Here is a 226,744-nt window from a genome sequence, read left to right on the forward strand (position 1 = left end):
CCCCGGGCAATTCTCCGACCCTGCGGGGACTGGAGAATTTCGCCCCTGATATGAATGAGGTTCTCCAAGTGCAGAGATTCCAGTGTTGGGAATGTATATCAGGGCGGACTATCTTGCAAACTCAAATCTCCAGTATATACCTTTAATACGTGAAGGCCAGAGCTCATCATATCACATAGAAACCTCCTGTAATTCAATGCAGCTTTTCTTCAAGTGGGACAGACTGCCTTTGAGAATAGAAGGCTGACTGTACCCTATGCCATTACCTCACATTCCTTATTCCCCTGTTAAATTCTGAGGCGGCCAGCAGGACAGGAGGGCTTTAAATCATAATGTCCATCACCTGAATTTCATTCTGTTCAGCAATAGTGACAAAGCAATATGATGATATTGAGGGACACCAGGGAGAACTATCCCACCCATTTGAGAGGACAGACAGGGGACTAAAAATTAGTCCACACCTTTTCTTAGGCACAGGGGTCACACGATTTGCCACCTGCAAATGCCTTTTGAGGTGGAGGTAGGCCGTGTGCAAATTTGATGGCACCACCTCCTTTCCTTTATCGTACCAAAGGGCTGAGTGACTCCTGTCCTGCTGCCTGCCTCAGAATTTAACAGGGGAAGAAGCAGTATGAGGTAATGGCACAGGGTACAGCCTTCTATTCTCAAAGGCAGTCTGTCCCTCTTAAAGAAAAGCTGCACTGAATTGCAGGAGGTTTCTGGCTGATAAGATTGCTGCAATTCGTAATGAGGAAAATGGAACACCAGGGCCACAGATGTGGCAGCAAAGGCCTGAGTGGTGGAGACAGGAGGAAAGAGACACCAATGCTTCCTAGAGGGCCAGGAGGCCCTCAAGGATCACCCCCAGAATGAATTGGGATGAGGTGGTCCCGGGAAGTCATTTCCCAATGCCTGAACCGATGGACCAGGAATCATTGCCACGAGAAGTCTAATGATCTCACGCAGATGGTCAAAGTCAGTGAACGTTTCTCGACGTGACAGCTCCTACTCACCACAACATCAACCTTTCATGATGCTCAATGCAAGAACACCCCTAACACTCAGCCCCTGACATTCTGAATTCCCGCTAAACATTCAGAAACTCTCACACTCGCTTATGTTGCCACCACATGTCTCCAGTAATACAGCTATGGCAAACATATCAACCAAACATAATGCCACATAATCACAGGCAATTTTACTTCACTCTTGAAGGACAAAGTGACACAGTTGAAGGGAGCAGAGCAGAACTGGCTGGGGAGAAGGAATTCTGCATCTCCACAGCTTTTTGGAGGACCGCCTCCAAACATCATGAATCATTGAGAACGTGAACTTCACATTGAACCAATGATTTAGTCATGTTTAGCCCAATTGTTTGGCCCAATATGCAAATACTTTCCATATCTTACCAAAGACAAAATACTCCTTTGTATATGCACAAGGATGTCTTAAATGCAGATCAGTAATAGTAGGGGCCACAACATCAATCATTGGAATCCTCCAAATTTAACAAGACCAGCACTCCATAATGTGCATCTGCTACTTCATCCCTTCCACACATTTCTCTATCCAACTTCAAGATTTACTTATAATACCCACTGTATTGAGCTTGTCATAGCAGCATTTTCATGCAGCAATCATTAAAAACAAAAGGTCTATTCATAGCCATGGGGATTGCAATACATTCTTATGATGTCAATCCCTCAAAAAGTCAAGGAGACTGGTGAGATAGGATCTTTCCTTTCTAAAATCATGACAGTTGCTTCCTACTAAGTTTTCTTCCAACCTGTAATCATTAAATTTGTTCCTCATGATGAAATCCATTATTTTGTCAGTTACTAATAGGCCTGTAATTACCAGAGCAATGTTCTATCACATTTCTTGACCCACATTGGCTTGTTTCCAGGTGAATGGGATTTAATTTGTATTCACCATCTCTCTCATTTCATTCTTCTAACTCACAACACATAGGTATCACTTGTCTCAAATAATTTATTGGCTTTGAACCCTTTAAGACTGTCTGGAATATCCATGCAAGTGATATAAAATCAATAATGTTAAGTGTAGAACACTTTGTAATATGTAGAAAATACAAACATTCCCTTTCCACAATGTCTATCGATTGTAGCTAAACACATAGCAACAAAGCAGCTGTTGATCCAATTAGATGCTTGATGCAAAGGTCCATGATGAATTTTGGAAAGTATGGCTGCGAACGAACGGCTCCGTTAGCCATGGGCACAAATCCTGTAATGGCTGCTAAACCTGGCAAGCAGCCAAAAATGGGATTTGCGCTGGCAGGATCTGAATTTGGGATCTTCCCCACCTCCCACCTCAAAGGGCGTTAACTTGATTTGCATAATTTCTGATATATTCACATACACTTACTGGCTTTGCCACTGTCCACCTCTGCCTTACCTTTCCACCTACCTGCTGTGACGTCACACTGGCGTGGATCGCTGCTGCTTTTCACAAACAAAAACCTGGTATGAGGACCGTGCCTGGGGTACACGGTGAGGTATAACCCCTGGATGGTGCAGGACATGGCCAGCCAGTGACCTGGCACTGTCCCCTGGCACCCAGTGCCAAAGTGGCAATGCCAGGACTGGGCACTCTGGGAAGGCCCGTTGGGTGGGTTCCCCTTATGTAGTGGTGGAGTGGGGGGGGGGGGGGGGGGGTGATGCTTGTGGGGGGGGGGGGGGTGGGAGAACTGGTGCATGTGAAGGTGGTTGGTGTTGCCCCAATCCTGGGAAGGGGGGGGTTTGGGGGTTGGGTGAGTAGGACCAGAACATGTTAAAGGGGTGGGTATGGTGCCACTGATGGGAAGGGAGGTGCTTTGATGCATGTGAGGGGGGTAGCAATGCCTCTGGGGGTGTGCTGCGATGTTTGTGTTTGGGGAGTTGTGCCCCGATCTTAGAGTTGTCGGGGGGGGGGGGGGATGCGAATCGACGTCGGTTTGGGGGGTGGCGGGCACACATATTCAACTTTCAGATTGGGGCACCCTTTAAACAAGGCATCCCAATTGCAGAATCCCGGTTTTGCCGGCATGTTTAGGTCCTGCCCCCAGATACCCCCACCTCCCACCCCCTCCCTCCCAGTTTTGGTTCTTTCCCATTTGTTGTGGGAGGTCTGGCCTTGCATAAAAATAGATTGATTGACTGTGAGCACTCTGAATGAGCATTTGTGTGGGGTGTGCTGAGTCCTCCCCGGTAAAGGATTATGATGCCGTTTGTGTAGGACCTTACATGAGATGGTGACCTCCAAGTGGCTGACAGACATTCAATGCTGATATCCCACCTTCTGCTTGTGTGTGAAACCCCTGTGAACTCTAACCCTTAGACTGCCTGATGCCCTTCTGAGACTGTGAGTTTGGAGTGAGTAGACATTTCCCTTACCCTGGGTAGAGCGCATCAGATCATTTATTATTTTCCTGCACTGCAAGGTGGTCCTTCCCTGTTGGCCACAGGTGGTGATCTCTCCAAGCTGGCATAGTCAGGTGGGAATTCCTCCTGCTCCTACCCCTCGGGAAGGTATATTTCCAGGGCAGCCTGAGGAAAATCCACAGGGATGCCTCGCTGAACCATCGAGAAGAGCTTTTTTTTCCGTTTGGGCGCCATGATGAAGCATAACTTTACACCCCATGTGGCCTGCAATAAGTGAATGTGGCACTGGGATTTGTGGCTTGAAGTAACACAGCAAGACGCCATGAGGTTTGATGAGCTCTTCGTTGATGCATAATCGATGAGCTGGAAAGTGGAAAATCGGGTGGAAAAATCTGACCCGCTGTTCAGCGCGAATCACGCCGACTTTCCCGTCCGCCATCACACTTAGCCCCCAGAATGGAGAATTCCTTTTAACAGTGACTTGCTCTCTCGTGGTCATTTTAAAAAGAAGGAATGTTCCCAAGTGCCTTGCAATTTAGGGATAAACTTGCATCATTGGTCCTGGTCTGACTTTGAGAATATTTACTTTGTTAAACCTGTGGAAAATCTAAATCTCCCCAAAAATCTTCAAGGTCTTCTCTGGCATTTTGTACCTCGGTTGAACATCTCATCTGGAAGACAACAACTCCAACCGTGCAGTGTTCCTTTCGCCATAGAATCCTTACAGTGCAAAAGGAGGCCATTCGGCCCATCATGTCTGCACCGACCCTTCGAAAGCGCACCCTACCTAGGCTCACTCCCCTATCCCTGTAAACCCACCTAACCTACATATCTTTTTGACCCTAAGGGGGAACTTAGCATGGCCAATCCACCTAACCTGCATATCATTGCACTGAGGGAGGAAACCGGAGTGCCCAGAGGAAACCCACACAGACACGGGGAAAACATGCACAATTCACACAGTCAGTCACCCAAGGTCAGAATTGGATCCGGGTCCCCTGCGCAGCGAGGCAACCGTGCTAACCACTGTGCCACCATGCCGCCCAAATGACTGCACTGAACCTTGTGCTCAAGTCTCTTGAATGGAACTTGAACCATCACAACCTTCTGGCTCAGAGGCTAGAAAGCTACTGAATGAGACACGGCTAACAAAAGTCAAATAAAAGCCTTTCTGCATGTCAAATAATTGATAGCTTTGCATACCCACATAGAAAAGGAACCAAGTTCGATCAGCCATGTGCACTGCCATGAAAACAACATGCACCAAGTGGCTTCATGTCTTTAGCTTTTATATTAAAGTATCTCTCCCTCTGCACAAAGCAATTAGTCCTGAGTTATACAGTTCCTTTTCGATGAAACGCTGCATTTTCTGATTGTAGGAGTAGTAATCATTCCTAGGAAAATTAAGCTTGTTATTTAAGAAAAACAAATTTCACCACAATCTTTTCACCCACAATGGAAACTGTACATAGTGATTCAGAGAGGTACGTGTGGGATGGTGCTTTGCACTTTGTACATTGTGTAAATAGAGTGTCAAATGTCTTAAATGGGTGAAACATTAGACCATCTCTTTTTCAAATTGCAAACTCAACTTTTCTGAATGCCTTAGAACAAATAAAACACTCACAACATATTCCTGGCAATGAACAAGCACTAAAATCCAATGTTTGATAAGGTTACATGGTTTGATACAAAAAATGTCGGATATATCTCAAGCTGTATAACAGCTCCAAAATTGAACAACCTCTGAAAATACATACCAGATCACCTCCGTCCATTTCAAATGTCACGACCATTGGCAAAAAGATGCCCGAATGAGGTGCTCAGTCACGAAGGACTTGTGAACTGCAGTGGATGGAAAACAATCAAACCCTTTGCAAATCCAGCTGCCATGGAAACAACTGAACCTTTAATGAGCTGCTATTCTGCTTGGAGCAAGTCAGATTCATCTACTTGCCATTAACAGGTACTGCTCTTATCTTCAACAGCCACAGAAGTGAATAGTCCATTAATAATACATTCCAACAAGTATCAGATAGAACTAATAATTTTTCCCATCCTCAATTATGCATGGGAGAATAAATAAGAGCAAATTATGGCAATGTGAGAATAATTACAAAGCGGTTATTTAAAACCAGCAGTGCCATTATAGTTTTCATTCAATTTTAATGTTAAAAGAAATATCTTTGTCAGCATCCATAATCTAAAGCATCTAATTCAATGTTTTGCACCTTAATTATAGAAAGAAAACACTTGCACTTATACAGCACATTTCAAAATCATCAGATGTCTCAAAAGCTTCTTCCAGCCAGTAAGGTATTTTTGATGCGTAGTCGTTGCTTGCAATGTAGGAAACGCGACAGAGCATTTGTACTCAATAACCTCCCATATGCAGAAATCTGATAATGACTGGATAATCGGTATTCGTGATGCTGGTTGACAGGTAAATATTGTTCAGGGATAACTTCCCTGCTCTTCTTCAAAATAATACAATGGGATCTTTCACATCTGCAATATTCCGCGTGGGACTTACGGTGTGGGAATGATTATCATTCCCCGTGGTTCTTGCGGGGTACGAAGTCGCCCGCTGTGTGTGTGTCGGGGGACGGACCCCATTTAGCATTGTATAAAGGTTCGGCCAGTAAGGCACTGACCAGAAAGAGACCCGGTCAGGATCCACCAGGAATAATGTATACACCATTATTGTAAATAAATCAAAGTTCTTTATTTCTTTATTTTACTCGGTGTGGACTCTCCGTGTCCTTATTACAACAGTCCCTTGAGGAGGACAGATAGCTTCAAAAAATGGCAGCACCTCCAACAGCCCAGCGCTCCACCGGAGTGCAAGCCTTGATTTATTGTTTGTGCTCAAGTGCTGGAGCAAGCAGGACTTCAACCAAGAACCTTAAGGCTCAGAGGTAAGAGCACTAGCAACTGAGCCAGAACTAAAACATATCAGCTCGCTAATAAAGTAAGTAAAGTTCTCGTATGGGCAGCGAGTGCAGACTCGATGGGCCAAACGGCCTCTTTCTGCGCCGTAACAGTTATGTGAACTAAAGAAAATCTGAGAACAAAAATCTAGCGACCATAATTAGCTGATTGTAATCCAGTCTTTTAAGATGACTTAAGGAGCTGATAAACTTTCGCAAAATAAAAAGTGCACCAGCAGTTGAAAGCTCCAACTAATTCAGATTCAATTATAATATTTTCTATGACACAGTATTTATAGAATGAAAACGAATCTGGAAAGAACATTTTGGAGCGCTGAATAAGCAAGAATGTATTTCTAATGTAGAAGCCATATATTTTTTTAAATGCACGTTATTGAATCTGCTCTCTGAAAATAAGTCCGTGAAGATTTCAACAGCGGCCATTGTGGTTCTGTACCCCTTTACCCTGTTCTCATCATTGTTTGATACAGGTTCAACAATGGTCACAAATGGCTGAGTAGCTGGAAAGGCAACGGCAGCTTTTCAAGAATCGTTGAATCATAAAACAGTACAGCGCAGAAAGGCGCCATTGGTCCCATCAGATCATTACCTGCTCTTTTGAATCCGTTAATCCCACTCACCCGCATTTGTCCCATATCCTCGCAATTTAAAAAAAATCTTCAGGTATTTATCCAATTACCTTTGGAAACTCCCATCAAATCTGTTTCCAACGGGCAGCACGGTGGTGCAGTGGGTAGCACTGCTGCCTCACGGCGCCGAGGTTCCAGATTCGATCCCGGCTCTGGGTCACTGTCCGTGTGGAGGTTGCACATTCTCCCCGTGTTTGCATGGGTTTCACCCCCACAACCCATAGATGTGCAGGGTAGGTGGATTGGCCACGCAAAATTGCCCCTTAATTGGAAAAAAATAATTGGGTACTCTAACTTCATTAAAAAAAAATCTGCTTCCAACATCCGATCAAGCAGTGCATTCCAAATCTTAACCTCTCGATGCATGAAGTGTGATAAGAAAGATTGGGAGTTTTGAAGAATGAGAGATGATCTTATTGAAACGTATAAGATCCTGAGGAGGCTTGACAGGGTGGATACTGGGAGCATGTTTCCCTTTATGGGAGAGGCTAGATCTCGGGGACACTGTTTAAAAATAAAGAAATCTCCCATTTAAGATAGAAATTAGGACATTTTTCTTCTCTCAGAGTGATGTTATTCCATGGGATTCTTCTTCTCCAGAGAGTAGCGGGTCATGGAATAATTTTAAGGCTGAGGTAGGTAATTTTTGATGACAAAGTAGTTAAAGGGTAGAGAGGAAAGTAGAGACCGCAAACAGATCAGCCATGACCCTATCTACTGGTGAAGACGGCTTGAGGGGCTGAATGGCCTACTCCAAATTTGTATGTTAATATATTCATAACCGTGGGATTTTCAGAAGTACTTTTACAGCCAATGAAGCACCTTTGAAGTGTTGTCACTACTGTCACGTAAGAAACACAGCAGTCACTCCATATACAGCAATGTGGCACAAACAACAATGAGGTACTAACCATACCATCTGTTCTACCAATGTTGGTTGAGGGATAAGTGTTGCTGACAGGCCAACTCCCTTGCTCCTCTTCAGAATAGTGCCACATGAGAGGGCAGGCGGGGACTACAATTAACATCTCATTCAAAAGACAATACCTCGGAGAATATAGCACACACAGTACAGAACTGAAGTGCCAGTCTAAATTCTGCACTCAAATGTCTGCAGTGGGACTTGAACCCATGACTTTTCTGACTTGGCGGTGTGGGTGCTACCCACCGAGCCAGAACCGATAAGGAGAAAATTACTGATTCGATCTTTCTGCAGTTTATCACACTCTGGGTTATTCAAAAAGCCAAGCGGAAAAGCTTAGTGTGAAGTATGTTTGCAGGTTCCGCAGGGCAGTGGGAGAAATGCAATCCCTTGGATCCACAGAAGCAAATAATAGCTTTGCTAAAACAATGTCGACTAAGGGCAGCACGGTAGCATGGTGGTTAGCACCATTGCTTCACAGATCCAGGGTCCCAGGTTCGATTCCCGGCTTGGGTCACTGTCTGTGCGGAGTCTGCACGTTCTCCCCGTGTGTGCGTGGGTTTCCTCCGGGTGCTCCGGTTTCCTCCCACAGTCCAAAGATGTGCGGGTTAGGTGGATAGGCCATGGTAAATTGCCCTTAGTGTTGGGTCGGGTTACTGGGTTATGGGGATAGGGTGGAGTTGTGGGATTAGGTAGGGTGATCTTTCAAAGAGCTGGTGCAGACTCGATGGGCCGAATGGCCTCCTTCTGCAGTGTAAATTCTATAAAGATTACCAAAATAATATTAGCAGTTGTTATGGCCCAGACGTGCTCCCACTCGTCCCAATGGAGACAGGTAAATATTTTTCAGATAAGGAATGCTTTCTATGCAAAGGAGACTAGAATATTAATCATGGAGAAAATTCAATTACTTAGACACTGATGGGACAAAATACGAGGCAAACAACTATGAAGGAATGTGCATAATAGTTTATCTCTCCATAGATGCTGCCTGACCTACTGGGTATTGCCATCTATTTCCATTTTATTTCATATTTCCAGCATTCACAGTATTTTGCTTTTGTGGTACAGTCTGATGGTGCAGGATTGATTTGTTACTCAGTTTACTTAAAAGCTGACATGGTTTGAGGCCATAGTGGACCCTAACTTTGTTAAAGACCCTGGGAGGTTACCTAAAGTAGGAGAGGATGGACCTTAAGGATTTAGTGACCACAATGTCGCCATTTTAATGCCCATGCCAAAGGTCTCTTAACAGAAAAGCCTTATATATGCATTTTCTTTTCCACAAAATGTTTCTCTCCACTATTGGTGACTGTGACTTCAGCATTAAGCAGTGATGTTCATGACGAAACCTCTCTATCCGTCTCTCTTCCTTTTTCCCTTTAACCAAGTTATTAGTCACCTGTCCGAATATCTCCGTATGTGGTTCAGTGCCAGAATTTGTCCAGTAACTCTTTGTGTGACATTTCATTACTTAACAGCAAAAACCTGCATTTATATAGTGCCATTATGTGACATGTAATAATAGATGGGAGATGGTCAGTTAGAATTAGCTTTCCTACTATTGAAGTCCACCCTGGTTAAATGAAAGGCACTCAGCGATTTAAGGCAACAACCAAGAGTGCGACGCTTTGACCATGATTCCTCTTCCCGAGCTGGTGGTGATGAGGTGAATTATAGTGTTGACCAACCCGGCCGAGATCAGTAACTTATTTAACGATTGAACCCAGTGACTTTCTTGCCTTGATTTAAGTCGCATTGTTGCTGCCGCAACTATTTGTTATGCAAAGTCATGAGTTCACAGAAAGGGAATCTGAAACGATTCGCAATTTCATCACTAACTTTAAAACCGCGACTGCACAAAAGGAGGCCATTCGGCCCATCGAGTGCACCGACCCTCTGAAGGAGCGCCCCACCCAGGCCCACTGCCTCGTTCTACCCCCGTAGCCCCAGTTAACCTGCACATCTTTGGACACTAAGGCGCACTTTAGCATGGCCAATCCACCTAACCCGCAAATCTTTCTTGAACGTTGGAGAAGAAGGAAATCAGAGTTATTAAGTGTTCATTTTTACTGAGCGAGGAAGGCAATCAAATTCAGCAGCTAGATTTGCAGAATGCTGGGAGGAGAGCAGGCGACAAATGGAAGCTTGATATTAAAAATGGGTGACACGATAGCACAGTGTTTAGCACTGTTGCTTCGCAGCGCCAATGTTCTGGGTTCAATTCCCACTTGAGTCACTGCCTATGTGGGTTTCCTCCGGGTGCTCAGGTTTTCTCCAAGTCCCAAAAGACATGCTTGTTAGGTGAATTGGACATTCTGAATTCTCCCTCTGTGTACCCGAGCAGGCGCCGGAGTGTGGTGACTAGGGGATTTTCACAGTAACCTCATTGCAGTGTTAATGTAAGCCTACTTGTGACAATAATAAAGATTATTATTATAAAAAGTTATGAACAGAAAATGCAGGTCAGGCAGCCATTGTGGAGAAGAGAGAGAGAGAGAAAAAAAGGGTTAACGGTTCAAATAATTGACTTTTCATCTGAATTGGCATAGGCTTGTAATGTATCTGGTGCAGGGGTAGGGGAAAGAGGAGAGAGAAGAACAAACAAAAGGAGAACTGTGTGATGGCATGCAGGACGAGAGTGATTAAAAAAGATAACGGTGCAAGGCAAAAAGAGATAATAATGAGACAAAAGGTAAAAGATGGGTCTGGAGAAAATGTAGATGACAACAGCGGAACCATTACTGCCACCTGTTGTCCAAAAAGAAATTGGGAGAATTGTCATCTGAAATCGTCGAGCTGAATCTGAGTCAGAAGGCTGCAAAGTGAAAATAAAGTCAGACTTTTTTTTCAAACACATGGCCATGTGACACAGAAAAAAATTGGGTGCAAGCACATACGAGTTATTTCCCTTCAGAGTTTTTTTAAACCTGCTGTCCTCCCCCTTCAAGAGAATGTCAGTATAAAGAGTAACAGCTGCATGTATAGTTCCTGATTTGGACATATATGAAGAGCAGCAAAAAATTGTACATATGGATGATGGACATTAAAATGTATGTCAAATAATTTCAACATGCTGATAATGCCAGGTTCCAAATGCAACATTAGAAGCTGATTTTCAATACCTCAGGCATAAAACCAAATCTGAAGGTGCTTTTGTAATATGTATTTTGTAAGAGAAGTTTAAATTTGCATAAGCAGCTATTAAATGTGTTTACTTCTGCAAATGAGCTTCTAAGGAGCTGTGACAGATAAGCTTCTTCTGGCCTGGTTGTTCGTAAGCACGGAGGTCCCTCAATCTCAGCTGTGCTTGATTGACCACCTTGAGTGAATGTAAATCAGTTCAGAAAGCTAAAATTGTACGCACTGAAAATATAAACCACACAGTACGACTTCCAAATATAATTTAATTTGACTATGGAGTAGCTCCCCCTTAATGATGACTGCAATCATATTCATGAGGAGCCCCTTTAACAGACTCGGTACTGTCAATGGTTCACTTGACTGGGACAAAATATCCTTACTAGGGAGAAGTTTCAGGTGAAGTTGGGGTAAAGTATTGATTAATGGCAGGACCAACCGACTGTTTAACTGCTCAACTCTTAACTGCTTCTGCGATGAAGGCTGAACATCCCTGTATAGCAAACAATTAACATCCTGGCCATTCATTACCATTTTCGACAGCTAAATGTACTTGCATTTCATTGCAGCATACAAAGACTGTGAAAAATCCTTCTCAACGGCAAGGAAATGTGTCATGCAAAAGGACCAAATTAAGGATGTGACAGAAGTTAGCATTTGCAGGTCTGATGTTAAATATATTCAGTGCACATAGCTCTCAGTCTTGTACAAATTAAACAGTTGTCATCTTCAACTTTAAAAAAAAACGTTTTTGCTTGCCCCTTGCTTTGAGTACAGCCCCTGAAATGTGAAGGTGAATTTTACTGATCTGTTGATGATGCAATGACAGTTAACATCTCTGTTACGTGACCTGTCCGGTACAGAGGTTAACTTTTGGGTCCATGGCTTTGGATTGACGGTGATCAAGATCAGAGCTGGCATTGTTTTTGGGGGGGGGGGGGGGGGGGGGGGGGGGGGGGGGGGGGGGGGGGGGGGGGGGGGGGGGTGGGGGGGGGCGGGTGTGTGTGCGCAGAGAATGGCTTAGGTACAACCTGCAAGGAGTGGACATGGGAAGGATTAATTCAAATGCTCAAATGTTTGATCTGACCATTGATGAAAACAGAAGCAGTGCTCGGAGATGTTAAGTGGACCTGACTGCACAGCGATATCTCAGTAGTCTGTGTAGTTAACATCTAGACCCCAGAGTTTGAAAGCCTCACTTTGGGACATGTCACCATGTAATACACTGCCGGGTTGATGATACAATCCCTACAGTGCCAGCAAGAGTACAAAGTATTGTGTGCTTGGAGCAGGAAGTGGTAATAGATGCATAATACTTGCCTTCAGTATTTCTGATATCATATTCGCAACCTTGGGATATTTATGTCAACCTGTGAGAGTAGGTGGGGCCTTAATGTCACCAATAAATGTCCATCATATCACATGCCCAAACACACACATGTATATATATACGGTAGCACAGTGGTTAGAACTGTTGCTTCACAGCGCCAGGGTTCCAGGTTGGATTCCTGGCTTAGCACTGTTTGTGTGGAGTCTGCACGTTCTCCCAGTGCCTGCGTGGGTTTCATCCGGGTGCTCCGGTTTCCTGCCACAAGTCCCGAAAGATGTGCCATTATGTAATTTGGACATTCTGAATTCTCCCTCAGTGTACCTGAACAGGAGCCGGAATGTGGTGACTAGGGGCTTTTCACAGTAACTTCATTGCAGCGTTAATGTAAGCCTACTTGTGACAATAAAGATTACATATAACAGATAACATACATATGTATTGACATGTATGGACATGCATTGGGTCAGCAGAGACGACATTGGACTGCAGTTGTGATTTGAATATGCTGTCAGCACTCTCTCTGAGGTTGAATAGGAAGACTGGGGGGGGGGGGAGGGGGGGAGGGAAAGAGGAAGGCATCTGTACCCTGGACCTGTAGACGGCTGTCAGGGGGGGGCGGGGGGGAGAGGTGAACATTGCTGAGAGACAAATGGGGCAACAGTCGGAGCATTTCTAAACAACAGGGAATCAAGAGTTTTGCTTGCTCTCAGAAGTGAGGAGAGGATTCAGGGAAAAAAAAAATTCTACCGCTGGGTAAATATTTCAGCAATAATGTGACACGAGTTTCCTGTTTGGGTATTGTGTTTGAAGATAGAAGAGAGAGAGAGAGAGAAATCCCCCTTCTCTCGGAGACGCAGCAGACGGAAATGCTTCTCAGACTCGACTGATGCTGAGGCACTGGGAGAGAAGCCGGGCAGTGTGTACCCTGTCCTCCACACACACTAAACACTCTCAGCCTGATCCAAACTTCACCCGCTCAGCCTCGGAAGGACGGAACAAAAGAAAGAGAGGCAGCAATTTAAGGCACAGAGAGGTGGGGGATCTGCAGTTTCTCACCGTTACTTGGACTTAACCCCCTTTAAGGCTCCCCCCCCCCCCCCCCAGGAGGGGCAGGAGGACACAGCCACCATGGAAGCTGTCGCGTTGTACAACTTTGCGGCATCGGCCACCGACGAGCTCAGTTTCAACAAGGGGGAAACTCTCAAGGTGAGTCTGAAGCAGCTCATTCATCCTCAGAGCCGGCCCTTGGATTTTCTCCTCTGGTTATTTTTAATGGGATCTATTTTATATCAGCCCTCCTTAGGCTCTTCTGCCATTATCTTATGTCTGGTGTGCGTGTGTTTTTTACAAATTCATTTTTAAGGGCTGCTAGGCCAGCATTTGTTGCCCATCCCTAATTGCCCCATGTGAAAGGGGTGGTGAGCTGCCTTCTCCAACCTCTGCAGTCCATGTGGTGTAGGTGCACCCACTGTGCTGTCAGGGAGGGAGTTCCAGGATTTTGACAGCCCATATATTTCCAAGACAGGATGGTGAGTGGGTTGGAGGAGATCCTCAAGTTGGCGCTGTCCCCATGTATCTGCTGCTCTTGTCTTTGCAGATGGTAGTGGTCATGGGTCGGCAAGGTGCTGTCGAAGGAACCTTGGTGAGTTCCCTACAGTGCATCTTTAGGTGGTGCACACGGCTGCCACTGTGCGTCAGTGTTGGAGGGAAGGAATGTTTGTGGAAAGGGTGCCAATCAAGTGAGCTGATTTGGCCTGGATGGTGTGGAGTTTCTTGAGTGTTGTTGGAGCCACACTCATCAAGTGGGGCATATTCCATCACTCCTGATTTCTGCCTTGTAGATGGTGGACAGGCTTTGGGGAGTCAGGAGCTGAGTTGCTCACCGCAGGATTCCTAAACTCTGACCTTACCTTAACTCCATCTGCTGTCCCCTGGTTCTGAAACCCTTAGCACCCTTGTCCAATACTGCCCCCCCCACCCCCCTCCCCCCCCCAGCTTTTTGCAGGAGGAAATTTCAGGTTCCCGCGACCCTTTTGTGAAGAAATGTTTCCTGACATCAGCCCTGAGGTTCCAGACACCCCCACCAGCTCTGTACAGCCGTGACTTAACTTCCAGCCCTTGCACCTGAAAAGTTGGAGTGTGAATTCATGGATTGTCCTTCACATTTATCAGATTCTGTACTATAATTGCACTGGAGACTTTGTGAATATATTATTTTCAAAAGGAAACCAGCACGTTTGTGACACCCAGATCAAATAGTTCACAGGTAAAATCCACTGGGTGTTTAACTTGGAATTAAACTGTTCTTGCAAGAAATGATTCCCATTAAGTTATTTTTTTCCTCCAAACAGTTATCCAATTAAGTCTCGGCTGTCAAGATAATAGCAATCTTGTTTCACACAATTTGACTTTAGAAAGCGCTGTTCTTATTTAATGGTGGAGCAGGCTTGATGGGCTGAATGGCCTACCCCTGCCTCTAATTCATATATTCGTCTGCTGCAATCATGTGCCTGCCAGTTGGATCATGAATATTAAACAAAAACTTTATTTTTTTGTTTGCTCAATTTGAAATGTGTACTGAGTGTCTTGCTTAATTCTTTCCGAAAATTAAACTATCCCAAATAAAATAATACCGTGCAATATTTGAGACTGATTACCTCTGATTGAGCTTATCATAGCTAAGAGTTCAGCATATTGTTTTTAAATGAGAGCAGGCACATCCTTGCAAATGCATCCATCACAGATTCCGACAGGAGATTTGCATTGAAGCTTGTACAGTAATGCATATCAAAAGTCAATTAGTTCACCAGTAATCTCAGGAGAACATCAGATATTAGTGATAGCAGTTTTGTTCGGGATGTACCTATTCATTAGTTTGTTCTGGTCTCAGCTCTATCACACCCGTTGCCCCTTAACATTATTTTGAAAACTGCAAATGTTACTTTTAGTGTTGCACAATTTTTAAAAAAGCAGGAACTGATTTTTAGACGACAAATCATGATCTCCATTTAATGATACAAAGCCTTGATTTTAATGCCACACAAACCTTTGGCGCCCAATGAGCTGACGCGAGCAGAGAATGATGGTTAAAATTAGGACAGTGTCCTTATCTCCATGTTCATGCTTCTCGTCTGCCCGCCGCCATTTTAACTCTCAGGGGTTTGGGGAAGTATCGGCGGCTCTCAGTTAAGGGCCTTGTAAAGGTTGGGGTCGATTACATTGAGATCAGAAAAAGAAAAACTCGCATTTTTACAGCATTTTTCGCAACCACCTAACATCTCAAAAGTGCTTTGCAGCCAATGAAGTACTTTTGAAGTGTAGGCACTGCTGCAATGCACAATAAGGAGGGAATGAACGACAGAAGAGACTTTCCTGTACTGTGTGAATTGGGGTGGCATCTCACCCAAGACATTACCTGCCATCCCCTGCCGTGTAATCACTCACAACAACTTTGAGTGTTAGCAAATAGCATTTAACACCAAAGGTATTAGGACATGGGGTAAGCGGTAGGTTTTAAGAGTGTTTTAATGTGTATGAGAGAAAGAGAGGAGAGGAGAGAAGTTCAGGGTTATGGGTTACAGCAGCTGAGAAACAGAGAGATGAAAGAAGCCAGAAGTGGACAAGCACAGGCTGGAGGGTTTTACAGCTGAGGAATTTACAGAGTTAGGGAGTGGTGAGGCCAATGAGGGATTTGAAAACAAGGGTGAGAACTTTAAAATCCAGGTGTTTTCAGACCGGGAGTCAAAGGTAGATCAATGAGGGTATGGATGATGGGTGAATAGGGTTTGCCATGTGTAGGATGCAGGCAGCAGAAATTTGGATGAAAACAAGAGTGTCTGGGTGGTGGGAGTGTGGTACTGGAGAATCAGGAAGGCAGTTAATTTGTAGCCTAAAAATTAAGACTGTAATAGATAGGCTTTTATGCCTGTAGTTATTGTCATCAGTTTGACCTAGCTGGTATTTGGGTTCAGAATATAATTTTCAAAATAAGTCTTGAAATTAAGGCAAAGGATCACACAAGTGTGTTACAAACAAGTCCATGGACAGAAACGATTGACATAACGCAATGTAGCAGGCAATCACTTGCAGGCAGTGACTCCATATTTTTGTGGCAAATGGCATTCCAGAAATACCCATCTGTCTGAATGGAAAAGTAACGTCAGAGCAGCATTAATTTCTCTCTCTCTTGCTAACTTTCCTCCTTCAATCTCCTCTCCTAAGGCACAGATCCCTCGCTGGGGTACAGCACAGAGTGACCAGATATTGATTGTTCTGTGGTGCCTCATTCAAACCATCAGCATTAATTGAGCAGTAGCACAGGTTGATTAATGGTAACATTGGCGAGCAGGCTCACGATGTAGTTGGGAGTGTTAGTATCCATTCGGAGAGCAAGTGCAGTATTAGGTTAAGGGGGGGGGGGCGATTTCATTTATATAGCACCTTTCTGAACTTGGGACCACTCAAAGCAATTATAGTAAATGTAACACTTTGAAACGTAGTCACTGCTATAATGTCGGAAATGCAACAGCCAATTTCTGCACAGCAAGCTCCCACAAGCAACAAAGAGGTAATTAATTGGACAAGCTGTTTTCACGATGCTGGCTGATGGGTAAATATTGACTATAATTATATCAAAGGGAACTGTGCTGCTCTTCACCAAAGCTGTACCATGGGAGCTTTTCCGTTTACCTGAGAGTGCTGGCAGAGTCTGAGAATAACATCTCATCCAAAAGCTGACACTTTCGGGGAGGGTCAGACTTGACTTTGTGCTCGGATCTCTGGAGTAGAGCTCTCTCGGCCTGATTCAGAGACAAGAATTCAATGCTCTGAGCTCGGGCTGTGTGAAGGCAATGTCTTTTGATATGTTGAACTGTAGAAACGGCATTTCAGACTCAAAGATAAAAACGCACAGCCTGTTTTTGATTTTAGTCAAAGAACACTTTGCAGTCAATGGGTTCTACAGTTGTCGTAACCCCAACGAACAAGATTCCACTTTATTCTTCATGTAGCAGCTGTATTGTGCCATAGACCTTTGTGGTTCATTGCTTTCGGCTGCTGTCGGTGAATTTCAGACAGTTGCAAAACTAAAAGTCTTGATTTCAGTCATGCTGTTGCCAAATGCCCAGACTGCGACTTCACCGCAAGGGTACCTACCTATTACCAGGTGACAAGGGAATTGACGATCTGTATCAGGTTAGAATTCCAATCAGGCCTTAGGCCTTCCTTACCTGTTGCACAGATCAGTCTCTGGGACCTCGATCGGGCCCAGACTGGCATGCTCTAATTTACCACCCACCTTAGACTCCGAATCAGAGGTCAGAGTTCAAATCAAAGCTTCCCAAAAACCTGTCATTTTTGCTGCACGAAATGAGACTGCCTTGGAATAAGGGACCCTTCTTTTTTTAAAATATAAATTTAGAGCACCCAATTCATTTTTTCCAATTAAGGGGCAATTTGGCATGGCCAATCCACCTCCCCTGCACATCTTTGGGTTGTGGGGACGAAACCCACGCAAACACGGGGAGAATGTGCAAACGCCACACGGATAGTGACCCAGAGCCGGGATCGAACCTGGGGCCTCGGCGCCGTGAGGCAGCAGTGCTAACCACTGTGCCACCGTGCTGCCCCGATAAGGGACCCTCCTGCCCTTTCACCTCAAGGTGCAAGTGTGTCAGTGGCTGGTGGGTAGGGAGATGAGTGATTTCAAGGGAATCATGAGGTAAAATAATGACGATACGCACCCTTATTAGAATAACGGGGTAAAAATTTTTGTTATTTTCCCTGGAAGATGTTAGCGAGGGCTCAGAACCATGCCACATGCTCATTTTGCTTATGGGGAAGCCCAGATATTGGGGGGTTATAATGATTTTTAAAAAAAAAATCCAAACAGCAATTTTCTTTTCGCAAATATTGTCCAGTAAAAGAGCTAACGTTTCGAGTCCGATGACTCTTTGTCAAAGCTTTGACAAAGAGTCATCGGACTCAAAACTTTAGCTCTTTTCTCTCCCTGCAGGTGCTGCCAGACCTGCTGAGATTTTCCCGCATTTTCTCTTTTGTTTCAGATTCCAGCATCCGCAGTAATTTGCTTTTAATAATTCAGATGATGTGGAATTTGTCCAGTGTATCTATCGCATATTGTGAAGGGGTAGATTCTCAGAGGGAGTATTGTTTGTCCATGGGACCAAAGATGAGAAATAAGCCTCCTTCCATCATGGAACCCTTTTCTTTCCTTCAATCCTTCTCCTCCTCCTCCACCCTCACACTCACCTGCTTCCATCCTCTCCTATCCTCCATTCACCCACGTTCACCCATGCCTCCTTACATACTTCCCCTCCTCCTTCCACCTACCCTGTCTCCTTCCACCCTCCCCCTCCCCCCCTCCTTCTGCCCCCCCCCCCTCAAAACTCCTTCAACACTATACCCACCCTCTTCCACACTGGCCCCTCCTCCTTCCACCCTCCACCAACCTCATGGTTGGGGGGTGTGGGGGCTTGGATTTGGGTTGGAGTTTGGAGGCAGCTTCAATCCCTCTTCAGCTATTGAGTTCAAGCCTGAGGCCTACCAACAAAGTCTAATCAGTGTCTCATGCTGTAATTTAAATGTGAGCCCCACACTTTCCAATTGATAAAGCAATGTCAGTGGAACCCCACTAACCTCACATGTTCAGTGATATTTGATAATAGAATTGTACAGCATCATGGAGAGACTAACCTTACCAGGACCATTTGTAACATAGTTCTCCCACTTCGAGGCCTTGAGTGCAAGTCCCATTACTCTGATGCCTCAAGTGGAGTCATAGATATTTTGAGCTCAAATTCAAGAGTTCAATTCAATTTTGTTTTGACCTGAGAAACTTTTTTAATGCAGAGAATGGTTCGAATGAAGACCACTCTACAACATAGACTAGTTGAGGCAAATAACATTGATGCTTTAAATGGGCAGTTAGATAAAGATGAGGAAGAGGGCATTAGAAGGATATGCAACTAAGCTGAGATGAAGTAAGCTGGGAGGAGGCCTGTGCGAGGCATAAACACAGGCATGGACCAGTTGGGCTATTTCTGTCCTTTCAGTACTTTGTAGTTCTATGTAACTTGCAGGGGATCCGTGTGAGAGAGCCTTTGGCTCTATCAGTTACCCCATTGATTCCCAATGTCTGTTCCCACATGGGGTACTGTGAACAGTTTTATCCCCTTATTGTAGGAAAGATATATTGGCATTGGATGCAGCCAAGAGAAGGTTCACTAGGTTGATCCTAAGTATGGAGGGATTTTCTTATGACAATAGGTAGGATAGGTTGGGCCTGTACTCATTGGAGTTTAGAAAAATGAGAGGTGACCTTATTGAGGATTCTCAGGGAGTTTGACAGGGTAGATACTGAGAGGTTATTTCCCCTTGTGCGAGAGTCTAGGGCCAGAGGGCATAATCTCAGGGTAAGGCGTCACCCATACAAGACAAAGATGAAGAGGAATTTCTTGGGCGAGATTCTCCGCAAATGCGGAGAATCGTAAAGGCTGCCGTGGGACAGGCCGTGACCCACGGCAGCCTTCACGCCCACTTCCGGGGCCGATTCTCCCCCCGGGCGGGGCTAGGAGCGCGGCCCCGTGCGTCACGGCGGCGCGGCCTTGACGACGGTCGTCAAGGCCGCACGCCAAGCGTCACGCCGGCTGACGTGGCCGACCGCGCATGCGTGGTTGGTGTCTTTTCCCTCAGCCGCCCCGCAAGACGTGGCGGCTTGATCTTGCAGGGCGGCGGAGGGAAAATAGTGCGTCTGTTACGGACGTGGTACGGCCGTGCCAATCGGGCCCCCAGATGCCCCAAACGGGCATCTGGCACCCGTTTTACGATGGCAGCAAGCAGGTGTGTTTGCTGCCGTGTTGAAACGGGCGCAAAGGCCCGGCCGCTCGGCCCATCGGCCTCGGAAAATCACCGCTCGTCGTAAAAAACGGTGAGCGGCAATTCGTGGCGTGGGGGGGGGGGGGGGAGGAGAATAGCGGGAGGGCATGAAAAATGTCGGGAGGCCCTCCCGCTATTCTCCCACCCGGCGTGGGGGGCGGAGAATCGCGCCCTGTCTCTGAGGGTAGTGAATCTGTGCAATTCTTTACTGCAGAGGCTGGGTTGTTGGGTATTTTCAAGGTTGAAATAGATAGATTTTTAAACAGTCAGGGGATCAAATATTATGGGGATAAGGCAGGAAAGTGGAGTTAAGGATCATCACATCAGATCAGTCACGACCTCATTAAATGATGCAGCAGACTCGATGGGCTGAATGGCCTACTTCTGCTCCTATGTCTTATGGTCTTATGGATCACAGGAAATGTGAGGTGAACACTGCTGGGAAATAACAAAAATTGACACAAAGGATAAGGGGCTTCAGAAGCCACATCCATCCTACCCAGCCATTCCTTTGAAGAAATTTGCTAAACAGGTTGTAGAACCAGAGCATCATGTGCAGCGGCAGCAAGTTGCAGCACTTTTTCTGGAAACTGCACAACGAGGTACAGGCCTCCTGCTTCTTGAGGACTATGCATCAACGCCAGCAGCCAACCATCACACTTACTCCTCCCACTGAGGAAGTGATGAGCTGAAGTGATGGATTCTGATAGTATAAGACATGGCCATACACTTGCTGAAAGGAAAAGCACTCGGGTGAGATGTTTGCTTTCTGGCACTAAGACCTTCTGATGTAAGCTAACAGCACAGGTACACCTCACAATACTGAGGAGCTTGACATAATAATCTTTTTCTTGTCACAAGTTGGCTTGCATTAGCACTGCAATGAAGTTACTGTGAAAAGCCCCTAGTCGCCACATTCCTGCGCCTGTTCGGGTACACTGAGGGAGAATTCAGAATTTCCAAATTACTTGACAGCACGTCTTTCGGAACTTGTGGGAGGAAACCGGAACACTCGGAGGAAACCCACGCAGACACTGGGAGAACGTGCAGACTCCACACAGACAGTGACCCAAGCCGGGAATTGAACGGTGGCACTTTGAAGCAACAGTGCTAACCACTGTGCTACAGTGCCGCCGATAGATATATATTATTGCAACTGTGGCTGGAGAATTTATTGGGCACAATAAGATAGCAACAACGTGACAGATTGGTTTCCTGCAATGTGTGCCACAATCGTGCCATAATGTTTTGGAATGGTTATGAATACGACTGTCCGTGAATGGAAGTTTGAATGAAAGTTAGAAGATTCACAAAATGGCAGACTTGTTACATGCATTATTGCATTTGCCTCCACTTTTGAGCAAGAGGGCAAAGTGACAACTGTACAATGGAAGCTAAAAATAAGTCAAGGGGAGGGGCTTATTTAACTTGGTAATGGAGAAAGTAATGGGACTTAAGTTAGACAAATCTCCAGGACTTGTTGGCTTTCACCCCAGAATGTTAAAATAAATCGGTGAGGCAGTTTTAGGTGCGGTAATCACAATATTTAACAGCTCTCTCGTTTTAGGGGTTGTGCTGTCAGATTGGAAAATTACAGCATCACATGTCATTGTTCAAGAAGAATGGACAAGAAAAACAGGAAATGACAGACGTGTGAGTCTGCCATCAATTGTGGGGAAGTTCAACTTGCCAGAGGGTAACCGAACTCTTTGACAAGTCTAACCATTTTCCAACCAGGAAACAGAGGGTTTGGCAAAACAGTGATCAGAAATGCACACCATTTCTGTAAGATAAATAGATTTGTGAAATGTTAGTGAAACGGGTGGTAAAGATCATTTAACGCGTTGCCTCACATTTAACCACCGCTTGGGAGAAAAATGAGGACACAATCTGAAGGCAAAATACTGGGAATACTGGAAATCTGAAATAAAAGTGGAAAATGCTGGAAGCGCTCACAGCTTTGATGTGTAAAGGTCTTTGGTCTGAACAGTTAATCTGCTCATATCTCCATAGATGCTGCCAGACCTACCGAATATTTCCATCATTTTCTGTTTTTATTTCACAATCTAAGGAGTGGATGTGACGCGTCTCTGACAAAGCCATTCAAAAGTGCTAACCAAAATTGTGAATATTTAAAGTGCGTGCAGAGTACAAGAGTAAAGGCTAATCAGAAATATGTACAAAGCATTGATTAGTTAAACAGGTTGTAGAACCAGAGCATCATGTGCAGCATTCTGTCATGCTGCACTGGATTGTTGGAAGGGTGTTGGCTACAGAACAGAGTTTTAAAAAAAAAGACTTCATAGTCTTCAGTAGGTTTAAAAGGATAGTGTACATTTTCCAATATAGAAAGAACATTGAGGTCAGAGTGTTGTGTGGAAGTTCACCAGTGATAGGAAACATACATTGAAAGAGATTTAGCAGTGAAGGGTTTTTATAGATATTTTAATATAATTGGTACAAAAAACAGTTGTGGAGTCAGTAACAAAGGTCCTTCAGTCTAAAACCATCACAGAGAGTGAAGGCATGGAATGTTGGAAGGACGGTAGGCTTTGCCACAGAGAGGTGGTTGATGCACGGACCATACCATTCTTCAGTGAATTTCCACAATAACATTAACATCTTTCTTTCAGGTGCTTAACATGGAGGATGATCCCAACTGGTATAAAGCTGAATTACATGGGCAAGAAGGCTTTATTCCCAAGAATTACATTAAAGTGAAACCACATGAGTGAGTATTCTCTGGTCCTTCAACATCTACCTATTGAGAGCCTCACTGACCTGCATAAATATGAGGACGGTAAAGTGGGATTCTGTTCTATGCAGAAGCCACAGTCTGGATTTTTCTATCGGTTTCACTGTGCTGCGTGAAGAATATTTCAACAGGAATGCTTGATGCTGCGATAGTTTACGTGGTTGGATAATCTGCTCGAGAAGGATTGAATGCTCAATGAACCAGAGGTCGGGTACCAGCTGTGGATTGGTACCCCAGCACTGAAAGGGCAAAATCCTATTGATGGATAAATAAGGAAGGTACTTCGATGGCAAGAAGAAGTACCTTGCCTTGTTGCACTGTCATTGTTTGAAAGTTGGACATTGTGGAGAACTAGGAGATCTTCTTTCCTCTGAACTGGTAGACTGAGCCTAGATTTAATGCAGCATTCTGTCATGCTGCACTGGATTGTTGGAAGGGTGTTGGCTACAGAACAGAGTTTAAAAAAAAAAGACTTCATAGTCTTCAGTAGGTTTATTGTAGGCCATTATTAAAACTAACTTGGGCAGCATGGTAGCATTGTGGATAGCACAATCGCTTCACAGCTCCAGGGTCCCAGGTTCGATTCCGGCTTCGGTCACTGTCTGTGTGGAGTCTGCACATCCTCCCCGTGTGTGCGTGGGTTTCCCCCGGGTCCTCCGGTTTCCTCCCACAGTCCAAAGATGTGCAGGTTAGGTGGATTGGCCATGATAAATTGCCCTTAGTGTCCAAAATTGCCCTTAGTGTTGGGTGGGGTTACTGGGTTATGGGGATAGGGTGGAGGTGTTAACCTTGGGTAGGGTGCTCTTTCTAGGAGCCGGTGCAGACTCGATGGGCCGAATGGCCGCCTTCTGCACTGTAAATTCTATGATTCTAACTGGTAGACTGAGCCTTGATTTAATGCAGCATTCTCTCATGCTGCACTGGATTGCTGGAAGGGTGTTGGCTACAGAACAGAGTTTTTAAAAAAAAAGTCTTCATAGTCTTCAGTAGGTTTACTGTAGGTCATTATTAAATCTAATAGTAGAACTAATTACACATGTACAGTAAAGGGTTCAGACACGGAGTTACTTTCATGCTTAGGCCTTGACCTGTCTCCACTCAGCGCCATACTCACCTCCTGAGGCTGGGTCATGTACTTTCTGACATCACTTTGTGGACATTACTGTATGCAGTCCCACATTAACCTTTGCCAGACCCCTCCCCATGTCTTTATCCAATGTATGTGGAGTTACACCAGTTTACTTCATGTCTTACATCGTTTCAGTCTCATGCATTTACATAGTTGTTACCACATTATTGCTGTGACTACATTATTATGTCTATATTAGGATTATTAGAACAATCTCGCTATCCCATCTCCCCACTTCAAGTCCTTGAATTTATAGGTTCAGGCAGCCTGGAGACCTTATAACTCCTCCATAATCCGTTTGCCGTTCTGTCAGAGGAATGATAGGCTTTCTTGCTTCTGGTCCTTCCTTGGAGGTTGGACTGTCATTCGGGTAGGTTTTAGTCTTTTCCATTTCTTCGTGTTGATCTGCATTTGGTGGGTTTGGCTTTTGCGTAGATCAATGGTTGCTGCTGCTCCAACCTGTTTCTTGCAGTTGGACCAACAATGTATTCGTCTCCTTGGCATTTCCTTCTCTTCATTCATTGTGTGGGGCATTGCGATGTATGTGGATGCTGATGTTTTAACAATCTAACCTTTGTTCGCACCTGTTTCTCAATTTCAGCCAAATATTTTATTATTTTCTGCTTTTCCATTTGTTTCTTGAGCTAATGTCGTCTCTTCATTCCGGTCGGCAACTACTCTGTTAAGTTGAGTTGTCTTGAGTTATCTGCGGAACTCATAAAAGTTTGACAACTTCATCTGGGCGTTCAATTCTGTTGGGAGTCTTGCTTGCCTGGTTACTGACTGCTCCTTAGACTCTTTCAGTTCATTTGTTAGATCCTCACTAGGTTTCTTAGGATTCTCCTTATTTGCTTATAAAGTCTGGATTTACCATTCCATGTTACGCATCTTGCCCATCATGTTGTTCAGGTTAGATCAGAATTCAACAATTTAATCGGTTTTGGTCATTATTCTGTATTCAAGCAATGATTTTGATTCTTCAACAATTCCTTTGCCTGTCTCAGGCAATTCTCATGATGTTCAGCTCAGTTGGCTGGAGGCTGGTCCATGATGCGAAGCAACAATAACAGTGTGGGTTCAATTCCCGTTCTGGCTAAAGTTATTCATGGAGGGGACAGTTTATCATGGCCAATCCACCTAACCTGCACAACTTTGGACTGTGGGAGGAAACCGGAGCACCCGGAAGAAACCCACACAGGTGCAGGGAGAATGTGCCAACTCCACACAGTCACCCAAGGTTGGCATTGAACCCGGGTCCCTGGCGCTGTGAGGCAGAAGTGCTAACCACTGTGCTGCCCCAATTCTTGGGGCAGTTCTTCAACAGGGTTTTCATTTTGTTGCAAAACTCAATTACTTTGGCTGATATTCTCCAGTCGTTGCGATTCACTTTTCCCACCAGGATCGCACCCCCGCCAGTAGGTCTGGCAGCGGCGTGCGCTGGTTACAATGGGAAATCCCATTTACAAGTGGCAAGAAAATAGAATCCTGCCAGGAGTGAACGACACGCAGCCAAGAAACATGCAGCTGGGGAACCGGAGAACCCCGCCCTTCGCTTGCGTTTTCTTGTAGTTTGCTAGAATCTCATTGAGCTTTCTCTGCTGTTCTGCCATTCTGCAGCTCAAGTAGGTCTTTATTCTGTCATGTTGCTGAAGGGTGATGCACTGTCTTTGAATCTGATACTTGAAGAACAATTAGCTGTTCTTTCAACTGTTTATTTTCTTGTTCAGCTCTTGTCTTCTCACTCTGCACTTCAGTGCATTGCTTAGACACAATACTGAGAGCTCTAATGCAGCTTTTTCTGAATTAGCTCTCGAGGTCTCCTTTAGCTCTTGTTTTTCAGGGGCATGTATTGATTCTTCAAAGAGTCTTTCAAGATGGCAACTTATTTGAGGACCTTTTCTGTCTGCTTTTGTGCCTGGCAGTACAGCTGGTGGAGTTTTCTTAACTTCAGTCAATCGTCGAATTGAGGGTTGTTATTTCCTCCTGGTGACATCTCTGAAATTTGTTTGTTTAGATCATTGAATCTTTAGTTTGTTGTGCATTTTCAGTGGTATATACTCAGCTTGAATCTTGCATTTCAAATCTCCCAGTTTTGCTTTGATATAAACATTTTCGTACCTTATCTCATTGCCCCTCTGCAGGGGTCGGTTATTTTGGTTTTCATCAGATAACTTATTTTTCTTTATAAATTTAAATTATCCAATTATTATTTTTTCCTATTAAGGGCAATTTAGCATGGCCAATCCACCTACCCGATGCATCTTTGGATCGTGGGGGTGAGACCCATGCAGACACTGGGAGAATGTGCAGACTCTGCACGGACAGTGACCTGGGGCCGGGATCGAACCCAGGTCCTCAGCACTGTGAGGTAGCAGTGCTAATCACCGCCCTTTCACCAGATAGCTCTTTGTCATTCACAGCCAACTGCTCCCAACACTGCCACCTGCTGTTGCACTTTGGGTAATATATTGGGCTTCACAAAAATATATATTCCTGGAACTTCTAAAAAGTTCTTTGCCTTTCTGATGGCCTTGTGTGATTCACTTGGGTGATGTCTGTGGTGAATTATAAATACTAATAATCCACACTGTATTGTACAACATGTGTTGAGCCTGTATATTGTATTGGATCACGTGTAGTTGCGTGGCTCTACCCATAGGGGGAGATGAGGAGCTTGTACTGGGCTCCACCCTTGGCTCCGCCCATGGCTCCTCCCCTTAACCGGATGTATAAAGGTTGATGCTGAGAGCCTGCCTGCCAGTTCATCTGGAGTTCATCTCGTCACAGGCAGGCTCTGTTGTAAGACGATTAAAACCACTGTTCACTTCTAACCACGTGTCGCGTGAATTGATGGTCTCATCAATGTCTTTATCCTTTCATAACTTTACGTGCCGTTTTCTACTCCTTCTTTTCGAAGGTCTGTACGTCCCAGAAGTTGAGGATTAAAATATTAATTTTTTAACTCTGTATGAAAACAAGACGTTTGGGTCATTTAGGAGTTTTTTATTGCAGAATTTTGCTGGAAAGCAATTTCTTGCTCTGCCTTCAGTGTTTTTTCTAAACTTTCTCTGGAACTTTTCCTGGATTTCAAAATGGCGTTGCTGATAACCCGTAGAAAAAGGGGTTTTCCCGTGTTTGCCGGTCTCTGCAAAGTGGCAATGGTGTACAACTTGGAAAAAATGTTCTTTAATGATCGTTCCTTGAATGGCTGCCTGCTGACTTCTTTCATTCAGCAGTTTACCTTGCTGAGTGACAAGGTGATCAAATTTGAGCTTATGTTTGTTGTTTTTTCTGAGCTGGACATTTGCGAGGTTTCTGAGATATTGTGTGCAATTTTCTCTCTCTGATGCTTGGCCACATGTTGAGGCTTAGACTTAGGGATACGTCTTAGTGGTGGGTTTCTTTCATCAGACGCTTCGGACACTGAATTAGTTGAAGGGTTCTCACGACTTGCAGCAGCCTGGAATGTTAAAGGATTTAGCTCACCCTTGCAGGTTCTGTGCACTCTGAAGCAGGACTTCCTTGGAGATTCAGCGGAGTGTTCTGCTGCAGTGAGGAAGTTTTAATCTCTGCTTTTAGCTTCTAAGTCTCTTCTCTGGTACATTTTCCGGTGATTATTTCTTTGTGTCCTCTGCTTCTTTTGGGAGCTTCTTTCTGGTCTGGAAGTTATGTTGAACTTTTTTTAATCTTCCAGCATTTCCGTTTATTTCAGCATTTTAGCCAAGTTGTGGGTTTTGCCACCATGTTGGGAGGGTGTTAGTTACAGAGCAGTGTCCCTAATAGAAGTCTCCATTGTTTTCAGTGGGTCAACTGTAAGTATTTATTAATAAGTAGAACTATTTACACATGTACAATAAAAGATGCAAATTAGGAGCTATCAGCACCATATTAACTCCTGGGTCTGGGCAATGTGACTTCTAATATCACTTTGTGAACAGTACCATACTCAGTGCCACATAACCCTGTGTGTTCCAGACCCTTGTACTACATGGATCACGTGTATTACATGGTCAAGTAGTGGTTGAATCCACAGCCTTTGTGATTATAAACTTGAAAAGAGAAGAACATGAGAGTGGAAAATATCCTCTTGTTTGCGATTTGCAGCCAAATCATAAAGGTGTTTTCACTTCTCAATTTTACACTTCAATTCGCTTCACGTGGCACAGAGAGGAAATCTTCCCCCAATCTCTTTTTAGTGCAGATGAAGGCAATTTTCAGATGAACATCTCAGTCCCTGCAGTCTACACTAATCATAATCTCTCTCGCTGTAAACCCTCGACCCAATTTATCTCCGGAACCATCAAAATGTTTCCTGAACTCATTTATACTGTCTGCTTCAATGGCCTCTCTCAAAACTTGCAAGCTCTACCACCTAAAAGGACACATAAGAAAATGGATGAGGACACCACCATGTGCATGTTCCCCTCTTAAGTCGCACATTGTCCGGCCTTGAAACGATGTCGGCACTTGTCCACCATCGCGGGGACATAATCCTAGAACTCCCTCCCAGCAGCACCATGGATGTACCATTACGAACTGTAGCGGCTCGAGAGGGTAGCTGACCAGTCCCTTCTCAAGGCCAATTGGTGACGGGCAATAAGCTCTGGCCTAGCCAGTGACGTCCATATCCCGAGAATGAATTTTTAAAAATCTTTTAAATGAAAAAAAGATTCCACTTGACCAGTCAAAACTGGAGAGTTAAATGGAAATGACACTGGTGACAAATTTATTAGTTGTGCATATTTAAAAATGTATCTCAGAAGATACAGAGACTGTGAAAGCATTACAGCCGTTCATTTGTGACTATGAGTTTGAACACTTCTGTCAACCCCGGAAGTCTTTTTCTCAGTACAGCAATAGCCCAACTGAATAAGTAACATTTCACCATCAGGCATTGAATAACCATCAGCATTACGTTTTATCCAGGATGGAGTTTGAAGTACAAGATCACATCTCAGAAAGCATTCCCCCCCTCCCTCAGGCGGTACGGTGGCGCAGTGGGTTAGCACTGCTGCCTCACGGCGCCGAGGACCCGGGTTCAATCCCGGCCCCAGGTCACTGTCCGTGTGGAGTTTGCACATTCACCCTGTGTCTGCGTCGGTCTCCGCTTTCTGGGTTTGGAAAGTCAAGGACTGGATCCTCCCCACGTTTCTCGCGACAGAAGCTGAACGCTGTTCGCTGTGGCGGGATTCTCTATTCCCGCTGCTGTCAATGGAATTTCCCATTGAAGCCACCACACGCCGCTGGGAAACCTGTGGGTAGGGGTGTACTTCCGGCTGGATCGGAGAATCCCAACAGCCAGAGAGTTCCGGTCCATATATCATTCAACTTAACCTCGCAACTGGGAACTCTTCAGAAAAATCTTTTAAATAAAGCAGTGGAAAGTTACCCATGATGGAACATGCCAAAATAATTGGTGTGTTTTGCTCATTTGGAAATATTTTTGCGCTAATACTTACACAAATCTGTTCATAAACAATGTTAATTAATCAATATGAAAACATTGTTTTGTGATCTGTCTACATAAAGCTGTAGAAAACAGAAATTCTCAACTATACTTTGCAAATTGCTACGTGTGTAGGTTTGATGATATTGCTTTCGTAAAATGAAAGGGAATGAAAAAGAGCAAAAGGAAGATGTTGCTTTTATATAGCGCCTTTCATGACATCAGTACATCTCAAAACATTTTCCAGCCAATAAAGATTTTTTTTTGAAGGGTAGTCATGATTGCAATTTTGGGAATGCAGCAGCTAAATTATGCAAGATCCCAAGAACTGCAATTAGATAATGATCAAACATGGTGTTTTAGTGATGCACATTGGGGAATATCAGCACATTGGGGCTGATTTAGCTCACTCAGCTAAATCGCTGTCTTTTAAAGTAAACCAAGCAGGCCAGCAGCACGGTTCGATTCCCGTACCAGCCTCCCCGGACAGGCGCCGGAATGTGGCGACTAGGGGCTTTTCACAGTAACTTCATTGAAGCCTACTCGTGACAATAAGCAATTTTCATTTTCATTTTCATATATATCAGACAAAGCACCTGGGAGAATACCCGTTGTTCTTCAAGGTTGTGGATAGCTTATCCACCCAAGAGGACAGACAGTGTCGTGTTAGGTACACTGGTCTAACACTGGCTGCAACTGGATACAGCTTAGATCAGAAAGATACTCCAGACCTTGAAGTTAGTTCAATCAGGTTTATTGAACTAATAGCACAGTTAGCATAGTTCGACTCTCTGCTAACTTAAGTGTGGTTACTCTGTCTGACTGAACCAGACTAGCTCTCAGCCACATGGTGGAAGTGTGAGATTGTAACAACACCCTTGGCTGACTCTCTAGATGTTCATCAGTGGAAAGAGGCGGAGTGTGAGTGCCTCGTGTCTTTTATAGTCAGATCCCACCCCTGAGTGTCCTGCCTGCTTATTGGTCATGTCCTGTTCTCTGTGTCCATTAGCGCCTTGTCTGTATATCATTATATGTGTGTCTGCATATTATGACAGACAGGGCCTCTATTCAATGGCTCATCTGAAAGACAGCACCTCTTCCAATGCACGTCTGACAGTGCAGCACTGCACTGAAGTGTCAGCAAAGATGACGGGATGAGATCTCCGGGGTGTGACTTGACCCATAAACATTCTGACTTGGAGGTTATCCATCTGAGCCAATGACTCCTTTACCTTGACGCGCGATCGAGTGCATTACGCAGGAGCCGATAATACTCCCGTTTGAAACTGATTTTAACATTCTTGTGTTCTTTTTTAATTGATCAGCTGGTATATCGGCAGAATCTCCAGGACATCAGCTGAAGAATTACTCCTGAAACAAGGATATGCCGGAGCTTTTCTATTACGAGAGAGTGAGAGTTCGCCTGGAGAATTCTCCATATCAGTAAAGTAAGTAATGTAGCAGTGTGTGTTGTAAATCATCAACTGAAGCTCACAATGATGACAAACCAGTAGATTTCCATTCTCTGTAGCTCTACTGGTGTGTGTGTGGTGGAGTGTTCAGTGTGTTCTTGTTGTGTTGCGAAAGCTGGAGGATGGGTGAAGGTTCATAAAACAGGGCGGCCAAGTTTGAAAGAATGGGACAATCCCCCAAGTCATGGTTTTGCAGATGATGAGCTTGAGTTTTTTTTTGATTATAGATCATTTCCTGCAAATTACCAGGGGAAGGGAAAGCTAAGGGAAAGGAAGGAGTTTTGCACTCTTTAGGAACGAGTGAGAGTAATTGATGTCGTTTTTAATTTAGCCTCGAGCATTCGAAAATCATAGAATCAAACTTGCAGCACAGAAAGAAGCAACTTGGCCCATCATGTCTGTGCTGGTTCTTTGAAAGAACTGCCCATTTTGTGCAACCCCACTCCTACACATGTCCTATCCTTTCCTCATTGCCCTTCATTTTTTCCTTTTCAAATATATAACCAATTCCAACAAAAATTATGGACTGGAATAGGGTGTTATTTGACAAACATTTTTAAATGAATCTGATCACACTAGTTATTACATTGTATGTTTATTTTGAAAAGTCCATTGTGTGGCATCCTCTTGGACTGAAATATGACCTTCCACTAATCATTGTAAGGTCACAAAGTCAACCTTCTGCAAGGAAGAGTGACCCACTTGCTTGTGATCTCATATGAAAGCATTCTTTGAAAAATAGTTTTATGAAATGTTTTTTAATAAATACAAAACCATGAAACAAAAATATGAAAGCATATTTAACTCTCAACTTTGTTTTAAATTGCGAGCCAGTTTAAACACAAATATATCTTCGCCCATCCTGAGTTCAGCCTTGTAGGTGACCCAAAAAAAAGGGCTTAAGTGGGTCAGTGCAGACTCGATGGGCCGAATGGTCTCCTTCTGTATGTAAGTTCTATGTTCTATGAAGGGTGATTTGCAATATCGAACTGTGATAAGTCTATTGTCTCTCTTACGTTATCAAAGAAAGGAAGACTTGCCCTTGCCTTGCGCAATTCATAGCTTCGGGACATCGCAAAGCGCTTTGTAGCCAATGAATTATTTTTGAAGTGGAGTTCACCATCAATTCACCAGACACGTGTTTCTGATATGAATCTAGGCTTTAATCGACTTACTTCAGAGCCAGCCTATTACCCGTTGATGAACTCTTAGTGAACTCAGGCTGATTCTGGACAAGGGTATTTATACAGATGCACTAGGGGGAGGAGTCGTGGGCGGAGCCAAGGGTAGAGCCCAGTACAAGTTCCTGAGTACTCCCAGAGCTACTCCCCCTAGTGGTAGGATAGCGCTACTGCGCTTACAAAGACTGTGAATTATCATATATACATATATATATTACATTCACCACAGGAGTCACTGTTACAATGTTGTAAATGTGGCAGTCAACTTGCATACAGCAAGATCCCACAAAGACCAATGTTACAATGACCAGATAATCCAAATTAAAGGATGCTGACTAATGGCTAACTATTGGCCAGGATGCCAGTGAGAACTTCTCTGCTCTTCTTCAATGTAGTGGCATGGTACCTTTTACACCCAGCTGAGGGGGCATATGAGGCCTCAGTTTAATGCTTCATCCAAAAGGCAGCACCTTCAGCAATGCAGCACCCCACCAGAGTGTCAGCGTAGATTTTACATTTGAGTGGGCCTTCAACCAACCAACCTTCTGTCTCAATGATGCAACACTGAACCACAGGTACGAGAAAGCTGCTGAACTCTTGTGGTTCAGAGATACTTTTTAGCAAGGCCTATGCAATTGAAAAGAAAACAATTGTTCTTCTAAACTGTGAACAGTATTAGTATGGGAGGGAGCGTCCTGCTGTGCAAGGTTAGTGGTGAGGAATGTTACCTCCAGCCACACAGAGGTGCTATTGATTACCCGGGCTGCTGCACTAACACAGTGAGGTAACGGCACTAACACAGTGAGGTAACATGCTGTGTTTTGCTGTAAACTGTAAAGGAAGTCATTCAAGTTTTTGTTTGTCTGCATAACCACCTCAGCTTGCAGGTTCACAATTTATAGAACATAGAACGATACAGCGCAGTACAGGCCCTTCGGCCCTCGATGTTGCACCGACATGGAAAAAATCTAAAGGCCATCTAACCTACACTATGCCCTTATCATCCATATGCTTATCCAATAAATTTTTAAATGCCCTCAATGTTGGCATGTTCACTACTGTTGCAGGTAGGGTAATTTGCTGCATTTTCAAACATTTTGGCCGACTCTAAAGGTTTCACTTTAAATCTCCAGAGATCTGCAGATAGTTTATGCAAAGTTACACCCATCCTCATCTGAACTCTGGTGCAGGTGCAGTTGCTGTGGTGAATGTAATCTGTTGGGCCGTGTGTTTATTTCAAATTCTTTCAGGTGCCTCTGTTGATAGCAGGTGTTTAGCAGTCCCACTGCCCGAAATAAAGAAAGAAAACCTTTCCAACTGAGCAGTGTTTTGCACGATTTTAGGGTGTCCCAAAGGGCTTTACATACATGGAATTAATAATAATATTAATAATAATCTTTATTAGTGTCGCAAGTAGGCTTACATTAACACTGCAATGAAGTTACTGTGAAAATCTCCTAGTCACCACACCCCAGCTCCTGTTTGGGTACTCTGAGGGAGAATTTGGACTGTCCAATTCACCTAACTTTCGGGACTTGTGGGAGGAAACTGGAGCACCCGGAGGAAACCCACGCAGACACGAGGAGAACGTGCAGCCTCCGCACAGACAGTGACCCAAGCTGGGAATCGATTCTGGGACCCTGGCGCTGTGAAGCAACAGTGCTAACCACTATGCTATCATGCCGCCCGCTACACAAGAGCATAGAACAGAGAAACAGGCCATTTGGCCCCAGTTCATCCCAGTGCCTTTATTTCCCGGGGTTTCTATGCCATCCTCCTTCATGGAACTTTATCAACATTACTGTCGATTCCGTTCTCTCTCAAATTCTAATCTAACTTCTTCATAAATGTACTATACTATTCACTTCTGGTGGCACAGTGGCTGGCACTGCTGCCTCACAGTGCCTGGGGCATGGGTTCAATTCCAGCCTCAGGTGACTGTCTATGTGAAGTTTGCACATTCTCCCCCTGTCTGCATGGGTTTCCTCCGGGTGCTCCGTTTTCCTCCCACAGTCCAAAGAAGACATGTAATTTTGTGCCGTCAACTAGCTTGCCAGTTTCCCAGCACCATCCCGCCTCCATGCCATTTTGCAGAGGATTAGGTTTGGGATTGAGCAATTACCGACCAACAAGTGGTTAGTTTTTTTAAAAAATGTACTTTATTACAAACATGTATCAAAACAGGTTACAGCAAATAAACACCCCAGGAAACATACTTCCCAACAATCAACTAGATTTCCCCCCTTTTTCACCTGCCCTCCCCCCCCTCCACCCCCCCCCCCCCCCCCCCCCCCCCACCACCACCCTCCTGCGACGAACAGCTCCTCAAACCACAGTCACAAACATCCCCCACCTTTTCTCAACCCCCCCTGCTGAGCCCCTTAACTCATACTTTATCTTCTCTAACCGCAGGAAACCGTACAGGTCACCCAACCATGCTGCTACCCCCGGTGGCGATGTCACTATCCTGGCTAAGACCGCAAACACTCCCGCCCAAAATATTCCCAATTTTTCACAACGTCAAAACGTGTGCATGTGATTCATTGGCCCCCGCCCACACCTCTCACACTTGTCTGCTACCCCTGAAAGAACCCACTCATTCTTGCCCAAGTCATATGCACCCTGTGCACCACCTTAAACTGTATCAGGCTCATCCTTGCACAAGACGAGGTCCCGTTTACCCTTCGCAGTGCCTCACTCCATACTCCCCAATTGATTTCCATTCCCAATTCCGCTTTCCATTTCTCCTTGATCTTCACAAACCGCTCACCTCCCTGCCCCCCAGCCATTTGTATATATCCCCAATTCTTCCCTCCCCTTCCACATCGGGAAGCAGCTGCTGCTCCAGCAGGGTGTATCCCGGCAACCTAGGGAACCCTTTCCAGACCTTTCGCACAAAGTCGCTCACCTGCAGATACCTGAACTCACTACCCCTCGGCAGCTCTACCCTCTCCCTTAGCTCCTCCAGACTGGTGAACCCTTCCGCCAAATACAAATCCCTCACCTTGACCAGCGCCACTTCCCTCCACCTCCTGTATACACTATCCATCCCCACCAGCTCAAACCCATAATTCTCGCACAGCAGCGTTAGCACCGACATCCCTTCCACCCTAAAATGCCTCCTCAGCTGATTCCATATCTTCACCGTGGACTGCACCACTGGGCTCCCTGAATACCTGCTTGGAGCCATTGGCAATGCTGCTGTCACCATAGCCCTCAAACTAGACCCCTTATAAGATTCCTCCTCCATCCTAACCCACTCTACCCCTTCTCCTCCCCACCACCGCCGCACCTTGTCCACATTCGCCACCCAATAATAATGAAGCAAGTTCAGTAACGCCAACCCCCCCTGCTGCCTCTGCCTCAGTAGCTGGGTCCTCCCCGCCTTCGTCACCATCCCCGCCCATGCAAAGTCAGAGATGATTGTGTCCACTTTCCGAAAAAAGGCTTTTGGTATAAAGTTCGGGATACCCTTAAAGATCAACAAGAACCTCGGCAGAATATTCATTTTCACCACTTGGACCCTCCCCGCCAACATTAAGTGCAGTGTATCCCACCTCCTATGATCCTCCCTGTCCTCCTCCACCAGCTTTGTTAAGTTCCACTTATGGAGCCCCGTCCATTCCCTTGCTACCTGAATCCCCAAATACCTAAATCTCGCCCTTGCTACAGTAAATGGCATCCCACCCTAATTAGCCCACTGTGCCAGCTCATTCACTGGGAATACCTCGCTTTTCCTTGATGGATGATTAGTTGAGCTAATTAACAGGCCATTGAAAATCTTGGATCAGAACCTGGCTGGAATTTTCCAATTGGCCTATGACCCTTTTGAGGAGTTGGCATGGTAACTGCCTGGAGGCAGCCTCCTGATGGAAGACCACGGGGCCAGTACTCCAGGGTGCCTTTGAGCCCTCCCCCTCTTACCTGCCCCTTGGCTTCGGTCATAGGCCATCCTTTTTTTTTTTTTAAATAATTTTTATTGAATTTTTCAAAATACAAACATTTAACCCCCCCTACATTTACATTTAAATTATAACAAAACAAAGTCAAACCCCCCTACTTAACAAGAAAAAGAAAAAGAATCCCCCCCCCCCCTACCCGCGCATCCCCCCCCCCCCCCCCCCCCCCCCCCCCGCCGGCGAACCGACAGTCAGACCAACTTATCATTTCTAGCAGCGTCCTCGGGCAGGCCTTGCCCGTGCCACCGCCGCTACCGTACTTCCTTCGTCGTTTTCCCCCCTCCCCCCCCCCCCCCCTCCCCCCCTCCCGCCCTCCCCTCCCCTCCCGGGTTGCTGCTGTCATGGCCTCAGTTTCTATCTCTGATCCAAGAGGTCTAGGAAGGGTTGCCATCGCCTGGAAAACCCCTGCACCGACCCTCTCAGGGCGAATTTGATCCTTTCCAATTGGATAAAGTTTGCCATGTCGTTTAACCAGGTGTTAACACTCGGAGGCCTTTCGTCCCTCCACTGAATCAGGATCCTCCTCCGAGCCACCAAGGACGCAAAGGCTAATATTCCAGCCTCCCTCGCCTCCTGTACCCCCGGTTCCACCCCAACCCCGAAGATCGCAAGTCCCCATCCTGGCTTGACCCTGGACCCCACCACTCTCGACACCGTCCCTGCCACCCCCTTCCAGAACTCCTCCAGTGCCGGACATGCCCAAAACATATGTGCATGATTCGCAGGGCTTCCCGAACATCTAATACACCTGTCTTCACCCCCGAAAAACCGACTCATCCTTGTCCCCGTCATGTGGGCTCTATGCAGTACCTTAAATTGAATGAGACTTAGTCGCGCACATGACGACGACGAGTTAACCCTCTCCAGGGCGTCTGCCCATGTCCCGTCCTCTATCTGTTCCCCCAGCTCTAACTCCCACTTATCTTTCAGCTCCTCTACTGGTACCTCCTCCACCTCCTGCATAATCTTATAGATGTCCGAGATCTTCCCCTCCCCGACCCAGACCCCTGATAGCACCCTATCACTCACCCCCCTGTCGGGGAGCGCGGGGAACCCCGCTACCTGTCGTCTGGCAAATGCCTTCACTTGGAGGTACCTGAACGTGTTCCCCGGGGGGAGCCCAAATTTCTCCTCCAGCTCTCCCAGGCTCGCAAACCTCCCCTCTATAAACAAGTCCCTCAGTTGTCTAATACCCGCCCTCTGCCAGCTCTGGAATCCCCCTCCTGTGTTTCCCGGCGCAAATCTGTGGTTCCCTCTTAGTGGTGCCCCTATCAGACCTCCCACTTCCCCCCTGTGTCGCCTCCACTGCCCCCAGATCTTGAGGGTGGCCGCCACCACCGGGCTCGTGGTATACCTCGTGGGAGGGAGCGGCCATGGTGCCGTTACCAGTGCCCCTAAGCTAGGTCATAGGCCATCCTGTGAGGTGTTCCATCTCTACAATAGTGGTCTGACAGTTGTGGTCATGTTTTAAAACAAAAGTTTTAAATGTACAAAGAGAGTGCTTCAAGATGGGGCGGCACGGTAGCAGTGGTTAGCACTGTTGCTTCACAGCACCAGGGAGCTGGGTTTGATTTCCAGTTTGGGTCACTGACTGTGCAGAATCTGCATGTTCTCCCCGTGTCTGTGTGGGTTTCCTCCGGGTGCTCCGTTTTCCTCCCACAAATCCCGAAAGATGTGCTTTCTAGGTGAATTGGACATTCTGAATTCTCCCGGAATCGGCAGGGCGGTCCGTACCGGCGCCAAAGAGCGGCGTGAACCACTCCGGCGTCGGGCCGCCCGGAAGTTGCGGAACCCTCCGCACTTCCGGGGGCGAGGCCAGTGCTGGAGGGGTTGGCGCCACGCCAACCGGCGCCGAAGGGCCTCCAGTTGGCGCATGCACAGGACCGGCAGCGTGTTCTAGCACATGCACAGAACCGCTGCCATGTTTCCTGCACATGCGCAGGGTTTTTTTTTCTCCGCACCGGCCGTGACGGAGCCTTACACAGGCCGGCGCGGCGGGAAAGAGTGCCCCCAAGGCACAGGCCCGCCCGTAGATCGGTGGGCCCTGATACGGGCCTGGCTACCGTGCCCCCCCCCCCCAGGGTAGGATCCACCTGCCCCCCCGAGGGCTCCGCTAGCCGCTCTCCAAGTCAGGTCACGCCGGTATGGACCATGTCTAATCCATGCTGGCGGGACTGGCCGAAACTGGGCGGCCACTTGGCCTATCGGGGCCCAGAGAATTGCCGGGGGGGCCGCCAACGGCCTCCAACCGGCGTGGCGCGATTCCCACCCCCGCCCGAAAACCAGCTCCGGAGAATTCAACAGCCGGCGTCGGAGAATCCCGCCCTCTGCATTCTCCCGCATTGTACTTGAACAGGCGCCGGAATGTGGCGACTGGGGGATTTTCACAGTAACTTCATTGCACTGTTAATGCAAGCCTACTTGTGACACTGATAAAGATTATTATTATTAGGTGGTCTTTTTCTCTTTTACCTGGAATTGCAGGCTGCAGATTCTACAGTGCCACAGGGCTTCTGCCAGGTTCGAGAACCCACCCGTTGCCCTGGATTGGGTGACAAATGCACCCTTTGGCCACTACGTCAATTTGCTGTCAAGTTGTTGGTTTCTTGCTAGGGTACTCTTCAAGGGTAACATTTGGTGATTATGACTGTTCACTTGAGCAAAGCACCAGACTGTTGACAGCAGCCATGGGACCATATCTCAGCATGAGTCACTGCCTTTGGGTGAGGAGGGAATGAACAAACAGGGAGTCGGTAAACAAGGCATTGCCAGACAGATTGACCGGAAACAGAGTGCTGTTTAGAACATACAGTGCAGAAGGAGGCCATTTGGCCCATCGAGTCTGCACCGACCCACTTAAGCCCTCACTTACACCCTATCCCCGTAACCTAATAACCCCTCCTAACCTTTTTTGGACACTAAGGGCAATTTAGCATAGCCAATCCACCTAACCTGCACATCTTTGGACTGTGGGAGGAAACCGGAGCACCCGGAGGAAATCTGCACACACGGGGAGAACGTGCAGACTCCGCACAGACAGTGACCCAGCAGAACCGAACCTGGGACCCTGGCGTTTGTGAAGCCACAGTGCTAACCACTATGCTACCGTGCTGCAGTATGGGTTTTAAATGGTTTTTTAAAAAATATCCAATCATTGAGGTGTGGGCATCGCTAGCTGAGCCACTGTTTATTGCCCAACCTTAATTGCCCTTGAATGAGTGGCTTGCGTAGCCATTTCAGGGGGCAATTAAGTGTCAACCACAATCACAAATCCTTTTTCCTGGGCAGGTCACGGCTTTGAAAAAGTTACATGTTGCATGTAAATAAGGATTTATAGTGAAATGCGCTAAAAGATTGTACAATAACCTATTAATTAGTGAATATTTCTCACAGGGTTATGAGTTTGACTCTCAACTTTAACTGCATTGTGTATCTGATTGATTATAAGTAAGATGGCTTTTTCAGACCAGAGCAATGTTTTGCTGGCAGCTTTATTTTTGCAGTGATTGAAACAGCCCGACAGGTCTGGTCACCTTGCACAATACTGAAATCATCCCAGTTTTTCACAGCACGACAAGGGTGAGGTTTTCAAAAATTAACCCTAAAAGAATCAAGGTTTCGTATCACAGGATTTCTAGTCGTACGATTGTTGGGCATTTTTTTTTCCAATGTTAATATATCCAGCACCAAACAAAGTACAGCACAACTAACGATTTTGTTTGGATATTTTTGCTGCAAGTTAACAATGAGCATCTCCAAGGGCCTTGATGCAGCACAGCTTTCCAGAATGATCCATTAAAAATGTGCAAATAATACAAATGTAAATGGCAGGCTTACGCAGAACTTGCATCATTTCTCCGTTCACAGGACAAGCAAAATATGCCTGTAATAATAGTACCGGAAATTTGTAAAATAAAGGAAAAATGCACACCCCTGCCAATTACATTTATATACCTTTATTGGAATGAAATATTCCAAGGTGTTTCACAGGAGCAGCGATATGGGCTGCTTAAGGAGATATTAGTGACCAAAGAGATAGGGGGCGGGATTGTCCGACCCTCCACGCCAAAATCGCGCTCGGTGCGGGGGCGGAGAAAGCGGCCCCCACGGCGATTGTCCGGTGACCGGAGAATCGCCACCAGTCGCATGCGTGCGATCGATGCGGCGCCGGTCGGGGGCCATTGAAAGAGACTCCTGCGGCGATTCTCCGCACTCGATGGGCCGAGTGCCCGCCGGGTTCCGCTGAGTCTCACCGGCATGGTTCACATGTGGTCCCATCCAGCAGGACCTCGCTGTTCTGGCTGCAGGGGCCTCGTAGGGGGTGAGGAGGGGGGAATCAGACTCCGGGTGGGGGGGGGGGGCTCCACAGTGGCCAGGCCCGCGTTCGGGGGCTACCGATCGGCGGGCGCACAATTCCGAGGGGGGCATCCGTTCCTCCATGCTGGGTCCCTGTAGGGCTCTGCCATGTTGCGTGGGGGCTGGCGCGAAGATGGCCACGCGTATGCGCGGACCCGCGGCCGGGCACTGTGCGCATGCGCGGCCGCGCGGTTATAACTGCCGGGTGCTCACCGGCAACTGGAGCTGCGGGACGCCAGGGCTCTGCTAGCCCCCTTGAAGATGGAGAATCACCCCGGACGGTCTAGGATAAAGTCTGGACTGATTCCTGCCTGTGTCGTGTTTTGGTAGCAGAGGTGGCCTGGCGTTGGCGGCCGTTGAGATCTTCCAGTCCCACCGGTGACAACTGGTTTTACTGTTTGATGTTTGGTTGAATGATGCTAAATATGGGAGAATGTCGAAAGGCTGTATAAACAGCACTTGGATGCAATGCCGTTCAGTATTGACAATTAATTCACCTAACAAGCACGTCTTTCGGGACTTGTGGGAGGAAACCGGAGCACCCGGAGGAAATCCACACAGGCACATGGAGAACGTGCAGACTCCGCGCAGACAGTGACCCAAGCTGGGAATCGACCTGGGACCCTGGCGCTGTGAAGCAACAGTGCTAACCACTGTGCTACTGTGACACCCAATTGGAGGCTGGCTGAAAATGTCCAATCTTCCTCTATTAACGAGCCTGAATCAGCTTTGATTTGTATAATTGCCCGTGCCATGTGCAAGTAGGTGGCCCTGCTGATTCCCTGCCCCCTCCCCCACCCCCCAATCCCGCCGCTGGGGAAAATGGCCTGAGGGAAGAAGAGAGCTGGAGAAACGGTATCCAGACCATTGGAACCCAGGCCTCCATTCCAGGGCACGGAAGTGTCTTAAAAACAAGCCTCCACTAAATATGAAAGTTGACATCGGGATAAATGTATCGTGAATAGTGACAAAAGAGGCAGACATGCTGTTTACATGAATAGAGAAATAGTTTTCCACATCATATGTTCCCAAGCCCTTAACAAAAAGGGCAACTGTTTTGTGTTAAATGCTTCACATTTTTAAGTCTTTCTTTAAATGCAGAAATTCTAGGGGCAATTATGACGAGCACTGAAGAGTCACCATTTGTTGCTCCAAATGACGTATTCAGCCATGAACCTCTCAATTTCAATATATGACAATGGATTCATGTACAAGGATAAATTAAGAACGTGTTCAAAATTGTCCCCGCCCTTTAGTTCTGTGTTTAAATGTTTACTCAAGTAAATAGACTCGGTTTGAAGTAATGAGTGATCAGTGACGCATGGACTAAGCAGAGGACAAGGTGACCAAATGCCCTGTGCATGATTGGGTTCTTTCCTCTTTAAGAGAGATTCCTTTATATTTGATTTCAACCGACTATCCTCCTCGACTGGATCTAGCTCGGTGCTTCTTTTGCAGCATCACCATGACTTCATAAGATTTTGAGTATCGCTTTAATTAATTATGTTACTGATGTGACCATCAATTCACAAGACACGAGATTGGAAGTGAACAGTGGTTTTAATAGTCTTACAACTGAGCCTGCCTGCGACGAGATGAACTGGCAGCAGGCTCACAGCTGCTGATCTTTATACTTCTGGTTAGTGGGAGGAGCCATGGGCGGAGCCAAGGGTGGAGCCCAGTACAAACTCCTCATCTCCCCCTATGGGCAGAGCCGTGCAACTGCACATATACAGAGCTCACAAAGCCACACTACATATAATACAACACAGTGTGAATTACTAGGATTAAAATTCACCACAGTTACTTGAGACCTTATTGCATGTAACTCAATCAAGACACTGGAGAATTGTATGTCCATTGTCCAGAGTTTCAAACCAACCCAGACACACGGGATGAAGATTCTCCTTTGGCCGACAGCAACTGTAAAACAGCTAAACCAAAACATGTTTGGGTAGTTTTACTGAAACCCTTGGCCATTTGGCACTCTCAGTTAAAGGGCTCTAGGCCAGTGGGAGCAGTGTCATATTACGCAGCTAAAGAAGTGGGTGTACTTTTAAAGTTATGGGCAAGGAATATTATTGGAGAGCTATGCTCCACATTTGCACCATTTAGCCAGGTAATGTAGAATAATGGGCTAATAGTTATGTTTTTGAAAGCCGCTGTCACCTCCCCACAGCATTGCCCAACAGCAACTATAGCTTTCTCCCCCATACAGTCCAGGGGGAAAAAAAAAAAAGGGGTGAGTCCTATGATGAATAACTGGTTCTGATTCCCACACTCCACCAGCGACTTAGTCTCACAAGGATTTTCTAAGGCCCTGTCTCTTCCCCCCGCCCCCCCACTCCCCGAACCCAGCTCCCCCCGACACTGAACCCCCCCCCCCCACCCTCGGCAGTGAACCCCCTCGGCACAGCTCCCAGCACTGCCCAGGCGTTTCCTGAACAGGACTCTCTCCCCATGAGCAACGCGGTCACCTGAGTTCCCCTAGGAGGTGTGCTCACCACGGGCATGTTTTGGTAAATGCCATTCTGCCGTCATGCTGACATGAAAATATTTTATGACGGGGGTTTTGGGGGACAGAAATGATTTGGAGGATGAATGCGGATGTTGTTCCTACATTGAACAGGAAACATGTCCTGCCACTGAAGGGCACAGGGAGGGATAATCACGTCACGGAAAAACAGCCTCTTCCCCGCTGTTACCAGACTCCTAAACTACCCTCTTATGGACTGACCTGATTAACACTACACCCCTGTATGCTTCACCATGTATTTACATTGTGGACCTTATGTTGCCCTATTATGTATTTTCCTTTTATTTTATTTTATTTTCATGTACTTAATGATCTGTTTGAGCTGCTCGCAGAAAAATACTTTTCACTGTACCTCGGTACACGTGACAATAAACAAATCCAATCCAATTATGTCGACGGCTGTTCTTGCGATATTTTCTGTTCCAGAACCCGCCTGATGCGATCGGAAACGGAAAAGCCCCAAACCATATGTTGACCATCCCAAGTCTATCAGTGAATAAACAAAACCTCCTCAAGATAAGCTGATTAATGAAACCGCACCAAAACATGGTGACAACACGAAACAGGTTACACTTGAACCTGAGAATGCAAGAGTTCCAATAAATTTAAGACACCCTTCAAATTGATAAGTCCAAAAAATAAACATTGTTAGATTAAAATTTCTCAATTTGTTACCATTAGCTGTTGGGTTATGAAGATTGCCCCAGAGAGATTGAAGAGGAATGTTGATGCTACTTTAGTTTTCAGAGATGGAGTTGAATCCTGGCCTAAGGATGAAGTGGCTGCATTATAACCCCACAGCCACCCAAATCTATAAATCTTTATTTAACAGTGACTCAGAGAATCAACTCATTTAACGATAATTTTCCAACAAGGCTGGCTGCACTTTTAAAAGTCCTCCACCTGCTGGAGACAAGTGCAATTACCATTCCTGAGGTCCAGCAGTTAACAGTGACTGGGGCCTCTCGAATCACCCTGCTCGGCCACAGGTCTTGAAGTTAGAATTTCCCCCCAATTACTATGGAAGCTCATGACTCCTCCATTATCTGTGCATGACTTAAATCACAACTAGAATACACCATACAGCTAGATATAAATTCCAATGTTGCATCAGCAGGAATTGTCAAAGGTGTACTTTATCTTGTCAAGACAAAAACCGCTTTTGCCAACCTCCAGGCGAATGACATCAAGAAACTGGCAGGCTGTCAAACACTGACTCCCGTCATTAAGTTGTTTATGTAGGAGATATCCAACTTTAACTCTTGGCTTAGTGCGCCCACACTTTGTACCTGAATCTGATGTAGGTCAAATCATTCTGTAACATAATGCAATAATAAATAGTCACTTCAGTTCCAAATGAGCGAATAGACTTTGTTAGCAGAAAAGTAGGAGTCCACCATTCAGCTGTCTCGATCTCCTGCTCTCCACTCTGCGTTTCAATCCATCACCCTGCGTTTCAATCCAATAGTGTTTACAGGTTTAAACTAGTAAAAGCCAAATGCAGGACTAATGTGATAAACTTTTGGGAATTTGAGGAACTTTTGATGATTATTACTGACCTGAACAATGGATGTATTGATAAGCTATTAGGAGAGCTTTGCCTTTCAAACGACCAAAATCCTTTTGGCTGTTTAACTATTGAAAGATCTTCTATTTCTGCTTTAACGCATAGAGAAAAAAAAAGTTCCTTTTTTAAAGGAAGGTTAAACTTGAATTAATATCAAACTTGTAGTCAAAACATGTTCAGCTGTTAATCATATTTAAGTACCGAGGACACTATTTTTAATTATCCTTTTAAGATTTACATCTCTTGCAAATCAAAAGCAAAAGAAATCAGCCAGCACAATAGATCTGGCAAAGAGAAGATGAATCGATTCTCGATGCTTAAAAGTGATTAACAGCTGAACATGGTTTGATTATAAGTTTGGAATTAATTCAGGTATAACCTTCCTTCTAAAAAGGAACTTGTTTTCAATAGAGTAGAATTCGTAAAATCCCTACAGAGCAGAAATAGTTTATTCAGCCCATTGAGTCTATACTGGCCCTCCGAAAGAGCAATCTATCTAGGCCCACTCCCCCACCCTATCTCCGTAATCCCGCACACTAATCATGGCCTTTCCACCTAACCTGCACATCTTTGCACTGTGGGAGGAAACTGGTGCACCCGGAGGAAACCCACGCAGACATGAGGAGAATGTGCAAACCCCACACAGTCACCGAAGGCCCAAATCGAACCTGGGTCCCTGGTGCTGTGAGGCAGCAGTGCTAACCACTGTGCCACCTTTCCTTCTTAAATCCTTTCAATAATTGAACAGCCAAAAGGCCTTCAGTCACTGAAAGGGCAAAGCTCTCGATAGTTTAGCAATGCATCCATTGTTTTGGTTAAAGATAATTATCGGTTTTGCATATTGCCAAATGTTTATCCAATTAATCCTGCATTTGATTCTCACTAGTTTAAAGCAGTAAACACTCAGATTGAAACTTTAGGTGGGTGGAAGGGTAGGTGAAGAGCAGGAGAGGCAACTGAATGTTGGGCTTCTGCTGATTGCTGCTCACAAAAGTTCCTCCATTCATTATTGCCCAATGTTACACAATGGCCCGACCTACACCAGATCTACCTTATGTCAGCTTGGCTCTGTTGGAGGTCCTATTGACGCGGGAATTGTTTCATTGAAGCCCCATCCCGAGGACATATTCCAGGCTGACGTTGTTTTACTGGCTCACAGCCAAACTATATTCTGTCTATGGTTGGTAATTTCACTGTTGGCCAATGGTGTGGTTTGGTTTTTAAATTAGCAGCATTATGAAATTGTGTACATGAAAATGAAGGATAATGAATGAAGCAATATATGAAATCATAGCTGGCACTCTTCCCATTCTGACATCACCTTCCTTTACTTTAATCAGGGCCAAAGGAAACAATTCGGATTGTGATGAAAGCTGTGTCTCCACAAATTCACCTGCAATCCCAGCACACAGATGAGCAACACCCTTTTGTTCCAAACTCACCCTTAGGAACTCTGGGAATGTGAGATTTACTGCAACATAATTAGTTGCTGTGGATTCCTCTTCCTGGGCAGAGCACGTTCCACTCACCCATCCTTCTATATGCTAAGTCTGGGAATTGAATATCCAAGGGTACTTGTGGGCAGCACGGTAGCACAGTGGTTAGCACAGTTGCTTCAGAGCTCCAGGGTCACAGGTCCGATTCCCGGTTTGGGTCACTGTCTGTGTGGCGTCTGCACGTTCTCCCCGTGTCTGCGTGGGTTTCCTCCAGGTGCTCCGGTTTCCTCCCACAGTCCAAAGATGTACAGGTTCGGTGGATTGGCCTAATTACTCTTCGACGCCCAAAAGGCTAATTGGGGTTTTGGGGTAGGGTAGGGTGCAGTACAGAGGGATCTTCTGTCCACACCATGAACCACAAGAGGTTAACATGCGGATAAGGAAAGTATATAGGAAGGCAAATAGGATGTTATCTTTTTTGCAAGGTGGGTGGAATATAAAAGTAAGTCGGTCTTGCTACAAATACACAAGAGATTGGTCAGACTGCAAGTGGAGTACTGCATGCTCGTGAGGAGGGACGAACCTGCATCGGAAACTGTTCAGAGAAGGTACACTAGGCTAGTTCCTGGGATGAAGGGTTTGTCCTGTTTGAGACTGTTTCCCTCTTCAGGGAATCTCAAACGAAGAGTCACAGTTTTCAGAGTAAGGAGTCTCCCATTTAAGAGGAAAATGTGGAATTCCCTCTCTCAGTGGGTCATCAATCTTTGTAATACTCCACCCCTGAGAGCTGTTGATGCCGAGTCATTGAATGTATTCAAGATTGAGTTGCACAGGTTTTAAATATGAACAGGTTATGGGGTCGGGCAGGAAAGTGGAGTTGAGACCACAATCCATGATTTTATTAAATGGTGAAGCGAGCCAGAGGAGCTGAATGTTCTATTCCTGCTTCTATTTATTATGTCCTTCAATCAACGCAAGTCATTCTTTCTTTAACACTCAACAGGAATTTTCCCCTCTGCCTTGGAGCATATAATACCTTGTTTTGAAATTAATCCAGCATTGAATACAAGATGTCAGCCTTAACTTGTCCTCTTGCCTCTAAGAGTGAAGGCCATGGGGGTCAAGCCCTATTCCAGAGACACAGAATCACAGAATTTTTAGAGTGCAGAAGGAGGCCATTTGGCCCAGTGTCCTGACCCTCAGTAGCTGGTACATCCACCTATGTGCTTCCTTTGAGCACCTTTGCAATTAACCTCCCGCCCTCCCTTCCCTGTCACACAAAAGCCACAGCACAGTAGCACAAGTGGATAGCACTGTGGCTTCACAGCGCCAGGGTACCAGGTTCGAATCCCGGCTGGGTCACTGTCTGTGAGGAGTCTGCACGTTCTCCCCGTGTGTGCGTGGGTTTCCTCCGGGTGCTTCGGTTTCCTCCCACAGTCCAAAGGTGTGCAGGTTAGGTGGATTGGCCATGATAAATTGCCCTTAGTGACCAAAAAAGATTAGATGGGGTTATTGGGTTATGGGGATAGGGTGGAAGTGAGGGCTTAATGTGGGTCGGTGCAGACTCGATGGGCCGAATGGCCTCCTTCTGCACTCTATGTTCTATGTCTATGTTATTTACTTCCCCCCAGTTGTCCCTCTCAACTCCACCTGAATAAGGGGCTTCGACCCTGGAGAGTCTCAGCAGTCGCTTGCCCCCCCCCCCCCACCCCCCTCCCCCCCGGCCCCCCCCCTTTAAGCGTGAGGTGTTGAGTGCATTCAATGGACCATTGTTCTAACCTGGAGGGTACTTGTGACCTGAGTGTTCGCCACCAATATCCCATTCAGAGGCGAGGTCACCACATTCTCATTTGTATCCATCTGTTGTAAATCATGCTGGGGTAACATCACACCGGCCACCGATAAATATTCAGTGAGTGGCCCCGTCGGGAGAAGTCCCAGAGGCAGGGCTCGCTAATGATGTAATTGCGTTTTCCGATTCTCTGCCCACTTCGCCGTTCTCACTGACTGCTAACGCACGCTCAAAATCACCCCAATTAACTCAGTTTCTCTCGCCACAGATACTGTCTGACCTGCTGAGTATCTACAGCATTTTCAGTTTGTAATTCCAGGTTCCCAGCAATTAGCTTTTGTACCTGGATAGTTCGGTGCAAACTGCAGCTGAAATGCTTTCCCCAAAAAGGGACGGTGAAGTTCAGGAAGGGTGGATCCCATTTGACCAGTTTCTCTCCGAACCTGTAAGAAGCTGCCAATGCAAGTCGATTAGAGAAATCTCTAAAACATGGTTAATTTGAAAAGCTATATATACATTTCCAAACAAAAGACTGTTGATTTAAACTTGTAGCTGTGGGGATTTACAGTAAATCCTGCCACTTGATGAGAAACTGACTGAACAACAACTTTTATTTATATAGCAATTTTAATTGTGTAACATACCATGTGCTGCACAGATGCCTCCCCTTCGTCTGCAGTATTTTGCATATATCTTATCCGCAGATAGAAACCACATGAAACCACCTTTTTAGTTAGGCAATTATAGCCCACCCAAAAGCTGAAGGAATCTGGGGCTCCCTACCCTGCGATTTCCCTTTAATTATCCGGAGCACCCTCCATAGTATCGATACAATTCCTACAGTGCAGAAGGAGGCCATTCAGTCCACTGATTCTCCACCGCCCTAGCCCCAAAACCCCGCGCATTGATCATGGCCAATCCACCTAACAACTAACCTGCGCATCTTTGGACATAGAACATAGAACATAGAACAGTACAGCACAGAACAGGCCCTTCGGCCCTCGATATTGTACCGAGCAATGATCACCCTACTCAAACCCACGTATCCACCCTATACCTGTAACCCAACAACTCCCCCCCTTAACCTTACTATTAGGACACTACGGGCACTTTATCATGGCCAATCCACCTAACCCGCACATCTTTGGACTGTGGGAGGAAACCGGAGCACCCGGAGGAAACCCACGCACACACGGGGAGGACGTGCAGACTCCACACAGACAGTGACCCAGCCGGGAATCGAACCTGGGACCCTGGAGCTGTGAAGCATTTATGCTAACCACTATGCTACCGTGCTGCCAATCTTCCAAGAGATTTTTAAATTCAAATCCTTGATTTCAAAATCTTCTATGGCTTCACCCCTCCCAATCTCTGGAATCTTCTTCAGCCCCGCAACCTGCTGCGATCTCTGCAGATTTTGAGTTGGCCTCTTGTGCATCACTGGTTCTAATCGCTCTATCATGGGCAGCCGTACCTTCAGCTACCGAGACTCCAGACTACAGAATTCCCTCCCTGAACCTCACCATTTCTCCACCTCTCTCCTTCCTTCAAGACACTCCAAGCCTACCTCCTTGTTGAAACTATTGGTCATAACTCCTGAACATCACTTTGTGTGTTTGATGCCGAATTTTAATCTATAACTCTCCTGTGAAGCAAGTTAGGGCATTTTAAGATGTTAAAAGTGCTCTAGAAATACAAGTTGTTGTTCAATCAGTTTCTTATCCATTCCCAGAATTTACCCTAAATCCCCACAGCTACGAATTTAAATCAACCACGCTTTGTTTGGAACTTTATTTATAGCCTTCTGGAATTCAAGTTGAGCACGATTTAGAGATTACTAATCCATTAGCATTGACAAGAAAACTGGCAAAATGGGATCCTCCCCTCCTGAGTCTCTCTCGGGGGAAAAGCATCGAACCTGCACGGATTGCACCTGGCCCTCGCTAGCCAAATACAAAAGCAGTTGGCGTAAAATCTGAAATTGAGAACAGAAAATGCTAGTAGTGCTCAGCAGGCCCTGCAGCGTCTGCGGAGAGAGGAGTCACGGGTTCAGGGCGATTACCTTTAAATTAGCCCTTGACCTATTTTCAGTTCTGATGGGAGGCTGAAACGTTAACTCTGTGTTTTTCTCTGCGTGGATGCTGCCAGACCTGCTGAGTATTTCCGGCACTTCTTGCTTCCATTTCCTTTCCGTGCAGATGGCTGGGATTCTCCGATCCGGAGTCGCCCCTCCAGCGCTGCCAGCAAGAATAGAGAACTTGGCGCTCAGGCAAGAGACCAGAGAATCCTGCCGGCTCGGACGGATGGAGAATTCCGGCCAGTATCTACCACTTCGGAATTGCGATTGGCTAGTTTGCAAGGGTAAAATAATTGGCCCTAAAGTTTTCAAAACCGTTGGCAGTAAAAGACCCAGCATTGGACTTTTGGCAGTGCCTATCCGTATAAGTGGTGTGTTTATGCCCAACTTTACAATGGTACTCGTGCCTGAGAGTCTTCATCAAGCACGGCTACCCACATCCCTGCAGTCGCTCACTAGCTACATGGATAGAACAGGAGAGGTAGTCACAAAGTATTGGCCAAGACACAAAGCAGAACTTACCTGTTCTTCCAAGTGGTGCCATGGAATCTTCTATATTCACTCAAGCAGGCAGATGGGCCTGAGTTTAATGTCTCGTGCGGCAGACCGCAACTCCAGCAGTGCAGCACTCTCTCTGTGCTGCATTTGAGTGTCAGTCTTGATTTTTGTACATGACCCTGGGAATGGGATTTCAACCTGAAACAATGTGAACTCATGCGATCCAGCTTTTATTCTCCTAGAAATAAAGGGCAAGTATGATTCATGATTGATTTTAAACACATCCCATCATTATGGATTTTGAAAAATTAGTACATGGGATGTGGGTGTCATTGGCTAGGCTAACATACATTGCCCACCCCTAATTGCCCTTAAGAAGGTGGTGATGAGCTGCCTTCATGGGCAACTGCAGTCCATGTGGTGTAGGGGCACCACAGTGCGGTTAGCGAGGGAGCTCCAGGATTTTGACCCAACGACATTGACGGAGCAGCGATATATTTCTAGGCCAGGATGGTAAGTGGCTTGGAGGGAAACGTTTAGGTAATGGTGTTCCCATCGATCTGCTGCCCTTATCATTAAACCTTGTAGCCGTCACGAAGGTGATGTGGAAGGAGGCTGGGTGTGTTCCTGCAGTGCATCTTGCAGATGGTACACACGGCTGCCACTGTGCATCAGTGGTGGAGGAATTGAATGTGGATTGGGTGCCAACCATCTTGAATGTTGTTGGAGCTGCACTCATCCAGCATTCCTTCACACTCCTTATCGATGATGGACAGGCTCAAGGGGCTTACTAGCTTATTCATTCTACTATTTCTTAAAATCTTATGGCTGGAATCTCCGATTTTGAGACTATGTCCAGAGGAAGCGCCTAGTTTTACATTGAAAAAGTCAGCCCCCCCCCCCCCCCCCCCCCCTCACGATGCTCCGTCCAGTGGGGGGGCTACCAGTGGCACCAGGTAAAACTCCCGGCGTTCCCGACGTAACGGCCGGAGAATTGCCGGGTCCGTGGCTGCACATGCGCATGGCGGTGACCTGGACCCGGCCAGCCAAATAGTGTCCCCCTGGACCACCCCTCACCAGTCCGCCCAGCCCTTGCCTAAACCCCCCCCCCCCCCCCCCCCCTCCTCCCCGCCTCTGCCAGCAGCACGGCTCCCACCCGGCTGTGGCGGCTCTGGATACGGTCCATCAACACCACACCGGGTTCCGTGGTCGGCAAATCGGCCCATCGGGGGCAGAGAGCATCATGGGAGAGCCTCAAAGCGACGCGCTGACGCCGTCACAACGGTGTGCCGCTCACTCCTAGATGACGCCAATTTGGAGGGGGTGGAGCATCCGAAAAATGGTGCCGGCCCCAATTCGGTTGCAAACGGGGATTCTCCGCTCGGTCGCCAAATATGATTTTGGCGTTGGGCCCGTAGAATCCCACCCTGTGTTATTATTGGAGAAGAGAGAGAGAGGTGGAGAGGTTCAGGAAGGGAATTCAGAACTTAGAGCAGGCATCTGAAGGCACAGCCATGAGTGATGTGACAAGGGAAGTCTGACATGCAGAAGGAGGTTGAATTGTTGAAATGCAGAGCTCTCAAGGTCTGGAGGAGGTTACAGAAATAGGGAGAGTCTGTGGATGGATTTGAACCCTAGAATGAGAATTTAAAGATCAGGATCGGAATTCTCAAGCCATTGGGGTTCTCTTTTCCCGCTGGCAACACACCTCTGCCAATGGATTTCCTGGCAGCGAGGGGTGGCTTCAACGGGAAATCCCATTGACAAGCGACGGGCAGAGAGAATCCCGCCGCCAGCAAATGGCACGCCACCGAGAAACACACGCGGCTGGGGGACCCGAGAATCATGCCCCAGATTGTTTGGAGACTGGTGATGGATAAATGGGACATGGTGTTGGTTAGGATACCCTTTTTTAACCATGCTTACTCAGGTTTTACATTTTGGCAAATAGCGCGGCAAAACCACAAGAATGATATAGCACAGCAAGAAAAGAAAAGCCTCCGTAGACAAGAATACAGAGGGGGACAGGGGAACAGCAGTATAACTAGCTCGATACAATCATTAGACATAACTTGATGCCTCTATAAGGCCAAATGGGGAAGCCCAAGGTAGAAGCAGCGTAAGACCATGGAAAATGGTGGACACACTCCAGGTAGCGAATGCTCATAATTGCTATGAGAGTTCAGGATGAATTTTTTGCACCATATTTGGGCGTTGCACCAATATCTCTCTCCCTCCACTCCAGCAGAGCCAGAGGCAGCAATGCCGCCTGATGTGGTTTGCACTAACCGGGGGGGGGGGGGCTATCCTCAATCTCAATGGGGACTTAACCAACCTTACCACCGAGCTCCACACCACCCATCACCCTGCCGTCGCTCCACTCAACTTCATTATAAATGAGAAAAGGGGTGTCTAAAAAGCACTCCCCATAGCCACAAAGATTACAGCACATAATTTAAACAATGTGCACAGACCGCATTTCATATAATCAACTCAATATGTGCTTTTCTAGAACAGGATAACCGACCACACTCACCCTCGTGCTCACACTTTGCATACCCTTGCATGAGAAAAGACAGCAACATAATATCAAGGGAGTAGCATCCTGGATTATTGAAGAATTGCAGGATAATAATGTTGCTCGAAATGGCCAAAGCCATGACAGCATCATTGAGCACTCCTCAGGATCTCTCGTGGATACAAACGCACAATGCACCTTCCACCATGCTGCCGCCCCGATGCCCAAGCAATTCACAGCCTAGGCAGCGCCAGGGGGTGATGGCCTGACACAACTGTCCACCTCTAAACCCTCATGAAGAGCATTGTGAACAGGATAACAAAGGGCCAGTGGTCAGGAAGCCCAACTGACCCCAGGCCTCGAAGACCGGATACGCTATGCTCCGTTGGGCCTGATATGCCTGGACCCAGATCAAGGTTACCAAAGTACGGCGTCCAATTTGCAAACTCAGTCGGAAACCCACCGCCCACTTCTCGCCAGGGCCTGGTACCACAGCCACTCCTTGCCTAGCCCCTACCTCCTGAACCTGCCAGGACAGGCGACACACCGTGCAGCAGGATCTCAGTGGATCAAAGGCAGGCCCTGACCAGGGAAAGTGTTCTATTGAATACAAGGATTCTCTCCAGTGCTTCCACCATTCTCCCAAGGATCCCTCGCAAATCTTCAAACTTAGCTCCAAAGACCTGCATCATGGAGCCACGATCCTCACCTAGAACAACATTCTCAATGGCGGCCATCATCCTGATGTACACAGTACTGTCGGGCGAAGGCCCTCTCACCAACAACAATGCCACTGCAAGCTGGGCCCCACTCCAACTAACTCTGACTCCCACGGTCAAACAAGGATTCTCTATGACTTAATTCAGCTCCTCATCAAAACATTCCAATCCGCATCATCCAGGGCCGGAGTGTAAGACATATATCCGAAAAGAAATTATGAAATAGGCAGTAGGATTAAAAGATGAGCAAAGCCAGAACTCGTGAAAGCACAGCCATTCCCGTGCCCACATCACGTGACTCCCAGATGAACCGACAGATGAATATTATGAGCCGAATTCTCTAGTTCCCTGGCCGTTTGTTTCTCGGGAGCGCGCCATTCGCTGGTGGGGGTTTCTATACTCCTGATGCTTGGTAATGGGATTTCCCAGTGAAACCACCTCTTGCTGCCGGGTGCATTGCTGAGGGGGAACAGAGAATCGCAACAGCCGAAACATTTCGGCCAATATAGACAGGATAGGTAATTGGGTCAGTGCCAGTCTCCGGCTGCTGTTTATATCGCTTATCAATTTTGTTTTTGTTGCAAAATAAATACTTTATTCGTAAAATATCTGAAAGAACATTAGAAATATTTCAAAATGGCCATTACACAAAATGCAATAATATTCAACTTTTTGACATAGATCCTGTTGCACTCTGAGGTGCTTCCATACAGTGAAAGAAACATTACAGACATTTGAAAATGGTCATTACAAAGGGTGCAATTATATTTAAGTTGTCAACTTAAATGTTGCAATCTGAGGTGCTTCGATACAATTGTGATACATTTAATATTCACCGTTCAATGTGAGTCAAATTGGAACACTGACTGCGAATGTGAAACCTGCATCCTCAAAGAGCTTGACCTTTTTCCACAGCTATGGAAAACACGTACAGCACTTTAAGGTACTTCGGGATAAAGATGGCAAATATTACTTGTGGGAAGAGAAGTTTCATTCCCTGAATGAGCTGGTGGACTTCTACAGGACCACAACCATTGCGAAGAAGCAACAGATTTTCCTGAGAGATACGAAAGCTGAAGACGAGGTATGCTAATTACAGATGTGATATGCGGTTTGAGCTATGGGTTGCTATCCATTTCGTGAAATCACCTTTATGTATTAAAGTCTATATGTATCGTAACAAATTCTATCCTGGGACCTCAACCTTGTATATTGGCTTGCCCCTTATAATCTTCAGAGTTAAAAGTGAAACCTTGGCTCTGCCAAATAAGCAGGTCCTGCATGGAACTCATTTTCTCTTCTACTTAATGCAACCTTAATGTTGCTGCACTAATAACACCAATCCCGAGTAACCTCATGTATGGCCTTGCAGTATAATACACATCCCTACCAGGTATTCGTGCTACTTATGCAGGGCACATGCACTTTTTCTGCCTCTTTGAGGGATTGCTGCCTGTCTGGTCATAATATTTGTTTAGGCAATTCCTATTGCTGTAATTTGCAGAGAGAGAGAGATGCTGGAATGGATTCTGGGCAGGCAGTGAGCAGGGGTATGCCAATTTTCCCCTAAGCTGTAAACAGGCTGCCTAAGGGCTCCAATGTCCTGTCTTTCCTTAACCAACTTACTCCAGTGAATTAACTGAAGCAAACACCAAAATCTTTGTTGAAACTCAATTTAAATCAGCAATTTATGTCTTGAGTGTTTATTTTTCAGTTTTGTGTGCTATTATGACTCTGCTGTGATATGTTGTACACTTTGCTCTTGGCTTATTTATTTCATGGAATATTGAATCATCGGGCATGATTTACTGGCAGTTCACGCCGGTGGGAAATCATGCCGGCTCACGGGTTTCCCGGGGACGAAGGGTTCCGCCAATGGGAAATCCCGATTGATCCCTCTGGCCACCATCCCTCCACCGCCAAAAAAACACGCGGCGGGTTTGTGGGAAAGCCCGGCCCATAGAATCCCGACAGTGCAGAAGGAGGCCATTCGGCCCATCCAAACCGCACCGACCCTCTGAAAGAGCACCCCTCCCAGGCCCAATTCCCTGCCCTATCTCTGTGACCCCACCAAACCTTGGGCAATTTACCATGGCCAGTCCACCTAACCTGTACATCTTTAGACTGTGGGAGGAAACCGGAGCACCCGGAGGCACGTGGAGAACGTGAAAACTCCTCACAGATATTGAACCCGTGTCCCTGGCGCTGCGAGACAGCAGTGCTAACCACTGTGTCATCACGCTGTGTATTTGACTGTTTTAATACTACTCTACATGATTTCCATCCATGTCGGATACAATAGATTGGCTCCTAAAATGAATAGAAGCATTATCTGATGTAGTAACATACAGAACTTATTCATTGTGCTGTACGTGGACTCTTTCAAAGTACTACCAATTAGCCCTACTCCCCTCTGTTGTTTCCCTGTAAACATTTTCTTTGAGGTGTACATACAATTCCTTTTGATAGTTAGTTTGAAGCTACTCCCACCAACCATTCAGGCATTGTTTTCTCGATCATAACTTACTACATTAAAACACAATCCTCCCCCCCCCCCCCCCCCCCACCACACCCCCTGAACCCTTAGCACTACTTTAGCTGCGATTCTACCCTCTGCAAGCCAGCCTCTATCCACAATTACTTCCGACCATTTCTGAGTTGCGTGACTCAAATGACTGAACTTGATACTGTTTTGTCAGGAGGGTTTTCAAACCATCGCTCTTTCGCTTTAGTTACAGAAGCCCGAACATGTCCAGGCGTGCTTTGACTTCTCTCCCCAAGATCCGACAGAGCTGATCTTTTATCGAGGTGACATCATTGAAGTTGTGGAGAGCGTGGACCCGAATTGGTGGAAAGGAAGGTGCAGAGGTCGCATTGGCTATTTCCCTCGGAACTATGTCCAACCGATGGTCCAGTGACTCTCAACAGCAACCGAGCCTGAACACGGGTGGAAGGCTCAGGCCTCTTGTCCTCTTCTGTTTTAACCTCAAACCTGATTCTTGCAATAGCAACACCACTTCAGCTACACTCCATTGGCTGTACCACTGCCTTGGGCCGTCCTGTGTCTGTGGAAGGCGCTGTATAAAAGCACACTCTTTCTCTCTTGACATGAGCACAAAACTACAAATAGTTGGGACCATGTGTTTCTTTTGCTGACTATTTTTGCCGAACTGTGTGCGTGACTTTATTTGCTTTGCACTCGGACCATTGCAACCTTATTTTAATACTGAATCTACAACAATTCCTGAGAAATTAGCTGGTGGTGCGCGAGAATATAAACCCTGAGTGGTCGTCAACTTTGCAATGCATGTTTGATACAGTTGACAGCATTTCTCCTAGTTTGTATGTATAATTTAGAGGTCGGTTGTCAGCAAGAAACTAGAACTTATTTTTAAATCGCCTTGTTCATAGTAAACAAGAAGGCAGTCTTAGTTTTGAGTGAGACAAATAAAACAAGCTGTGTCCCAAATGTGTGGCTTTTCTCTCAGTTTGCTTGGGATGTTAATCCTGGATTTTTTTTCTCTTAAAGCAATCCTCTTTAAAAAAAATGTATGAAATTGTTAATTGCACAGCCTGCTAAATTGCTGCCGTGTCAGTATCCACCCAGCCAGTTGACAAAGCTGTAAATTCTAATTTTGACTGATGCAGGAAAACCAGTGCAACCAGAAGCAGCTTTAGAACTGACAGAATAAGAAAAGTTCCCTGCGTTATGAACACAGAAATACCCATTATCGGCGCTGAAAGCAGAAGTTGTCACTTTGAGTGACAAATACAATTGTGTTATCTTTTCATTTCAGTTCCAAACTGGCGATATCCAGTTCCTTAACGAAAAATGAAAACAGTTCTTTGTTCACCTTTTTCTTTCAGCCAACAAGCACCCGTCATGCGAGTGCCTAACAACAGCAATTACAAAACACAATAGGCTAGCAATCGGTTGACTTTGACTTCGGGCCAGGGTGGGCATCACGCGCACCCGATATTCGGCCTTGGGCCCCAATGTGCATGACACAGACAAGTTGCAGGTTCACGTAGAGGGTAGAGGGTGATTGGGGATCTTTGGAGGAAAATCATAAAAGCATTTTTTTTTTTCATTCTGAGTTTCACAGTGCCGAAAGAGGCCCTTCGGCCCATTGTGGCCATGTCGGCCATCATGCACCTATCCCAAATCCATTTTCCAGACCGTCTCCGACCCCAGAGAATTGCCGGGGGGTTGGTGCAAATCACACGATGCCGGTCCGCCGAATCGGCTCCAATGACGCCGGCACGGCGCCGGTCGGGGGCCGCTTAACACGCCCCCCCCCCCCCCCCCAGTGATTCTCCATGCGCGATGGGCCGAGTGCCCGTCGAGTTCGGCCGAGTCCTGCCGGCGTCGTTCTTGTGTGGTCCTACCCGGCGGGACCTCGGCGTTCATGCTGCGGGTGGCGGCCTGGCAGGGGAGGGAATCCGACTTCGGTGGGGGCCTTCACGGTGGCCTGGCTCGCGATCAGGGCCCACCGATCGGCGGGCAGGCTTATCCCAGTGGGGGTCTCTGTTCCTCCGCAGCGGGCCCCTGTAGCTCTCCGCCATGTTGCGTCGGGGCCGGTGCCGAGACGGCAACCCATGCGCATGCGCAAACTCGTGCCGGCCGTGGCGTGCATGCGCGAACTCGTGCCGGCCGTGGCGTGCATGCGCGAACTCGTGCCGGCCGTGGCGTGCATGTGCGAACCCGCGCCGGCCATGCTGATGCCGGTATCGGCAGCTGGAGCAGCGTGAGGTTCTCCAGCGCTATGCTGGTCTCCTGTGTGGCGCAGGATCGATGATCCTAGGGGCCAGCTGACGCCGTCGTAAAACGCTCTGGCGTTTACAACAGCGTCAACACTTAGCCGCAGGATCGGAAAATCCCGCCGCAGAAGAGAGGGACTGATGGGGAAAAAGGAGCAGTGACCATAGGAATGGGGAAATTGAGAGGGGTGGGAGGAGGGTTGATTGGAAGTGAGGTAGGTGATCAGGAGGGAGAGAAGCAATCAAGGAGGATGGAGGTGACGAGGAGAGAGAGTTGACCATGCAATGGTCTCTGACTTTGCTGGAAGGATATATTCAGGTAAATATTTTAAACCATTTTTGCTGCTGGTTGCCAATGGTCTGTGTTCCCCGATTAGGCTGCAGATACGGAGGCCTGGTTTTATTTTGGCAGCTAAACTTTGGGGATAAGGTCTCAAATGGGTCAGGCCTCATTATTTACACCGGCAAAGGGCACAGCACCTATTTCAAATGTGAGTCCAGAAGGCCAGTTTTTCTGTACTGATAAGCAAGCAGTCGATAATCTGGTACGTTAGTGATTTTGGTGGGAGTTTTATACCTCTAGTCTGCTGATATAATATTCTCTATTCATCCAGTCAAATGGTTACTGATTTATAAATAGTTACAGGTTGATTTATAATCTTAAATTTGATAGTGAAAGGTTCTGATGGATTTAAAGGTTTGTGATACCAAACGATCAATTAATCCTGGCATCGATGCGCTCTGGACCTGGATTTCTTGATCAAAAGTTGTTAGTAATAATTACGCACGAGTCACCCATGTCACACAATGGCAGGAAAATTATTGTTTTTATTTCAGATTAGTTTCAAACAGGGCACACTCCTGAAATTTCTGAATCCTGTCTTTTCTGTTCACACAGGTGCTGACTGACCTGTTATGTATTTCCAGCATTTTCTCCAGCACTTCACATCCTGACAGGCTTCCATGTGATTGTTCACCAAATAAAACCATTTGTTAATTTTTAAGTTTATGGGAATGAGCATCTCAAATTGGGCGCGATTCTCCGGCCTCCCAGACCCATGCTTCCCGGTGGCGTGCTGTTAGCTGGGGGGTAAGATTCTCTGCTCCCGTCACCGTCAATGGAATTTCCCATTAAAGCCACCCCACGTTGCCGGGAAACCCACTGGCAGGGGTGCACTGCCATGGGAACCGCCGCGTCCCGCTGTCAATGAACGTACAGAGAATTCCGACTGAAGCTGTATGCAGCGTACAACATTGCATTTATATAGCGCCTCAAATTGTAGCAAAACAACTCAAGGGACATCATCAATCCACATTGATGCCGATCCAGATAAGGTGACATCAGGACAAGTGATCGAAAGCTTGGTCGTAAAGAGGTAAGTTTTAATGAGCCTTTTAAAGGGAGGTGAGGTGGAAAGTTGGCAAGGTGTTTAGGAAAGGAATTCCTGAGATCAGGGTCAAGGCAGCTGAAGGCATTGCTGCCAATGCTACAGTAATTAAACTCTGGGGTGAGCAAGAGGCCAATATTGGAGGAGCACAGAGAGTTTGGAGGATTGTAGGACTGGAGGAAGTTACAGAAATAGTGAATGAAACAATTCTGAGGACTTCCCTCTGGCAAGGGGGAACCTGTGGGAAATTAATTAATCTGTATATTCCATTGAGCATTCTGTTCCAATATACAACGCTTGTCACAAAATCAGGATGCTTTCAGATGTGCAGCAATTTCCTTTCTCAAGCGAAGTACGCGTACAGGAAAATGTTCACACACATGAGAATGATTGCGTTTATACAACACACCCGAGACCAGAATGGGTTCTCATAGATATCCGCATGGTTGCTCTGTGCAGGCCTGTTATCTCCGCTTGTCTTAGTGCTGCAGAACAAGTTAACCCATGACCACTTCTGTTGTATCATCTCCTCAGCGTCTAACGCACAAAAGAAAAGGACAATTTCATTAGTAAATGATATATATTGTTTTATTATCTGTAAATAGCTTGGAACGTCTTAGCTCCGCACTGACAGACCATAAGACGTAGGAGCAGAAGTAGGCCATTTGGCCCATTGAGTCTGCCACCATTCAATATGGCTGATCTGGTATTATCGTCAACTCCACTTACCCCCCTCATCCCCATAACCCTTGATTCCCTTACTGATTAAAAATCTGTCTATCTCAGCCTTGAACATACATAACAACCCAACATCTACAGTTCTATGCGGTGAAGAATTCCACAGATTCACTACCCTCTGAGGGAAGAAATTCCGTCTCTGTCTTAAATGGGCGACCCCTTACTCTGAGGTTATGTCGTCTGATCCTAGACTTTCCTACAAGGGGAAACAACCTCTCACCGTCTACCCTGTCAAATGTGTCTCAATAAGGTTGCCTCTCATCCTTGAGTCCAGGTCCAAGTTATTTAACCGCTCCTTATAAGAAAATCCCTCCATACCCGGGATCAGCTAGTTCTCAATTCTCTGGATTGCTTCCAATGCCAGTATATCGTTCCTCAGATAAGGGGGCAAAACTGTTCACGGTATTCCAGGGGTGGTCTAACTCGCACCTTGTATAGTTTTAGTAAGACTTCCCTATTTATATACTCCATTCCTTTTCAAATAAAGGCCAACATTTAATTTGCCTCCCCAATCACCTGCTGAATTTGCACTCTAATGTTTTGCGATTTATGTACAAGGGCCCCCATATCTCTCTGAGCTGAAGTTTTCTCCAGCCTTTCTCCATTGTAACAATATCCAGCTCCCTTATTCTTCATAACAAAGTGAATTATTTTACATTTTCCTACATTATATTCCATCTGCCAAGTTTTTGCCCACTCACCAGATCTATCTATATCCCTCTGTAGACTCGCTGTGTCATCCTCACCACCCAACTATTTTTATGTCGTCCTCAAACTTGGCAATAATACGTTCTTTCTCTCGTCCAAGTCAGTAAAATATATCATGCATAATTGTGGGCCCCTGGCTCGGATCGCTGAGGCACTCCACTAATTACAGGTTGCCATCCAGAAAATGCCCCTCTTATCCCAACTCTCTGTCTTTTATTGGTCACAATGTGTTTTGTGTGAGTGTTCCGGGGGTACCACCTCACAGATGCAGTAGAGAAGTAAGTGACGTGTTCAGAATCAGCTCAACCTGATTCTTTTTAACCAGACAGCGTGGCCAAAATTAAATGTTTCTGATGTTTCCAAACAAAAGTGTGATTATAAACAACATCTGGGAACCAAAAGACAATGAGAGCACAAAGCAGTCCATAATGTAGGAAAGACAAAAAATTACAGTGGGAAGAAATTTTACACAAATAGTAAATAAGCAATAATATTAAGGAGTTTATAAAATCTGATAATGTTTGGAAACAGGTGTCGGGGGACACAAGAGGTACCAATATTTCGAAGAAATGTCGATGTTCTACCTGGCGTCCTGCTCAATATCTACCCTAACAGCTCTAAACCATAATTTTTCTTGATGTGGAGATGCCGGCGTTGGACTGGGGTGAGCACAGTAAGCATTGAGCACAGTGAGCATTGTCTATATAAATGTTTCTGGAACATACCTCGCCATTCACCTGAGGAAGGAGCTGCGCTCCGAAAGCTCGTGTTTGAATCAAACCTGTTGGACTTTAACCTGGTGTTGTAAGACTTCTTACTATAATTTTTCTTGGCGTTTGTGGGATCTTGCTGTGCTTTGTTTCCTACTCTACAAGAGTGAACAATTCAAAGGCAATTCATTGGGTGTAAGAGATTTGTGACATTCAGAGTTACTAAAAGTGGCTAAAACAAATGCAAGATTTTTCTCTCAACGTGAGCAGCTGAGCAATGTAGGGCGGGATTCTCTGATCCTGAGGCTAAGTGTTGACAGTGTCCTAAATGCCGTCACGTTTTACGATGGCGTCAACAGGCCCCTAGGAGCCGCGATCCTGTGCCGCACAGGGGGCCAGCACGGCACTGGAGCGCTTCACGCAGCTCCAGCTGCCGATACCGGTGTCAGAACGGGTGCCGCAGGTCCGCGCCTGCACACTACGGCCGGCGCGAATTCGTGCATGCGCATGGGTTACCTTCTCCTCGCCGGCCCCAACGCAACATGGTGGAGAGCTGCAGGGGCCCGGCGTGGAGAAACATAGGTCCCACCAGGATAAGCCTGCCCATCAATAGGTAGGCCCCAATTGCAGGCCAGGCCACCATGGAGGTCCCCCCAGGGTCGGATCGCCCCTCAGGGCCGCCCTCCACAACATGAACATTGATGTCCTGCTGGGTAGGACCATACTGAACGGCACAAGCAGGAGTCGGCCTATCACGGCGGGCATTCGGCCCATCGCTCATGGAGAATCGCCGGGGCGGGGGGGCCACATAGTGCGGCCGCCGACCGGCGCCATGCCGACCGCGTGGCACCGACCGGGCTAGCGCCAATGACCCCGATTCTCTGGTCACCGGAGAATCGGCGGACTGGCGTCGGGTGAATCGTGCACCCACCCCCAGCAATTCTCTGACCCAGTGCGGGGTCCGAGAATCCCGCCCATAGTTCCCACCAAGTCCATACCACATGAAATGACTTTGGCCAACCCAATGCATAGTGAATGCTTGGAAACTTGATGCTGATAATTGGTCAATATATTAGTATCAGAACAGGCAACTCACCCAAAGAGATTTTAAATGAATAACATGCGAGGGTTCATTATGTTTTGCAATGACAGATTATATGTGTTATGGTGCGGAAGGAGGCCATTTGGCCTATTGTGTCTGCATCAGCTCTCCAAACAAGCACCATGAGTTAGTGCCATTCCCCTGTCTTTCCCCGTACCCCTGCACTTTGTTTCTATTAAAATAATAATAAACTGCTTGCAGAAAAATACTTCTCACTGTACCTTGGTACACGTGACAATAAACAAATCGAATCCAATCCAATCCAATGATCTATTGCCCTCTTGAATGCCTCAGATGAATCTGCCTCTACTACTTCCAGGTAGTGCATTCCAGACCTGAACCACTCATTGTCTGAAAAGGTTTTTTCTCACATCACATTTGCTTCTTTTGCAAATCACTTTAAATCTGTGCCCTCTCGTTCTTGATCCTTTCAAGAGTGGGAACAGTTCCTCCCAATCTACTTTGTCCAGCCCTCTCATGATTTTGAACATTTCTATCAAATCTCCTCTTAGCCTTCTTCTCTCCAAGGAGAACAGTCCCAACCTCTCCAATCTAACCTCACTACTGAGGTTTCTCATCCCTGGAACCATTCTTGCAAACCTCTTCTGCGCTCTCTCCAATGCACTCACAACCTTCCTATAGTGTGGCGCCTAGAATTGTACACTATACTCCAACTGAGGTCTAACTAGTGTCTTGTATAAGTTCAGCATCACCTCCTTGCTCTTGTACACTATGGCCCTATTAATGAAGCCCAGGATACTGTATGCTTTTTAACTGCTCCCAACACCTTCCTTGCCACCTTCAATGATCTATGCACATATACACCCAAGTCCCTCTGTTCCTCGACCCCCTAAAGAGTTTTATCCCTTATTTTCTATTGTCTCTCCATGTTTTTCCTACCAAAATGTATCACCTCAGACTTCTCCACATTGAATTTCATCTGTCACCTTTCTTCCCACTCCATTAACTTGTCTATGTTCTTTAGAAGTTCTACACTGCCATCTTCACAGTTTACAATACTTTCCAGTTTTGTGACTTCTGCAAACTTTGAAATTATCCCCGACACACCAAGATTTAAATAATGAATATATATTGGGAAAAGCAAGAGTCCCAATGCCGATCCCTGGGGAATGCCATTACAAACCTTCCTCCAGCCCAAAATATATCTATTGACCATGCCTCTCTGCTTCCTATTATTCATCCAATGTTATACCCACATTGCTACTGTCCCTTTTATTCCTTGAGCTGTAACATTTCTCTCAAGTCTGTTGTGTGGCACTGTATTGAATACCTTCTGAAAGTCCATATACACCACATCAACAGTATTACCCTCATTGACCCTTTCTGTTACTGCCTCAGAAATCTCCAGCAAGTTAGTTAAACATGATGTCCCCATGCTGGTTCTTCCTACTCAACCCACATTTTTCCATGCAGCTGCTAATTCTATCCCAAATAATTGTTTCTACAAGCTTGCCCACCCCTGATGTTAAACTGACTGAGCTGTAATTGTTGGGGTTATCCTTGCATCCTTTTTTGAACAAGGGCGTATCATTTGCAATTCTCCAGTCCTCTGGCACCTCTCATGGGTCGAGTGAAGACTGGAAGATTATGGCCAGCAATTTCCATTCTCACTTCCTTCAACATCTTTGGATGCATCTCATCCGGTCCCCGTGCCTTGTCAGTACTGACGATTTATTCAGCAGTTCCTCCTCATCAATTTTGAACCCTTCTATAGACAGTGTTTCTTTGCCCGTCAAAGGGAGAGAAACCTATGGTTCTCTGGGACTGTGGCAACATTTACATTTTACATGCACAGTAACCCTGATTTAGACATCATTGCTTTCTCCCTTACTCCAGCTTCACATATTAACTTACTGATCTTTATACTAGTGCTTTCTGTCCCTCGCGGTATTTTATGCAGTCTGGTATGCCACTCTAATATTTCCTCTTGGTTCCCACACCCCTGCCGAGTTAGTTTAAAACCCTCCTGACAACATAAGCAAAATGCCCGCAAGGTACTCTGCCCCAGCTTTTTTCAAGTGTAACCCATCCGGCTTGTACATATCCCCTCTCTCCCAGAGTCAGTGCCAGGAACCTAAAACCCTCCCTCCTGCACCATCTTTCCAGCCAGGCACACATCAGCCTTATCCTCCTATTTCTGTACTCACATTCACATGGCACTGGGAGCAATTCGCAGATCACTGCATTTAAAGTCCTGCTTGCTCATTTTCTGCCTAGCTCCCTCAACTCTGATTGCAGGACCCCGTCCTCCTTCCTACCTCAGTCATTGGTACCAATGTGGACCACAACCTCCCCCAGATGATTGTCCTGCAGCAGCTCTATCGCACCCTTGACCCTGGCATCAGGGAGGCAACATATCATGTTGGAGTCAAGTCTATGGCTACAGAAATGCCTGTCTGTTCCTATAACTAATGATTCCCTTATGACTATCTCTCCTCCCCTCTTCTTCCTCCCTTCCAGTATAACCGTGATGCCACAAACATGGCTCTCCCTGCACTCCTCTGAGGAACCAGCTCCCTCACCCGCTTCTAAATCGGAAACCCTTTTTCTGAGCGTGACCCCATGTGATTCCTGTTTTACATGCCTCATTGTCTTCGACCCTCTGGTGGTCACCCATTCCCTCTCTGCCATGAGCCCTTAAGCTGCAGCGTAAGACAGAAGATAAATATGATGACTAAACTGCAATGGGCACTCGCTCTCTTGCCCTATGTTTACTTCCTCTTTAGTTTGTTTGCCTACGAACCTCTTAGAGATGTCTCTTTATATTGAGTCAAAAGCTGGAGGTCAGGTGGTGGATATCCCACTTAGTGGGGAACACCCACTGCATCCCGTTATATTCTGCTTGTGCTTCTGGGTTACACTCTGAAAAATGATGCAGTGAAAATGCTGTCTGGCTGCCTGGAGCCAGTAACCCGCTTACCTACTGACAAGCAAACCCTTAGAGGGAACAATAGGTGCACAAAACAGGCAAGCATGTTTCACATGGGGATTTTAATAGTTGGACTGAACAGTGAGTGGAAACACGATTGTAGATGACAGGAACTGTGTGAAGAGTCTTGGAGGACATCCTGTGTATGAATGATGAACTAATAATGTATTTCAACACAGAAAGGTTTATTAATGCTAATGCAGGCAGTGCAACAGCCACCACCTACCTTGCTGGTCCTGGTGAGGCCATTGAACCGCTTGTGGCACTGTGTTACCAGATGAGGGCTTGATAGAGGTGCTATTTACTGCGTTCTTCTACTTTACCTGAGCAATACTATTCAACGGGAACCTCAGGCATGACTAGCTGAATGGTGCAGCAGGCGTGAGGAGCTGAATGGCCTCTTCCTGTTCTTTGTAGGATTCTTAGGGCAACATGGAGCAATAGGTAGAAGGGCGCTGATGGGCTTTCCATTGTAGTATTGTCAGGATGCTCGGTCAATGATAGTGGAATCAGCCTGGTTTGTGTGTTCGTGCACCAGCAATGATGACCTGCACCCGTGCAGTTGGACTCCACTTGCTTGGTTGCCAAAGCAACAGATGCTCCCTCCTGTGTTTTACCAGATGTAGCATTCCTCCAATGGAGACTGAATCTTTGGATCTTGGTGCCCTGAAGGGCCACTCTCAGCCACATATCCCCGTGGATTTGGAGCCTTGGAGTGAAGTTTGAATCCTTAAGCTTCGCAAGACATGGTTAAATGCTCACGAAAAGCATTTATTTCATCTACAGTGGTGAGTTTCAGAAATATTTGTTGCATTACTGTTTCCACCGTGTCATTTGCCCTTTCTTTGAACTGTGCATTGAACGATTTATACAATGAGCAATATTGTGAATGTTTGTTTGAGTTAACCGCTGAAGAAAGAGGACCAAAAGGGAGGCTAAATCCTCAGAGCCTCAGCAGCTCATAATTACCAGTTCAACAAGAATGACAGTAACATGGGGACATAGATATCGAGGGTGTGTCATTTTGGTGTAAATAAGGCAACGTACATTTTGGCAACCTAGCAACTGAAGTCCAACTGCATGGGTGCAGGTCATTATTGGTTGCGCTCGAACACACAAACAAGGCTGATTCCACCATCATTGACAAGGCACCCTGACAATACTACAATGGAAAGCTCATCAGCGGCCTTCTATCTATTGCTCCATGTTGCCCAAAGATCCCTAGTAAGGACCAGAGGAGTCCACCCATCTCCTTGAGCCTGATCCACTCTTCAAGTAGATCTGATTTCGATCTCAACTCCATCTACCTTTTATACCATATATTCAATGCCATTACCTAACAAAAGGGGCTCTCCAACAGCATCTCCTGGGCAGTAGATGCCCGCCTTGTCCGTGATGCCCACATCCCATGAACCACTGAATGAAAAACAAGCAATTTCGGTGGTCATGATTCCAATTAGTTTCCAGATTCCCGTTTCAATCACCATTTGTGTGAATGAGTGCTTCCTGATTTCACTCCTGTCTGGACTATCACATCAAGAGTAGATTTTCATCCCTGGGGTATCTCCTGTAGTTTGAGAAATTGGCTGTGAGTCTCCATTATCTTGTGGTTTCCACAACTGCTTCAATAGATACAGTCAAAGTGACTTCCGGTTGAGCGATGTACGGGTGGCGCACATGGGGTAGGATTCTCCCCTACCCGGCGGGCTGCCCCGGAAAGTCCGCCCCCCGGGGGGGGGGGGGGGGGGGGTGGTCTCCGCTGTGGCCTGGTCTGCGATCAGGGCCTACCAATCGGCGGGCTGGCCTCTCGGGCTGGGAGCCTCTCTTGTTCCGTGCTGGCCCCTGTAGCGCTACGCCATGTTGAGTCAGGGCCGGCGCGGAGAAGGGAGCCACTGCGCATGCGTGCATTGGTGCCTGGCCCACTGCGCATGCGCAGTCCCGCGGCACCCATCTGACGCCGGGGATCGGCAACTGGAGCGGTGTGGGTCGCTCCAGCGCCGTGCTGGTCCCCTGTCGGGGTCAGAATCGCTGCTCCTGAGGCCATGTTGCTGCCGTAGAGAAACGCGACGGCGTTTATGACGCCGTCAACACTCAGGATCAGAGAATCCCACCTACGATTTTTGTAAATTTATATTCACCAGTATGGATGGTTTACTAAATCAAACAAATCTGATTCCATCACCCCGATCAATAATATGAGAAACCCTCAATGTGATTCTCCGGGAGAACATAATTTTTTACAGTGCGTATTTTACCAAACGTAGAAAATTAAAACAACAGAAACAAAACCTGGGAACACAGTGTCCTGACAAGCAGGCGGCTTCAACCTCAAGTCAACTCCTTCAAGGCACATTCCAATTATGGGACCACGGAACAAAATAATAAAACAACATTCAAAAAATGGGAACAAAGGAAATAAAGAGGCAGGACACTTGCACACCATTTTCAAACCTGTAATTTTGTTCACTTGAACTGTCCATCCTTTCTTCAACTACTTCCAAATGGAAGGGATTTTGTCATTGCCTCAAACCAGCGGTGGTTTTATTTCAAGGTTGCGCAATCTCATGCTATCCTCTGGTCCCTCCCTTCTCCAAAAGAGGCAAGAGATGATTGGGAAGCGGAGCTGCGGCTTGACCTTGCGGATGACTGGTGGGAAGAGGCCCTTTTAAGGGTCAACTCCGCACCCTCCTGTGCTCGGTTAAGCTTAATTAAATTTAAAGATCTGCACAGAATTCACTTTACCAAGGCCAGAATTAGTAAGTTTTTCTCCAACAACAGATGCAGGTTCTCCCTCGCCCCTGCAGACCATACGCTCTGGTTGTGTCCGAAGTTGGCCAGTTTTTGGTCATCCTTCTTTGTCATTCATCCAAAGTTCAAGATATTGACCTACAGACTTGTCCTTTGATCGCCATATTTGGAGTCTCATCTGCTCTGGTCACCAAGATTAAGCAGATTGCGTTTGCTTCATTAATACCCCACAGGCAGATTCTATTAACATATAGGTCCCCCAAACCACCCACTTCATCCTGGTTGGAGGACTTAGTGTCTTTTCTATATTTGGAGAAGATTAAGTATGCCATTAGAGTATCCACTGAGAATTTTATTTTGTAGGTGACAGCCATTTGTCTCTTTCTTTATACAGTTAATTACTGTTTACTGTTTTTTTCATGCTTAGTTTTTGTTGGTCTGTTTCTTTACTGGGGGAGTAATGTATTCTACTTTGTTTACCTGCTCCTTGTCTCTTTTGGAAAATCAATAAAAATAATTTACTAAAAAAATAGAATTCACCTAAATGGGAACAAAGTCTCATTGCGAGCGTGTTTAGCCGCGTGTTTCCCGGCGCTTGGAACACTGAGAAACACATGGCTATACATTGCCACTCGTATTAACTAAGGGGCTTCAGTGGGGAACGTGTGGTCAAAGCCGCACGTAGCCCTGTTTTCTACACCGGGTAGCTCCGCCCGCCGGAACTCCTCAGTGTAGTGAGAGATCTGGCCGCCATTTCTCTGCCAGATCGCCAAACCCCCCAAACTCCAACGCACTATGGGAGCGTTAGATCTCGTGGGGTGTTGTGAACCGCGTAGATCCCAGGATTGGGGGGGGGGGGGGGGTTTCCCGCCTTTATTGGCCACGTTGCTCCACAGCGAGCTACGTTTCAGGCGCAATGTGGCCGTTGGAACCTGCCCGAAAACACTAAACAAATGTCTAACAGGCCCCAGTGACCAGTATTTAATTTAACAGTAACATGAGCAACGCAAAGAGTTAAAACCATTTCCCAGTGGAGAGCCCGGTCTGCATTGGGTTTACCAACTATTTATTTCCCCTACTAACATCATTACAGGCGACACCTCTAGCAGCACAGGGATTTGTCACCAAAAACCACATAGCAATATACATATTACAACATATCCCAGGCTACAGTTAAAATCCAAACTATTGAATCAGTAGAAGATTGCACCATGTTATTGAACCTTTCCATTGTATCAGTTGTTCTTCCTGAGTTTTATAACTTTCACTAATGTTGTATAGTACCAAGGAATCATAGAATGGATACAGCACAGAAGGAGGCCTTCCGGCCCATCACACTTGTGCAGACTCACTGCAAAAGGAACTCTGCTCGTCCCACTACCCTATTTCCTCTGTAGCCCCATAATTACTTTCTCTTCGGGTAATTACTCAATACCCTTTTGGAAGCCAGATTGAATCGTCCTCCAATAGACCCTCAAGATAACAATGATATCAATTTATTTGTCACCTTTAATGGAGTCAAATATCCTAGGCTGCTTCACAGGCTCGTTCTCAAACTGAATTTGAGACGGAGCCACAAAAGGAGATGTTAGGACAGATGGGAAATAACATGATCAAAGAGATAGGGGTTTTAAGGAGTGCCTGAAAGGCAAGGGAGGTCTGAAATAAATGTAACTGTGATAGGTAGAAGTATAAATGTTACAACCCCCTCTTATACTCCTCAATTTACATCCCCTGTCTCCTTAAGGCAACAATGGTTTCTATGGGGGCACAGGTTTCACAGATAGTGGTAGTTTTCATATTTGTTGTGTCTAGCTGTGACATGTGAGTCATCCTTCCCTGAGGACATTGAATTTGAAACATTTTTCTTTAATCATGGGATGTGTGCACTGCAGGCAAGGCCGGCATTTATTGCCCATTCCTAATTGCCCTTGAGAAGGCGGAGCTGAGCGGCCATCTTGAACCGCTGCAATCCATCTGGCGTAGGTACACCCACACTGCTGTTAGGGAGGGAGTTTCAGGATTTGGTCCCAGAGACAGCGAAGGAATATCATTGCAACTGACACCTGAGCAGTAACCTGGAATAGTGACAACACAGAAAGAAGGAATTCAGCATGTTGTGTCTGTGCTTGCAATTCATTTTGTCACACTGCTCTGCCTCTTTCCCAGGATCTTGCACATTCTTCCTTTTCAGATAATGATCCAATTCCCTTGTGAAAGTCCCGGCTGATGAAGCCGATCTGTCACCCTGTCGGGCACTGCATTGCAGATCCCTATCTGTGTGAACATGTTTTCATGCAGCCATTGTTCCTTTTGCCAGCTACCTTTGATTGGTGCCCTCTGTTTCTCAATCCTTCCATAAATGGGAACAATTTCTCCCTATCACGTCTGCCCAGGCCCCTCGTGGTTTGGAACACTTCTACCAAATATCCGCTCAACCTTTTCTTCTCAAGAGGAACAGTCGCAATTTCTCTAATCAATCTACATCACAGAAGTTCCTCATCCATGGCACCATTCCCATAAATCTTTTCCGCACTGTCTCTATACGCCTTTACATCCTTCCTAAAATGTGGCGTACAGAACAGGAACACAATACTCCAGTTGTGGCTGAGCCAGTGTTTGATATAAGTTTAACATAACTTCCTTCACTTTGTTCTCTGTGCCCCGATTGATAAAGCTCTGGATGCTGTTTGCTTTATCTCTTAACCTGTCCCTCCACCATCAATAATGTATGCACATGTACACCCAGGTCCCTCAATTCCTGCACCCCATTGAGAATTGTATCCTTAATTTTGTATTGTCTGTGTTCTTCCGATCAAAACAAATCACCTCACTTTTCTCTGCATTAAATTCCATCCGCTATTTGTCCACCCATTCCACCGGCCTACGTCCTGTTGACGTTCCACACTATCCTCCTCACAACTTACCATGCTTTTGAGTTTTGTATCACCTGCAAATTTGGAAGTTGTGCCCTGTACAAGGACTAAGCCAGTGATGGGCATCCTAGGCTGGTGAGTGGACCACGTGAGTGGCTCTCTGTCATCCCAATGGACCTCGAGATTAAAATCGGGCTTGTTCACTGACCAGGACCTCATGAATAAGATTCAATACTTTCAATACTTGTCAAATATTTCATAACGAGTTATAGGAAATGCTTAACCATTTATATAGTCATAGAAATATCAACTTCAAATGGTAAAAACAAAATAAATACTTACAATCTGATTGGATGCAGAGCTCTCAGAGCCAATCAGCACGCACCTCACTTCACTTTGCCCTTGATTTATGTGCGTATCACTTCAGTCACATGGGTAGGAGAAAACTGTGCACTTGGAAAAGAGTGGAATCTGGTAACCCTGCGTTTGGGCAACGGTCAACAAAGTGTCGACTTTAGGGTCAGCCCGGTGGCAGTTAGCACTGCTGCCTCACAGCTCTAGGGTCCCGGTTTCAATTCCGGCCTCGGGTGGCTGCCTGTGTGGAATTTGCACTTTCTCCCCGTGTCTGCATGGGTTTCCTCCGGGTGCTCCGGTTTTCTGCCACAGCCCAAAACTTGCAGGTTAGGTGGATTGGCCATGCTAAAATTGCACCTTCGTGTCCAAAAAGGTTAGATGGGGTTATTGGGTTACGGGGGTAGGGTGGAGGCGTGGGCTTAAGTAGGTTGCTCTTTCCAAGGACCGGTGCAGATTCGATGGGCCAAATGGCCTCCATCTGCACTGTAAATTCTAAGTGTCTTGTGGACTGCAGTCAGAATCCTGAATGGTCACATATGGACCCCAGGCCCACCACTTGGTATAAAGTAATTAATGTATATCAATAACAGCAGGAGTTCTAACACCAATTGCTGGGGAGTTCATGCACAAACCTTCCTTCAACCTCAGAGTTGAAACGAGCGAAGCAGCAACCCATCAAGCAATTGAGTGGGTAGTTGGGGAGAGGGCGTTGCTTACCTTTCCATATCTCGCAGAATGAATGCTGTTCCCCTCAGTCCAGTAAAACACTGAAAGACTGAAATGAACCTACCCTCAGTTTTGTTGTCCCAAGAATGCCTCTCAGGCAATGTCTTCTGCAGGGGTATGTCAGGCTGCCTTCTCTCTCGTGAAAGTGTCCACCAAGTAATGTTTTTCATCTGAGGAGCAAGCGTGAATGTTTAGTGATGGTGGCTTCCTTCAGATCTGAAACGATCCGGCTGAGTTACTGAAAACAATAAAACACTTCCCACCCACAATAACTAGGGAAACTTAATTGGAACGTTTTGGTCCAACAATATTGATTCCGAGCCTGGCACTTTTAATTGCCGGCTGGAGCAAGTGTATGAAGCACAGTGTGAAGCTTCTTTCTGTAAAACATACCGAGTAAACAAAGGGTTAATATTTATAATGTTTTTCTTGCTATTATGCACGTTTTATATACACAACACTCTTTCACGCTTTAGCGTGGGTGGATCGCAATCTTAGTTTGGACAGGTGTGCTCATTTTAAGGATGGGCTCTGGTTTAAATCAAATCTAAACATTAAATCATGCAGCAAAACCACATCAAAACTCAACTCCGAAGTGAACATTATCAGGGACAACAGTTGAAAGGAATCTAACTTGCACTGAGAATATTATGAAACATGCTTGATGGGGCTAATCATGGGGCAGGAAGACCTTACCCAGTGCTGATCCTGAAGTAATTACTTCGTGTCCAGCCCTTCTAGAAGTGACCCAATCTCTATTACTTCTCTCAAAGGCCTGAATCCACCATTTTAAATTAATAGCCACAACAGGCCGGAGTGAGAGAAGGGTTGCCAACTCGGGTTGGCCAGATTCCTGGAGTTTTCATCACATGATCTTCCTGTTCCCGACCACTCGTTCAATCAACCTTTCTTCCTCATCTCCAATATTTTTCATAAACAAAAGTGTTCAATAACAGCGCCCTGGAGGCGGCACAGTGGCACTGAGGGTAGCACTGCTGCCTCACAGCACCAGGGACTGGGGTTCAATTCCGGCCTCGGATGACTGTCTGTGTGGAGTCTGTATGTTCTCCCTGTGTCCGCGTTGCTTTCCTCCGGGTGCTCCGCTTTCCTCCCACAGTCCAAAGATATGCAGGTTAGGTGGATTGGCCGTGCTAAATTGCCCCTTGGTGTCTAAAGATATGTAGGTTAGCTGGGGTCACATGGAGAGCAGGCCTAAGTAGGGTGCTCTTTTGGATGGTGGGTGCAGACATGATGCCTATAGGGATGCTATGATTCAATTCTTCAATGGCTGGAGACTCCAGGGCAATTCTGGAGGGTTGGCAACCCAACTGACATGCTCTAAGCTCAAAGATATTTATACATGTTTGTATCAGCATTCACACATTCAACATTGTATGGTTTTAATCACAGTAGCAAAGCACAGCATAAAACGATAGGCTCTTGAATCGTGTCTGGTACATCATAAGGAATGTACTCATAGAAGTGGGCGGGATTTTCCGGGTCCCCTCCGCTGCGACATCTTTTCCAGCGACGGAGTTAATTTGCCATTGTCCGCCAGCTGGAAATTCTGGTCCCGCCAAAGTCTTGGGTGGGGGCGGGAGGGTCACCTTTGGTGGTACTGGAAAATCCCGCCAGTGGGAGGGGCAAGAGAATCCCACTCTTTGGGTGTACCAGGTAGACTAGGCAGACTGCTCTTTCAAAATATGTATCGACATACCAAATTCTGATTTTGCAGTAATTTCAATAGCCATACAATATCAGGTTTGGAATATAGGAAGGGTGGCACGGTGGTGCAGTGGCTAGCACTACTGCCACACAGCGCCGAGGACCTGGGTTCGATATCGGCCCCGGGTCACTGTCCATGTGGAGTTTGCACATTCTCCCCGTGTCTGCGTGGGTCTCACCCCCACAACCCAAAGATGTGCAGGTTAGGTGAATTGGCCACACTAAATTACCCCTCAATTGGAAAAAAAAATGAATTGGGGACTTTAAACTTATTTTTTTTTTAAATGTTACAAATAAGGTTTGGAATATAAGAGACTTCTGCATTAACTGTCCAGAAGAAGAGATCAACAATCTGTCAGTTCAATACTTATGAATGTATTGGGAAATGACAAGGCTCCAATGTTACAGAGAATTACTGGGCACTCATGTGAGAAATGTCTAGAATGTGGTGAACAAGCTAAGACATTACAGACAACACACAAATGACAGAAGCTCACCATAACACAAAAGTGTAACATGTGGTAGCAGTATATACAGAGAGGGTGCGATTTAACGAAAAACTTCTAAATGTCATTTTGATCGTGATCGGCGGGTTAGAACATAGAACAGAGAACATTACAGCTCAGTACAGGCCCTTCGGCCCACGATGTTGCACCATCCTGTGATACCCTTCTAAAGTCCCTCTACGCTATTCCCTTATCATCCATATGCCTATCCAATGACCATTTGAACGCGTTTAGTGTTGGCGAGTCCACTACTGTTGCAGGCAGGGCATTCCACGCCCTTACTACTCTCTGAGTAAAGAACCTACCTCTGACATCTGTCCTATATCTATCTCCCCTCAATTTAAAGCTATGTCCCCTCGTGCTGGACATCACCATCCGAGGAAAAAGGCTCTCAATGTCCACCCTATCTAATCCTCTGATCATCTTGTATGCCTCAATTAAGTCCCCTCTTAACCTTCTTCTCTCTAACGAAAATAGCCTCAAGTCCTTCAGCCTTTCCTCATATGATCTTCCCTCCATACCAGGCAACATTCTTGTAAATCTCCTCTGTACCCTTTCCAATGCTTCCACATCCTTCCTATAATGTGGCGACCAGAACTGAACACAATACTCCAAATGCGGACGCACCAGAGTTTTGTACAACTGCAACATGACCTCATGGCTCCGAAACTCAATTCCTCTACCAATAAAAGCTAACACACCGTACGCCTTCTTAACAACCCTCTCAACCTGGGTGGCAACTTTCAGGGATCTATGGACATGGACACCGAGATCTCTCTGCTCGTCCACACTACCAAGAATCTTACCATTAGCCCAGTACTCTGCCTTCCTGTTATTCCTTCCAAAATGAATCACCTCATACTTTTCTGCATTAAACTCCATTTTCCACCTGTCAGCCCAGCTCTGCAGCTTATCTATGTCCCTCTGTAACTTGTAACATCCTTCTGCACTGTCCACAACTCCACCGACTTTAGTGTCATCTGCAAATTTACTCACCCATCCTTCTACGCCCTCCTCCAGGTCATTTATAAAAATGACAAACAGCAACGGCCCCAAAACAGATCCTTGTGGCACACCACTAGTAACTGGACACCAGTCAGAGCATTTCCCATCAACCACCACTCTTTGTTTTCTATCAGCTAGCCAATTTCTGATCCAAACTGCTAAATCACACTGAATCCCATGCCTCTGTATTTTCTGCAATAGCCTACCATGGGGAACCTTATCAAACGCTTTACTGAAATCCATATACACCACATCAACTGCTTTACCCTCATCCACCTGTTTGGTCACCTTCCCGAAGAACTCAATGAGGTTTGTGAGGCACAACCTACCCTTCACAAAACCATGTTGACTATCTCTAATCAAATTATTCCTTTCCAGATGATTATACATCCTATCTCTTATAAACCTTTCCAAGACTTTTTCCACAATAGAAGTAAGGCTCACTCGTCTATAGTTACCGGGGTTATCTCTACTCCCCTTCTTGTACAAGGGAACAACATTTGCTATCCTCCAGTCCTCTGGCACTATTCCTGTAAACAAAGATGACTTAAAGATCAAAGCCAAAGGCTCAGCAATCTCCTCCCTAGCTTCCCAGAGAATCCTAGGATAAATCCCATCTGGCCCAGATGACTTATCTATTTTCACACTTTACAGAATCGCTAACACCACCTCCTTATGAACCTCAAGCCCTTCTATTCCAGTAGCCTGTATCTCAGTATTCTCCTCGACAACTTTGTCTTTTTCCTGTGTGAATACTGACAAAAAATACTCATTTAGCACCTCTCCTATCTCCTCGGACTCTACGCACAACTTCCCACTACTGTCCTTGACTGGCCCTACTCTTACCTTAGTCATTCTTTTATTCCTGACATACCTATAGAAAGCTTTAGGGTTATCCTTGATCCTACCTGCCAAAGACTTCTCATGTCCTCGCTTGGCTCTTCTTAGCTCTCACTTTAGAGCCTTCCTAGTTAACTTGTAACTCTCAAGCGACCCAACTGAACCATCACGTCTCATCTTCACATAAGCCTCCTTCTTCCTCTTGACAAGTGTTACAACTGCTTTAGTAACCCATGGTTCCCTAACTCGACCACTTCCTCCCTGCCTAAGAGGTACATACTTATCAAGGACACGCAGTAGCTGTTCCTTGAACATGCTCCACATTTCCATTGTGCCCATCCCCTGCAGTTTTCTTCTCCAGGCGATGCATCCTAAGTCTTGCCTCATCGCATCATAATTGCCTTTCCCCCAGCAATAACTCTTGCCCTGCGGTTTATACCTATCCCTTTCCATTGCTAAAGTAAACGTAATCGAATTGTGGTCACTATCACCAAAATGCTCACCTACCTCCAAATCTAACACCTGTCCTGGTTCATCACCCAGTACAAATCCAATACGGCCTCGCCTCTTGTTGGCCGATCTACATACTGCATCAGGAAACCCTCCTGCACACATTGGACAAAAACGGATCCATCTAAAGTACTCGAACTATAGTGTTTCCAGTCAATATTTGGAAAGTTAAAGTCCCCCATAACAACTACCCTGTTATTTTCGCTCCTATCCAGAATCATCTTTGCAATCCTTTCCTCCACATCTCTGGAACTTTTCGGAGGCCTAGAGAAAAGCCCTAACAGGGTGACCTCTCCTTTCCTGTTTCTTAACTCAGCCCATACTACCTCAGTATTAGAGTCCTCATCAAATGTCCTCTCAGCCACCGTAATACTGTCCTTGACTAACAATGCCACCCCTCCCCCTCTCTTACCACCTTCCCTGAGCTTAAATGTTTCGTGATGGCGCGTTGACGAGTTAAACAGTCCACGTTTAACGGCACTCAGTACCGGTAATGTGCCTCCCATTACTGACTGTCTGGCTGTTGATTCGCAGCACAGTAGCACTGTGGTTAGCACAGTTGCACAGTTGCTTCACAGCGCCAGGGTCCCAGGTTCGACTCCCGGCTTGGGTCACTGTCTGTGTGGAGTCTGCACGTTCTCCCCGTGTCAGCGTGGATTTCCTCTGGGTGCTCTGGTTTCCACTCACAGGTCCTGAAAGACGTGATGTATTGGACATTCCGAATTCTCCCTCTGTGTACCCGAACAGGCGCCCGAGTGTGGAGACTAAGGATTTTCACAGGAACTTCACTGCAGTGTTAATGTAAGCCAACACTAATAAAGATTATTATTATTATTGTTACTTGGGTTAGTTTAACAGAAGACCCTGTGAAAATCTGCCCCCAGGTGTCCTTAGCAAAAGGAGGCAGAGGATGAAAAAAAGCTCCAGCCTCCCCTCGCCCAAAAGAAGGGAGTTTCGCTGAGGTAAACCATTTGAAAAGTGGAAGGTGTACCGTACCTGACTTTCATCCGGAGGCTTTGTCAGCAGGCTGATTGCCACGACGATGAGAGCTGTGAGGGCGCACAGTATGACTGCAAAGTGGAGGTAGTGAACTTTCTTCAGTATTGAAGGCCTTGGATCGTACACCCCACATCGCGGTGAGGGGTGTACAAATTCCATGATCATCCTCGCCAGGCCCACCACTAGTCCGACCATGAGACCCCAAAATGCACCCTGGAAGAAAAGCAGACTCATGGGTTCTCATTGACACTCATAAATCAAAAGCTGATCACACATAATTGGGGTTAATGGTGGACAATGCGCTGGTTTCCATCCTGTTGTCACATTGAGAGAGCAAAGCCATAAAGTGAGCTGTCTGTATGGCTCAGAGGTAGGAAAAGGAATTGTGGGCTGGATTTTCATGGAGTAAGGGGGACTGTGAAAATATTTAAAAATAGTGGCTGGTACGGGTTGTGAGGTCGCAGCCTGCACTCCCAGCCTGGCTGGCTCCATTGCGGGGATGGGCAACTCTTAGCCTTCTGCAACTTTTATGACGTCAGGCCACCTTTGCAATGAGTCGTGGTTCACGACCCCTCAGAGGTGGTGTGAACCACAGGTTGGATGTGCGAACCTTTTCAAAGGTAAATTCAAAAGGTCTTATTCACATCCCCCATGCCAACTTATATCTCTCTGCCCACCCGCAATGGTCACTCATTCCCCCATGCCAGCCTATGCCCTTCTCCCACCCCAATAGATCCCTCATACCCTGAATATCAACCTATGGTACTTAAGTTCCCATTTACCGAAATACACTCTGTATCGAACCAATTAGCCCTATAGTAACAATGTCAAGTGTGGAAAAAGTTTTCAAAAATAGTCATTCATTCCTAACTTTCTTCCAATGAACTCCTTTATTACAGCCCTATAAAACTGTCAATCAACCAATTCCTTAAAGTATCAATAGCAGAAACTGCAAGTATTCAAAATGAAATGAAATGAAATGAAAATCACTTATTGTCACGAGTAGGCTTCAATGAAGTTACTGTGAAAAGCCCCTAGTCGCCACATTCCGGCGCCTGTCCGGGAAGGCTGGTACGTGAATCGAACCGTGCTGCTGGCCTGCTTGGTGTGCTTTCAAAGCCAGAGATTTAGCCCAGTGAGCTAAACCAGCCCCAGATAAACCAGCCCAGCATTTGACACTTACCTTGTGTAAATAAACATTAAGCAATTGAGAAATAGATCTCAGAGCGAGAAGGTTGTTAATCAAGTAATGATTTCCCCTGGGTGCAGCTATTTCAACAGGCTAATGGATGCCTGGGCTCTCAGCCAATTCTGATTGTACACTCATTATGGGTGGAGGGTCATAGGTTGGCAAGGAGGATATGAGGGGTCATTGGGAATGGATGGAGCAGTACATGGTGGCATAAACTGGCTTGGAGATGGTATGGGGACTGTGTTGGGGGCTTGAAGGGGCTATGAGGAGTGAAGGCTAGAGGGCCTGTTTAATTGTTTTTATTTTAAACAGCCTGTCTATGCACCAGGCAACCCCTGTGACTGCCCTCACTCTGTTTCCAGGGGTGGTGGACCCAACCCAGTTCGAACACACCTTTGCAGAAAAAAATCTCACCTTTGTGGAAATTTACTTCCTCCCTCGCCCCACTGTTATGATAAAAATCCAGCACCAAATCTCCCTCCAGAATTTTTTAACATGGAATACAAATGTTCCACGCAGTACTAAGGGAGAAATGAGATTATGACCAGATTATTTGTTGGGTTTTTTTGTGATGTTGATTAAATGATAAATATTGGCCATGACATCAGTGAAAACACCTTGAATATCTTCTGAATAATGCCATGGGATCTTTTATATCCACCCAAAAGGGTAGATAGGGTCTTCATTAAACATCCCATGATGGCACCATTAACCAGTGTTAGCCTGGATTATATGCTCAAATCTCTGGTGTGGAACATGAAGCCAATTCTGACTCCGAGCTGCCACAGGCAAGATGGGCTGAATGGCTCCCTCCCGTGCTGGACGACTCTGAATGTAGAGAGGATGACCAATAATGGGGAAGGAAATAAAGATTTTCTGCGCAAGATTTTCACTTCCAGAACAAGATCACAAAACACAATAAGCTGCATCTAAACAGTTTGCTTTAGATTTTCTTTGAAATTTTTCATTTCTATGGTGCCTTTAACGCAGTAAAATGTCACAAGGTGCTTTACTGGAGCAGAATTTGACACATCTGGAGACTGACGAACAAACATACTGTGGAAACCTGAAATAGGAGTCCTGACCAAAGGTCATTGACCTGAAGCTTTCACTCTCTCTCCACAGATATTGCGACCCTAGTCAATGGGCGAGATTCTCCTGTTCCCCAGCCACGTGTTTGTCAGCGGCGCGCTGCTTGCTGGGGGCGGGATTCTTTCTTCCCGCCGCTTGTCAATGGGATTTCCCGTTGTAACCACCCCACGCCGCCGTGAAACCCATTGGCTCTGCTAGCGGGAGAAGTGAATCGCAATGACCGGACAATTCCGGCTAGTATATCTATAATTTTTCTGTTTTTGTATCAGGAGATATGGGGGGGGGGATGGGAGGGGATTTTACTCTCCCATTCTCAGGGAGGCGAATGGCGGAAGAGACGGAAAATCCTACAGGAGCCCCAGAAGGGCTTTTACCCCAACGGGATTCCCTGTTGGATTCTCCATTCACATGGGTGTGAGGGCACGCAGACGTCAATCATGACAAGTCCCGCACAACGAGCACCTGGCGCGCAGAACCTGCCGAAGGTGCACAGGTGTGTACAGGCCCCGAAGGCGAGAGGCCCAGGCCCGGGTAATATCCTGGCACTGTGCCTAGCTTTGCCCCCTGGCACTGCCGGGGCAGTACCTGGGCAATGTCGAGGGACATTCTGGAGTGCGTGTTTCGTGGGGCGGGGATATTCCATGGTCAAGACAGGGTTTTGTGTTGGCGGGGGTGGGGGGGTCTGTGATGAGGGAGAGCGGGAGGGGTTTGCTTCTATTTTAAATCAGGCTGCCCCGATCTTTTGGAAACCTAAGTTGATGTTGGGGCGAGCTCAATCAGAGTCTGCCCTGCCAGCATAACGTTGTGGGACCCATCCCTCAACTTTCTTTTGCCTAAGTGGCTAAAAACACGGCACAGGAAGCCGTCCTTGGGGTCAGCGGCTTCCACCTTGTTTTTCACGGCCACTGCGCCACTCTGCAGGAAAATGGGAAAATGCCAAACTCTATGTCAGGTGACCAAAAGCTTGGTCAAAGAGATGGGTTTTAAAGAGGATCTTGAAGGAGAAGAGGAAGGTCGATCGGCAGTGGCGTAGGGAGGAGCTTAAGGTGCATGCAGCTGAAGACAAGCGCTCAAATTACTCACCGGTTCATTGGTTCTTTTCCAAAAAACTGCGAGAACAAACACTGCAGTCACAGGAGGAGCTAAATAGCTGGTCACCGACTGAATGTAGTTGAACAGTTGCCCGCTGTTAGCACTCTGCAATATTGGGATCCATACCAAACTCACTGCAACCAGTATCACCGTCACAATCCTAAACAGAGCAAACACGGCATGTGTAAGAGAATATCCAAAATAGTTCAGGGACAACTTTCTACAATCATCACTTTTTTTTTTAAGGTGGAGAAGAGTGTCAATGCAGATTGGGCCCAAAAGAATGTTACACTGGCACAGTTGTACAGCGTTAAGATTGTGACCCATGCAGTGTGGCGCTGATTAGCCAGGTCAAGGGCTCACTCTCTGCTGCAATGGCTCATCTCAGAGGTAAGGAGCGAGCACCAAGAGCAACTGAGAGATTCACAGCAGAAACGAATTATCAGAGAACATCTTTATTTTGTCAAAGGAATAACAAGAGTCCAACTGAGTGAGACTCTGATGGAATGCCTTTGCGCTGGGATAGTAAGAGGGAGATGGCCTAAGTGGAAGTCCAGTACAGTGAATCTACAAGACCAGGGTGTGGTGAATGTGATTCACACTGTATATAGTTGCCAATATCACTCCATGTATATATGTTCGTTATCTACCCGTTGTCAGATCAATGATGTATATAGTTGCCAATATAACTCCGTGTATATATGTTCACTATCCACCATTGTAAGTGCAGTTGCACTATCCGACCACCAGGGGGAGTCGCTCTGGGAGTACGCGAGAGTTTGTACTGGGCTCCTCCCTTGGCTCCGCCCAGGACTCCTCCCCCTGGGACCGATGTATAAAGATCAGTGCCTTAGAGCCAGCCTGCAGTTCATCTGAAGTTCAACGACGAATAGGCTGGCTCTGTTGTAAGTGTATTAAAGCCTCTGTTCAGATCCAACTACACGTGTTCGCTGAATTGATGGTTCCATCACAGGGAAATGAGGAAATTAATGTTACAGTGGTCTTCACGAATAGTCAAAAATGACAGGTTGGAAAAGACCATGAAACCTGCTCCACATTCAGGATATCTAAGGCATCAGGAAAATCCTTCTCCTCCTAATATTTGTTAGAGCTGAAGGTTGCCCAGGTCCTGATGGACTTCATCCTTGGACCTTAATAGAAGTGGTTCCTGAGATAGCCATGCATTGGTTTTAATTTAGATTGGAAGATAGCAAATGTAGCTTAATTATTCAAAAAGGGAGGGAGACAAAATATGTGAATCTCGGCCAGTTAGCTTAACATCTGTAGGGGAAAATGTTAGAAGCAATTATTAAAGAAGTTATTGCAGGGCACTTGGATAAGTTCATGGCAATCAAGTAGAGTCTGCATGGTTTGTAAAAGGAAAATTATGTGTAGAAAACGTATTGGAGCGCTTTGAGGCAGTAACATATACTGCGGATAAAGGGGAACTGGTGCCGGCAGTCTGGTGAAGGGATATTTGAATTTTTAAAATTGTTTCCCACCTCCTTGAGACAGGAAGCCTATCCCATCCCATTCCCGTTGCTAGGGGAGCTATTCCGCCCTGGCTTCCGACGTCCATTTGACTGCCCCCTCCCACCCTCTGCTGGGAACCCGCCTCATGTGGGCTGGTAATGTTTCCCTCAATAAAGCAAAGTTATGTTAACATCAACCCGGTTAGTATTCGATTTGCATTACGAGTTGAGAAAAGTGCTATTCCCGGCCAGGATTTATTGTGCACCAACACCACCTGAGTCTTAGACAGTGGATCGTACCTTCCAACCAGCAGTAATTCCCGTTCACTGGCATCCTTTCTGATCTTTCTCCAGATGTCCATGGTAAACAGTGTACTGCTGCTGTTGAATATTGACGTCAGAGATGACATGAGAGCAGCCATGATCACAGCAATCATAAGCCCACGCAAACCTGGAATCAATTCGAAGAGCAGAAACAGTGAAGAGCAATTTACTGAGTAGCGCGGGTTTGTTATTCCAAAATGGCAGGCTTGGATTAAGGCAGAGCGAGTACAGAAACAACAGCCGTTTTCATTTATATAGATCCTTCAATGTAGTAAAATGTTCCAATGCGTTTCACAGGGGGGATTATCCAATAAGGTTCGACACCGAACCATGTGAAAGCTCATTAGGACAGGTTAGGAAAAGCTCGGTCAAAGAGGTTGATGGGCCAAATGGCCACCTTCTGCACTGTAGGGATTCAATGAAAGTCGTAAGGAATGTCTTAAAGAAGGAGAGAGGTGGGGTGGTGGAGAGATTTAGGGAGGGAATTCTAGTGCTTTTTAATCTTTATTATTGTCACAAGTAGGCTTACATCAACACTGCAATGAAGTTACTGTGAAAATCCCCTAGTCGCCACACTCCGGCGCCTGTTTGGGTACACTGAGGGAGAATTCAGAATGTCCAATTCACCTAGCGAGCACGTCTTTCGGGACTTGCGGGAGGAAATCGGAGCGCCCGCCGGAAACCCACGCAGACACGGGGAGAACATGCAGACTCCGCACAGACAGTGACCCAAGCTGAGAATCGAACCCGGGGCCCTGGCCCTGTGAAGCAACAATGCTAACCACTGTGCTACCGTTCCGCCCAGGGCGAGGGCAACAGAAGGCATGTTAATCAATGGTGGAGCGATGGCAATGAAGGATTCGCAAGAGACCAATAACAGAGGAATACAATGTTCTCAGAGGGTAGAAGGAGATTAGAGAGATTGGGAGGAGTAATGCCAGGGAGGAATTTAAAGCAAGGGTAATTTAAAAAAGAAACTAGACCAGAAACTAATGTAGGTCAGTGAACACTTGGATGAGAACCATGTTAGTTCCAGTCAAGGTACGAGCAAAAAAGCTAATTTCATAAGCGGATGGAACATAGGAAGCTGATCGGGGGTGTGTTAAAATAGTCAAGTCGAGAGGTAACAGAGGCATAAATAGATGTGCAAACAAATCATTTTTTTAAAGCATAGTTTTGCCCATGCAGAAAGGGTTAACATTCTCCCACGGGAAGAGAATTTAAACAATGTAAGTATCCAACAGTTTAAATGACTTAAATATTTCTACCGTCACGGGTTCTATGGTGAATTCAGAAAAGATCTGGTTACAAGCTTATATTGGACGTTTGCTTCGGTCAGCCCAGACAAACATCAAACTGTTTTTGGCAGAAGCCATGAGCAATTTCCAAATGCTAATCGTAGAATGATACAGCACAGAAAGGGAGCAATTCAGCCTCTGGTACCAGCGCTGGCCCATCGAAGGATATCAATCCCTCCTCTTTCCCCATAGCCCCCCAAATTTTTACTTGTACAAACCGGGATCATCAACGGAGCTCATTACCAGGCACTTCAAAGCACATGATTGTTCTCCCCGAGCAGTGAAAAGGGCTCATAGCTCAGCCATTTTGTTTAACCATATTGTCCCTCCTGTGGCTGTGGGAACGTTGTCTCTGGGAGATGGAGGGGTTAGCTTCTCTGTGTTTACAGCATTTCAGCTCCAACTTTGGGGAAACCCATTTAGTCATCTTCTCAGTCCGGCAGATCCCCTTGCCATATATGCCTGGTCGGCCTCCACCTGGTGACTTTGTTTCCCAACTAGGCCATTTTCAAAAATTCATTCCTGGGATGCCAAGCGTCACTGGGAAGGCCAGTATTCATTGCCCATCCCTAAATGCCCAAAAGAAGGTGGCTGCGACCAAGCTTCTTGAATCCAACTGAGTGGGTTACTAGGCTTATTCAGAGGGCAGTTGAGAGTCAACCACATTGGTGTGGGCCTAGAATCGCAGATAGGCCTCACCAGGTAAGGACAACATACATCCTTTCCTGAAAGACCTCAGCGAACCAAAGGAGTTTTTAACACAATCCCATTTATTCCATGGTCACCGTTCCCGAAACCGGCTTTTTATTCCAGATTTATATAATTTATTGAATTTAAATCCGCACGTGCTGTGGTGGGATTTGAACTCGCGTCTCTGGATTTTTGATCCAGGCTTCGGGATTACTAGTCAAGTACCATAACCATTGTGTTTCTCCACCCCTTTCTGATACATCCTGTGACTTCATCCTTCAGATGAATGTTACGCGAACAACTATGTATTGTAAGTATTCGGAATGGGGAAATTAATCAACTTATTTTCCTCTTCAGATAGAGCAGGACATTCTTACTAAACAAGACAAACTAGTAATAATAATGGACCCAGTCAGACTACTCCAGGTGTAGCTGTCTCTTTGTCTCGAATATGATTGTTCCGGCCAGAATGTTTGGCTGGTAAACAATGCTCATAACTTGTTTTGACTTCACCTGCAGGAGATCAGGCAATAAGCGAATCGACCTATCAAATTGTCTTCACTTCATACATGATGCAACTGAGGACAGCCCAGATAAACACTCTGAGTGCTGCCTGATGCAATGATCTCTACCCCACCTTCCTGTAGTAATCCAGGAGACACGAAGATAAAAGTTAAATCAAATTAATTTTAACTCCAAAGTAAAGCCACACCCATGGCGTACAACTAGTGTCCCAGCCCAGGACTAACAGGAATTCCCAATCCGGCTCGATGACAAGTCCCAGCGGGACAGCCCTCATCCGGTCACCATGGTAACACATACTGCAACGGGCCCTACAGGGAGATCAATGAGTGAACCCTCATGATTCTCATGAGGCTTAACACACTTCCCACCCTGCCCCGTCTCCTACCACCCAATACATGCTGGATTCCCAATGGACTAGTAAGTGGCAACACTACATCCTGGGTGTGGCTTTTGAGGGGACAAGACACGACGATGACATCACCCTTCAGCTTCAGAATCAACACCAGCTATCTTTCACTTGCCTCTTTATTTTTCAGAAACTCACACAGCAACAAAGGAGTCAATTGGACTTTTTCAAAGAGCTGGCAATCAACATTACTCCTTCCTGGCTGTTTTCCCCCAAATTTCTCTGCAATTTTCCCTTTTTTAAATATAGAGAGCCAGTTTCTTTTCGAATGTTATTGGTGAATCTGCTTCCCCAATCTTTTCAAATGGTGCATTCCAGATCGTAACAACCGGCTGAGTAAAGAAACTCTCCTTCTCATAGGCCAGGCTGTTTAGACAATTCTTTAAAATCGGTGTCCTGTGGTTCTTGCCAGTGGGACTAACTCTATCTACTCTATCAGAGGGAGGCCATGGTGGAGTGGTAACGTCAATAGTAATGCAGAGGCCCGGGATCTTGGGTCATGGACCCATTCCTGTTGGCACTGCAAGTTCTTCCTTACTAACATCTGGGGATTTGTGTCAAAATTGGGAGAGCTGAACCACGACGGGTGAAACAACAGCAACTATGGGCGGGATTGAACTAAATTGAACTCGTTTAGCTGTGTGTTTCCCACTCACTCAATGCTATAAAACAGCACCCAGATTAGATAGGGAGCCTCAGCGGAGAACGAGCGGAAAAGGCCCCTTTTTGTGCATGAAGAGCTTCGCTCGCCAGAACTCCTCAGTGTGGCGAGAGATCGGGACACCATTTTTAAATGGTGGCCCTATCTCTGGAGCCCCCGAAGCAATCCCCAACACTCTGCCCCCCCCCCCCCCCCCCCCCCCCCCCCCCCAAGGCTCAATGCACTATGGCAAGTCTCACGAGATCGCGTTAGCTCCCGCGAGGTGTTGCAAGCCGGTTAGATCTCGGGAGTAGGATCTCCTGGCTTCTATCGGCCACTCTGCGTCATGACGAGTTCCTTTTCAGGAGCAGTGTGGTTGTACGACCACCCCCACAGTCATTGTAATGGAATTGTACCTTACAATGTCCCAGGCACCATCATCACAAAGAGTCATCCAGACTCAAAACATTAGCTCTGTTCTCTCTCCACAGAGGCTATCAGATTTGCTGAGCATTTTCTGTTTTTGTACCATCATCACCATCCCTTGGTCTGCCTGGCTGTCCTTCCAGCAGTGCAGACACACCAGAGGTGGTGACACGGTGATATTGTCCTGGGAGTCTTCAACATAACTTCAGACTCCATGAAGTCACATGGGATCAAACATGGGCAAGGAAATGTCTTGCTGCCTACCACCTGTTGCCTACACTCAGCTGATGAAGCAGCACTCCTCCATGTTGAACACGACTTGGAGGAGACACTGAGGATGGCAAGGCTGTAGAATGTACTCTGGGTGAGTGGGGAATTTCAATGTCCATCACCCAGAGTAGATTGGTAATACCACTACAGACCGAGCTGGCCAGGTCCTAAAGGACATAGTACTAGACTGGGACTGTGTCAGGTGGTGAGGGAACCAACAAGAGGGAACAACATACTTGACCTCATCCTCACCAACCTGCCTGCCGCAGATGGCTCTGTCTATAGCATAATTGATAGGAGTGACCAATGCGCAGTCCTTGTGGAGACAAAGTCGCGTGTTCACATTGAGGATACCTTCCATCGTGGCACTAACACCATGCTAAATGGTATCGATTAAGAACAGACCTATTAGCTCAAGACTGGACATCCATGAGGTGCTGTGGGCCAACTGCAGCAGCAGAATGTACTCAACCACAATCTGTAACCTCATGATCCACATATCCCCCACTCTACCGTTACCACAAAGCCAGGGGATCAACCGTGGTGGAATGAAGAGTGCAGGAGGGCATACACCAAGCATACCTAAAACTGAGGTGTCAACCTGGTGAACCTACAACACAGCACTTCTTGCGTCCTAAACAGAATAAGCAGCAAGAGACAGACACAGCTAAGTGATCTCATAACCAATGGATCAAAACTAAGCCCTGCAGACCTGCCACACCCAGCCATGAATTGGGGGGACAATTAAATAACTCACTGGAGGAGTCCCTCAGGGTATCCTTTGCCCAACCATCTTCAGCTGCTTCATCAATGACCTACCTTCCATCATAAGGTCAGAAGTTTGGATGTTCTTGTCAAGAGGAAGAAGAAGGCTTATGTTAAGGTGAGACATGAAGGCTCAGTTAGGGCACTTGAGAGTTACAACTTAGCCAGGAAGGACCTAAAGGGAGAGTTAAGAAGAGCGAGGAGAGGACACGGAAAGTCGTTGGCGGATTGGATCAAGGAAAACCCTAAGGCTTTCTATAGGTATATCAGGAACAAAAGAATGACTAGAGTAAGATTAGGGTCAATCAAGGATAGTAGTGGAAAGTTGTGTGTGGAATCAGAGGAGATAGGGGAAGCGTTAAATGGATATTTTTCGTCAGTGTTTACACTGGAGAAAGACAATGTTGTCGAGGAGAATACTCACGTACAGTCGACTAGGCTAGATGGAATTGAGGTTCACAAGGAGGAGGTGTTAGCAATTTTGGAAAGTGTAAAAATAGATAAGTCCCCTGGGCCAGATGGGATTTATCCTAGGATTCTCTGGGAAGCCAGGGAGGAGATTGCAGAGCCTTTGTCCTTGATGTTTATGTTGTCTTTGGCGACAGGAATAGTGCCGGAAGACTGGAGGATAGCAAATGTTGTCCCCTTGTTCAAGAAGGGGAGTAGAGACAACCCTGGTAATTATAGACCTGTGAGCCTTACTTTGGTTGTGGGTAAAATGTTGGAAAAGGTTATAAGAGATAGGGTTTATAATCATCTTGAAAAGAACAAGTTGATTAGCGATACTCAACACGGTTTTGTGAAGGGTAGGTCATGCCTCACAAACCTTATTGAGTTTTTTGAGAAGGTGACCAAACAGGTGGATGAGGGTAAAGTGGTTGATGTGGTGTATATGGATTTCAGTAAGGCGTTTGATAAGGTTCCCCATGGTAGGCTATTGCAGAAAATACGGAAGTATGGGATTGAAGGTGATTTAGCGGTTTGGGTCAGTAATTGGCTAGCTGAAAGAAGACAGAGGGTGGTGGTTGATGGCAAATGTTCATCCTGGAATTCAGTTACTAGTCGTGTACCGCAAGGATCTGTTTTGGGGCCACTGCTGTTGTCATTTTTATAAATGACCTGGAAGAGGGTGTAGAAGGATGGGTTAGTAAATTTGCAGATGACACGAAGGTCGGTGGAGTTGTGGATAGTGCTGAAGGATGTTATAGGATACAGAGGGACATAGATAAGCTGCAGAGCTGGGCTGAGAGGTGGCAGATGGAGTTTAATGCGGAAAAGTGTGAGGTAGTTCACTTTGGAAGGAGTAACAGGAATGCAGAGTACTGGGCTAATGGCAAGATTCTTGGTAGTATAGATGAACAGAGAGATCTCGGCATCTAGGCACATAAATCCCTGAAAGTTGCCACCCAGGTTAATAGGGCTGTTAAGAAGGCATATGGTGTGCTAGCCTTTATAAGCAGGGGGATTGAGTTTCGGAGCCACAAGGTCATGCTGCAGCTGTACAAAACTCTGGTGCGGCCGCACCTGGAGTACTGCGTGCAGTTCTGGTCACCACATTATAGGAAGGATGTGGAAGCTTTGGAAAGGGTTCAGAGGAGATTTACTCGGATGTTGCCTGGTATGGAGGGAAGGTCTTACAAGGAAAGGCTCAGGGACTTGAGGTTATTTTCGTTAGAGAGGAGAAGGCTGAGAGGTGACTTAATAGAGACATATAAGATAGTCAGAGGGTTAGATAGGGTGGACAGTGAGAGTCTTTTTCCTCGGATGGTGATGACCAACACGAGGGGACATAGCTTTAAATTGAGGGGTGGTAGATATAGGACAGATGTCAGAGGCAGTTTCTTTACTCAGAGAGTAGTAGAGGTGTGGAACGCCCTGCCTGCAACAGTAGTAGACTAGCCAAATTTAAGGGCATTTAAGTGGTCACTGGATAGACATATGGATGAAAATGGAATAGTGTAGGTCAGATAGGCTTCAGATGGTTTCATGGGTCGGCGCAACATCGAGGGCCGAAGGGCCCGTACTGCGCTGTAATATTCTATGTTCTATGTTCTATGTTCACTGATGATTGCACAATATTCAGTACCATTCACAGCTCCTCAGATACTGAAGCAGCCCATGCCCATATGCAACAAGACCTGAACAGCATTCAGACTTGGGCTGAAAAGTAACAAGTAACATTCATGCCACACAAGTGCCAGACAATGACCATCCCCAACAAGAGACCGTCTCCATTTGACATTCAATAGCATTATCATTGCTGAATCCCTCACTGTCAACATCCTGGGGGTTACTATTAACCATAAACCGAACTGGATCAGGCAAATAAATACTGCTGCATTGCAAAAACACTTCAAGGTTCCTTCTACAGCACCTTCCAATCCTGTGACCTCTACCATCTAGAACAATGAAGACAGCAGATGCATGGGAACACCACCACCTGCAAGTTCCCCTCCAAGCCACACCATCCTGATTTGGAAAAAAAATCACCATTCATTCACTATCGCCGAGTCAAAATACTGGGATTACCTCCCAGTTAGCACAGTAGGTGTACCTCCACCACAGGGACTGCAGGGGTTCAAGACAGCAGCTCACCACCACCTTCTCAAAGGCAATTAGGGGTGGGCAATAGATGGTGGCCTAGCCAATGGCTCCCACATCCCACAAAATATTTTTTCAAAATCCCTTATAATTTGAGTATATTAACATTGAATCTCATGGTGCAGAAGGCAGCTATCTTGTTCATTGTGGCCATGCCTGCTCTTTGAAAGGGCAAACCAAATCATCTCGCACCCCTGCCCTTTCCCCATAGCCTTCCCCGTGTCTCTAAAGCCCGTTTGAAAGTTAGCATGATGAATACAGAAAATGGAGAAATGTCCTGTTTGTGGGAGTTACATTGTGCAGATTGGCAACTGCGGATATGACTACTTCACAGAGATCTTATTGGCTGCAAAGTGTTCGGAGTCATGAAAACATTTTTCTTTAATGAATAACGGATACTCACTTCAGGTGTCACCACTGATATTTCTCGCTTGTGTTCTACCTGAGAAACATTCCACATTCTTCATTCCCATCACACAGAATTAGTGAAATCCAAAGCATTCCCTAAATTCCCTTGTGTGGTTTTCTTTCTGCGATCTTCACCAATTCAGGACAGAAAAGTGGATGTTTTTTATTTTGACCGCTCGATATTTGGCCTGTGCTCCTGTGTCAGTTTGTTTACTTGTAACCGTCAACATCTTGAGGATAAGGAAACTTGACGTAAAAGAATTATAAAATAAAGTTACCGTCGGGCATCAGTTCAATCACGAGTTTCGGGAAAGCAATGTTCGAACATCCCACCTCGGTCCCACAAACATTTAGACATTCTTCAGGAACAACACATGCGACTGAATCTGAATGTGAACAAAACAAAATAATATTATTGTTTGTGCCCTGTAACCATTTCAATTGATGTATCATTAAAATTTATGTATCAGATGCAAATATTTCCATTGTTATTCCAGTGGTGATATTTCCCTTAATAAAATATAATCTGACATTGCAGCATTCACAGTTAGCCCAGCCAATTTGGCTCTAGAATTTAGCTTCAGATCCAGTCCATTTTCACCTCCCTCCCACATCAGTGAGCCCCACCAGTTCCGGCTCAGTTGGCGCCACTTCAAGTCCCACTCCAGGACTTGAGCTATAAAGTCAAGGCTAACGCCGCAGTGCAGTGTTGAGGACATGCTGCTATATTGGAGGTGCTGTCTTTCAGGCTAGATGTTAAACCAAGACCCATCTGCCTTCCCTGGTAGGTGTAAAAAATCTCATGGCCCTATTTTGAAGAGCTGGGGAAACAACATCATGAAAGCAGATTATCCCGTGTTTACCATGTTTACTGGGCGGCACCGTAGCACAGTGGTTAGCACTGTTGCTTCACCGCACCAGGGTCCCAGGTTCAATTCCCGGCTTGGGTCACTGTCTGTGCGGAGGCTGCACGTTCTCCCTGTGTCTGCGTGGGTTTCCTCCGGGTGCTCCGGTTTCCTCCCACAAGTCCTGAAAGACGTGCTGTTAGGTGAATTGGACATTCTGAATTCTCCCTCCGTGTACCCGAACAGGCGCCAGAATGTGGTGACGAGGGGATTTTCACAATAACTTCATTGCAGTGTTAATGTAAGCCTACTTGTGACAATAAAGGTTATTTTTATTATGATTATTGCTTGTGGGAGATTGCTCTGCACAAAACTGGTTGCTGCATATCCCACATTCCAACTATGGCGGCACTTCAGTGGTGGTAAAAAATGCAATACAAATGAATGTCTTCCTTTTCATCAGTCTGATGGAGTCCAAACTTTGTAAACAGCCAGCCGTAGGTGCCATAAGATTGTACTTCAAGATCCAGGCTGTTTTAACGGCGACAGCCCAAGTGGAGTCCGAGGAAGCGGAGGGCGTGAGCTCATGGCTGGCCTAATAAGGGGCTAATCGGCAGTGGAGGGGGGGGTTGTTGGAAGCCCCCCGTCCAGGCTGATCACATGGAACGTGAGAGGACTGAATGGACCGGTCAAGAGGACTCGCGTGTTCGTGCATTTGAGGGGGCTGAAGGCTGACGTGGCAATGCTACAAGAGTCACAGCTGAAGATTACAGACCAGACGAGATTGAGGAAGGGGTGGGTTAGCCAAGTGTTCCACTCAGGACTGGACTCGAAGACCAGGGGGGTAGCGACCTTGATCAGCAAACGAGTGGCATTCGAGGCAGAGAGAATCGTGTCAGACAAGGGGGGTAGGTACATAATGGTGAGTGGGAAGCTGGAGGGGGTGCGGGTGGTACTTGTGAACATATGTGCTCCGAATTGGGATGATGTGGAATTTATGAGGCGGGTGTTAGGTAAGATCCCAGACTTAGAGTCACATAACCTGATCATGGGAGGGGACTTCAATACAGTCATTGATCCAGAATTGGACCGGTCAAAATCCAGGACAGGGAGGCGGCCGGCTGCGGCAAAGGAATTGAAGGGTTTTGTGGAACAGATGGGGGGAGTAGACAGATGGGGGGAGTAGACCCATGGAGGTTTGCACGGCCAAGGACGAAGGAGTTTTCCTTTTTCTCACATGTCCATAAGGTATATTCTCGCATCGACTTTTTTGTTCTGAGCAGGGCGCTAATACCGGAGATGGTGGATACTGAGTACTCGGCAATTGCAGTGTCGGATCATGCCCCGCATTGGGTGGATCTACGGGTTAGTGTGGAGAGAGGGCAATGCCCGCTGTGGAGACTGGATGTAGGGTTGCTAGCGGACTAAGCAATCTGTGGGCGGGTTAACAAGTCCATCCGGAACTACCTGGAAACAAATGATGCGGGGGAGGTCTCTGCAGCGACGGCTTGGGAAGCTCTGAAGGCAGTGGTCAGATGGGAATTAATCTCGATATGGGCCCACAGAGAAAAGGTGGAATGGACTGTGAGGGATAGATTAGTGGAGGAGATACTCCAGGTGGACAGGAGATACTCGGAGGCCCCGGACGCGGAGCTACTGAGGGAGCGGCGGAGGTTACAGGCGGAGTTTGGGCTGTGGACCACAGGGAAAGCGATGGAACAGTTGAGGAAGGAAAGGGGGCGATCTATGAGAATGGGGAAAAGGCAGAATGTTGGCACACCAGCTCATGAAAAGAGAGGCGGCCAGGGAGATAGGTAAAGTAAAGAGTAGAGATGGTAATACTGTCCTGGACCCAGCGGGGGTGAACGAGGTGATTAAGGCTTTTATAGTCAATTATATGAGTCGGAACCCCCGGCTGGGGTGGAGGGGATGAGGCAGTTTTTGGATTTTGAGGTTCCTGAGGGTAGATGAGGGTCTGGTGGAAGGGCTGGGAGCCCCAATTGAGATTGAGGAAATAATCAAGGGGCTGGAGGGCATGCAGTCGGGCAAGGCCCCGGGGCCTGACAGCTACCCGGTGGAATTCTATAAGAAGTTTGCACAGATATGGAGCCCACTGCTGGTGAGGACATTTAACGAAGCAAGAGGGAAGGGAGTCCTCCCCCCAGTAATGTCGCTGGCCTTGATTTCATTGATCCTGAAACGGGATAAGGATCCGGAGCAATGCGGGTCATACAGGCCGATTTCTCTACTGAATGTGGATGGTTAAGATGCTGGCCACAAGGATAGTGTCCCGGGGGTGATCGGGGAAGACCAGACGGGATTTGTTAAGGGCAGGCAACTCAAGGCCAATGTTCGAAGGCTTCTAAATTTTATTATGATGTCCTCAGAAGGAGAGGAGGCAGAGGTGGTGGTAGCGATGGATGCAGAGAAGGCTTTTGATCGGGTGGGGGAGGCGCTGGGAAGGTTTGGGTTTGGTGAGGGCTTTATTGCTCTATCAGGCACCAGTAGCAAGTGTGCGTATGAACCAGCTGAGGTCGGGGTATTTTGAACTACACGGAGGGTCGAGGCAAGGGTGCCCCCTCTCCCCGTTACTGTTTGCTGGCCATAGAGCCATTAGCCAAGGCGTTAAGAGCCTCTAGGAACTGGATAGGGCTGGTTCGGGAGGGGGGGATGGTGGGGGGTGGTGGTGGAGCACAGGATCCCGCTTTACACAGATGACCTGCTCTTGTACATTTCGGACCCGTTGGAGGGGATGGGGGAAGTAATGCGAATCTTGGGGGAATTTGGCAACTTTTCGGGGTATAAATTGAACATGGGGAAAAGCGGGATGTTTGCGATCCAGGCAAGAGGACAGGAGAAGAGACTGGGAGAGCTGCCGCTTAGAATGGTAGGGAAGAGCTTTCGATATCTGGGAATTCAGGTGGCCCGGGAATGGGAGGCACTGCACAAGTTAAACCTATCCCGGTTGGTAGAATGAATGGAAGGGGACTTTAAGAGATGGGACATGCTCCCGCTATCACTGGCGGCGGGGGGGGGGGGGGGGGGGGTACAGACCGTGAAAATGACGGTCCTCCTCAGATTTATGTTTATCTCTCAGTGCCTCCCCATCTTCATCCTTAAGGCCTTTTTCCAGCGGGTGAATAAGGTTATTTTGGGCTTTGTGTGGGCGGGTAAAACCCCGCGAGTGAAGAAAGTGTTGCTGGAGCGCAGTCGGGGGGAGGGTGGGTTGGCGCTGCCGAACTTCTGCAATTACTACTGGACGACGAATATAGCCATGATTAGGAAGTGGTTAGTGGGGGAGGGGTCGGCATGGGAGCGGATGGAGGCGGCGTCATGTAAAGACACCAGTTTGGGAGCATTGGTAGTGGCACCTCTGCCGTTTACGCCGGCCCGATACTCCACAAATCCGGTGGTAGCGGCTGCTCTGAAGATCTGGGGGCAATGGAGGAGATATGAGAGAGTGGAGGGAGCATCGATTTGGACCCCGATTTATAATAACCACAGGTTTGTACCGGGTAGGCTGGATGGTGGGTTCCAGAGTTGGCAAAGGGCAGGAATTAGAAGGATGGGGGATCTATTTATAGACGGGAGCTTTCCCAGCTTGAAAGCCTTGGAGGATAAATTTGAATTGCCAGCAGGGAACGGGTTTAGGTATTTGCAGGTGTGAGACTTCGTAAGAAAACAGGTGCCGGCCTTTCCGCTGCTGCCGTCACAGGGGATACAGGATAGAGTAGTTTCCAGTACCTGGGTGGGAGAGGGGAAGGTTTCCGATATTTACCAGGAGCTTTCGGAGGCGGAGGAAACTCCGGTGGAGGAGCTTAAGGGCAAGTGGGAGGACGAGCTAGGAGGAGAGATAGAGGCGAGGCTATGGGTGGATGCCCTAAGCAGGGTTAATACCTCCTCACCGTGCGCCAGGCTTATCCTGATACAATGTAAGGTAGTCCACCGGGCACACATGACAGTGGCTAGGGTGAGCAGGTTTATCGGGGTTGAGGATAGGTTTGCGAGGTGCGCAGGAAGCCCAGCAGATCATGTCCACATGTTTTGGGCATGCCCGAAGCTTAGAGGATTTTGGCAGGGTTTCGCTAAGGCAATGTCCACGGTACTAAAAAGATGGGTGGTGCCGAGTCCGGAGGTAGCGATATTTGGAGTGTCGGAAGATCCGGGAATTCAGGGGGTGAAAGAGGCCGAGGTTTTCGGCTTTGCCTCCCTGGTAGCCCGGAGACGGATCTTGTTAATATGGAGGGACTCGAAGCCCCTGAGTGTAGAGACCGGGGTTAGTGACGTGGCTGAGTTTCTCAGTCGCAAGAAAATAAAGTTCGCCTTAAGAGAGTCAATGTTAGGGTTCTCCCGGAAGTGGCAGCCGTTCGCCGACTTTCTCGGGGAAAATTAAAATGTCAGCAGATGCAGTATTCCGAGGGGGGGGGGATTGTTGTTGTATGGTTGAGGTGCGTGAAGATTGGGCTGGGGGGAATGTTTATTTTACCATGTTGATATTATTGTTTACATTACTGTTGTAAAAATTTTCAAATACTTAATAAAATATTATTTTAAAAAAAGATCCAGGCTGTTTTATTCATTCAACCTTGCTCTTTTCTCCCCCTTTATTTTGGATAAGTAGCTTCTCAATTACACGCGGTGTTAGCTGTGGCACAGTGCGTATCATTCTTGCATCTGAGTCAGAAGGTTGGGGTCCAGGCCCCACTCCTAGGGCTTGAGCACAGAAATCTAGGCTGACATTCCGTTGCTGTGCTGAGGGAGTGCTGCCTTCCTGGAGCTACTATCTTTTGGATGAGACGTTGCAGTGGGGCCCCATCTACCCTCTGAGGCATGCACAAATATATCACTATTCTAGAAAGAAGAGTCCTGGCCCCCAAACAAAACAAAAACATATCATCTGTTGATAGCTTTCAATAGTTTCCCCACAAATGTAGTCACTGAGTATTCTTGCCCCCTCCCCACCTTCTTAACGTAGTGACATTTGCTATCTTCTAATTAAAAAGGCAGTTTCTGAAAATTATGACTAACATGTCGGCAATTTCCTCAACTATTCCAGAGATCAGTGGTTTTGCACTTATTAAAGGAGCATTTCATTGCCTTATACAGCCCTGTTCAATGGAAGCTATCATTTAGTAATTTAAGCATGGGTGCCTGAGGCTGTTCTTCAAACTAAATTATAACAAAGTATTTTTTTAATAAATATTTTTATTCCAAAAATTTTAAGATTATCACACACAAAACATTCCTTTATAATACAAGCAATTTGTTCTTTTTTACAAAATAATAAACCCCCCATCCCCCCATAACAACCCAACTGCCCCACTATTCTACATTCCCCCCTCCTAGTTGCTGACCACAAACATGTCTTTGAAGAAGGCGATGAATGGATTCCACCAGGAAAAGAACCCTTCCTCCAATATTCCAATGACATACTTAATCTTTTCTAATCTCAGTGATGCACAATCAATAACTCTCGAAGCGAGATTGGAGTACAATTGAAGGCTTTATTGGACTATATGTTGCCCCCAGCAGCGCAGGTACAGCTAGGGAGACACAGACTCTTATACTCCGCCTTACTGGGCGGAACCAGCAGGCAGGCTTCACCAATGGTCTTACGGTATCAGGTACCTCCAACACCAATGATCTTATAGCATCAAGTACCTCCAACCTAGGTACCGTAATACCCCTAATACCGACTACCACACTCAGAAACTCTGCCAAGTCCCCCGACCATGCTGAGGCCTTAGATGGCGCTGCAACCTCCATCCAAGCAGAACTTGTATCCGGGTTATTAGAGGCAAAGGCCTTCCTCCTCTCCAGGAGGGCTATCGGGTTCGACACCAAAAAGATTGTCACCAATGGGCGCGACTCCAGCCTGACCCCCACAATCCTTTTTCTTTTTTTCGGGGGGGGGGAGGGCATTGACGGCACAGAGGGTTCCGCCATTTTCTCTTCCACGCCACCACAACGGCCTTCTGAGTCTGATGAGGGGATTTTATTCAACATCTGTCTGGTGATGTAGCCTGTAGACATCCCCCACTGGAGGAGAAACCAACAAAATTCAACATCACCACCTTTCTCCCCAAAACTGCACCCGTCCACCCGGCAAAAGGGACCAAAAATAAAATCTCCAAGTGGGAGCCACCTTGTGTACGAACGACCGCTCACCTCATAGCCGAAGTCAAATAATAACAACATAGATCTATTCATTCAGAGAAAGTCCCGGACAGGAACAATTCTGGGTAATGACGTACGTTAGGGAACTATTTGTCAAAAGGCTAAACGGTCGCATTTTCACATGTAGATGACAAGTTCAGGCAGCTCCATCAGAACTGCTTGATATTCTGCTCAAATCCATCACCAATGCAGCGTCAGCTTTAATTTATTACTGACTTCAGCACTGGATGATTCAACATTAATTACAACCAAAACCAGATGCAAATATCTGATACTCAACAGGTTCGAACGAGCATTTCCAGCTTTCAGGTGAGACAGAGGAGGCCCCGGTGGTGGAAGGTGCTAACAATGGTTTCCAATGGTTGTAGGAAGCTGTGTCCCTCTATTTCCTGGTTTAGGGGCTGGTTTAGCTCACTGGGCTAAATCGCTGGCTTTTAAAGCAGGCCAGCAGCACGGTTCGATTCCCGTACCAGCCTCCCCGGACAGGCGCCGGAATGTGGTGACTAGGGGCTTTTCACAGTAACTTCATTGAATTTCAGTGACAATAAGTGATTTTCATTTCATTTCATTTCCTGGTTGAAACCAACAGAAAAGAATAACATCGGGTCCACAGGACAGCAACAGGCCATTTGACGTACACCCGTGTTAATGCTCCATCCAAGCTTAATCTTATCCCTCTTCATCAAATCATATCGGCATATCATTTTATTTCTGTGTCCATACTTTACATATGTAAATCTATCTGTGCTTCTCGCCTCGGCTACTTCTTGTTGTAGCGAGTTCCATGTTCTCACCACACTCACAGTAAAGATGGTGGTGCTGTATTCCCTGTTGGATTTATTAGTGGCCACATTTTAGTTATGACCCCTAGTTTCCCTCATGTAGAAACATGTTCCTTGGGCACGGTTCAGCAGACTTAAGTTAAAGTACGCTGAACGGTGCACTGAGCGGGGTCTTTCCTGGCTTCCCTGGCTTTCCTGGCTAAGAGTGATACAGCCCTTTGCCGTTTCTGTGCCTCGAGAAAATTCCGCTGAGCCACACTTTGACGGTTCTCCTGGTAACGAGCTGAAGCGTGCTGGCAGGAAGGTCTGCGCCCAGATCAGGGCGTCATTCTGACTAGCTGCCCAGATATTTCCCACCCCCCGAACCCCCCTTTCAGGCACCCCCCCCCCCCCCCACCTCCCCGCCCAACCTTGGGAAGGCCCTCTTAAATGTCCCTCCACCTCCCCGGGCCTGACCCCTGACAGTGCCCCGAGCAATGCCAAGGTGCCCGGGTTTCAGGCAGGCAATGCCAAGGTGCCCACGTGCCGGGGGAGTGCAGGTGCCAGCCTGCTCTGTCCCCGACCACCCCGGGGGTCTCCAATGGCCTGGGAGAAACCCACCCCCAGTGCCATTAAGCCTAATCCACATTTGTGTGGACCAGTACTAAATGGTGCGCTGGCGACGTCTCCCGTGTGCCTCCGGTGAATCCTGGGTGCTGGATGAATCCGGTGAACATATATTTAAATGAGTTTAATGGCTAATTTAAACATACTGATCTGGATCACGCCCAGTCAGGGTGAGATCCAGATTGTGACATCTCGCAAGATTCAATCACCGATAGAGGGTTCGAGTGAGATTCGACAGCCTCATCCCGACACAAAGCCGGGCGTGGCGAGGCTGCTGGACCTCGCTCCTTATCTACATCAACCCCCTCAAACCCGTTCATTTTAAAAGTCTCCATCAGAGGGTGGCACGGTGGAGCAGTGGTTAGCTCTGCTGCCTCACGGCACTGAGGACCCGGGTTCAACCCCAGTCCTGGGTGACTGTCCGTGTGGAGTTTGCACATTCTCCCCGTGTCTGCGTGGTATCACAGAACTTTGAGTGGTGTAACCAAGGCTCAATGTATGTTCAACATGGCTTCCTTACTTTCATTCTATTGGTCTAGAAATCACCCTCTGTGCTCGGATTGCTCAGATGATTGATTGTTTCTACAAAGGGTGAGCATGGCCTGGTAACAGTCGGCCATGGCTCAGAACGTTGGCGGCATTGCCCAGTCGTTGGCCGGCATGGCCCAGACACAGAGGGAGGTGGCCCAGTCCCAGAGAGAGATGGCGCAGTCACTGGCTGATGTGGCACAGATCCAGAAGGTGGCGGCACAGTCACTGCGTGATGTGGCGCAGTCCCAGACAGAGATGGTCCACTCCCTGTTCTCCATGGCCGCGAGTATGCAGATCCTGGTCGAAGACAGAGCGGGCCTCCAGGAATGGCAGCGCCAGGTGGCGGGGGCGTCTCAGGGGTTAACTCCGCTCGCATCCCCGTCCCATGAAGTAGTCCAGAGCCATCAGACACCCCGAGGGAGGAGGAGGTGATGGGACCTGTTCCTCCTGCAGGGGAGGAACCGGAAAGCCGCAGCACCTCAGACCCCCCCCCCCCCTCCCCCCCCCCCCCCCCCACCCCTATCCCTGGTGCATCTGATGGGCAGTGGGCAGAACAGGGCAAAACAGGGCGCAAGGAACACCCAAGAAGCAGAAGGGCCCAACGAGGCCCGGTCTCCCAGAAGACGCAGCTGCTGAGGGTTGACCCAGGTCTCAGGGTGAGAATCACAGCCGGCCACTTCCACTCCATCTGTACCGTCTGGGGATCCACCTCGGGGTAACGTTAGGGCCATAAGCCGGTGCCCCGAAGGGGCTATAGTGCATGTTTTTCCAATACTTCTCAGAGAATTAATCACCTTCTTGAAAAACTAAGGATTGGATGGACCGGAATTCTCCGAATGTTGCGATTTACTTTCCCCACATCGCCGCCGTGGGTTTCCCGGTGGTGTGAGGTGATTACAATGGGAAATCCCGTTGACAAGCAGCGGGAAGAATGAATCCCGCCGTCGACGAACAGCGTACGGCTGAGAAACACGCGGCTGGGGAACCGGAGAATCCAGTCCATTGTTTACATTCTGCTGGTTATTTATTATTGCTATCCTTTTGCTGCTTTGCAATGTTTCCAGGATTAGTCAGTCCAATATTTGGTTGCTAACTCAGGTAACTGCTTAAAACGGGCAATCTGTTTGCCTGTTTGAAACATGCTGTAACGCTTTGAGAGGTGATGCTTTGTCTAGGAAAGAGAAGGTTGAAGGGTAACCTGATAGAGGTCTTTATAATTCTACAAGGGCTTAATAGCGTGACAAGTTTTCCATTTGTGGGAGTGTCCAAAACAAGAGGATATCCATATAAGGCAGTCACTAAGTAACAAGGGAATTGCAGAGGAACACTTTGACACAAAGTGTGCTTAGCCTGTGGAATGCATCATCGCGGAACAGTTGATGTAAATAGCCTGGACACATTTAATAGGAAGCTAGGTGAGCACGAGGAAGATAAGTATAGAAGGTTGTTGTGATAGGTGAAGGGGAAGGGGGGTGGTGACACATGCTCGAATGTTAGCCTTAACACCAACATAGACTAGTTGTGCCAAATATCCTTCTCATGTGCTGTGGACTTGATTGTAACTCGATGTCACACCCTGGGCTGTGATGTTCTGGGGTGCGGCACTTACAGGGTTGATGTCTTTGAAAGGTCTTGCTCAATATTCAAACGCTAGACTCAGGACTTTTGAATTATGCACATGAGATGTTAGTCACTGGTCAACTTCCACCCATTTTCATTCCTTTTACATCTGATTTGTTAATCCACAGTGTGAGATCGGTTTTACATTTTGGTTTTTCAAAAATAACATATTGATTCAATGAATTCTGCATGATTTTCCCTTTAAAAGAAATTTGATGACACTTACCTTGTCTCTTGGGGTCTCCAAAGATATATGTCTTATGCGTATGATATCTACCTACATATATCTCTGTGTAATAAAGTGCATTATTTAATATTCCTGCCCCACTGGAAGAAAATCATTCAGAAATTCTCCAATATCGGGAGATACCAGACACACAGGGTTGGATTTTCCGCTTGCTGACGGCGAAATCACATTCGCCGATCGGACGGAGAGTCCCTTATGACGTCAAAATCGGGGGTGACATCTGTTTTCGGATGCTCCGCCCCCTCCAAACCGGCGTAATCAGTGAGCACGCCGCATGCCATTGGGACGGCCTTAGGCTTTTACCTGAAGGTGCTCCCCCGATGCTCCACCCCGATGGGCCGAATTCCCGACGGAGTGGACCACTTGTGCTCTCAGTTTTCACCAACATCGCGTGGCAGCTGCTGACTGTGTCCAGCGACGCCACAGTCAGGTGGGAGCCGTTCCGCTGGCCGGGGGGGAGGGGGGGGTATTCGGCAGGGGCTGGGGGCACTGGTGGGGGAGGGGTCCGGGGGTGGCGAAGGGGTTTACAGAGGGGCAATTTTTGGCAGACCAGGTCCGCACCCAGCCGGTGCCATGCTGTACGGTGCAGCCGCAGCAGGCCACGCATGTACCTGGATATTCTGCGTCCGGGGGCTTTACGCGGCGTGGCTGAAAGCCCCCCCCCCCCCACCAATCGGAGGATCAGTGGGGTGGCAGCGCCTACTTTCTGGTCGTATGGCCAGATGGATCCTGCGGATATAGCCACAGAATCGGAGAATCCAGTCCAGAATGTTCAATCCCCCTTGATTGATCTCCATATTTACTTAATCAAAGTTACACTTTGCAGCCGTATTAGGAGAGGTATGTTTTACATGTTGTGGTGAATGTATTATACCAATAATCCACCAGTGTATTTGTATCTGTGCTGTTGCCCTTGTATTTGTATCTGTGCTATGTTGTTGCCCTTGTGAGCTTCTCCTATGGGCCATTGTATGGCATTATCCATAGGGGAACATGTTGGGACATGTATGGGCTCCGCCCATGGCTTTTCCCCTTGAAGGGAGGTATGAAGAGCAGTCGACCTGTAGGCGGTTCTCAGTATTGGATCAGTCGCAGGCAGGCACTGTTCTAAGTTGATTAAAGCCACGGTTTACTTCTACTCATGTCTCGAGTGAATTGATGGTCACATCACATGTTTTAATGCTTGTTCCTACCTCTACATCTATCGTGAAAACTACCTCTGTAAACTTGCAATTATCTGCCCCCTCAACATGACTTGCCATTCGCTGCTTTACTACCTTTCAGCAGAGCTATAACAAGTTTGTTCCAGATTCCCTCGAGGTATGAACTCCTCCCACATCTACACAACAGCAACCCCTTCTTGTGACACATAACCTCTGACTCGCCTTGAATAATACCACAAGACCCATGAAAAATGCAAATTGATGACAAAACACAATTGGATATGTATACAATGTAGGTAAAGATCGGAACTGCAAGATGCTACGGTTATGGAGATATATACATCTAACATAAAGATTTGGTATAATGTCATGTGATTTTTCTTTCTTGTGAAAAATGCTTGCGGATTTGTAGAAAAGCTGGAAATCATTAAATGGATAAAGTTGCTCATTCACGATGCTCTCATGTTTAATGCATTAAAGTACAACTTGGCTGACTGTACTGTTTAATGTTTGCTGAAACTGCAGAATGTGTGATTCATGCTTGCTTGATGAAACCTTTTCAATTGATTGTGAATCAAGACAGCCAAGATGGTCCTGGGATAAGGAAACAGGCAATGAGGCTAAAATGATTGATTAATGACAAGCTAAAGGTAATTATCTTAACCATCTGGAAGTTTTGATGAAATTATCTTATTTCTAGGGTCCATGTCCACAATAACACAACATGCCATAATGAATCATCAATGGCAGCGTATATGACCAGAGGACCACAAATATCTCGACTCTGTCAATTTGTAGAGTCACGGTTGAAAGGATTGACAAAGATTACATCTCTACGCAGAGGCGAAAGGAGATGTATTTCTCAGTATATCTACTTTTAGTGACAGTGTATTCATAAGTTCATTAGATATAGGAGCAGAATTAGGCCATTCAGCCCATCGAGTTTGCTCCGCCATTCTATCATGGCTGATACGGGCAGCATGGTAGCATAGTGGTTAGCATCAATGCTTCACAGCTCCAGGGTCCCAGGTTCGGTTCCCGGCTGGGTCACTATCTGTGCGGAGTCTGCACGTCCTCCCCGTGTGTGCGTGGGTTTCCTCCGGGTGCTCCGGTTTCCTCCCACAGTCCAAAGATGTGCAGGTTAGGTGGATTGGCCATGCTAAATTGCCCGTAGTGTCCTAAAAAGTAAGGTTAAGGGGGAGTTGTTGGGTTACGGGTATAGGGTGGATACGTGGGTTTGAGTAGGGTGATCATTGCTCGGCACAACATCGAGGGCCGAAGGGCCTGTTCTGTGCTGTACTGTTCTAAAATAAAAAATAAAAAAAAAATAAAAAAAAAAAAAAATAAAAAAAAATATGTTCCTCATCTGTAACCTACAATGCTACAGACTATGAGCTGGATTGCAAAATCAGCCAGAGCATCTCCTCCCAAGAACACATGACCTGGGAGCGGGAGGAACGAATTTAGCCTCCCGAGCCCAATACCTTCAACGCGATCATGGCTGATTCCAGCATGGCCTCAACTCCACATTCCTGCCCGTTCTCCATAACCCTTCAACTCATTACCAATAAAAAATCTGTCTAATTCCTCCTTAAATTTACTCACTGTCCCAGCAGCCACCACACTCTGGGGTAGTGAATTCCACAGATTCACAACCCTTTGAGAGAAGTGGTTTCTCCTCAAATCTGTTTTAAATTTGCTACCTTTTATTCTAAGATTAAGACCTCTCGTTCTAGAATGCCCCACAAGAGGAACATCCGCTCCACGTCTACTTTATCCATACCTTTTAGCATCTTGTATACCTTGATTTGATCTCCCCTCATTCTTCTGAACTCTAGAGAGTACAGGCCTAAACTGTTCAATCTCTCCTCATACGACAAATCTCTAATCTCTGGGATCAATCTCGTGAACCTCCTCTGAACTGCCTCCAATGCCACTACATCTTTCCTCAAATAAGGGGACCAAAACTGTGCGCAATACTCTAGGTGCGGTCTCACCAATGCCTTGTATTGTTGCAACAACACTTCCTCACCTTTATACTCTATTCCTTTAACTATGAATGCCAACATGCCATTCGCTTTCTTTACTATCTGCTGTGCCTGCATGCTGGTTTTCTGTGACTTATGAACAAGGATCCCCAGATCCCTCTGCAATGGAGCACCCCAAAGTCTCTCCCCATTTAGACTACAAGTTGCCTATCCATTCTTTTGACCAAAATGCATGACCCCGCCATAAACTCCATCTGCCACATTTTGGCCCACTCTCCTAACCCATCTATATCCATTTGTAAGGTTCTTATTTCCTCATTGCAACTTTCTGTCCCACCTATATTTGTGTCATCTGCAAATTTGACTATAGAACCTTCTGTCCCTGTATCCAAATCGTTAATATAGATTGTAAATAGCTGGGGCTCAAGAACCGAACCTTGTGGCATCCCACTAGTTACATCTTGTCATCCGGAAAAAACCCTATTTATCCCAACTCTCTGTGTCCTGTCCACCAGCCAGTCTTCTATCCAAGCTAATAAATTACCTCTAATCCCATATGATCTCACCTTGTGAATTAACCTTCTGTGTGGCACCTTATCAAATGCCTTCCAGAAGTCCAGATATACTACATCTACAGGAACCCCATTATCCACTTTGCTTGTTACATCTTCAAAGAACTCAAGCAAATAAGTGAATTAGTGTGTGTCAAGACTGGGTCAAACACAACAGGGGGATTAAGCTGTGAACCAAATTTGGAGCCAAGATTCAAATTCTCTTGCAGTGCATCGACTGTCAATGAAAAACTGCTCAGATTGAATGACAATCACAGCAAAGTAATGAGAGGATTGGCGGGGGGAGGGGAGCTGTTTGTATGTACAGAATGAGATGACGAGTAGTAGGGGAAAATATTCTAGCGCTGTCTTCTGTGAAAAATCAAAAGTTGAAGAATAGTTTTTATAAATATTATCTACTTTTAAGTAAAACATAGAAGGAAACAGGCACTCTTTGAAACACAATTTTCACTATTTCTTGAGGAGGGTTCCCATGGAGACACTATTCTGACCATTTCACCTGTATTTTACTGTAGTCAATGAAATTGGACACTAATACATCACTGAAGTATAACTTCCAGTTATACAACCTGTACCTCTGGTACAACAATTTCACTTTCACTGCATAAGCTCGCTCCAAGTTCCCACCCAGTATAGAACACACCTGGTTTTCAATCCATTCATGTCACAATGGACAACCATTCGTCACCCCAGTTTTAAGCCTTGACAGCAAAGCTGTAAATCTACTCCAGTCTTAAATAATTGAGCCTTTCTGGTTTTAATCATAACTGGAATCATTGTTGGAACTGCAGTATTGTCATTATCTGGTCACTCCTCTGCAAGTTATTTTGTGAGGCAATGACCTCAGACAAAGAATAAACTCACATATCTTGAATTCTCCCTGTTTTAACAATACAGTACATGGGATTCACTTAAAACCAATTTAGGATGGAAAGACAAGTAGAAGTACATTAGGACACTCCTGTTTACCAGGCAGATTTCTGGTGGTACGGTGGCACAGTGGTTAGCACTGTTGCCTCACTGCGCCAAGGACCCAATGTTCAATTCCCACCTCCGGTGAATTTCTGTGTGGAGTTTGCATATTCTCCCCATGTCTGCATGGGTTTCCTCTGGGTGCTCCGGTTTCCTCCCACAGTCCAAAGCTGTGCCAGTTAGGTCGATTGGCCATGCTGAAATTGCCCTTTAGGGTGGAGTTGGAGGAATAGGGTGGGGGATTGGGCCTAGGTAGGTTCGTCCTTCTGCACTGTAGGGATCTTATGATTCTATGGTAACATTTCCAACTCCCGAGTGTAAATTGCAAGATTTCTTTTTAACAGACATGTTCTCTGGAGGTATTGGAAACAACGTGTGCCATTTAAGTCACGTATAGTTCTACTGTGCCTGCAAGATTCATGTGCAGACATTGTCTACACAGCTTTTAGTTGGAGGAACGATTGAGTCGCATACCAAACTGACGGCTTTTTGGATACGTTGTCAAAAGAGATACACAGAGGCATATTCCTTCCAAGTTAATTCTTGTATGATACATTCTCACACCCATACTATACAATGAATAGACTGATTTGTTGGCACTGCATCTAAACAAAATCTACAAGTGGCAATAGCCTTTTAGAAAACAATTGAAGCTCAAATTTCAAGAACGTTTTTTTACGATGAAACACAAACTTAGGGTTATAGTACATTATTCTGATTTATAAAGAACTTGGCGAACTTTAGACCGTCAATTAATTTGAAAAACGTTTAAATTGGGAAGTGTGGATGCACAAAGGGACGTACAGGGGTATCCTTGTACACCAGTCAATGGAAGTTGAGAGGCAGGTGCAGCAAGCAATTAGGAAGGCCAATGGTATGTTGGCCTTCATTGAAAGAAGATTTGAGTTCGGAAGTAGAGTTGTCTTACTGCAGTTATACAAAGCCTTGGTGAGACCACACCTGGAGTATTGCATGCAATACTAAGAAAGGATATACTTGCCATGGAGGGAGTGCAGCAGAGTTTACTGGGTGGGACTGTTCTATGAGGAGAGATTGGTTTGACTGGGCCCGTATTCACTAGATCTTAGAAGGATTAGAGGAGATCTGATTGAAAAGTGTAACATTCTAACAGGGCTGGACAAATTAAATGCAAGGAGGATGTTTTCCTTGGTTGGGGAATCTAGAACCAGGGTCTCAAGATATGGGGTGGACCATTCAGGACTGAGAGGAGGAAAGAATTTCTTTGCTAAAATGGTGGAATCTGTGGAATTGTCTACCACAGACAGCTGCGGAGACCAAGTCACTGAATAATTCAAAAAAGTGACAGATTTTCTTTTTAGATTTTAATGGCATCAGGGCGATGGGGAGAAAACGGGGCATTAAGATGGAGCAGTCATTTTCAAAGTCAGGGTCACGACCTGTGGTTGGGTTGTGGGCGGGTGTCGGGAGGTTCACGGAGCCATGCGTTGCGGCGTTCCCGATTGCGGGACGTACTGCCCAAAGGCCGAGACTGGCTTTTAAAACTGCCGCTGTAACCTGGTTTCAGAACAATGGCTGTCTGCTGCATGCATGCTGCCTTAGCAGTGCACAGGCTCGGAACCCACTGGAGCAGACTGTGTTGTTCCTCGTGTCTTAATAAAGCTTGTCGTCTCAAAGGTGGAGAAGATGCTTTATTGTGAATTCATTCTCTCATCGGGGCGAAATTCTCCGACCCCCAGCAGGGTCGGAGAATCGCCTGGGGGCGCCTAAAATCCCGCCCCCGCCGTGGCAGAGATTCACCGCCACCCGGGAAGTGGCGGGGGCAGGAATCTCGCCACTCCGATTGGAGAGGCCCCTGCGGCGATTCTCCGGCCCGGATGGGCCGAAGTCCCGCCACTGGGAGGCCTCCCCCGCCGCCGAGGTTTAAACCACCTCTGGAACGGTGGGTTCAGCGGCGCGAGCAGGTCCCCGGGGTCCTGGGGGGGGGGGGGGGTGGGGGCGATCGAACCCCGGGGGGGTGCCCCCATGGTGGCCTGGCCCGCGATCGGGGCCCCCCGCTCAGACTCCGGGCCAGTGCCCTGGCTGCACTCTTTCTCCTTCCGCGCCGCCACGGCCTCCGCCATGGCGGAAGCGGAAGAGAACCCCGCATCGCGCATGCGCCGGCAGTGACGTCAGCGGCCAGCTGCCACTGATGTCACTGCCGGCGCATGCGCGGACCGGTGAAAGCCTTTCGGCCAGCCCCGCTGCCGGGGGCGCCTGTTTTTTGCGCCAGTCTTTTGGTGCTAACCGCTCCGGCGCGGGGCTGGCCCCCAAAGGTGAGGAGAATTCCCCACCTTTGGGGAGGCGCGACCCCTGAGTGGTTGGCGCCACTCCCCTACTCTGGGACCCTCCGTCACGCCGGGTAGGGGAGAATGCCACCCCAGAGCTTAACTTACGGCTACCTCAAATGGTGCCTACCTGTGTGTCTGTGTCCTGCTACGAGTTCTGCCTTTCGTGAAGTGTGTCCTCACTTCCTGTCCCAGTGTATTTATAGCTCTCCCGTGCTCCTTCTAGTGCTTGCTCAGTTGTATTGCATCTACTCAGATCTAAATCACCACATCCTCCCTTTTTTCTTTACATATTATCTGTACATCGTTAAAGAAAATTGTACAAAACAGTATAGATATGTGTATCTATACAAGTGATGGTGCTATTGCATATTTTACAAAGCCAATTTATATTTATGAGTCCAATCTTAATAAAAACATTTATGAGTCCAAACTTGATTAATTTGTTCACTGAGTTTTTTCTTTTGTTGTTGTTGACGTGGTGAATGTTGTCGGTGTTCTTGTTATTTTAAGTAACCAATGCGTCATCCCGAGGTGTTTGCATGGTTGAACCACTGATGTTGACTGACATGGACTTTTTTCTGTGCTTGTGGTTTCGATTTATTATGTCATCTGTCTTGAAAGCTGGTGTGCTTGCTTGTTCTGGAGCAGATGTGAGTTTGTGCGATTCGTTGTCATCCCATGGCATGTTTGTAGTCTTGTCATTGTTTTGCAGTGTGCTGTGGCATTGTCCTTCATGTGCAGAGTTGTACCATTTTGTACAAGTCGTTGTTTCATTGCTGTTGTTTCTGTCGTTCCTGTCTTTGTTGTTTTCGTTGCCGTTCTTGTTGCTGTTTTTGTCATTTCTGTCTTTGTTGTTGTCGCTATCTTTGTTATGCTTCTTGTTGGTTTTGTTGTTCTTCTTGTAGTTTTTGTCGTTGTGCTTGTAGTTTTTGTTGGTGCTGTTGTTGTTCTTGTTTCTGCAGTGCTTCTTGCGATTTTTGATGTTCTTGTTGCGCTTCATGTTGCTTTTGTTCTTGCTGTTGTTGTTCTCATTTCTGCTGTGCTTCTTTTGGCTTTTGTTTTTCTTGTTATGCTCAATGAGTGTCCCGTGTGGATAATTTGAGTCATTGAACGTTTCGTCACGAGAATGGTGAGAATGACCTGATGTTGCATTGATGCTGGTGACATCAGTCATTTGTTGTGGATTAGATTCGTCATCTTTGCTTTCTTGGTGCTTCTCTTCTGGAGTCAAATTCTTCACGATTTAATTTGACACGGTCCCTCTGGACTCTTGGTGCTCCTCTTCCGGAGTCAAAATCTTCATGATTTCAATTGACGTGGTCTCTCTGGACTCTTGGCGCTCCTCTTCTGGAGTCAAAATCGGCATGGTTTCTATTGGCGTGGTCTCTCTGGACTCTTGGCGCTCCTCTTCTGGAGTCAAAATCTGGATGGTTTCTATTGGCATGGTCTCTCTGGACTCTTGGGTGGCCCTACACTGTGCTTCTGTACAGACAAGCTGAGAACTGTCAGTCTCGCTGTGATCCTGTACCTCCTGTATGTCGAGTGTGATCACCTTGTCACTGTTTTCGCATGCAGTGGGTAGATGTACATTGTCTTCTTCTTGTTTATGTGAGCTTGGTAGACTTTCATAGTCTGCTTGCGGTTGCTCAGATACGGTGGGTTGACCTTCATGGTTTTGTTCATGCATGGTGTTCGCCAGGGAGTGTTTGCTTGCTTCCCTTTTGGAGTTTTTCATCACTCTCACTGTGGAGCCTATCATCGCTCTCTCTGTGGAGTCTTTCTGTGCTCTCTGTGTGGCGTCGTCTTCGTCTTGGGTATTGCTGTCATCCAATGTATCGACACCATGGCACCATGGTGTTGGATTCATCTACCACGAGTAGATTCGTGTTGAGCTTTGCGACCGTGTCGCTGATGCTGTGATCAGCATCCGAATATCTCAGCCATGTCTGAGTAGTATTCTTCGAAAACCAAATCATCTTGGTTGGATTCATCTACCACGAGTAGATTCGTGTTGAGCTTTGCGACCGTGTCGCTGATGCTGTGATCAGCATATCCGAATAACCCAGCCATGTCTCAGTAGTAATCTTCGAAAACCAAATCATCTTTTTTTGTTTCGGATTTCTTTTTGTTCTCTTCACTTTGGGTGGTGCAGACTGCTTTTTCCAGGGTGTTGTGCGAGTTGTTTTCAACTGCTGGTTTAAGTTCAGGCGTTTTTTTTGTAATCTGAGGCAAGAAAGTTTGGTTTTACAGCTTTAAGTATTTTGTTTTCAATTTTCGGGCATTTCCCTTTTAAGTAGGCGTGGTCCGGATGCTCAGACGTCATGACGCTCGTGACGTCATGAGCAGGAAGCAATTGCGCATGCGCAAATCGGCCTTCCTTTACTGTGCGGTTTTGTGTCCACTGCGCATGCGGGACTTGCGCATGCGCATAACGATCCACGACCAAAACATTTTGAGACTGCGCATGCGCGGCTTGCGCATGCGCATGACGATCAGCAACACAAACCTTTTTAAACTGGCACCATGGTGTTGGATTCACCTACCAATGCGCGGCTTCCGTTTCCTGCGCATGCGCAGATGCAGATTTTAGTTCATTGTGCCCTAGAGACTGTAAAATGTGGTCCGACGCCATTTTATCACGGATTTCAGCGTTATTTCTTTCTGAAAGTTGTAAGTTACCTTTTCCTTTCGATCTGGACTGGATTTCAGCGTTTTGGCTTTGTGAAAAATTCAAGTTATTTCTTCTTTTTGATCTGTACTTTTCACTCGCGATTTCTTGACTGAAGCCTTTCTGTTTGTAGAGTTTTGCATCACTCAGTCTCTGTGCAGTTTGGCCTCTGAGCATACCATGCTGTTCAAATTCCTTACAGTACTCTTCAAATTTGTTTAGTATTGTTTGTAAGTAGTTGCTGTCTTCATCTTTTGAGTATTTAAATCCATTATATACTTTCCTAGCTTCATGTCCTGCGATGAGCATTGCTTTTTTAATTTTGTCTGAGGCTGCTGCTACATCATTAGCTATGATATAAAAATCGAACATTTGTTTAAACATTTTCCAGACATTTCTTACATTGCCGGTTGTGTCCAGCTGAGGTGGGGTTCCAAGCCACATCCTCGAATAAGCGATGTCTTCCCAAGTCCAATGTCCAGTAGGAGATTTCCATGCCATTTTGTTCTTTCTGTATCTGCAGCTGAGTTGACCTGTAGTAAGCGCCTGAAGGCAATCCTGGTACCATGTGTTGTTCCTCGTGTCTTAATAAAGCTCGTAGTCTCAAAGGTGGAGAAGATGCTTTATTGTGAATTCGTTCTCTCTTCAGAGCTTAACTTACGGCTACCTCAAATGCTGCCTGCCTGTGTGTCTGTGTCCTGCTACGAGTTCTGCCTTCCGTGAAGTGTGTCCTCACTTCCTGTACCAGTGTATTTATAGCTCTCCCGTGCTCCCTCTAGTGCTTGCTCAGTTGTATTGCATCTACTCAGATCTACAATCACCACACAGACCGCCTCCTCCTGACATCAGCAGCTCACCCAGGAGCAGTTTTTTTACAACATAAACAGTTTTTTTAGTCGATGGGGTCTTCCTGCCTGGAGCGGTGGCAGAGAGCAGGTCACGCTCGGCGCGAGAGGGATTCCCCCATTTTGCAGCTGCCAGCATTGCTGGTGTGAGCTCCAGGGCCTCAAGTGAACAACCCATGAACACGAAGCTGAAAACAGCAAAAAGGCAGCGTAAAGATGATTTCTTGAGGTATGTGCCACTGCAAATCAGAATGCAAGGCCCATGTGTGTTATATGTAGGGAGGTACTGGCAAATGAAAAATGAAAACCCTCAAAACTTCAAAGACATTTCAAGATGAAGTACGGCGAGATCGAGGACAAACCTCTTGATTTTTTTCAACGGATGCAGTGATATCTTAAATCATCAGCTGAAGTCATTATCAGAAATGTAACAGTGAATAACAAGGCAAATGAGATTGTGAGGACCAAGCAGGCTCACCTGTCCCATTAAAGGTAAGTGAAAATGGTGGGTCGCAAAGGATGGTCGCCATGGGTCGCGAAGCCCGTCTGTATGGGTCATGAAGGTCGGCCGGTGTGGGTCCCAAAGGATGGGCAGTTGGTAAAAATGGGTCCCGGCCAAAAAGTTTTGGAAAACACTGAGATAGAGGATCGGGCATGATCATATTCAATGGCGGAGTAGCCTCAAAGGGCCAGATTTCTGTGTTTCAGTGTTGTTTGTATAAGGCTTTGTTTTAGTGCTTCCAATTTATTTATATTCTGAGCGAAACTTTTCAATGCTTCAAATTTGCAAGTCAACTTTTTCTTAATAATTGCATTCTGATCAGTGAAATCTCTGTTATGTGCAAGTTTTCATTTGGCTTCAATGATATGTATAATTCGGAGGATCATCGAGGTTCTCCTTGAATCTCTATTTTTGCTACTTCAACTAACAGAGAGAATTTCGAAATAAATAATCAATTTAATTTTTGTGCTATACACAATTTTCCTAATATCTCCTTTTTTATATTCAATGAGTCTCAGTTAGGAGTATAGTTATAGAAGGAGGTCTTTTAACCCCTCTGGCCGATTCGACCATTCAAAGAAATCGTGGCTGATTCATTATTAAACTCCACATACTTTGTTCCATATTTTTCAATACTATCGGTTAACAAAAGTCTAGTAATCTCAGATTTAAAATTTACCATTGATCTAAGCATCAATTGCCATTTGTGGAATAGAGATCCAAACTCTTACCATCCTATATAGGTAGAATTGTTTTTTAATTTCACTTACTTGGGACATTTTCTATTGTAAACATATTTTGATTTGATTTGATTTATTGCCACATGTACCGAAGTACAGTGAAAAGTATTTTTATGCGGCCGAGGGAACGTACACAGTACGTACATAGTAGACAAAGAGAATAATCAACAGAGAACATTGACAAATGGTACATCGACAAACAGTGATTGATTACAGTGAGGAACAAGGGGCAAACAAAGCAAATACATGAGCAACAGCAGCACAGGGCGTTGTGAATATCCAAATGTTTTTTGTTGTTTCTCTAATTTAATTTATTTTTTCCAGTTATTTTCCCCTTCATGGAATAAATGATCTTTCTAACAGTTCTTCATTTGGTTTCATATATTTTCCAAATTCCTACCTTCTGAGTTAAGTTTTTATATAATAATCTTGCCTTGCCATTTCATCATGCTCTGTCCCTTATTAGCACGGGGTTGATGCCGGATGGTAGGACAGTGAGGAAGCGCTGAGGCAGTTGGGAATGATGGGATAGGAACATAGGACTTAAAAGCAGTAGGCCATTTAGCCATAGAATCCATACAATGCAGAAGGAGGCCATTCGGTCCATCGGTTCTGCGACAATCCTCCAAAAGAGCATTTTACTAAGGCACCCTCCCCTGCTATCCCCTGTAACCCCACATACTGATCATAGCCAATCCACTTAACTGGCACATCTTTGGACACTAAGGGGAAATTTAGCATGGCCAATCCACCTAACCTGCACACCTTTGGACTGTGGGAGGAAACCAGCGCATTCAGAGGAAACCTACGCAGACACGGGGAGAACATGTGAACTCGACACAAACAGTTACCCAAGGACAGAATTAAACCTGTGTCCCTGGTGCAGTGAGGCAGCAGTGCTAACCGTGCCCTCTTGGCCTGTTCTGCCATTCAGTAAGATCATGGCTGACCTGGTTGTGGTCCCAACTCCACTTTCCTGTGTGCCTCCCTTGTCTATCAAAAATCTGTCCAATTCTGCCTTGAATAAAGTCAACGGCTCAGCCTCCACTCCTTTCTGAGGAAGAGGATTCCAGAGTACCGACCATCTGAGTGAAAAACAATCTCATCTCACTCTTAAAGGGGAGACTTCTTATTCTTAAACTATGGGCGCGATTCTCCGCAAATGCGGAGAGTCGTGAAGGCTGCCGTGAAACCGGCCGTGTTTGACGGCAGCCTCCGTGCCCCCGACCGGGAATCGATTCTGCACCCCGGTCGGGGCTAGCATCGCGCAGCCGTGAACTCCGGCATCACGGGCTTAACGAATTTCGCTAAGCCCGCGCACCAAAGTTAGCGACGGCTGACGCGTATGATGACGTCAGCCGCGCATGCGCGGATTGGATGACGTCATCACCCATATGCGTGAAACCCGCGCATGCGCGGGCCGTTATGCCCCTCAGAAGCCCCGCGGACGGCTCCATCGGGGCGGCGGAGTAAGAAAGAGTGCACGGGGTAAGTACCCGCTGCCCGCGATCGGTGCCCACCGATCGCGGGCCCATGGCACCCTTGGTGCGGCCGTGCCAATCGGTGCCATGGTTCCCCAGAACGGCACTTTACGGCTGTTTTTATGAACGGTGAGAGCAGGTGTGTTTTTAGTTCGTAAAAACGGCCGTAAAGGCCTTGGAAATCGGCCCATCGGCCAGGGGAGAATCGCTGCTCGCTGTAAAAAAACGGCGAGCAGCGATTCGTGTCGGGGGGCGGCCGTGGGGGGGGGGGGGAGAATAGCGGGAGGGCGTCGGACCAGCATGGCCGTAAAAAGTTGAGCCGCCCGCTATTCTCCGACGCGTCGTGAGTCCGGAGAATCGCGCCCTGTGTGCGCTGGTTCTAGTCTCCCCAACGCATGGATACATTCTCCATGTATCTACCCTATCAAGTCCCCCCAGCATTTTCTATCAGATCACTTCTCATTCTTCTAAACTCCAATGGGCATAGGCCCAACCTGCTCAATCTTTCTTCATAGGATAAGCCCTTTATCCCAGGAATTTACCCAAAACATGTAACTTGGTCATTTTACTGACACACGCATTGAGATTACAGCACAGAAGCAGGCCACTTGGTCCACATGACAATCCTCCCACCCCACCATGCCTCACTCTGTTGCAGATTTCTCTCGCTCCTGGACTTTCCTGGCTTGTCAGGCTGCTGGGTTGGTTGGATTAAAGAGGATTAAAAGGGAAAGTGCATAATAACTACAGGGGCTAGCCTTTGACTACTTCTGATTTAGACGTGGGCTGGTATCAAGTCGTCTCAGGATATTCCCACTGTTGCAGTTCTTAATTCTGGGTTGATATCTAGAAGGAGGCCGGCAAACCGCATGGGATTTAACCTGAAGGAAGCAATGAATACAAACAAAACACCCACCAATTATGTGGCCCAAGCAGGGCTAACTTGGTTGGTACCCTCAGCCTCATTGAGAAGCAATGACTAACAGACCCCGGGAATAAAGTGCCCAAGGAAGTAAAAGCCCTTTAGTGAAGTTGTTGCTTCATCTGTAAACAAAAAGTGGCACAGTGGTTAGCACTGCTGCCTCCCAGCACCAGGGACCCAGGTTCAGTTCCGACCTTGGGTGACTGTGTGGAGTCTGCACATTCTCCCCGTGTCTGTGTGGATTTCCTCCAGGTGCTCTGGTTTCTTCCCACAGTCCAGCGATGTGCAGGTTAGGTGGATTGGTCATGATAAATTGCCCCTTAGTGTCCAACGCTCTGCAGGTTAGGTGAAGCTACGGGGATAGGGTGGGGTAGAGTGCCTAGGTAGGGTGCTTTTTCAGAGGGCCGGTGCAGACCCGATGGGTTGAATGGCCTCCTTCTGCATTGTAAGGTTTCGATGAAACCTGAAATTACTCCACTGAATATTTTGGAACATTTCAGTACTTTCATAGAAACCAAATTAGGAATCTTAAAAAAACTCAGATCAGGATATTTTGAGGGAATGCTACAATGACTAAGTTTCCTCCATTCATACATTCTCACCACATTGTCACAGTGACGTCAAATTTCTCATGTTTCAAAGGCCTCAGCGACATACAGCCCATCAACATATGTAAATAACTAAAATCCTTCTGCCAACTAGGCAAATCCTAAAATTCTTTTTGCCAACTGCCACCATGGTCGGCACGGTGGCAGAGTTGTTATCACTGCTGCCTCACAGATCCAGGGACCCGGTTCAATTCTGCGCTCAGGTGACTGCCTGTGAGGAGTTTGCACTTTCTCCCCGTGTCTGCGCGGGCTTCCTCCGGGTGCTCCGGTTTCCTCCCACAGTCCAAAAATGTGCAGGTTAGCTGGATTGCCGTGCCAAATTGCCCCTTAATGTCCAGGGATGTGCAGGTTAGGATATGGGGTTACAGGGGTAGGGAGGGGTGGTGGGGTGAGTGGATATGGGTAGAGTGCTCGTTCGAATGGTCGGTGCAGACTAGATGGGCTGAATGGCCTCCTTCTGCACCATAGGGCTTCTGTGATTCGAACTTTTGAAACAGAAAGTGCTGCAAATACCCAGGACAGAAATCAGCATTAGAAAATAGGGTCAGAACATTCTCCATCCCTAAGATTCACCTGCTATATCTGTTTGCTGAGGGAACTGGTGTGTAATCCGAGCATTTACCACTCATCTTTAATTTTTTAATATATACTGTCTTCGTTTTAGGGAGATTCCCGTACCAACCTCCCCGGACAGGCGCCGGAATGCGGCGACTAGGGGCTTTTCACAGTAATTTCATTGAAGCCTACTCGTGACAATAAGCGATTTTCATTTCATTTTCATTTTTCATGTGTCTTATTTTCACCTTCTTATCTTGGATACTTTGGCATCTGAATCCCCACACATGGTTTCTTATCTTTTGTGGTGCTGAATGGGTCCTTCTGGCTCTGACAGCTAAGGAAGATTGGGCGATGTGCCCAGGATCATGAGCAGGAAATACTCCTGGGCCATTCCACTAATCCTGTGTCGCCTTTGAAGAGCAGCAAAGCATCACAATATCAGACCTCGCCTCTCTAACTTCATCAAGTAAATTTACCCCACAGGGTGACGGCATCTAGCCCTTCATGGCCCTTCAAAAGACTCCTGCACTTTCTACAAAGCCTTTCTTTGTGGATACAGTAGCACAGTGGTTAGCAGAGTTGCTTCACAGCACACCCCAATTTGATTTCCGGTTTGGGTCACTGTCTGTGCAGAGTCTACACGATCTCCCCATGTCTGCGTGGGTTTCCTTCGGGTGCTCCGGTTTCCTCCCACAGTCCAAAGATGTGCAGGTTAGGTGGATTGGACATTAGTATCCAAAAAAGGATGCTTCACCCGATACCGGTGCTATGTAGTTACATTACATGCCTTGCGTTGCCCTATTATGTATTTTCTTTTATCATGTAGTTTCTTTTATTTCCTTTTCTTTTCATGTAATTAATGATCTGTAGCTGCTCGCAGAAAAATACTTTTCACTGTACCTTAGTATACGGGACAATACAAGTTTGCTGACCATACGACCATAGTGGGCCGGATATCGAATAACGACAAGTTAGAATACAGGAGGGAGATAGAGAACCTAGTGGAGTGGTGCAGCAACAACAATCTCTCCCTCGATGCCAGCAAAACTAAAGAGCTGGTCATTGACTCCAGGAAGCAAGGTACTGTACACACCCTTGTCAGTATCAACAGGGTCGAGGTGGAGATGATTAGCAGTTTCAAATTCCTAGGGGTGCACATCTCCAACAATCTGTCCTGGTCCACTCACGTTGACGCTACCACCAAGAAAGCACAACAGCGCCTATATTTCCTCAGGAAACTAAGGAAATTTGGCATGTCCACATTAACCCTTACCAACTTTTACAGATGCACCATTGAAAGCATCCTATCTGGATGCATCACAGCCTGGTATGGCAACTGCTCGGCCCAGGACCGCAAGAAACTTCAGAGAGTCATGAACACCACCCAGTGCATCACATGAACCTGCCTCCCATCCATTGACTCCATTACATCTCCCGTTGCCTGTGGAAAATGGGCAGCATAATCAAAGACCCCTCCCACCTGGCTTACTCTCTCTTCCAACTTCTTCCATCGGGCAGGAGATACAGAAGTCTGAGAATACGCACGAACAGACTTAAAAACAGCTTCTTCCCCGCTGTTATCAGACTCCTAAATGACCCTCTTATGGACTGACCTCATTAACGCTACACCCTGTATGCTTCATCCGATGCCGGTGCTTATGTAGTTACATTGTATACCTTGTGTTGCCCTATTATGTATTTTCTTTTATTCGCTTTTCTTCCCGTGTACTTAATGATCTATTGAGCTGCTCCCAGAAAAATACTTTTCACTGTACCTCGGTACACATGACAATAAACAAATCCAATCCAATAAATAAATCCAATCCAATAGGTTAGGTGGGGTTACTGGGATAGGGTGGAGGTGCGGGCTTCGGTACATTACTCTTTCCAAGGCCCGGTGCAGACTCGATAGGCCGAATGGCCTCCTTCTGTAAATTCTATAATTCTATGATTGAACAGCTAGGTAAATAACCCAATTAATGTGGGTGCCATGCTGAGCCCGCAGTCTCTGTGCAAAACAATTGCTGTGCCCTCAATGAGCGCCGAAATTGACATGCTCGTCACTTTCACCGGCTGAAAGGCACTTTGATGACTGAATCTGAAGGTGCTGGTTGGGAAGTAAGTGGGCTGGTGATCGGGATGTTGCCTGACTGATTGGGAATATGATCCAAAGCACAGCTCTGTTGCCGAGGGGGCAGCTGCAGGTCGGCCTGTCCATTGTCAGAAGAACCGAGACGACTTGTGGCTGGGGGGGTGGGCGGAGGCGGTCCCTCCCTGGGAATTGGATGATGGTCTGACTCAACTTCCTCCGGCTTTCCAGATCACAAGCAGCACGCCAAAATAGAAGAGGTGTGGCCGAGGATTCCCGGGTGGGGTGAGATCCGGGTGTGACGGCTGAGCTCAGGTTTATATCACTGGGGGGGAGGAGGTGTGGCCAGACTGGGAGGAGTCTGCTTTGCCAGGTGGCCAAGCCTGTGTTTGCTGCTTCCATTGATCTCTGCCCCTGCTGACGGTGCAGAGTTGCTGTGGGTGGGGGGGACACAGGGGGTACAAATGGCTCTCTCGCAGTTACAGTGCCTGGACGAAGGGAATGTCAACTACCGGACCAATGAATCGAAGCCGGAGTTCTACTACAGCGAGCCCCAGAGGCTGGCTCTGGAGACACTGCTGGCCGGCGGGGCACAAGCCTTCAGCCAGACGGTGGCCAAGGAGAACTTGAGGGAGTTCCTGTCCGACTTGGACATCGAGCACATCCTGGGCTCGGTGAGGGGGTTCTTACCGGAGGAGGAGGAGAAGGAGGAGGGTGGCAGCAGCAGCCAGCGACTGGAGGGAGAGGGAGAGGGAGACAAGGAGAAGCCCCTCTCCCTGCATTACTGGCCCGACACCTCGGACATCTGCCGCCCCTGCCTGGACCTAGGCTGGCCCGATTCGTCCGCCTATCGCGGGGTGACCCGGGCCAATGTGTACACGCAGCCCCCTGTGGAAGGTTCAATCCACATCAAGGAGATGGTCCGCAGGATGATCAGCCACGCACAGAAGGTGAGGGGAGGGGGGGACAAATCCCAAGTGGGAATTTCACAGGAGAAAAGTTTGAAATGGTGCTCATTCAAAAGAAAACCACCTCGCTCAGTGAGTTAGAAACCCATAAATACAGCAGCTCGCAGAGAGAGAGAGAGAGAGAGAGGCGCCAACATCACTAAATCCTTCACAATATGAAGGGGATGGTGACAGCTTGGCCAGGAGAGGTGGCTTTTCAGAGAGTCCTGGTGGAGGAGAAAGAAACGGGGAGCTGAAGGGAGTGGAAACGTTAACTTTCCGTTTCTCTCTCACACAGATACTGAATTTCCCCAGCACAGAACAGACCGTTAGCACTGTAACCATCGTAAACAAGTCTGGCCAGAACATATATATGTGATCATTTCTGATCCATTACATCCCACAACCCAATTTACGATTATGTGACATATCTAATTCCATCTATTGAAGATAATGGACATGTAGCCAATCCTTTAGGGGTGGTGGGGAGGTAGCGACACATACTGCAAAGCTGCTCACCAGAATGACTTTCGTCTTGTTTCACTTTAATGTTATGTTTTGTGAAATTGATCGAAGCCCCGCTCCAGCAGACGCGGGTTGCACAAGGGGTGAGAGCCATTCACATGTCAGTGTTGAGCCCACTGCTACGGGGGCGGTGGGGAAGGTGCTGCTGGGCTGTCTGTAACCGGGGACGGTGGGAAAGGTGCTGCTGGGCTGTCTGTAAGGATGGGAAATCTGGGAGGCAGGGGGGAGGGGGGGGGGGGGGGGTCGCTGGGGGCAGGAATCAATCTTCAATCCATGTCGCCCCATTCTATTCCGCCAGTCCAGCGTGTTAAAGCAGCTTTCGCTGTGAGTAATCCTGCGCTGGCTTCACATCCACCTCAGCTTTCCAGCACATCTCGTAATCCCACTCAATTAGTCATCTAATTGTATTTTGAAACTATCAGTTATTTACCTCGACCACTTCCTGTGGCTGCCACTGCCATTCCCACATTCTGGTCACTGAGTGAAGACAATTCCCCCTTGGATTTATCAACAACTTTGTGTTCAGAGCCCTCAGTCTCGGATTCCCCCATGAATAGAATCGTTCTTCCCAAATCTCCCCTGTCCAAAGCATTCCTATCAGATCCACCAGGATTCTTCCCTCAGTATCTTTTCACCTATGAATCATAGAATCCCTACAGTGCAGAAGGAGGCCATTCGGCCCATCCAGTCTGCACCGTCCCTTGGCAAGAGCAACCTACTTACGGCCACGCCTCCACCTTATCCCAGTAACCCAACCTAATCTTTTTGACACTAAGGTGCAATTTAGCGTGACCGATAGACCTGACCTGCCCATCTTTGGACTTGTGGGAGGAAACCGGAGAACCTGGAGGAAACCCACGGGGAGAACATGCACAAACAGTCACTCGAGGCTGGAATTGAACCTGGGACCCTGGAGCTGTGAGGCAGCAGTGCTAACCACTGTGCCACCATGCCGCCCCCAAGGACAGGCTACACAAACTTGCTTTGTTTTGCTTGAATTTATAAACCGAGCTTTGATCTAACCCAAAGGGTTTAAGAGTAGATACACATACTATTTGCCAGATGGGGGAATCCAGAATCAGGGGATTAATTTATGAGTGAAATTAGCAGGCACTTTCCCACATGCAAGGTAGGGCACAACCCGCGTCTCCAAAAGGCTTTGGAAGTTGGAACAATTGACATTTTCGAGGCAGAAATCAATGTTTTTTTTGTATGTGAGGTAATGGAGTCAAGGAGCTTGTAGCAAAGGCAGGTAAATATAATGGAGGCACACATTAGCCAGTGTCTAATAGAATTGACCCAGCCCACTCGTGTTCCACTTGTTAAAGCTGAGAATGCTGGAAAAAGCCACAGAACGCAGAACAAGTTGCAGAGGAATGCAGCTCTGCAGACTGTAATTTTGTCTTCACCATTAATGTCATAACATTAGGATGGTTATTTTATCGTCACTTGGTGTAACCCATGTGTGTCAGCAGTATCCTAATACATATCCTCATTCATAATTGCTCGTATTCCAATATGGTACTAATTTAAACACTCAGATTGAAGCTAAAATAAACTTTGGGTTTGTACTGCCCAATGATGACTATATTAACTTATCACAGCAATTAACTTAAATTCCAAATTTTCATGTGAACGCAAATCCATTTATAGGAATTGGAACATGCTAATAAACACTTTGAAGACTTCTAACTTAGAAATCCCCTTACTTGGCGATTCATGTCAGCCATCAATTAAAGGGGAATTTATAGAGCTCCCCAAACAGCAGCTTCTGAATTGTATTGGAGAACTGAGCAGGGCAGGAAAGTGCAGGGTAGAGTACATTGCTTCTTTTCAGCACCAACGCTCTTGCCTCTGAGTCAGAAAGTTGTTGGTCTCCTCCAGAGACCCCAGCACATAGTATAGGTGGTCTTTCAATGGGCTGAATAGCCTCTTTCTGGGATTCTATAGTTCTATGACTTAACTGGCTGTAAAGAACACACTTTGGGACATCTTGAGGCCATGAAAGTTACTATAAATGTGGAAACTCCTTCTTTACCTCGTTAGTCAGACTATTGCTACTAGTGATAACAAATGCAATTACTTGTTCCTGTGCTGTACTTTTCTTTGTTCTTTGTCTATGATGGTTTTAGTGCTCCACACAAGCATCCGCCATCTTATTTGATCTCACCCTATTAGCACATGCTCCTATTTCGTAATCCCTCATGTACCCATTTAGCTTTTTGTTAATTGCATTTGTATTTTTCACATCTGTGGTCCATGGGTACAGAGGTTTTCTCTGACTTCCTGATTAGGGTTATTGGAGACCATCTTGCATTCAAAACTAGTTTTGGTTTCTCCCACAAGCAGAGACATCTTTTCTACATTTGCCTTATCTCAATAGAACTCCATTCCAAAAGAGTGAAATTAATTTCGACCACAGACAATGGAGAATGGCAGCAATAGAATGATTCAATGACCGAATGTGTAACTACAACTTGCTTTTCTCACGGTTCGCAGGTAATCGCTGTCGTAATGGATTTATTTACAGACATTGATATCTTCAAGGACTTACTGGATGCCAGCTTCAAGAGGAAGGTTCCTGTGTACATTATCCACGATGAGGTCAACATAAAATATTTCTTGAAGATGTGTGAGCGTTCAGGAATGCACATGGGGATGCTGAAAGTAAGTGGGATAATGTGTACAACCAGATTGGCCAACACTGATGTTATGTGTCAGTTACTGTTACCAGCTTTAAAAAAAAGTTGCTCTGTGATGTTCATGATAACCTCCTAAAAGGCTGCACAGAGGAATGCGTGAGGTTTTGTATAAGATATCCTGGTATGGTAAAACATTCAGGAAAAAAACATGAAAGCGCTTTGGTTTGACAGCCTGATGATGTCACTTTCGGCTTATTTCAAAGGTCAGTTGCCTTTTAATATTTTGCAGGGCTATTGATTAGGATTAGAACTGACCGCACAATGCTCCCTTTCACCATATACCTGTACAGCGAACTAAGAATTAGCACTTATGTGAGCGCAACAGATGCTGAAGGTACACTGGTTATTCAAGAGCATTTGAAATATAGACACCCCTTGCTGAAAATCCCTTTCCTGTACCTGCTGCTGATCTGTATGGAAGCCTATAGCACTGAATGACAAATCCATGTCTGTCAATTATTAAGTAGATGCTATGACCTGACATCCTGGACAACATGATCAGTTTACACGCACCTCTGAACTCCAAGCTTGGATTAGTACCTTGCATTCACCAACAGGTTTCTATTCTCATCCATATTACGTACCAAAGTTCCATTTGATCACAGTTTATCACATCTATTTCTTGGGTGTGAGAGTGTTTTGACATTTCGGTTTGAATGTGATGCAGACGGAAGAGGTTTCATGATGGAAGTCAGAATCCAAAATATCTCTTTTTGTTTACTAACTGGGTCTTTTCCCGTGCGAGTTTAAATGATTACTCCCTGTGTTGGTGGTATAAAAGTACTGATAAAAGAATAGCTTGCTCCACAGTGTCAATGTTTTATTGAATATCTATATAGACTATGCCGTATGATATTCTGCAGTGGGGAGTCTCTGAGTTTCTGAAACAGAAGCTCATGTTCCACCCAGGACTTGATGACCAAGGAAGGTGCGTCCATAACGCAGCCAAATAGGTTGAATGTGTCAACCTTCAAATCTTCTAACCACACCAATGGCTGAGTTAGGAGTGAGAAAGATGCCTGGTTAGCCACGCTTGATGTGGAGTGGCGTCCCTTCAGTTCGAACCTCTGGCAACAGACTGGAGAATTGTTCCGGGAATTACTAGCTATGAAAACTGATGAAAGTCTGCCTTAGTGCCTCACTAGGTGCAGAAAGTGAATTGGAATATACTAATTACTAATAACTCCTAACAGTAATTAATAAATCCGGTACAAAAATCAGGAAGGTTTCTGTACACAAGAGTGCTTAGAATGTGAAACTGGCTACCACATGAAGTAAATGACTCAAAGAACAAAGAAAAGTACAGCACAGGAACAGGCCCTTCGGCCCTCCAAGCCCGTGCCGACCACGCTGCCCGTCTAAACTAAAATCTTCTACACTTCCTGGGTCCGTATCCCTCTATTCCCATCCTATTCATGTATTTGTCAAGGTGCTCCTTAAATGTCACTATCGTCCCTGCTTCCACCACCTCCTTCGGCAGCGAGTTCCAGGCACTCACTACCCTCTGTGTAAAAAAACTTGCCTCGTACATCTTCTCTAAACCTTGCCCCTCGCACCTCAAACCTATGCCCCCTAGTAATTGACCCCACTACCCTGGGAAAAAGTATCTGACTAACCACTCTGTCTATGCCCCTCATAATTTTGTAGACTCTCTCCCCATAGCTGTGTCAATCCCCAATCTAATCCCACTACCCCGCTCTCTTCCCAAAGCCATGTATCAATCCCCAAACTAATTCCACTGCCCCACTATCTCCCCATAGCCCTGTATAATCCCCAAACTAATTCCACTGCCCCACTATCTCCCCATAGCACTGTATCAATCCCCAAACTAATCCCACTGTCCCGCGCTCTCCCCATAACCCTGAGTCAATTCCCAGACATATCTCAATGCCCCACTTTCTCCCCATAGCCCTGTATAATCCCCAAACTAATTCCACTGCCCCACTATCTCCCCATAGCACTGTATCAATCCCCAAACTAATCCCACTGTCCCGCGCTCTCCCCATAACCCTGAGTCAATTCCCAGACATATCTCAATGCCCCACTTTCTCCCCATAGCCCTGTATCAATCCCCAAACTAATCCCACTGCCCCACTCTCTCCCCAAAGCCATGTTTCAATCCCACTCTCTCCCCATAGCCCTGTATCAATCCCCAAACTAATCCCACTGTCCCGCGCTCAGCCCATAACCCTGAGTCAATTCCCAGACATATCTCAATGCCCCACTATCTCCCCATAGCACTGTATCAATCCCCAAACTAATCCCACTGCCCCAATCTCTCCCCATAGCCCTCTATCAATCCCCAAACTAATCCCAATGTCCCACTCTCTCCCCATAGCCTTGCATCAATCCCCAAACTAATCCCACTGCCCCACTCTCTCCCAATAGCCCTCTATCAATCCCCAAACTAATCCCACTGCCCTGCTCTCCCCATAGGCCTGTATCAATCCCAAACTAATCCCACTGTCCCACTCTCCACAGAGCCTTCTGTCAATCCGCAAACTAACCCCACTCTCACCATAGCCAGATGCTTTCAAAAGGAAACTATATGAGTAGATGAGAAAGATTTGGTGAAATGTTGAGATGAGGTAAATGGAATGGGATGAGAGTTAGCCTGTTCTGTGCTGTACTGTTCTATGTTCTATGTGGCGTATTAATACCAGCAAAGATCAGCTGGGCCTGTTTCTGTGTTGTATATTTTGTATAATCATTGTACAGGCTTTGAGCTGCCTATTCCTGATACGGCTGTATAGGGCTTGGTGTTGAGTTTAATTACGTTCTCGTGAAATGCAAACTATGTTGAAGACACTTGATAAAGGCAAGCTGTTGTTGATATTTAATACCCTCTGCGGTCGTCTGGTTTCTACACTACGTTGATGACCAGATGGTCCAAGAAATATGTGCAACTGCATCAAGATTTGATTATTAAAACTAACTGGAAATCTTATTCAACATATAGGTCACCCAAAAGTGTTAGAGCTAAAATATTAAACAAGAAGTGGACTCGGGGAATATAGAATTTCATGCAGACACCATCAGTCAAAGATTTAAGGTGTGGTCGCCACGCAGAAGCAAATAACAGAGAGAAAGGCTCAATGTTTAGAGGTGTAACATGAAGCAAGCATACCGGTTATAAAGAAAGCATCCGGAAACTCTACCTTCTGTCATTATCCATTGAGTGTTGCTCATGCCAGATCTCTTCTCTGCACTGATTGCTGATATCAATTCTTACTCAGGATATTTGCATTTGAAGCAAAGTTTTTTTTCAAAAGCAATCGCAAAACCGTGATATGCCAAATGAACAAACATCAAGTGACTTAGTGAAACAGCAAAGCAAGGGTGCAATTTAAATAAAAATAATAAGTGTAGATTAAGAATGGGAGACCCACAGATAAAGTATTCTCTTACCATGTGATCCTATCACATCAACTTATTGGGACTGTTTTCATTAGAATAGATGATTTTGTTCGGTATTTGCAATTATGAAATGATGGGGCAAGGATTGATTGAAATGGACATTTCTGGTGATGTTAGAATTAGGCGATACAATTATAAGATTAAATCTAAAAGATTTAGGACCAAATGTATGAGGACCCTTCCTGCATTACAATGCTGCGAGGCTATGGAATGCTTGACTGGGAATTAATGTTTACAGCAGAGACCATGTCAGCATTTAAGAATAGGTTAGATAGATGGTTAAATTAAGACGGTTCACAAAAAGGATATGGGAAGGCGGGAGGCATGCAGGATTAGGATCCTGCTCATGTGGAGGATCAGCAACAACATGGACTACTTATGTGGAACAATCTAGTTGTAATTTGAACATGATGTTATATTATTCCAATATTGGCAATATTTGTACCTGCGGACAATGAAGGTGAGGGACGGCTCAGACACTATTCAGAGACACGACTCAATAGCAGTCCGTGCATGCATTTGTGCATGTGTATGCACGTGTGCCTTATTTGCAGCTAGAGGGCCAGATTATTTGTTTATGTGAAATCAGCAGAATTAATTCTGAATTTCAGGGCCAATTACAAAAATTGTTTACGCTATATTGTGCGTTTTGACGGAGTATAGTTTTTGATTCCGGTCTAGATTCTCCACTCCCCAGCCGTGTATTTCTCGGTGGAGCACCGTTCACTGGTGGTGGGGTTCTCTCTTTCCCCACGCCCCCGAGGGACCCCGGGCGGGGGTACGCTGCTGGTGGGAACAGAGAATCCCAACGGTTGGAGAATTCCGGCCTACATTTGTGAAAAACGTAATGCAGTCGGCACGCATTCTCTCCTGACTATTGCGTGGGATTTTCTAGCTGTTCACGCTGGCAGGATCCGATAGCGCACCCCCACCACAGGTTTTGCGGCGGTGAGGGGTACGTTTAACGGGAAACCCCGTTGACAATGGGAGGACCAGAAGACTTCCCTCGCCAGCCACTTGCGATCTGCCCTCTGCTGCTGCAGAACCCACTGCGATGGCACTTGTCATTTTTCAGCAGCCTGTCAGATTTTTGTGTTGGGAAATGTAGTAATAATAATCTTTATTGGTGTCACAAGTAGGCTAACATTAATGCTGCAATGAAGTTACTGTGAAAATCCCCTAGTTGCCACACTCCGGTGCCTGTTCGGGTACACAGAGGGAGAATTCAGAATGCCCAATCAACCTAACAAGCTCGTCTTTCAGGACTTGTGGGAGGAACCCAGAGGAAACCCACACAGACGTGCAGGGAGAATATGCAGACTCCGCACCCAAGCCACAAATCGAACCCGGGTCCCTGGCACTGTGAAGCAGCATTGCTAACCACTGTGCTACCGTCCCATCCAGTGCAAATGGTTTCACTTTTCCACCTGTGGAATGTAACCTCCTGATTATTCTGCTTGGAGTACCAGCTTGAAATAGCTATCTTATGCCTTAGCCACAAAGCGATTTATTTTAAATAGGGTGATACAGCAGCACTTACTTCTGTCCCATTCATTCACAATGAACAGATGGTGCAGTTTTAAGGCAGCCACAGTATAACTTTGCAAGGGAAGTATAATCTCTTAGCAGTGCGGTAAGAAATATAAAGATTTAATTACAATAGCAGGTGACAAATAATAATCATGGATTTCTTAAAATTTGCACACTGCTTGCAGAATATGTAATTTTGTAACTTCCAAGCACATTTTGGAAACTAAATGCGAACTTTAATCAAATGTTGTTTTTGTATTAATTTGAAAGAGATCAACAGCCGCAATAACCAAACTTTTATATATAATCACCGGCGTTAACAAAAATCCTGCTTGTGCTTTACAGCGTAGGATAATAGTTTGCATTTATACAGTGCCTTTAACACAGTAAATATCCAAGGCATTTCCCAGGAGCAATTATCAGACAAAGTTTGACACCAAGTCACATAAGGAGTTATTAGAGCTGGTAACTAAAAGGTTGGTTGAAGACATTGGGCAGGATTGTCCGCATACCCCGTGGCGTGTTCCGTGGTGGCGCGCCTTTGTCCGGTGGCGGGATCTTCTAGCCCCACCATTATTGATGGAATTTCCCACTGAATCCACTCCTGGGCACTGTTGAACGGACTGGAAAATCCCCCTGGAAGTTTCCGGCCCCAGATTTTAAAGGGTTAAAGTGCACAAATTAAATAGTCCTTTCGACGATCTGACACAGGCTCGAGATGTCAAATGGTCTCCTTTTGTTCAGGATAATTCTCGGGTGGTTTTATTCGTCCACGATTGTGAGTGTCAGTGGCGAGGACTGCATTTATAGTCCATCCCCAATTGCGCTTGAGAAGGTGAATTCCTGCAAATAGGTACACTCACAGTCCTATTAGTGAGGGAGTTCAAGGATTTTAGCTCAGTAACTGCCAAGAAACAGCGATATATTTTCAAGGAAGAATTGTGTGTGACTTGAAGGCAAACGTGCAGAGGGAGGAGTTCCCATGCGCCTGCTGCCCTTGTCCTTCCAAACATTAAGGGCTGTGACTTTGGAGGTCGCTGTTGAAGGAGACATAGTGGGTTGCCGCAGTGCAGATGGTACGTGTTGGCAGTGAAGAGAGTAAATATTTAAGGTGGTGGATGGGGCGTTCATCAAGTGGGCTGCTTTGCCCTGGATGATGTCAGACTTCTTGTGTTGAACATCAAGGGGAGATTGTTAAATTGCCTCTTGTTGGAGATGGCCCTTTCCTGAGAGTTGTGAGGTATGAATGTTACTTACCACTTATTAGTTCAAACCTGAATGATGTTCAGGTCTTGCTGCAAGTGGTAGCTGATGATTTACAAAAGGTACTGAACACTGTGCAATCATCAGCGACTTGGCCTGCTTGATCAGTAGTGGTGCTACCAAGTCATTCTTGCTGATGAACATTGGAGCCCCCACTCATAAGGACACTCTGTCCCCATCCTACCTCAATACTTCTTCCAAGTGGTGTTCAACATGGAGGAGTACTGATTAGCAGAGAGAAGGTGGTAAGTGGTAACCAGTAAGTGGTTTCCTTCCCCATGTTTGACCAGATGTCATGACACCTCATGAGGTCCAGCGCCAATGTTGAGGATTTCCAGGCCATTCCCTCCTGTACCTCCACCCCTCATCAATCTGTCCTGCTTGTGGCACAGGACATACCGAGAGATGTTGATGGAGGAGTCTGCGGCATTGGCTGTAAGGTATGACTATGCCAGGTTGTTGTTTGACTCGTCGGTGGTTCAGCTCTCCCAATTTGGCACAAGACCCCAGATGTTAGGCAAGGGGACTTTGGGATAACTGGGAAGTGCCAAATTCAATGCCAGATAGTTGATTTGGTTTTATTCTTCTTCAACGGTTTGTAATGGCTTGATACAACTGAGTGGCTTGCTAGAGAGGAACTAAAAGTAAACCAATTTTCTGTGTTAACCAAAACTACTGATAGAATTTGCTTTGGACGCAGTTTATGTCACAAGTGTTGATTTCTTGGGTGTTAGCTACCTTGGTAAAACATTGCAACCTTTCTATTATCTTATAAGTAATTATAATAATCAGCCTAATGTTACTCCATTATGTAACATTAGTACATGATTCAATTAGGTCTACTTTTCTGAGGACCCCTTGATGGCAATAACACAATTTGATCTTGAACATAGCTTGTAATCAGCACCTAAAGAAACAGAACTCAGAGGTCTTTGTTCTTTCCATGTTGGTTAAAGCTTCGAAGCGGCTTTTTGAAAAGTCCAACCCGTCCAGCATCGGCTATGACTCCACCTGTTGTGCAGGTATGTTGGCAAATGACATCTGCTGTTCCCCACCCTGCCCTCCAGCTCCACAGGCTGTTACTTGTCAAGCTTTAGAGTTCTCCTGAATGCTTTGAACTCACTATTTACTCCAATTCAGTGCTTGAAATGAACTGAATGTCACCCATAGCTCCTCCTCCAAATAATGATTTGACTATTCCTTTAATGGCCAACAGCAGAGACGTGAGGGGAACTGAATCTGGACATAATGTAAATTACCTCCATTTGTAATCATTGACATCATTATTTAAGCAGACATGGTCCTGAGAAACAATCCCCCCCCCCCCCCCCCCCCCCAATCCTGTCACCCACTATAACTTGAACTCTTAATGCAATTGCAAATTTACTTTAAAATATTCGAATATCTCTCGTGTGATTTACCTCAGAAGATCATTGGACTATAGGAACAAAAGTGGGCCATTCAGCCCTCAAACCTGTTCTGATACTCAAGTTGATAATTACTGATCTGTAGATCAGCTCCAATGTTGTTCCATCTTCCTTATTTCCCTAATTAAATGAAGAAGGTCTATCACTTTCACACAAATCTCACTTGACGCCCACCAGCATTCACAGAGTTTTGGGGAGAGAGATGCAGCTTTCTGTTGCACTTTATGTGTACGAAAGGAAGGTAGCTCCAGATTTCACCTCGAAATGGCCTCGTTCCCACGTGGAGATAAAGCCATCTTCTCAGAGTTGCCCCACCAGAGAAAATAGATTCTCTGTATAAGCCATGGGCTGGATTCTCCGGTGCCTCAGCTGCCTGTTTCTCGGCGGCGCACCGTTCGCTTGTGGCGGGATTCTATCCTCCCGCCGCTTGTCAATGAAACCACCCCACCCGGCAGGAAACCCACTGGCGGGAAAAGTGAATCCTAACGACGGGAGAATCCCGGCCTATATTTAATCTTCTTATCATTTTAAAGATGCCAATGAAATCAACCTTCTAAACACAGGGAATGTAGAATCACAGAATTGTTAAGATGAAGGAGGAGGCCATTTGGCCCATCATATCTGCCCCTGCTCTCCAAATGAGCATTATGACTTGGTGCCACTCCCCTACCTTCAGAAAATCATCTAATACTTATGAATGCTTTATTTGAACCAACCTTGACCACACTTCCAGGCAGTCTATTCCAGACTGGGGCCACTTGCTGAGGGAAAATGTTTTTTCACCCACAACCCTAGTTCATGCAAACGGTCTTTAAGCCCGAATATAACTTTGGCGAACCTGCGTTGGTGGCACAGTAGCACAATGGTTGCTTCGCAGCGCCAGGGACCCGAGTTCGATTCCCGGCTTGGGTCACTGTCTGTGTGGAGCCTGCACGTTCTCCCTGTGTCTGCGTGGCTTTCCTCCGGTTGCTCCGGTTTCCACCCACAAGTCCCCGAAAGACGTGATTGTTTGGTGAATTGGACATTCTGAATTCTCCCTCAGTATACCCGAACAGGTGCCTGCATGTGGCGACTAGGGGATTTTCACAGTAACTTCATTGCAGTGTTAATGTAAACCTACTTGTGACACTAATAAAGATTATCATTATTACCAAGACCAAAATATCTTTGCTAAGATTCGGTTCCCAAAATTTAACACAGAACACCAGAATGGGTCTTCATGCCGTCTTCCTCCATCAAAGAATAATCTTTTGTTGAGAACAATGGCCCAGCTCCCCTGGTCTCCAGAAAGTCAGAGACTAGACGTACCCTGAGCATGTGGGTTGGGACCCCTTTGAAGTGTACACATCCCTGCTACTGAGACGGGAAGTTTAAATTTCCAATTACGAGTTTTACCTGGCCCAGATTTTTCTGTAATTGGCCAGTTTGTGCAGTTTTTGTGCTATACTTACCCTAATTTTTATATACATTTACATAGAGATTTTCATGCAGGTATAAAACCAGCACAAACCGAAGTAAATCAGCTGGAGTGTCACAGTCCTCCAGAACCCACAGCTATGTTCATCCCGCACTCCACCGTGCTCCGGACAGTGATCACTCCTCTTCCAATTCCTGGCTCCAGTCTATGTCCTAAGAGTCAGCATTGTTGGGAGGGTGGGGGTTGAGCACTTCCATGGAATGACATGGAGGGTGGTGGTGGTGATCACTGTCGTAGATGAGGGAGGGGTTAGTACTGTCAGAAGGGCTTCGTTTTTTTTCTCCTTCCCCTCACAAATACTTTATCTCCTTCCGGATGGTTCTTGGCTTCCCTCATTTCCTGCCAATGATTCTCAAACATTCCTTTGCTCATAGTTTCCATAGTAATGAACAGGTAAAAGATTATCTGACATGTGCCTCAGATCCACATCAGAATATTTCCAAGTAGCAACAAATGTCTTCAAGTTTCAACTTGATGCATAGTCTATGACATCTGATGAATCACCAGACTTGCGAAACACCAGATAACATCTTTCTTCATGTCCAAGTTGGCCAAATAAGTTAATTAGAATCTCGAAATGTGGCGGCAATGCATTCCAAAGTTGACATCAAAACAGGAGAAAACTGGTTATATCAGGATGACATCTGGATGATCATATTTCTTATGCTGCGCTATCACGATCAACTGGACCGGTTTATTTTCTTGGTTGAGCACTGAATATCACAGAATGGTTTTGGCGTACAAGGAGGCCATTTGGCGTGCATCAGCTCTCACAACCATTATCATGACGTAGTGCCATTCTCCTGTCTTTTCCCCGTCTCCCTGAAGAATGTTTCTATTCAAGAAATCATCTAATGCCCTCTTCAATGCCTTGATTCAGTCTGCCTCCAAACCTGAACCATTCGTTGTGTGAAAAAGTTTTTTTCTCACATCGTATTTGCTGCACTCCCTCCATAGAAAGAACAGAAAGTACTCCAGGTGTCATCTCACCAATGTCCTATACAATTGCCGCAACACTTCCCAATTCAATTCCATTAGCGATGAATACCAAAATTCCACTTGCCTTCCTTATTACCTGCTGCACCTGTATACTAACTTTCTGTGATTTATGCATGAGGATACCCAGACCCCTCTGCACTGAAGCAGTTTGAGGTTTCTTTTCATTTAGATAAGGTGCTTTTTTATTCCTCTGACCAAATAGATAACCTCACACTTATCAATGTTAAATTCCATTTGCCAAATTTTGGCCCACTCACCTAACCTATCCATATCCATTTGTTAATTTCTCATTTCCTCATTAGCATCTTGCTTTCCAACTATTTTAGTGCCATCTGTAAATTTGGCGGTAGTACATTCTATCCCTGCATCCAAGTCATTAATATAGATTGTAAATAGCTAGGGCCCTGGGACCAAAACCTGTGGCACACCCTCAATACAGCTTGCCAACCAGAAAAAGTCCTATTTATCCCCATTCTCTGCCTTCTGTTGGTTAACCGGTCCTCTCCCCAAGCTAACATATTGCCCCCAACCTCGTGGGATCTTACCTTGTGTATTAACCTTTTGTGCAGCACTTTATCAAATGCCTTCTGGAAGTCTAGGTACACTGCATCTACAGGACCCCCATTATCTACTTTGTTTGTTTCATCTTGAAAGAACTCTAGCAAATTAGTCAATTTGATTTACCCTTTTTAAACCAGGCTGACTCTGATGGATGGTGTTTTGAATTTCAAAGTGTTTGTTCAATGACTTCTTAATGACAGACAATAGACTAACTGGTCTATAGTTTCCTACTTTCTGCCTTTCTCCCTTTTCGAACAGGGGTGTTACATTTTTCCAATCCACTGAAATGTTTGGAGAATCCAGGCAATTTTGGAACATTCTAACCAATGCCTCCACTATCTCTGCTGCACATCCTTTTAGACCCTAGGGTGCCAGTCATCATACCCTGGGCCTTGTCTTCCTTTAACCCCAATAGTTTGCTCAGTACATTTTCCCTAGTGATAGTGATTGTGTAAGTTCCTACTTTCAACACTTCTGCATGACTTGTTACTATTGGGATGGTTCTAGTGTTCACCACCGTGAAAAACCGAGGCAAAATATTGATTTAATATCTCTGCCATTTATGTGTCCACGTTATTAACTCCCCAGTCTCGTCCTCTAAGGGACCAAAGTTGACTTTAGCTACTCCCTTTCTATATACTTATAGAACTTTTGTTATCCGTTTTTATATTTGCGCTAGATTTCTTGGATAATTTACCTTTGTTTATTTTATTACTTTTTAGGTCACCCGTTGGTCATGTTTAAAATTTTCAACAATCTTCCAGTCTGCCACTAACCTGTACAATATGGCATGCCTTAGATTTTGTCTTTGTTATCTTTAACCTCCTTGGTTACTAACGATACATTTTCCCCCGTCTTGCAATCTTTCTTCCTCTCTGGAATAGATTTTAGTTGGGAGGATTGAATATCTCTTAAAATGTCTGCCGTTTCATCACTGTCCAACTTTTTAGTCTTTCCTCCTCAGTCCACGAGGGCCAAATTGTTCTCAAGCCGATTCAGAGAATAACGGAGCTAGAGGACACGACCTGAGCTGGGAGTGAGGGGAGGAGGGAAGGAATTTTAATTAATCAGTGCATAAGAGTTCCCGTGGTCCGAGGTGGTGGCTGGAGAGGCAGGATGAAAAGAGTGGTGGGGTCCCTGCACAGTCCCAGTGTAGTGGAGATTTCCCGACGGTGGAACCGGATGAGGAATGGGGTGGGCAGGCAATGGAAAAGCAAAAATACGACAGATACTGGAAATCTGAAATCAAAACAGAAAATGCTGGAAATACTCAGTATCTGTGGAGAGAGAAACGCAGTTAAGGGATGGGACTTTCCGGCACCCCCACTCCAGCAGAGGCCGCCTGCCATTGGCTGGCAGTGGGATCACCCAGTCCTGCCGTTGCTAACGGGGTTTCCTGTTGTTTGCACCCTCTGCTGCCAGGAAACTCTGATGGGGATTTAACCATCGGCAGAACGGGAAGATCCCACTGACGGGAACAGGCAGAAAATCCCGCCCAATATTTTCAATCAATGAAATAGCCTAAAAATTCTTTCCAGTTCTGATAAATGGCCACAACCTGCAACATTAAATAAAAGAAAATTACCGCAGATGCTGGAATCTGAAACCAGAAGAGAAAATGCTGGAAAATCTCAGCAGGTCTGGCAGCATCTGTAGGGCGAGAAAAGAGCTAACGTTTCGAGTCCGGATGGCCCTTTGTCAAAGCTTTGTCAAGGTATTTAAAAGACCAGTCCTTCAAATATTTGAAAAAGATACCTGGGCGGGATTCTCCCTACCCGGCGTGACGGAGGGTGCCGGCGTAGGGGAGTGGCGCCAACCACTCAGGGTCGCGCCTCCCCAAAGGTGGGGAATTCTCCCCCACCTTTGGGGGCCAGCCCCACGCGGAGCAGTTTTGCACCAGAAGACTGGCGCAAACACCCGGCGGCAGTCGGAAGCGGGCTGGCCGAAAGGCTTTCGGCGGTCGGCGCATGCGCCGGCAGTGACGTCAGCGGCAGCTGGCCGCTGACGTCACTGACCGGCGCATGCGCGATGCGGCTTTCTCCTCCGCGTCCGCCATGGCGGAGGCCGTGGCGGCGCGGAAGGAGAAAGAGTGCCCCCACGGCACTGCCCCGCGGAGTGAGCGGGGGGCCCCGATCGCGGGCCAGGCCTCCGTGGGGGCACCCCCCCGGGTCCGATCGCCCCCCGCCCCCCCAGGACCCCGGGGGCCCGCTCGCGACCGCTGAGTCCGCCGTTTCAAAGGTGTGGTGTAAACCTCGGCGGCGGGGGAGAAGGCCTCCCGCGGCGGGACTTCGGCCCATCCGGGCCGGAGATTTGAGGTAAGTTTAAAAAAAATGAAATCCCGCCGGCGCCAGATGTTTTCACAGGCTGCCGGCGGGATTTGCACAAACGCCGGTTTATGACCGGCGGGAGAATTCAAAAACCTGCGGGAGCGGAAATAACGCCGCTTCCCGCCTATTCTCCGACCCTGCGTGGGGTCGGAGAATTTCGCCCTGGAGTGTTGGCAAAACAATGGTTGGTTGCTGTTTCGCTCTTGTCTGTTGACATAGGCCTGAGGGGTTATATTACTTTGTTAGTGCGACAAGACTGATTGCACACCATTCGTTATCACAGTAGGGTGCCTGCCATTTCATAGCTTAATTAACAGCTACAAGTGGTTATAGACTTTTTGTGGCACAATGAATTCCAATGCTTGTTGTTGTAAGGAATTGGGCCCTTGAATGAAATGTTTGATGTTATAAGACTTTATGCAGTTGTAGGAATGCAAATGTTGCCAATTGATTTTTATGAATGAGTCTTTTTTCACAATAATGAAGGTTGCATTAGACACTTACGGATGTATTTGACATTTATCTCTCTCTCTGCACGGGTCCCGAAATCTCTCCATGGTAGGTGTGAGGGCAAAATGGGCGGTGGGTAGGGTGCATGGGTTGGTACTAAGTTGGAATAGAGGCTATATAAGGCCATGGGGATTGGTGGAGGAGCATAGGTTGGCATGGAGGATCTGAGGTGCCATGGGTGGCAGCCACTTTTAAATGCCATGTTGATGGAGCTGGGAATTCTCCCATCTCTGCGTACCTGACCCTGGAGGGAACATCTGGCTGATGTGTAACAAGCTTGGGGAGCTTTTGGACCTTTACTATGCAAAGCATTCCGTCACAGGGATTGTACTCGTTTAAAGACATCTGTTGTAGACTAAATCATGGAGATTGACGGCTATGATTCGCCAACAACAAATTCTTATTCTATCATGCGACTACTAGGATGGTGTTAGGTGAATTCTCGGGCTTTCTTCTAGAATTTCCTCTCTTCCTAACAACAAAGGGGAAACATCAGAAAAAACTAAATATTGTCCCACATGTGTGCAATGTTACATGAGGAGCCACTTAAGGTCTGGAAATGATTTTATTCTTCCAACTCCCCAGCCAAATCCCATCAAGTCTAACGTGAAAACCCTTTCTTAGTTAAGTTCAGCTCACTGAACAGAAATTCTAAATTTCACTTTGTCCTCTTACACAAACTTCTTCACATCTTTTCTACTCAACAGTGTGTGGGGCTGAGGGGCCGTGCAGATTATCACTGTTTATGCTGCAGTGCCATTCGCTGTATCACCAGGTTGCTATGCACTTAATCATCCTGAGTGCATATTTAATCTATTCCGATCGCAAACATAATTCAGGACAATAAATGTGCAACGTGATTAACTGGAACTTCCTGTGCAAAGGGCACATTTTCCCAATTCATTGAGAATGACATATCTATTCATGTCACTGAAAGTTTATAGATCAGGGGTGGGCAAACTACGGCCCGCGGGCCGCAGTCTTTATGCGGCCCACCAAGTCATTTAAAAAAAAAAAAAATTTTTTTTAATTTTAAATTTTTTTTTTAAGGTTAATGGGGGGGGGGGGGGGGGGCTGTTGGGTTACGTACTGGTATAGGGTGGATACATTGACTTGAGTAGGGTGATCATTGCTCGGCACAACGTCGAGGGCCGAAGGGCCTGTTCTGTGCTGTACTGTTCTATGTTCTATATGAGGCGCCCAGAATCATAACCGGGTGAAGTAATTATTTTACTTAATATACTATGCGGCCCTTTAAAATTGTGAATTTCTGAATGTGGCCCTTGCACGGAAAAGTTTGCCCACCCCTGTTATAGATCAACATTAAGTGATGGTGAAGTGGGGTGGGTGATTTAGGCCATATGACCTGTTTCTGTGCTGCTGGCTCATTCGCAACTTTAACATGGGTGCAACTACATCCATCTTTTTGATTTTTGAATTTATCTTTAGTTCGAAACAGCTTCAGCTACTCAAGCAACAAGCAAATTGGGCCTGAGTTGGGAGACAAAAACTCTATCCAATCCCCTGATGTTAGACCCCGTGTTGTCATCTATTTAAAAAAAAAATTTAGAGTACCCAATTAATTTTTTCCAATTAAGGGGAAATTTAGCGTGGCCAATTCACATATCCTGCACACTTTGGGTTGTGGGGGAGGGCGAAACCCACGCAAACACGGAAGAATGTACAAACTCCACACGGACAGTGACCCAGAGCCGGGATCGAACCTGGGACCTCGGCGCCGTGAGGCAGCAGTGTGTTGTCATGTATTTAATTGACCTCTCTAGGCAGGTAGATTTTGGGCGTATTGTCATTGTCACCTAGACTTGTGTGGATTAATAACAGTCCCTAAATGGATCTTCAGGGGCTGGAATCTTGAAAATCTCTGGCTGAAAAATCAGTCGTTAATTGTGCGCTGCCTTGAGAATTTAGCACAAGGCTAAATGCATCCATGGGTGCAATGAGAGGAACCTAACCCTCTAACAAATACAAATCCATGAAGAGAAAACATAACGAGAAATAATGAAATGTTCATTTTGTCTCTGATGAAGAAGGTGAGGGCATGGGGCCTTACTCCATAGTCCAACTCCCACTACCCAGAGCCACCTTTCTGATGTATGAGGGCATTCTCAGATTGACTCTGCAGCTATCCCTGCTTCATTACCCATAAGAGAACACTCTCCTTTTACTCATCACCTCCTCCCAAACGATGGGCTAAGATGGGAGCTTAAAAAACATAACCGGGCAGGAAAATTGCTATCCCACACCATGCCACTTCAAAAAGTAACATGTTAGAGATCACTACTGAGGTACTAATTGCCGAATGACCAATAGTCCACCAATCTGCTCCCTTAACAAGTTATATTTTCTATCCATTGAAAATGAATGGATGAAAACCTCGCCTTGTGTGGGTTTGCCCTTCAAGTATAAATAGTATACAGTTTAATTGATGAAGAAAACAGATTCCGGTAAACAAAAACTGGTTATGGAAAGTTAATTGGTAGACAAAATGAGAAATAGATGTACCCCCTTTTTGTATCCTAGTTAAGTAACATAATTGTCCTAAATGTAATTACGTACATGACACATGCAGAGCGTATTGGCGCTTTCCTCTTGGGTTGTGTGATTCACTTCCTGTCAGCCTTGGAGCAGGTTTTACCCCAAATTATCTTGACCAGGAATGATTGATGACACTGTCTTGAATATTTAGTATCAGCTATCCAAGCAAAACCGCAAAAAATCAAAAAGGGTTTCTGGGATGTTCTGTCAGCCATTCAATAGCAGCAGGCTCTGAGGTTCACTGCAGTTCTACAAAGAAAGGGCAAACGGATCTTGCCTCTCTTAAAACACCTAAAGAACTTTGTGGCCCATGATTGAGTTGTCATTGTAGTTGTTACGTCAATGAACATGGCAACCAGTTCCCACAAACAGCATGATGCAAACGTTGATCTATTCTTGGTTGTTGCTTGAAGCAAAAATGCCAGCATCTAGACAACTCCCTGACCTCCTTTGAGAAATGCCGTAAGATGTCCGATTTCAGCTCAAAGCAACCTGCCGCCAGTACTGCGCAATAGCCCTTAAATACATCAGTATTTCTAGTTCCACAGTGATCACGTTTTCCGTCACATTAAAAGTGCAAATTTTATTTTTGGAGGAAGGTTAGAAAATGCAAAAACACATTTTCCTCTCCCATTAGAATGCAGTTCTTGGAAGGCAAGGAAAATCTATGATTGTACTGGGGCTGCACTGCATATAGAAACACTTTAACAACTTCCTCTTCCTCCTTCAAGTACCATGCCCTAAGAGGGCATTGCTGAGCATAGACTTTCATTGGATTGGCTCATGATTATTGGTCAAATACTGCAGTGACTTTAAATGGTGACCTGTGCCTCTGTGAGGCAGTGTGGTATTCCTCCACCCTGTTTCAGGCTATTGGAATTCTCCCCCTCGTAACCTTGCGGTGAGCAACGTTTGAGAGGTTTCTTGGATTAATAAGTTTTCGGGATGAGTGGAATGGATTGCGATCATGGAGCACATGAGCTTGGTAGATGTTTAAAGTAATAAGAAATGTGTGGAACCAAAAGTACAACAGTCATTGCTTAGGTGCTAAAGGTGGAGTTCGATCTAGATGGGCGTCTGCTTACCTAAAGGTGGAGTTCGATCTAGCTGGGCATCAAGCAGGCGAGACTGAGTCATATGAAGCCCTCATAGAAACATAGAAAATAGGAGGAGGAATAGGCCATTCAGGGCCCTTCAAACCTGTTCTGCCATTCATTATGATCATGGCTGATCATCCAACTCAGTAACCTGTTCCCGCTTTCCTTCCATATCCTTTAATTCTTTTAGCTCCAAGTGCTATGTCTAACTCCTTCTTAAAAACATATTGTAATCAGCTATCGGGCGGAGAATCCCTTCCGACGCCCAAATGGCGCCAGTTTGACGCTTGCTTTCAAGACTCCGCCCCCACCAAAATGGCGTCATTGCATCACGCACCGCACGCCTTTGAAACGGCATTGGCGCATCAACGGAAGGAACTCTCCTGATATTTCATCCCTGATGGGCCGGGTTCTGGACCGTACAGTTGACGTATGGTATGAGCGGTCGGGAACTCGGCATGGCGGCTGCGGACTGTGTCTAGCGCCACCATACTCTCCGGGATTGGTGCCGCTTGCTGGGGGGGGGGGGGGGTGGGGGGGTGGGGGGGCTTCCAAGAAGCCTGGGGGGACTGATGGTGGGTGGCCAGGCATGGCCTATGGGGTTTCATTTGGCTAGTCGGGTACGCGCACGGTCGGCGCTATGTTGCACGGCGAGACCAGAGACCAGCCGTTCTCTGGCCGTTTTTGGTGCGGAAGCCGAGAGTTTCACCCAGCGGCGCTGCAAGCCCCTCACTGGTCCCGGAATTGGTGAGCATTCGGCACCGATTTTGGCATTATAATTCTCCGTTTCAGCCGGCACTTAGCTGCTGAAACGGAGAGTCCAGCCCACAATGATTTGGCCTCAACTGTTTTCTGTAGTTGAGCATTCCACAGGCCGACTGCTCTATGGGTGAAGAAATTTCTCCTAATCACAGTCTTCAATAGTTTACCTCATATCCTTAGCCTGTGACCCCTGGTTTTAGACTGTCTTGCCATCGGGAACATCGTGCCTGCATCTACTCTGTCTAGTCCTGTTAGAATTTTATAGGTTTCTATAACATCCCCCTCATTCTTCGAAACTCTAGTGAATATAACGCTAACCGATTCACTCTTGCGTCATGTCAGTCCCGCCATCCCAGGAATCAGTCTTGTATACCTTCACTGCACTCCCTCTTTTGAAAGAACATCCTGTCTCAGATAAGGAGACCAAAACTACGCACAACATTCAAAGTGTGGCCTCACCAAGACCCTGTATAATTGCAGCAAGACATCCCTGCTCCTGTACTCAAATCCTCTCCACGTGCTCCACCTTTATACTTACTTTCAGTGATGGGTGTACGAGGAAATGGAGGTCTCGTTGAACATTCCCCTCTCTCAATCCTTTCAGATAATCTGCCTTTCTGTTTTTACTACAAAATTGGATAACCTCACACTTATCCACATTGTACTGCATCTGCATTGCATTTGCCCATTCACTCAACTTGTCCAAATCACACTAAAGCATTTCTGCAATCTTCTCATGGCTCACAACCCCCCCCCCCCCCCCCCCCCCCCCCCCACACACACACACAGCTTTGTGCCACCTGCATATTTAGAGATATTACATTTAGTTCCCTCATCTAAATCTAATGTGTATTGTGAATAGCTGGGGTCCTAGAACTGATCCCTTCAGTACCCCACTGGTCACAGCCTGACATTTGTAAAGAGACCTGTTTATTCCTCCTCTTTTCTTCCTGTCTGCCAACCAGTTTTCGATCCTTCTCAATACACTACCCCCAATCCCATGTGCTATAATTTTACAAGCTAATCTCTTATAAGGACTTTGTCGAAGGCCATCTGAAACTCTAACTGAACCACATCCACTTGCTCCTCCTCGTCAACTTTACTAAATTACATCTTCAAAGGATTTCAGTAGATTTGTCAAGCAGGATTTCCCAACCGTTAAATCCATGCTGACTCTGTCCGATTCTGCCACTCTTTTTCAAGTGTTCTATTATTAATGCTTTGATCGACATTAGCATTTTTTCCACCACCAACGTCAGGCTGATGGTCTGTAATTCACTTTTTTCTCTCGACCTCCCTTTTTAAATAGTGGGGTTACATTAGCTACTCTCCAATCTGTGAATTGTTCCAACATCTATGGAATCTTAGAAGATGGCCACCAATACATCCATTAATCCTAAAACCACTTCCTTAAATACTGTGGGATGTAGATTATCAGACCCTGGGGATTTATCGGCCTTGAATCCGATCAATTTCTCAAGGGATACATTCCATCTGCCTGAATCTGGTCGTGATGTTTACAATGTCAAGTTCACTAAGTTTAGTCACAAACTTAGTTTTATCCAGGTTCCTTTACGCAGTGAAGCATGAAGCAACTCCTTAGCACGGATTCCTGATGCTTTCTGGCATTTCACATACCTTGGGCATGTGGTTACAGGCATGTTTGAGTCAGTGAAGTGTACATGGCCCATAACCACGAGGTGATGCAGATCCTGATTCTGACATGAGGCAAAATAAATTCACAGCATGAGACATTTTACTAGGTTAAAGGCAGGCGGCTGCTGTTGGCCTTCACCATTAAGAGGGATTTGTGTCAAACCCTCCTTAAAGTATAAACTTATCCACCTCCCATAGAGAAAGATATTTATTCCTTTGACTCCAGTTGAAATAAGCATTGACCATTTCTTTAAAGGCATTTGATCTAAAAGCTCATTTCGGTTTTATCAGCTATAGTCGTGTTCTCGACTCAACCATCTTCAGCTGCATCACTAATACTTCATTGTAACAGCTGACATGACAACATGTGCACCATACAAATTCCAGACAAAGATAGTCTCCAACAAGAGAGAATCTAACCATTGCCTCTTGACATTCAATGACATTCCCATTATTAACTGAATCCCCATTATTAACATTCTGGGGATAACCATTGACCAGAAACTGAACTGGACATATAAACCTTTACTTGTCTCACTTCCTCCAAATAAAAGCTGTGGATATGGGTACCCAAATGAGCCCCAGTTATGCCTGTTTTTTGTTGACTATGTGGAACATTCCCTTTCCCAGTCCTACTCGGGGCCCAACCCACAATTCCCCCCACCCACCCCTCAGTTACATCGCCGACTGTTTCCGTACCAATTCATGTTCTCGCCTGGATCTGGAAACATTTAGAGATTTTTGCTTCCAATTTTCACCCCTCTCTTGTCTTTCCATTGTTGATCCTTCCTTGACCTCTTAGTCCAGGGGTGGGCAAACTTTTCCGTGCAAGGGCCACATTCATAAATTCACAATTTTAAAGGGCCGCATAGTATATTAATTAATAGTCCCAGTTGTAACCAATTAGCGTGCAGCATATACCTCAGCGCTTCCCCCGGCGGCATCCTGCCTTTAGCCCTCTTTTTCTCTACTTTTCAAAAATGGCGCTTCACCCGGTTATGATTCTGGGCGCCTCATATAGAACATAGAACAGCACAGGACAGGCCCTTCGGCCCTCGATGTTGTGCCGAGCAATGATCACCCTACTCAAGTCAACATATCCACCCTATACCAGTAACCCAACGCCCCCCCCCCCCCCCCCACCCCCCATTATCCTTATTTAAAAAAATAAATTAAAAAATTTTTTTATGACTTGATCTTGGTGGGCCGCATAAAGACCTTGCGGCCCGCGGGCCGTAGTTTGCCCACCCCTGTCTTAGTCTATCACCGGAAATGAAAACCAACCATCGATGTTCATTACAAGCCCCCCACCGTTACCACAAAGTTACCATGATGACAGCTCCTCACACCTTCAAACCAGAACCATGATCATGTTCTCCTTACCGTCTCTTTTCACCCCACCAGCCATCGCAATAAAATAATCACTCTCTACGACATCCTGTCCCAACCTCCATTACACCCAATCTCTTGTCCCCTCCCGATGGCCCTTTTTCTTGCAATAGCAGAAGGTGCAACACCTGCTCCATTACCTCCTCCTTCCACATTGTCCAAGGCCCCAAACATCCCTTTTAGGGGAAGCAGCATTTCACTTGTACAGCCTTCAATTTGGTCTCCTGTATTCACTGCCCTCAATGTGGTCTCCTCTACACTGGGGAGATTAAACACAGAGTGGGTGACTGCTTTGCGGAATATCTTCACTCAGTCTGCGCGCATGAACCCAACCTTCCTGTTGCTTGCCATGTCAACTCACCAGCTTGCTCTCATAACCGCAAGTCCCTTCTTGGCCTGCTATAATGCTCCAGTGAACCCCACGCAAGCTGGAGAAACAATAGCTCATCTTCCGATTGGGCAAATTACAGTCTTCAGGGCTCATCATTGAATTTGACAACTTTAACTGGGAGACTTTCTCGTCCATCTTGACCTTTTTCTTTAATCCAAAAAAGGTGTTTCTGTCCCAGGGCGGAACTCCCCGACCCCACCAGGCCATCTGTCACTTGTTTTGCTTGTTTGAGTTCTAGAGCGCGACTTAATGGGGAAAAACAGAGTCCCGTTATGGATGTATTTAGCGTGGCGCCTCTCAGCACCTGAAACACTGGGAATGACCCCACTATCAAACGGAACTCTGGCCTCAGTGAGGAACATCCGCCAAGGCCGCATTAACCTTAATTTCCTAAACTGATGAGCTCCTGAATCTGCCCCGATCTCTCAAACCGTTTCCCACGGCAGCCTCCAGAACACCCCCGCCCCCGCACTGGCCAATGCCCCAACTTACTTGTTAGGGGGGGTCCTCAAGCCCCACCTCTCACCCCACTTCATAAGGGCAGAGCACCCCCAGAGGCACAGGCACCTGCCACCCAGGTACCTTGGCACTGCCAGCCTAACACCCTGGTAGTGCTAGCTTGGCAGTGCCACCTGGGCACCCTGGCAAGTCGCGAGGTGTCCCGAGAGCGCATAGCCCGCTAGAGGCCTCTTGTGAGATTTAACCACCGTGTTGCGTCCCAAGTCGGGCGCGGCAACGCCCTTCGATCGGGCCCCTGTTCTCCTATGAACACATTCTACCATCCTACCTCGATGTCACGATCAGCACCTTCAATAGTCCTCAACATTGCCGTTAGTACTTCCTTTGTCTTCTGCCCTAAACATCTTTGTACAATCTCTCCTAGCTCACATTTAATTTTCTCTATCTGCTCCTCCCCCTCTTAAACAGTATAAAAACCATCACATTTCTCCATCTCCTTAGCTCTGGAAGGGGGGGGGGTCAAACAGACTTGAAACATTCAAGCACGGTGGCCTAGTGGTTAGCACAACTGCCTCACGGCGCTGAGGTCCCAGGTTCGATCCCGGCTCTGGGTCACTGTCCGTGTGGAGTTTGCACGTTCTCCCAGTGTCTGCGTGGGTTTCGCCCCCACAACCCAAAAATGTGCAGAGTAGGTGGATTGGCCACGTTAAATTGCCCCTTAATTGGAAAAAATAATTGGCTAATCTAAATTTAAAAAAAAAACCTTACTTTAAAAAAAAAAGACTTGAAACATTCATTCTGATTCTCTCTCTATGGATGGTGCCAGGCCTGCTGAGTTTTTCAAGCACGTTCTGTTTTTGTCATATTTTATTAGCAATATAAATAGCTAAAAGAGCAGGGCAGAAGCTAAGAATCCTACGGCGAGTAGCACATCTCCTGACTGCACAGAATGACGGATGTGGCAGTATCCTTCAGTCAAAGTTATGCTAAATTGCAACATAGGACATACTTTGACCATTGAAGCGGTGAACAGAAGTCAGTAGATAATGCCAGTAAACATGCATAATCAACCTTTGGAACATTCATTGGACATTTTGCCGAGTCATGCACTCGGGATGCCACGGAGCTGCTACAGGTAGAAATTGAAATCAAAATATCTACTGCAAAGTCGAACCTTTCTGCAAGTCAATTCTTTAAAATATGTAAAAATGTGTATTTCCTTGCTCCTGCAGAACCTGCGCGTCTGCTCTATTGGTGGGAATGAATTCAATACACGCTCAGCCAAAACTATAGCCGGGAGACAGATGCAAAAGTTTTTACTGATTGATGGAGACCGAGCAGTGTGTGGATCATACAGGTGAGCTGATTAAAAAGGGGAGAGAATTCAGGGGAGATTGTCAGCTTGTCCACCCTCCGTAGAGAAACTGAGGAGTTTCATCCTTTGACCAGTTGAAATATAAACTGACTGATGGTGTTAAATGTATCGGGGAGAAATATCAAATATAATTGCATGGAATTCACAGTATAGACAGGCCATCTAGTCCAGCACAAATATGTCAGTGTTTATTCTCCATTTGAGCCTTTTCCCACATTGCTTCATTCCCCCTGTTGCCATGCCCAGTCCCTATGCCGTGCTTCACGGAGCCCCGTTGCTAGCCCCGCCCGGGGGGGGAGAATCGGGTCCTGGGAGGGGGCGCATAGGCTGCCGTGAAACACGGCCAGTTTCACGGCAGCCTTTACGACTCGCCGCATTTGCGGAGAATCGCACCCATAGTCCTTAGCTTCGGAATTCTCCACAAGTGCAGGCACCTATAGGAATACTCCATATGTGGCAGTACATCCCGCATTCTCACCAGTAAAGAGTTGTCTGCCAACATCACCTACAACTTTGAGGTTTAATATTCTTGATAAACATTTGGTCCAATAAATTATAGTAGAAGAAACAATGGTGATACAATGGGCTGAATCTAACCAAATGAGAACAGAGTCCCACCAGCGAGCACGTTTCGCCGCATGTTTCTCGGTGCTTACAGCGGCTAGAATCACCGTGCTATCTAATGCGGCTTTGGTTAGATATGGGGCCTACAGAGGGGGATGCGAGGCCTAGACCGCACTTAGTCCCATTTCCTGCACTCGGCGGAGCCATTGTACCGGGAGCGCTAAATGCCGTCTCGATCTCTCGAGCTCCCGACGTGTCCCACGAACCCCCAAAGGGCCCCCAGCCCCCCTCCCCTTGTGCCACACCTCAAAGGAATTCGAACCTCAAACAGTTTTCACAGAGTTGCTTAGGCTGGGATTTTCCGTTGTGACGGGATCCGCCATGGGAGATTTGACTTTAGGTGGCACTGGAGGATTCCGACATTGGGTGGGCCGGGTAACCCTGCCCTTAGTTGGGAGTGTATCCATGCACCGCAGTATTTGGTGGCAAATACGACCTTTGTAGCATTTGTGTTGAAGTGTGGGATCTGACGGGGTGATTTCAACTTGTATAGTAATTAAGTAGCAAGAAGCAGAAATGTAATTTCAGGAAGATGCTGAGTTACTGCTTCGCTCTAAAACCGACACTTTCTTTTTTCTCTCTTTCCTCTTAGTTTTACCTGGACTGCGTCTAGACTTGATCGCAATATCATCACTGTGATTTCTGGTCAAGCTGTAGAAACATTTGATCATGAATTCAGGGAACTGATGCATTTCTCTAAAGAAGTTAATATGCACAAACTCGACTTGGCGCCAGATGTGTCCGAACCTGAACCCATTCAGCAAGTCCCTGCCCTCACAGCAGAACAAAGTGCAGCTATAGCCAGGAAGCTCATAAACCCCAAATATGCTCTCGTGCGGGCAAATATCCCCAATGTTGGTTCTGAGATCTCCGACAAAAAGGTCAACTTAAACGGCCATGGCAAGAAACGGCCAAATGATCCAGTTAAGGCACAGAAGACTGCAGACACCTGTGTCGAAGGGCTTATAACACACCCAGCTCTATTGGACATGCCCAAGATAGATATGTTTCTTTATCTCCCTACCTACCCAGAGATCCCTCAAAATGAAAAACAACAGCCGAATGGTTCCTTGGACACCAAGAAGGAAGACGTTGAGCATCATGGAAGTGACTCAGTGGAGATACTCACCCGAATAGGACCACATTCTTCCAATCAAGCATCGGCTCAACAAAAGAAGACAGCTTGCAATAATCCAGATGTGGTTCAGGCAGAGGCTTTAACTACGAAGACAGATCCATTTCAAAATCACCCTCAAACAATTGGAAATAACAGGGTCTCAGAAAATAAACCAGGAGTGAATTTGCCAGCCACAAATAAAAGAACTAAAACTGCAAAGGCTAAGCAGAAGCCAAACACCAATGTGGCAAAACCGGGGACACAATCGGCAGAAATGACTGCAACAACCTCCACACAAGACGACGACAAGCAGGTGAATGAAACATTGCCCGATAGCCCTGAGGCTTTAGAAAACCTACAGGTAGATTCAAATATATCAACATGTAGAGCACATGATGGCAGTCAAGCAGCTTGTGCTTTGGAGGGAGAGGATCATGACGAGGAGAATATAGCAGAGCTAGTTACAGAAAGCAATGAAGCCGAACCTGATCAGGGGACACCTCCGGAGGAGGCTGACGTAATATGTCTAGAGGACAACTGTCCATCAAATCCTTCCACAAATTACACTGGAGACTGGAATACAGACAGCAGCTCACTCCATGAACAATCTATCGCCTCTTCTGACTCCGATGACTTCTACGATTGTGACAGTATTGATAACACAATCAAAAGTTCAGCACCTCACCTTATGCTAAATGCTGTTGTTAATGAATTTACAATTGGAGAAGTGAACAACATTGTCAGCCGGGCCACTTTTGAGCGCCCCTTCAATAATTATAAGCAACTATCCCACTCGATGAACGACGTAAGAGAAAGCAAGATTACAGTCTCTAAAGATGTGAATGCTTTCTTCAAGGAGAGAGCTGCCTTGAGGAGGAAGGGTCTGGATAAATTAAAGATTGCGCTGGAGATAAATTATCAGGATAAATTCCAGGTAATATTCTGATCCGACATTCGCTGCCATACTTTTAGCTTATTTTGGCAAGTAAATGAACACCTCATCAATTGTAATAATGTATGCAAGCAAGAGATATCTAGACAGCATTGCGATTTTGAGAGCATTGGCCATGAATAGCTAATAATTCACCTACGGCAGGATTCCCACCCCTGCCCCACGCTTGTTTTCCAATGATAGAGGTCACTGGTGGGATTTCCCAGTCGCACTAATGTCTATGCCATTCCGCATGGTTTGCACCCTCCGCCTCCGGATTTGCCTTCAGCGGGACCTGAAGATTCCACTGCTTATTTTTAACACGATGGGTGGGATTTCCTGACCCTTCCCTCTGGCCAGATCTTCCAGTCTCGTCAAAGGCAAACACCCCCCCCCCCCCCCCCCCCCCCCCCCCCCCCCCCCACCTCCACAAACCCGCTGTGGCAGATGGGCTAGATAATCCCATTCTATATATTTTAACAAGGGTCAAGGTTCTAAATGAAAGTGCGCCGGATGCCATTCAACCATCCATCCATCAGAGGAGGTAGACTCATCCAGGAACTTTCAATTATGCAGTGATCACCCGCTGTGACCCAATGTGCATGCTCCACCTCCCAACCTTTCACCATCTAAAGATTTCCCTGATTGTGCAGCCTTTCTCTGAGAGATTCAGTTGATAGGAGACAGCCCTAGAGCCAAAATATCCAAGTGAAAGTGGTGGGGGGGGGGGGGGGGGGTTCTGGAGATAGAGCATGTGTAAGAGCCAGGGGCTGGTTCAGTGCAGCCCTGTGATGTTTGGTGGTGTGGGTGAGTGCTGGGCTGTGTGTTGCCTGGATTCACTTTTTAAAATGTGGTCCTTGCACTAAATGTGACACTCTAAACTTTTTCTGTAACACTGGCACGTTTCCTTTCATTAAGAAATTCGTATCTAGGGAATTCCAGGCCCCGTGGTGCAGAACACCAGCAAGTTGCCTGTAGGAGAGAAGGAGAGGCAAGATTGGGGTTTTGAGAGCTTATAGGAAGGAGTTGAGAAAGGTTGGAGGTTTTGCGGATCACCGGGTAGGTTGGTTCACTATTGTCCTTCAGGGAAGGAAACCGCCACCCTGACTTGGTCTGGCCCACATGTAACTCCAGACCCTTGAATGGCCTAACAAGCCATTTGGTTCAAGGGCAATTAGGGAAGGGCAACAAATGCTAGCCCTGCCACAGACCCTCACCCACATCCCATGGAGTAATTTAAAAAAAAACTCTGGGTTCAAATCCTTCGCTGGGACCTGTTAGGCATTGTCCTGTTCATTTTTTAAAAAATTTTTTTAAAATTTAGAATATCCAATTCATTTTTTCCAATTAAGGGGCAATTTAGCGCGGCCAATCCACCTAACCTGCACATCTTTTGGGTTGTGGGGGTGAAACCCACGCAGACACGGGGAGAATGTGCAAACTCCTCACAGACAGTGACCCAGGGCCGGGATTCGAACCCGGGTCCTCAGCGCCGTAGGCAGCAATGCTAACCACTGTGCCACCGTGCCGCCCGCATTGTCCTGTTCATGACTCAGTTCAACAGATTGATCGTCATGCTGCCAACTCCCCCACAGGGTAAAAAAGAGCGTGTGTAGATACAAATCAAATAAATTGAGAAGCGCAAGGCCTGGGGGAAGGAAAGGGTTCCCCAGTTTCGAGGAAGGAGTAAGTTAAATACAGAATTCTGTTTAAACTCTGGTTTTACTTTGGTTCCACTCCTCCCCCCCACCCCCGGCCCCACTTTTCACATTCATAAACGCCATGAAGCCAACTAGGTTACTAAACGAGATGACAAAATACCTGGCAGGCTTGGTGAATTGCATCTTTTATCCCTGGCTGTTCACTTCAGTTTACCATTTTATAAGTTGCTCGGTGGAAACGGAAGGTGTTTGTTGTTATCTGATGTACTGGCCACAAACCACCTGTCGTCTAATGCAAATTCTGGCAGCTGGTGTATGCAAAATGGACCCATTACCTGGGAGGGGCTTAACAATAAGTAAAGGATTCATCTGTGTCAGCCATGCACCTTAATATTTATTTAATGGCCTACCCTTGATCCAATAACAGAGGAGTGATACTGGTACAGTATGGATATCAGATCCACCGTATGCCCAGTGAATTTTCCGTTGGTAGTACAGCTTCATTTGGAAAATACAGATCTAATTCACTGCAATTTTGCTCAATATCATTAGTGTCAAATGTCACTGTCACCTTTTTAAGGACGTTATCCCTTTAAAGGGTGGTGCATTCACATTATGTCTTTACTTTGGAGGCATCTGTGACTGGGAAACCTTATTTGGCCAATCTTTGGTGGTAGAGGAAGAAAAACAAAAATTCTTCCATTCTTTCAGGCCTGAGATTTATTTATGAAATTAAAGGTGCATTGGGCATGTCGTCAAAATACTTAAGACAGCCTTTACTTGGACGGCACGGTAGCACAATGGTTAGCACTGCTGCCTCACAGCTCCATGGTCCTGGGTTCAATTTCAGCCTCGGGCGTTTGTACTTTCTCCCCGTGTCGGCGTGGGTTTCCTCCGGGTGCTCCGGTTTCCTCCCACAGTCCAAAGATGTGCAGGTTAGGTGGATTGGCCACGCTAAATTGCCCCTTAGTGTCCAAAAGTTTAGGTGGGGTTACTGGGTTACGGGGGTGGGGTGGAGGCTTAAGTCGTAGACTCGATGGGCTGAATGGCCTCCTTCTGCACTGTTAACTATACTGGCTCTTCTGTTTTTAACAAGAGCAAGAAAAAGTTCCGCATTACAATTTATTGCAAATCAAAAACAGCATACTTCCCTAAAAAAACTGAAATGACAAAAGAAAGCTCCTGAGTATAGTTCTACAATCACCATCATGATAGCCTGTCCTAGTCCTTTAGCCCATGGTACGTTTTAACAAGAAATGAAGTTGAAAATTTGAATGTGATTTTTGACCATTACCCTGTTGTGTTATGCTGCTTCGTGTAGCATAAGCTGCTTCCTTGATGTATGCTTTGACAAAGGAAGCTCCAGACTATGAAATGAGTTCAACTTGTTTATTGAACTATTAACACAGTTCTTAAATGAGTTTGACTCTCTGCTAATCTAGCTGCAGTAACTCAGTCTATCTTTCCCAGCCTGCTCTAGGCCACGTGCTTGGTGTGATGCTGTTGATCAACCCTGATGTACTCTCTAGATGTCTGTCTGTGGAAAGAGGCAGAGCATGTGTGCCCTGTCCTTTTATATGAGTTGTGAAGTGCCCCCTTGTGGTAATGCCACCTCTGGGTGTCCTGATTACTCATTGGTTGTGTCCTGTTGTAATGACCCATTGGCTGAATGTCTGCATGTCATGACATCTCTGGTGTTCCCTCTAGTGGTTACTTAGTTGTAGTAATTTTACACATTAACCCCTTGTGTATATACAGTGATGCATATCACCACATAGCCTTCCCCGCTTGCAAAATTGTTTAATGACAGACCCAAACTAATTTCCTATAGTTGTTTTTGCACTCTGATAGGCCCTTACCTACATTGCTAAATGTGCACTTTAACTATTGTGTTAATGTGGAAAGAAATCCTGTCGAGCGAAGCAATGAATTAATTATTAACAGCATCATGCATTTATGCAGTGCCTGTGACATATATAAAATGGCCAAGTGCTACACCAGAGTGTGGTGAGTCATACCTTTCACTGATTCATTCAAATGTATTTGCAACTGATGTAACATTTATGGCCGTTACAAAATGTGTCAATTAGCTAGGGTAGGATATCACTAAATATCTTACTGAGGTTACAATATATAGTGTCACGGTGACATCTATAACACTGGCATAAAGTGACTAAGACTGAAAATGCTGCAGGCAGACACCACTGACTGACACCACCAACTTCACAGGTTACAACAATGTCCCTCCAACAGTGCATATTTGATTTAACAACAAGGGTTAAAGGAGATTGACTAGGTTGGGATTGTTCTCACTGGGGTTCAGAAGAATGAGGGGGATCTCAAAGAGACTTATAAAATTCTAATATGACTACACAGGGTAGATGCACGAAGATGTTAATGATAGGTGTGTCCAGAACCAGGGGTCACAGGGTAAACCATTTTGGACAGAGATGAGGAGACATTTCTTCAAAGAGTGGTGAGCCTGTGGAATTCAGTACCGTAGGAAGTAGTTGATGCGAAATCATTGAATATATTGAAGAGGCGGCTAGATATAGCACTCGGGGAGAATGGGATCAAAGTCTATGGGGAGAAAGCAGGATTAGGCTATTGAGTTGGATGACCAGCTATGATCGAGATGAATGGCGGAGCAGGCTCGAAGGGCCAAAAGGCCTCCTCCTGCTCCTGTCTTCCATATATCTATGTATCTAAGGGACAGGAAAAGACCAGTTAGAATTTAGCTCCCTCTACAGGGGATCTGTGCACACAGCAAACAGCAAGGATGCTTCTCAACCAATCAGATTGAAGAATCCTCACTGAGCCCGCAGACAGCAAAGCAGGAAGTAAAAAATGCTGGGAGTATAAATTACACTTAAATCATTGCACAGGAATGGAGATAAAGACTGGGACATGAACATGTGATTGAAGGGGAAAAATTCAACAGGAAAACAGAAAGAAATTCTCACTTATGGGTCATTAAATGCTCAGTTATGCCTGATTCTACAAGCTCTTACCGTTCCAGCCATCTTTATCATCAATCACAGAATGATAGAATCTCTACAGTGTAGAAGGAGGCCATTCGGCCCATTGAGTCTGCACTGACTCTCCGTAAGAGCACCCCCACTCCATCCCCATAACCCCACCTAACCTTTGGATACTAAGAGGTAAATTAGCTTAGAGGAAGAACAGTGGGCCATTACCTTAAATTCATAGCATAATATTGATTACTGTGCAGAATCCAACTGCAAATAAATTAGTACTATGCACACAGAATTCCTACAGTGGTGAAGGAGACCATTCAGCCCATTGAGTCTGCACGGACCCTCTGAACGAGCATCCTACTTCCCGGCCCTATCCCCATAACCCCACCTACCTTGCACATCATTGGACACTAAGGAGCAATTTTGCATGGTCAGTCCACCTAGCCTGCACTTCTTTTGGACTGTGGGAGGAAACCGGAGCACCAGGAGAAAACCCATACAGACAGGGGGAGAAAGTGCAAACTCCATACAAACAGTAACCCAAGGCCGGGATTGAACCCAGGTTTCTGGCGCATGAGGCAGTTGTGCTAACCACTGTGCCACCGGGCTGCCCTTGTGCCACCGTGCCGTCCACATCACTGACAGTAACTTCCAAACTTCCTTGTTGAACTGTGCAAGTGGGGGAATCAGAAATTATTGTCAGTTTTATCCAGATACTGACAGTTTTGCCATTCTTCGTATTAGTAAAGTCCAGGTCATTATCTACCCTCCCCACAGCACCTGAAAGCCAGCTGATATCCTGGGAGCGATGAGAAGCAGATCAAAACCCAGGGCAATCTGGGAAGACCAATTTGGACAAATTCTCTCCAACCCCTTTCAGTCCAGGAGATCACTTCTGGCATTGAATTGCCTAATGTACCTACTTGTGTATCAGTTAGTGTCCAACCCAAGTAGCTCTTATCAATGAAAAAGAGTGGTTCTTGCTAAACAGGTCCAGACTGTACCAGGGTCCCAGTGCAGCCATCATCCACCCCTGGTACCTCAGTAGAAACCCCTGATGCACCTGTGGAAAGACTCAAACAATGGTGCACATTACCAAGGAGGGTCCCTTCTACAGACGTAAGTGGCAAACTAATAACCTGAAGCTCAATGAGGTTATCACTTGGCTGCAGGGATTTACATTCACTATATAAACAAATAAATAAAAGGAAAGACTTGTACTTACTTGGAGTGTTTCGTGACCTCAGGACGTCCCAAATGCTTTGCAGCCAATGAGGTTCTTTCGAAGTGTAGTCACTGCTCCAATGCAGTAGCCAGTTTATGCATAGCAAGATCCCACAAACCCCAGCATGGTAAGGACCGGAGTACCCGATCTGTTTTTGTGATGACAATTGAGGGGCAAAGGTTGACCAAAACACCGGGGATAAACCCATCAGCCCTTCTTCACAATAGTGCTCTGGGATCTTATGCACCCACCGGATGGTGGATTCTCCAATGGTGGGGTGGGGAAGCCATTCAAGACATCATAGACCACGGGGGCACCAGAAGATCCCCCCGGTGGCCGATGGCGTGACGCCTCCGCTGCCAGATAACATGCTACCTGGGGGGGGGGGGGGGGGGGGGGGGGGGGGGGGGGGGGGGGGGGGATCCTGGCTTCTGGCTTTTTACGTTCTTTATGAATGATCATGTTTGCTGTTCAATGAGATGTGACTTGAGACGGAATGTCATTAGCACGTATACGCAAATGCAAAAATTATGACGCCATTGTTACAATTTCTTTTGGAAAAGGCTCGAGCAAACGAGTCTCGCGAGAAATGATAGTTAGAACTCTATTACCTGGATAGAGAGCACGACTGATCATCCCAGGCATTATAATGAAAATCATAGGCAGCATTTTGAGGTAGCTTGCCAGTATAGAGCCTCCCTTTGCATGGCTCAGATTCTTTGCAGATAGTGAACGTTGCACAATAACCTGAAAAATCAAAAGTATTTTCCATCAGTTAATATACAGCTGGGAACAGGAGTAGGCCATTCAGCCCATCGAGCCTGTTCTGCCATTCAATTAGTTCATGGCCTTATCTGCAAATTGACTGATTTCTGGGATGGAACGACATATGGGGAGAGACTGAGTCGGTTAGGACTGTATTCGCTGGAGTCAAGTAGAATGAGGGGGGAATCTCATAGAAACCTATAACATTTTAACAACTGGAGACAGTAAATATAAGAAGGATGTTCCCGATGGTGGGTGTGTTCAGAACCAGGGGTGACAGTCTGAGGAATACGGGGCAGACCATTTAGGACAGAAATGAGGAGAAACATCTTCACCCAGAGAGCGGTCGGCCTGTGGAGTTCGCTACCACAGAAAGAAGTTGAGGCCAAAACATTATGCTTTCAACAAGCAGTGAGATATAACACTTGGGGTGAAGGGAATCAAAGGATATTGGGAGGAAAGGCAGGATCAGGCTATTGGACTGGCTGATCAGCCATGATAATGCATGGCAAAGCAAGCTCGAAGGGCCGAATGGCTTCCTCCTGCTCCTATTTTCTATGTAAATTAACTCCACATACCTGTTTGGTTCTGTGTCCCTTCATACTCTAACCAACAAATTTCCTCCAATCAACCACGCGTTTGCGTGGGTTTCCCCCGGGTGCTCCCGGTTTCCTCCCACAGTCCAAAGATGTGCAGGTTCGGTGGATTGGCCATGATAAATTGCCCTTAGTGTTCAAAAAAAGGTTGGGTGGGGTGCTCTTTCCAAAGGCCGGTGCAGACACGATGGGCCGAATGGCCTCCTTCTGCACTGTAAATTCTATTAACCCGATCAAATTGTTTTTCCACGATAAACATCTCAATTAGACCAACATTAACTTTACACACCCAATGGAATACACATCTAGTCTATGCAATCAGTCCCTTTTTAGCCCCAACATCGTTATGGTGAAGCTGTCCGGCTTTAGGAGGTTAAATAATTCCAAAGGTTCTGCACCACCCAATATGAGTATATTTTCAGATAATACTAATTGTATTTTGATGGATTTGGATCGGATGGGGAGAAGGAGCGCCATGCCAGGAGGGCATGTGACCAGGGGACACCAATTCAAGTATAAACAAAAGGCCAGAGAGGAGATGAGGAGTGAGCATTATACTCAGCAAATTGTGATCATGGGGAATGTACTGCCTCAGTACAGGTGGAGCAGACTTGATGGGCCGAATGGCCTACTTCTTCTCCCACATTTTATGGTCTTAAAGGGTGGTGGAAGCAAATTCCAAAATAACATTTCTAAAGGGAACTGAATCTGTATTTCAAAAGGGGACAAAAATTACAGGAAGAAGGGGCAAGAATAGGGACAAGCGGGACTCATTCCCGTACCAGCCTCCCCGGACAGGCGCCGGAATGTGGCGACTAGGGGCTTTTCACAGTAACTTCATTGAAGCCTACTTGTGACAATAAGCGATTTTCATTTCATTTTTTCATTTTCATTTTGAATAACTCTTTCAGAGTGCTAGCACAGACATGATGGGCCAAATGGCCTGCTTCTCTGCTGCATGACTCTTATGGCTTTTACGGTAAGTGAAAATTAATATTTTTCCAGGAAGGAACTTTCTGTTTAAGGTGAAATGATTTTAAATCCTTTGCTCCATCTGTGCTTATAGGTTTATTGCACCCTACAGGCGGGACTACATGCTCAGGTCTGTTTAATTTTAGCTCAGTGGTTAACACTGCTGCCTCACAGCGCTGAGGATCCTGTTTCAAACCCGGCCCCTGGTCACTGTCCGTGTGGAGTTTGCACATTCTTCCCGTGTCTGCGTGGGTCTCACCCCCACAACCCAAAAAGATGTACAGGTTAGGTGCTAAATTGCCCCTCAATAAAATAAAAAGAAGAAAAAAAGGTCTGTTTAATTTTGAAATTAATGGCAGAGAGGCAGTTAATATGTATCGAGTTTCTAATCTACTTTCTGCTTCAGGTTTCAACAAACAGGAAAACTGCAATAATGTTCCTTATGACGGTTAAAAACTGAACAGGTGATCTTAAATGGTTTCCTAGGTTTCAAAAACGGCATTAAGACACCCTTTTCAGCGACACTGTGATTAACCCCCAACTGCGCACTATAAGCTGTGACCTTCTGATTCTTTGATAATGAACGTGTCAGTAAAATGAGATAAAATCCAGAAAATTAACTTAATTCTTAACTTGCTGCCCAATCATCACTGAGAGTTTCTGAGAATCTTGCGTTTTTTTCCATTATCGGTTCAATTCAATTGAATCATTCGTGTCATGTGAGGACAGCAACATTGTTTGGGCCACAACATTTTTCTAACCACGAGCGTTCATATTTAAAGAAAAAGCAATGTGGTTGGATTGAGAGTTCACTTTCGGCGGGTTATTAAGTCAAATAATATTTGACGTTATTCATGAAGGCCCCATCTTCTCAACCTTGACCTCTCACCTGAGGTGTGGTGATCCTCGGGTTAAACCACCACCAATCAGCTCTCCCCCTCAAAGGGGAAAGCAGCCTATGGTCATCTGGGATTATGGCGACTTTATCTTTAAGTCAAACAACCAATGCTTTCTTTGTTAAAATAAAGTAGAAATTCAGCCCCACAGAGTCTGGAGGCTGGGGCAATTGAAGATTTCAAGGGTGAGGTTAATAGATTTTTAACGGGCAAGATCAGGGATATGAAACGAGGTGAGAAAATGAAATTAAAGTGCAGATCTGCCATGATCCTATTGAATGGGGGGAGCAGCCTCGAAGGGCCAAATGGCCTCCTCCTATTTCTAATGTTAATTGTGTCAGCAAGAGTTATCACTCTCTGGAACTGAACAAAAGTGTTCTCAGATTTGAACAGGACTGAACGGATAGGTGGGGAGGAAAACATGACAGGAAGGACTGGCATTTATAATGTCTCTTCAATATTGAAAATACCTCAGGAGAGAGGAAATATGGGCGGGATTCTTCGGCCGTGCCGGTCAGCGATCGGAAATTCCCGCCCAAGGTCAACGGACCTTTACATGGTCCCCATCCCGTCCGCGGCGATCTTACGGCGGGCGCAGGCAGAAAAAAGTTCAGGGAGGGAGTTCTCGAGAATAGGGTTGAGGTTGGGGAGGAGGGGTTGGAGTGGTTATAAATGGGGAAAATGGAAAAGCTGGAATAGTTGTTCAATGCGTGGTAACACTGGAACTTGACTACTCACGTACCAGGTTTGTTTGTGTTATAGGCGTACCTAAGAAAGTAAGCTCAAGTACACAGATATCCAACCACCTCATTTGACATCAATAGGGTGTTCAAAATAAATGTAAAGCCAGACGAACTGCAGCAACTTTGCTTTTAAAACTATTCAACTAACCCATCCAAATTCTCTTTCTTTGTTGCAGAGGAACAGATATGCTATTCCCACAAATATGGCATCCTCCGCGTTTAGGCCAGCTGTGGACCCTTGGAGTGTTCATCCCCTCCAGAACGTTTCAAGGAGCCCCGATCTGAACAAAAGCAGAAGACTGATGCCCAAACCCACGGACCTCCCAGGCGCATGGATGCCGCACACAAATTACCAAAAGGCCGCGCCGCGTTTGCCGGTGACGAAATTCCACGAACCAAGGGGAGATTTCACAGCAAGGCCGGCGATGGCAGAGTCCAAAATGTACAGTAACTACAGTGGGATCTCCACGGAAGCGGACATTTCTTCGAGTAGCACAGCCACTCCTTTGGGACTCTCGTACACCAAACTGACGATGCACAAGAACTTAAAGATGAAGCTGCCGATTAACAGAGTGGTAGAAATTTCAGACTCCACCCCAAAAGCATTCACCAAATGATGTGAATTGAGGAAACAGTCTCGGAACTAAAAACAATTAAGCTGTGGACTTTGGGATAGATTCAAGTATTTAAAAGAAATGCTATATCTGGCGCTATATATAGGTATATACTGTATATAAAAGGAGAAAATGAATGTAAGGTGAAGTATGTTTACATTACCTGATCTGTGCACCAATACCATGTTGCCAGTATGCTCAATCCAAAGATCATGCCTGTCCATGGGAGATCTCCATTCACTGGATCGCGAAACAGATGCATGGCATCCGCCCTGGGGAGATGGCATGTTGTATTGGGAATAATCTTTTTTGGAACTGCCTTTAGGTATACACTTTCCAGGTTGTGGTATCCGCCGATCTTATTAAAAGCTACAGGAGTGATGTAAATAAGATTTTTTTTAAATAAATTAAAAACTATCACGACAGTACAGCTGCTACAGTTGTTTCTTTTTGTCTATTTGGAATGTGTATTAATTTGGTGCAGCCAACCGAGCTCTGCATCTTGTATCAGGAGGTGCTTATGTGAAATAAACCTCTTCTTTCAAAATGGTGCTTGAATACTTTGAATAGGCAATCTATCTGAACTCGTGTCTCCAAAGTTTTATCCGCAACATGATCTCACATTTCTTCTCTGTTTAACTCTTGACTGGAAAACTCTTTAAAAAAATAAATTAATAAATTGAGACAAATGTTTGCAGATCTAGCCTCCTTCTTATCCCTCTCCACCCCACTTCCTCTTTTTAAGAGCATAGGAATAAAATGTTGCCCACATCTAATTGCTCTGAAGAAGGCGGTGTTGAGCCACATTCTTGATTGACTGCTGTCCATGTGATGTAGGGACAGTGCGGTTCGGGAGAGAGATCTCAGACAGTGAAGGAACGGCGATATAAAGTTCCACTTCAGGATGGTATGTGTGAGACTTGAAAGGAAACTTGCAGGTGGCGGTGTTCCCATGCACCTTCTGCTCTTGTTCTTCCAGGTGGCAGAGGTCACGGGTTAGGAAGGTGCTGTCGGAGGACAGCATAGGCAGCACGGTAGCATAGTGGTTAGCACTATGGCTTCACAGTGCCAGGATCCCAGGTTTGATTCCCGGCTTGGGTCACTGTCTGTGCGGAGTCTGTACATTCTCCGTGTCTGCACAGTAGCACAAGTGGATAGCACTGTGGCTTCACAGCGCCAGGGTCCCATATTCGATTCCCCGCTGGGTCACTGTCTGTGCGGAGTCTGCACGTTCTCCCCATGTCTGCGTGGGTTTCCTCCGGGTGCTCCGGTTTCCTCCCCAGTCCAAAGACGTGCTGGTTAGGTGGATTGGCCATGCTAAATTGCCCTTCGTGACCAAAAAAAAGGTCAGGAGGGGTTATTGGGTTACAGGGATAAGGTGGAAGTGAGGACTTTAATAGGTCGATGGGCCAAATGGCCTCCTTCTGCACAATGTATGTTCTATGTTCTGTGCGGGGATTTCCTCCGGGTGCTCCGGTTTCCTTCCACAAGTCCCGAAAGAAGTGCTATTAGGTAATTTGGACATTCTGAATTCTCCCTCTGTGTACCCAAACAGGCGTTGGAATGTGGCGACTAGGGGATTTTCACATTCACTTCATTGCAGTGTTAACGCAAGCCAACTTATGACAATAAAGATTATTATTATTAGGAGCCTTGGCAGATGGCCACTACTTCTCTTGTTACAAGTCTATCCGATACCTTGCTAACTCCAGTACTCACAGTTCAGCCTCTCTGCTTCGCTCCGTCATTCTATTAGATCATGGCTAATCTGTGCCTTAGCTTCCTGCTTTTCTCTAAATCACTTAATACCCTTACCTAATAAAATCTACCAGTCTTCGTCTTGAATGCTCCATTGTGCAAGCATCTACAGCCTTTTGAGGAGGGAGTTTCATATTTCTATCCTTTGTGTGTGGAAAACGTACCCCTTGAATTCACCCCCTGCACAAATGTTAAGATGACGCCCCCTTTTCACGAATGTCCCATTCCAAACAAAAACAGTTTCCCTGGGTGCACCTTATTGGATCGCTTTCATTTTAAACATCTCAATTCAATCACCCGTTGAGATTCCTCATAATTCAGAATTTTGCTGTGAGGGATCAGTCTCCAAGCTCTTTTCTGCACTGCCTTCAGCGTCTGAATATCTCTTGCTTCTTAGCAAAAGGTGAGGACCAACCAGAGCACTGTGGGGTTTGATTACTACCTCACCGATATTTTGCTGTTCTAGTCATGCAGTTCAACATCCCCTTCTGCAAGGTGACTTTTAGTTTTCAGCCTTCAGTGCCGGAATCTCACTCAGTTTCATCTCTCGCTTCCTTCATTCGGCCCCTCGAGCTTGCTTTGCTATTTAAGTCAACCACAGAAGATGTACCTCAATCCCATTTTTGTGCACAATCCTCAGATGCCGTGCACGCACGCGCACACACATGTGCGTACACATAGGCAGGCACTGCAAGGGAAAGGGCACAATGGTTTCAGTTGTCTCCTGACCCTCTCTCTAATATTTGCCATCATCAGGGCGACAACCTACGTCCAGCCCAGCACCCACCCACTTTCACTCAGTGAAGCCAGTACATTCCAGTACACACACCCCCCCCCCCCCCCCCCCCCCCCCCCCCCCGGGCATCATGAGTCTCGTAAGCAGTTTGCCAGCAGTACCTGCAATGGTTAGTATCACCGTTCCGATAATCATGACAACTGTCTGTAGAGTGTCTGTGTAGATAACCGCAGCAAGACCACCTGGAACCAGAACAGAAAGGAATGAAATATAAGGATTCCAGTCATTCGCTTTCTTCATCCCACACCATGGCAACATTCATAGAATTTAGAATCATAGAATTTACAGTGCAGAAGGAGGCCATTCGGCCTTTCCAAGGTCAACACCTCCACCCTATCCCCATAACCCAGTAACCCCACCCAACACTGAGGGCAATTTTGGACACTAAGGGCAATTTATCATGGCCAATCCACCTAACCTGCACATCTTTGGACTGTGGGACGAAACCGGAGCACCCGGAGGAAACCCACGCACAAATAGGGAGGAAGCAGTACCAGCAGTAACATGTCCTCATGCAAAATTAAGAAAAGCTGCACAGTAAGCCAATCAGTATCGAATCACAATAAAACAGCGACTACACTTCAAAACAGCTTCTTTGGTTGTAAAGCAGTTTGGGTTAGGAATAGAGGATTAGAGGCAGCACGGTGGCACAGTGGGTTAGCCCTGTTGCCTCATGGCGCTGAGGTCACAGGTTCGATCCCAGCTCTGGGTCACTGTCCGTGTGGACCTTGTACATTCTCCCCGTGTTTGCGTGGGTTTCGCCCCCACAACCCAAAGATGAGCAGGGTAGGTGGATTGAACACGCTAAATTGCCCTTTAATTAGAAAAAGATTAATTGGGTACTCTAAATTTATTTTTAAAAAAGGAATAGAGGATTAGGTCTTAGTCATGAAAGGCGCTATACAAATGCATGCCTTTCTTTTTGAAGAAGGAAGAATTTGGAAATATTTAGGGTACAGTGGAAAAATGAACTGTATTTACCCCCTATGATGTTGATAATGGGACAGCATGGTGGCACAGCAGTTAGCACTGCTGCCTCACAGCTCCAGGGACCCGGGTTCAATTCCAGCCTCGGGTGACCGTGTGGAGTTTGTACTGCCTCCCCAGGTCTACGTAGGTTTCCTCCCGGTGCTCTGATTTCCTCGCACAGTCCAAAGATGTGCAGGTTTGTGTGGATTGGACATGTTAATTTGCCCCCTTAGTGCCCAAAAGGTTAGGTGCGGTTGCTGGGTTATGGGTATAGGATGGAGGCGTGAGCTTAAGGAGGGTGCTCTTTCCAAGGGCCGGTGCAGATTCGATGGGCCGAATGGCCTCCATCCGCACTGTTGATTCTATGAAGTGCTAAACCGGAACACATGCAATGGTAATGGGTGTTTGCCAGAGAGTCCATTGGCTGTCCCCTACTGGTCAAACCTGGCAATGACAACATCTGACAATAACACAAGCATCTGTGGAGTCCAAAAAGATGGCAATAGCGGGAGTGCAGAACACTGAAGCATCAAACTGTTTGAAGGATACACTGCCCTTTGAAGTTGAAAGCGTTTTTTTCCCAGCTTATCTAAAGCACAGAAGGTGACCATTCAGCCCTACTGTGCCTCTGCTAGTTCTTTCAAAGAGCTATGATTCCACCCTCACCTGTTCTCCTCACCCAGAGCCCTGCCACGTTTTTAAAAGAAAACCTTGCCCACACACATATCACAGCACCTCTGGTAAACAGAATAAATCAATCCTGAGTAACAGGGACGGAGCAACAAATTGTGCTCCGCGTCAGCAAAACGAAAGTGTACCTTTCTGAAAGAGAAAATCAGCAGAGGAGTCTGTTTCAGCATGTTTGTGTGAAAGGTTATCAGGCCATATTGGATAACTGCAACTCAGTGCTGAATGTTTGCTCGGGCCTCAGTAAGGAATGTTAGAAAATAGAACAACTCCCGAGACAGTCAATGTTAACACTGAGCACTCCCAAGTTTGAAATCGGCAGCCGCTGTATTAGGCTCCATTAGCTATGTAAAGATAAAGTGCCTTATCCCTTACGTGAGACAAACATTGCACCAATTGGCATTTTCTACTCCTTCGATCAGATATCCTTGTGCTCTTTGTTCGTTGCTTGTTGCAACGTCATCATTTAATCACCCAATTTAATATTCCATTCAACCCATAGGCTCAGTGAAGGGGGATTGTTGGACCCAGTCTAGATTGTAGTTGACTTCACAGAGAGGGATGGGTCATGTGCTCACCCAATGGCTCTCCCAGCAACATTCTTTTCAGCTCTTTGCTAACACACATATCAGCATTCCTCGAATTCCAATCCACGTGCCAGCATTTGCTGATAAAGGTCAGCACAAATGGAGCTCCCTCTTGCCATAGTCCATTCTTACACGTGCCTGATGCTAATTGATCAGAATGTACACCCCTTGAATCTTTCTGAGTGCTAATTGCGGTGGTACCAGCTTGGGATACAGTAGACAGGAAGAAAGGGGTTTTCCAGCACCGTTCACGGCTTCAGGACATCCCAAAGCACTTCACCCCATTAAAAGACTAGACTAGTAATCCAGAGGCCCAGGTTAATGCGCTGCGACATGGCTGCCAATCCCACCGTGGCAGTTGATGGAATTTAAACTCAATGAATAAAACTGCGAATTGAAAGCATGACCTAAATTTTCGCCACAGGTCTCTCTGTCATGGTGAAAATAGCAGGCAATTCTAAGGCCTGCCCCCCCCCCCCCCCCCCCCCCCGAACATGGTATGTTCCATCTTTGTGGGGGTGGGAATGGAGTTGGGCTGGGGTTCACACTGTGCAGTTCAGGGGTGCAGCTGGCCATTTTAATCATGAGCTGCCTCCACTGAAGTTGGATTTTGGTAGGCCGAGAGTGTGAAACCCAGACGGTGCGGATGATAGCAGGGGAGAGGAGGTCTGAACTTGGTAGATTAGTTTGGATAGCCTGGCTACCGTCGGGGAGGTAAGGTAGCCCTTTGGATTTGGTCCCAGGACACCTCTGAAATGAAAATCGCTTATTGTCACAAGTAGACTTCAAATGAAGTTGCTGTGAAAAGCCCCTAGTTGCCACATTCCGGCGCCTGTTGAGGAAGGCTGGTACGGGAATTGAACCATGCTGCTGGCCTGCCTCGGTCTGCTTTAAAAGCCAGCTATTTAGCCCTGTGCTAAACCAGCCCCTGGCAAAGGGAAGGAGGCGTTTGGGATTGTTAAAAGTAAATATGATTGTGCATTAAAATGTATAAACTCACTGTAACTGTCAAGCTGTCAAAGAATTGCCAAAGACCTTTCAAACTCTCAAGGAACTGTCAATAAATCAAAGAACTGTCAAGCAGTCAAAGAACTGTCAGGGAATTGTCAAGCAATCAAAGGACTGTCAAGGAACTGTCAAACTGTCAAAGAACTATCAAGTGGCCAAGGAACTGTCAATCTGTCTATGAACTGTCAAGGAATTGACAAGCTGTAAAATAACTTTCAGGTCATCAAAAACTGTCAAGATTGTCAAATAATTATCAAGCTGTCAAAAACTGTCAAGCCATCAAAGAACTGTAAAAACTACTGGGTGAGTTGACATAGAATCATAACATTTACAATGCAGAAGGAGGCCATTCAGCCCATCGAGTCTGCACTGGCCCTTAGAAAGAGCACCATACTTAAGCCCACACCTCCCCCCTATTCCTGTAACCCAGTAACCCCACCTAACCTTTTGAACACTAAGGGCAATTTAGCATGACCAATCCACCTAACCTGCACATCTTTGGACATAGAGGTATAACATCGAAGAATGGTGAGTGGGGGGGCATGAACTGGCACTAAGTTGGCATGGGGCTATATTGTGTCATGGGGCCATGAGGGGGAGTATAAGAGCCACGGGGGGAGGGGGGGGGGGTTGTGGGAAGGTATGGATTGGCATAGGGGCATCAGAGGCCATAGGGTATGGGCAATTGTTGGCCATGAGGTGGCACAGAATGGGGCATGGAGAGTATGTGGGGGTTGAGGGGTGAGGGCTTTAATGATGTTCTTGTTTTATTTATTTTTTTCCCAAATTTTAATTATGCTGGAGCACAGAATCTCTGCACTCATTCCAGGGCAACAGGTCCAACTTCCAATCCAGCCAGCCCCAGAATGAAAAATCCAACCGTTTTTAAAAGTCATGTTTGCAGAGCCGAGATTTCCTCCATCCCTGGCATCCAACCTGAGAGCAAATATCTGCGCCCAAGTCTCAGTCAAGGTGACCATGAAACTACCATTGATATTCATGAAACCTCATCTGGTTCACCACAGACCTTTGAGGAAGGAAATCTTCCATGCTTACCTGGCCTGGCCTACATGTGACTGATCCACAGCTATGCAGTTGACTCTTAACTACCTTATGAAATGGCCGAGCAAGCCACTCAGTTTAAGGGTCAGTTAGGGATAAACCGCTACGTGCGGGAGGCCCCGCAATATGTTTTCCACCATGCTGGAAGATGGCGTAGACCGACGACGCTCCACATATATTCGAAACTCTGGGTTGAGGTATGCATGGCTCATGTTGAGCTTGGTGAATGAGTGAACCTTGTGCAGCCTGGCATAAAGGTCTTCCACCCTTGACATGGGATAATGTCCAGCTTGGAGGCCTGTTCATAGTCATTCTACAGTCGCCACAATAGCTTACTGTGCCGCCGGGTTTCATGACGGGGCCACTGGAGCTGCCCAATCTTTGAATATTACCGGACGGATGATCCCTGAGCCTTCAAGGTGATCGGGCTTTGCTTCCACTTCAGGCAGCAGCGCGTAAGGAACCGGGCGAGCACGGGAAATACCGTGGCCGTGCTTCAGGGTCCATGTGGATCTTCACTGAGGCCCCGCGGATGGTGCCTGGCCCGTCTTTGGAAACAGTGGGTCACTTTGCCAATACTGTGTGGAGGTCTCCCGAGCTCACCTGCAATATCTTCTGCCAGTCAAGGTGGAGGCACTGCAGCCAATCGCGGCTGAGAAAACTGGAGCCATTGCCTGTACTGTGAGCAGGGGTAGGCAGGCATATAGACTACTGGGTCATGGTAGTTCCAGCATTCCCCAGGAGCTCCCCGGTGAATGTGGCCAATCGAACCTCAGTGCCCTGCAATGACAGGAGCTGTACTCCTGCCAGAGTTCCTCGAAAATACCCCTAATGCCAACTGAGATGGCGGCCTCAGTGTCCAACTCCATCAGTCATGGGTGACCTTAATGCGGTGACTTTGGATGCAGAGACGCTGTTCAGTTGTAGACAATCCTCCACATAAAAGACGCAAAACTAGTGTGGGGGGGCCAGGCCTCGCAGGGCGACGGATGGGTGGACTATCCCATGGATGTCGCTCTCTACGACCATGCCAACCACACGTCCCACAGTACCTGGGGTATGCCATGTCAAGCCGAGGGATGGATCCCTCCCGGCCGCTGAGATCCAAGGCCATGAGTTCCTGCCCAGGGCAGAGGACTGGGGTTGCCTGGTCGAAGGGGTGGCGCTCTTTGGGAAAAGGGTGCAGCCTAAACTGAGGATCTCCATCCCCTGTAGTTCTTGCATGCCCTGTTCTGCGCTGATATAAACTGGTCCCAGAAGGGACTACCCATGTGCCCAGTCCACACTCAGGCTGGGGTTTCTATGTCCTGATTGCTCCCCTGCTGATGAGGGATTGCCGCCTCTCAGCGTGGAAGCTGGTACTCCACGAGACTCACAGGGAGCCTAATCGGCCCGGCTCCGTGGGTCTTATGCAGGTTACAACAGGAGGCTAACCTACTTTTAATTTCTAACATAAACATGGATTAAAGCCAACAAAAACATGAAATGATACAGTGAGTTTAACACAGTGAAGCAGCCAAAGCTGCATTAACAAGCATAATTTGACACAAAGAAAAGGTTATATGAGGGAAGATGTCCCTAAGCTCGTCAAAAAGGTAGATTTTAAGGATCATTATTGCGGAGGAAAGAAAGTTGGAAAGGCAGTGAGGTGTGGAAAAGGAATTACAATGCTTGGGGCCGAGGAAACTTGGAAGCACAGTCATCGTTGGTGGAACCATCAAAACCAGGATTGACAAGAGGACAGAATTGGAGGAGCGAGAGGAAAGGTTGTGGGGCTGGAGCAGATTATAGCGATGGGGAGCGGGAGAAGTAGGTAGGGGCACCGTCAAGGAGCAGTCTGTAAATATGGTTAAATGTTTTAAAATTAAAGGCCTGCTTGGCCGGGAGTCGGGGGAGATCAGCGAGATCACAGGGATGACAGGTGGATGGGACTTGGTGTAAGTTAGGACACATGCAGCAAAGATTTGTATGACCACAGGTTGATGAAGAGTGGGATGCGAGAGGCCTGCTGGGAAGGTTGTAATACTGAAGTCTAATGAAGGCACGAATGAGGGTTTTATCAGAGGTTGAGCAGAGGCAGGGGTGGAGTCGGGTGATATCTTGGATGTGGAAGTAGATGATCTTTGTGACACTGTGAACATGTGGTTGAAAACCCATCGTAAGGGTTAAATTTGACACCAAGGTTTGAAACAGTCTGGTTCAGCTTCAGCTAGTTGCCAAGAAGAGGGACAGAGCCGGCGGCTATGGGACAGAGTTTGTGGCACGGACATAAGACAATCTCTTCAGTATTTCCAATAAAGGTTGCTTAATTGTTGGTGTGGGGCAAATATTAATAAATTCTTATGAAATCTAGGAAAATTCCAGGCCGCTATTAGCATATATAATTTGCATTACTGACAGACAAGGTGTCTGCGTGGGAGGATATCATTGACTATTGGCATCCTTCTATCTGCGAGAGAGGGAACAGCCTCAAGAACATTAACGAGGTCAGATAAGATCATCTTTCTTTTTGATGGCTGAACAAGCCGGTTCTTTTTTTTTTACATTCTGTTTTTTTACACTTCTAACAGAAACATGGATTGAAACCAACAAAAACATGAAATGATACAGTGAGTTTAACACAGTGAAGCAGCCAAAGCTGCATTAACAAGCATAATTTGACACAAAGAAAAGGTTATATGAGGGAAGATGTCCCTAAGCTCCTCAGAAAGGTAGATTTTAAGGATCATTATTGAGGAGGAAAGAAGTTGGAAAGGCAGTGAGGTGTGGAAAAGGAATTACAATGCTTGGGGCCGAGGAAACTTGGAAGCACAGTCATCGTTGGTGGAAACATCCAAACCAGGATTGACAAGAGGACAGAATTGGAGGAGCAAGAGGAAAGGTTGTGGGGCTGGAGCAGATTATAGCGATGGGGAGCGGGAGAAGTAGGAGCAGTCTGTAAATATGGTTAAAAGTTTTAAAATTAAAGGCCTGCTTGGCGGGAGTCAGGGGAGATCAGCGAGATCACAGGGATGACAGGTGGATGGGACTTGGTGTAAGTTAGGACACATGCAGCAAAGATTTGTATGACCACAGGTTGATGAAGAGTGGGATGCGAGAGGCCTGCTGGGAAGGTTGTAATACTGAAGTCTAATGAAGGCACGAATGAGGGTTTTATCAGAGGTTGAGCAGAGGCAGGGGTGGAGTCGGGTGATATCTTGGATGTGGAAGTAGATGATCTTTGTGACACTGTGAACATGTGGTTGAAAACCCATCGTAAGGGTTAAATTTGACACCAAGGTTTGAAACAGTCTGGTTCAGCTTCAGCTAGTTGCCAAGAAGAGGGACAGAGCCGGCGGCTATGGGACAGAGTTTGTGGCACGGACATAAGACAATCTCTTCAGTATTTCCAATAAAGGTTGCTTAATTGTTGGTGTGGGGCAAATATTAATAAATTCTTATGAAATCTAGCGTTTAGGAAAATTCCAGGCCGCTATTAGCATATATAATTTGCATTACTGACAGACAAGGTGTCTGTGTGGGAGGATATCATTGACTATTGGCATCCTTCTATCTGCGAGAGAGGGAACAGCCTCAAGAACATTAACGAGGTCAGATAAGATCATCTTTCTTTTTGATGTCTGAACAAGCTGGTTCTTTTTTTTAACAGTCATGGGATGTGGGTGTCGCTGGCTGTGCCAGCATTTATTGCCCATCCTTAATTGCCCTCGATAAAAGGGGCTGGTTTAGCACACTGGGCTAAATCGCTGGCTTTTAAAGCAGACCAAGGCAGGCCAGCAGCACGGTTCAATTCCCGTACCAGCCTCCCTGGACAGGCGCCGGAATGTGGCGACTAGGGGCTTTTCACAGTAACTTCATTGAAGCCTACTCGTGACAATAAGCGATTTTCATTTTCATTTAATTTTATTTCTGTGGGTCTGGTGTCTCATGTAGGCCAGACCAGGTAAGGACAGCAGATTTCCTCCCCTGAAGGACATTAGTGAACCAGATGGGCTTATCCGACATTCAACAACGGATTCATCATTAGACTTCTTTTAGTTCCAGATTTTTATTGGATTTGAGTGTCACCATCTGCAGTGGTGGGATTTGAACACACTTCCCAGAGCATTACTCTGGTTTACTAGTCCAATGACAATACCACTACGTCACCGTAGAAGTCTGTCACACATGCCACACCTTGCTGGTGGTACGGGTTGATCTCGGCTGGCACCTTGCTTGCAGGGTTGGCATCTGACTTGCAGCTTCTGAAATCACATGTCGTCGTGATGGTGTACCCCCTGCCCACAGCTGCCGTCGCCCATTTGCATCGATTATCAGCCGGTGTTCGATATTGAGGCATTTTATGTCTCTTTCAACAGTATCCCTGAATCTGCGTTTGGGGTGCCCTTCTCTTGGCACAGGTTACCACCCCATATCCTTGAGGATGTGGCCAGCCAGTGTAATCAGGCCAGCTTGATTAGAGCTAGCATGCGTGGCGTAGGAAGGACTCCTTCATTGGTGACTTTGTGTTTCCACGTGATGGCTTTGTATACACTGGAGATTATTGATCCTTTTTTCTTGGTAAGTGTAAGTTGCCAAGGCTTCGCTGAATGCAGAAATGCGCTGAGGATACAGGCCTACAGGCCTCATAGAGAAGATTATTTTCCCCATGAGCAGTTAGTTAGTATATGTCCTGAGCTGTTCATTAAGATACAGGATTATCTGTCACCATAGATCCGAGGAGATTTCTGATGACTTCCAGTGGTGTTGTTGTTGAATCTGATCACAGGCGGAGACAGATCTTATCGCATACCTACAGTTTTCTTGACACTGATGCTGAGGGTGAAAGTGACACAGGTGTGAAAACTTTTATCAACGAATACTTCACTCCAGAGCGTCCCAAACCGGGGGCTTGCGCCCCACGCACTGGATATGAGACAAGTTTCAGTGGTCCCGAGCTCTGTAGTAGCAATGTGGAGCTCCGACTGAACGTTAACAGCTGTGAGGCCCCTGTATATCCACACTTTATTTAATAGTGGGCATGGCGTAATTGGCAAATACTCGGATCCTGCTTCAAAACAGCAACTGAAAAGGCAACTTGCTAAAAATGTGAAAGATGCTGTGCAAAGCTCTGCACTTCCCCACCTCACGGGTGTCACCCGCTGCCTGCTCTCCATCCCGCAATATAACATCATCCCTGGTCTCGCAGGCCTCCCTGAGTGATCAGGGCAATTTTGAAGGTTCAAGATGGGAAAGGGATTGTCAAGGACTGCTTGTCTTCACCGCAGTGATGCATTGTCAGATGGGAAAGAGATTGTCAAGGACTGCTTGTCTTCACTGCGGTGATGCATTGCCAGATGGGAAAGAGATTGTCAAGGACTGCTTGTCTTCACCGCGGTGATGCATTGCCAGATGGGAAAGGGATTGTCAAGGACTGCTTGTCTTCACCGCAGTGATGCATTGTCAGATGGGAAAGGGATTGTCAAGGACTGCTTGTCTTCACTGCGGTGATGCATTGCCAGATGGGAAAGGGATTGTCAAGGACTGCTTGTCTTCACTGCGGTGATGCATTGCCAGATGGGAAAGGGATTGTCAAGGACTGCTTGTCTTCACCACGGTGATGCATTGCCAGATGGGAAAGGGATTGTCAAGGACTGCTTGTCTTCACTGCGGTGATGCATTACCAGATGGGAAAGGGATTGTCAAGGACTGCTTGTCTTCACTGCGGTGATCCATTGCCAGATGGGAAAGGGATTGTCAAGACCTGCTTGTCTTCACCCCGGTGATGCATTGCCAGATGGGAAAGGGATTGTCAAGGACTGCTTGTCTTCACTGCAGTGATGCATTGCCAGATGGGAAAGGGATTGTCAACATCTGCTTGTCTTCACTACTGTGATGCATTGTCAGATGGGAAAGGGATTGTCAAGGACTGCTTGGCTTCACTGCGGTGATGCATTGCCTGATGGGAAAGGGATTGTCAAGGACTGCTTGTCTTCACTGCGGTGATGCATTGTCAGATGGGAAAGGGATTGTCAAGGACTGCTTGTCTTCACTACTGTGATGCATTGTCAGATGGGAAAGGGATTGTCAAGGACTGCTTGTCTTCACCACGGTGATGCATTGTCAGATGGGAAAGGGATTGTCAAGACCTGTTTGTCTTCACTGCGGTGATGCATTGCCAGATGGGAAAGGGATTGTCAAGGACTGCTTGTCTTCACTACTGTGATGCATTGTCAGATGGGAAAGGGATTGTCAAGGACTGCTTGTCTTCACCACGGTGATGCATTGCCAGATGGGAAAGGGATTGTCAAGATCTGTTTGTCTTCACTGCGGTGATGCATTGCCAGATGGGAAAGGGATTGTCAAGGACTGCTTGTCTTCACTGCGGTGATGCATTGCCAGATGGGAAAGGGATTGTCAAGACCTGCTTGTCTTCACTGCGGTGATGCATTGTCATGATCAGCTATTCCATCCCAGAAGTCAATGTTTAGATGTTGCATGTGTCACACAGGGAGTGGAAAAATCAATTCACTATACCTATCCAAGGAAATTTTAATTGAACCAGTTTTTAAAAGTCAAACTGGATGTAGCCAGTCTGGAATTGTTAAAGGCCTCTATTTAGTCTGAATTAAATCTCCATATGTAAATCCATGAAACTTAATAAAAGCGATCTCAGTCACTCTGTGGAACAGTGGATTCTGATTCCTTGAAAATTCTCAACAACCAATCTGAAAATACCTTGCCATTCACCTTGTTACCTCTGCGTACACCTCTGTCGGAAAAGGAACCTAATTTTTCAATGTCCAGGTTGCTTCCATACCAGAAGTTCCATTCACCTATCCACCGTGCCCGTTCCCCTCTACTGACTCCCAGACCAGCAATGTCTTGATTCTAAAATTCTCATTCTTATTAACAAATTCTTCCATGGTCTCGCCGCCCCCGATCCTTGCAATCTCCTCCGGCCCTGCATTCCTTTGGTATATCTGCGCTCCTCTAATTCCAGCCTCTTGTTCATCCCCGATTTTCAATCACTCCATCATTGGTGACAGACCCCAAGATCTGGAATTCCCTTCCTGAACCTCCCCACCTGTCCACCTCTCCCCCTTTTAAGACACTCCTTGAAACGCATCTCAGTGACCTAATATTTCCTTATGTCTTCTGTTCCGCCCTGTTTGTAGCTACTTTTACCAGCAGATCTGATGTCATGGCATGTCACATTCCTCTGCCTTGCTCATCTAACTTGGCCTGGATCAATCCCTCTGGAAGAGATGTTAGTGACTTTGTGTCAACATTTGTCTGGTAATGCCTTTGGCGTATTTACTACGTTAAAGGTATTCTAAAATTCCAAGTTGGCATGAGGGGCAAATGAAGCTGGGAGGAGGCAGGTGCATGATGAAATACTCTATTCTAATCATCAACTCAGCAGATGTTATCAATAAGTTAAAAGTGCAGAATTCCTTACACAACTTTGAATCCACAATGAGCACCTGAACTTATGCATTGGGCAGTCGACACAGGGAGATCTTTTTCAATTAGGAACAGTATTTGCAATGGACTGGCTTGGCTTTGCTGTCCAATTGTGAAGTAGCCATCAGGGGATCTGGGGTTACGGGGAGAAGGCAGGAGAATGGGGATGAGAAAATATCAGCCATGATTGAATGGCGGAGCTGACTCGATAGGCCAAGTGGCCTAATTCTGCTCCTATGTCTAATGGTCTTATGGTCGTATGGTGGCTGTTTTTACAGCTGGGTTCTGGTTGAAGAAAGATATTGAAAAGCCGAGGATACTTTTATGCACTGAAGGTGTTCCAAAATAGTGGTTACCATCTGGAATGTACAGCCTGAAAGGTTGGTGGGAACAGAGCAAGTCGACACAAGTTTATGTTTGAAAAGGGAAAGAAAATGTAGGGCTATGGGAAACGGCAACGGGATTAGGATAATTGTATAATTCTTTCCAGGAGTCTGCACAGGCACAGTCAAATGTCCTCACTGGGTGCTATTTGATTCTACGATCACTTGGAGATTACAGCACAGAAACAGGCCATTCAACAATTAGCAGTTATATTTATATTACACCGTGAAATGTCCAAGTACTGGTGTTTATGCTCCAAATGAACCTTCTCACATGTTTTTGCACTCTGCTCCCATATTTCCTCATTTGCTTCGTCTTCAAATAAGAACATAATAAATAGGGTCAGTAGTAGGCCAGAAACTCTCACAAGCCTGCTCTGCTGTTTAATAAGATCATCATTGAACCTTCACCTCCTTTCCCGACCGATCGCAGCATCTATTCGTCCCCTTACATTCTAACAATCTATTGATGGCAGATTCCAAAGATTTATCATCATCAGCCATCCCTCGATTTAACCATGATAGTTGCTCATGTGTCTCAGTCATGGGTCTTCCTACAAAATCAACTTCAATGGACTGTATGGCCGGAAACTATCTCCCTCTCTCCTTCGGATCCCAGTACCTCCTGCCTTCTGTGCCCAAACATCTGCAAGTCGGGAATTGGCCTATTCAGTCCTAAGATTCACAAATCTCTGAACAAAGAAATATCCTCCCACCTCTGTCAATGACCTTCTCTCCTCCCAAGACTGTGCGCCATGTATGCACGTAATTCTTTTTAAAATTCATTTTACGGGACATGAACATCGTTAGCTGGGCCAACATTTATTGATCGTCCTTAAGTGCCCTCCATTTCAGAAGGCATTTGAGAGTCAACCACATTGCTGTGGATCTGGAGTCACATCTAGGCCAGATCAGATAAGAACAGCAGATAACCTATCCTAAAGTACAGGCTTCATGATCATCATTAGACTTTCAATTCCAGATTTGTATCGAATTAAAATGTCACCATCTGCCGTGACGGGATGGAGGGATTCAAACGATAGAAGCAGTGGAGACAGATCATTTTTCAAACAGTTGCTTCACATTTTAGTTTAGGGCTAGGCTACACAAGGGAGGTGTGGGACTTTTTGCCATTCAAGGTCATGATTCTGACCTGTGTGATCATATTTCTATTGCTTCAGACGTTATAAGCAGCATATCTTCAAGGACTTAATAAATCTTGAACCCTGGGAGCACTCAAGGATTCTGGCAGGTACTCATTCGTACTTCCAACAGGTAATTCAAAATGTCCATTTTGACAGGTTTTTGACATCTGCTAACATCTGCTAAGATGAAGGAAATGTTTGGAGTCAGTTCCACTGCCACAAAAATATGAGAAAGGTTGCAATTATTTTTTTTAAAAGGTTCCTCCCCACCTCACCTTACTGCTCAAATAAAGATGAATGAGCTTTGATGGGTCCAGTTTGACAGAGGCCTGATTAAAAGGTTTGTTGAACGGGCTGGGTCAGGAAAGGTGCCCGGTGGGGGGGGGGGGGGGGGGGGGGGAAGAGGAGGAACACTTCCAAATCGATAATTAATTTGACAGCCCTGCCTGTGGAATGGAGGCTGCCAGCTTGAGGTTATATCGCCAGCGTACTTTCAATGGTAACTGCTCACAAACTAAAGAACAGCAATGAAAACCAATCATTGGTTGGCAAATCTAATTTTTATTTTGTTACAGTGACAACTTTTCAGCTGTTCGAAACCACGTTCTCCATATCGATTGGACGAATCTCACCACGGTGTGTTGCCGTTGTACTGGAACTTTGCAAATGCTGGTGCCACCTAGGGGTTGGAGGGGTACAGACAAGTGGGGATGTTCTTGAATTCTATCGAGAGGATGTGGGCATTGTTGACAAGGGTGGCATTTATTACCCATCCCTGGTCAACCTGAGAAGGTGGTGAGCTGCCTTCTTGAACAGGTGGTAGGTGTTATTGGTACAAATGGGTGGCTTGCCACAATAGTTCAGAGGGCAATTTAAAAGTGAACCCAACTGTGGCCCGGGAGTCACATGACGTGCACGCTCAGTGGGCGGAACCAGAAGTGGCCGTGTTTCCCGGTCCCTCCAGCAATCAATTATGACTCGCTATATTATGCTGGCTGGCCACTTAAGTGGTGGCCAACATGAGTCCTGGCTACATTGGGTGAGTGGGGGGCAGCGCGCAGCGGGCATTGTATCCAATGGCGGCCCACCGTAAAGTTTAAGTGAGGCCGTTGAAGAAACAGGAGGATACAGAATGTCCTCCGCTGGAAGGCGCACCAGGTGGCAGGTGGGCTTCAAGCACCAACAAGACCCTAATTTCTCCGACAATTGCCTATGTGCCCTATTGGAGGTGGTGACAGCCAGGAGCGACATATTGATGCCCAGGGATGGAACGAGAAGCCACCCCACCTAACAAGAAAGGTCTGGACAGAGGTGGCAGCAGAGGCCAGTAGGTATGATCTTATCCCGCTCACCTGGATCCACTGCCGAAAAAGGTTCAATGATCTTCTGTGCTCTGCACGGGTGAGTTCCAAGTGGGCATTGTCCAGTGGGATGCCCATCCTTAGTCCAATGCAACTGAGACCAATCTCACTGGGCATGCACGTTTTGAAAATTGACTCATCCCTCAGATAAGCCAACCACCAGAGCCTGCCTGGAGGCCGGTCATTCTCCCTGACACTGGAGCAGGAAACCTTGCAAGAGCTCCCGTGCCCATGTCATCTCTGTGCACCGAACACCAGCGCAGATATTGCCATGTCGGTGGGCATTAGCGTGTTGGATGAGTTGGTCGGGCACAGCAGTGAGTGCACATCACGCTCACTGGAGCAGATGGTGGAGTCAGGGAGTGCCCAAGTAGTTGGCAGTTGGAGGACTGCTGGAGACCAGGATCATGCTGTGTCTGAGGAAGATGATGAGCTTCTGGAGTCATCAATAAGGCGGAAAATGCTGGATGTCCAGTGGGATTCACAAAGAGATCTGGTGGAGATCCCCAAGGGTCTGCAGACCATGGTATCTATCATGGAAGAGTCCCGGAAGAGTATGGGTGCTGCATTGACCCTCATCTCCAAACGGACAGCTTCATCCATTAAGAGTGTGTGACTCTCACGGAGAGGCAGCTCCGGGAACGGGTTGAGGCGTTCCTGGCCGGGTTCAGACCTGCAAGTCCTCATAGACACTGACCTCAGGAGGCCTCTACCTGTCTCGAGAAGGATGCTGTAGCCAGTCTCATCGGTGGCTGCACATCCTTCATTGGCATATGGGGAGGCAAGGACGTACATCACAATGGTGGATGTGCTGGCTGTCGTCTCTGGAGCCTCCAGTAGGACACCCAACATGTCATTAGTCTCTCTGCCAGTCACTGCACCATCCTCCAGGTCCGCGGTGCACCCTTCCAGGCAGAGCCTGCTCAGGGTAAGCTGGTCAGAGGATGCCCACCAAGGTCATCTACATGAACAGATATCCCCCTGAATGTTCCTGATCTCAGCCTCTTCATCCTCGCCTTCTGGCTGCCCAGGGATCTGCATCTGAGTTGACATTGGTGGCCTCTTCTGAACCAGATGCAGCGCATTAGCATCTTCCTGGCCCAGAGGTTCACCCTGAGAGAGTGCAAAATTGTAAAGAGCGCAGCAGACAACAACGAAAGTCACTCGCTTGGGCGGATACTGCACCCCCAGATCGTCCAGGCATCAGAATCTTATTTCAGCAGGCCAATGGTCCTCTCCACTATCATGGAGACATGGCAGCAGTCGTATCTCACCTCTGTCCACCTTTTCATTGATTACCCATTGTCATCAATCATCTACCTGTCAGGGCGAGCGGGAGCAGTGGACAGCCTTGGTACTCGGTGGTATAGTATGTAGACATCGCAAGAGCTGCCCAGATACCTCGCACAGACCTGCAGAACCTGGGTCCTGTGATCACTGACTATCTGAAAGCTCATTGAGTGGAATCGCTTCCTGTTCACAAATGCACCTGGCTGGCCACTGGCGTCCTGATGGCTTCATGGATGCAAGCAGGGGAACCTGAAATGGTGATGAAGCCTCCGGCCTGCTCAGCCAGGCTGCCTCCTGAAATGAAGGGGTGTTCTCGCCCGTCTGAACAGAGTGTCAGTCACCAGCTTGACACCGCTGTATGCAGCTAACTGGGAGACTCCGCAAGGTTCACCCACTGCGCTCTGGAATGATCTGGAGGCATAACAGTTTAATGCCACAGTGACCTTCAGAACCATAGCCATTGGCCATCCACCTACCCAATTGGAGACTACCTCCAGGCTTGCCTTCCAGAAAGCTGAAGCATCCTGCAGCACTGAACCTCTGTCATGTCCAGGTGGTTTGAATGCTGCTTGTACACCCCGGCAGCTGGGTAATGCCGTCTCCTGTGGGGATGTCTTCCTTGTCCTTCCTGCTGGTCCTGGTGAACTTGCGCTGGCGTCTCTGCCCATGGGAGATGCCTGCGCCCACCAGGCCTCCTCTCTCTGTCCCCTGACCGCCTCAGAGGTGCTCCTGACTGAGTAGACTACATCCACCTGCAGGTTTGGAAATGGTGTTGACCCGGGCACAGAGGGTAACAGAGGGACACAAATCTCCGGTGACAGAGAAGAGCAATGTCCTGGAAGCTCCACACGATGATAAACCCTTCACAGGAAAAACACTCTCCAGACTCAAACACACCACCTCACCCCACTCCAAAAACTCCTCACTCATCAGCCAGCCTCGCCTCCAACCTTCTTTTATCTCGTCCTCGGTTGTGAAAAGTGCAAAAACAGTTGGTCCGCCTGCCCGTGTTGACAGGCGACAACCTAGAAATTGCACAGGCAACATACCATACTGGTCAATTGGGGAGATAATGGCTTCAAGTGGCTCCAGATCAGTGCCTGCACCCCCGAACCAATAGAACATAGAACAGTACAGCACAGAACAGGCCCTTCGGCCCTCGATGTTGTGCCGAGCAATGATCACCCTACTTAAACCCACGTAACCCGTATACCCGTAACCCAACAATCCCCCCATTAACCTTACACTACGGGCAATTTAGCATGGCCAATCCACCTAACCCGCACATCTTTGGACTGTGGGAGGAAACCGGAGCACCCGGAGGAAACCCACGCACACACGGGGAGGACGTGCAGACTCCACACAGACAGTGACCCAGCCGGGAATCGAACCTGGGACCCTGGAGCTGTGAAGCATTGATGCTAACCACCATGCTACCGTGAGGCCCCAAATATATCGCTCAAGTGCATGATGATGTTGGAATGCCCGCCAACCAGCATCACATGCGATTTAATGCGCTGCTGGCCGCTCAGTACATGCAAAATTCTACCCATAGTGCATTAAAAAACCTGAAAACCCTGCCCTTTGCAGTCAATCCTTAGATTCAATATAAACAATGGGCAGGAAGTGCGGGGCGGGGGGAGGGGGGGAAGGTGGGTCATTGTTGGAAAAAGTCTGAGAACTAATGAGGAAATAATTCCTCAAGTGCCCCTTTGAAAGATTTTCGGCCTCCCAATTCACTTAAACAAGAGGCCTAGGCCTAAGCCTAGCACCTGCTTTTTTTGACTTTTGCCTAAGAGGTTAAGAGACATATCTGTGGGACCAAGGCATGCACAGGTTTGCTGTAGGCTTTCCCCAGCCAGATTGGTGTGCTTTGAAACCATTTTACAACTAAATAAAAGGACACAAGACAGACCAGTTTCTGTCCCAGCGTGTTATCCTGCTGTCAAGGTGAAGTTAATGTGCACCAAATTTCATTGTTGTTCCAGACCTCAAAATGGAAGGCAAATTACAGCCAGAGCACCCATTCCATTTCCAGATTCTCTGGGAGCTCCATCAAAGGCCCAGAGCCTGTAAAACATCTGCCATCAGCAGACCCCTCCCTTGCACTTCTTCAATGGGAAATCAATCACTGCTTCTGTTGTACATATTGATTCTGAACTGTCGGGAATGTGTGGTCTGATGCACGATCAATTGTACAAAGACTCAGATTGGGTACAACTGTGGCTCTATCGCAGTAAGATGCGTGGCCTCCTACAGCAGCTGGCGAAATGGCAGCTGAATAGAGGACACGCATATTTATACTCCTCTTCCTGGGCGGAGCCAGCAGGCAGGGGCACCCGGTGAGCCTGTAATACAGGTCCTACCTTACATCACTTAATACAGGTGCAACAGTGGTTTACCACATGGTCCACGGTCTTACGGAATGTAAAGAGGCAGTGTGCATTCAGGAAGATCAGGAGCGTGTTCAGAAATCCAGGGCGGGATTTAGGTTGTGAGATGAGGGCGGGGAATGGAGGCAGGTAGGCAGCTTCCAAATTTCCTGTTGTCAGCCGGTGTACCTGGTCCCTAGCATGCTCCGGACTCTCCTCCGTTTTTGCAAACAGCGGGTAGCCTATTAAGCTAATTGAGGAGCCAATTAAAGCCCCCCCTCCCACCCCCCCCCCCCCCCCCCACCCCCCCTCATCTGTGGTAATTTTTACTTTTATGAGTTTTAAACGCTGAGAGGGCCCCTCCATCTTGAAGCATAGAGGGGACACCCTCCCTAATACCTGCAGTAGTTCTTTCAATGATGGAGGACCTTGTATTGGCCAAGCAGCATCGAATGTTTGCCTGCCACTCTTAACCAGATGGCATTTGCACCCACTGCCCATTACAAAAATCGTGTTGGTGATTATTTCCGACTGATACGGGGTCAGGACCCACATTTAATCCTGGCGTCGGGATCTTACCCCAATTAGAATACCCAGCTCCTGGCCCTATCTAATGAGCCTTCATCGATTCATCCTATTGTCTGACAAATAGTTCTCGTTAATTACAGACTTTAATCAGGTCTTAGTCCCAAGTTAAGCACCAACCTTAAGGGGTGTGGAGTAAGGAGGGTGGGGTCAGATTTGGTGCATCTCAATTTTACCATTTTATAATTGGTCATCATGTTAATTATCAAAAGGGAACAATATTTAAAGAACAAAAATCTCATGAAACAACAACAAAGTGTACAAGCTGTCGGCTGTGGTTTAGTGGGTACCACTTTTGCCTCAGAGGTGAGAGGTTGTAGGTTGAAGCCCCACTCCAGGGATTTGAACACAATCCTGGCTGACATGTTGGCATAGACCTGAAGGAGTGTTGTACCGTCAGAGGTACTATTTTCCACATGAAAGGTTAATTCAATGCCTGCCTGCCCTTTTGGGTGCGTCTGGAAGAGCAGGGGAGGTTCCCAGTATTGTGGCCAACAATTTTCCCTCAAACAACACGTTAGAAAAACAGATCATCCGGTTTTTTTGTGTTGTTGCTGCTCGTGGAAATTTTTCCACAGTGGGCGGAATCTTGTGGCAGGAATAGGAGCCTAAACTGTGGGCTGGAGAGCCTTGGGAAGCCTTGCTGCATCTTGCGTCACTTAGACAATTGACAGGCCGGCACGCAGCCTTCCTCCAAGATTAAATTTCCCGCCAGCCAAGAGCTACCAGCCGATCAGAGGCCAGAAGCGGTTCTGCACTCAACAGTGCCACAGAGTAGACAGTGGCTGCTGCTGGTACTACACCTCCCCCCTCCCCCACCTCCGAGGCCTTGGAGCGAGGAGGGACTCAGGCATAGGCAAGTGATGGCAGGAAGGGGGCGAGGCTGGGGAGGGGTGTAATGGTTCTCAGTGAGCCCCCTCCCCCCCACTTCCAGTTGCCGGGTTTCTGGAACAAGGGATGTCCCAACACTCCACCAGCCCCAGCAGCCACCAAAGTTTACATGTTGTGTTCCTCGCATGCTGTGCCCCCACCAGACACTGGGTTAATACCAGCAGCAGCAGGTTGAGGCCCTTACCTGGGCATTAATTGCCCACTTAAGGGTCTCAATTGGTGGCGGGACCAGGAAGGCTGTCCATGAGCCTACCCAGTATAGTCTTAATCTGGGCGGAGGCAAGAACATTGCAAGACCTCCGCCAGCCATCCCGCCACCGAATTCGGTTTCCTCCTACAAGTCCTGAAAGACGTGCTTGTTCGATGAATTGGACATTCTGAATTCTCCCTCAGTGTACCCGAACAGGCGTTGGATTGTGGCAACTAGGGGCTTTTCACGGTAACTTCAATGAAGTGTGAATGTAAGCCTACTTGCGACAATAAATATTATTATAATTAAATGCACTCCCCACCACTAAATTCACCGTGAGTTAAGACACAGCATTCCACCCAGTGTTTCTCACAGTACACTTCAAAAATAACTCAATATCTGTAATGTGCTTGGCACTCAGGCCGGGAACAGAGCCATATTAATAATGTAAGTTCGCTGGTTCCTTTATTTACACCGAACTGTTCCGATGCAAAGGTGTCCTGGTAAAAATCCAAATAAATATAGGGTGTGCCGGTTAACCACACAGACATGATTAACATTGCTCGTAAAACAGAAAGCTTTAATCATCTTATGATCAGACCACTGGGAATGACAACACCTTTAATGTGTTGAAGCCGTCTTGATTGGCGCTCCTTCTACAAACAATCACTCTCTCCACAGTCGATGCACAGTACCAGCAGTGTCTACCATCTACAAGAACTCACCAAAATTACTTTGGCTGCACTTTCCAAACCTACAACCACTACCATCTAGAAGGATAAGGACAGCAGGCACATGGGAACACCACTACCTGGAAGTTCCCCCAAGCCACCCGTCAACCTGACAGAGAAATATATTGTTGATCCTTCACTGTTGCTGGGTTAAAATCCTGGAACTCCCTCCTTGACAAAACTGTGGATGTATCTGCCTCATAGAGACAGTTCAACAAGGTGGCACACTACCATCTTCCCAAGGGCAATTAGGGATAGGCAATAAATACTGGCCTAGCTGCTGATGCCCACGTCCTGCAAAATGAAGTGTTGTGCTTATAAAGGTCAGTCACATTAAGAAATGAGGCCAAATCTCTTCATTGTATACCTTTAAGTTTTATTGCTCTATTCTAATCATTGTTTCTTTTAAAGTACTAATTGTTTATCTGTACAGTCAAGCCTAAACGTTAAAATATACTCAAACTGTTTTTTAAAAATTAGATCTTTATCTGAATGATTTAGCTTTCTGCCATGTCGATCGCATCTGTTTTGTTAACAGATGAATAATTATTACAAACCAGTTGGACAGGAGTAGACTGTACGTGATTCCTGGTTGTTTAATATTCAGGGATAATTGGTATAGAATGTCAAGTACTGTCAATGACATGGGTTCTGAATTCAATGACATCATCTGCTGGAGTTTGGAAAGTTGAGTGTGCCTTTTTTATTGGGAGGTACCTTCGCAAAGGAGACCCGGAGAGAGAAGCAGTGGTTTTTGCCAATGTTCAACCCGTGCTGCTCCGCGATGCAGGTCTCTGTCCTATCTGAGCTATTCCCAGAGGCAAACATCAACTGCAGCTGGAGGATCATCGCCTTGGTGAAAAACCCTCTCTGGTCTGCCCGGACCTTGTTGGCCTTCCAGTGTGAAGAATTGTCCACAACCGAGTGTTGCAGACCGGCACCAAGGTCCAGGGCTAAGGGCAGAGGGAGGCACTGAAGCTTGGGGCAGCTGCCGCTGAAGTCGCTGTCCAGGACCTTTCAGTAAGAAGTCTTACACCACCAGGTTAAAGTCCAACAGGTTTGTTTCAGACACTATCTTTCGGAGCACTGCTCCTTCCTCTAGCTGCAAATCAAAGATACAACATTTCTGAGTACTCTTCCTTACAGTTCTCCTATTTTTAAGTAAATTCTTGCATCCCTCAGGAATCTTGGCTCTTAACAAATGAACACAGGAAGGACTGGCAGAGTAGATTGAGGGAAACGGTTTTTTCTGGTAGGATGTTGTGGTTGTCATCACTGTTTGTATAATACTTGTATTAGAGGTAATACGGTAAGGCTCCTGTATGACAGCTACGGGGGTAGATCCCTGCCTGCTGGCTCCGCCCAGTAGGCGGAGTATAAGTGTGTGGGCTCTCCGAGCTGCAGCCATTTTGGCAGCAGCTGCAGGAGGCTACACGTCTCTGCTTAATAAAGCCTCGATTACTCTCTACTCTCGTTTTGTCATAATTGATAGTGCATCAATTTATTAAGCAGAGATATTACAGCGATGGAACTATGCATCAAGGCAGATCGCCTACAGCTGCACCCTCAAGCAGACAATGCCACGTCGGCCTTCGACCACTGGCTAGCTTGCTTCGAAAGCTACCTCGGATCAGTGACTGAACAGCCCTCGGACACAAAGAAGCTTCGGATCCTGTCCTCGGGTGAGCTCCGAGATGTTTCCCCTTATCCGGGATGCGCCCACTCACCCTGAAACTATGGAGATTCTGAAAGGACACTATATCCGGCCGGTCAACAAACTCTACGCCAGGCACCTCCTATCCACGAGGCAGCAACTCCCCAGTGAGTCATTAGACGATTACTGGCGTGCCCTACACATCCTGGTGAGGAACTGCGATTGCCAGGCAGTTTCGGCCGTGGAACATAGAGAACCCTTAATCAGGGACGCTTTCGTTACGGGCATGGAGTCGGCGTACATCCGCCAGCGCCTATTCGAAGGGGGTACGCGCGGGCTCGCGGTGACCAGGCAACACATGAACTCGCTAATGGTAGCCTTCCGTAACGTATAGTCGTACGGCCCCAACCGCACGGCATATACCCCCGACCACACAGCGCCCTCATGGACATCATGGGCCCCAACAGCGGCCACCCCAGCCAACCCCAAGCCTGCGCCGCGCGGCAGCCAGCCAACCCCGGGGGGCCCAAGTGCTATTTCTGCGGGCAGACAAAGCACCCCCGACAACGCTGCCCAGCGCGGAGTGCAACCTGCAAGGCCTGCGGAAGAAGGGACATTTCGCTGCTGTGTGCCAGGCCCGGTCAATGGCTGCTGTACATAGGCCCAGTGTTCCTGCACCCCCCACGTGCGGCCCGTGGGCGCCGCCATCTTCCTCCTAGAAGATCACGTGCGACCCATGGGCAATGCCATCTTTAACGTTGCCCTCCATGTGCGCCCCATGGGCGCTGCCATCTTCGGTGCCGTTTTGGACGCCGCCTCAGGACCCCTGCTCATCGGGGACTTCATCGGGCCGTTCATCGCCTGCCACCGCTGCCGACCAGCCCGGGGCCTACCAACGCCAACTGCAACTCGCCTCCATCACGCTCGACCAGTCCCGGCCACACAACCTCCCAACCGCGACGACGATGGTGAAGGTCAATGGGCTCAAGACATCCTGCCTTCTTGACTCCAGGAGCATGGAAAGCTTCATCCACCCCTCCACAGTAAGGCGCTGCTCCCTCGCGGTACACCCCGTTACCCAGAGAATCTCCCTGGTTCTCTGGATCCCATTCTGTGGAAATCCGGGGGTACTGCATCGTCATCCAGGGCGTAGAGTTCAACGACTTCCGACTCTGCGTCCTCTCTAACCTCTGCGCTGCCCTGTTACTCGGCCTGGACTTCCAGTGCAACCCCCAAAGCCTAACTCTAAAATTCGGCGGACTCTCACCACTCCTCACCATATGCGGCCTCACGACCCTTAAGGTCGACCCACCTTCCCGTTTACAAACCTCACCCTGGATTGCAAACCCGTCACCACCAGGAGCAGACGGTACAGTGCCCAGGACAGGACCTTCATCAGGTCGGAGGTCCAGCGGCTGCTGCGGGAAGGCATCATCGAGGCCAGCAACAGCCCCTGGAGAGCCCAAGTGGTAGTAGTAAAGACTGGGGAGAAACAGAGGATGGTCATTGACTACAGTCAGACCATCAATCGGTACACGCAACTTGACGCGTAGCCCCTCCCACACATATCTGATATGGTCAATCAGATTGCACAGGACCGGGTCTTCTCGACAGTGGACCCGAAATCTTCCTAACACCAGCTCCCCATCCGCAAGGTGGACCGCCAATACACTGCATTCGAAGCAGACGGCCGCCTTTACCACTTCCTTAGGGTCCCCTTCGGCATCACTAATGGGGTCTCGGACTTCCAACGTGAGATGGACCGAATGGTTGACCGGTACGGGCTGCGGGCCACCTTCCTGTACCTAGATAACCATCTGCGGCCACGACCAGCAGGACCACAACACTAACCTTTTCAAATTTCTCAACACCGTCAAACTCCTGAACCTCACGAACAACAAGAAGTGCGTGTTCCGCACCAACCTCTTAGCCATCCTTGACTATGTTGTGGAAAATGGAGTTCTAGGGCCCAACCCCGACCGCATGCGCCCCCTCATGGAACTCCCACTCCCCCACTGCCCCAAGGCCCTGAAACGATGCCTGGGGTTTTTCTCCTATTATGCCCAGTGGGGTCCGAACTATGCGGACAAGGCCCGCCCACTCACCCACTCCACAGTTTTCCCCCTGATGGCTGAGGCCCGCCAGGCCTTCAACCGCATCAAGGCTGACATCACCAAGGCCACGATGCATGCGGTCGACGAAACCCTCCCTTTTCAGATCGAGAGCGATGCATCGGACGTCGCTCTGGCCGCCACCCTCAACCAGGCAGGCAGACCCGTGGCATTCTTTTCCCGCACCCGCCATGCCTCCGAAATTCGGCACTCCTCCGTCGAAAAGGCGGCCCAAGCCATCGTAGAAGCTGTGCGGCATTGGAGGCATTACCAGGCCGGCAGGAGATTCCCTCACCTCACTGACCAACGGTCGGTTGTTTTCATGTTTAATAATACAAAGCGGGGCAAGATCAAAAATGATAAAATCTTGAGGTGGCGGATCGAGCTCTCCACCTACAATTATGAGATTTTGTATCGCCCTGGGAAGCTCAACGAGCCACCTGATGCACTATCCCAAGGTACGTGTACCAGCGCACAAGTGGACCGACTCCGGGCCCTACACGATGGCCTCGGTCACCCGGTTCTTTCACTTCATAAAGGCCCGCAACCTGCCCTACTCCATTGCGGAGGTCAGGGCTGTCACCAGAGACTGCCAGGTCTGCGCGGAGTGCAAACCGCACTTCTACCGGCCAGACCGAGCGCACCTGGTGAAGGCCTCCCGCCCCTTTGAACGCCTCAGCATGGACTTCAAAGGGCCCCTCCCCTCCACCGACCGAAACACGTATTCCTGAACGTGGTCGATGAATACTCCAGATGCCCCTTCGCCATTCCATGCCCCAATATGACGTCTGCCACAGTTATTAAATCACTCAACACCATCTTCGCCCTGTTCGGTTTCTCTGCTTACATCCACAGTGACCGGGGATCCTCCTTAATGATTGATAAGTTGCGTCAGTTCCTCCTCAGCAACGGCATTGCCTCGAGCAGGATGACCAGCTGCAACCCCCAGGGAAACAGGTAGGTGGAGCGGGAGAATAGGACGGTCTGGAAGGCCGTCCTGCTGGCCCTGCGTCTAAAACTCTCCCGGTCTCCCGCTGGCAGGAGGTCCTCCCCGATGCGCTCCACTCCATCCGGTCACTACTCTGCACTGAGACTAATGAAACCCCCCATGAACGTCTCCTTGCCTTCCCCTGGAAGTCCACCTCTGGGGGTTTCGCTCTCAACGTGGCTGGCAGCTCCAGGACCCATCATCCTCCACAAACCGTGCGGATCCACAAGACGGGCCCGTTGGTCGAGAGGGTATAACCACTGCATGCAAACTCGCAGTATGCCAACGTGGCGTACCCCTACAGACACCAGGACACGGTCTCCCTCCGAGACTTGGCACCAGCTGGATCCCCACACCACCCAACCCCCCCCCCCCCCCCTCCAATGGCCCCAGTGCCACTCACCCTCCCCCCAGCGCACCTCACTACAGCCCCCGCCCCAGGACGATCCGTCCTCCCATTGGTTCCACCCGGAGATGAAGATCAGGACAACAGGCTCCCGGAGTCACAGGTGACCAAGCCAGCGCCTGCATCACCACCTGGACTGAGGTGCTCACAGCGAAGGATCAGGGCACCCGACCAACTAAATATGTAAATTTTCACCGGACTTTAAACCTTAAATCCTCACAAACCTGAAAATAGTTTCCACCGCCCCCGCTGGACTCTTTTTTAACAGGGAGTGAATGTGGTAGTCACCACTGTTTGTATAATACTTGTATTAGAGGTAATACGGTAAGGCTCCTGTACTACAGGTACGGGGGTAGATCCCTGCCTGCTGGCTCCGCCCAGTAGGCAGAGTATAAATGTGTGTGCTCACCCAGCTGCTCCCATTTCTGGTAGCAGCTGCAGGAGGCAACACATCCCCGTGTAATAAAGCCTCGATTACTCTCTACTCTCGTCTCATTGTAATTGATAGTGCAACAGGCGTCCAGAACAAGATGACAGAACGTTACATTTAGCGGCAGGTTATTCAAGGATAATATCACGAAGCACTTCTTCACACAAAGGAGGTCAATTGAAAATGCCAACTTTGATGGATTTTTATTAAACAAGGTTAACAAAACAAATTCAAGTATAAAGAATTAAGATGGAGTAAGCTATAATCTAATGGAAGGATAGAAGGGGTGGCACAGCGGTTTGCACTGCTGCCTCACAGTGCCAGGGACCCAGGTTCGATTCCGACCTGGTGTGGAGTGGTCACGTTCTCCCCATGTCTGCGTGGGTTTCCTCCGGGTGCTCCGGTTTCCTCCCACCTTCCAAAGGTGTGCAGGTTAGGTGGATTGGCCATGCTAAATCGTTCCTTAGTGTCCAAATGATGGGTGGGGTTAAGGGGATAGGGCGGGGAAGTGGGCCGAGGTCGGATGGTCTATCAGAGGGTCGGTGCGGACTCGATGGGCCGAATGGCCTCCTTCTGCACTGTAGGGATTCTATTCCATTCAATTCTATCCAAAGCTAGGTGAGCTGAACAGCCTACTCCTGTTCAACAACAACAACTTGCATTCATATGGCCGTCTTAACATCTTAAAGTGCACTGAGGAGCTTCATGGGAACACAATCGGAGAATTCTTGATACCAACATCTCCTGGAGTTTGTCAATATCCAATCCCAGACCACCATTAATGACTATGGGTCCAGCGCCACCCTTTCATGCCATTTTCCCATCACGCCCTTTCCAATCTTGGTGCCAAAATGCCCTGGGATAAAAGAATAAGTCATGTGTACTTAACCACCTACTGAGATACGCAACAATTAATAAAATAAAGCAAACACTGATTCCAAATGCATTAAGATAGAGGACAATCACGTTCAGGCTCTGAGAGACACACACACACACATTTGGCAGAGAATGCCGTTTCAAACAATTAACACAGGTGACAGACTGGAGTCTGTCATTTAATTCAACATTTTAAAGTGAAGGGAAAAGTTAACATCAGCTGCAGCGGGAGGGTCATCGCCTCAGTGAAAGACCCTCCCTGGTCCACCCGGACCTTGCTGGCCTTCCCGTGTGAAGAGTTGGCCACAACCGAGTGTTGCAGACCGGCACATTCCAAGGCCCTGAACTATGTGCTGAGGGAAACCGTGAAGCTTGGGGTTGAAGTCGCTGTCTAAAACCTATCAGCCATTGAGCACTGAGGGGCTGGGAATCATATATGAAATGAAAATCGCTTATTGTCACGAGTAGGCTTCAATGAAGTTACTGTGAAAAGCCCCTAGTCGCCACTGTTCGGGGAGGCTGGTACGGGAATTGAACCCGTGCTGCTGGCCTGCCTTGGTCTGCTTTAAAAGCCAGCAATTTAGCCCCAGTGTGCTAAACCAGCCCCAGTATAGAACCCCTCAGGCTGCATGACTCACATTGAGTGTATGCAGTAAATGTGACATGTATCACAATTATATTGAAGCACTGCATTGTGCAACATGATCTGTATGGAAAACCTGAAAATCATCACACTCTGTGTGGCCATCATAATAAAGATTAGCAGATTGCTACCTCTGTCATTAAACACCAGATAGATAAATAATTACAGGCTGCCTTAAAATAACCATTCTTGGAGGCCTGACCCTAACTCGCAAAGCCATAATTAAATAATATATTAAAACATTTGCGAGCAGGAGATTCGAACATGGAGAAAACCAAAAACAACCTGAGCAAGAGTTGCCGTGCATCGGCACCACTAACCTGAGTCATTGGCATTGCGCACTTATGCACTTCAAACACAGGACAGCATTTGTCAAGTACAAAGAGGGCATAATATTCCACTTGCACGAAAATAACAACTGCAGTTACATAGTACCTTTAACATGACAAAATGTCCTATTTCACACAAGGCCACATAAGGGGATGTTAGGCAAATCGTCAAAGGTGGATTTTAAGCAGCACTATCGGTAGGTAGGAGGTGCAGGGAGGAAGCTCCACACCTTAGGGACTAGGCAGTCAAAAGCACAGCCCACTAAATGAAGCATTTAAAACCAAGGGTTCACAAGCGGCTAGAATTAGAGGGGCACAGAGGGTTATGGGGCTGGAGGAGATTATAGAGTTAGGGAGAGGTGAAAACATAAAAGTCATTGGAAAAAGGAATGAGAATTAAATAAGCAAAGCATTGCTTAAGATTAACTTGTTTGAAGGCTAACTTACTTGTACAAACACTGGCTGGACATATTTCTGGAGGTGGCATTGCATGACCTTCCCCACTCTCCACTGTTGGATGTCCACGGTAGCACAGTGGTTAGCACTGTTGCTGCACAGCTCCAGGGTCCCAAGTTTGATTCCCGGCTTGGGTCACCGCCTGTGCGGAGTCTGGACGTTCTCCCTGTGTCTGCGTGGGTTTCTTCCGGGTGCTCCGGTTTCCTCCCAGAAGTCCCAAAAGACGTGCTGTTAGGTAATTTGGACATTCTGAATTCTCCCTCTGCGTACCCAAACAGGCGCCAGAGTGTGGCGACTAGGGGCTTTTCACAGTAACTTCATTGCAGCGTTAATGTAAACCTACTTGTGACAATAAAGATTATAATTAGAAAACCGCCCTAGCGCATGGTATACAATTGGTGCCCAATACGAATTGAAATAAAATGAAATGAAAATCGTTTATTGTCACAAATAGGCTTCAAATAAAGTTACTGTGAAAAGCCCCTAGTCGCCACATTCTGGCGCCTGTTCGGGGAGGCTGGTACGGGAATTGAACCGTGCTGCTGGCCTGCCATGGTCTGCTTTCAAAGCCAGCGATTTAGCCCTGTGCTAAACCAGCCCCTTGGAAAGTGAAAAGACTCTTTCATTACCTGATTTGATGATTCTTGCCCGCCAATCCCCTTGTCCAATATTTGTATTTCCCACAGACAGAGATATTCAAAGGTTTTTTCAAAGGAAAAACAAACACCAAAAATCTTCTGCCGTCATTCGCGGCTGGGATTTTCCTGCACCGCTGACAGTGAATGGAGTTTTGGCTGGAATGCCAAACTTTCCGTTCCTGCTCGCAACTGGTCCCGCCACAGATGAGACCGGAGAATCCCACCCAATCTCTTGAAAGTACTGATTTTACTCTCCGTGTGCTCGCAGCAGGGCCCTGGAGATTAGACTTTAATTCCTGGAGCCGTCAATGCAATCCTGGAGGATTGGCAACCCCTTATTTGTCAAAGAGCAAAGGCACAGTAACGTTTCAGGGGCAAGGTCAACTTCCTTGCACTTGGAGGCCGTACCGTTGGCGGACGTGCAGAGGAAACCCAGAGATTTCTGGCTTAAGTTAAACTGTGGAATAGCTGAGAGAATTCTGGGCTCTCTTGTCACTGAACAGAATTACGCTCGAAAGTGCTTTTCTTCCCAATTGCATGCTGACCCCCTGTGCATCTTCAACAACTTTTGAAAAATGAAAAATACATTTCAGACACCTAACAGATTTACATCGAGAGTCCAGTGACTTGCTACCTGCTATGGTGTAGAGAGCTGTGACGACGAGCATCAGAACTGTTGAGAGGTAGAGATTCCATCCAAGGCATACTTGTACAAACAGGGCTCCTGAGTACAGGTCTGTCTAGTGAGATACAAATGAGATATCATTGTTTAGTTCTCTGTGCAGTCTGCTGCAACTGAATTACTACAGTGCAGGAGGCGGCCATTTGGCCCATCGAGTCTGCACTGACCCCTGAAAGAGCACGCGACCTAGGCCCACTCCTCCGCCCTATCCCTGTAATCCCATAACCCCACCAAACCAGTATGTTATTCTCTAAGTCTGAATAAAGATTGTAGACTTCCAGTTAACACAAATACTTTATTCAATGGGTTTGTTCTGTTTCCAGAGCTTAACTAGATATAATACAGTCAAGAGGTATGGCCAGTGAAGCTAAGGTAAGCTGCCTCTGCTGAGCTGTCTCTGTCTGCTGCTGCTCACTAGCCCTGTGCTTCTGAAAGAGGCGGATCCTCCCTTGGGCTGGAGCCATCTCTGATGCTGCCCTCTGGTGATGCTGTGGCTGTTACGTCTGTCTGTAGTCCCTGGTGTATGTGCAGATGTATGTACAGATGTACAGATCACTACATCCCCCCCTTTTACTGGACATGCTTTCTAGACTGGCCTCAAGAAAACTGTACATAACAAGTGGTGAGAATTTGCAAATCTACACACTGTGAAAATGACAAAAGTAATGCAGAAACAATTAATTGTGTGGTGAGTCCATTGTGAGAAATGTCCATATTCGTCTTGTGCGCGTGTTGAAGTGTCGTTACAAATCTAGCGGTCTGGTGCCTTACGGCTTCTGCTGGAGCGTCTTAACGGTGGTAGTTGGGATGATGGTTTAATGTCATCAAGAGTACTGTCTGGCGTTGTGCGGCGAGCAATGTCCTGTGGACAAATGGACTCGGTCAAGTTCAGTGTGGGAAATACTGGCGCTGTAGGTCGAATCTCTAATAGATCCCGGCGGTTACGGCGAAAAAGTACTCCCACAAACAATGTAGGACCGCGGTGCCTCCTGCCTGATCACCGTAGCTGACTCAGAACATCCGCCTGGGTCACTGATTCTAATGGCGTCACCTATTGTCAGTGGCTTGAGTGGGATCGCATGTTGATCATAGTCTCGTTTTTGTTTGGAGCATAGTGCCCGCATGTCATCGAGAACCGGTGCGTTGCCGGGGTCTTGGAATTGCTTTGCCGGTAGGGTTGTCCGGATGTCTCTGCCGAAGAGCATTTGCGCTGGCCACAGTCCTGAGCTTGATGGGGTTGCTCGGTACGACAACAGAGCTATTTGATGTCGAAACGTGACTCGGCTGCTTTGTTGATGAGTCATTTAATGATGTGGACACCTTTTTCCCCTGTTCCATCTGATTGCGGGTAGCGATTCTGTGCCGCACCGTTGTCTGACCTCGACTTTTTCCTGTGTTTGTGGTATTGATTCTGTATGTCATCGTTCATGAAAGCTGTTTTGCTTGTTTGTTTTGGAGCAGATGTGAATTTGTGAGATTCTTTATCATGCCATGGCATGTTTGCAGTCTTGTCATTCTTTCGCAGTGTGCTGTGGCATTCTCCTTCACATGCAGAGTTGTACCATGTTGTACAAGTCGTTGTTTCATTGTTGTTGTTTCTATCGTCACTGTCGTTGTTTTCGTTGGCGTTCTTGTTGTTGTCGTTCCTGTTGTTCTTTTTGTCACACTTGTTGATTCTGTTTCCGTTGTTTTCGCTTTCATTCTTGTTCTTTTTCTTGTCGTGCTTGTTGTTTCTGGGATGCTTCTTGTTGCTTTTGTCATTTTTGTTGCACTGCATGTTGCTTTTGTTGTTGCTGTTGTTGTTCTTGTTTCTGCTGAGCTTCTTGCAATTTTTGTTGTTCTTGTTGCACTCAATGAGTGTGCCATGTGGATGATTTGAGTCATTGTCACAGTTATTGGTGTCAGTGTCCTTTGTGGCATCTGCTACATTGAGCATATCTTCTTTAGAATTATGTGAATGATCTGATGTTGCATTGATGTTGGTGACATCAGTCATTTGTGGTGGATTCGATTCCTCTTCCTTGCTTACTTGGTGCTCCTCTTCTAGAGTCATTTCTAGTTCACTTGAATTATCATTGATTTCTTGGTGCTCCTCTTTTGGAGTCATTTCAGGTTCCTTTGAATCATTTGTGATCTCTATGTGTTCCTTTTCTGGAGTCAAAATCTTCACGATTTCATTTTGTTGTGGGTCGTAGTGCTCCTCTTCTGGAGTCCAAATCTTCAGGATTTCTATTGACGTGGTCTCTCTGGACTCTCGGTGCTCCTCTTTTGGAGTCAAAATCTTTAGAATTTCTATTGACGTGGTCTCTCTGGACTCTTGGTGCTCTTCCTCTGGAGTCAAAATCTTCAAGATTTCGATTGACATGGTCTCTCTGGACTCATGGGTGGCTGTCCTCTGATTATTGAGTGCTTCTGTGCAGACGAGCTGAGATATGTCAGTCTCGCTGTGATCCTGCACATCCTGTATGGGAATTGTGATTTCTTCGTCACTTGTCTCACATGCAGTGGGTAGACATTCAGTGTCTTGTTCTGGTGGCTCAAATAAGCTTAATAGGTCTTCATGGTCTTGTACATGCATGGCGTTTGCAATGGAGTATTTGCTTGCTTCCATTTTTGAGTCTGTCACCGAGCTGTCTGTGGAGGCTTGCGTCACTCTCTTTGTAGAGGCTTGCGTCACTCTCTCTGTGGAGTCCTTCATCGCTCTCTCTGTGGAGTCCTTCATCACTCTCTCTGTGGAGTTTGTCATCGCTCTCTTTGTGGAGTCCTTCATCGCTCTCTCTGTGGAGTCCTTAATCGCTCTCTCTGTGGAGTCTGTCATCGCTCTCTCTGTGGAGTCTGTCATCGCTCTCTTCCTGAGAGTTCAGTGCAGTGTTCTCGCTGTAGGGTCGATCTGTGCTCTCTCAACTGAGTTGTTCTGTGCTCTCTGTGTGGCGTCGTCTTCGTCTTGGGTATTGCTGCCATCCAGTGTACCGACGATCTGCCATGGCACCATGGTATTGGATTCATCTACCACGAGAAGAGTCGTATTGAGCTTTTCAACCGTGTTGCTGATGCTGTGATCAGGATCTCCGAATAACTCAGCCATGTCTGAGCAGTATTGTGTGTATTGTTCGTTGGACAAATCATCGCTTTTTGTTTCGGAGTTGTCATCGTTCTCTTCATGTTCAATGAACAAATCATATTCTTGTGTGGAGGCTGGGACCCTTCGTGGTGCATAGACCACTCGCTGTTTCTTGGCATCAGGCCGCAGCATAATCGTGCACTCACGAGTTGGGATGTCATATATGCTGGGCTGAAGATTCCCCATTCCAAAGAATTCATCGTCGGGGTCTTCACGGTACAACACCTCTAGTTGCGGTTTGGATTTGGTACTGGGGTAATCATCTCCCAAGATGAAATCTTTGTCTGAGTCGTAGTCTACAAGGACCAAGTCGTAGTCTACAAGGACAAGTCTCTGGATCTGTAATGATTTGATTACCTGCAAATGCTCGCATTCCAAGCATTGTCCGGCATCTCTGACATTGTCTATATAAATGTTTCTGGATCATACCTCTCCATTCACCTGAGGAAGGAGCTGCGCTCCGAAAGCTAGTGTTTGAAACAAACCTGTTGGACTTTAACCTGGTGTTGTAAGACTTCTTACTGTGCTCACCCCAGTCCAACGCCGGCATCTCCACAGACAAGGACCATATCGTCTTCTAAGGTGGTGCTAACTGTTTGTTCCAGGGTGTTGTGAAAGTTATTTTCAATTGCTGGTGTAAATTCAGGCATCGTTCTGTCTTTTGAGGCAAGAAAATTGAGTTTTGCAGCTTTAAATTTATTTTTGTTCATTTTCGTGCATTTTCCCTTTTAAGTGGGCGTGATCTTGGTCCTCTGATGTCATGACGCTCGTGATGTCATGTGTAGGACTCGATTGCCCATGCGCACACCGAGTTTCCTGTACTGTGCCCTCCTTTCGCAACTGAGCAGGTGCGGCTCCTTTCTCAAGATGGCTGCAGCTCAGAACCTCCGTCTTTCTCCGATTCAACCCTGCCTCCGCCTCGTGGTGAGTGTTTGCGCCATTTTTACCAATTTTGTTTTCTAAATGATGATTCTGTGTTTCTAGAGACTCAAAGTATTGATTTTGTTTTTGTCCATAAGCAAGGCATTTTTGTATAGCAATGTCTAGAGTTAGATACTTATTTTGTGAAAGTTCCACCCTCAGATTTTTATCAGATAGTCCAGAAATTAATTGATGCATTATCACAGTGTCTCTGAAATCAGCATAATAACAGCCTTGTGGTATTAACTTGAGATTTGTAATAAAATCAGAGATGGGCCCTCCGTTTCTCTGACAAGAGTTAAATCTTTCCAACATCTCACCGGACCGACTGTTACAGCGTTCAGCAAATGTTTTGAGTATAACGTCTACTTTGGTGTTGTCCTCACCTCTAAGTAATTAAAGCAATTATAGATTTCTCGAGCTTCATGCCCTCCTGTTGCAAGTAGTAGAGCTATTTTCGTTGCATCAGAGGCAGTACTTAAATCATTAGCTGTGATAAATATTTGCAACAGCTGCTCAAACATTTTCCAGTTATAACTTAAAGTACCGGTTGTTTCCAGCTGCCACGGAGTTCCAACAAGTTCCATAAAATCAATTAGTCGTCGAGGATCCATTTGCTGCGAAGTCTTCCACAGTCGAATATCCGGTTTAAGTTTTTCTTCTCTTGCTGGTGTCTAGCTAGCTTTCTGAAATCACTCCTGGTACCATATGTTATTCTCTAAGTCTGAACAAAGATTGTAGACATCCAGTTAACACAAATACTTTATTCAATGGGTTTGTTCTGTTTCCAGAGCTTAACTAGATATAATACAGTCAAGGGGTATGACCAGTGAAGCTAAGGTAAGCTGCCTCTGCTGAGCTGTCTCTGTCTGCTGCTGCTCACTAGCCCTGTGGTTCTGAAAGAGGCGGATCCTCCCTTGGGCTGGACCCATCTCTGATGCTGCCCTCTGGTGATGCTGTGGCTGTTACGTCTGTCTGTAATCCCTGGTGTATGTGCAGATGTATGTACAGATGTACAGATCACTACAACCAGGACATCTTTAAGCATTAAGGGGGCAATTTAAGGGGCTAATCCACCAAACCTGCACATCTTTGAACTGTGGGAGGAAACCTGAGCACTCGGAGGAAACCCACGTAGACACGGGTAACCTTTATCACGATTGCTGCACATGGCTTCAGTTACACAGAGCCAACAATCTATTTCCCTCCCCCGCCTTCTCTCAGACACATGTCTTTGACCAAGCTTTTGCCACACCTCCTAACATCCCTCGATTCAGCTCCACACCCATTATTATTGAGTGTTGCCCTATGAAGCATCTAGGGTAGATTTTCTACATCAAAGGTGCTATGTTTCCAGGAATGAGGAACTGCAGTTATGTGGTGAGACCAGAAAAGATGATGTTGGCAGCACGGTGGCGCAGTGGGTTAGCCCTGATGCCTCACGGCGCCGAGGTCCCAGGTTCGATCACGGCTCTGGGTCACTGTCCGTGTGGAGTTTGCACATTCTCCCCGTGTCTGCGTGTGTTTCGCCCCCACAGGCCACGCTAAATTGCCCCTTAGTATGAAAAAATGAACTGGGTTTTCTAAATTTATATTTAAAAAAAAAGAAAAGATGAGGTTATTCATCTTGGACCAGAGAAAGATAAGAGGAGGTTTGATAGTCCTGTTCAAATTCACAAACGGTTTTGATCGTGTAAATAAGGAGAAAGTGTTTTCCGTGGCAGAAGGATCAGTAACCGAACCATAAAAAATTTAAGGGGCTGGATTCTGCATTTGGGCAACTAAGTCTCCACGCAGGCGTAAAAACTGTGGTGTTTTACGCCAGAGAAACTGGCGCAAATTGGCCACCGATTCCCTGCTTGGGGGGGGGGGAGAGGGGGCTAGCAGCCAGGCAGCGTAGAGCTCCCAGCTCTAACTGCTGATACGGGCCTTAGCATTGTGGGGTCCGTGGCCGCGCATGCGCAGGGCGGAGGCCTGCAGCATCCGCACCGTGCTTCATGGCGGACACAGCCCTCAGACCCGGCCTGCAAAAATAGTCCCCCCCCCCCCCCTTCGGGCCTACTCGCGCGCCCCGGACCCCCCGCCGCACATTGCCCGCAACCCCAAATAATGCCCCCCCCCCCTGCCCGTAGATCAGCCCTCCCTCAACTGTGGCGGTGCTGGACCGAGTCCGCAGCCGCCATGCTGAGTCCCCCCCCCCCCCCCCGCCCGCCCGCCCCTTCTTTTTCCTCTCTGCCTGTTATGGAACTGAATCTCTGTGTGTTCTGTGGTAGTGAAGTCATTTGAGAATCCACCGTCAGCTAACACCTCCTGCTCACTTCAATGTTTGCTTCTGCCGATACTGCCTGGATTTACTTTCCTTGATCAGTTGGACAGACAATTAAGAAAGAAAATCCTTATAATCCCCAATGCTAACGGCAGACACGAGATGAACTAGCCACAGGGCCTCTGTGATTAACAGCTATGGAATGAAAGTCTGCTGAAGCAACAGGTTTGAATCAACATGTTTGGGCATCAATACTCGCACAAGATGTGAGATGGAGAACACCCTTTGCAGTAAAGGGAATAAGAGAAATGTGCTTCGAGAGGTAATATGACAATATTAATTGACGGAGGGGAATATTTTCTTTACATTTAGGAGAAGTGGGAACAAACTTTATGTATGATGATAGGACGATTGTGGTCAATATAATTTCGTCCAGTTGACTGCATAAAATAAAGGCAGCACTTTTCAAAACAGTGAGAGCTGGAGCTAAATCAGTCATTCTACAGTAAATGTTTGGCCTCAATGATTACTTGGAGATTTGTGATTATTGTCCCTTTAAGGGCAACACAGCAGAGTAAGGGTCAACTGGCCTGGGTGACCAAGTGGGACTCAGAGAGGGGAATTACCTCAAGGTGAAGGAGTTCTTGGAGGTAGAGGCCTTCCAGAACTAGCTGGAGGCATGTTGCTGCTCTTGTCGATCCTTGTAAATAAATCCTTTGTGGTTTACGAATGAAGGGCGTGATCTACCAGCCACACTGTGCCCAAAAAGCAGTGCGCCACGGCAATATAGCGATAAATACTGGGAGACCCTGCTCCTGGGATCTACCAGGCTCACCATGCCTCACAAGATCTAACGTGATCTCACAAGACGTTGTGATGTGAGGCCTAAGCATTGTGGGCAGGATCACTTTTTGGCAAATCTGCACATTCGAGTCAGACAGCTAGTCTCACTCTAATATGCAGTTCCCTGAGGTAACCAAGGCATTGGGCTCTATCCTCTTTGCCTTGTAGACCTCGGGCTAGCGCCGTTCAGTGCAGGTCTCCACAAATGGGGACAAGATGGAATAGCACTTGTGGGAGTCTCCCAGAGCATTGGAGGCACCCAGGTGCTTACCCTCTGCACAGTTGTCACCCTAGCAGTGGTCCCCATCTACAGGGGCCTGGGGACGCCAGTATTAGGGAGTTGAGGCTTGGGGCGGGAGCTCAAGAGATTGGGATGCTATTTAAAAATGGCGTCCTTGGGTGGCCTTCACTGCTGAGGCCCCATATGGGCATTAGATAGTGTATTTTAGATAGCGGGGGTCGCATGATCTGGAAGAAGGAACTAAAGGCACTGTTGCTAAGTTTGCAGATGGTACAAAGATCTGTAGCGGGACAGGTAGTAATGAGGCTACATAAGGCTCTGGTCAGACTCCATTTGGAGTATTGTGAGCAGTTTTGGGCCCCATATCTAAGGAAGGATGTGCTGGACAGAGGAGGTTCACAAGAATGATCCCTGGAATGAAGAGCTTGTCGTATGAGGAACGGTTGAGGACTCTGGGTCTGTACTCGTTGGAGTTTAGAAGGATATGGGGGGATCTAATTGAAACTTAAAGGTGTTGTGGCCTGGATAGAGTGGATGTGGAGAGGATGTTTCCACTTGTAGGAAAAACTAGAAGCAGAGACACAATCTCAGACTAAAGGGATGATCCTTTAAAACAGAGATAAGGAGGAATTTCTTCAGCCAGAGGGTGGTGAATCTGTGGAACTCTCTGCTGCAGAAGGCTGTGGAGGCCAAATCACTGAGTGTCTTTAAGACAGTTAGATAGGTTCTTGACTAATAAGGCGATCAGGGGAAGAAGGCAGGAGAATGGGATGGGGAAAAAAAATCAGACATGATTGAATGGCGGAGCAGACTTGATGGGCTGAGTGGCCTAATTCTGCTCCTATGTCCTGTTGTGTTATGGGATCTACCGGCCATGTTACGCCCGAGAAGCAGCACGGTGTAACTTGACCAGTCAATCACACATCTAGAATCTACCGGGCTCTCCACTTCTCACAAGATATAACACGATCTCACGGCATGTCGCGATGTGGATCCTGCCCGTTGTGGGCGGGATCACTTTCTTGCAAATCTGTAAATCTCACTCTAACATGCGTTCCCAAGATCTAACCAAGGTGTGGGATCTAACCCCGTTGCCTTGGAGACCGTGGGATAGCATAGTTCAGTGCTGCTGGTCTGCACAAATGGAGAACAGATGGAACAGCACTCGAGGGTGTTTCCTGGGGGATTGGAGGTCCCCAGGTGCCTGCAATCTGAGCAGGGCGGTACCCCGGCATGTCTGGTGCCATCTGGCCACTCTGGCACTTCCAACATGCCCAGGTGGCACAGGCAGAGGCACTAGCAGGGTACCAGGCTGGCACTGCAAAGGTGCCAAGCTGGCATTTATTGCGTAGAGGTGATCGGGCTGGTGGGGTCCTGGGATGGTGTGGGGGGCCTTGGGGACCCAATTATAGTGAGTTGGGGCTGGGGGAGGGGTTTGGGGTCACTTTGGCGGCTGGTGAGATCGGCTCACCATTTAAAAATGGCGTCGCAATGCGCCGCTGCACTGAGGAGTTCCAGCGAGCTGAGCTCCTCAGGGCAGTAAAGGAGGGTTGCCTCATCGGGAAGTTCCCCACTGAGGCCCCTGATCTACCCGGATGGACGTTACATTGCGTGGTGTCTCTCAACACTGAGCACCAGGAAACACCCGGCTAATCTCGCGGACTATGGGACTCTGTCCCTGTTCAGGGAGAAACCTTTCCATTCGATCGTGCCCTGAGTGTGGGAGAATCCAGGTGTGGGTCTCACCCAACGAGCTGGGTTTTTTTTTGGTTAAATCGTGCCCATCGCTTCAGAAGAAGCCATTGTCTTAAAATTGAGACTACGTGGGTAATGATAGGACATGACCATACCAATACGTAGCGGTTTGTCTGAGACATCCCTCACCCCCATTTTGTGGAGCATTAGTCCATGTTAACCAGGCTCTTACTCCATTATTGACGAGTTACAGAGTAACGTGGGCTTTCAATATCATTAAGGTGGAGAAGCCATACTGAGAGCGCGGTATGTTTTAACACGTTATCCACGTGTTTGGAGCCTTGTCCTGGTCTGAGAAGGTTGGTGGGACATCTGTTCAATTGTTCAAGCTAAATTTTCTCCTCTTACTGTTAATTACTGTTCATTGGCAATTTGCTTTTTATTTTTCTGACTGGCTACCTTTTTAATAGCGAAGAAACTTCAAGAATTCGCCACTTCAAAAAGTGTTCCTTCTTGCCATGTAGAACCTGGTGTGATTTATAATTGGGGAGTTATTGCAAACAAGAGCACCCCATAAGTCTTCGTCCAAATGAAGAATAGTTTTAACAATGACAGAAATAAACATCGCTAATGGTTAATTATTTGGGGAGCCTTTTCCTGACTTGAGACTGGTCGCAATTTGTCTGGGTGCGCCACGCCAAACGAGATTGACGGAAATTGGTTTCAGTGCAATGTAATTGTAGAAGGTGTGCCTGTCTACTCATCTCACACAATAGGGTGTGGCAATTTGCTGGGGAATTCAGAGATGAGTGTACAGGTAAAGCAGTTGGACCAAAGGATTATTTTGTCAGTGTAATTCCAAGTACATGAAAAATGACTTAATGTGCTTTCCAGCTAATCATTGCTCGATCAGCACAGAATGACTTTAACATTCACCGCCAGTGGCCATGAAGTTTACTGCTGCTTTTTTAAAAAAATGACTGACTGACGTAGATTATTGCAGTGTGGGTGAATGTCCTCTTGGGCTGAGGGGATGGGAAAAATCTGACAGCCGCGATGCCCGATCTGGGGCGCGACGCGGCTGGTAAATCCCGTGAGAGGCCTCGCACAGGATTTACATGGCTCGCCTTGTGGTGATCTAATGGGAACTTGTGAGACATCGAGATTTTGATCCCGCCATTGTGGCTGAGATCCGGCTAATCTGCATGTTGGATTGGATTTATTTATTGTCACGTGTTCTGCGTGCAGTCCAGGGAGATCGTTCCATACATGAAAAACAAATGCAAAGGGCAAACATAAAATACACAATGTAAACGCATAGACACAGGCACGGGTGAAGCATACAGGAGTGTAGTACTACTCAGTAGAGAAGATATGTGAAGAGATCAGATCAGTTCTCCATAATGAAAATGAAAATCGCTTATTGTCACGAGTAGGCTTCAATGAAGTTACTGTGAAAAGCCCCTAGTCGCCACATTCCGGCACCTGTTCGGGGAGGCTGGTACGGGAATTGAACCGTGCTGCTGGCCTGCCCTGGTCTGCTTTAAAAGCCAGCGATTTAGCCCAGTGTGCTAAACCAGCCCCTGGTTAACATGGACTAATGCTCCACAAAATGGGGGCGAGGGATGTCTCAGACAAACCGCTACGTGTTGGTATGGTCATGTCCTATCATGTAATCTCAGGGTTGATAATTTAGTCGTAGGAGCAATTGACTCTCATGAAACATCAAATTAGAAAATAAAAGAATATTTGAAATATTCAAAGAATATTTGAAATGGACAGCGTTTCCAGTGTGGAGACTGTGGGTGGGATTCTCCATTGCCCACTGCCGAAATCATGTTTGGCAAGTGGGTGGAGAATTGGCTTCAACCTGAAATTGGGGCGGATGCCAGTTTGACGCAGGTCAGCCATGCTCCGCCCCCTCCAAACTGGCGTTATCGTGATGCCCACTGCACGCCGTTGCAACAGGGTTGGCGCGTCATCGGCGCGGGAACACATGCAGTCCCAGCCGTGCGGGAACCCGATGTTGCGGCCGTGGTCTGTGTCCAGCACCGCCACACTCGGCTGGGATCCGTGCCGCTGGCCAGGGTGGCATCTGCGAGGGCTGGGGGAATAGTGGGGGGTAGCCTGTAGGTGGGCTGTGGGGCCGCAGATGGCAGGTAGGGTCCATGCACGGCCGGCGCCATGTTGTACAATGCGACCGCTGCAGGTCGTCAGCTGGGCGCATGCGCAGCCCGAGACACGGCCATTCTCCGGTCATTTTCGACGTGGGAGGCAGGAGTTTCACCCGGTGCTAGCCCCTCACCGGTCCCGGAATCGCTGAGAGTTTCACGACGATTGTTTGGTTGTAAAAGACCACATATATTCCGCTGGCTGCTGAAACAGAGAATCCAGGCCTGTGTATCTTGTTCAGAATTTCATGTTTGATCTGTTGTTTTGGATATAGGACTCTGTGACAGGTTTGCAAACATCAGGTCATGTCAAAGCTTGCATTTGGCTTATTCCAACGCTTTACTGATCCAACTCATCGGTGCCTGACCAAACTTTATTGAAATAGATGTTCAGTTTTTTCAAGGCCCCCCCCATCTCAATGACTCAGTGGGTAGCACTGTCAGCTCTGTGTCAGATAAATGTGGATTTGAGTACATAATCTTGGTCGAGACCCCCAGTGCAGCACCAAGGGAATGCTGCACTATCAGCAGTGCCATCTGTGGTATGTTTAAAGGATAGGCTTGCAGACAAACAAGAGCTTTATTGGAAAGGTGTCTTCTCACAGACTATTAGGCACAAACGGCTGATGACATCAACCATCAGGTAATCAGACATGAATACACAACACCATCTTTCAAATAAAACATTATACTGAAGCACCAATTGCCTTCTCTGACGGATATAAACGGTCCTGCGGCCACTTTTAAAGCACACCAACAAAAAAATGGACAGAAACTTTACTCACAGATATCTTCGTGAACACAGATAACAGCAGTGACAGGGCAGATAAATACATTCGAATCCTTTCCCCTCCAAATCTCTTTTGAAGGTATTCAGGCATGGTCACAATCTGTGACAAATAATTGGGAAAAGACCAGTTAGCATGAATATATCAAAGCAAAATCCACCCATTTACTAATCCGAATGAACTTGTTTGCAAAATGCACCTGATGTACTTACCCCAGATGATATGTAGACAGGTACAAATATCCAAGCCAGCAACAAAAGCACATAGGTAGCCTGTTGGGACAATTACAGAGCAAGTCATTGACTAGCATAGATTATTGTTCAGCTATTGAAGCTGAAAAGTAATCTGTTTCTCTCTCCCCATATGCTGCCAGACATGTTGAGAATTTCCAGCCTATACTGTTCTTATTTCAGAAGCCGAGCACTTGCTTATTGCAGTAAGAATGTCGGGATAAAGTTTCTATTTGGAATGCTAATTAGCTATTCCACTACAAATTGCACCAAAAAAATGTGCTCGTTTTACAAAATGTTCTCTCTCCCCGACCTACCCTCCCCGGTTTCGGCTCAATCCCATATACACATCACACCAGCAGAATCTGCATGGTCTATGGCACGGAGGCAGCATTTGAATATTAAAAAATTTCCATAACAATATTCCTTGATATATTTGAGAGCGGGAACTTGGTGCCATGCAGTTTGATTTATACGGTTAGAAATGGGTTTATCATGGAAAGAAACTTTTTAAATTGGTGTCAACCCATTGCTTGTGGTTGAAAATGACCTTGAACAAAAATACACAAAATTAGTTTCTTGTCATGTTTGGAGTAATACCGACTGTTTTCTCAGTAAATTTTGGGGATTAAAAATATTCAAAACACCTTTGAAACATGTACATTAGTGCCCATTCCAGCTTAACCTTTGGATCCTCCTCAAAGGTCTAGCAACGAGCTTAATTAATGAAAAGCCCCAATGATTATTAATTCACTGGGAGGGGTGTGGTTGGTTTTGAGAGGGGCATGATTTGAATGCAACGTCTTTAAAACTAGCACGAAAGTCACGAGAAATTTGATTTGCATAGTATGCAATTTGCATTTAAAATTCTGCAATTTTTGCGACAGTTATGCTGACCAAGCAGGTTCCCCAGGCGGCCAGGAATCAGACAGCACAGGGGGAGGCTGTTCGGTCCATGGGTGGCATGATGGCACAGTGGTCAGCACTGCTGCCTCACCGCGCCAGCGACCCGGGTTCAATTCCGGCCCCGAGTCACTGTCTGTGCAGAGTCTGCGTGTTCTCCCAGTGTCTGTGTGGGTTTCCTCCGGGTGCTCCGGTTTCCTCCCACAAGTCCCGAAAGACGTGTTGTTAGGTGAATTGGGCATTCTGAATTCTCCCTCTGTGTATCCGAACAGGCGCCGGAATGTGGCGACTAGGGGCTTTTCACAGTAACTTCATTGCAGCGTTAATGTAAGCCTATGTCTGACAATAATAAAAAGATTATTATTGTTAGTACAAAGATATATTCATCTCAGTCTTGAATATGCTCAACAGCTGAGAATCCGCAACTCTCAGGGATGGAGAATTCCAAAGAACCGCAACCCCTTTGAGTGAAGAAATTTCTACTCAGCAAAGTCTAAAATGGAGAACTCCTTATCCTGAGATACCACCCCTAGTTGTGGACTGCCCAGCCGGGGGTAATCAGCCTTTCGGCAATGGTAGTCAAGCCCTTAAAGAGTTTCAATTTCAGTTAGAATCAGAATGGGGCAATCAACCTGAAAACAATGAATACATCAAGCTTCTGAAGAACAAATGCTGTTACGATAAATCTTGTTGCTGTCCTGTTGTCATTGATGCTGGATTATTAAGGCCTTAGAATACAAGAATAGCACAGCTATTGTATTGACGTTACCATTTTATCAGCTTAGGCATAACAAATATAAGGCAAAATTTCGCTGTTTTAAGTGTGGCAAAATTGCAAATCATTCCTTCAAAATGCTTCGACAATTTTACTACATCTAGTCCACTGAGAAAATCAACTCCCATCTTGCCCAAAGCAAACCACTACAGTGCTTTGCCAAGCATGATCATGGACCAATCCAATTGATGTCCATACTCACTTGGGTTATTGTACCTGAAGGAGGAGGAGGATTGCTCAAAGTCCGTTATCTAATAAAGGCAGAAACCACTTGCCACAACTGGAGACAAACTATTAAGACAATTGAGATTGTCTTTGTAATTGGGCTTAATTATAAACTAGCTCCAAATTAAATTAAACTAACTTAGCTGTGGCGTTTACGTTCATTCATTCTTGGTCACGGATGCCAGGCCAAAGAGAATAAAATTAGAAGTAAAAACCAAAAGTGTATTAATTTTTTGGAATCCCCTACCCGAGAGATTTGTCGATACCCAGTTACTGAGTATATTCAAGGCCGAGATTGATAGATTATGGCATCTGTAACTGACCAAGGATTATTGTCGTTGATAAAAGATTGTTCATTGCTGGGCACCCACTTCTCTCCATGTGTCAAACTGTTACAAATGTAATTAAATAGATTACAGCAAGTTTTAATGCCAGATATTGGAAAAAAACTGCAAATCGAAGCAGTTTCTCCCCCCCGTCACTCCAAAACTAAAATGGTGAGCGCGTGTTCTTTGTAGATTAATGTTTATCTTACATTCCACTCAAATCCAGCAACAGCAATTCCTCCAGCTGCCCCTGTTCCAGCCAGCCCGATGAACAGTCCAGAACCTTCACTGCTGGCAAATAGCGATGCCCCGATCTACAAATCATAAAAGGAGAAGGGTAATATATTAACGACAGTTACGTGGGGCTTCGAGAAAATGGTTCGTGAATGCCCTCTAAAGTCCCAAACCATGCATTGCACCCAGACTGAAGTGAACCAGTTCAGAGTTTCTTTACAGCAGGGTTTGTCAAACCTTTCTCCTGTGACCCAGTTTTGCCAACTGGCCAATCTTCGAGACCTACGCCGGCCGACCTTCAGGACGGACACTCACTGATATTCGCGACAGACGCCACATTCGCTTACCTTTAATGCAAAAAAGGAGCTTGTTTGGTCCTCATATCTCATTTGAATCATGTTCAAAGGAGGAGAGGAAAATACATATATCAGATGCAGACATGAGCCAGTTCCTTTGTGCCGTCTTCATCCTTATGAAAACAGAAAATCCAACCTCGCACATGTAGGTTGCCTTGAAGGGCAATAGCAACAAATTGTGTATTTTACTCAGCAATGGATATTCCTGGGAGCTGTTACACCAGAATGCTGACAGTCTCATGGGCTTCTGGCATGTTTTTAATGTGGTATTACAGGTCAGCTACAGTAGCGTAGTCTTTTAATTTGGAGTCACCTCTGGGGTCTCAACCTCAAAAGACATTCACCCACAATGTCTCTTTCAAAATCTAAAACTTCTCCTCTCATTTGTCAGTACTTCCCTGCATGCAACACACATGGGCTTTGCATTCCTTATTTGCATTGGCATCATTGACAAAACCATACAAGAAGTCATCTCTTTTACTGCTTTGTTCCCGAGTTAAGTTTCTCTTTTGTCGGTTGTTAACCAGAGGCAGTGGAGCTCTGTTAAGAGCTAGCACTAGCACTGCTCTGTCCTGGACTCTCCTGCGCAGCTCTCTCCAGCAGGTTCTGTTGTGATATCCTGTTAAATAGGTACACTGCCTATTTCAGTTTCTGGCCAACTCTTACTTTTAAGAAAACCATTCATAGACACAGTTCACTTGCCTTGTTTACCGGCAGCTGGAAAATGGAAACAACACTGCTCCATGATTTGGCACAAAAGCACATACCTGGGGGGCACTAAGTTTGCGTGCAGGGCATGTGCCCTGATCTCTGCTGCCGCTTCTGGCCGTAAGACTGTACATAGCCTCATTTATTTTCATTTAAAATGCGGCAAAGGCCACCATTCCCAATGTAAAAGCTGGTAGCGGCTATTGGGTGCTTCTTCCACAATCGGGACCGCGGAAATGGCACAACTGATTGCTGCGCGACCTTCCCAACATCCGCCCATTACCCACCTGTGGGTCACGACCCTCACTTTGAAAAACCTTACTTTGCAGCGCAGGAGGTTATTATTTAGGATTCCTGCCTGTTTAAGACAATATTGGGCGACATCTGTCCAAAGCTATTTATACCAAAAGCAATTATGCTGATAATTAAAGAATAATCTATTTAAAAATCACAAATCATGCCAATTTATATTAATCTTTAACATAGAAAAAGTCCAGGGTGCGTGCTAAATTAGCAAAAATTTTGTCACCAGGCATTAGTCTACAATGCACTTTATAAACTTTTAAACTTTACTTTTGCTCCTCCCACAGTCTCCTCAGGCCTTGCACAATTTCATTATCAGAGGCGGCCTGAACCATCACCAGTCCTACTCTGTGAATGAAGATGCTGCAGTGCGTCTTCTACCCTATTCACACACTGGCCTCTCCATTTTGCTGGTTGAAATTGGGAGACACACGTGGGAAGAGATGGTCCTTGTTTAGCACACTCAGACATGGTACACTGATATAACTCAAGGGATAGCATTCCTCTCTTTGCAATCAGAAGGTTGTCGGTTCAAGTCCCACTCTAGAGCTTAAGTATAAAAGATGGGCCGCTTTCTTTACACATTGCTGAGGGAGTCAAAGGGTGCTGTCTTCCAGGTGAGATGCTAAACCATGTCTTGTCTCTTCTCATGGATGTAAAAGATCCCATGGCAATAATTCAAGAAGAGCAAAGGCGTTCTGTCTCGAGGCCTGGTCAAATTTTGTACCGAAAATAGAATATCTGAGTGTTATCACTCCTCTGCTTTGCGTGGAACCTTGCTTTCCATAGATTTCCTGCATTAAAACAGTGACTATACATTTCAAAACTATTTTGTTGGCTGCAAAATGCTTTTGGATGTTACAGAAGGCACTATATAAATACACCTTCCTTCCTATGTACTTAACCATAAGACTACAAGACCATAAGACATAGGAGCAGAATTAGGTCACTCGGCCCATCGAGTCTGCTCCGCCATTCAATCATGGCTGATAATTTTTTCATCCCCATTCTCCTGCCTTCTCCCCATAACCCCTGATCCCCTTATTGATCAAAAACCTATCTATATCTGTTTTAAAGACACTCAGTGATTTGGCCTCCACAGCCTTCTGCAGCAAAGAGTTCCACAGATTCACTGTCCTCTGGCTGAAGAAATTCCTCCTCATCTCTGTTTCAACCACTGATATCATTGGTGTTTCCTATTTGTGCCCTGTTTATAAATAAACATTGGGTCAGCCAATTTATTTTTCTCAAGGGACAACCTTTGGCTCACCGTCTCTAACATAAATTAAATAGCCCTACCTGAAAGCCTACCCTTTTGAGAGAATTATCTTCCTTTCTACTCAGCACAGCAATTAAATTGCTGCTTCAGGATAATGGCAATTCCTGATCTTCAATAAATTATAGGAAGATCGTAATTTTTAAAATGAAATCTGTTACACTGAACAGGAGAATAACAGAAAATTCATAAAATCATAGAATGGTTGCAGCATAGAAGGAGGCCACTTGGTCCACTGTGTCCATGCCCGCTCTCTGCAAAAGCTATTCATCAAGTCCCATTTGCCTGCCTTTCCCGGTAAGTATTGTAAATACTTTCTCTTCAGGTAATTGTCCAATTCTCTCTTGAAAGTCTTCAATCTGCCACATACATAGGCAGCACATTTGAAATCCTAACCACTCATTGAGACTTTCCTCATGTTACCACTTTGTCTTTTGTCAATCACCTTAAATTGATTCTCAACCCTTCTGCCAATTGCAACAGTTTCTCCCTACCTACTCTAAATCCCTCATGATTTTGAGCATCTCTATCATAATGGTTATCGCTGTTGCTTCACAGCCCGCCAGGGTCCCAGGTTCGATTCACAGCTTAGGTCACTGTCTGAGCGGAGTCTGCACTTTCTCCACATATCTATGTGGGTTTCCTCCGGGTGCTCCGGTTTCCTCCCACAAGTCCCTTAAGACCTGCTTGCTAGGTGAATTGGACATTCTGAATTCTCCCTCTGTGTACCCGAACAGGTGCTGGATGTGGCGACCAGGGGCTTTTCACAGTAACTTCATTGCAGTGTTAATGTAAGCCTACTTGTGACAATAAAGATTATTATTTTTATTATTATTATTAAATTTCCTCTTGGTCATCTCTCTCCAAGGAGGACAGCCCCAATTTCCCCAATCTATCGACATAATCAAAGTCTCTCTTCCTTGGTACCATTCTTATGAATCTTTACAGCATCCTTTCCAATGCCTTCATATACTTCCTATAAAGTGTGGTCACAATACCCTAGTTGAGGCCAAACCAATGTTTTATAGAGACTTGTCATAACGTACTTAGTTTCATGCTCTATGCCCATATCTTTAAAGCCCAGGATACTGTACATTTTATTATTAATGTCTTTCTCAATCTGTCCTGCCACCTTCAATTATTTGTATAGATATACCCTCAGGTTGCTCTGCTCCTGCATTCTCTTTAGAATTGTACCTTTTATTGTATAATGCCTCTCCTCATTACTTCCTACTAAATTGAATAATTTCTCTGCAATAAATTCCACCTGCCACTTATCTACCCATTCTACCAGCCTGAAAATGTTCTCCTCAACTTAATCACTTTCCTCCGCAGAGTACCCAAAATTCCAAGTTTTGTATCATGTATAATTTTTGAAATTGTGCCCAGTGCACCAGTGACTAACTCTATAACAGGGGTGGGCAAACTACGGCTCAGGTCTTTATGCCGCCCACCAAGTCATTAAAAAAAAAAATTTTTTAATAAATTTTTTTTTTTTTTTTTTTAATTTTTTTTAAGGTTAATGGGGGGGGCTGTTGGGTTACTTACTGGTATAGGGTGGATACGTTGACTTGAGTAGGGTGATCATTGCTCGGCACAACGTCGCGGGCCGAAGGGCCTGTTCTGTGCTGTACTGTTCTATGTTCTATATGAGGCGCCCAGAATCATAACCGGGTGAAGTAATTATTTTACTTAATATACTATGCGGCCCTTTAAAATTGTGAATTTCTGAATGTGGCCCTTGCACGGAAAAGTTTGCCCACCCCTGCTCTATAATATATCTTATGGAGAACAGGGACATTAGCACTGACTCCTCAGGAACCCCCTTGTGTAGCTTTCTGTAAGGTTGGCCACCAACCTGTTTCCTGTCACACTGCCAATTCTGCTGCTGCTGTCTCTTTTACTCCACGGACTAAGTTTGCTGACAAGCCTGTTGTGTGGCACTTTGTCAAATGCTTTTTAGAGGTCTGTGTACACCACACGAACTGCATTACCATCAACAATCTTCTCTTCTTACATCAAGATCTCAAGCAAGTTAATTGAACACAATATGCCCTTAAGAAATCCGTGTTGGCTTCCTTGATTAATCCACATTTGCCCAAGTAACAGATACTTTTGTCCCGAATTATCGCTTCTAAAAGCTCTCCCATCATAAGGGTCAAACTGACTGGCCTGTCGTTGCTGCGTTTATACTTACACCCTTTCCTGATGATAGGTGTAACATTGACAATTTTCCAGTCCTTTGCCACCACCCTTGTTTTTATGAAAAAATGAAGAAGAACCAGTTCTTATCTTTTCCATTTGACAGATTTTCTGGGAACGTGCATGACCTTGAAGTCTGCAGCCCAGTCAGAAGAGACCAGATGATTAACTCTCGGCATGGATGACATCCACTGATGGTACCCCATTTGAGATTCTTGTTAATACAGACATTCTCCAACTGTTTATCCCAGATATAAAAGCAGAGTTTTGACCTGTAGAATTAATTAGATATGAAATTAATGGGAGATATCATGGTCGAATTCCCTGAGACAAAACAGCTGAATGTACGATTTGGTTCACCTCACTAGCTACACGCCCTGTCATTAGTTATTAGCTGCTGGCTGAGTGGATGTTAAGTTGACATTGCACGATTTGATGTGGGACATGAAGTCATTCTGCCTCATCCAACTGGCCAGACAAGTCCAAAGCTAAGAGAATGCTAAGTTGAAGTTCTTTAACTAACAATCCATCTCTCTACTCTCAAAGCTTCCAGGGATGCCACCTTGCCCCTGAAGCTGGCAGCATCAGCTGCATTTGCCGTCCACACCTTAACCCTTTCAGAGGAAATGGATAAGTCAATACTTACAGGCCACCAAGCCATATTCCTGCCCGCAAGGAAGTATCCACTGAGCGTGTTCCTGCTCACTCTGCACGTCGACTGTCAAGAAGAAAAATAGATAGACATTAAGCAGGGAAAGAACATTCTGCAACTGGAGCAGCTAATCTGCAGTGTCCACAAGAATATAGATTTCGGGGTGGATTCTCCACATTTTGCTGCTGGTAGCAGAGTTCCCGACACAGCGGAGGATCCAACATCAGGGAAATAATGGGATCAGTGCCAGGTGCTGATCCGTTTCCAATGCCCCAGCCCCCCATTAGCATTGGGATCGAGGTCCACACCCTCTGCCAGCAGGAAGACGCAAATGGGTCATTAAGACCATTTGCACCCTATTACCAGACCAGGCACCATGTTCTCCAGGCCTGCGTGATTCTTCAGTCCTCTTTGCCGGAATCATGCGGGCAAGAATTGGTATTGGTTCTGACAAGTATGTATCTGCTGTGGTTGACCTCACGGTGGGCCAAGGTGGTAACTCTTTAAAGGAGTTTCCCCCAAAGTCCATCGGAGGGCCACCCTGCAAAACCTGCCCACCCTATCATCACGAGAACCCACCCCACCGCCTCCCCCACCAGAGACCCTCTTATTAAATGGACCCCCCACAGAACCCTTGAATAAAGAACCCCCCCCCCCCACAGACCCCCTAAATAAAGAGACTCCCAGAAGAGAGACCCCTGTGAAAGTGTCCGCAATGTTTATAAACATCAAGCATTGATTGACAGCTCCTGGACCACTTCAAACTGAGTTAAGTGCTGTCAATTTCACAGCTCACCACTTCAAAGTCACTCAATCCTGAAGGGAGATGAATGGAAATCACTTAACCCAAACTGACAGTCCGTTAGCGGTATTCCCTAGGGAATCCCTAGCAATCCTTGCCAAGGAAAAATTTGCAAGCCTAAGGATTGGGAAACGCTTCCTGATTAGTGGGAGTGCAAATCAGGTGTGATTCAGCTCTGGCGGAGTCACTCATATGGAAAATCCTGCCCTTCATTAATGATAACTTGCACCTACAAAGCTCAACAAACAACCCACGGTGCTGCTCAGGAGGATTATCAAAAGAAATTTGGCCCCACGCCACAGAGGTTCGGACAGTGACCAAAAGCTTGGCCAAAGCGGTAGGTTTTAAAGAGCATCTTAAAGGAGGAGGAGAGTGAGATCGAGAGGTGGAGAGGTTTAGGGGTATTCCAGAACTTAGGGCCTTGGCAGCTGGAGGCACAGCCACCCCGGTGGAGCAATTGAAACCATGGAAATGCAAGAGGTCAGAACGGAGCTGCAGGTCCTTGTGGCTCTGCAAAATAAGTACAAGGTATCGCAATTTATATTCATTCCACAAGTACCTGGAGAGGCTCCAGGGTAAAAAAAATCTTTCCAAACGATAATAGAGAGAGGGCGATTTACTAACTAACTTACTAACTAATTTGCTTACTAACCACTGACTAAAAATCTGCAACAGGTACAAGCCAATCAATAGTGTCATTATTTACTGAGGGAATGTGCACAATTCAGATGAGACATTAAGCCAAGGTCCAGAATGCCCTCTCAGTAATATGGTCCCCGTCATGATTTTGACAAGGAGCAGGGGTGTTACTTGCGTAGTGTTGAAAATAAAAGAGAGACAGGCAGTCAAAGCTTTTCATTTTGCCCCCTATCCCGATGAGAGAAAAATAAAAGCGTTTGATAGTCTGTCTCTCTTACAGCGAAACTCAATATTTCCTCCTCAACCAACATCCTAAAAACAGATTCTCTTGTTACTACTACATTGCGGTTTGTGGCACCTGGCCCATACACAAATTAGCCGCTGCGCTTCTTACAGTGCAACAGTGACAGCCCTTCAATGGGCTGTAAATCAATTTGGGACATCCTGAGGTCATGAAAGGTGCTACAGAAATGCAAGTCTTTCTTTTCTTCTTCAAAGTAGCACAGACATTGACTGATGAGGGAATGAAGAAAGGAATGATGTGGAGATGCCGGCGTTGGACTGGGGTGAGCACAGTAAGGAGTCTTACAACACCAGGTTAAAGTCCAACATGTTTGTTTCAAACACTAGCTTTCGGAGCACTACCCCTTCCTCAAGTGAATCAGGTGAAGCAAACACGTTGGACTTTAACCTGGTGTTGTAAGACTTCTTACTGTAAAGAAAGGAAGATATAGCTCTCAGCTTCCCAATAGACTCAGACAGGAACCATTCTAAAGGGGATGCAGGAGTAGAGGGACCTGGGTGCATTTGTGCGCAAATCATTGAAGGCGACCGGGCAGGATGAGAAAACGGAACAGGATTCTGTTCTTTATTAAGCATAGAATCGAAAACAGGAAAGTTATTACAAATCTTCATAAAACACTGGCTTGATGTCAACTGCAATCTTGTGTCCGTTCCGGGAGATGGGTGCGAAGGCTTTAGCAAGCGAGCAGAGGCACCTCTCGAGAATGGTTCCAGAGATGAGGGGCTTCTGTGACAAGGATAGATTGGAGAAGATGGGCCTGTTCTCCTCAGAGAAGAAAAACTTGAGAGGAGATTGGATAACGGTTGTCATAATATACACACAAGTATATCATGGTGCACAGACAGACATTGATTGACACACAGGCTGACCAATGAACACACAGAACACAGCAGCCAATCACCAGACAGGACATGGCCACTATAAAGCCAGAGGGCCCTAGTTTTCCCGCTCTCTTGGGATCCAGCCTCTGAGACAGTCAGGGCCCGTGAGCAACAACTAGAACATATACCATGTGGTAGTAAGATAGTCTGGTCAGGTTAGCCTCAGGTCTCCAGTCAACTCAGCATAGCGTCAACCCACAGTTAAAGTATGTTTAATAGTTAAGAGTTCAATAAAATAGAGTTGAATTTCTTCACGTGTTGGAAGCCTGTCTCTCTCACTGCTATGGTAAACGCAGTCCCCGCAGACCCAGCTTACCCAACACATCAACGGTCTTCAAAACCATGGGCGCTTTTTGGACAGAGAGGAAAGGGGAAACTGTTCCCATTGATGGAAGAGCAGAGAACCAGACAACACCGATTTCAGGTGAACGGCAAAAGAACCAAAGACGGCAATAGGAAAATACCTTGTTTTCCATTTTGCAGCAAGCGGAATCGGGAATGGACTTCCTGGAATGCGGTGGAGGAGGATTCAATCGTGGCTTTCAAAAGATAATTATTTGAAGAGGAAACCTTTGTGAGGCTACGGGGAAAAGGCTGGGCAGTGGGACGAGGCGAGTTGCTGTTGCAGAGTGACAGTACAAACAAGACAGGCCGAATGGTCTCCATCTGTGGTGTGACCAAAATATAATGAGTCTCACTCTCCCTGGGCCGCTCTTGTTCCCTCGCACGAAAGGAGAAACTAGTGACATCTGCCAAACTCAGTGGAAATATCACTTACTGAATAGAAAGAGCGATCTGGAACGAGAAGGCGAGATAAGGAAGGGAGAAAATGAGATAAGAAGTGAATGAGAAAAAGATAAAGAGCACACAAATTAAACTGAGGCATGGGGAATAGGGGAAGGGTGACTGGAGATGGAGGGAAGGGGATGGGATATATGAAAAAGAACTGGGAGGGGGTGAACTAGGAAGGGAAAATGAAATGGTGTCACCTGGACATCAAATAAATAGTTGAAATTAGATAATGTTGCTGGGCTTGGTTTCGAAATGAATTTCATTTGTACTACAGTTAGTGAGATGGAGTCAGTACACCAGTATATGCTGCATTTCAAATGGATCTGTCAGTTTGTAATTACTTTTTTCTCCTCAGCTTCAGATGATTGACTGCTCTCGAAACAGGGCGAATGTTTCATCTGTTGATTGATGGTCTTTCAACAAATACAATTTCATAAACTACTCAAATGTTTCCCAGTGTGTCGCAATGCAACATCTTCAGAAGCGTATTGCACGGAATTACTGTCTGCCTTTCACTCCTGTGACTGGCCTGCTGGAACAGCTCCCTCTGCAGGATGTACCTCTCACTGCACTGGAGTACAACTACATTGAAATGCAGCACTGAAACACCCATCTGGCCCATGTGGGTGTTTATGTTCTGCATGAGCTTCCTCCCATCCCTCATCATCTGACCCTGGGCACAGCTGTTCTCAATTAGATGGTCACACCCAGTATAGCAATGTTGGCCTCAGCATCTGGGGGGGGGGGGGGGGGGAGGCATGGGCTGAGGTGGGGGGAAATCACCAAGGCTTTCTGCTCCAGGTTATTCCAATGATACTTGGGTAGTGCATGTGGACATTCAGGAAGGGCAGAATCAGGTTTAACTGTGAGGCTCCTCATGGTCGATTAGTTTGTTGATGCTCTCTATTTAGGTTCACATATGAATATGGTCACTTGCTCAAGGTGCTTTTTGATGACCAGCATCTGTGGAACTATATACCCCGGCATTAGGTCAGCAACACTATTACAATCCCAGTTGATGTTGCAACTGGATGGGAAAATACCAGAATGAAACCCTGCCTCAAAAGACCATAACCTTTACTTTCTTTTAAATAAAACGTGGAGAAACAGAGTCAGAGGACCACTAATTAGTTTTAGCAACAAGGAAAAAACATTTATTAAACATGAAAAGTTGGATTATCACACAATATTCCATTACTTCTCCCTTAGCTTAACAAATACAGATTTTAAGAACACAGATCACAAAGTACGATGGTCCCATTAACACAAAGTCCCCTTTGTGAACACAGATTGGCCGTGGTCAAATACACACGCTCTGCTCTGATCCAATTTTGTGTCACATGTGAGTTTCCAAACTCCACTCCCAAAAACATGCATTAAAATCTTCTCTCAAAATAATGCTTTTCCTTCGCGGTTTGCGTTCCGAAATCCAATTTAGATTTTTAAAATGACGCTTTTAAACAGAGCTTCCATTCCACTTTCAACAGGATATCCATTCCAGGAGTTTACACCAACCCCTTTAGGATATCTTTGTCTCTATGCTGTGCAAAGTGCTCATAGTTGCTTTAATTCTCAATTCCTAAACTGTACTAAAATGACATCAAACGTTCCATTTACCTCTGAAGTTTGCTGTCCCACTTTAAATCTAGTTACTGCAATTGTGTCTTTAACTCAGAAAACTGTGTTTATTCATTTTTGAATTCTTCTGAACAATACTTTGGTCTCTGTTCTCTTAACTTCAGTTTTCTAAAGAGATTCCCAATACCCTAATTATGTGGATTATATCATGTTTCCTAGGAAACTTGCATCTTTGCAACTGTCAAATCCTATCCAGCTTCTCCTGGCAGAGTTGAGAGCAGTTCCAATTGCAATCAAATTAGCTGAACTAAAACTTAAAAGCTTCTCTACCTTACCAGGACGAATTGCTAAGCAACCACTGCCGGTTTGTTTACTCCACACCAGAGCCGTCTCTAAGCACAATAGAATCTCAGTTGGAATTGAAACCAACCCCCACACATGCAGATATCTTTGACAAGCAAGAATCTAACTATTGGTTTTACCATTCCAGGCACAGGAACATTAAATTAAACCCACTTAAAACTATATCTTGTTTCTAAGGTTTACTAATACAAATATAAATCCCTTAAAACTATCTTTAGTTTCCTAATAACATTATCAAGGGATGGTGATGGGAGGGACTTCAGAAACCTGACTGATGCTTCAGTGCAGTACTGAGGGTATGCAGCAGTGCTTTAAGGTTGAGCAAGACCCTGACTTCCTTATCAAGACAGCGCCAGGGTTCCCAAAACACTGTTGTGAAGATGAACAGGGTCATTCTCCCCAGTGTCCTGACCAACATTTATCCCTCAACCAACCTCACTGAAAACAGATTTTCTGGTCATTATCACGTTGCTGTTTATGGGACATTGCTGTGCACAAATTAGCTGCTGTATTTCCCATAATACAATGGTGGTGACAATTCATTGGCTGTAAAGAATGCTGGGACATTCTGAGGGCACGATTGATGCTATAAAATTGCAAGTTTTACCTTTCTTCCTTCTGGTCAGAATAACATTTATTTGAAAAATACGTTTTGGAAACCGAAAGCATTTAGTATTTTCATAAGCCTGCTATGTTAGTCTTTGAAGTGGTGTTCCAGAAAACAATTACATGACACAGTGGCCTACTGGTTAGCACTGCTGCCTCACAGCTCCAGGGACCCAGGTTCAATTCCAGCCTCAGGTGACCGTCTGTGTGGAGTTTGCACTTTCTCCCCGTGTCTACGTGGGTTTCCTCCGGGTGCTCCGGTTTCTTCCCACAGTCCAAAGACATACGGATTGGTTGAATTGGCCATGCTAACTTGTCCCTCACTGTCCAGGGATGCGCATATTAGGTTATAGGGGTTACAGGGATAGGGTGGGGTGGATGTAAGAGTGGACATGGGTAGTGTGCTCTTTCAGAGGGTCGGTGCAGACTCGATGGGCTGAATGGCCTCCTTCTGCACTGCAGGGATTCTATGACTCTCTATGAACTTTCCCCCGGCTTATTTAACATAGATATATGGTGTTTGCTATTAACCAGAAACTGAACTGGACTAGCCACTTAAATACTACAAAGTGGCTACAAGAGCAGGTGAGAGGTTGGGAATTCTGCAGCAAGTAACTCATCTCCTAACTCCCCAAAGCTTGTCCACCACCTGCAAGGCTCAGGTCAGGAGTGTGATGGAACACCCTCCACTTGCCCAGAAGAGTGCAACTCCAACAACACTCAAGAAACTAGACGCCATTGAGGACAAAGCAGCTCGCTTGATTGACGCCCCTTCCACCATCTTAACCATTGACACCCTTCACCACCGATGCACAGTAGCAGCAGTGTACCATCCACAAGATGCCCTGCCGAAACTCATCCAGGCTACTTCAACAAACTTTTCAAACCTATGACCTCTACCACCTAGATGGACAAGGGTGGAAGATGCATGGAAATGCCACCATCGGCAAGTTCCCCCTCCAAGTCAAACACCATCCTGACTTGGAAATGTATCACCATTCCTTCACAATCGCTCTGCTAGAAACCTGGAACTAACAACACAGTGCATGTTCCAACACCACATGGATTGCAGCGGTTCATGAACGCTGCTCACTCACATATGAAAGAATAATGATAAGTAATTCATTAGTTTCACGCAATTTCTAAATAACATTTAAAAGTGTAGCAAGTGGGAGGAAAGGATGTTCTGCACGGCATACGTCTCTGTTTTTCCTTCTTAGAAGAGTAAAAAAATGCTGATTCTTAAGATCTGAATGTAATTTATTCTGACATAGAAGTATTTATGACACAGAGAAGACCATATAGTCCACTGTGTCTGTGGCTGTTGTAAAACTTAGCCTGGTTCAGGGCCAAATGTCTGATAAACCTCCAATAGGCCAAGCGACCGTAAAAAAAAACCCGAGTCCCACCGGCGCCGTTCTAACCTGTTCTGAGCCGGTGGGACCTCGGCGTTGAAGGGTTGGGTGGCCTGTGGAGGGGGGGGGGGGGGGGGTCCAACCCCCGGGGGGGCCTCTGATATGGCCTGGCCCGCGATCGGGGCCCACCGACCGGCGGGCCGGCCTCTCTGGCTGGGGCCTCCTTTCCTACGTGCCGGCCCCTGTAGCCTGCGCCATGCTGCATCGGGGCCGGCATGTTGAAGGAGGCCACTGCGCATGCGTTGGATCCCGCGCCACACAGTTCGCACCGGGATCGGCAGCTGGAGCAGCGCCAACCCCGTCAGCGCCGTGCTGACCCCTGTAGGGGCCAGAATTAGTCCTGGCAGCAGCCCGTTCACGCTGTTGCAAAACGCGATGGTGCTTACGATGGCGTGGACGCTCTGCCGCGGGATTAGAAAATCCCGCCCCCTGTTTTAATTGAAGTCTAAAAAAAAGTACTCAACAGAATGCCTCTCTTTAGATGAATAGACCTATTTGACTCTTCTATTGACGACTGCACACAATACATCAAGCACCTTTGGTATTATTTCCAAGCAAATAAATAGGGCAGGAGGCGAAACACAAAACAATTCTCCTAAGTGTTTGTGGAACTCCCACCTATGACATTATTTGCTGTCTTACAGCCCCAAGCACGCCTGACTCCAAATTATTTAGTGAGCTTGCGGATTTAATGAAGACTCAATTACAACCTTAACCATCATTCACACTCCAGAGATGCAAATTTAATTCTAGCGCGAGAGTCCAGGTGATTTGATTGAGACCTACATCGTTAAACTGTCGAAATGATCAGAGTGTTGTGATTTTGGAGCCACCCTGAATGACATGTTATGGGATAGGTTAATCGGTGGTGTGAACAACAACTCTGTTCAAAGCAGATTGCCTGCAGAAGAAAACATAAATTTTAAATGAACAATGGAGATAGCGCTGGCCATGGAAAAACTGAAAAAGATGCACAAGAGCTGCAGGGCACATAAAATGGCACCATTCACCTGTTAGGGCAGGAACTTGCAGCCAGCTGTGGTGCCAAATCCGCCAAAGCAGTGGTGAAGCAAGAAACGATTTCAGCCACCAACAAAACAAAAAGGTACAGAATAGGCAATTAGTCAGTAATGCTTAATGTGGAATGTTACCAGTGTGGAGATAACTACACTACAGTACTTAATTATGTTGGTTTAAGGATTCTGAGTGTTTCTATTGTCACAAAAGAGGGCATTTGATAAAGCAGTGCACAGCGAAGTCAAGAACACAAAGTAATTGATCAATTAAGATATTACAAGTACACAATGTGGAACAGCCTAGCTTTTGTGGTTCTGGTATGCACTCACTGTTGAATTTAAAAACAGGCAAGATAAACCCTACTACTGTTACACTCTGGCTAAATGGAAAGTGTCAAGATGGAAATGGATACAAGGACATCAGCCCCTGTGATGGGCAAGCATACATTTCAATACCCTGAATGGAAGTCCAACCATTGAACTTGAAAAGCACTTCTGCCGAGTTGAAGACATATATGGAGAAGCAAGAAAAATAAAAGGCACCACAATGGTGTCTGTAAGCCATGGACTAATAATGATAATATAATAATAATTGCTTATTGTAACAAGTAGGCTTCGATGAAGTTACTGCCAAAAAGCCCCTAGTTGCCACATTCCGGCGCCTGTTCGGGGAAGCTGGTACAGGAATTAAACCCGCACCGCTGGCCTTGCTCTGCATTTCAAGTCAGCTGTTTAGCCCACTGTGCTAAACCAGCCCCTACCCAGCTGCCAGTGATAATAGTGACGGGTGAAAGACTCAGCCTCCTCAGCCGGCACTGACTGAAAGAAATCAACTTGAATTGAGCCGAGAGTTTAAGTGTCGGAAGGGGGACAGCCCGAATGATAAGACAATACGAAAGCATCTTCTGTGATGAATTAGGCAAAATCAATGGGCTACATTCTAAGACTTATGTGGATCCCGAAATGCATCCCTGATTCATTAGGGCAAGACTGCACCCATATGCTGTATGAGGGAAAGTAGACACTGAGTTAATTATCCAGCCAGTTCAGTTCTCGAAATGGGCAGCACCTATAGTCCCCGTATTTAAACCGGACAAGACCTTCCGCATTTGCAGCGATTATAAGCTAACAGCTAATCAGGCTGCAAAACTGGATAAATAGCCAATTCCGAGAACTGAAGACCTGGATGCAAAGCTGGCAGGAGGTCCACCTTACCAAAAACTGAATAGGAGTCACGCATACCAGCAACTCAAATTAGATGATGCTTCCCGGGAGTATGTCACGATGAACACACACAAAGGCTTATTCCATTACATGCACCTTCCTTTTGGCATGTGCAATATTCCAAAGGACAATGGAGAGTCTGCTCGAGGGGCTACTGCGGGTTGTAAAATATCTTTTGATGTCTTTATAAATGGAGCAACAGGGGCCAGGTATCTAGTAAAGTTAGAAGGTATTTTCAAGAGATTTCAGGAGGCTGGAGTTTGCCTCAAGACAGAGAAGTGGATCTTTCAAACCAGTGAAGGGACCGATCTGGGGCACCATGTAGATGCTGATGTCAGGGCATAAAGGCACATTTGACTGAGAAAGGCATCAAAGAGCCCTAACGAATCTGAGTCAATGGAAATCAGGGAGGAAGCTCTCCACTTGGTTGGAGTCACACCTAGCGCAAAGGAAGATGGTTGTGGTGGATGGAGGTCAATCATCTCATCTCCAGGACATCACTGCAGGAGTTCCTCAGGGTAGTGTCCTCGGCCCAACCATCTTCAGCTGCTTCATCAATGGCCTCCCTTCCATCATAAGGTCAGAAATGAGGATGTTTGCTGATGACTGCACAAGCTTCAGTATCATTCGTGACTCCTCAGATATTGAAGCAATCCATGTCCAAATGCAGCAAGACCTGGACAATATCCAGGCTTGGGCTGACAAGTGGCAAGTTACATTCACGCCACACAAGTGCCAGGCAATGACCATCTCCAACAAGAAAGGATCCAACCATCACCCCATTTAATTCAATGGCATCATCATCACTGAATCCCCCACTATCTACATCCTGAGGGTTACCATTGATCAAACACTGAACTGGCCTTGCCATATAAATACTGTGGCTATCAGAGCAGAAATCATGTATCAAGTAACTCACCTTCCGACTGCCGAAGCCTGTCCACCACCAACAAGGAACAAGTCAGGAGTGTAGTGGAATACTCTTCACTTATCTCTATGAGTGCAGCTGCGACACTCAAGGAGCTTGACACCATCCAGGACAAGCAGCCCACTTGATTGCTACCCCATAGACAAACATTCAATTCCTCCACAACCAACAAACAGTGACAACAGTGTGTACCTTCGACAAGATATACTGCCTAAGGACGAGTGATTTTGATGACCATGACATCCATGCTGACACCAAGATCCTTGTGTACAAGGCAGCCATCCTTCCGACACTTCTATGCGGCTCAGAAACAACTCAAGGCCCTGGAGAGGTATCGTCAATGCTGCCTGAGACAGATTCTCTGCTTCAGCTGGGAGGACAGGCTACTAACATCAGTTTCCTTGAAGAAGCCAAGAGCACCAGCATCGAGGCCTTAATCACCCGAAACCAACTCCGCTGAGCCGGCTATATGCTTAGGATGTAGGAGTCCCTACTTCCGAAGCAAATCTTCTTCACCCAGCTCAAGGAAGTCTTCCAAACAAGAGGAAGACAAAGAAGCACTCTAAAGACACCTTGTAGGCTCACCACCAGAAATACAACATTGACTTCAATGCCTGGGAGACCCTTGCTCAGAAGAGACTTACTTGGAGGAACCTCCTGATTGAAGGGTCACAATTGAGGACACCCAAGAGGAACCTGAGAAAGGAAGATCGATGATCAAAAGTCCAAGGACCGATCCCACTTCCCGGAAGTGCCTACCAAGGGAATGGTTGAAGATGAGGCTCTACGAGGAGGCTCATCAACAAGAACCCACAGAACTCGTGACCAGTAACACTGAGCTTCTTAGGTGCACAGTCACACTTGTTAGTGAGTGATTGCCGAAGACACAGCAGGAACTCACCAAGTTTCCTTAGACAGCACCTTCTAAACCCATGGCCACTGCCATCTAGAAGAAGAAGAGCAGCAGATACCTCAGCACAACACTACCTGGAGGTTTCCATCCAAGTCACTCACCATCCTGACTTGGAAATATATCGGCCGTTCCTTCACTGTCCCTGGGTCAAACTCCTGGAGCTCCTTCCCTAACAGCACTATGCGTGTATCTACACCTCAGGCAGCAGCTCAAGAATATAGCTCACCACCGCCTTCTGAAGGGCAACTAGGGATGGGCAATAAATGCTGGTCTAGCCAGCGACACATACATTCTGGAAATGATTTTTTTTTTTTTTAAATACACAATGATGACACCCTATGGAAGGCAAGGGCAAGACAATAAAAGGGGTCCCTGTCCCCACAAACACAACTGAACTCAACATCATTTTTGGAGATGGTGAACCAAACATATCAACGGTACTGGCCCCCTTGCATAGACTGCTATGATTTTGGAAAGCTCCCTAGGAGGAAGCTTTCAACAGGGTATAGCAACTTCCGCATTCCTCAAACCTGTTAGTAACTTCGGCCTTGACCCGTGACGCCCCTCGATATGGTGCTGGTGAAGTGTTGTCCCATGAGATGGATGACAGCTCTGAAAGGCAGACAGGGGGAAGTGTCAAGACTCTGACACGGCTACCCCGCCAATCGCCTCGGCAGGAATTCAATGATGGGTGTAAATTCTGTCCATCTATGAATATACTTTCAAGCACCAACCTGGAACACACCCAGAGAATGTGGATGCTCTTTGCTGCCTACCCTTGCAAGGAAGCATCACAATGTACTCTAGTAGCACAAGAAATCATCATGACATTTAATTCTTTAGACACATTGCCAGTCTCGGCAAAGCAGGTCAGGAATTGAACCAATCGAGATCTACTTCTGTCCAAAGTGAGAGACAAAATAATTATAGGACGGGCAAATGAGCCAGTTACCCGCAAGAATGAATTGAGTTGTCAGGATGGCATCGTACTCTGGGGAGCGGGAGTAGTCAATCCTGTGCCAGACAGGAAGTTGCTCCTAACTGGATTACACAGCACTCATCCTGGCATCTCTAAGATAAAGATGCTGCCAAGGGTTGTGTGTAGTGGCCTGTGTTGATGCTGATATTGAGAAGCATTGTCAACAGTGCCAACTGCAACAAAGGTTTCCTGCTACAGCCCCAGTGCACCCTTGGGAAAGCCTGGCTGGCCATGGGTACAAATCCATATTGATTCAGTTGGTGCATTCCCAGGCACAATGATTTTTCTCGTGATTGATGCACACTCCAGAATGATAGACATTTTTCAGGTAAAGTCACCGATACTGCATGCTACCATCAAAATATTGCACCAATGCTTTTCAAATGATGGATTACCTGAAGTCATGAGGCAATGGAATCATATTCATAAGTACTGAGTTTCAAAACTTCACCACTCTCAATGGTATTAAACACATCATAACTGCGCCTTACCACTCAGCATCAAACGGACTAGCCAAGAGAGAGCCATCCAAACATCCAGGTCTGGCCTAAAGAAGCTCTCAGGAGGAACCTTGGGAAACCAAAATCTCATGATTCCTCCTTAGCTATTGTACCACTCCACGTGCAAGATTGGGAGTTCCCCCAATAGAACTGCTAATGAACTGCCATCTCAGAACGAAACTGAGCCTCGTGTTTCCAAATTTGCCAGGGTGTGTAGAATCGCTGGCTTTGAAAGCAGGCCAGCAGCACGGTTCGATTCCCGTACCAGCCTCCCCGGACAGGCGCCGGAATGTGGTGACTAGGGGCTTTTCACAGTAACTTCATTGAAGCCTACTCGTGACAATAAGCAATTTTCATTTTCATTTTTTCATTTCATACCAAGTGAACATGGAGGGATGGATCGGTCATTAACGTGTGGATCATTTCAGGAGTAGAGAGACACTCCAGTAGTCAGTGTTGCTATCAAGAAATATTTTCAAACCCATAAGCACCAAAGGACCTGATCAACCTGTTATAGGCATAACTGATGTCTCTGTGGAAGCAAATAGTAATGAATCGGCTGTGCCTGAAGAGGCACCTGTGATTGCAGTTCCTGTTACTGTCGATCCTGTGGAAGCATCTCAGACAACAGAATTACGCCACTCTATAAGGAACAGAAAAGCCCCTCAAAGACGCCATTTGCAATTGTCTAACTCATGTACATAACCTTTAGTTAACAATTAGCATGGAGTGAATTAGTTATTGATGATTGCATAAAGGACTTAGAAGGGGGAGGGATGTGGTGATTGTCCCTTTAAGGGCAACACAGCAGAGTAAGGTCAAACGGCCAGTGCGACACAA

The 226,744-nt window shown here is 46.5% G+C and overlaps 3 protein-coding genes across 3 annotated transcripts; 2 read left to right on the top strand and 1 right to left on the bottom strand.

Annotated features, from left to right (window-relative positions):
- The first annotated feature begins 13,024 nt into the window (after positions 1 to 13,024).
- Positions 13,025 to 57,159, top strand: LOC119978792 (GRB2-related adapter protein-like). Its single transcript, XM_038820668.1, has 5 exons — positions 13,025 to 13,562; positions 22,883 to 22,980; positions 30,905 to 31,027; positions 54,606 to 54,774; positions 56,423 to 57,159. Exons 1-5 carry the CDS (start codon positions 13,485 to 13,487, stop codon positions 56,606 to 56,608), a joined length of 654 nt encoding a protein of 217 aa, XP_038676596.1. The 5' UTR covers positions 13,025 to 13,484; the 3' UTR covers positions 56,609 to 57,159.
- Positions 57,160 to 59,255: 2,096 nt separating this feature from the next.
- Positions 59,256 to 213,027, bottom strand: slc5a10 (solute carrier family 5 member 10). Its single transcript, XM_038820095.1, has 14 exons — positions 212,959 to 213,027; positions 207,443 to 207,547; positions 204,987 to 205,046; positions 204,772 to 204,876; positions 192,681 to 192,786; positions 162,910 to 162,990; positions 160,418 to 160,623; positions 156,280 to 156,415; positions 91,816 to 91,923; positions 83,485 to 83,635; positions 81,704 to 81,872; positions 78,334 to 78,549; positions 72,816 to 72,921; positions 59,256 to 60,376 (listed from the first exon to the last, which is right to left on the bottom strand). Exons 1-14 carry the CDS (start codon positions 212,971 to 212,973, stop codon positions 60,183 to 60,185), a joined length of 1,758 nt encoding a protein of 585 aa, XP_038676023.1. The 5' UTR covers positions 212,974 to 213,027; the 3' UTR covers positions 59,256 to 60,182.
- Positions 120,146 to 160,943, top strand: LOC119978445 (protein FAM83G-like). The gene is made up of 5 exons (XM_038820094.1): positions 120,146 to 120,712; positions 123,734 to 123,901; positions 146,990 to 147,114; positions 148,349 to 149,807; positions 159,817 to 160,943. Exons 1-5 carry the CDS (start codon positions 120,227 to 120,229, stop codon positions 160,255 to 160,257), a joined length of 2,679 nt encoding a protein of 892 aa, XP_038676022.1. The 5' UTR covers positions 120,146 to 120,226; the 3' UTR covers positions 160,258 to 160,943.
- Positions 213,028 to 226,744: the final 13,717 nt, after the last annotated feature.

The sequence above is a fragment of the Scyliorhinus canicula genome, chromosome 15 (assembly GCF_902713615.1).
Source record: "Scyliorhinus canicula chromosome 15, sScyCan1.1, whole genome shotgun sequence".
Lineage (NCBI taxonomy): Eukaryota > Metazoa > Chordata > Chondrichthyes > Carcharhiniformes > Scyliorhinidae > Scyliorhinus > Scyliorhinus canicula.

What these genes read in the sequence shown, in the direction of transcription:
- LOC119978792 (XM_038820668.1), top strand. Translation starts at nt 13,485, where the DNA reads ATGGAAGCTGTCGCGTTGTACAACTTTGCGGCATCGGCCACCGACGAG. An exon ending in ACAAGGGGGAAACTCTCAAG is followed by an intron (nt 13,563 to 22,882) that starts GTGAGTCTGAAG and finishes TCTTTCTTTCAG; the next exon opens with GTGCTTAACATGGAGGATGA. An exon ending in GAATTCTCCATATCAGTAAA is followed by an intron (nt 31,028 to 54,605) that starts GTAAGTAATGTA and finishes CTTTTTCCACAG; the next exon opens with CTATGGAAAACACGTACAGC.
- LOC119978445 (XM_038820094.1), top strand. Translation starts at nt 120,227, where the DNA reads ATGGCTCTCTCGCAGTTACAGTGCCTGGACGAAGGGAATGTCAACTAC. An exon ending in TGATCAGCCACGCACAGAAG is followed by an intron (nt 120,713 to 123,733) that starts GTGAGGGGAGGG and finishes CACGGTTCGCAG; the next exon opens with GTAATCGCTGTCGTAATGGA. An exon ending in GCAGTGTGTGGATCATACAG is followed by an intron (nt 147,115 to 148,348) that starts GTGAGCTGATTA and finishes CTTTCCTCTTAG; the next exon opens with TTTTACCTGGACTGCGTCTA.
- slc5a10 (XM_038820095.1), bottom strand. An exon ending in GGTGATACTAACCATTGCAG is followed by an intron (nt 160,624 to 162,909) that starts GTACTGCTGGCA and finishes TCACTCCTGTAG; the next exon opens with CTTTTAATAAGATCGGCGGA. An exon ending in CAGTCGTGCTCTCTATCCAG is followed by an intron (nt 91,924 to 156,279) that starts GTAATAGAGTTC and finishes GTTCACATTCAG; the next exon opens with ATTCAGTCGCATGTGTTGTT.